The sequence below is a fragment of the Accipiter gentilis genome, chromosome 19 (genome assembly GCF_929443795.1).
Source record: "Accipiter gentilis chromosome 19, bAccGen1.1, whole genome shotgun sequence".
NCBI lineage: Eukaryota > Metazoa > Chordata > Aves > Accipitriformes > Accipitridae > Astur > Astur gentilis.
Window position 1 is genome coordinate 12,295,849 of NC_064898.1, and position 288,358 is coordinate 12,584,206.

At 40.9% G+C, this 288,358-nt stretch overlaps 1 protein-coding gene across 2 annotated transcripts; it reads left to right on the top strand.

Moving 5' to 3' along the window:
- The first annotated feature begins 69,782 nt into the window (after positions 1-69,782).
- PDGFD (platelet derived growth factor D) lies at positions 69,783-217,862 on the top strand. Of its 2 annotated transcripts, none has more exons than XM_049823393.1 (7): positions 69,783-70,362; positions 154,038-154,242; positions 158,302-158,482; positions 182,776-182,835; positions 187,456-187,657; positions 200,327-200,541; positions 214,312-217,862. In XM_049823393.1, the coding sequence occupies exons 1-7, from the start codon at positions 70,233-70,235 to the stop codon at positions 214,444-214,446; spliced, it is 1,128 nt and encodes a 375-aa protein (XP_049679350.1). In that variant the 5' UTR covers positions 69,783-70,232; the 3' UTR covers positions 214,447-217,862. The 2 variants fall into 2 exon arrangements, with proteins under 2 accessions (XP_049679350.1, XP_049679351.1); XM_049823394.1 differs by having other exon boundaries at positions 154,056-154,242.
- The last annotated feature ends 70,496 nt before the right edge of the window (positions 217,863-288,358 follow it).

Below are 288,358 nucleotides of genomic sequence, written 5' to 3' on the forward strand. Positions count from 1 at the left end.
ATGACAAGAATGATGAGAGGACAGGAAAACTGCACGAAATCAGAAAGACTGAAAAGAATTAAATTGTTTGGCCTAAAGAGGAGAAGATCGAGGAGGTACCTGATAACAAAGGATTGCTGCAAAACAGAGAAGGGAATAATCCGTCTTTCATGCTAATGACAGCTAGTACAACAGATATGGGGTTGAAACAGTATTAAAAAAAAAAATCAAGGAGGATTTAAAAGACATTTTTGCCTTGGTAAAGATAGTGAAGTACTGAAATAAACTGCAAGGAGGAAGGGGAGAAGTTGTTTAAGAATTAGCTAAATGAGCATATGTCAAGGTCCGTCTGTCTTAGAGGAGATGGTGGACTACATCTGCCCCCTCTCCCCACCAAAAATACTTCCTAGTCCTACTTTTCTGTGGTACTTCCTCCTTGTTCTATTACATTTCTTCCTGGTTTAATTACTCCAGTCTTCCAACAAATCCATCCACAAATGTTTTGTATTGACCATGATTATCACCTTTATGCAATCAGCAAAAATTATCTCAATTTTCTGTATCAATTTTGTTAACAGCAAACTTATTTAGAAAGTTTAACCAAGATCAGTTGCAAGACCAAACACCCTCTGTCATCCAGAGACATTAACTATGAGCAGAACTGAAAGAATGACACCTTGATGATACAAGTTGTTTCTGAAAGGATATATTTGTTTTCCATATATTACCTGGGTCAGCAACTACCACCAAGGGCTGGCTAGGTGAGAGTCAGCGCCAGATAAAGATACAGCAACTGAGGCAGTGGGAGCTAAACATCTCAGCTCCCATTATAACCAGCTGAGATCTATGGCACAAGCCAGTGACCCACATGAAGGCAGCTACAGTCACCTAAGACACCCTAAGGTAACAGAGCCATTTGCACAGGGCTTGCAGTTATGCCAACAACGCTACAGGAGTCCTGCACCCGCAGCTAGCAGCCAAGGATATTTGGTGCACTAGGGCACCCTAAAAACCACAAGGTGCTTGTATATGAACCGTGAGGCTTCTGGAGAAATCTGTGGTGGATGAAGTGGATGGGAGAGGGCAAAGCACCTCCTGAGAGTCATTTATTATCAGAAATGTTGACTGTGGAGTAAATTGTATTCTGGAGACATCTGTCCACTGCTCGGAGGGAGGGCCTACAGAACTAGATTAGGCTGAAAAAAATAGTTTTCAGTTACCTGAAGATAAGAAAAATGATGTAAGATAGGAAGTGTTGATTTGGTAGAGCTGGACAGGGTTTTGAAAATAAAGATGGCAAACTTGTACTTTATGTGAAAAAACAAGTCAACAGAAGGTTTTAAATCTCTGGCCTTTGGGCTCAAGTTCTTTGAACAAAACAAATCTTATGATCCCTAAATTCATACTGTTAAGAATCATCTCAGTCAGAATGAAATAACTATGAAATAAAAAGAACCCACACTCTTCTGTTCCTGGATATTACAGAGGAAGAAACCATCTAAAAAGAAGGCTGATACAAGAAATGCAATATGTTTCTTTGTTTTAGTGTTCTCCTCCTCCCCATCCTTTCTTCTGTCTGGATATGGATTAGACTATTTTTTCATGTGCTGTAGAAATGTTTTATGATATTAGCTAAATCCCATTAAATCATCCCTTAGGATGGGTTATCAATAATAGCATCAGCTTCTGCAAAGTTAATAAAAAGCCCATTTTCTTTCAGAGATGTCATTCCAGCTTTGCAGTTACCTATCCTACTTTTGAGCACTGGTGAGCTATTTACTGTTGTATCTTTAGGATTTCATGGTTTTTATTTGATAGATGGTGATTTATTCTTTCAGCATCTCAGTGTTATTCATTTAATGGGAATAATACTATGGATGTGAATTAAAATATCAATGTCTTACACTGCTGCATGGATGAAGTAATACTTTCTACGGAACCACATTCTTGATGTAGAGTAAATTATTAATGTCAGTTCCAAATTTCCTTCATCATTTACAGAATATATTCTGTGATATGACTTATAGAGTGTAACTCTAACAAGTTTTCAGTATCTTATAATAAGGAAACAATAAACTACTAAATGTAGTTCATATTGTGCAATAGAAATGCCAAGCTGGAAGAATACCTACCTTAAACAAGAATCTTAAAACCAGATCTCCCATTTGTGCAAGAGTTTTTAATTTGGAATAATTACAGATGCAGTTTTCCTTCTTGTGCAGATCACTCCTTTCGATATCAGTTGTTTATTATATTGATACAATCACACATCAATGCAGAAAGGCAATGATGCCATCAGTTGCTTTTGCCTATAAACACATCACTGTAATGGCTTTATAAAGGGCTAAGTATTGGTTTCTAGGGAAAGCTGCAGAGTATGTAGTCCAGCATGTAGAATGGAGGCATGAGTGGCATTTATATATCTTACTTCAAGAAAAGGTGACCCAAAAGCCCACCTGTTGGTGGTTGCATCACTTACCACACAACAGCATTAAACTCCCTTCTGAAGGCTCCCTTCAGATGGAATGATTATGCATGCGCAGAATCACTCTTCACTCCCCAAAATGGGGTGGCCATAGCCAATCTGTTTATTGCAGGTGATCCCTGGCCCTTGCTAACTCCAAGACCATTCTCAGCCTCTGTCTGGAAGATTCCTAGTAGGCACAGGCCTAGATTATAATGGGGTCCATGCTAAATTGCACAGATTGACAGCCTCGGGATAGCGCTTGAACCATGGCCTTGCTGCTGGCAGTGGCACAGCTTGCCTACTGCAGTCTTTACCCCATCTCCTGTGGCACCAGTCAGGACCAGACCTGGCCTCTGATTTCTGATCTCTGGACTGAATCTAGTTTAAACTCAGCATTCACTGAAACACAGAAAATGAACAGAGATGCCTTATGTACCACCATATGTGGTTGCATACACTCCAGAACATTAGAGTCCAGGCACTACTGTACTACCATCAGTTCCTTTTATTTATCTGAAGAAAGCCCCCAAACACACGGGGGTCATCTGAAACCCTTGAATGTTCACCACTGACTGCAAAGGAAGCTTAGGGTTGTATTATTGATTGTCTATATCATTTTGCTATGTAGCACCTGAGTTGGAGGTGATTGAGAAAACACTTTAGGTCTTGCTTTAGAAAAATTATAGAAGAATCTATATTTAACAGTTCTGAAGCAGCAGGGGAGAATTTGCTTTCAGGATTACTCTCTGGAGTCACAAAGCCATGCCAGTGTTGTCTACTGGAGCTAAAAAATTATAGTGAAATATTACCAAACTGTTACTTGCAGGCCAAATCATGTAGTCCTTCCTCACTTCAATAAGCACAGGCTTAACTGTTTGGCAGATAAAACTAATTTTAAAAAGGTGCTTAAACACTTCCTAAACAGGGATACTTTCTCAAATATCTGATATCACACATCCAGACTCATGATGCATACATGCACTTACATATAAATTTTAACCACCTAAAGTAAAGTGTTCCTCATCTGCATAAAGTCAAGCACCTCGGCAAAGCTACTCATCAGCATGCTGTTGACAGTCAGTGGTGGGGATGTAGGTTACACCTGGACTGAACTACTGAGTGACCCAGTAGCCCACTGCCTGGTCCTAGTATCCTGATAAGCCACATCAAGGACTTGAGGCAAGCCTGGATCCTTCACCATGGATCTGGGACACAGAGCAAGGCCTGCACATGTATCTTACCTCATATCGTGCTTGGAGACAGCCAGAGTAAGCACGAGGCCTGAGAAACTGGGAACACTTCCAGTATGCAGACACAGCCACAGGAACTTGCCGGAGGTGGCTCATCCCATTTGAGCAGAAGATATCTGAGAAACTGAAACAATTGTCCCCTGGATGTCCTTCTCTGTTTAACGTAACTACAGATGGAGACTATAAAACTTCGGATCACACAGCTTTTAAATGACTATGTCAGGTTAAATCTGTCCAGTCTTAAGGAGCAAAATAAAAAGTAAGTTTAATCACTGCATTAAAGCCTTGTTCTCCCTAGTGTCTGTACAAACCCAATCTGATATCCCTGGCAGATGTGTTATGGACTCAAAGGAATATGAAGAACTGAGATGCAACCTGTTCTTCTGAATCAGTATCAAACCCCTACATTAATGCCATAGTTCCAATTTCCCCCTAAAATACTCCGACTTCGCTCAGTTGATTTCAGTGGAGTTATACCTGATTTATGTCAGCACTTGAGAGATGAAACACCATTTCTGAGCACTTTGTAGTACAGGTTCAGTACTGCAAACCTCACACTGTCCAATCCAGTCTTATTTAACATACTGCTGAATATCACATTTCATCACCCAACTACTAATAACCCACAAAGAATTGGCTGCTATCACTTTGTTTTCAAAATGGAAAATAAATTATTTTAAATCTGGCCTTTATTTGTTTGCCTCCCCTTTAGTCAAAGCTCATTACAGCTGATATTAAAGCTCACCATGCTATCCTTCCAGACTGCATTACCCGTTGGTATGTACAAAGGAAAAGTACTTCAGTATGAAAAATGAATGTAATATACAGTAGGAATCACCTCTGAATCTCAATTAAATTGGCTTCTGAAGGATTACATAGGAAAAAAAATCAAATTTTATTTTATTTTATTTACTTATTTATTGCCTACACTTAGCATGTGCTGTTCCAAGATGCCCTGGAATTGCTGTCAAAAAGAAAAGAAAAATGTATTTGTACGAGGTTCTGCTAGGCAACACTGTGCATGTTGGGGCAGACTTCTTTGCTGAAAAGATGGTCACACTGGCAAATTCATCTTTTATCTTTCTGAATGATCAGTCAGCCCATAAAAATATTTAGGAGAAACTGACAACCTGATTATATTCATTCATATTCTCCCCATCCCTGACACTTCTGTAAGCCTAGTTCCCACTTCTTCAGACAGACTGTGAATCAGAGTGACTCGTGATCATATTTGCAGAAATCACACAATTACTTAGATATAGATATATTCAAGGGATGAACCCCTCATTAAAAATGCACAAGGCTCTAAAAATAGACAATATCGCTAACAATTTTATGCACGATGTCCATTTGATATGGCACAAAACAGCCTTGTAGAGAAGATTCACTGCTGATTGGTTTTAGACACCTTTTTACCACCAGGTTTGCAAATTTAGACACCTTTTTACCACCAGGTTTGCAAATAGGCCTGGATGCAGTATCAGCACTCATGAGACAGTGCCAGCAACTTTTTGGTTTTCATTCTTTGCTTGATGAATTTTAAAGATGACAGCAATAACTCTAAAATGCAAAGTGGTAACAGCCACATGGAAACAGTCTAAATTGTATATATAATGTACTAAAAAGATCTGAACTCACTTACTTGAATGCTCTACCAAACTTTTGGAAGACTACTGGGAGTGGGAAGACCACATTATAAACAATTCATGTTATGTTGTTGCCCTGTTGATCCATCCTCACCCTCCCTGTTAAGTCTTTCAGTTCTTCAATTCTCTCAGTGAATCACTGTATGCCTTTTTCTGATGTTGATGGTAGGGATTTTTCAGGCTCAATTTATCATGCAGTAGAGTGAGGCATTGTATCTTTCCTAGAAATTTATAGCTGGGTGACTAATAACTTTTTGTTTTTCAATGACCAGCTCAAACTCAGCCAAGATAGGAACCTCAGTAAGTTATGACCGTTTGACAGCTGGATACAAAACTTTAAAAATGAGTTGATGGTTCCAGCCCAGTTCTTAGTAGACCACTGTTATCAGCAAACCCCATCACAATAGACACTAATAACTCAAAGATTAGACTGGGCTAGCAAAATTATTTCCCTTTAGATAGTCTTCTTAAAATCCCACATCAAAGACATACCACACTAGTTCTATAGATCTGACAGAATAAATGGTTCAGGTTTCATGGAAATCCTATGAAGATGTGACCTTTCGTCATCTTACAAACACTGGGGTTTTCAGGAGCAATACTTTTCAAAGGTAAGAAGCTAAAGTAAACGTTGTCTTTATGTTTTTAATACTGATGTTATGCTTCTGTCTGAAAGCAGAATTATGAAAAGATTTCCATGGCCATTCCAATAGTCAGATACTATTTCCTTGAGTAACTAGGTATGTAATACACTGAATGCGTATACTGTCTGTGCTTAACATCTACAGACAGTATTGCATGTATTCTTAGGGGTGGGTAAACATTTTTTGTGTAGTATTCAATGCTTGTACAGTGTTATGGATGCACAACTAACCAAATCCAATAGGTGTTAAAACTCAGATTTATTCTTCAGCAAAAGTTAGTTAGAAGTCCAGTAGCATTTTATAAAACCACACGCTCAATGATGTAAAGAGAATTCAGACTACATGGCTGACTTAAGAATCCCCAAGATTTAAAGTGATGGCTCAAAATGCGCATATCACTCCCCTAAAAGCTGAGGGCTCTCTCCCTCGAGGAGTTACCTCGGGCGGTGCCCCGGCCCAAGGGGGAGTCCCCAACTGCAGACCTGCTGCTCCAAGGAGGACTGCCCACGTGTCCTCCTGCAGGATGCCGTTTATACCCCTGTCGAATCTGACCTGTGGTCATTTAATTCTGTTGGCCAGGAGGGTCACCTCAGTGTACCTGGCGCAACTCGACCGGCCAGTTCAAATTTCAACCTGCAGCCTCCAGGGTTTCCTTCCCCTTCTCCCTTCCTGGAGAAGTTTTGTTTCCTGCTGGATGGATGAGGAGGGGGGGAATGTACTGTCACATACAGTCCTCAGTTCTGCCAAAAATATTTTATGTTAACTATCTTACGGTTAACTATAACTACCAAGTAGGTTAACTAAACCTGATATGTAACATATTGAATTTTGGCTCACACTACAATTAGTAAAGGGCACTTAGATCTAGGAAACGTGTCGTACTCCTGACTCTGCTTTCAATTCTGTGATTTTGGACAATATTTCTTAACATTTAGTCTTCATGAGTGACATAATTACAGATATCTAACTGCATATGTAGACCTTAACTTTAAGGGGCAGTGTGCTCAGCTGACTGCAAGTCCTTCTAATTCTAGATGCTCTTTCAGCAGAATCATGTTGCCCCAGAAACTCTCCTACTATATCCCATTAGAGCTAAAATAGTCAGAAAAATAAAATGTCCTGGAGCATTAAGGAGAAACAGTGTCAGTGGAGTGGTAAACATACAGGCAGGGCACTTAAAGTTTAGATTTTTATCAGAATAGCAGCCTTAGAAGTTGCACAATTTCAGCTAATTTAATAATTTCAGTGCATTTTCTAGTATCTCTAGCTTTCTAAAATCTTTTGCCAATATGTTTCTTTTGGAATCTGTACAGATGAAGAATTAGACTTCTATTTCTTTTTCTTACACATGAAAACTTGCCTGATAGACTTTTTGTTCTTCAGAGAGACTAAGAATAGTAACTTTGTTCTTCCTTCAGCTTCATTGACTAGATAAACCATTTGGCAGAAAACTAGCATGAAATCTAAAGAAGCACTAAGTTGTCCAAAGCGCAGGCATTAAGGGCTTATGTGCAAAAGAGCTTGACAACTTTTCCCATGTCTCCCACATACACTGCTTATTTGTATATGGCTTATCAGGAAATTAAGCTTTCTGAACGTTCTTGAAGTTCTGCTACTGAAGGCAGGCAACAGCTCACAGCAACCAAGCTGACAGATCATTTGCTTAGAGTGTAAGAGACAGCTTCCCAGCCGAGTGATTTACGTATCTGGTTCCAAAGTTAGTCTAGGATTATCTCCACCTCAGCACAATGTTTTAGCTTGACCCTCTGCTGTGATGTAGGAAATTTGATTCCATCCAGGAAATGCAGGAATCAAGCCAATGCCCTAACTGCAAAGCTCTTCTGCAAAAAGCAGGCAGCAACTTGTTCTCCCCTACTGTGGACAGAAGACTTTTTACACTCATGCTCCTGGCTGTAGTAGCATGGAAATCCGGAAGAAAGGTGGTTTATTGGATAGAGCCTTCTCTTTGGCACTCCCTGTTTGTTGGTTTAGCTGTTCCCTGCTGAGTCTATCCACTGTTGCAAGCCCCATTCTTCAGCATCCAGCTCTCCCCATTCACTGTACTTCAGCTTTGTATGAATTGCATTCTTGAACCTAGGCCGCTACACTTTCACTGCTGTAACACTGACTGCCATGGCTGGTAAGCCCCTCAGGGGGATCTACGCTTAAGCAATTGCATTGCCTGTATTTGTGTGTTCCTCCCTTTTCACCCCAGTATTTTTTCAGTTCACTGACTAGTTTCGACCATATTTCATGGAAAGGTAGACATCTTAAACATAACTGTATATAAAACCCTTGTAGCAGCGATCAAGCAGAGGATCAAGCAGATGTTGAAGCAGAGGAGAGAGAGCCTATAAACATCCCAAGTAAACACTATGGTGCTGCACAACCTAAAGATGTGATAGATGCTGGAGAACCTAAAGGGGATAAAGTTCTTCCTTCTCTCTCCCCTTTCCTCCAGCATACTAACCATGGGAAAGCTTCACTTGGATATCACATTTTCTTAGACACCAAAATGAATCAGCCATGGGATGCAAATCTGCATTAAGCCAAGGTTATTTAGTTTCCTGTACTCAGAATGCAACTTGTAACACCCTACTCCTGATAATGCTTTCACACCAGAACATCAGAAGTGGCCATCATGTAGGCAGAAGGAATAATAGTCAACAGATAGTTTACAGGAAGGGGTTTGAGTCTCTCTGATCACACACTGTCAATCTGCAGCCAGATTCCTACTAATGAACTTAATCACCAGGTATTTTTCACTCTTTAAGAGCATACAGGACACTCACACATTCATCCTTCAAGAGATCAAAGGGTTGTACCTATTATCCCACAGTTAACTGTAGTGACCTGTTCAGGTAGAAGAGAATCAATCCTGATGTGATATGTTTTCACAGTGGCTAAAAAAAGGTTCCCAAACTTGTACTGAACAACTTGAAAATGCCTCACTGAATATTTTCTTTTTTTCTATCTTAGGGCTAGTGAAGCAGGTTGTTCTGGCATATAGCTGGAAGGATGATGGCCAACACTTGTACCTTTGTGTTCTGGACCCCTAAAAACAGGTGTTCTAAGAAGACATATGCAGTTTATAATCCCAGAGATTATCAGAGTGATTGGAAAGCAACAAATGTTGAGAAAAGTTGTAGCATATATAATAACAGTCTCTGTTTTCTCTCTGGAAGAAAAAAGTAGACCTGTTTCTGAATTCAAGAATAAGATCAGAATGGGATTTTTGACAGCAAAAAGTGAGAGAATGTTACCTAGCTCCCACAGGGAAAAAAACCCAACAAAACCAACCAACAACAAAAACCCAAACACATTAAGACATAAGAAGCCAGGGTAAGAAATACCAGAGAAACAAAGATGGAACTTTTAAGTTTGTTGCATGCATCTTAATTTGTAGATTTTTTTGAGGCCAGATGTATGGTAAAGGATGAATAAAAAGGACAGTGAGAAACCAAGGAGTTTTCTAGCAGTCATGCAGCTATCCCTAGAAGTCCAGAGGCTTGAATAGAAGTCTTCTTTTTAGGTTGGCCAGATGGATAAGCGAATGAAAGGAAAAACTGAAGCAACAGACATATATATATGTAATGTAAACGCTAACAAACTGGTTTACAAATAAACTGAAAATTTACCTTCAGCCTTGAGTGACAGAAAGCACAAATTTAGTAAAGAATGATGCTTCCTCATTTTCTAGCTTTGCTCATGAATGTGTGTAGGAATTACTTACTCTACCTCAGATTCTCGTGAAACATCTTCGTTTGATTTTCTGAGCCATGCAAATAAATACATATTGAAAAGAAATATAGTGTTTATTTTCAGTACTTGGGATTTTTTTCACTTTTATGAAGTAGTTGGTACCGTGTAGGAACTCATCACTGAATCCCTGGAAGGCAGGAAACCAGGCCTTAAAATGTCTCATTTCAGCCATTGTCCTTGCCACTATACTGAATTTCTTACAAAGACAGCAGTAGCACAGATGATTTTTCATTTAAACGGAGTAGTATAAAAAATAAAGGAATTACTTAACTCACTGAGGTGCTGTCCATGCAGAATAACAGTTGCCTGTAATGTTTTCTTTAAAGATGCATCTTTGCAAATGCTTCCAAACATTCAAAATACAACTTTTTTTTTTTTTTTTTTTTTATTTAAATTGCAGTAGGACATGCAGTGCCATGTTTTCTTCCAAAGTCAGAGGAAAGCATGGTTCTGCCTATAAGAAATCTAAAAAATTCAACAAGACAAGGTTCCTCTGACATTGAATTACATTGCACTGGTGTTATTATTAGTGTTATTTGGAGGAAAAAGAGTAGTCTGCTAGTTGGTGTGCTACTTTCGGAGGTCAGAGGCCAGCATCCAGCTCTGCCCTGCCACAGATTCAGATAAGGCAAATCACTTAATCTTTCTGTCTGTATCTAGTGCCCAGCTGAAAAGGTCCAGGCACTGGTTCAGACCCTGAGGCCAGTGGCTCTAACCAGCTCATCTGAACATTGCTTAGGGCCTGCCTTCTCTATTTATCTAGGAGCAAAGTAGTTCAAATGGTACAAAACTGGGCCATGGAAAGAGCAAACAATTAAGCAGTACAGCTGATCAGGGTCTCAGTGCTTCAAATAATTTTCTGTCTGGCTTATTTAGTATTATCAGCACACGTCTCTGTGCTTCAGTCCCTGTATGTACAACAGGTATACATTCCTATAGTGGAATGGTGACATTAAATATGAGAGACAATGAAGCCATCAAGCTATTAGACGTAATGGTGTATGAGTCCATATGAATGACTTGAATCAGTAGTCCCTGAGCTACTTTGACCCTGGTGTAACAACACCAGACACACTACCATCATGCTCTGTTCTTCCTATCAGCTTCAGCTGTAAATTCCTACAGCTACAGCAAAATAGGGAGATCTTTCAGGCAGCACATTGGTTATGAGCAGGGGCTTGAAACAATTGCCTTAGGCAAGAGTCACACCTTTTTCAACATGCATGCTGAGAACCACCTGTGGTCTGCAGGTAAAAGAGCAAGAGCAGATGTGTGACTAGGTACTATTCCTTAATGCTGGGTTATGCCCACCATATATGCTGGAAGGGAAGACAGCAGGTCTACAAGTCTTTGATGACCAGTGGCCAACTGAAACGATGGGAAGAAGGGAGAACAACCTGTTTCCAATATCCATTTCATCAATTTACAGCCACTGCTGCAAAATAAAAAGCTGCCTGTTTTCTGTATCTATCACCCCTAAGTTGTTCCAAAGCTAAGCTCAGTAAACACCAAATGGAGGAAAAGATGCACAGGCAGGATTTCAGACTCATGAGTTTAAGGTGGAAAGTTTGAACCCATTGTGTTTGTGCCCTGGTTTGGGGCCCCACCAAGGTAAAGCTCTGCCAAGGGAAGCTCTGGCTCCCCCAGGAGAGAGGTTGCTCCCTTCACCGAGAGCCCTCACCTCAGTATTGCTGGAGAAGCCCAGTGTTCCTTCTCCAGTTCTGCTGTACAACACTGAGGTCATCTCACCTCAGCTCTCCATCTAAAATAACACAGGAGTAACAGTACTAGTGTAACTCACAAGGGCAGCAGAAAAAACAGGCACTGTGAAGCATCCAGATCCTATGTGATCATATAGGGAAAGAAGGGGAATAAATTTTGGCCTTTGTTGTCAAAACACTGGAGGGAAGCAGAACTATTTTTTTTTTTTTTTTTTGACAAAGCATTTAGGAAAAGCTTTGTCCAAATTCTTAGGAAAACAAAGCAAAGGAAAACAGTCTTTCCGAAGCCACAGCTAGACAAGCTCAAACTTAGTAAAAATGTCAACCTGTGTAAAAATCAACTCTTCTCTATTACAATTTTGCAGTGAAGCAAATATGCGAGCCATGACCTCACTGAAAAACCACACTTTTTTTGACAGTTGAATATATAGCCTTTGAGCTTTCAGTTTTAAATAGTTTGTTACCACTCTACCATGGTTTTCATGTTGGGGGCGGGGGGCGCACATATTTCCAAAAAAGCTATGGCTGCATATGGCTGAGGTACTGGAAGAGAGAGTCAGCTGAGCTCAGCTGAACTTGGGGAGAAACAATCCCCTTGTGGGTGTCACTGCATGACTGAAAAATACCACTAGTCTTACAGCTCACATATAGCTTCTCAGCATGCCTTTCTGCCCCTGCACACTAATGTAACAGACATACTTTTTTCATGCCGGAAGCCCATAGCTCACACAATAGCTATTTTCAAATTCTCTACATGGGGTGGAGCAGAGGCACTGAAGTCATGAGTTAATCACTGGAAGGGGGGGGGGGGGGGGGGGAGGAAGGTTTTATTCAGAGAGTTTTAGGCTGAACAATAAACGTTTGGGAGAAAGTATTTCTAAATACTTTACAATGGCTATCTTACACAGGTTACATTTTATATGATGTGCCACTATGATTAGCTGTAACTTCACTGAATTCAAATCAAACCAGAAATTTAGCCCATTGTAACAGAACTTGTGATTCTCATAGGAAACTATCCAACATTTTTAGCAGATTTGATGTCCAAGTTTATTTTGCATTCAACACGGGATGACCTTGTCTACTTAATAAAGATGACAAAAGTCATATAAAGAAACTGGAATGTATGTAACACGTTAACCATGACTAAATCACATGTGGCACAACGTTAAGAAAGAACACTTGTGTTCTCTGATCTTTCATTATGACCAAGGTGTTTTATTTCTTCTATGGGGTCAGAAAAATTGGCATACAAAGCCTCTGTCTCTATGAAGTGTATAAATCTAAATGAAGTTTCCCTGATGCACTGAGATTACAAGCCAGGAAAAAAATGGAGAAAACAGGCAACTAACATAATGGTAAAGTAAAACCTAGACCTACTAGGAAAATGGAGAGTGTAACTCTTGGCAGTATGCAAGAGAAGCTACCTAGAAAGATGTTGTAGAACTTGGACTAGCAGTTGACGCTTGGCTGCACCACCAATGCTGGCCCTACAAAGGCACATATCATTTCTCAGTTCCACCATAATAGGCACAAGAGTACACAACTGAATAAATGTGACATTGAATAATTTTCTTATATGTATACAAGAGGGGAAACAATCCACTTTGTGAAGGGAAGCATTAAAGCATTTCTCTTCCCATTACTCTTCTCCACATTATTTGTCCTGTCAGACCATTACCTGAATAAGTGCACTTGAGTATCTCATGGACTACATTTATGAAAGGAAAATAAGTCTTTCAGATGTCATCCCAAAAAGGGGAAAAAGGGTACAGCAGGCAGTATGTGACCTGGTTTCTGAGTGTAGAATGGGAGATAATAACTCAGAGACACCACAGTCTTTACAACCCACATTGTTATAGCTGAAGAAATGATTTCTGACCATTCAACTGTTGGTACAGCTGCTCTGAGCCCAGTGAGATCCAAAGGAGTCCCAACACGATCTTTTATAATCTGAAGGGCTAAGTACAAGCTCCAGAGGTACTGATGGTATTATCCGACAGAGCTGCAGAGGCTTGATTTCAGAGAAGAGTGCACAACCAACTGTTTTCCATCTATTTTTCCAGAAGGAGAGATTTTTCAAGCTTCAGACAAAAAGGGAAGGAAAGTGTTTATTACATCCAAGAAAGAAAATCCCTTTTTTATCAGGTGTTCTTTATACTTGTATGCATGCGTTGCCCAAAAATTAAAGTGAGAAAATATAAATTATTTAAGATGCAGTATAATCAATATAATTTTCCCTAAGTTATATTGTCAATACTGGGGAAACCTGAAGCGGGTAAAAAAACAAGTTAAAATTAACAACGCTGTATTTAAAGTGAAGCTCCTCTAGCCACTGGTAACATAGCAATATATCACCACACACAAGCTGGTTTTAAGGAACGTAACTCCACTGATTTCAGTGATTCCAGTGAGTGAGTTATCACATTCTTACAGGCCCAAACTCTTCTCTTTGTAAACAGAATATTTGCTAAATTCTAGTTCCAATTCCATGAAGGTTGATACATAAATAAAAATAAAATAGTTGAACAAGTATTTGCAGGACTAAAACCTAAGATGCTGCCTAAATGAAGTTTAACATAACATTGCTATGAGAGCTCTAATTTGCACCCAAAATGACATTGCAGTCAGAATCTTTAAAATGCCTGTTTTCAACAGCCTAGACTTGGATAGTGGTTAAGGCCCTCTTGTAGAGTGAAAGGGGACATTTTCAATTACGAGTAGATGTTTAGCAAAAACATTTTTTTTTAAGTTTCATTCTTATACAAACCTTACTGTATAGCATGCTTAGTGCTTAGCTATGCACATGCAAACATGGAGGGTTTTTTCCCAGCTTGCTCTTCAAGAGTGGCATAGTTAGAGCTTCAACTTCCACCCTTAGATGGACACAAATTGCTTTATCATTACTTTTTTTTTTTTTTTTTTTTTACAATCATTCCAACCTAAAATTTCCTCTCAGCAGTGTGGCTTTTTATTAGCCTTTTGAAAACATCAGGTCAGAAAATTCAAACTATAAAGCGGTCATTACTTGGTTATTGATGCTAACCCTTTGATAGGTCTGGGGAAGTCAGGTACATTATGTCTGGGCCTTTGAACATTTTTTCCTTTTCATTTCAGCAAGCAATAACATCAGAGACACCAAGCTAATCCTTTCAGTTTCTAATCAGTATTGTCGACACATTTATTTCAGTGACTGAGCCTCTCTGCAGCTATTGAGAATTTCAAGTTGAAACATTAATGATTATAAAAATGTCACTGAGATGACAGAGTGCCCATTTCTGCTGCCTACAGTTTTGCAGGAAAACAAGTTAGTGGAAGTAGCACTTGTTCATCCTGGTGAAGTACAACATTACTGCAACAATTTTACATGCATAAATTGACTTTTTATGAAAGAAACTATCCTAAAGTACTACTAGTCATAGTCAGCATAGATCTGTCTGTTCTGGTCAGTTCCCTCTTTCTTCATCCTCCAGAAAGGAGGAGATGGCCTTTCTGGTGTTGGCAGATCTCATATTACCCATTTCCTTCCAGGGTGAGCTTCCCTGATGCAAGTGAGAATCTCAGACCTCAAGACTAGACTTTTCCTATGGTCTTATTTTTACCTCCTCTAGAAAATATCTTTGCTGTCCACCAGACAGATCCCATAGAGAAAGCAGAGAGAGTGGAAAGAACAGCTATTTTCTGACTGAACATGTTAAAAGTCAGCATTTATTCTTAAATGACCAAGCTTGACTCAGCTTCCTGTTCCTCCTCTCTTGTGACAGAACATCATGAAATAATAGCAAATAAGTTGCTTTAAATTGCTTTTTGAGCTCCATGGAGCTGTTAAGGATTACTCTTTAATCCACCACACAGAAAAAAAAAAAAAACAAACCAAAAAAGCAAAAAAAAAAACCCCAAAACCCTGCCCAACCCCCCCCCCCAAACCAAAACAAAAACCCAAAACAACAACAAAAACTCCCATCCCCTCCAAAAAACAACAAAAAACCACCCCCCCCAAAAAAAAACAAAAACCCCCAAACCCCCCAAAAAACCCTAAAAACACCCCCCCCCCCAAAAAAAACCCCAAAACCCCCCAAACCCAAATAAAACCACAAAAAACCCAACCAACCAAAACAAAAACAAAACCAACCAACTCCAAACAAAAACCCCAAACTTCCCTTGGTAAAAACCAGGATTTTCATGCAAGTCCCTGATTCCCAGAGCTCGGACTCCAAAGAGAATATTAAATCTTGTGAAGATTAGAAAACCCCAATAATATATAAAACTCACAAGACCTTACAATACTGGAAATTTTAAAATTGTTGTCCATTACAGGAGTGCACTAAAGAGCTTAAAAGCTCTTCTTTTAGCAGAGAAGAGAACCTCTTTTCTACCTACAAGACAACCTTGATGCAGGGTGAGAGGAAAGACAGCTACTGATGCTTGAGATATTTAAATGAGGCAGAGCAATTATTCAATGTCCCTTCTCCTAAAGGCACAATCACTACTAGAAAGGAAGTCAAAATAATCATTAGTCAAGATTTCTAAAACCTATAACCAACTTCAACATGTTACTATATTGAAACATAGGTCAAATATTTTTTGCTTACTAGCTCTTTTCTTATATTAACTGCAGAGTACTTCAGCACCAGTGGAATTTTTGACCAACTTCTCTGAAAGCATATATATGCATATAGTGACCAATCTTGTCCCCAAACCATTCTGAGGATATTATGAGATATTCCAGACCATAGGACATCATGGTCACCATCTAAAGCTGGGGGAAGAAGGAGGAAGGGGGAACGTCTGGAGTGATGGCATTTGTCTTCCCAAGTATCTTACGCATGATGGAGCCCTGCGTTCCTGGAGATGGCTGAACACCTGCCTGCCCATGGGAAGTGGTGAAGGAATTCCTTGTTTTGCTTTGCTTGCATGCACGGCTTTTGCTTTACCTGTTAAACTGTCATTATCTTAGCCATGAGTTTTCTCACTTTTACCCTTCTGATTCTCTCCCTGATCCCACTGTGAGGGAGGTGAGTGAGTGGCTACGTGGTGCTTAGTTGCCAACTGGGGTTAAACCACGACAATATGGAATTCCAGTATAACATTTGGTTTATTCTTTTCTAAATAAAGAAAAACTTCTTCAACAATCTCTGTTGACTAAAGTTTCCAAAACAATGTTTACTTGCTCATCTTTGCAGTGAAATTAAAAGTCAGTATTAGCACAAGAGATAGTTTGCCAATAAATGCAAACTACTTTGGCCTTTCCTAGTCCTTCTAGGACAGCTGACTCCTAGAATAAATGACAGTAGCATTTTCAAAGATGCTAAATTACTCTGATCCTACTGAAGCAGATACTGTCTGGCATGAAGGATCCTAGAACTGGTGAATATGAACATACAGGAATAACTGAGTGAGCAGAATTCACTATTAAAACCATGATAAAAAGCTTAAGATAAAAGGAGAGATTTATATTGAAATAGAAGCTTACAGTAGCAGATCAGTTTAATTTACTCTGCCATACAGTAAGCAAAAAGGCATGTAAAAGCTGGGTAGACAGATTTGACTTGTAGATCGATATCCTGTTGATCTCTGGCCACAAAACAATTCATCTCTGTGGTACAGGGCAAAAGTAAAGGGGAATTTAATGTCAAATCAGTTAACCACAACCTGAAATTGAAAAAGCATGCAGTATTGATAATGATGATTAGCACAAATTCCTCTTATTAAGTGTTATCATCCAGTGCATTCAATTGCAATGTATTAATTACACAGTGCAGTCAGCTTGATCTCCTAGGCTAACACCATAGCAATCAATTGCAGCAGCATCTCCACCATTCTGTTTAGAACTACATTTTCTTAGCTGAGTCTGAACTTCTTAGAGAAAAATTTAATTTCAGCTATCTACTATAAGCTCTCTTTATCTACACAACTCACATTTTGGAGGAAACACAACTGTTCGGGAAATAAAATGTAGGCATAATACCATCATTATCTTAATGTACTTGGAAATTCAATTTGGAAACCATCTTTATTTGTCATGTCTCCAGACAACAATTAGTAGACTTTAAAACACATATGCATTCAGTGTTGTTTGTTTTGGTTTTTGTTTTGGTTTTTTTTTTAAAAAAAAAAAGGCTTGCGGGGATTGATAGCAAAGGGGAGGATAGTAAAAAGGACAAAACGAAAGGAAACAGATAATTAACCTCTTCCAAGAACAGGATATTTTTTCAGGAACAGATACAGATACAGCATGCATATTAAATTGATAATGGCAGCTATTAAAAAAACACTATGCAATGGTACTAAAAGAATAACTGTTTGAAATTATAGGAATATTCCAATAGACTAACGTTATTCTTACTTCTGGGTATCCCCTCAAGTAGTTGAAAACTAATCCCTCGTTTAACAAAAGTCCGACCTAGCCAGTTCTGTCCTGATCCTTTGCAGTTTTACCATGAGATGCTCACATCACTAGTTCAAACATTTTTTTGTTTCATATCAAAGCACAAAAACAAGATCCCTCATGAAACTGGGGAGATGAACTCACCTGGGACTGGGAATTATCCCACTTAATTTCAGGCAGCTACCTGAGCTACCTGATCAAGAAGTATCGCTGAGGTTCCAATATCACCATGGGACAGTGTCACCTCCCCCTACAGCTGTAAATCAGACCTCATGGCACCAGCTCAGTGCAAGGGAGACCCTCACTAGAGCCACATCCATGTGGATGAATTTGGAACAAAGCACCTTCACTGCATCATAGCCACTGCTTTAAACCGAAGCCAGGTAACATAAAGACTCATGAGGTAGGACACCTCAGCAGATGTCTGCTGTTGAAGCTAGTCACTCAAGGCTCTCCCTGTAAACACACAGAAAATGGCATTTTTTAGGGTGCAGTTCATCTGATCTATTTTAGCTGTCTACTTTAGGACAAGACAAGCTAAATCTTAGAAGCTCCTGTTTCTTTCCACTGACTACAAAAGGAGGTTAACCAACTTAGGTGTAAACAGCTGTATAAGAAATATGTATTTGGTCAGATAAATGCACTGCCTCACCATGTGTCACCCCGCATCCTACTGCAACTTCTCAATAAAAGCTTTTTCCTATCATGTATTCTTCTTTTTATTAAAGGACCAGTTACTTAACTGCTACCTCTGTCATTACTGATCATTAACACTTCTCGAACAGGACAGGACATGAAAAAATATTTCAGACTGGCACCAGTTAAATGTATTTCATATTTTGAAACTGCTTCAGATGCATCAGTTAGATCAGTCTTTAGAGATTAACAAAAAGTTCTCAACCCACCACTAACTTATTGTTTACACCTATAAACCACCTTGAGGAAGAAACGTAAAACAGAGCTACAGATAGAATACTCAAAATTTGCAGTGGAAGACCAGTGGAAAGGAAAAAAGAAAACAATGTAAGTATATAAAAAAAGTAGTACTATCAATTAGAAATAATTTTTTAATGGACAATTCTTTCAACGTAAATAAAATAGTCACAAGACAAAGGTATACTTTCTCAGCTATTAAAGAGGATACGTATATATATGTAGCTTCACTGGAAGAGGTAGAGAAAGAGAACTGTTGAGCCTTCATCATGATCTGCCATTATTGACTGGACAGAATTATTTCATTTTAAGATACTTACCAATTTTGGCAAAACTCTTCCTGAATTAATTACTGTACTAGAAATCAGTGAAGAACTGTTTAATCAAGGCCACTGGCTCAAATGCAGATAAAACCCCAAATCAGTAATTTCTGAACTGAAGCATATTGATTAGCCAAAAATGAAGTGAATTACTCCTGAATGAATTACTACTGAAATGAAATTAATGCTATTGAGTACCTGCAAGATAGGAATGTTCTTAAGTGTATCTTGCTAGCACAGCGATAACATAAGACTATTCCCACTTCAGAGGCACTTACAGCTCAGCCCCACAGGGCATCCTTTTTTCCCCAGTTGCCTGAAAATGCCAAAGGAGGTGCCAAATATATGAATACCTCCTCCAAAGTGCCAGAGCAAATGTTACTAGGTGGGTTCTGGAGACAAACAGTGGCAGAATTAATAAAAGAAACAGAAAAATGTATTAGACAAGTAATCAGGTTAGTCAGCCAACTCTCAGCAGAGAGCAATGCCAAACAAACTGTTTTACACCAACTCTTGGTGGATATTCAGTGGTCATTAGCTCATCAGTGGTTACAGGCAACATAGTCTTCAAAGCAGCTACTCCCATACCTCTGCCAAAGGGACTTTTAAGTCAGATATAGACAGAGGATGATCTCATCACAGAAGCAGCAGCCAGAGCAAACAGTTCAAATTAAAACCCATCTCCAACATTTCATTTTTAGACTAGATCTCATTTTTTTTATTCCTTCCAGGTTTCTTCCTTTGGGGTCCCAGCATAAGCTGGAGACATGAGAAAACATGTGGATGGTTCAAATGTTCAATAAAATTAAATGCTGGACAGTAGATTTCTATTCTCCCAGCTGTGTACCAAACTGTTAAAACATTTGGGGTTAGATTCTTAGCTGCTGAAAATCTGAATAGCTCTACTAAATACCACAGAGGTGCACGCACTTATACCTGTAAAACAATCTGACCTCCTTCAGTGACGAGAGTTTGCCTGCATATCGCTCAGGTCAGATGCACTTGTCTGCGTTTTCTTGGTTTCTACCTTTTAATGGCTGCACTTTGCCCTTTTAGCCAGAGGGAGTTAGCAAGTGAACTCAGAGCAATATATTATTTTTTAATGTGAATCATGTTTATGTCCCATCAGTCCAGCAACACTTCCTTTTACACTAATGAGCCATTAAAATCTATGTTAGAGGATCACTCATCTTTCAAGAGGTTAACAGGTAGCTCATCCAATTCTAACACTTCCATGACAGAAGTGGAAATTTGGGAACAGAGCACATTTTATTAAAAAGAAAAGAAAACACACATGCAAAGAGAAATGCTTTGTCAAGACTTGGGACTGCCTGTGTTGTTATTTCAGATATTTATATTGGAATAAAAGCTTTCACTCTGACCCCATTCTTTCCACTGTTTTGCCCTGCAATGACATCAGTCTTTTGACATGATTACAGTCTTAAAAAATGCACAGTATCATAAGGTCAAAGATGAGACAGAGAAGCAAATGTTAATAGCAGTGACCCATCACAACAGCACCTTGTAAGAGGCATCCACTGTGTATCTTCCAGGCAAGGGGCATGGGCAGAGAGAGGCCCACTTTGGCAGAATCAGAAAAGCCTGGGTCATCAAGTGACACCTGGTAGACTTAGGTGGTGAAGCTGGTGCTCAGGCTCTGTAACCTGAGTCTTAGCCACCCGGGAGAAAAATCTCTCCAGTGCAAACATGAGGCTCAGAGAGGGTATACAGTCCAAAAGTGCAGCAAGGGGAAAGCACGCGCTCTCAGCAATTACAGCAGTGTACAGTGAGAAAATTGAATTCTCTGCAGAGATAAAGGTAGAATGTGCCTTTGCTTTCAGCAGAGGAAAGGGAGGTTTGGTCTTCTGCCTTCTTTTTGTGTTAATACTCGTTTGTGCCCTTGGTGACCCCAGCAGGCATGTTTATCAACAGCCAGTGAAAAACAGCCTCCAGGTCACAGCATCCCACATCAAGTCATATGCACTGAAGCTTCCTGTCTCAATTGCAATCATTCCTGCTTCAGCTATGTCTTGTCCTTTGAGATAGACCTTTACATTCTAGCCCATCTGTGAGACTGACTGGAATTATTCACAGTGTCCAAAAGAGGTTCAGGATACCCAGCCACGCTGCATGTAGTATAAGAAAACCAAAAATCAAATAGGCTTAGCAACAGACTGCTCTCTACAGTAACCTGTCAGCACTGCAGCTCTGCAGCAAGTGACAGCAACAGGAAATAATGGGATGCTGTCTGCTCTGTGCGCTGCTGGGACCCAATAAAATAGTACCGCCTTTGTGGTACCAGAGAAGCTGCCTAGACCACAGAGATGAATGCTCTAAAGGGCCTGCAAAACATTAGCAGTGTCTTTCTGAGGCATTTTCAAAAACACTGAAAAATAATTTAGTGATCTCCTGCTGCCTGTAGCTGATGTAAAATTTGGTGAGGTCTGCAGACCTAAGCAGAACAGACGCATCTGTATGTTTCCTGCTACTGCTATTCTAGTTTGGCTGTATCACTGTAGCAAAGTAACAAAACACATACTGAATAGAAAAATTGACTGTGGCTGTTACAGAGATTACTTTAATATGTTACACCTGGTATTCTCCCATAAAATTTCAGCTCATGAATTATCCCTTAGCAGATCATGGTTTTCTCAGTGGTCCAGTCACTACTCAAAGTTCTTTGTAAAAATCACATCCAGAAATCTACTCTGAATAGCAAATTAAGAGTGTTAGGAATAGGAATGGTTTTGACGCCATGGTGAGCACACCGCCTTGGCTCCCAAACTACCTGAGTGCAACTCATTGCAGGCACTCATCAGAAGGAACTGGATGGTTAACTTCTCAAAACTCTCTGGAATTTTATGGCACGGCCTGATTTATGATGAAGCAAAATAAACCTCTTTATGTTCTAGAAGAGAGAAAAAAACATCAGTTCAAAAGCCCCTGCATGAATGTTCCATATGGGCATAGCAGCGTGCAGTGAAGTAGAAAGAAACATCTGTCCTGCTGCCGTCTCTCAGTTTCTATGAGTAAGGAAAGGCAAAATACAAGAACAGTAAATAAATCACAAGTCCCAGAAACTCAGGAACAAGAAAGGATGAGAAGATTTATCTCAGAGAAAGGGAGAAACAAGATGGGGTTATAATAAAGCCTATAAAATCACACTGGGATAAAAGATGGTGGATTATGCTTTCTAGATTGGAGAACAGTGTAATCAAACCTGTGGAGACCACATCTTTCCTCACCATGCAGAGAGGACACCTAGAGAACAGACCAGGCCTTCGGAGGCCCCTTTTGGTCCACACGCAGGATGTGGCAACCGCACACTGCTCTTTGCGTCTGCCTCCAAGTAAAACCACAAGTCATTGTTTCTGCAGGTGTCCTAGCAAAGGGACATTAAATGAATATACATGAATATTGGGAACCAGTCCTTTGCAGTAGCTGCCCAGTTGCTGTGGCTACATAATATTGCTGCTAAACAGCTCTAGTGAATCTTTGCCAGGTGCCCAAAACAATGAAAAGAATTTGAAAAAAATCACCAATAAAATAAAATAAACCCTCAACATTAAGCAAGTGCCAAAACATTATTTTTTAAAATCTTTTTTCTAAGAGAAAACCAAGACTACTTTGTAGGCAGAAACACCTTCTGTTTCTTGGTTTCTGCAGAAATATTTTTTTCCATAAAGCAAGCAGGAATTTCAGCCATTTCTTATCAGTAACAGGAGCTGACTGAATCATTCAAAGAACATCTGTTTTAAAAGCATGCTACATCATATTGTAGACTTCAGTGAAAAAAAGTATTACAAAAATTCAGTTATAGCTAGATGTCTAAGACACTACAAAGCTAAGGAGAAAGCTATGAGGGGAGACAAGTGGCTGTGGTTAATACTGTAGCTAATTTTGTCAAACCAACTGGCCGCTTTGACACACACTCTATTAGATATTGAGATACAGCCTTCCCAGTGTTTAGAATCTGAATATAGTTCTGGTAAGTATTAAAGGATTATTTAAGTGTATTTCACTCAAGCTGGCATTACTGTTGGAAGACATTACCTTCAGTGTGACTGCAACAATGATAAATCATTTGACTATCTGATCCTCACAAAGCAATGGTTCAAATGCTATTCTTGCTCCTAGACTTCAAATGCTACCAAAAATTTTAGGAAAAGAATGGCAAAAAAACTTAATAAATGGGATAGGGGGTGGGGTGGGAAGCAACCTAGGTATAGCTTGTCTAGAATAAAAACAAATGTCATGAGCTGGTAACAGTTTACAGTGCAACTCCATAAATGGATAGCATAGAGAAGAATAGTATCAATTGTCAAGTGTAAATCTATATGTACTGTGTTCATACTGCAGTTAAGGAAATTTAAGATTAACTATTAAGAATACACTTGTTGCTGCAAAAGTAGCTTTTACTGAAACATAAGCATTGAGACTCCCTTCCCCCACCCCCCATGAAGAAAGAAATCCTGACCCTTATATTACATTTAAGGTGGTTTACAATGCCTAAAGCAATTTTTTCTGCGATTCCAGCAAATGGACTAAAGGAGACACACAGCTTCTTCAAGCCTAAACAGCTCCATTTAACTCATCCACCTCACCTATTGCAGAAGAGGCTGGGGATGCATTTGATGTATTAGCACAATACAGAAAATACTCCAATTTACAGAAAGTCATTAGATGTTCATCAGAAACAATTGACAAACAGACTTGAGAGGCAGACAGTTAAATGAACAGTCATTACACATGAATGGAGTTAAAACCAGAACAAAATATATGATCACCTAAACCAACCTCCTCTATAACACTTCCTATAATTCTTCCATTTCCCTGAAAGAAACACATCCACCAAGAAAGCATCCAGATTCTCAATATCCAAAAAGATGAAGAACCCACCACTCCTCACAGCAGTTTGTCCTAGCCACTTACTACTTTTGTGATCAGAAACAAAAACCTTTAAACAAAGCTAGCTTTCACTCATAGCCTCTGGTTCATGCCTCTTCCCCACATCACTGATATTGATCCTCCTCTGAAAGTGTCTCCTTGTCACTGTTTGTTTTGAAACCATGAGTAACATCCTGACATCACCTGCTTAACTCCTGCAACCTGTTTGAAATTGGAATTTGACAGTGAGCACAGGTGTTCAGTTTTACTCAAGAGCAAGCCACAGGGAGAGAGACATTCAGGGCTGAGGCCACAAACATCATCATGGCTCCCTGAAGGAAGGAGTTCTGAAACCCTCAAGCTGTAACCACCAGCGCTAAGGGCTGTGTTCTCAGCAACCAACAGGCAATTTTCATCCTGGAGTTTTCCTCTTGCAGACACCCCTGGATTTTGATGAAGAACAGCCAGCCAAGTTTCAAAGCATCATCACTCCTCACTCACTATCAGAACCAGGACATAGGAGACAAATGTGGCTTTGGTTAAGATGGCTAATTGGAAGTATGTAATTTTGTGAAATTCTCCTTCTTTTCACAGAAAAGATACCAACAAGGAACCTAAAGAGATAACAGCAACTGTACTGGACTGCAGAGGATCATTAAAAGTGCTAGACAGAGTCTGAAACCATCTACTTTCAAATTCATGATGTTTATACCTTCTTCAATTATAATTATTCTCATAGTTCTCCAATACTCCTCCCAAAGCACCATTGGGTTACACTGGTGTTACATCTGGACACTGGTATTCTATCCTTCTGTAATTCTTACTTCTTATGCTTTTTTCTAATAATGCAGATAGAGCAGATGTTCCTAGTTTATAAATTCAGCAAATAACTGCATGGGGGCGGGGGGAGAAGAGGGGAGAGAAAAAGACTCACATAATCAGGGGGAGGCACAGGGAAGGGGGGGGGAGGCACAGGGAAGGGGGGCGGGAGAGAACAAATGTTCATTTGTGTAGCAATCTTAAAAAATAAAACAAAGTTTTAAAAAAAACACTTAAAAGTTTGCAAACTCCTAATCTTGTCATCTTAGGGTCTCAATAAAATGACTGTTAATAGGTTCAATTGCAGTAAAAAAATAAAGGATTTTCTAAAAACCTTTTTGTGCTTTTTAAGAAACTTGTGTATGTCAGGCAGAGGTGGGTGTGCTCTAAAATATGTCTGGGTAAAAACAGCATCATTAAATTCAGTGTGAGATGCATTTAAACAAACGAGATAAGGGGTTTCAATGCTTTTGTGTGGTTAACAGTATTTTGATAACACAGCTTGTCTTTTCATGAGATGTATCATGATCTCTTAGCAGGCATAAATAGTCAGTCTCTTGCAGTCACTAAGGCAGACAGATCTGACTTAACAGATATATTACAGCTTTTCTACATACAGCCCATGGACACATGCAGCTGACTGTGGAATTGGAAAAAAACTTCATTTGACCAAGGTAAAAGGAATATTTGTCATGCTGGGTGTTTATCCCTACTAAGAAAATAGGAGTCACTATATGAACAGCACACAAAAAGCCTGATGCAAAGCCTATTAAGAAGTAATAGAAAAATTTCTACTGTCATCAAAAAGATTCAGATCACACCTGAAGTGCTTTTAAAGCACTTGATGAGCCTCATCACTGAAATTCTTACAGAAAAAGAGAGAATGAGTACAGCTTTTATAAACATATACAGAACAGCAAAAGCTCTTCAAACTTTTTGGCCAAAATGTTCTGATTAGTCTCTTGTGCACAGTGTAGTGCTTCCTTTCCAAAGTGTTTACAGAATATCAGAAATTCTGTCAGAGACTTCTGTAGAGGTCTTCCAAAGTAAATGCACCATTAATACAAACTGCAACTATACTGATAAGACTATCACTAGGAACAATCATTCTCCATACTTACATGATTCCTGGACTCCTCCAAGGCCCTCAGTAAAGAGACATACAATGACATAATTCCCAAAGGGAGGCCATGTAGTCCATCCTCCTGTCCCTGGGCACAATCACTTCTGCTTAAATCAGCCCTGACCAATGTTTATTTACCCTGTTTTTAAAAACCCCAGAGTTGGAGATTTCACAGCTTCCCCATGCAATCTATTTCAGTGCTCAACTTCCCTCACCATTAAAAACATTTTCTGTTTCCTAAACTAAATCTCTCATATTTCTGTTTCTGCCCATTCATTTTCTTCTGCCCAACTCTACTGTGAACCATTTACATGCAACCTCTTTGCTGCAATATTTTCCATATTTAGAAGTATCACATCTCCCCTCTATTTTAACTTCTCTAGACTAAAAGAATACAATTGATGGCTGTTTCTTGGGATTATTTTTTTAAAATGTCCATATCTAGATAATATACTAATTTTAGCTTCTGGATAGTAATTACCACACTTGGTTGTATTGGCTTGATTAACATGATATTCATATCATATGTGTCTTATCAATAACTTTTAGAGACATCCAGCATCCAAAAATATTTGAGGTGATTCATTTGTATTTTTGTACTGATAAATAATAATTTAAAAAAACAGCTGCCAGCAACAAAGAAACAGAAACATAGTTTGTTGATGTTAATGGCAACAAACACCCATTTTTAAATTCTTTACAAAGTTTTTCCTATTGAAGAATTATGAGTCATTGTTTTGGAGCAGGAGAGACACAAGGATGCCATATCACCACAGGCACATAATCAGTTTACCACTACATCAGCTCTGCATCAAATGAAGCCGTAATAAATCTGGAGAAGGGGGGGAACCCAACCTAAAACACACACATATTTGGGGTGCTAAAGTATAAAATAGGTCACAGAGAAAGTCTGAGCCTATAATTCAATTCAGTTGTACTGTAAAGCTCAAGCAATGAGATATCAGTAAAACACCTTAAATGGTGGTTAGACAGCTTGAACTTGTCTTTCCACAGCCTTTAAAAAAGTGGATTCAGATTACTATATTGTAAAGATATCTGAATACTTCATTCTTCATTTTTTTCCAGCTTCATTATATAAAATGTCCAGGTATAACAACACTGTATTGTATTTATTAAAAACATGTTTTCCTAATGTTGCATGCAACATGTTGCATTTTTTTATTAGACAAATGTCCTAATCCATTTGAAAGAAGATAATTGGTTAGTAAATCTAGTCTGACTGTGTATGAATGTGATATGCATGTGTGCATATATGTGACACTTGTGTATAGGATGTGTTAACTGTGCATTGGTAAGAACAGATTAGCTATAAGTAAACACAAACTCTGGAACTTAGTCCCAGCCTCCGTGAAGGTTGCCTTGCACAACTGCATCACACCAAAGCAGAAATTATGCTCTTTCGTTACAGGAACATATTTGGACACAGGAGAAATCATCTTGAATGTTGCTGCCCTACATCTTGAAAGCATGGAGGTTGGTTTGTGTGGCCCCCGAAGACTGGGCAACTGTTGCACTACAAGTCAGTTGCCTTAACCAGGACTGTTCTGTCAACTCATCACTTGTTGAATACTTGAGATTAAGTGTTCCTGCTGAAATCAAACAGCAGAAGGCTTCACACATACGCCACACTGTGCAACTTGAAGCTTTTCTTCTTCGCCAGCACTGGCTCAAAGCTTCTTGGCAGCAACTAAATTCATTTGGGCATTTTCCCTAATGATGAAAGACTGGAGCCGAACAAGGGTCACAGTAGTGAGGGAGAGAGAACAAGAGAGAAGGGATGAAGCTGAGAAAGTCAAGGACAGAAACCTGGAGAGCCAGTCTCACTGCTCTGGATGTGGAGAAGCAGATGGATACAGTGATGCCAGAAACTTCTCCTTTCAGGAAGCATTACAACTCCATGGCCTTTCCAACAGTGGGAAAAGGAAGGTGGTTAACCTGATTTTCATAGCTCTGGCACAAGTTAAGTAAACAGATGTGCTATGGCTGTTATCCCACCCAGGACTGACAACTGCTGTAAGCTACTACCTACTTTGACTGTATTTGGAGCTACTCCTGGCAATTGAAATGTGTATGGTGTTGACGTTCACTCCAATGAAGAACCAACAGAGCTCTGAGCTGTGTCCCACTTAATATAAAGACAGGCCTTTGCCCTAGGAAAGTTTCAAAGTCTAAAGACTAAAACAGATTAGTTACTTCCCAAGTCTTCCAAAGCCTCAAAAGAAACTCTGAGGTCATCAGATGTATCCCTGCCCATTATAAACATCGGAAAACTCTTTTCATATTTGAGGACCACCTCTGGACCAAAAGCAGTTTGGTTCCTTCTCCTCCTCCCCCAATATATTTATATACAGCACTCCCATATCCTCTAAGCTCTTGTTTTACTGGATTAAAAAATACGTTGGTTTAGTAGCTTAAACATTTTGCTGTCTCTGCTGAAGTACTTCCCTCAATGAATCCTACCATCATTTTTTTCTTATTCACAGCTTATTCTTTGGTCAATTTACATCCGCTAGTCAATCTCCTCTTCAGTTGCTTGAACCTGTGCTTCACTTTTGTAAAGAATACACCAGTAGTATATGATACTCTACAGTTACAAAAAAAAAAAAAAGAGAGAGACACACTGCCCTTCAGCACCATGCAACGTCATTCAAAGAGATAATAAAAACAAATTGGAGCCTACTTTCTCCACAAAATAATAGTCTCATTTTAAAATTTATTTGTGATGATGTTTCAGTCATGTCAACTCAAGCACACTTGCATTTTCCAATTTTCAATTTGCCAGCTAACTTTCCTAGTGACTCTACATGCTGGGTCACTGCTAAGATTAAAGTCATCTTGACTCAGTAGGCGTGCACACAGATGAAGCATGTAGGGGCACATTGACCATGGTAAGGGATGTTAATAATAGTATGCATTCATAACAAGAACACAAAGCACTGTGGCTCTCTAGCCTATCTTCTAAAGGTGCCACCTAATGGCAAAACCATCCAGAGCAGAAAAAAATTCCTGTAGATCTCCCACAAACTTACATCCTTCTCTTTTCTCTTTCTTGAATGACAGGAATAAAATGATCCTATGACAGTAAAGGTTTTGAAGAAGCAAAAAGCTGCATAAGTGAATTTTCCAAAAGAAACTAAGATGCCTAAATTTAACACCATTTCAACCAAAACTATTTTCCTATTATCTTTTGAAAAATCTTACCCATTATCTAGTCTACCTACAGCAAGGAAATATCCGAACTGTTCCTTAACTTATGGCTCAAATATAAACTATTTTTAACACGGTGAAGAGAGATACTGCTCTTAAAGTTATCCACTAGCTTTCCTATGAGTTCTGTCACTTTTATAAGGGAGCCCAACTGACACAGTAAATATGTTCCTTTTGAAGATGTCCCATAAGCCGCATCTTCACTGCTCTCTCTAAGCAATGTTACCTCTGGTGTCACAAGGTCTACATACTATTTCAGTAACCTGTGTGTGTAGGTATGAAGAATTTTTTGTAATATTATGCCAGACAGGTGGCCACAAAAAAAATGAGGAAAATCACTCATTTTCTGTTTTTATAAGTAAACACACACTTGTGGTTCTGTCTCACTTACCCCCAAAAGCAAAGGCCCTTAGACTACAGCCTGAGGGACATCTTGCAAGCTGCTGCCAGTCTATACCAACTGCAGATTGGATACATGCCTTGGATACCGTTTGGAACAGGTTCTTTGGGACACAGGACAGGGTTTCCTGGAAACAACACACACTCTCTGCACTCTTCAAGCTCCTTTTTCTTGCTAGGACTAAAGAAAAGCCTCACTAAACAGCAGTAGCACAATGTGACTAAGGAAAACTTGTTTGCTTCAAATGGAAAAAATTGTTTCCTGTGGTAGACACCAAGTGCTCTCATTTGTGCTATGTTCTGGACCAAAACACTGACTGTGCCCAGACTTGAACATTATTATGGGAAGAACTCTGACTTGCAAAATAACTCCTTTATAAAGATTGATTAAATGCTGAGAAGTTATTTTAAATGATTTGGCCAGAGAGGCAAAACTATTTGAGACTAGGTCATGTTTTTGAGAAGCAGATGCCTTCTAGAGCTAACTCAACTTCATGCGTTTCTTCAGGAAGAGCTAATGCAGGCAACACCTTTGTGCCACATGCGAGAAAAGGAAGGAAACCACACGTTTATCCTTGGCTGGAGCCATCCTGCTTCCCCAGCCTGGGAGAAAGCCCATGGGGAAGTCAGGTCTCGCCTGGCTGTGGATCATTTGCTGAATGCCCAGGATTACATAGAGAATCTCCTCCTGAGTGCAGAAACTTCAGCTGTATCACATTAACATATGGCACATTTGACAGCACCAGTACTTGTCTAGCACAGAAAATCCTAAAATCAGTCACGTGCTTCTAGGCACACAAAATGACTAGTACCTAATTTCCACTGAGATGCCAGAGTACTGACTTTGCCTTCTCTTCGAAAGCTAAATTAGTTCAGGAGTGATACTTAAAACATACCAAGGAGTTCCCTAATTTTAGTTTGTCGTGTCTAACTTTCAGAGTTACCACAGGCACATTACACAGCTGTGAACACCAGAAAGCAAGGGGTTTGCTCCATTCTGACCTGATGTCCCTGAACTGCTCTCTATTGGAGTGCCTCCTGCTCTGGGTAAAAGCCCTGCAAAAATCCCTATTAGCTAATACCTGCCCACAAAGAAATATTGCAAAGGGAAACTACATCATCATCACCAAAGCTTTGAGATAGAGCAGTATCTCACTTTTCTGTAAATACAAAGTCTCTAAAGGGCTTCAGGCCTTAAAAGTCAGGCGTTACTACAATACATCTTTTACAATAGCAAAACTCGGAGCGACTAGATAAAACAGTACAAGAATAGAGGGCATATAAACAACCCTTACCTCTCATTGATAACATCCTTTCCTCCAGGCTTCTCTCAGCTCAGCAGCTTCCTCGCAACAACTGACACAGTTGGTCACCTTCCAAACCCACAGATAATATGTCTGTCTTCCCATCATGTCTGAGGTCCAGCTCTATTCTTAATGCTTCTCCCCTCTGCAAGCTCTCTGTCACCGCTGTATTGCCTGAAGAGGGAAAATGCCTTCCTAGGGCTCCCTCTGCTTGTGCTAATTGAGCATGACCCCTTGACCATGCCCAGTTGCTCTCAGGGAAGAACCTCTCCCATCTGAGAATTCATCTGGTTCAGGGAGCAGCAGCCAGGACCAGGTAAATGAGTAGACTTCCACTCTTTCGCCTAGCTACATCCTAAAAAAAAAAAGAGAGACTGGCAATAAAGTAATATATTGGGTTTACATAACAAGGTGTTGGCAGCAGGGGTCTGCAGGGCGGCCTCTGTGAGGAGAGGCCAGGGCTGCCTGGTGCCACAGAGAGCTGTTTCCAACAGACCCGCTGCAGGGCACAGCTGAGCCCCTCAGCCAAGATGGTGGCGCCTCTGGGAAAACGTATTTAAGAAAGGGCAAAACACCTCACGGTGGTGCGAGGAGAAAAGGTGTGAGAAACAACTGTATGAAGAGCAGGGCCAGAGAAGAAGGGGGGCAGAGGACGTGCTCCAGGTGCTGGAGTGGAGATTCTCCTGCAGGCCGTGGAGGACCATGGTGGAGCAGATATCCACACTGCAGCCTGTGGAGAGACCATGCTGGCACAGGTATTTGGCATCACTTTTTGAACACTGCATGTGCAGGGCAATCATAGCAAATTCTGAGCAGCCATTTCTTTTAATGGAGTTAAGTGTTTTGCGTTCATCAATGGTTTTCATTAAGATCAGCTCTAGTTCAACATAAAAAGCAAAGTGTTAGTCTGAACCATAGAAACAGAATAACTAAAGATGGCGTAAGCATGTGTGACACAGGATCCCTTATATCGGTCACAGTCTGTGAGGATGGGATTAATTTCACTGAACTTTACCCTTCTATGCTTATAGCGGAGTTATGCCCAAGGCTCACTTCATAGTGAGCAGAGAAGAAAAATCCTTTCTAAGATATGACTCATTTCATCCTAAATTAATGTCTGAAGCAGGTCAAATGAATGGTTCCTAAAAGCACCTGTTTCTCTCCACTGGCTAAAAAGGAAACCTACTTCAGAAGGTGAGAAATTTGCATTGTACATACCGAAAACAGATGAGGTGAGTCTCACCTCTAACAACTGCTTGGTCCATTCTGTGTTGGTTTACCAATACTTCTAGCAGATGCATAATGGAATAACTTCAGGGTCTCTAGCACAACCCACAAAAATGAGCATTTGTATTACGCTGTGTCATAAAAGATGTGGTCCACTGAAATGTTTTGAAAAAAACCCCAGACTTCAGAGTTTATAATTTGACTCACAAACATTCAGTGGCCTGTGAAGATGACCTGCACGCCTATTGCAGCATTTACTACAAGTAGGATAGTAAAATATAAAAATATTGGTTGTCAGTAGGGGAAAACATGTTCAGATGTCACTCAAGGACTGAGAAACCCCAGCTTGGTACCACAGGAATACAAGACATCAGCTTTGCAGACCATACTGGAATTGAAACTGAGTGATCAGGCAGTCCTCATCTGATTAAGTGACCTGATTTCATGGTTTTTAAAAAGTAATTGAGTAGCATCAAAATATGAGTTGGGTGGTTTTGGTACCTTATACACCACAGGTCAGTAAATCATCACTCATGAGAGGTCCCTTAACCCTGAACTGCATGGGATTTGAGTCAGGTTTCAACTCTGAGGAAGGACTTTGTTTCAAAGTGAATTCAAATCTCTCTCATTTGCACTTTTTTTGTCCTTGGGTGACAGACTGGGCAAGGCAGCTTTCCACTTAGCATAGTCCAGTCTAATCCACTGAACCCTGTGCTGCACCTGTCCTAGTGTTCAACACCTCCAAGTGATAAGTTTTGCAACATGACTAATATTTATCATGACAGACCTTTTTATAATACCCTTCCTATGTTAAACCAGTATCTTTTCTCAACACGTTCCAAGTAACATGAGGATGTCACACCTGGATTTGCAAAACATGACTTTGATGCACTTCCTTTACATGCATTGACATTTCTGGGAGAGTTGTGATCTGAAAAATCAGAGCAGAGGGAAAGAACATAGCAGATGTTAAATTGCCAATGAATGTAAGGCTCTGTCTCCTCTTGATAGTATTCTATTCCTGTATATTAGTTGCATGTATTACCTGATTAGCAATCTCATTGATTCAAATAATAAAAAGAATCATAGAAAGATGGCAAATGAGTTTCCACTAGGCAGGAATTAAAAGACCACTGCACCAGCTCTTGTGACATAGTCGACCATAGAGACAGCTGAATCACAAAAAATTGGCTTACATACTTTGGCAAAACTTAGACTCTACCATGACTTGTGGAAGTTACCAAGATACCAGTGTTGGCTTAAGATACCTGTGTTGTCTTACCATTATTGACTTAGATTTATGGTTTTCTGAGAATTTGAGGGGTTTTTTTTTAAAAATCTTTATAATGAATTATTGGAAAAAATCTTTAGTAATGTCTGCTCTGGATTTGATGCAATATATGGTAATATTTCAATGAATAAAATCAGAGTAGCAGAAATACGCATCTTTATGTGAACCTATAGGGAATTCCATGGCTAATGGATGTTTTCTGGGAGACAACAGCTAAGACAGGTAAGACTGCCATATTGGCAATCACTGCACAGGATGGATTGTATTGAGTTAAAGAACAATGACAAAATGTTGTTCAGCACACAGCCCAGTGAATTTTTTTTTGCATGGTACTCTTGTCCTGATGCAAAGCTAGTGTACATATTTTTTCCCCCGGTCTTTCTGTGATGATTGTCAAAATTATACAACTTCACAGACTTTATAACTTCTTTCCAAGGTAAGCCAGTACTATTTTTAGTCCTAGGGACAGATGGGATCTTTAGGCACAGAAAGTTAAAGGTGACTACAAATTTGGGGTCCCCAGCCTGAGAGTCTTAAGGCCTGGTTTTGCACGTCTCCTAACAATATTTATCACTCATCTCATACTGACTTTGTTTTTGTAATATTTGTGTACAAACAAAATCCTTACGGACTGGTATTTGTCTCCTTTCACCACAGGCAATTACACTACAGATACATTTATAAAGATGTCTGTCTCTATAGATTTGTAGACAATTGAGTCAGTGGTGAGTGATCAGTACTTCTGTGGCAGATGACCCCTTCGATTAAGATGAATAGCAACATTTAATGTTCCTGTTTCTCTCCATTGACTGTAACAGGAATCTAACGTAACTAGTCCTAAGGAGAAAGGACGCCTCTTTAGCATCACAGCATGGTGGTTGTGGAGCAAGTTCTGTTCCCTCGCTGCATGAACTTTTCCACTTCCCAAAGCCTTGATCCTGTAGACTAATGTTTCACATACTCACACAAGAGTGGGAAGTTCTGGGTGAAGTCTGCATGAGACATTTATTGGATAATACACACAAACAGTAGCCTCAAATGCCTTGGGTTTTTGCCGTTTTGGGGGTTTGTTTGGTTTTTTTTTTTGTAATCTATCATTTTGTATTCTGCCCTAACATGACTCTGAGTCCTAAACAGTAAAAACACATCAGTACCATCTTTATAGCTCCCCTGGGTTCTTGTACAATGATGCAACCTTTGTTAGGATAAAATCTGAGCAGGAAGGGAACATATCAGGACTTTAATATGAACAGATTTCCTCTCTGCACTATTCAGAAAAAAATGTGCTTTCACGCAGCAGCAAGGTGAATGCAAACGTCAACAAAAACAAGCAATAGATTGCTTCTCAGTCAGACCTGCCAAATCTACTGTTCTCCCCTTATCATGCCCTTGCCTTAGAGAACTTTCCACAAACCTATTCCAGGTTTTTGAAGCCGGATTCCACACACAGAGATTTAACAGAAAATGTAAGATGTGTGTCAGTGTTTTTTAGCTAGTACCTTTGGTCCCAGAAAATTTGACTTTTTTTTCTATGATCTCTTTTCAAACATCACTATTTCGATTATCCAAATCCAAGTTTCTCAGATTGTCTTACACATGTCAAACAAACATGGGTGTGTGTGTGTTCCCCAATATGTATAATATGTTATTCCTCAGACACCAAGCAAGTTCAGGATCCCTTCTCCTCTTTACATGGCACAAAGTATGTTACTATGTATGGTGCAGGTCTTATCTGTTCCCACCTTTCCCATGTATCTTGGCAGAGAGGTCCCTGCAGAGCCTGCTTCTCTGCTGCCTGGCATCTGTTCCCTTGTATCAGGAACATCAGTAGTCATAGTCTGTAGCCTCTAGCAAAAGAAAGTCTTATCCCAAACAGCTTTTAAGCTAAATACAAAAGACATTGAGAGATGGTGTATGGGAAATAATATCACTCCTACTTTACAGAAGTCCACTTTTTTACTACACCCTACTTGGGTGTAGCTTGACGTGGGTCACAAAAATTTCTTGTCATCTCACTCCCCATAGTTCTTCCTTCCCTTCAGGAAAAACACCATGTGGTAGGAAGTAGAAAAGGTATGTGAAACCCATAAGATGCTAAAGCCTTCTGTCCTGTGGTAAGCCATTTCCCAACATTTCCGATTAAGATCTTACCATTTAATTAATATACAACATCAGTAGCACAAAATAATCCCCTTCACCATCATTACACTTTGTGACCAATTACTTGCAACTCATTTCATGCGGGCTTATGACAGGATGTTGGCAGATATAATTGGTAGTAGACCTCACTATGGAGGCTGAAGACACCAAAAATGATGGGAAGGAACACAGGAAAGGGGAATAGAGAGGTAAGCATCAAGTGAGAAAGAAACCTGTGAAGGCAGGTATTATGTAAACCAAGGAAGAAATTAGTGTCATTGCATTTGCAAACCCTTGTCCTCAGATGCATTTCCTTCTTTCTAGGACAAAGTAAGACAATTCATGAAAAGCTTCTAGCAATAGAAATAATTAATAATTTCTACTTTCCTAGTATCTAGTTCCCTATTATTCACTGTTCCACCCTATTCCCTAGTGAGCTGGCACATCACTGCAGGCCAGAAATATAGAGGCAATCAGAAAGACTGTATTCTCCCTCTATTCATTAAACTCTTTGGGGATACTTAAATTCTCTTTCATTCACTTTCTTACTTTTTCCTGCCAGAAGGTTCTGACTTATTAAGGGGGAAAACAAGACAGCACAATGCTAATTCATTGCATTAGTGTCATCCAAATATAATTTCTTCTTCTCTAGCAATTAAACTGTACCACTGGAATAATTCTGAAAGTTTTTCTCCTGGTTTAATATAAGTAGTGTCCTGAAAGGGCACTACTATATACCAAAAGAAATATCTGATTAACACCCAGCAGTGTATTCCAGTGTCCCAGTTTCCAGTAAGGAATTAATCCTGTTGTTCTACTGCTTCTGTGTTATCTAGCACCATGAATAACTATGCTCCTGTAAAGTGACTGCAATATTCTCACTAATCAGAATCTTCCAGTCAACAATTTTGGTTAAGTAAGTAAATCTATAGATATCATGACCTCTTTTTTATATGTTCACTAATTTCAACAGTATTTCCAGATTCATATGTTGTGTAAAAATCAGCTTTATGATTATAAAGACTGGAAGAGGAAGGCAGGCTTTCCTGTGACTTTAATTTACCAATTCTCCAGACCAAACTGTTTACTCAGTGGCATTGTAAAGAACAGAAGTGATGAGGGTCAGGTGAGATGGAGAGAGGAGAATGCAACTGATTAGTTCTGGCATCTTAGCTTCCAATGGAAAGCTTTTTTAAAAAGATCCAACTAGTTTCATTTTGCTATAGAAATAAGATGGTTTTGTCTTTTGATCTATATTATTGCCTGAGAAGGCATAAATGACCACACTGATATGTATTTTATCTTACTCTTCAGTATTTCATTTCAGAGTAATATATTTGTTAGTTTTTCAGCATTACTGAAAATCCCCCGAAAATGTCTGAAATGGATATTGTTGGGTTTATTTATTTGTTTAGTTGCTTAGAATTTGACTAATTCATTAGCCATACATCTTGCTAGAGCATTACACTGATTTTTAAAGTAAGCAGTTCTACCTGACACAAAACCAATGCTACGAAAAACATCCCAGTGGAAGTCATCCCCTATTTGGTCAGAGTGATTTCAGTTATGGGAACGTGGACCTTCTGATGAAGACTTCTTTGTAACTTTGCACCAAAAAAGCAAAACAAAAGTCAAGTTTCTTACTTATACAAAAGGCTAAGCTTCTACGAGGGAAGGGACTCGGATCAGCTGATGGGATCAGCTGATGGAATCAGCCAGCATTCTGTCGTGGTTAACCCCAGCCAGCAACTAAGCACCACGCAGCCGCTCACTCACTCCCCCCTCCCATCCAGTGCAATGGGGGAGAAAATCGGGAAAAGAAGTAAAACTCGTGGGTTGAGATAAGAACAGTTTAATAGAACAGAAAAGAAGAAACTAATAATGATAATGATAACATTAATAAAATGACAACAACAATAACAAAAGGATTGGAACGTACAAATGATGCGCAGTGCAATTGCTCACCACCCTCTGATCGACACCTAGCTAATCCCTGAGCGGCCATCCCCCGCCCCCACTCTCCCCAGTTTATATGCTAGATGTGACGTCATATGGTATGGAATACTCCGTTGGCCGCTTTGGGTCAGCTGCCCTGGCTCCATCCTGTGCCAACTTCTTGTGCCCCTCCAGCTTTCTCACTGGCTGGGCATGAGAAGCTGAAAAATCCTTGACTAAACACTACTTAGCAACAACTGAAAACATCAGCATTATCAACATTCTTCGCATACCGAACTCAAAACATAGCACCTTACAAGCTACTAGGAAGACAATTAACTCTATCCCAGCTGAAACCAGGACACATTCACAGAACTTATTTAGCTGTAATGTCTCTGTAATGTCTCTTTAGCCATCTCACAGCTGGATCCAGTGCCCATCACTGAGGTTTAAAGGTACAACATTAACTATTTTGTGTTTTCACAGTACTTATTGCAAGTACTCTGTCTTTCATTAACACCTCTTCTAACTCAGCATTCACATAGTTTCTGATCTTATATACATGATTAAGGTATCTCATATGCCTTACAAACCTTACTCTTTTTTCAGGAATCCAGTAACAAGGGGTGTTCCTCAAGGGTCCATACTTGGGGATACTGGTGGGTAAAAAATTGGACATGAGCTGGCAATGTGCACTTGCAGCCCAGAAAGCCAGTAGTACCCTGGGCTGCATCCAAAAAAGTGCGGCCAGCAGGTCAAGGGAGGTGATTCTGTCTCCACACTCCCCGCTCCCATGAGAACACACCTGCAGTACTGCGTCCAGCTCTGGGGCCCACAGTACAAGGAAGACATGGACCTATTGGAGTGGGTCCAGAGCTGGGCCATGAAAATGATTAGAGACTGGAACACCTTTCCTGTGAAGAAAGGCTGAGAGAGTTGGGGTTGTTCAGCCCGGAGAACAGAAGGCTCTGGGGAGACTGTATTGCAGCCCTTCAATATATAAAGGGGGCTTATAAGAAAGATGGAGAGAGACTTTTTACCAGGGCCTGTAGTGACAGGACAAGGGGCAATGGTCTTAAACTGAAAGAGGTTAGGGTTAGACTGGAGATAAGGAAGCAATTTCCTACAATAAGGGTGGTGAGGCACTGGAACAGGTTGCCTAGAGAAGTTGTGGATGCCCCATCACTGGAAATGTTGAAAGTCAGGTTGGGTGGGGCTTTGAGCAACCTGGTCTAGTGGAAAGTGTCCCTACCTATGGCAGGAGGGTTGGACTGGATGATCTTTGAAGGTCCCTTCCAATCCAAACCATTCTATGATTCTATGGGATGGAGCATTCTGTGCGATTCTTTAGCTCCCAACGCTGCAACTTGCCCCACTGACAGAGGAATCATTGGAGCATCTCTTTTATACACCTGGGAGTAGATGGGGCAACAGAGGCTGGAGGAGTTTGCTGAAGAGGTGTGCTGACCTCATGCTCTTAACAGCTCAGCAGCACAGAAGTGGCAGTGATGCAGAAACTGTTCTGGATGTCACATAAATTTTTTTAATTATTTGGAACACATGTGGTAAGCTTCAGTTATCTGGATGTATCTAAGATTGGAAATGTTCTAAAGAATCCATTACTGCTGACTGGTACCATTCAGGACTTGCAGAAGAGCTGTGCCCTTCTGTAGTAGCATCTGAAGGCCTAGCAGGATACCAAAGGCATTTCAAATGGCACCAGATACCTACCTCTAGAAAATGGAATCCATGCTTAGTGCTTCACTAAGACACCAGTCCACAGCACAGATTCTGGGGCAAAACATCCAGTCAGTCATTTTTAAGCAGTTTTAAATCACTAAGTTGCTTTCTTTAATTAGGTTTACCCTCATAATAAAAATAAACCCCCCTGAAAATTCTTAATTGTCACAATATTAATGGGAGTTTCACTGTGTTTATTGATGGACACTGAGTTTGAGGGTTTATTCTTAAACACCAATATTTTCCCATGAAATCATATTGTTATATGTATTTTGGATCTTATTTTTATTACTACTAGCTGTATAACTTGTTGGGAATAACTGACAGAGGATCTCAGTATTTAAAAGACAGTTTTAGGGTACTTTGGGTGCACAGTCCTGAAAAACCAATGGATAAATAAAACAATCTTCTTATATCCACTGAACTAATTGCTTCTTTTCATTAGTGTGATATATGTTTCATAGCAAACATTCTCTTTCTTCTCTTTAGAGCAAAAATTACATTGACTTAAAAGGAGCAAAACATGTTTTTAGCTGCCCTTAAGAATGTCTGTTTAAGCTGTTGGATTCACTGGAAAACAGATAAATTTTAGGAGAAGAATTCACATCCAATGAAGAAGGAAAAAAGCCTTTCTTTTACTGTAATACCACCCATTACTGAATCATATTCTGACTAGACTGGATTCCACAGAGCGGGTGGAAAAAAGAATATTTGAAAAGTAAGCATTTGATCATTGCCTCTGAGAGCTGACAGCCTTTCCCAAAGCACAATTAACAATGCAGTGGTCTTCTTTGTACTATTGGCTTTGTGATCCAGTGCACAAAAGAAGCAGAGAAAAGATACGCAGGGTGGAACAAAAGGCAGAAAGTTCACAGGTATCTGTGAGTATTTAGAGTTAGAAAATGGAAAAGTCAGATATCAGAAAAAAAAATTCTTAAACTATGAGGAAAATCATGGAATGGTACAATTTCCCCAGGAAAGCAACATCATCTCAAATGCAGTGAGGAATACAGTTGGGTGGACTTTCTGTTAGATTATTACAGACATTAAAAAGAAGCATTAGGCTCATAAATGAAACCTGGGAATAACACATAATCAAATGGTAACAAATGGTTTTCTGAACAGCTGTAGTCTACCAGTGTTCTTTTACATGGTTGGGTTTTTCTCCCTAGTTTTTGATAACTGTACTAGAGAATTGATTCCTGTATGGGATCTTTTTACTATATGACTTTTCTAAGTCTTAACCGTAAGAACGAGTGCATCAGGTAATAAAAATCAGTTACATATAAAAAGAAGTTTTGCACTGAAATAAGTGGAGCTATGCTAGTTTACTTCAACTGGTTCTAGCTCTAGGAAGCCAATATTGCATATATGAAAAAAAGGCTGTGATTTGGCAACACATAAGCCTGCAAGTAAATGGAATCACTGAAATGTAATACTGTAATATGTGTAACAGTGACAGCCCTTGGATGTCCTGAAACATTAAGCACACAGCTTTAATCATGTGCACGATTGCTTTGTGGAATCAAAAAGAGAGCCATGATGATGACCTAGCACAGTAGATATTACATACATTAAAACTTACAAGCAAAAGTAAGAGCTGAAGTGTTATCGCAGGCACTAATAGCAGCGATGCAAAATGTAGTCAGTTGTCTTTGTGTGGTAAATATATTACCTTTGGTGTCCTAATTATTTTTTAGTGCCAAATTATTCATTATTGATAAACTGCATAAAATAGTCAAGGGGTAAAATAATTGTTTATGCTAGTTACATGTTATTTAATGATCCAGTTCTGTGATTAAAACTAATCAATGCATTCCCAAATGGCACTTTTCAGTGAAATTCTAAAGATCAAGGAAAAACTTGCACATAATACTTCCATTATGTTAACACAAATATCAAAATCCCTCAGGATAAGAGTTTTCTCAGCAGAAATACATCATACAACACAAAAGCTAATGGATTAATTATGAAATTATGAAATTGTACCAAAATATTTAAAGATACAATGATAAAGTAGTTAGGTGGAACAAGTCTTTTAAATCAGATTAGCTGGGAAAGATACTGCAGTGCTGGTTCTGGGACTGTTGTGTTCAAACTCAGCCATCAGGAAGAGAATTACTTATATCTATGAAATACTGAAGAAATAAGGAATCATGGGAGATGAAAGTCTCAGTTACTGTTTAGATAAGTCATTACACTAAGACCAATTACAGTCCTTGAAATCTAGTTCTTTAGAAACAACTGTATCTTGCTATCTGATCAGAATATGAAAATAGTGGTGCTTGAGTTGAGAGCAAAAGTAGTAAAATCCCACTAATGATTGCTTCTCTGTTATGCCTAAGGTATTTCTGACTTGGTGTATACCTGAGAGTTAACACGTGCGTAAAATTATTCTTAGATATTAAAATTCTGGCATGAAGGCTCATACTAATGTGAAACCATTTCTCAAACAGGTGATTGAAATGGGTAGAGAGCTTCATGTTGTTGTGAGAGGAAGACTTTGCAGTTTGACCGCAGAGATGTAGAAATAAAGGACTGTGAATACCTTGACACTTTATAGAGCCTGTATATGCAGTATAATTATCTTTTTGCTGCTACAATTAATTTTAAGAAACATATTCTGACCAATTGAACTCCTCTCCATAAACATTAGCTCAGACACAGTTACTTCGATGTCTGAAGCTGAGTTTATATATCTGTATATTTTAAAGCCCTAAGCATGGCAAAGGCAGTGTCAACTACAAAACAGCTTGCATAACAAGAATGTAACTTCTGTTTCAGTTAGATCATCCTTGTACAAAAATACATACTCACAACTGAAATATATGAAGTAATAGAGCCCATCACATCCATTTGACTGAACAATTACTTCACTTCAAGCATCAATTCTAGTTTTGATTTAATTTTGTCTTGCTTGAGCTTCCAGTCACTGGATTTCTCTACTTTTTTTTTTTTTTTTTCAGATTCTGCATATTGTCATTTTCAAATTACTTCTTAGTCTTTCTTTTTTTTTCATAAATAGTCTGAGTTTCTTCTTTTACTGTAATGCAGGTTTTTGTAACATTCTTGTGACCTTTGATACTTTTCAATTTTCCAGCATATGTTTTTAAATGAAGACATTAGTAGCTTTTCACAAGTAGTCTTGTCATCTCCAGAGAGAGAGGGAAAATCACCTTCTTATTTGCTACTGTCTTGCTTAAAGAGACAAAGTTTACATTTGCCCAGTTAGCTACTGCAGCTCTGCTTTGGGGTTACACATTCAGTTGATGACTGATTGACTGATGTTTTCTTCCAAAGACATTTCATCACCCTGATGATGAGGAATGTGCCCTTTTGTAATAATTCCATCCAATAATAACTCCATTTAAGTACGATATATGTTCTTTGCTTCCAGATTTGTATTATTTGATTTAAAGCAATGGGATAGCAGGATAGCAATACCAAACCCAATGAAAATAGTTCAAAGAGTGGAGAAATCTACTTTCAAACAAACATCTGGAATGAGTCCACAATGCATATGACTCTGGCCTTTAGAGTAGTGGCCAGAGTGTCTTCCTCACCCTAACAAATTATAGGCACAGCATTTAAAGAAAGCTGTATGCAGTCATAATATTGAGCAATCCTTCCCATGTTGTCCGGGAATTACTATTTCCTTATCTACTCTGATGTGTCTATGTGGAAACCCTTTCTCTTGCCTGGATCATTGCAGCCCGCTGCACCTGTCTCCATAGGGAACATCCAAATGAAGGCTTGCAAAGTTCTCCATCCGTTAGCATTCAACAGGCACTTCTACCACAAAATTCTCAGGTGGATGCTTTTGTACTAAAGTCAAAGTGTTGAAGGATTCACAGTGCCTTCCACAAGAGCTGTTCTCTATACAACATACATTTGTTCTCCAGACAGCATATTCATAAATGAGCTGGAAAAGAGAGTGAGCTCTGAGGTGATAAAGTCTGCTGATGATATGAAGTTATTCAAAATAAAAAAGACAGGAGATCACTGTGAAGAACTACATAGGGAACTTACGAGACTGACTAACTGGGCAATAAAATGAAAGATGAAATTCAGCGTTAGGTAAATGTCAAGTGATGTATCTGAGGAGAAAGACGCTCAGCTTCCTGTATAAAATGACAGGCTCTGAGGTGACCATTAATGGTGAGACCAAGTCTCACCATTACACTGGTGAGACTTGGGGTTATAAGAGATAGATCAATGGAAAAACGTCCTCAGTACCTGCCAGATGGCAAAATGAACAACCAACCAACCAGAAAAACCCAACAGATCAAATCCTAGGACTTATTAGGAAATTATTTGAGAACAAAACAGAAAACAAAACTATGTCAGTGTATAAACTCATGGGTCACCCGCATACTGAATCCACAGAACATCCAGAGCACAGTGGGCTCCTGTCTGCACCACACAGTTTCTTTTTGTGCAGAAACCAGAACTCCAAGTAAACAAAAATACACCCTGATATGGTGTTAGCTTGGAAATTAATCATGCTGAGAACCATGATCTGAAAACACCACTGCATAAAGTAATATAGCCTTTGTTTTAATTCTCTAGTGAAAAGAAGCTGAAGAACATACCTTTTTGCACAGGAAAACTTAGCAAAAACCTAGATTAGATATGTGGATTCCCATACAAAAAAAGAAAGCTTGTGGGAACAAGCAATATTTTTATTTACCCAGCTTGTGTGTATATACATATGTATATATAAAGCTAAAAACAGACAAGCTTTCAGAGGAACAAGCCTTTCTCTAGGAGAAACATAGCAAGTATCAAGCTAAATTCCAGCTAGGAACAATTGATATGGATATAATTTGTATACCAGAGAAAAAACAGACTGTGTGAAAGGAAAGGTTGGTTGGCATCTGTGGGGCAGATGGGAGAAGTGGCAGGAAAATTGTAAAGGGCTGTAAACCAATGTCTCTATTCAGTCTGTGGCTCCAGTACTTATGAATTTTAGTTGCCAGGTTTGTATTTTCCATATATTTTGTAGATCTCTGTTGAAGAGCAATACTTAGAGGTAGTGATTGGTGGAAAAGAAAGGGATCTGCAAAAGCCTATATCTGATCAGGAACATGTCTATGGAAAGCAAGAATGTGATTTCCACCCCCTGAAAAGGGGAGTGTGTTTTAAACTATACCCTTCTTCCCCAAGGATTTAGGGAAGTTTCTCCACACTGAAGAAAGGGACTTAAAATCTTACAACATTTCCTGAAGTTAAGTGCCTCACTCAAATTTTTCTCACAAAACATGGCTGAAGAACAGCTCAACATACATTTATTCAATGATTATGAGATTATTGTACTCATCCGGCATGTGTAAAACACTTCCAGCTTCAGTTTATTCCTCCATGTGAGGGAACAGTAGGAGTGGCTTACCTCTGTAGATTAGAGGTATTCCTGGGTGGGGCACTCAAACAGCTACTTTAGTGAAGTTGCTTCCCTTTGTCTGAGATAGGCAGGTAAATTCCGGGCAGGACCTGGAATGTCCATGGGTTTTGCTTCATGGAAACGAAGCTCAAATATCAATAGAAGGGCCAGAGGTTTTTTTTGTTACTGAAAGAGTTATTACAGAGTATGAACAGTAATCCAGATCCTTGTGGTCGGTACAGTTCTAACACTTCTGTTACAGATTTTGGGACTTTTTTTACTTTGTGTGAAACTGGGTTCAGAATGTATGTCATCAGAACCTCCCAATTCTGCCAGGTCAAACCCTCACATTGAGATGGGCAGAAGGACTCGTAGTGTGAGCATCCAAGAAAGCACAGGTTTTCTTTAAAAACTATTACTTTGGACTTTCAAGACTAAATCCATTCCAGACATGGCAGTAGTGACATTTACGTTCTCTGAGAGGAAGCTAAACAGCATTACATAGAATTTTGTACTAAGATTTCTAAATGGGTCTCCAGATAGGGATGTGGTCATGTCCCATGTGCTCAAAGACAGACCAAGTTAGCACTGACATGCTATAGTTTGCATTGCACAGCTGCATCCATAAAACGTGATCAAGACCTAGATTTCATGTCATAGAATCATAGAATGGTTTGGATTGGAAGGGACCTTCAAAGATCATCCAGTCCAACCCTCCTGCCATAGGTAGGGACACTTTCCACTAGACCAGGTTGCTCAAAGCCCCACCCAACCTGACTTTCAACATTTCCAGTGATGGGGCATCCACAACTTCTCTAGGCAACCTGTTCCAGTGCCTCACCACCCTTATTGTAGGAAATTGCTTCCTTATCTCCAGTCTAACCCTAACCTCTTTCAGTTTAAGACCATTGCCCCTTGTCCTGTCACTACAGGCCCTGGTAAAAAGTCTCTCTCCATCTTTCTTATAAGCCCCCTTTATATATTGAAGGGCTGCAATACAGTCTCCCCAGAGCCTTCTGTTCTCCGGGCTGAACAACCCCAACTCTCTCAGCCTTTCTTCACAGGAAAGGTGTTCCAGTCTCTAATCATTTTCATGGCCCAGCTCTGGACCCACTCCAATAGGTCCATGTCTTCCTTGTACTGTGGGCCCCAGAGCTGGACGCAGTACTGCAGGTGTGTTCTCATGGGAGCGGGGAGTGTGGAGACAGAATCACCTCCCTTGACCTGCTGGCCGCACTTTTTTGGATGCAGCCCAGGGTACTACTGGCTTTCTGGGCTGCAAGTGCACATTGCCAGCTCATGTCCAATTTTTTACCCACCAGTATCCCCAAGTTCTTCTCTGCAGTCCTGCTCTCAATCCATTCATCCCCCAGCCTGTATTGATAATGGGGGTTGCCCCAACCCATGTGCAAGACCTTGCACTCAGCCTTGGCATGCATTGGGCTGCAGAGAAAATGCTCTACTGCTGTCGCTGCTCTGCTAGTGATTATGTTTAACAAGAGAGCAAACTAGATAGATAGATGAACATGATGCTGAAAAAAATTGGACACAGTTAAATAGAAAGTAACAAGCTATCACGATATTTTAATTTAAAAATGCCTATAAAAGAAATTATTGGACTGTTATCTTACTTGTCTTCATTGTTCATCTTACTATTTTTTTTAACAATTTTGTAATAGATATTGACTAAGTATAAAGATTATGTATCTGCAAAATACTGTGGATCACCTGATTACTTTTTCATGCACATGGAAAAGGGTTTATTTTTCTCCTCACTGGAAGTCTTTTGGATTTGAAGAGATGATAGTTAAAATTCTGCACATGCTCTGTCTTCCCTTTCTGCAGCAGTTGCAATGAAGAAATTGTTCTGTAAAACACTTTCCACTATTTAAAAAACTTCTCTTTTGCACTTTGCTTGATAACTTTTCCTTTCCTATGAAATCCTTGTTCTTTTGCTTGTAAAGCATGATAATGCAAAATTATTCAGGGAATTACAAACCCAACATCTTTATTTTCTAAGTCCTGTCTTATTTTTGTATTTTAGAGGGAATAAAGTACCTTTTTAAATATAGCTATGTCAATGGATAAAATCTGTTATGACCCATGTTGTGACCTATGTTTGATTGTTTCTGGGAAATGCTTTAACCACCATGCTCTTGCACAAAAGGAAGACTCGTACCTCCTCTTTTCAAGTTCAGTTGTATGAATACAGTGATCACTGGGTTTGATGCTGTGCATGATTCTGTAGGTCCTCTTGTGATAAGCTAAAGGCACCCCTGCTGGGCTGGGCCACTGGGCACTTACGAGTATCGACTGTGGGAATGCCTGTTCTCTGAAAACTTTTCTTAATGAGTCAAAAGTCAAACCTTTCAGCCCCCAAGAAAGATTGACATATGTCAGGTCTTGCCCAGGATGAGAACACAAAGTATCTGCCAAACATTACTGTTAAAAGGGATGGGATTAGGGTCTGCATTTCTGCACTTGAATGTCTAAATTCCACCCAGCTCTGGAGAGATGTCTGAACGTTTCATGGATTTGAGCATTAATATTCCCATATATCAGTTCCACCTGAAAAATAATGTAATCAGGTTCTTCTCATAGAACCCCCATAATGCATCAGAACCCCTTAAAACCAGTGGCCAAAAATTGTGCATAAGGTACAATACTGACCTGATGCAATTCATGAAAAATGACAACAGGGATGGATTTCTAACAGCAGTGAGGCAGCCCAAAAGCTTGGATCTTGACAGTGGCATCAATCAACCATGAAAAAAATGGAAGTTATTGCTTTTTACCACTTAGCAAATTTTGTAAAAAATCTATGGAAAGACTGAAAGGAAAAAGAGCAGAGAGGTATACTTGGCACATCTAAAAGAGCTCCTGGTATATTTTCAGAGGAATTTGGAATTGGCTTAGCTCTTTGAAAATAATCCATTTTTAGTCACTGCAGATACTTTTTTTTGGTATAGCACTCTAAATACATTTTCAAAAACTTCATGTTCTTTAAGACAATTATATTAGTTTAACCTTTTAAAATTTACTGTTTTCTGTTCTTACTTAATTGCAGGCAATAAACCTCTAGCAAATCTATTGCCTGCCACTTTGCTTTAGGTTAGTGCTCAAACAAGACAGGGAGAAAAACATTCAGCATCATTCATAAATTTTGACGCTTCCCATTTAATACTCACCAACTTAAATCCAATGGATAAGAAACTGACAAAAATAACTAAAATGAATAGACAAATCACCTGGTCCAATCACTAATAATAAACAATGATAAAGTTTGAAAAATTGTTTGAAAGTTCACTGAAACATGGCTTTTTACAAGCCACTGAGTAAATGGCTTTGCATACTTATGGTAACAAAAAATAATAATAGCTTACAGGTTACAATGAAAAAAATGCACTGTAGCATTATTGGTTGTCATGGTGAATGTCAAAATTCATGTTTCTCTTCATGCAACAGTAAGACATGTATCTGAAGAAGAGGAAGTATTTATTTATACATATTTTTTAACATTTTTCTTAGTAGAGATTGCTCAAAATGATTTTTTTCTTTATTTATTTTTACCCTCAATTTTTTTGTTTTGCTTTGGATTTTTTATGTTAATTTACACCATTGGTGTTACAATATCCTGAGAAGTTGGGACACAAAGCAAAGCACATTTAAAACCTTTTAGTAAGGTTTCCTTCTCTTATGCCATTGTGGCTCATCAGCATTCTAAGTCAGCAAAGTAAGTAAGTGAGTGCCTAAACTTAGGCTTGTAAGGGGGTTCAATTTGGAGATGGATGCTGCAGGGTTTAAAATAAGACTTAAGACATTTTTCAGATTCAGGGCCTCATTATTTTCAACATATTTGAGATATGCTGTATAAAAGTGCCACAGACAAGTGCCCAGCAGTAACGTAATCACAGCTGCCTGAGAACATACACAAGGGAAAGTCTGTAAATAATGGCAATTAGTCCAAATAGTACAGCTGAAGAAGTAGGAAGGATGAAGGGCCTTTACATACAATGCTTTATAATTTTACAGCCTGCCAGTGTTGCAGAATTTGCCTGCCTTGAATAGATATGTAGTGAGAAAACTGAGGTGACTTGCATATCACTTAGGAGGATGCAAGACACTACAGCCCAGAAGCTAATGTTAGGTGAGCAATATGTATGAATTCCTTTAAAAACTACATTTGGCTTTTTTTTGCCTATGCAGAAAGTTTCAAAATTTGCACTATAAAATTGTCTTATGCATCTTGTAGAATTTATACTATTATGAATGCCATTTAGCATTCAATGATAAGACACTTTGCAACTGAGTTGATTTGTAATATCCATTATAAAGCTACAAATAGAAACAGATTTTAGTATCTTTCCTATTTCTGTTTTGCTGCAAATGAAGTGAATTTTGCCATCTCTAACCTTTGGCACTGTCTTCCTGCTGTCATCCATAAAGCAAAGAAACTGCACAGGACAGCTCCATGTTCTCTAACACTAAAGATTACCAAATAATTGCACAAAAGACTGAAAAATAACCCCCACAACTAACAGGTCACAATAAACTCTAGCAGCGAGATGAGCTTTGGAAAAATCCTACCTGCATCTTAAGAACTGGGATTGGAACTATTTATAAATCATTTGTCTTGACTTCTAGGAGACCATCCATGTATTGAATCTCAGGGAGAGCACAAAAACATTATTAAATTGCACATTGTTGGGGCTTTATAAGATATACAGGCAACTTTATAAGGAAATGTTGAATGTAGAGGACTAGAATTTAAGTCTGCTAGGTACTTGACAGCTTTTCTACTGATGTGCCTTATCATCCATTGAGTGCCTTTGAATTTGCATGTACCAGTCTTTAAAATGGTGGTCCTGAAGTCTGCCTAACTCACAGGGCCCTGAGAAGTTAATAAATAATATTTGCAAAGTAGATTCCTAACTTAGGATATCAAGTGCTTGATAGATGAATGTGACTTGATTAGGAAAGGTACTAGAGCACACAAGGCTAAGAATTAGGTGCTCAAGCGCCTTTAAAAATCTGTCCCCTGCACTATATGTGTATTTAAATTTACATACTTGTTTATATACTGTCTGAGACTGGGACAGTGATGGTTTTGCTAAGTGTGGCAATGTCATTTCCAAAAAAAACCAACCATGTTAAACTGTACAGAAGGGGGGAGTAAGAAACCTCCACTTCATGAACAGCAATTCATTTTTAGTTTCTTACATTATTCTACTTTTCATTATACATCCCATTTGATACTAAATCTGAGCTACTTCTAAACACAAATATTATCTAAAACACTGCTTCCAACCACTAAGTTTTTTATCCTGTTTCATGGCAGGAATTCAGTCTAACTGATCTTCTGCAGTCCTTTTGCCCTATCTTTTTGGACACCTACTCTATCTTCAAAGAATTTTCACTTCAGTTTTGCATACTAATAACAGATGGACTGATGCATGAACTAAATCAACCATCTTTGAGCCAAAGGAGAGCCAAATTCATCACCCTTTTAAATCTTGAATAGAAAACTAAGTGCACAGCAAATTTCGTCATGGAAAATACTGTAGAAGCTATGTTGTGAGAAAGAAATAACATTTATGCTCAGTGGGTCTTACAGAGCTTGCAATGACAGCCTTTTTCTGTGCTAGTAGGAAAAGTTTGAGATGATACTATGCATTAAACTCTGAAGACTTCCTGGTGGATCATGCTGCTGCTCTGTGACTTATCAGTCAAGAATCATAGAATCATATAACCATTTAGGTTACAAAACCGACCCTTAAGATCAGCGAGTCCAATTGTTAACCTAGAACTGCCAAGTCCACCACTAAACCATGGCCCTAAGCACCACATCTACACGTCTTATAAATACCTCCAGGGGTCGTGACTCAACCACTTCCCCCAGCAGCCTGTTCCAATGCTTGACAACCCTTTCAGTGAAGAAATTTTTCCCAGTCTCCAATCTAAACCTCCCCGGGTGCAACTTAAGGGCATTTCCTCTTGCCCTATCACTTGATACTTGGGAGAGGAGACCGACCCGCACCTCACTACAACCTCCTTTCAGGTAGTTGTAGAGAGCGATAAGGTCTCCCCTCAGCCTCCTCTTCTCCAGACTAAACAGCCCCTTTTCCCTCAGCCGCTCCTCATAAGGCTTGTGCTCTAGACCCTTCACCAGCTTCATTGCCCTTCTCTGGACACGCTCCAGCACCTCCATGTCTTTCCTGTAGTGAGGGGCCCAAACCTGAACACAGGACTCGAGGTGTGGCCTCGCCAGCGCTGAGCACAGGGGGATGATCACTGCCCTAGTCCTGCTGGCCACACTATAGGTCATAAGAAGAATTTAAGAAATTTTAAGAAATTTTAAGAAATTGTCATGATGGGAGAAGTTCGCACTTTGGTATTTATTACTGGTTTTTCTTCCAAATATGTAAGCATGCCAATATATTTATTATTCTTTCCTCCAGTCCAAACTGTTTCACTATTTGCTCATTTCAGACACAAATAAGGGCAGAAGTAAATGTAATCCCAAAGTCCCCAAACCAGGTATCAATTCACTGTAACTACAACTGAACACACTGCAGATCTCATAACTTCCAGTCTGATTACTAGACTATTAGGCAACATTTCCCATTATGTAATTAATTTCATTTTGCTTTATATTTCCCAATCAGAAAAAAGAAAGTAACAATATTTTTGACAAAGAATATTTCACACTTATACATACTAGAAATTACCACAGGAAAGAATCACAATATGATTACCGTTAGGTTTTGTCTAAAGTTCCATGTACAGCAGATAAAAGGCTGTAGTTGTAATACCTGCTGCTATGCAAGTATGAAAGATTTATTTCATGCCACAATAGCCCTTACCTCTCACTTACACAATGAGCATCATCTCTTGATCATTCTCTTGTTCACATCATTCTGTGGGAATATACCCTGAGTAATTCCAATTAATTGTGCTTTTGGTTTGGGTTTGGTTTAAATTCTGTTTTAAACCTTGATACTCTCATTACTCATCAATCATCCAGTGCTTTCTATCTGCTCCTGAATTCTTAGATTCAATACATTTTGTGGCAATGAGTTATACTGGTAGTTCAGCTTCCTATCTATTTTTTTTAATATCAGCTTTACTGTTGACATGTCTGCAGGTATGCTTCCTCTGGCATCTCTGAAAGTCCTGCAAATTTGGAGTCAAACTCTGAAAATTCTCCCCAGAGCATGGCATCGACATGTTAGTGACAGAATAAATTATACACAAGAACATTATATTCGTCTCCTGTACATAATAACGCTACAAGCATGAGAGAGAAAGTAGCTTATTAATGTCACCTGAAGTCTAAGAGTTTTAAGAGATAGTCCTATTCCTCTTTTATGCTGAACAGACTGTCTTCTCTGATGTAATGCTGCCAATCTGCCCTTTCCATTTTCTCTTACAGCCAGACTAATTTTTATGTATCTCATGCCCTTTGGGTCTAAATCTGCTTAGTAGTACTTAGAAGCCAAGTTTCTAGGTGCCTTTGAAATGCTAGAGAAGAGAAAGCCAGATTGTCCAGGGTTCCATTTACCTTGTATCTATTTTAAAGGAACATTAAATCAAGGATTTAAAGCACCCTTGTTAATTTCTACCTGCTATAGTTAATTATAGGACAAGATGGCAAAATAGCCTACTGAGTCATTTGGATAGACCTTGCAAAGACTTGATCTTCTGCAATGCTATGTCTTGAATTTCAAGTTGAACAGAAAATTCAAATCTATGATCTGCATTAGTTAAACACTGCAGCCTTTTGATTCAGGGCTAATACCTGTATACACATGATAATCATCTGCCTTCTAATAATTTTGTGAACACTAACTGGCAAGTTATAAGATAGAAGGCCCAATAGCTACAGTATTACTGTGGGATATGGAAGTAGATAATTTAATTCCCTACTTTATCACATACCCCCTGTGTGATACAAGGCAAGTTACCTAGTCTCAGTGATGGCATCTATACTGAACCTTAGCTGCCTGGTCACAGCAATGGCACATGCTCATATACTCTGGAGACCTGGTTCCAGGTACCAACCTTGTCCTTGTAAGCAACCAGAATGAGGACTGACTAAAAATCCCACTTTACCTGGTAAATGGTAAATCAGTCCCTTCTAAGAAGAATTTTGGTCTCTCCTTCATGCATGATATTAGTCCTATGATGTCACTGGAAAGGCAGACAAGAAATATGAAAATGGCCAGACACATGCTGCTGGAGTGGATCTGCTGTCACTGCAGATAATGGTGCCTTTGGATGCACTTTACAATGCAGAAGGTACTAGAGATTTCCCTACTGTGTGAAGCAGCTGGCTTACCCTAAACCTGGCCCTTGCATCACTCCTTGTGAATAACATGGCCAGTTGGTGAATCTGCTTTCAAAAAACAGTGTACACAGAGCCTATGTTTTCAGTTCTCCTTCTGTAAAACCATGACAGGTTATAATTAATAATCCCTAACAGAGGTATTATGGAGATGAACATATTCTGAAAACAGCTCAGATACTATTTCAGATGGGGACTATAAGTATATATTACTGATTGCATCCGTTCCACATAGTGCATTACATAAAATATACTAAAGGCATGACAATTCATTATTATTTCTAGTACTAATAAAAAATAACTATAGGCAGTTACAATGTGTTATCTGTAAATATAAATATTTGCATAATGATCCAAGAGGAAATCTAATACTTCTGAAATGCATCCAGATGGTGTAATCTCTAAAGCATTTGGTTAATAATCCTTATAGTTAGTAGAATCAGATCTCCAACTTCTATATGTATGTTCTCCAGTACTTACAACCCTAAAAACATAAGACACCAAAATCATAATCTTGATTACAAAAAGAATATAATAAACTGTCTTCTTCCATTCACTTAGACAGCTAGGGTCCAACTGGGTTCATCCATGAAAGCTTTTCCATATGCAAAAAGATTAGGTCTTAGAGTAATAAAAGATGAGTCACTGATGATTTCATGAACTGAAGACAGGAGAGGATGGCTACAAGGTCTTCATTAAGTTGGCAATAGGCATCTGGCTAATCAAATAATAAATCCACAAAAACAAAGTTTGCAAGGCCCTGTTCTTTAGAAAATACTGAATTTATCAAAGTTAACCTGACACAGGGGGTTATTACTAATCACAGTAGTTCGACTGACTGAATTAGCCACACATTTTTGGCTAAGGGAATGGTAATGCATTGTGCTGAATATGGTTGCTCTATTATCCAAGGATTAACGGCCTGATTGACAGACCACTGAAATGGGCCAAAAAAAACCCCAAACCCTTTGGTTTGGTTGGGATTTAGATTAAATACTAAGAAAATATGTATTGAGGAAATCAGTTATAAGTGATTTTGTCGTGGTCCATAATTAAATTGGATTTTATATTTCTTCCTCTGTAGATCACTGCTGATAATTTATAGCAAGATACCAAAGAACTACTTTGCTCCTACGTTTTTTAGAGCAGAGCTCATTTTGCAGCTGATGACACATGAAGAAAGAGCTGGACTAAGTAAAGGCAATCAAATATAACCACAACACAGGAATTTTCAGTTGTCTGGGGATAGCTTTTTCCTTAAATCTAAAAGAAGTGATATACATTATGAGCCTTGTAATGAAGATGAAAACATAATGACCCCCAGTATAAAACCAAGTTGCTTTTCAATTACATTAAAGCTCATTATAAATTAATCTCTTTTACAACACGTTTTACAGAAATCAAAAAGCTTCATGAGAAAGCTTTATGAGAACATGATGATGGCACAGTGTGATTCCGAATCACATCCTTTTCTTTAATGAATGAGTAGAGTGGAAAATACAAAGTAAAATACCAAGAAAAAATTAAGGCACTAAAAATAAGTTCACCAAAGTACTAAATTGGAATAAAATGAATCAAACCTTTAAATGTCATCTTATTAAATAGATGAATGCCATGCAACAACTGCCTTAACCAAAAAGAGTAGAGAAAATATCAGAAAGGCCAAGCATGGAGATCTCAATATTTGGAAAGTTTGCCCTTTGTACCTTTTAACACTGCAAATGTGAGGGAAGATGGGGCAAAACTCAATGTCTAAGAATATGGTCTCTCAGCACAAAAAGAGCAAAGGGATAAAAAGAATGCAAAAGATGACAGCTTTGGATAAAAGCCAGTCATATAAAGATATCAGCACAGGATAATAGAAGAGACTGGCAGACATCCCAAATCAATTAAGGAAGATTACTACAGCACAGGCCAATGTACTTGCCTTCAAAAAGCCTAAGATGTGGATAACAAAGTTCAAGAGTAGCTACAAAAAAAGGAAGAAAATGTGAATTTGGGGAGGTAGGAGGAAAACTAAGGCAGTGTTAATTATAAATCAAAGGAAGGCAAAAATGTATTGTGATTCCACTGACTGACACCTCTGTATGACCTACACAGGGTCTCAAATTACTGATTATAGACTGTACTTAAGACAGTAATTCAGTGGGGGCGGAACATATTGAGACACTTCATCCTGCAACCAGGTAGACTGTCACTTGAGGTTCAGTACTTCTGAAAAGATACAAATTGGTGTAAGCTCCCAAGAGCTTAATCTACTCAAACTGCGAGGTATTCTTACCAAACCAGGCATGTATAACATGGTGGATTTCCATTTTTTAAATGAATAATGTTTAATGGACACTAACAAAAAACTACAAATAAACTCCTTCTCATAAAGCAGTTCCGGTTGTAAATAAGCCCAAGACTATTTCCATCACTCCCTTAGGAAGGGAAAAATGATCACCATCGGTATCTTAAAACTCAGGATGAAGGTGAAGTAACCCATAAGTGCTGTGCATGGTAGTTCAACGTACATTAATTAATGGTTACTTGCGCTACAGCTAATAATTACTTAGACTACAGCTGATGGCTGGCCATTGCATTGAGACTGTATCTGAAAATACAAATCAATTGACAGGAAGTAAAGCTATTAAAATCATCTACTGTTCAACTTTTATGAATAACAAACTAACATTCCTGATTCAGTTCTTTAAACCATAGCTCCCTCCACTGCAATTATGGACTGAATTCCAAACTAAGAAAGCACATCTTCCTTGGGTTCAATTTTTCCTTTGTGCTTCTCAAATATCTAATATAAAAGCAATGCTTCTCATTTTTAATCTAAATCTCTGTTTACACTTTTTAAAGTGTAACAGACTTAGAAGGGAATTGTCAGGCAAACAGAAATTGTCCTTTACAAATAATTCGCTTTTTCTTCTCTGCCTTCTGCAACAGAATTTAGAAGAATGCATTATTACTCCTTCTGTAGAGTTAATATCCTCATTTTGTTTATGAAAACACTAAGAAAATATGATAGAAAAAAGGTCATACTGTAAATCATAGGCTGGCTACCTGCCTCAGAGTCACAGAGCTAGGTTACTGGAACTGAGTTTCTTTTCATCACTGACTAGATCTGATGATGAACATAAAATAGGGTCTCTCTTCTGCAAATATATTAGAAGACAGTGTGCGTGTGTGCAGGTGCATACAGCAAATTACTCTAACAAACAGTAAATAACCAGTACTGTGTGGATAGGTAAAAGTGTCAGCTGTTAAGAATACAGCCAAGATAAGCGCATAACTTCCAATACAGAACCTTACACAAACACCACTGTTTTCAATTACTTAAATAAATTCCTTCTCTGTTAAAACTGTGAGGTTTGATCAGAAAACATTGTTCAAATGCTTTCATAAAATCTGTAGTAAACCTCTTTTATCTCTTTTTATCCAAGAAACAGACCGACCATTTTGCCCTCTGCAAATTGTTCTTTTCAGATCTCCATGACGCAGCTGATTTTGTTCCGGATTAGTTTACTTTGACAACTGACTGAAGACCAGAGCAGCAGATTCTGTTGTCCTGAAGTTTTGAGCAAGAGGTAGATATCTGTAAGGTTTTTTATTGGAGTTTTTGCTTGGTGTCTTAGATATCCACCAACACCACAATGGGCTGTCTAAAACAGCTGTCTGTATAGCAGTCACTGTGTGACATGCCATGCAGATTTGCACAGGGTAAATTCAGATCTCAGATTGCTAAATACAATTCATTCCCACCTCCACTGACCTTTGATATAGGGCAGCTGCCAGTATAGCCATACAAATAGCAGATCTCTCCAAAACATCTTTCTAACACAGTGAGTAGTCCCACAGTCCTTATTTAAACTGAGGGTGGGGAATGATAGTAATGCAAATATGCCTAATCATGTGCTGAATTGGTCAGTGTTAATGGAATGACTAAAAAGTTCATGGTCCATTTCTCTTCTCCCTTCCCAAGTAAATTTGCAACTGCAATAGACATGCATTTGTAATGCCTGAGTATCTACTGTGGCTGCAGATGATGCACTCTTCTGAAAATCAGGTTTCCAAAATTAGTAGGCAATTTTGGAAATACAGGTCTAAATCAGTTTTCTGGCGTCCTGCAGTAAACTAAATCAAGTCAGGCTTAGAATTCATGTCTCCAAGGCCCATTTCCAATATGTTAGATGTTAATGCCCTGCCTAGGAAGGTCACCAAATTGTCATACACTGTTCAGTGGCTTCATAATGGCCAATAAGAGGCTCACATGATCTACCCCTGCTTAATGAAAGTTTCCATTGTGATACAGCCAGAGTGAGCCTACACCAGAGCCTCTAATGCCTGATCCTGCTGACCTCCACCAGCCAGGGTAGCTTCCGAGCAAGCAAAGTGCAGATGAAAGAAAGTTAGGAAGGAAAAGCAATGGTAGCAAATACTGTTTGGTGAGTCTGAAAGACTTCTTGTTGCTCATACAATATCCCTAAGACTTACACCAGGAGGACACATGAAAGATCCCTTGTCCTGCCAGACACTGCAATCCTTGAGATGTTGTAAGTGACAATATCTCATAAACTGTTTTAAGTGCTTAGTCAAGGTCCTTTTCCTTTTACACAAGTCTGTAACATCAGCATGCAAAGTCATTGCCCTACATGAAATGATACAGTGCAGCTTTGCCAGGAAGCATCAGAGAGAAAATTTTGTAGACATTTTAGCCTAATGAGTTAAACACTGACTTGGACTGCCATTTTCTACTTGATAATTTTGTGCAATGTGACAGTGGACAAATAATTTTAACCAATATTTTCCCTATCTCTACAGTGTGAATGTTGATAAACATCTAGCTAGTTTCCAGAGAAAAGCTCTGATGATTGGGCCATTTTTGTAAAAACTTTTGAAAATGCCATGTCCTTAATAACTCCTGAGGAATGCTGAACAAAGGACTAGAGTTGAGACATGCACAGGCTTACAGGGCTGCTATACAAGCTCTGTTGCCTCCCACAGAACTGAGAAAGGCTGCAAGTTTCTCAGGGAGACCTGGTAAAACCACCTATTATTAATTTGCCCTCCTTTCCTACTATAAGACTCTCTTTTCAAACTTCAACTGTTTGAACTGAAATGCAACATTCCAAGTGTCTGCCTCAGGATGATGTCTTTTCATTCCCAAGAATAACTATTATACTGCTATTAAGATTGCCATGCCAAGCTTTCAAAAGGCATTCTGCGCAACCTTAATTTCGTTCCTTGTGAATAGTTATGAAGCCAACTAACAAATAACATGATTGGAGACTATTTTTTCTTATACAGTCTCTGCCTCATTCAGTGCCCAAAATGGAGGTTATCACAGAAGGCAGGATTCACCTGCCCTGCCTTCAGATATCTGCAGCCCTGATGTCTACACCTGGACTAGTCACTTTGGGCTTCCCTTAGTGAAAAAAGAAACAGGTACTTCTAGGGTACAACTCAGCTTACTCTTAGACATCTAAATCACGTGAAGCCTGTTCAAAAACTGTCTATTTTTGTCTATGTTACAGACTCATCTATGGTTAGATGCGAGATTTTATTTGGCAGAATATATACCAGGCATTTAATTTAGGTGCTACAGTGTATAGCAAAGTATGTCATCATCGCCTTTCTCAAATGGGATTGGGGTGCAGAATGATTAAGGTAAATTGTTTCCACTAGTTTCAGATACTAAGATTTATAATGCTTGGCATTATATATCACCACACATATTCAAAAAACAACTTCTGTTAACTTCAAATATAGTTATGCATGCTCTGCATTTCAAGTCAGACCCTACTGTCTCCAGCTGGGCATCCAGAAAATGAGAAACATAGCACTAGAGACCAGCTGTGAGAAATCTGGTTTACGTCATCCTTGTAGCAGCACAAACAGGGGGTGTAGAAACCCTTTCACAGCACTCAGTAGCCTTAGGGATTCAGTTTTCTTTTCCATGCACCTCCTGCCACACTCACTTCATAACTTTCAACTCTGCTACAAATGAATCAAAGGTTCTACAGACTATCTCCCTTTGTACCGTAAAATCATGATACATCTCCTCCATTGTGTTTACTGAATCCTCTGAAAAAAATAGTTTGGACACCTAATAACTAAAGCATATGTCCTACATATGTAAGAGGAGGCTGAATCAAGATTCACAAAGCATTTTATTTCTGAAATTTTCTAACTCCTGATTGCTATGATTGTTTGGGCTGAAATTCATCTGCCCTAACTTATGTTTCCTTAAATTAGACATCTATAGTCTGCTAATCACCCATAGTTGTCTTACAGTCACTGGGGAAAGAGAAAGCCCTTGGGGGGGGGGGGGGGGGGGGGGGGGCGGGGCGGGAAGGGCAAGGGGAATTCAACACTTCCTAAGATAATTATGAAAATGGCATGTTACATTAAACATCTTCTGGTGGCACCTGTTTCTCTCACAGACTGTAAAGGGAGCCTATGGTTTCTACATCACATTTAGCCTTCTACATTTTGTTTACCCTTCTAAGTTTCCTTTTCTAAACCTAGGTTTAGCACAGATTATTCCAACACTTCTTAATACAGTACATCAGTACTTTAAAATGCCCACAATATCTGTAGGTGTGCACAAATCTTTGTTTGTCTTTGTTTCAGTGCATGTTTTTATCTCATTCTGCCATTCCAGAGGCCTCTGGAGATGCCTCGGTATTTAATTTAGAAAGTACTTTTGGATGAAAATGGAGCTAGATAAATGACAAAATGTATTTTACTGTACATGCTACTTCCTAGGAACGCATTGAATTAGTATGCTTTGTTGGGTTCTCCCCCAGGAGACTGATTTAGTTTAATGATAGTGCAAGGTCATTAGCACAGTATCAGCATAAATTCTGCTTAACCAATGCCAGGTGGTTAACTAGTTTATGTTAATGTGTTGTGCGCATAAAACTGTGAACTCAACTCCTCTGTATGACAACGTGATCTGAAGAAAGAGTTGGGCAGCCTGAATGTATTCTCACTAATTTGGAAGCAGAGATAAATCATTCTCACTGCTGCCCTTAAGGTAAGATGAGGACTCTCATGCATTGCCATCTAAAGCAGATTGACAAGAACTTTTTCTTAACAAGCTGATTTACAAACTGTGCATATTTAAAGGAAACAAATTTAAATATGCTTAATGTGCCTTCTCCAATACTTACAAATAAACTCAATTTGAAAATCTTGTTTCTTATATATTGTAGTCTGTTGTATATGGGTTCTATTTTTGGTATGATGTAAAATTACTTTCCCTGAAAAAAGACGGCCTATAAGCACAGAGTATATTTTAAGATATACAACACTGAGTGCAAGGTCCTGCACATACATCAGGGCAATCCCCAGTATCAATACAGACTGGAGGGATGAATGGATTGAGAGCAGCCCTGTGGAGAAGGACTTGGGGGTACTGGTGGATGAACGGCTGGACATGAGTGAGAAATGTGTGCTCACAGCCCAGAAAGCCAACCGTATCCTGGTCTGCATCAAAAGAAGCGTGGCCAGCAGGTTGAGGGAAGCGATTCTGCCCCTCTACTCCACTCTGGTGAGATGCCACCTGCAGTACTGCGTCCAGCTCTGGGGTCCTCAGCACAGGAAAGACATGGACCTGGTGGATCGAATCCAAATAGAGGGCCACAAAAATGATCAGAGGGGTGGAACACCTCTCCTGTGAGGAAAGGCTGAGAGAGTTGGGGTTGTTCAGCCTGCAGAAGAGAAGGCTCCAGGGAGACCTTATTGTAGCCCTTCAATATATAAAGGGGGCTTATAGATGGAGAGAGACTTTTGACCAGGGTCTTTAGTGACAAGTTAAGGGGCAATGGTTTTAAACCGAAAAGAGTAGGTTTGGATTGGATGTAAGGAAGAATTTTTTCACAGTGAGGGTGGTGAGATGCTGGAACAGGTTTCTCCAAGGAGTTGTGGATGCCCTATCATCAGAAATGTTCAAGGTCACATTGGACGGGGCTTTGAGCAACCTGATCTAGTGAAAGATATCCTTCCCATGGCCCAGGGAATGGACTAGATGATCTCTGAAGGTCCCTTCCAACACAAAACATTGTATGATTACATGATACAAGCTCCAGGAGGCAGAGTTTTGAACCTCAGATTTTTTAATTTCTGACTTATGTTCTGGATTTGTCCATTTAATGGTGTCTACTTATTGATTCTGAAATGACTGAAAAGGCCTCATTTTGCTATATCTGTGAAATATAGGCATGTCAAGAGGAAATATGACAAATTTGCTTTCCAAGCACAAAACTACACACAGTACTAAGATGGTGAGCAACGGAAAAGTGGTTCTCCATTTTGCATTGCACATTTCTTACTGCAAGCCAGAAATTTCCCTCTTTGTAAAATGGTGTTGGAAAATTCTTGAGTGGGAAAGAAGAACAGAAAAAAAACGAGGCTGAGGTTTTTGGTCAATCGGATTTAGTAAGTATCTCCATTGCACATGCGCACTCAAACCTCAAAGAGGAATGAAATCACCCATGAAGGAAAGAAAAAAAAAAAATCCCGGAGTCATGGCTCAGCAGTTTTGAAACACTGTTGACAAGATGAGTAAGTGGTGTTCTGTAAAACTGAAGACAAAGGATTAAATGCAAGCTGTAACTCATGAGGATGTAACTCAGGAGGACAAGGAAAAATTTAACATAACTAGAAGGTTCAGTCCTTATAAAATCCTCAAAATATTACATAAACTGCTGATGATCTAGATGGCTGAATAGAGGACTTTGTGTAGGACACATGAGTGTGATGGGTGATCAGAACTTCAACTCCCAGGAAATTGAGGGGGAAACTTTAATCGACAAAGGAACACATTTGATCTCTTATATATTTTCTCATTGAGTACAAACTGCAAAACAGTAGATTGCAAGAAATTCATGTGCCATCTTTGTGGTGCCAAGACCCAAGTTACTCTGCCCTGAGGGTTCGGCATCGAGGTGCATTTCAGTCTTTACAACATTGTTCAGATGGTATGCTTTAACTTGTTCACAAGATAATAATTTACAGAATTTTAGGGTGTCCCCATGCTGAAAATGTGCTGGAGAAGGAAAATGCTGAAGACAAGAGAATGAAAATGCTTCCTGTCCCAGAGGAGAGAACAGAGAGCAGTTCAGAGGGAGTGTCTGGGCAGGATTACACACAGAGGAACCTACACCATACTGTTCTCTGTCATACTAAAACTGGATGCATTTCTTAAGTAATATCTACAATGTGCAGACAGAAAGAATGAATTATGGGAAATTTCATTCTGGAACCTCTGATCCTAGAGATCTCAGGCTACCAGTAATAAAACATTCCTAGAATTTCTCTAAAATTCTAGGTGACAGTTTTCTAACTCAAATATATTATATCCAAGACAAACAAAATCTGACATCATTTTGACAGGTGCAAAGTAATTGATTGCAGAAATAACAAGAGTGGTTAGGTAGCAGTTACTGTGGTCTGAGGACAGCTATTTTGCAAAGTCCAGAGTAGTAGGTTCAGATTCCTTGTATCCAAATATATTGAAAGACGAAGCAGAGGATCCTGATAACTGTTACTGTTCATACACAGTACAAGTTCCAAAGGGAAAAAAACCCCATATCTGTAAAATTGTCATTAATCATTTTAATTACTTAACATTGATGGTGGGGGATTCTCTGCCTCAAGATACTGTAAAATCAAGTTTTCTCCTGTTTTAAAATCAAGTTTTGGTCTTTTTTTCTAAAAGATACCACGCTAACTCTTGAGCAGGAGGTCACACAGCAAAATGCTGTGGCTTATTTATGCAAGAAGTCAAACTATATCATGTCAGAAAGGTCTCTTCTATCCTTTAAATTGATGAACCTGGGAATTGGGATACAGAAGAAATGTAGTCTTTTGGAAGGTATTATTTTCTTATTAAGAAAAACTTATGAGAAAGCATAGTCCATTATTTTTAAACCCGAATTTAAATCTAAATGCTGGTTCTACTTATACAGATCGGGAAAAGAAATACTACTTAACCTCAGGAAGGCAACATTTCTTTTTTCATTTATACTCATTTTTTGGAAGCATGACTCTGAATATTGCATGCACACTACATGTCAGTTGGCCCTGACACTAGGTACCAGTGGGAGAGTCAAAGTGATTATAGCAGTTTCTCAAAATGTAATAAATGAATGTGTTCAACTTGGGACATCCTTTTTCTCTCCCTTCCTATGCGCATGTCAGTGGTGCGATACTTGTCTCTAACACTTTGTGGTGTGGAAAAGTGGACAATTTACACACAATCCACCCCTTGTCCCTTCACCACAATTACAACAGAAGTTCCCCATGATCATTCCACTTCTCACTCTCTAGCTGTGTTCAGTCCATGTTTTGCCCGCTATCTCTACAATTACTATCCTTATCTTGAATTCCTTATGCCCCACATTGGGCACCAAAAAAGGACTGTGGTGGGTTGACCCTGTCTGGATGCCAGGTGCCCACCAAAGCTGCTCTATCGCTCCCCTTCTCAGCTGGACAGGGGAGAGAAAAAATATAACAAAAATGTCGTGGGTCGAGATAAGGACCAGGAGAGATCATTCACCAATGACCATCACGGGCAAAACAGACTTGACTTCGAGAAAGAATTAATTGAATTTATTACCAATCAAATCAGAGTAGGGTAATGAGAAATAAAACCAAACCTTAAAAACACCTTCTCTTTTTCCCAGGCTTAGCTTTACTCCCAGTTTTCTCTACCTCCTCCCCCTGTAGCAGCGCAGGGGTACAGGGAATGGGGGTTGGGGTCAGTTCATCACATGTTGTCTCTGCTGCTCCTTCCTCCTCAGGGGCAGGACTCCTCACTCTTCCCCTGCTCCAGTGTGGGGTCCCTCCAAAGGGAGACAGTTCTTCATGAACTTCTCCAACATGAGTCCTTCCCACGGGCTGCAGTTCTTCATGAACTGCTCCAGCGTGGGTCCCTTCCACGGGCTGCAGTCCTTCAGGCACAGACTGCTCCAGCGTGGGTCCCCCGCGGGGTCACAAGTCCTGCCAGAAAACCCGCTCCAGCGTGGGCTTCTCTCTCCACAGGTCCTGCCAGGAGCCTGCTCCAGTGCGGGGTTCCCACAGGGTCACAGCCTCTTTCAGGCACCCACCTGCTCCAGCGTGGGGTCCTCCCCTGGCTGCAGGTGGAGATCTGCTCCACCATGGTCCTCCCTGGGCTGCAGGGGGACAGCCTGCCTCACTGTGGTCTTCCCCACAGGCTGCAGGGGAATCTCTGCTCTGGCACCTGGAGCACCTCCTCCCCCTTCTTCTTCACTGACCTTGGTGTCTACAGAGTTGTTTCTCTCACATATTCTCACTCTTCTCTTCTGCTGCAGTTGCGATTGTGCAGGGGTTTTTCCCCTTCTTAAACCTGTTATCCCAAAGGCACTACCACTGTCACTGATAGGCTCGGCCTTGGCCAGCAGCAGGTCCATCTTGCAGTCGGCTGGCATTGACTCTGTTGGACATAGGGGAAGCTTCCAGCAGCTTCTCACAGAAGCCACCCCTGTAGCCACCTCACTACCAAAACCTTGCCACACAAACCCAATACACGCTTGCAGTGGAGAACTAGCCAAAAGTTACGTACAGCCAGCAAAAGTCATTTAACAGTTGGGAAGGTAAGCAGGTGTACATTGAAAGGGAGAAGGGCACAGCATCCTGTAGCAGTGCAGACACAAGAGGGAAAACTGAAAGACTGGATAAATCAAAGCTGCCTGCAGCTGTTTTCAAGAATGGGCGAGACAAGCGAGCATGCACAGCTGGCTGTTGGAGGAGGACAAACAGCAGCACCAGTTGCAGGTCTGTGGCCCAGATCTAATGTTCACAGTCTTTTAACATGAGTTCCCATGAATCAATGCCAAGTTTGTAGTGATACCAGGCAGCAATTCTTGAGCTTGTGTTTGATAATCTCAACACCTAAAATGATCAGGTTCACTGGGGATTTTCATTGTATGTTGTTGAACTGCTGCCTGTAGCTCAGATAGTAAACCTGGGCCATGGATCACTGCGTGGCTCTTCTTTTCTTGGTGTCTTGCTGCCTGTGGGGTATTGTGATTTTCTTAGCAAAACACGACTCTGCCCCTATTTTCTAATTCCAGACATATAATGGCTTTGGTCTATCTTTTCCTTGCATTGTTTTGGTCTGCCATCACTGTTACATTCATTTACTTAAGACATATATTTTAGCAATTGTGAGATGTTTCTCCATCCTCTCTATGCACCTCTGCTCATTTTCACATCATTCACAGATTATAAACTTGGGGATGGGGCTGTTGCCATCACTTGCTTGCCCGCCTATATAACAGAAATCACAGTGCTGCCCTGAATTAATCCCTGGAGGTACATTTTATTAGTTGTCATTTTCCAGTAAACTGCAGAACCACTTAGAAATTTCATCTGTGGCTTGTAGTATGGTACATATGAACATGCTTTTCTCTGTCACCTTTATAGACCTTTTAGAAGAGATCAATAGACCCCCATAAGTTCCTAAGTACAGCTTGAAACCACTTGATTCATTTTAGGAAAACATCAAATCTTGCCTTTCAAGTTTTCAGTGATGAAGAATATACAACTTTGATACTTCCATAGCTTTCCATACTGAAAAGTATGCCTGTTACTTCTAATTTTAATTTTTCTAACTGGAACTTTCACCTTAATATGTCATTGTCCACTAGACAGAATAGCCTTCTAGAATCAATATCCTACCTCCAGGAGGTAGCTGTGACCCCTCTGATTTTCTCCTTGACAAGCTAAACATCTTGTAATTTTTAAGCTCTTCTCTGAATAGCATGTTTCTCAAACTCTAACCAATCCTGTAATTTTCCTTTCAGTGTTTTTCACTTTATTATGGTCCTTTTTTAGACTATATTCACAGAAACTTGATGCAGCAGTCTAATAACAAAAGAAAGCATAATGTCCCTACTCTAATTGATATTCCCCTCTTTAAGCAAATATCCAAGGATCCCAGTGGTAACGCACAAAGGTCTTTGGTTTTGCTACTTAACCACCATATTTCCAATATTCTGAGGGGTGGACACACAGCATATCTGTGCTCCACAGACAAACTACATGACACTGGAGCATCTCCCAGCCAACAAATTATAACAGAGGGCTACAGCCCATTGACTTCCTTGATAATCCACCCCTGTAATTTTTTTCTGCATCAGTGCTTTCTAGGATTAACTACTTTATCTAGTAACTATACATGTATTTGTTCCCTATGCTCTCTCCATAGCCAGTGGAGAGAAAGTGGACCTTCCAGAAAACAACTTATCCCATCCCAGCACAACTGCCTAAAACCGCTGGGCTAGAGTGCCCTCTGATGGGTATCCAATCCTCTCAATGAACAATGAGAACCTGTGTGACTGGTTTACACCAGCCACTTTCAAAGGACTAAAATGCGGTTGAGATGGATGCCACAAAAACTCGGTAGTGCTGCCATTGGCTATTTTAAAGCATAAGCTATGCCAGGGCTCAGCTTTACAGTTCTACCCGGTATCTACATGTCTATCTCCATATAACACCATTACTATAAATCAGCCTATTACTCCCCCAAGATTTTTGTCATCTACAAATGTCATGAGTAATGGCTGAATTTTTCCCAGGTCATTGCTGGAATTGCAAATCAATGCAGAAGCAAAAATTAGCTAAAGTGGCGCACCCTCAAAAAGAATCCATTTAATAATGTTTCCCTTTTTAGTCAACATTTTTAAACCTGTCATTTAATGAGTTTTGAAAACATTTAGTATGCATGACTTTCATTTCGTATGATTTAAATTGTGTGGTACCAAGTCAAATGCCTTATGAAAGCTGTAATTTGATGCTATTCTGTTTGTCAACCAGATTTCCAAGTTAGCATGATAAGATTTTCCAGGTTGATTAGCATTAATTATATTATTTTCCTTTTAATTTGTATTAATTGAGTCTTATATCAACTGTTACATTATTTTATCAAGATCTCAGTCAGGCTGACAGATTTGTAATTACCTAGGTCATCACACTTATACATCAGTATGTCGTTTTATGCGGTAACCATGATTTGCTGTAGGTCTTCATATAGAAATCACCTGATGCTTTAAATTGTCCCAGACCCTTAGAATACAGATTAGCCAATGTACTAGAATGTTCTCCAGAAACTGAAGATCCAGTCATCTGCTCATAAAACTGTCTGAGCATAATCCAAACTTCTCACGCTTTGACATGGGGTTCTATGACACCTTATTACAAAGATACTGTTTTGTTTTGTAGTGGATTTAGTGCTTTTTAAAGTGAATTGAAAAGCTGCAGCAACAGCTATTGGAATGCAGACCTTTTCTACAAAGGTCTACCAACGCATGTCAGTCTTGGTGCTCTATCCCAAAATCTTTCTGTACACCTGTACTTCAAATGGAAAAATCTGGGATTTTTTTATATTGGGGCTAAAGTAAATACCTTATAATTGATAGAGTGAGGCCTGTGTGTGGAACCCCAGGATAATATTCCCTAGTTGTTTTCTGACCTGAGGAAAAGACTCATCCCTTCTGCTACAAGAATATTTTTGGCTTTAAAACAAAGATGGCAGCTTCTCATGCTTTGTACAGGGAGGAATAGAAATGTACCATAAGCATATGAGTTATACACAGTTCCTCTTCCTCAAAGCCACTGGTGGTGGAATCCACTTTCCTGTTTTCATCACGGTCTAATTTATGAGGCCCCATGCTGTTTTGCTTTAGAGTTCTCTAAGCAACAAGTACCTCTGCTGCAGAAACAGGAATTTCATCTTATGCACCACAAGCAGTATGTACTTCTTTAAAAGAAAAAAAAAAAATGCTGAGAAAAAACTCAGTTCTGTAGCTGGGTCAGCTTGAGGAAGTTTAAACTTACAGTCTATATCAAGCCAGGGAGCACATCAGCCAAACAGCTGTGGAGTGTTTTAGGTGAAAGCCTGTTCCACTCTTGTGTTAAAGCTGGACCTGTGGGGGCCAGGAAGACACCGCATGACTCTAGCTCCAGGCTCAGCTCTTAGGAAGGTGTATGAATTTTACATAAGAAAATTTATACAGGTGAAGCCGGGTACAGAAACAGCCTTGGAAACAGTGCCCTTTCTTGACTGAATTATATAACTGCTCAGATACTGTCAAAACACCTTTTGTCTGCCTTCTGGATGGAAGACAAGCTGTCCTTCCTTCTCTTCCTCCTCCACCACCTTAAAACAGCCACTGCACGCCCCCAAGGAGAAGCAATTATGAGTTCTAGCTCCCTAAGTCTAAGAGTGAATGAGGGCCTCAGGACACTGAGAAAGGGAAGACTTCACCACGGGGGGTTGTGGTAAGGCCAGGGTATTGACCACCTCCTTTTATCTTACCAGGTACCTGCACTCAGAAGAGAGCGAGGTAGCTGGGATCCTACTGACATTTTCTGCCACTTCCTTGTAATGTAATTAGAAAGAGACAGACACATTGACTGGATGAACAGAACACATCTTCACAGCTCCCCCTGTCTTCATTTGCTGTATGTCCTCTATTTGACTTTCTGCTTCTATTAGGATGATTGGGTTGGCCACCTTCCCTCTGTTTGCCCAGTTTCCCCCCTGAAATGGGCATGTAAAATATAGGCACATCTGCTCACAAATGAAGCGCTGTTGGAGCCTTTCCATTATCTACCACATGGGAGCAGGATTAGGTTCGCTGTCGGTTTTGGGGAACATGAAAGGGATAAAGAACCATGAATTATGCATAACAGAATTGCACCCTACTGGTTCCTTAAGACATACAAGATGTTTCAGTCCCATTGTCATCCTAACATGCTCTTGGAGAAAATGTTTCATACAGCCAGAGGCAGTCTTCTGAATGTAGCAGGACTCATCCAATATTCCTCATACAGCACTATATTGACATTTTCTTCTGGTAGTGAGGTGTTGTTTCGTGTTGTTTCATGTTTTTAAAGGTCCGGCAGCATGTTACAATTTGTCAGACTGGCTAAGACTATATAAAATGCCTTAAGAAATAAACTGAGTAGGTAAGAATTTATTAGAGAACTGTTAAAACCTGATTGTTTTTTCTACGTCTTAACTTGATTATTTTCATTGCAGCTAATGGAAGGAAAAAGAGTATTAAAACAGCAATCTGATCACAATCCTCACATGCCTTTGGTTTAGACCTGAACTCTCCCAGGCAGCAATACAATCTTTTAATACCAGACCCAACTTAATGACAGTCTAAATTAGTAGGAATTAACTTTTTATGAGAAGCTTTGGACAGTGCTTGGCATGACAGAAGAGCCCAGGTATCTCTCCCAGGGACAGCTGCCGGCTTTCTGCAGCCAATGTGTTTTCTCCAGTTAGTGATTCCACTTAGTCTCCACGCCCGCCCTGGTGCAACTCTGTGATTTGAGTCATTCCAGGCCAACGGATAACCTTTACGCGGCCACTGCGGGCCTGAGGGTGACGGGTGCGTGGCCTCTTTGCTGGCGGGGAGCCCCCGGCACACGGGTCCCACCGGACCCACCCATCGGGTGCCCCGCGGTGCCGGCAGGGCAGGTTCACTCCGCACCGGGGCCAGCCCCCCCCCCCCCCCCCCCCCCGCCACTTTCTGCCCGGGCTGGAGACGGCGCGGCCGGTAGCTCACGGAGGACCCGGGCACCGCTCCCTGCCTCCCCGGCGCCGGCCGCTCCCGCCCGCCTCCCTCCCTGCCCCCGGGCCGCCCCCTTCCCCCGGGCCGCCTCTCCCCCCCGGCCCCCTTTCCGCGGAGCGCGGGGCGCTCCCGCCGCTCCAGACCCCAGCGGCGGCTCCTGCCGAGCGGAGCGGCGCGGCGCGGCGCGGCGGCGGTGCGAGGCGGCGGGCGCGGCGGCGGTGCGAAGCGGCGGGCGCAGCCCGGCAGCGGGGCGCGGAGCTGCGCCGCGGCGGCCGCAGGGGAGCGCGGCTGCGGCAGCGGCAGCCCCCCCGCCTGCGACGTGGGGCACGGCGCTGCCGGCCGAGGGGAGGGGGCGGCGGTCCCGGCCCAGGGTTTTCTCACCTTTGCCGGGTTTGGCCGGCCCCAGAGAGGCAGCAGAAAGTTCAGCATGCAGGAAGTTTGGGGGCAGCTCGGAGAGTAACTCGGCAGCCGTGACTGCTGTTCGGGTGGTGTGGGTTTTTTCGGTTTTTTTTCGGGTTTTTTGTGTGCTTTTTTTTTTTTTTTCTTCCCTGCATACAACTCCCCGAACACGCAAGCAACCCGCAACAACAACAACAACCAAAAAGTCCGGGAAGGGGCAGAGAACACGAGAGAGGGGAGCACCCTGGGTGGGGAGAGCCGGGTTTCTTTGCAGAGACACGGTCCCGTTCACAGCGGATCCCAATGCAACTGCTCATCCTCCTCCTCCTCTACGCTGTCGTCTGTGCGAACTTTTGCAGCCGTCAGGGCACCACTGCCCCTGCCCAGAGCGGATCTATAAAAGCCTTGCGGTCCTCGAATATCAGGCGAGATGGTAAGCGTCTCTCCGTCTTCTTTATTGCCAGGGGCTGCACTTGCAGAGAAAGCCCCGAGCCCGGAGCGCGCCCCGGGGGCTGCCGTCCCCGCCTTCCCCAGAGGCCGGCGGCGTTCTGTCCGGGCGGGGGTCCCGTCCCCGAGAGGCCGGCGGGGCCAGCCGGGGCGCGGGGGCCCGTCCCCGGAGGCCGGTCCCCGGAGGCCGGCGCTGGGGTCGGCCCGGGAGCGTGCGGCCAGGCGGCGGGAGGGAGGTGGGGGCTGAGGGGGCGGCTCTGCCCAGCGGCTGCTCCTCCGGGCGGTCCCAAACTTCTCAGGGCAACTTCGGGGAGGCTTCCTGGGAGCCGGCGGCGCTCCCCGCGTCCCCTCCGGGCTGCGGGCGGCACCTTGCCCCTGACGGCGCGGGGTGCCCGGTCCCAGCTGCCGCGGAGGGCCCCGCCCGGCGCCTCTCGGCACCCGCGGGCCCCGTCTCGTCTGCGTCCCTTCGCGGTGCCGACGCCGGCGGCAGTGCGGGGAGGGCGGCGAGTTTGTGGCGGCTCCGGCCTGAGCGCGGCCGCCGCCGCGTCCCCCCCAGGGGCGCCGTGTGGTGGGCGAGGGAGGACGCGCGGGCGGCGGCCGTTGGGCCTCGGGGCGGGGCGCGGGCGGCGCCGCCGCCGCCTCAGGGGTGCTCGGCGGGAGCGCGGCTCCTCTCCCGGCCGCGCTGCGGCCTTTGGCCGCTTTCGGCTCCTGCAACGGCTCTCGGGGAGCCGTCCTCCCTCCGGGTGGAAGGCCGCCTTGGCGGGAGGGCCTGGGCCCAGGGCCGGGCGCTCGCCCGGGTCTGCTGGGCAGTGCCCCGCGAGGACTGGCCTCGTCCCTTGCGCCTGCCGCACCGTTGGCGGGAGTAGGGTGCCCAGCGATGGTGGGCGCCAGGGAGGGTGGCTGCGGGCTTGCAGACACGGCCCAAAGAGTGGCTTCAGTCTTCGTGTTTGAGCTCTGGTGCGTTTCCCGCTGCGAGCGGACGGCGGGGGATATATATCCTCGACAGCTGAGGTGCTGTCGGCAGTCTGCAGCGCAGCTGCGTGGGACGCAAGTGCCTCCAGTGAGCGGTCGGCGTGGCCGCGGGCTGTGGCCCTGTGGTGAATGAATGCGGAGGCTGCATGAAAATAGCACCGCTGAAATTCGCCTTCGGAATCCACTTGTTTGTGACTAAAGATACCCAGGTCTTACGGTTTGGGAAGGGTGATGAGCTTCTGGTTGGGGAGCAACCTGTTGCATTCCAACTTAATGTGGGAGGACCTGCTTTTGCGCGTTGCAGTGTACCCTCTTGCAGAGTGAAACGCAAGAAAATGAACAGGGTTAAGTCTTCAAGTTAACGTCTTCCAGTTGCCACAATTTATATATTTTATAAACCCTTTTCAAAAACCCAGTCACTTGAGCCATTTCCAAGATCATACTCTGTATTTGCCAGTGTTTATTTTTCAGCATGTATACAATGTGTATAATGGGCATACAGTTGTTTTAGGAAGATGTTTTTGTTTCAGCTTTGGACCCATATTGAACTTAATTCTCTGCCTTTCCTAGTCACTGAAAGAAGGCAGAGAGAAGGTGAAGAGGCCTTTTCTTAGAACAGCAATAGTGAGTCTGGAAACAAGACAGAATTGCAGTTCCTTCTGTCTCAGAAACCAAATTTAATGTGATAAACATATACGTGTTCATAATAAAAGCATACATGCATTATTTCTGTTTCATCCTTTAAAAATATTGTGTATTTTATCAAGCCTCATGACTTGTTAGCCTGTCATCTTAAACTTCATACAAGAACTGACACCATCACTGAACTAAGCTAAGCCAGCTTCCTTCCAAGTCAAACTCCAAACACACTTTTAGGAAGACCACATGCAAACCCTTAGCACACTGCAGCCTTGCTCCCTCCTTGTGCTTGCGAATCCTCTTGCTTTTTGGCTGTAAAGGATGGTGTGTTCTGGTATGGTCAGTGGAGCTGGCCATCGGGTCACAACATCTGAAGCAGATAAGCTGCTGATGGTCCTGATTTTAGTCAAAGGAACCAAACTGTTGCTTGAGTTTGTTGACTAAAGGTCTATATTTGTGCAGCCAAAGGTTAAGAGCTGTATTCCAAATGTTGCATGCATGTGACGAGCTCACAAGCAACGTGCTTAGACCATAGTTGGCTGTAGGCCACTATAAGTATTTCTGTCTAATTTTCAGTGATGTTTGTGTCTTGTTTTGGTTTGCAGCACTGATACAGAATAGCATTAAAGACATGTGGGTTGCATTGCTGAGCGAGACAGTATTTTTTGCATTGTAAATATTTGCAGATATGATAATATGGAAGAGGATCTAAGAGCACACAATACACTGGGACTAATATGTTCCAACAGTGTCTCTCAAAGCACACAGCAGGGATAAAAACTAATTTAATATTATGTCCTGGGTTGATGATCGTGATTATTATGTTGTGGAATTAAGAGAGATACTGAAGAGGAAGCAAGGTCTGTTCAGCTCTTTAAAAAAACACTGGATCTTGGCAAGTCCAAGACCACCTGCACATTTCATTAAAAAAGAAAGCAATCCTTTGGATTCCAGTTTTCTGTTACCTCCAAGCAGGATAAACTAGTGATACTGCATACACAGAGCTTTAATATGGAGGCTTGATATTGCTTCCGGCCAAAACAAACCTTTGCACTATGCGCGATTCGAGATTATCTTTCTTCTTATAGGCTAAAGGAGGTTGGCCTATTTGTAATTGCTCTTATTGAAGACTGAGGTTGCTCTGGGAAGAAATCTATAGATGAAGGGCAGCACATACAAAAAAAGTGCCATTTAATGACTACCAAACCTAACCAGCCTGTACTTCCTGCTGAAGATATTAAGAATATAAATAACCTGCTTACAAGACATCCTCTTGTCCTAGTAGAAGGACGGGCATTGATGACTCAGCTGTCCAGTGTAACACTAATCAATTTTTTAAAGTGTCCTGGAGAGGCCAGCCATATTTATAGCACATGTAGTAGTATTTACTTAAAGTGTTTATTAATGCCATTACCTGTTAAGTCGTTTGAAGTTTGTCAGAATATCACACAGAGAGAGCTTCCAGATGCTTCCATTGTTCTCTTTGCCTCAGTTTCCCAATTTGCAGTATGCAGGTAATACTGCCTAATTAGAAGAAGTCTGATATTTTGTTTCTGCTATTTTGGTTGTTTATGTGTACTTGGAGATCAAAAGTGGAGATGAAGAATGCTAAGTAATATTATTTACCGTATGGCGTCTAACTGAAACATCAATTGCTTGTTCTTATCTGTTATTGAACAAACATCTGTATGAATGCACAATCTAGGAAAGTATGCCTAGTCTGTATACTCAGACTAAGCATCACTATACATGTTTTAACCTTTAAAATCCAAAGTTTAAAGAAAAGGCAGAACAGACCAGACAGCATAGTGTCAAATCATTTCAGTATGTAAACAACAGAACGCCATGGAATCAGTATCTTCTGATGTGGGTTTGTAACCATAACATCAGACGACTTGAGATAAGTTTCCGGGCTCTTGTGGTTTTCATTATCAATCAAAATAAATATGGAATTTCTAAACTTTGGTTTGCTTGTTAACCACCAAAATACAAAGAAAAATTGTACTTTACCATTCTGGGGAAATGGTAACAGCTTTTGGCTCTTTGATGGCCTGTCCAAAGGGATGTGTGCCATTAACTCTACCCTCCCCTTCCCTGTGTTGGCCTGTGCCTAAGCACAGGGAAGACCATTTGATGATTTGGGCAGTATTCTCTCACCAAACAGGTGTTAATTGTCTGCTTTTGGGGTGTTTTTCATACCACTTTGAAATGACTGCTGTATCAGTAGTGGTATAAGAACCTCAGGTTTGGAATGCACTTCTTGAGTTATTTTATAATAGGCTTGTATACATGTTTTTTTAAAGGACTCTAGTAACATAAAATTGTGGCAACTGGAAAATAGCTAAAATAAATTTGCTTTTATAAGCTTATTTTCCTAATTGTTTTTGGAGGTTTTGTAAAAAAAAAAAGTGTATTTCAGTTTTCATCAGATAAAAAAACCCACCTTAGTAATTTACCTGTAGTAATGCACTTTGGTCTACAATTGTTTAACTTTGATGATTCTTTTATCTGTATAATTAACTATTTGGACTGAAGTATCAAAGGATATTGAACGAGATTCCAACCCTGACTCAGCAGCAAACAGCATGGAATAATTCTCCAAAGGAGCTTTGAAACATATTTTATCAGGCAGATGTATATCATTTAGTGGAAGTCACTATAAACTCTCCAGCCAGTCTCTCAACACTTCTTGATTCTTTTTTTTTTTAATGTATTTGAATGAAACTTAATTAGGCCAGCTAATTCTTAAAAGGTTTGCAGAAAAAATTGATAATTGTTTTGCTTTGATTCTTAGAAACTGAACACTGCTGAAAATTCTAAAATAATGTATTATTTTTCACTGTGATCCCACAGAAATGCTGTGTTTTATGAAACACCTAGGAATAGGCATAAATAGGAAACTCACAGGGAATCATTAGTGCAATAACATTCTCCATGTCCTTAACTTTCAGCATCCTTATAATTCCATTAAAGTCAAAGGACTCAGTCCTACAGAATAAAATATATAAGCTCGAATAGCTTATATATAAGTGAGATGATGCCGAGTAAAACTAACTATAGCTTACGATGAACCAAAAGTACAAGTATTTGCAAAATTTGGAATCATTGAATCATAGAATTTTTTAGGTTGGAAAAGAACTTTTAGATCATTCAGTACAACCATAAACCTAACTCTGCCAAGTCCACCACTAAACCATGTCCCTAAGCACCACATCTACATGTCTTTCAAATACCTCCAGGGGTGGTGACTCAACCGCTTCCCCCAGCAGCCTGTTCCAATGCTTGACAACCCTTTCAGTGAAGAAATTTTTCTCAGACTCGAATCTAAAACTCCCCTGATGCAACTTGAGGCCATCTTCTCTTGTCCTATCACTTGATACTTGGGAGAAGAGACCGACCCCCACCTGGCTACAACCTCCTTTCAGGTGGTTGTAGAGAGCGATAAGGTCTCCCCTCAGCCTCCTCTTCTCCAGAGCAAACAGCCACAGTTCCCTCAGTTGCTCCTCATAAGACTTGTGCTCTAGACCCTTCACCAGCTTCGTTGCCCTTCTCTGGACATGCTCCAGCACCTCCATGTCTTTCCTGTAGTGAGGGGCCCGAAACTGAACACAGGACTCGAGGTGCGGCTTCACCCGTGCCGAGTACAGGGGAACAATCATCTCCCTGCTCCTGCTGGCCACACAATTTCTGGTACAGGCCAGGATGCCGTTGGCCTTCTTGGCCACCTGGGCACGCTGCTGGCTCATATTCAGCCGGCTGTCGACCAGCAGCCCCAGGTCCTTTTCTGCTGGGCAGCTTTCCAGACACTCTTCCCCAAGCCTGTAGCATTGCATGGAGTTGTTGTGACCCAAGCGCAGGACCCAGCACTCAGCCTTGTTGAACCTCATACAGCTGGCCTCGGCCCATCGATCCAGCCTCTCCAGATCCCTCTGTGGAGCTTTCCTACCCTCGAGCAGACCAACCCTCCCATCCAATTTGGTGTTGTCTGCAAACTTACTGAGGGTGCACTTGATCCCCTCGTCCAGATCACTGATAAAGATACTAAACAGAACTGGCCCCAGTACTGAGCCCTGGGGAACGCTGCTTGCGACTGGCCCCCAGCTGGATTTAACTCCATTCACCTCCACTCTTTGGGCTTAATCATCCAGCCAATTCTTTACCCAGCAAAGTGTATGCCCATTCAAGCCATGAACAGCCAGTTTCTCCAGGAGAATGCTATAGGAAACAGTGTCGAAGCCTTTACTGAAGTCTAGGCATAATCCACAGCCTTTCCCTCATCCATGAAGCCGGTCACTTTGTCATAGAAGGAGAGAGATCAGGACCTGCCTTTCATAAACCCATGCTGACTGGGCCTGATCCCCTGGTTGTCCTGCACGTGCTCTGTGATGGCACTCAAGATGATCTGCTCCATAACCCTCCCCAGCACCGAGGTTCAGACTGACAGGCCAGGAGTTCCCTGGATCCTTCTTCTGGCCCTTCTTGTACGTGGGCGTCGCGTTTGCAAACCTCCAGGCAACTGGGACCTCCCCGGTTAGCCAGGACTGCTGGTAAATGATGGAAAGTGGCTCGGTGAGCACTTCTGCCAGCTCCCTCAGTACCCTTGGGTGGATCCCATCTGGCCCCATAGACTTGTGCGTGTGTCTAAGAGGTGTAGCAGGTCGCTCACCATTTCCCCTTGGATTATGGGGGCTTCATTCTGCTCCCCGTCCCTGTCTTCCAGCTCAGGGGGCTGGGTACCCAAAGAACAACTGGTCTTACTATTAAAGACTGAGGCATAGAAGGCATTAAGTACCTCAGCCTTTTCCTCATCCTTTGTCACTATGTTTTTGTCAAATATATTTGTCAAATATTCTGTTAAAATAAAAATATAATGCATATGTATCATAGGCGTGAATATTATGTACACGGATATATAGAATAAATATATATTGCATCTTTTACATATTATTTCATGTAGGATATTATATATGCACATAAATCAGAGGACATAAGGACAGGGAAATAAGCACACTTAATATAATGTTTCCAAATTAGCATTCAATTCTTAAAAATATTGTACCCAGGGAATATTTTTTTTAGAATACTAATCCCCGACTCCCCCAGGTTTAATGTAACTTTTTGAAGTCCTGGTTGAACAATGAACTGTTAGACAAATATTTGATCCTAACTATTCAAGGTAGTTAAGATCCTCTTTACATGAAGTTGTTAGCTATGTAATTTATGGAATTTGGGTTGAAAGCAAGTTGTGTTTAAAATTGTTTGTCAGTTTTCCAGGTTGTGAGTGGAAGTTCTGAAAGTAATTTACATGTTATTAAAATTACTGTTAAGTAAAAAGGAACTTATAGGGAAAAGGATTATTGAAGGCAGAAATTCTTTCAAAAAATAATATACAAATTCACTACATTACATTTCTGGAACTTCTTCTTTAGACTGGGTGTAAATATTGCATAAAAGGAACAGATCTGCAAAATGTGTATTATTTATACAGCAAAAAAGTTCTTTGAGGAACAGTAAATTAGAAGGACAGGGAATGGCTTTCATTTCATACCTCTAATGATAGTATATATAGAAAAGGTGCAGCAGAAGTTTATGTATTTTATGCTGCAGTCTTTTCGTATGGATAGTCTTGCTTGTATTAAAATATATCTGGAGCAAATTACAGACTGATCTCTTTAACAGCAAATAAAATATCTTACAGGACTGGCTCTGAAAACAGAAAAAGTAGGCAGCTGCCTGCAATATCAGACTCCAAAAGGCTTCAAAATGTCCAGCTCCTTGTTGCCTCCAGAGCAATAATGATGACCTCCAGAGTTGCCTTCCAGCCTCAACCATTCTGTAATGGCACCTACTGCAGCTGACAGGGGTGGTGATGGGTGGAACACATCCTGCCTCAGAAGCAGTGGTCACTTTGCCTGTCTCTTCTGTCCTGCTCTCCCTCTTGCCCACTCTCACCCCTTTTCCTACATGCAGCACTAGCAGGAACATGCAGTCTGGTTCTCCTTTATCTCTGGGCCCAGCTGTGTCCCTTCTCCTTGCCTTCCTCCTCTGTTCCTTGTGTAGCAGCGTTCAGTTTTGCCTGCCCAGCTGAGAAAGCTTGACTTAGCTCTCAATGTTCATAGCATGTTCCCAACCCTAGAGAAGGGCTGTTTGCCCCTGCCTGCTCTGGCTTTTGGGGACCTGCAGGGATTTGACACTGGGATATTAAATGAGCCCTAAGAAATACCATGAAGGCTCTGTGTTGGCATTCTCTGTAGTAAGAATTTGCCCACTAATGCAGGAAAATTTAGTAGTACTCCTTTTAGTTAGTTGGTTCAAGCTGTATTCAAGAATTGCCTCCAAAAATCCTGCTATTATATTTATAAGGTTGATTATATTATACCACATTTTGGATAAAAGAGACCACTTGTATCACTGCTTCTGGAGAGGATCTCTTGGCTAAAATACTGGATTGTGTTAGGTTACTTGGCAGTTTGTTTCAAATCAATCTCCTGTTTACAAAGCTAAGGAAATGTCCTGTTTGTGGTGTCAGACTGGCTAGATATTCTTTTGGGAGTTTGGGTTTGGGTTTTATATTTTTGGTAGTGAATAAATCCTACATGATCTCAGGCTTCCTATTGTACTTGAGTAATCTTCAGTTTCATGCTTCCTTTTTGATCTGTGTCCCATGCTCTTAAGGCCACATCCCATATTTCTTCTTTGGCAGTCAGAGCTCTGCATATTTGAAGATGGTGCAGGAGGACACACTTTTACCTCCTGTACAAACTTCCTGCCAATGTATTTTAGCCCTGCTGTGCATTCGGACTCGATGATGTTAGACTGTGTAAAAATATTTATTAAACACTAGGTCCATGAAAAACTCTAAAAACCGCTGTCTTGCCTTTTGTTGCAGTGAAATCAATGACAAAACTTCCATCAGCTTTTACTGCAGCAGGGTCTGGCTCACAGTTTACATGAATTAATACAGAATAAAAGAAAATGCTTAGGAATTCAGTGATGAGTTTGTTACAGAATCATAGAGTCATTTAGGTCGGAAGAGACCCTTAAGATCATCGAGTCCAACCTTAAAGCTAGCACTGCAAGTCCACCACTGAACCATGTCCCTAAGCACCACATCTACACGTCTTATAAATACCTCCAGGGGTCGTGACTTAACCACTTCCCCCAGCAGCCTGTTCCAATGCTTGACAACCCTTTCAGTGAAGAAATTTTTCTCAGTGTCCAATCTAAACCTCCCCTGATGCAACTTGAGGCAGTTTCCTCTTGTCCTATCACATGATACTTGGGAGAGGAGACCGACCCCCACCTGGCTACAACCTCCTTTCAGGTAGTTGTAGAGAGCGATAAGTCTCCCCTCAGCCTCCTCTTCTCCAGACTAAACAACCCCAGTTCCCTCAGCCGCTCCTCATAAGACTTGTGCTCTAGACCCTGCACCACCTTCGTTGCCCTTCTCTGGACACACTCCAGCACCTCAATGTCTTTCTCATAGTGAGGGGCTTATGTAGGTAAGCTTTACAATACTCATAGTTAAGAAATTCAGTTAGTATCTATTCACTAAAAAAACCCTCAAATCGATTGCACGTATAGAGATGAAGGGGTAACTGATGTAGTACAGATGGTTTAGCAAAAGTACAGAACTAAGCCTCATAGGGTCAATGGGTCCGGCTGCTTTTTATCCTATACTGACAATCTTATGTGTCATCCACAGGATATCCTACAAGAGACTTCAGCTGCAGTACATTTCTAAACAAGACCTTAGTGAAATCTGTCAGTATTTTTCAGTGTCTTGCATTGTTTCTGTTTGTTCTTTTAGTTTTAAAGAGGCTCCAAGTGTAATATGCGTGGGTTTTTGTTATTGTTTCTTCTTGGATCAGTTGCAGAAGATTTTTCTCATAGTTGAATGTATTTCTAATCTGATGTGACTCACAATAAAAGTGGATTGAGTATAAAGCAGAGACCCAGACTGGTTAGAGAGAAGGAATAAAAATAGGTACACAGAATGTTGATTACCAGAAGTACTGTGGAATTTGGAAACCCTTTATGTACCATTGTGCTCTTAATTTTTCAACCAGGAATTTGCTTGAAAGATAAATCCTGTGCTTTAGCAAACCAGTGACAGTAGTGTTGCATGAAAACACCAAGTAGGTGGTAATAATGTCTTGAGATTTTTTGTGGAAATGGACCAACACAGCTTCTTAATCACTATGTCTCAGCCGGGATAAACACTGATAGGAATGATTTCACTAACACATCCAGATGTCAGTAAAAGGGTTTAAGACCTCATCATAGAGAATTTCCTGCTTTGAAATCAACAGAAAGACCCAAAGTTACGGTACTTTTCCTGGATCAGGTTGTAGGCCTGTTCCCTTGCTGCTGTAAGTCGCTTTCACATTGCTGTGTTAGGTTGCTGAATGTTTGGAAGTCATCACAGGGGGATGCTGGTTTGCTTCATCGCTGTCCATACGGTGTGACCTGGGGCTCCAAAACACCCATTCCTGCATGTATCACTGTTGTTCTGGTAGGATGGCTATGTGCTGTGAGAAGTGGAAAGATATTCTTTGCCTCTTCCATCCTCATAATGGCAGAGAACAGTTCTTTGCCTGGGTAGGCTTGGTTTTATTTTTGTTTGTAATTAATGCTTGTCACCCAGGAGAGCTTAATGACATGGTATGCATTTCTCACCAATTCTCATCACTCATTAGATCCTGGAAAGTGGGAGCCAAAGTTAACCTCTTCAAGAGATAAAATTTTTGCGTCATATAGTAGTGATCTAGCTGCTCCTAGTATATATGTGATCTGCTTTTACATAATTAGCATGTACAAATGTGAACCTCCAAAGTCAGTTCTCTGACGGTGCACACCACATTTACTGCACAGTGCACTGAGGGTGTCTTGAGTGGTGCCTCTGAGAAATGGACACAATAACAACGCCACCATTGCAGCACCCTCGAGTAATGCTGAGGCGTCTTCGGTCTGTCTTTGGACCTGCATGGCAGAGCCAGGTTTTGACGTTACATCTCCATTTCCATATGTACAGCCTGCCCCCCAACAGACTTCAAGAAACAAGTAATTCCCTTGCCCACATGACAACATGGAAACAAGCATCACTCCAGAAAATAAATTTGTTTGTACCACAGAGAAGCCTCATGCCATACTCCAGTGCACACCTGAGGACTGATCCTGGACCTCTGTCATTCCCACAGTGGCAAGCAGAGGAGGATAAGAAGCAGATCAGTGTGGCTGTTCAGCCTGCTCTTTCCCCAGTCCCCTAACCAGTCACAGCACACATAGTAAACCTTTGCTGGGCGGTGTTCACACATTTGATGACATTTTTCTGTGGGCAGTAACACTATATGGTAATACCTTCTCTTCACTGTAGGGGTCAAGCCCTGGCAGCTTGGAGAGGCAGAAGTGCCACCCACAGCAGTCATTACGTGTGGGCAAAAACTGGAGATCCTTACCAGGGCGCAGCCATCCTTAAAATCCTGTGGCCGTGTGTCCTGGTTTCAGCTGGGATAGAGTTAACTGTCTTCCTAGTAGCTGGTACAGTGCTACGTTTTGAGTTCAGTATGCGAAGAATGTTGATAACACACTGATGTTTTCAGTTGTTGCTCAGTAGTGTTTAGACTAAAGTCAAGGATTTTTCAGTTTTTCATGCCCAGCCAGCGAGAAAGCTGGAGGGGTGCAAGAAGTTGGCACAGGATGGAGCCAGGCCAGCTGACCCAAACTGGCCAACGGTGTATTCCATACCATGGGACGTCACATCTAGTATAGGAACTGGGAAGTGGGCGGATCGCCGCTTGGGGACTGGCTGGGTGTCGATCGGCGGGTGGTGAGCAATTGCACTGCACATCATTTGTACATTCCAATCCTTTCATTATTGCTGTTGTCATTTTGTTAGTGTTATCATTATCATTATTAGTTTCTTCTTTTCTGTTCTATTAAACCGTTCTTATCTCAACCCACGAGTTTTACTTCTTTTTCCCGATTTTCTCTGCCATCCCACTCTGGGGGGGGGGGGGGGGGAGTGAGTGAGTGGTTGCGTGGTGGTTAGTTGCTGGCTGGGGTTAAACCACGACACCGTGCTGCCTGTGCTGTCCCACCTCCTGTCCACTTTCCTGCTCAGAGTTGCCAGTGTTTTTGCAGGTGCAAAGCTATGTGACATACTGAGGTAAAATAACAGGGCACGTGGATAGCTGTTTTTGGGGAACAGAGAATCATACAAAACAAGAGTATGATGTCCTGCATAAAAATCAAATATCTTGGCTCTCACATGCTTGCCTCCTGTGGTGTGGGAGTTAAATAGCAGTCTCCCCTCCAAAGAAACCCCAGACCAAAACAGGGAAAGCTATTATCCTGGTTTTGTTTCTTTGCACGTTCCTTGGGTTTGGTTTCATCTCGTGCATAAGGAAATAGAAGAAGGCCGTGAAGAAAAAATCATAATGACTTGCTATGCCAGTTCAGTTTATTTTTTAGAAGAATGACTTTAAAGGCTTTTTTATCAATACATGCAGGATATTTTTCAAGGCTTGCCGGTGCTGCCTTTTATTTTTGTGCAGGGAACTTGTCTCAGGATTTCTCTCTGCAGCCTTATGACAATGCCATCTCCTGATGCTACTGCTATTTTTTGTTCCATCACCAGCCTTTGCAGGACCTAAAGTTAAGTCTTGTCAGGCAGATTGCTTTTCAGCTTACCTTAGGCAAGCCATTAGTCAAAATATTGACTGAAGAAAAAAGTGTCACCTGTTTTTCTTATCATAAGAGAGAATGTATTTCTATATATGCTTTTGCAATGAAGTGATTTCAAATTTAAGTACACATCGTTGTAGTTTTGACAATGAATTTCTAGCACTTAATTTTCAAAAAGGCCTTCAAAGATGATTGGCCAAACGAGAAATACCCAGGGCTGCTTTGTTTCTTTCTAGAGAGGATAGCCAGCCTGGTCACCTAATGTGGCTTCTGCTTCCCTTGTGTTTCCGTGGGTAGGAGACAAGCATTTCCTTTGCTTATTTATTATAAGTCATTTTTTTATTTTTATTTTACATTTACTGTAGCTAAAGCAAAGCCTATACTTCAGACACAAACCAGCATGAACTGCACAGTATTATCATGATTTTGTTGGCTTGATGTTTCTGCCGGTTTAAAATTTCTTAGAATTACCAGATAAAGTAGAGGATCCAATGCTAGCACGTGAATACAGGCAGTTCTGTAAATTGTTTTTGACAGAAGTTCCTACCCATGCAGCAGCAGCTGGCACAGCTTCTCAGAGAGCATGAATGGGCCTGCTGAAAGAGCTGACTGGAAGAAACCCAGGGAGCTCCCACTAGGGACTAGCGGGACTTCTGTGAGAAAGCTACACGCCACGTCTAAGATGATATGCTCTTGTGGTTTAACCCCAGTTGGCAACTGAGCACCACGCAGCCGCATGCTCACCTCCCTCACAGTGGGATCAGGGAGAGAATCAGAAGGGTAGAAATGAGAAAACTCATGGGCTGAGATAAAGACAGTTTAAAGCCGTGCATGCAAGCAAAGCCAAGCAAAACAAGGAATTCCTTCACCACTTCCCATGGGCAGGCAGGTGTTCAGCCATCTCCAGGACAGCAGGGCTTCATCACACGTAATGGTGACTTGGGAAGACAAACACCATCACTCCAGACGTTCCCCCTTCCTCCTTCTTTCCCCAGCTTTGGATGCTGACCATGACGTCCTATGGGCTGGAATATCCCTTGGGTCAGTCGGGATCAGCTGTCCCGGCTGTGTCCCCTCCAACCCCTTGTGCCCCCCCAGCCTGCTGGCTGGTGGGGTGAGAAGCAAAAGAGGCCTTGGCTCTGGGTAAGCACTGCTCAGCAGTAACGAAAACATCCCTGTGTTATCAACACTGTTTTCAGCACAAATCCAGTACATAGCCCCATACTAGCTACTATGAAGAAAATTAACTCTATTGCAGCCAAAACCAGCACAACTATGCTTGCCTATGATGGATACTAATAAAGAGTTCAAACCCATAATGGTTGCTGAATGATTTCACATTAAATGTCCTTTTTTTTCCCCTGCATGCATGCACCATTTCTGTTAAAAACTTGGTAAATTTTTACTTTTTAATGCTGATGTCTGAGGCCCAGAAAAACAAAGTTGAGAATAGACTGACAATACTGGAAGCTGAAGATTTCTAGTACCTGTGAAATCCCCACATGTACTATATTGAAAACAAAGCACTGCCCTCACAAACCTTTTGCCAAAGATTTGCTCTTATAATAAGGCAAAGGAAAGCAACCAAAAAGAAGTAAGAAAAAAAATATTTTAGCAGCCAAGAAATTTTCATTTCTGTTCTTGCCAAGACAAAAAAATGTTGCCAGATGACTAAACATCTGGGACTAACCTGAAACATATTTTTAAAATTAAATTCAAAATCACATTAGGTACGAAGTGTAATTGACTACACAGCCTTGTTAAATGTACAAAATAAAGAAAACAGAAGAACTAAAAGTGCTATCTTTCTTTTTGTTGGGTTCATTGTAGGGCCAGATATAGCAGGAATAAAGGGTAAAATCATGCACATTGAGCATGTGCGTTACCAGCCACGTCCTGAGTGTCAGAGGGAAGATGGGGAAGGAGCTGCAGCCCTGCTTCAGTTTCCCAGTTAATCTTCCCCTCGGGTGTACCAACACAGTGCAATAGAAAAGGTGTCATTATGAATAATGACTAAGGCAGAGAGGCTGGAGGAAGTTGGATAGTGTGTTAAGACTCCTTACTCCCTGCTGAAGTACCTGCTCCATGTCTTGCTGATGAACATGGAAGGGCATCCCCTTGTTTCAGTGTGCGCTGGATGGGGCTCCCTCCTGTCTCCTCCCCTCTGCCGAAAGAACTGAAGCCACCGCTTAGCCCTGTGCCAGCAAACAATCTGATATGTGGCTAAATTTGACTTTTTGCAGTTCTTCCATGTGCTACTGCAGCTTTTGCTAAGAAAAGCAGATGAGGTGTTCAGTCTCCATATTCCTCACTGAGCCGCATGGGAGAGACTGTCCATGCGCACCTCATGTGAGGCATATATACCTTTAGTGTCAGTGTATGACATTTTCACTTCCTGTGGAAAACAGACACTAGATATAGATCCTGTTTTCACCTTGCTCCCAAGACTGGCAATAATGCAGTTTTAAATACTGTGTGATTGTGCTCAATTTGTACAAAAGCAATTTACTGTAATTGTGACCTTATTAACGTAGTGTGATTTCAGCTGCTGTTCACCTCCTATTAATGACTGGTAAATAAAATGCTAATCTATTTTATAGCTTTTTGTGTTGCAAAAGTTCAGGTATTCAGATAACTTAATTAGCATCTAATTTCCACACTACACTGAATAGTTGCTCTAATCTGACAATTTTTAGACACCTTTGCTGAGAAGAATCAAACTGTAATGAAGCTGTTAGTGCCACTGTGGTTTGAGTGAGGTCCATGTTTCCAGTATTAACTGGCATCCTTACATTCATACTCTACAGATCCATATTTGACTTTTAGTAGAGAAGAGAAGGAATAGAACTGGTTAAACTATCTATAAAACAATTATGGCTTTTCTCCCTTGTGGTTGGCAGAGGAGAAAGGAATATTACAGAAAACATGAGAGGCAGCATCTTCATGTGTGCTTTCCTCTAGATCTGGTGGCTGGAGACCATTCTGTATGCAAAGAAACATATGCCTGAGGAATCTTGGGAGAAAACAGTTTGTACCATTGCATCTCATAAATCCATCAGGATCACTCAGTCAACACTGGGGCAGCAGCAGATACCATCTAATTTTAAGCACATAAATTATGAGTTATTATTTTGTAAGCTGTATTATCCTCTAGTGGTTACTGCCTCTCCTTGTGATTATTCTAGCAGCTTCTAAACCAAAATGTAGTGAATACACCTCAGACAGCTTCGGTTGCCCTCCCCATGGAGAAACCCTCTGCTGCAAAGGTGGTTCAGGCTCACATTCGTGCTGTCACTGATGGGGGTCTTAGGGCTTCTTTGGAGAGATTTCTCACTTCCAGTGCTCTCAAGGATGTAGTTTTGAGACATTAACCACATTCTGTAACCTTCTCCTGCATCCTGTTTTTCTAACAGAGAAACAGTGGTTCCTGGTCTGTGTGATTCTGTATGTGTTTGTACCTGAGCGTGTAGCAGCTAGTCTGTCTATGGAAAGGTAATCAAATGACATGCAGTATTACTTGATTCTAGTGTAAATATCTGTGTTTCCACAGAGCATTCTAAAGATGATATGCAGCCTCTATGCTGTTACATTTGTGTTTCATTCCTTTGGCTCTTCCTGCCAGAATAATTTCAGAATAATCCATTTCTATTTGCCTCTGTTTTAAGAACAGAAAAAGAATCCCTGCTATGGACCAAATGACATTATCAGCCAGTGAGAAGGTTCTTATGTCAATTACAGTTAGGCTTTCTCTTCAATAAGTGCAAAGTGTTATACATTTATTTAGTTCACTATCCCTGGTAGTATGCATGGGATCTAAGCTGATGCTCATCTCTGAGTATCTGGGACCTAACTCCAAATTCAGGTGTCCAAATGATACAGTTTTGTTAAGAGGCCCTACAACCTTCTATGTAAAGTCCATATGGGACTTTTTATTGTTCTGATAGACACAGAAAAAGCAGGTCATGGGTTTTTTGCTTCTACAGTTTTGGAGCTGTCTGGACATAAAACTTTTATACTACAGTAATGTATTGTTCTCAGCTATAATAATGTTTTATATTTCAATGAAAATCCTTCTAATCCTATGTTGTTTTGAAGAATTGATGTTGTATGATCTTGATGAAATGAATAGCATTGTGAAGGTCTATTTACTTTTTGTATTGTTTACATCTATTGCATTGCAAACAATGCTGGTAGGGCTGCTATGCTCTGGAGACTGTTCTGCACAAATCTTCATAAAATCTGCACATTTTTCTTTATGATTAATTATAAATATATTTTTTCTTAAATACAGGGCTAAATTGTTAATCAAAATAAATAAAAACATTATTAATAAAAAATGCATGCTTTCTAGTTTGAAAAAGAAACCCATCTGAAATCATGACAGCTTATTTGAAGTTGTGAGCAAAATGTAATACTTTGCAAGATATAACACATGGTGTTGGGTAACTGCAAAATGCCATTTCATTGAGATCTGTCAAATTCTACTACTTGAAATATTGCTGTTTTCTTAATTATGTATGGAATTGAAGAACTATTTTTATCTCTTGAGGTCAGCTCAAGTTTTGCAACAATATCACAGTGGGATGTGGTTTATGAAATACTTGTATTTTCTATATCTACAGTAGATTGAATGCTGGTGTGGGCATTTATTTCAAAATCTGAGACATCAATTGCTGCTGTACAGAAATTTTGCTTTCATTATTCCTGGTTTCAATTTACCTGGCAAATGTGGAGTGAATATTCTTCTTTCATTTTGTTTAGTTCACTCAAAATTGAGAAATCAGTTTGGGCTTACAAAACCCCCCAAATGAAACAGAACACAAACAGAATGATTCATTTTCTCTTTCAGTCCATAAGTAAAAAACAACTACAAGTGTATGAAGTCAGCATTGCAGAGAAAACCATCCGGAATTCCAATAGGAACAGATCTGCACAAATGTTTCCAAAATTATTTAAAGTTTCACCGCATTTTATTTTGGGGCCCATGAATCATTTCAGAAATACGGCTGCTATTGTGTGAATAGGAGCAATGGGAGTTCATTGATAGGCAGTATTTCCTTTATTTACTAAGTCAAACTTGAATGCAAAACATGTTATGGTACTTCTTTTTCTGATGCTTTCAAGACAATTAAGGTACTTTATTTAACTAAGAGCTATTTAAAATGCTGGGATATGCACATTTTAATTGAATTCTGATTTCTGTCCAAATGCAGCTTTATGCAAATCACAGTCAAAACAATCATTTTCATTATTATGAAATGTTCCCTGACATCTTAAAAAAATCATAAAATTCAGGATGTGCAATAAATATATAGTGAGGTAAAGTAGCTTTACATATTATTAGACATAGCTCATCTTCCTAGGGAGTAGAAAGAATTACTTTGTCTTGTGCTAAGTTATATTTAATTGCAGACAAATATGTTCTTAATGGTTGTGTCTTTAAATATTCTTTTAAAACAAACAAGCCTGAACAATAAAAATGAAAACTTGGATTAAAATTAAAGATATAAGGCTAGGTTTCCTACTAGTAGCTTTAAAACCCAGCTGAAATCTCAGATGTGAATCAATCTGTCTTCCCAACCCCACAGTAGACTAGAAAATATGTCCTGAAGTCAGTCACTTTATCTCAGGTCCTGGCTGCAGGCCTTTGAAAAGTGTGTGTGTGTGTGTGTGTGTGTGTGTGTATGCATATGTACCTACAGATGTATATACATATATATATATGTATGTATGTGTGTGTGTGTGTATGTATGTGTTTGCCTTGTGCTTAAGGGATTCTTATACATTCACATTTAGATTCAGTCTGCCTTACTGTGTATTTAAATGAGGCAGAAATGGAACTGGTAGAGAAAAAAAGTTTATTTTACCAAGCTTTGGTGGTTTGAAAAATGGGGCATCTTGTTAAAGCTTCCCCTATAATTGAGTGGGAGAGAAAGGCACCTGCAGAGAACTGTTTGTACTATTTGTTTTAGATGTCCGTCTTTAGGTGGGATGAATTACCTTCTGCATGTGCCTCCTTTCTGCATTCAGTATAAAGCAAGTCTAAGGCAACTAGGTCACTAGAACAGCAAGCTCAGAGAAGTATCTAAAAATATTCCAATTTTTATCACTCTCTGAGAAATGTGAGTTGGGTCTTCTTGATCTTTTCAAAATGGTGCATCTTTAGGATGAGATTAAAGATTTCTTTCGAGTGATGAACAATGGCATTATACTCTTTACTTCTGACTAGCAAGTGATATTAGTACGTCACTCTGGGAATGTGAGCTTCAAGAATAACATTTGCTACCACAGCTTTTGGGATAAAATGTGAAGGGTTGACACTACTGTTGGAAAAAGAGCAGGTTTAGGATTAGATTTGGCTCCCCTTTTTTTTTCAGGATCACAGGCAGTAATTAAATAGATTTAGACCAGCATATATTTGCGCAAGATCTTGTGTTAGCAATTTCTTACATGTATAGAGGTCAACTGAGATTAATACGTATCACCCCTGCCAGCTATTTTAGACCTCATAATGGCACTACGCTCTGACTTATGGAGAACAAATTTGTCAGAGGTTTCTGGCAGGGTCTGAAATCACTGCTTGTAAGGAAGCAGCTCTCACTTGCGGCTGGTTGAAGGTACACAGTCGTGAGAGTTGAGCCAGAGGTTGCTGCAGAGTTGTAAGTACTGGAGGGAAGAGGGGTTGGTTGAATGCCGACTCCCAAACTGTAAAGAACGTCATGAATCTTGCTGTGGTAGCGTTCCTAGGAAGATACCCTAGGGTGTGAGCTGGCTGTATGAACATGTAAGTGCAAATATGAATCTATTCGTTTTGAGCCCTTTACCTCTTTACCTTCTGAATCTTTGCAGTTGTGTTTGTCTCACTGCTCAACTGAGGCCTCTTCCCCCTTTCCCTCTCTTCCCTCATCCCGACCGAACTCACTCAGACGTAATGCTGACAGAGACCTGTGCCTGCAGATCTCCCTGGACCTGCAGCTGTAGCCCATATAGTCATTGACTTCTGCATGTGTTCCTGCACCTCAGACTGTGTAATGGGAGATATTTGGTGGCTGTCTACCACTCACATGTTGTAAGACACCATTTTCCCTTGTTGATCAGCAGGTGTAAAAGCAAAGAAAAAAGAAATAATCCCACACTTATTTAGAATTTGTTTTAAAATGTATTTTCTTGCTTAAAAGAAACCTATCTAAATGCAGATATAAAATGTCTACATCTCACTGTGTTAAGGCCTAACCTTTATTTAATATATTGAAGTCAAATAAAATGTAATTCTTTGGACAGCAGAAGTAATGCAACCTGATCTCTTAAGGCTTTGTACCTCATTGGTAGGCTGTGCTGTGAAATGTGAGCTGCATTTGAAACTTTTCCCGGTGTTCGGGCGTATGGTAACGTTCTCCCTCTGGATTGCCTGCTGACCGATGGGGATGAGGCTCATGCTGCTTCCCTGTTCCCAGGGAGGCATTAATACAGCCTCTCTTCTCTCCGTTTTCCTGCCTGTCTTCAGAAAACAAACTGAAATACCTTTGAGGCTTTTATCCTCAATTTAGCCAACAGGTTCAATAGTTATTAGGGAAGCTCACAAATGGGAATGTAGGCATAGAGCAAATTCACACTGGTGATGTTACTGAATGCTTAAGTATTAAAAAACAGGTTTTGTGTATACCTAGAAGTCCATTGATGGAAGCACTACAACATGGAATCAGGCGTCTGCCTGAGCTCTCATCCCACTGGAGTGTGGGATAAAGCTAGCAGGGACTTCAATGAGAATAGAGTATTGAGAGCTTTCAGAAGTCCCCATCCGGTCATATTTTTATTTTTCAGAGAGTTATGAGCATTTCAGATAGCAGAATTTAAACACGTAAAGGAAGAAAGAGTCATAGGAAGTAGGGAATTTCTCTTCTTGAAAAAGAAGAGAAAAGGAATGTCTCTTCTTGAAAATGATAGTAGTCAAAAGAAGTTAATGAAAGCAAGAGTCCGGAGAGATTCTGTGCCATTAAGAATGGACACAAGGTGTGTATATTGAAACTTGCCAGTAAGGTAGTTAATGTGTTATTCCCATCTGAAAGTAGAACATACGCATAACATGTATCATAGATGACAGACTGCATGGGAGAAGTAGAGAGTTAAATCATATTTTAGATATTAGACTGGGATTTATATCTTGGTAGAAACACCATGAGTCTACCAGGTTTGTTTAGCATTGTGCAATGGCTCTGAATCCAAAACAATTGCAACTAGAAACAGTATTTTCTGGACAGCCAAATACTGCTTCTGGTTCACACGTACTGCATTTACAACACAAATAAAACATCATAGCTCAGCGTGCCCCATTTCATCTTTTTCAAGAAAAGATCCCACTCTATTATTCAGCCCTTTATATTATTTCCTTCCAACTACTGGTGTTAAAAAAAAATATTTGCAAGCTTGGGCTTTTGTCCCCACAAGTAACTTGTAGTTTAAATGTTATTATTATTAATCAGTTGTCTTTTCAAAGTTAAGCTTGAAAAGCTTTACATTCTGAGACACCAAAACCCCAAACCTGTGGAAATACAGACATGTCCTGTGGGGACTTTTAAGTCTTCCTTCTTTGTCTTGCAGCTGTGAGGCATCTTTTATTTAGGTAAACAAACTGCACAAAAAAGAGATGTAAGAGTTAGTGAACAGAAATGCAGAAGTGAGAGGGTGTATAAATAACACAGTACAGAAAAGCTAAGATGGAATTCTTTCTTTGACCCTCTTTGGGAATAGATGACGGAACCCAATTTAACTGAAAAACAGTGTTTCTGTAGAAGTTGTGTAAGGATTTATTTACACAATAAATTCACTTGCGAAAGTTCAAGTGGTAGAAGGCCTGGTTTAGAATATTTCTAAAGGGTATTTGATTGCATCTAATGTGAGACAAATGGTTTAATAAGTTTTGAGCAATGCTAAGACACTTCTGGATTTGACCGAATGCCCTGGAAGATAATGACATTGCTACCATTGTTTCCTATGTGCAGAACTTGGTCCTGAATGAAACTGAATAGAAACCATCATTAAATTAACTGAATGTTTCTAAGGCTATGAATCCAGAAAAGCAAAGGCAGATGTGTAGAATATGTTGGAGATGATGATTTGGACAAGCAGTGGCTTTTTGTCCTCTCCTCTGATTATTATCTGTTGACACACTGAAAAAACTCACTTGGATGTGATCTGAACCAAAGGATCTTGGCATCAGTCGTCTCTTGGTCTGAATAGCAGTCCACTGGGGGAAAGGCTGGTTCAGAATGAAGGAACTGAAGCTAATAATAGCATTTTGTATCTTAATTTTAGTCTGCACCTTGAAGGCTTTTAACAGGCATTAAAAATAAAGCTAAGGTCCTCATTTCTCTTCCTGCATCTCTCCATCTTTTCACTTGACATTTTCATGAGGTTCACAACTGTTCGATGGCTTTCTTCTCCTTACTGGCTTGACTGTAAAAAATGCTGAGAATTGTGGCTCAGATATAGGAACAAATGTAAATGTGCTTAATCCTGGGAGTAGATTACTCAGTGTCCTTAACATTTTGCAAGCCTGTGGTCTCTCTACTCTAAGCTATAGTCCACTTTCAAAGGCTTCTTTTGCCGTATGACTGGAGGCTTCTCAGCTTGATTGTCCTCTCCCATTCTTCAACTAAATGATTTTTGTCCTTCATTTCTCTGTGCAGCTCATTCCCCTTTTTAGCCTTCAGTAGGGTAAGTCATGCCTCACGCTACCCACAGTTTGTCTTTTGTCTTTCATGTCTCAAGCCTTTTTTTTTGTATGCTATATTATGCTAAATCAGCATTTTTTTCTGAGGCCTGGATCTTTGCCTATTAACAGAGCTATATCTGTCTTCCTACTAGGCAATTTTCCTAACATAATTTACTGCTCTTCATATTTCCTATGAAATCCTTTGTTAAAATTCACATATTTTTAATTATAAAATATGTGCTGGTGCTTCACCTCCGTCTTTTTTAGCTTACACTCAGTTGGAAGGGCTGTCTCAGTCCAAGTCCCTGTATACAGGTAAAGTGAGCTCTGTCTTAAAAATAGTATATTCTGTGCTACTGCTGGTAATACTTGGGGGCTGTACCAAAGCTGCTTAGCAACCTTCCTATAATTCTGGCCATGATTTGGCTGTGCCAAGTTTACGTCTGTTTGCTCCCAGGTGAACTCTGTCCTCTAGCTTGGGTGGTTCTCTTTTTTGGTATTAACTCCTTGGTGTATTTATAGAAAATGATCATGTTACGTGTTGATAAACTGACCCTTGCTAATAGGAAGATGTTCCGTGTCATTTTGTTTCCTGTTTCCTTCTGGAATGCAAAACTACCACGCTGGCCTGTTTTAGCACATGAATGCTATACTGCTGTACAAGCAGTGGCAGTGTATTAAGAGTGGTTGAAATTACTATTTTTTATTATTAGTTAGAGAGGACAGGTAAATTAGGTTTTGGGTGCTAAGTTATTAAAATGCTTTTCTGAGTGACAAGAAGTTGTTTTGTGAGCAGTGAACCAACAAAGATTAGTTTCTTAAGGGTTTTCAGTCTTTACAGTGAGAGCCAGTATGGATTCCCTGGTGCCTGATAAGGGTGCTCCCATTATGCAGCCTTTTTGTGGGTGGTGTCATTAACAGAGTCCCTTTTTCTAGCTGGCCTCCTTTTTCCTTTAACTTGTAGAAATACTATATATTGCAACCTCTCTTCCTATCTCATATTGGCTTGAAGGTTAAAAATCCAGTAGCGGGGATTGACAAGCAGACATGTAGACTTAAGTGTGTTCACATGGGAAACCAGCTCTAAAACTCTGTTTGCCTGTAAATGTGCTGACTCAATATAAGATCCTTTTGTATATTGAATGTTATTGTGCACACATCAAGCATAGTATAATTATTAAATTATAGCTCACCAAGTACAAGTCTCACATGCTTAAAAATACTAAGTTTGATGAAAAATATATGAGTGAAGAATTTATGTGCAACCAGTTTAAAGGCCAGTCTTATGCCTGTATAAAGGACTAGCTCTGTTTACCATAGTCCTTTGCAGAAAGTGGAGATAATGTTGATGTTCTTGAAATATTAGTCATATACAACCATTGAGGCGGTTAAGTGTCAGAGCTCTCAAGCTTTGCACCTCTTCAATTTTATGTTGGCTTAAGTGGAAGAAAGTGGGCAAAAGCATTTGACTCTCATGATTTATTGGCTATTAAATACTTAGCAGAATTCTCTATCAGAGTGTGTCCCACCTTCCAACACCCATTTTTGAACCTCTTTAAGAGCCTTACTTTTTGGCCCTGAATCAAGACAACACTCAAGCACATACTTCCACCCCATTGACTGCAGTAGCCCTAAGCTTCTTTGTGTCCATGCATGTACATTGTTAACAAAGGTCTGATTGCAAAAGTTATGTGAACCGGTTGCCTAAAAGTGAAAATCTGCTTCCAGGATGCACTGTCAAATCTTCATATTTAGGAGATCACAGAGTGTGCTGCTACGTGCCAGCAACTAGAGCTAAGGGCGCTCTTGGCAAAAGTTTCATGTCACTGCAGGGTGAAATGTGACCAATATTTGCATTTGTTCAGAATAATCTAATATATTTGATATTATTAATCTTTGGGGGTTTTTTTGCTACTGAGAAGGGTGTTGTGGTTTAAGAATGAATAAGGCTAACATAAACAGTACAATAAAAGAAGCATGAATACTTTTTTAGGGTAGAAAGACTTTGAGGAATCTTTCTCTTATGCTGAAGCCTATTTACGCTCCATCTGTGTATTACTATTCCCATTGTGGTTGCTGATCCCCATGTGGATGTTGAGTTGAAAGACTGATCTCACCATCTCTCTCAGCTCTGAACAAAGGCTCCATTTTTTGAGTCTTCAAGACCTTTCTCTTGTTTCATGCCACTGTAGCTTGAATGATTTCAGCTGAAGTAGGATACAACTAAGGAATGGCCTTATGCATTAGAGCTGTGATGCTGATAGTTGCCTTTCAAATAATGCCATTGTGGTGGACTTACAATATTGTTATAAATACAGATTCATCCTAGGGTAGTTATTCTGCAAGAGGAGTTCCTGCAGAACTTGTAAGCAAGTTTTAGACCAGAAGAAACAACTAGATTTATTCTGGCATTCGTCATTAAGCAGAGTATAATATTTCACCAAATGATAACTTCATTGCAGTGACATATTTCTGATTAAGTTTAGAGTAAATTTTTGTTTCATTACTTAAAAATCCTATTTTTAAACACTTAAACTTGCTAGAATCCACTGTTAAGTTATTCCACTGGTACAGAGTTTAATTTGATCTCATTTTCAGTCAGATTTTGCCTAGACTTGTCTGAACTGTAGCAGCTTGCTGTGCCTCAAATGTAAATATTTGCAATAATGGCAACCAGAACAGAAGATGTGTACTGGCTAAGAAAATTTTCAATATGTGAATTTGCTCTAGTGTAAAAGACTACCCCCAGCTTTTTAAGGCAATAAGACCAGCTTGTTCTTTATGTCAGTTTTATACAGTTTTGTCACCTATGAGACTGACTAGAATTCAGATTTTTCAAGATAACTCTGCACTTTATTGCTAAGCTATAAAATAAGATGTGACATGAATTCAAATAGCCCTGCTATCCCTAGGTGAGGTACATGGCAGGATGATTTCCAGACTCAGAGCAGCTTATGATCTACTGGTGAGAAAAGGGTCATGCTTTGCCAAAAGTACATACTTGGTGTTATATCTTGGACCCTCCAGTGAAGGTTGTTGTTATGAACAAAATTTCTTCCCCCGCCACTTTGCTGGGTCTTTTACTTTCCATTTGGGAGAACTGTGGAATTAGCTATTTTCCAGCTGGTAAAAGGGGACATGTATCTCCTGTCTTCCACCTGCTAAGGCATGTTGTGTTCCCTCTGACTTCTGCTCCCTTCTGTCCTCCTTACTGCTGAAGAAAGTCTCGCATAAAATTTTGGAAGTGTGGACCCTTATGATTCATGCTTATCAGTCCCCAGAAACCTGGATTGCTGTGGGACAGTGGCAGATCTACAGTTGTTTAAGCCACGGGCTCTGGAGGACATGATTTTATGTGTAAAGTGTTTTTTTTTTATCCTCCTATTATGCACAGAGCTCTTTAGGTTTGGTTTGAGGAGTATCCACATAGGACCTCTCTCAGCAGCATGGTCATCCTTCAGATTTGGTGTGGCTTCATGAGTCATGGTTAGCCCCACGTGTAACCACTCTGTGAGCTGTTAGCTCTTGCTTAACATAAGATTGGGGTTGTGGTAGACTATAGGATGTAATTCTGGAAAAAAGGCATTGTGAACTTAACTGGGACTTGTATTACTCTATTAATTGTTTCAATGAAGCTTTCAAAGATCAAGATAATACTCCAGAAAGCTTGAGATTTCTGCAGATTCTGGAAAGAGTGAATATCAAATAGTTTCTCAAAAAAAGAGTAGATTGTGGAGGTGGCAAGCTTTCTGGTGGGAGAGTATTTCCAGTGTTGCCTAACATGCCAGTGACACAGTGAAACTTTGGCAGAGATTTCTCTGTATGCAATGTTAAATATTATGCTGGAAAATGCTAACATGTGTTGTCAGTTACTGATTACAGGAGAAATGCTGATGAAATAGTGTGCCAGAAAGGATGAAAAATAGAAAGTGATATCATCTTGTTTACAGGGAGATTCAGTAGAACGCAGACTTGCAGAGGTTTCAAAGGCACATACATGCACAGATGTTCCCTGAAGCCGCCTTACAGCTATTTTTTTTTTGTCCTCAATGAAGAATGTCCTACTGAAATGGAGAAGAGTTGGTAACACCTTTGAATTCATCCCACTCAAATGATTTAAGCAGTGTGTATGTGAAGCTGGTCATCTGGGTTCTGTCTGTAGGCAATGAGCAATGACAGGCTCATCCTGAGAAGGCTTTACCCCATCTCAGACTGATGTTAAGGCAAGGTGATATTAATCCCCTCTGCTTTCCTGTTTTTTTCGGCTAATTTTCTGACTGTCCTGTGAGACTGGTTTTGCGCAACAGAAGTCTGCATCCCCTTAACTATTAGCATTTCAGAGCATGCTAGCTGTTTCTTAATTTCCATTCAATTAAAAACTTTGGTTAGGGCATTTCCTTGATCTATGACCTGTCTTCTTCCTTCTTTTCCTTATTTTATTAGTCATAGTCCCTAGGGAGAATATATTAGTTTACATTACTTTTTCGACTTCATTTCTTCCTCTTTGTAAATTAATATGCTAGGCCATGTGTTGCTCTAAAGAGCGTGTAGCATGTGCTGAGTGTTGCACAACTGGGAGCAAAAATGGCCAAGATGGAGGACAGCATGGAAAAGCTGAAAGCTACCATAAGCTGCCAATTTCTGTGTTTGTGTCCTGTTGCTAGAGAGAAGTTAATATATTTAATATATGATAGAAAAGCCTGTGAAATGACAGAGAGTAGAGGATGCATGAGAAATGAAAAAGAAATGGGAATCCAAAATATTTACTGAGAGCCTGCTTCTCCCCCCCGAATAATTTTAATAGCCTAGATTAAATTTTTGTAATTTAGTAGAAGTGACTCCAGTGCCTTAACGCTTGCACAGGACAGGCCAGAGAAAATCATGCAGCAAAAATGGGTTAATGTGAGTGGTAGCAGAGACTGCACAGTGGAATGAAGGGACTCAGGTAGGTGTGCTCACAAGTGACCTCACCACCTTTTTCCTTTAAAAGTTCTAGCTCCTGGTTGTGCAGTCTTGCTACTTCCTCAAATAGATGATAATTTCTATGCGACAGTAGATAAGAATATGAGAGATGGGTATTGTCAAATAAAATTTATCTAACTGAATTTGGTGCACTGCTTACTTGAGGTTAAACAAAAAGTGAAGCTATCCTGAAGACTGTAATGTTTTCTTTCTGTAATAGCATTAAATTAAACATTCTGTGTATGTCATATGTATTTTAGAAATATTGAGAGAGTTTGAAAGAGTCTAATGTCATTTTTTATGTATTCCTACTTGTAAAAACAACATCATTCAGCTGAATGAATAATGGAGGGGGGAAAAACCAAAACACCATCATCACTTTTCAATAATCCATTACTGTCATTTAATTAATCAGATGCATCAGTTGAGAGATGTTAACTGACCATTTCTCTTCTGTTCTAATGTTGTCATGAGGATACTGAAATACAAGATAGGAGCAAAGCAATGGACAAAGCACGTGCCAGTATAAGGCTTAGACTTCAACATCATGGATTTTCTTTTGTATTACATATTTATACAAAAGCTGATCTTAGGAATTTTATAGATGTCTTGGGGAAAAAATGAACCAATTCTATTTTCTGTATTCTTAGGCACTATAAATAGGTTGGACTAATTTATGAGTCATAGCAAATAAATGAAGACCTTTTTCATTGATCAAGCATAAAGAAGATGTACTTATAATAACTAAGCAAATAAATAGAAGTAGTTTTGGAGAGCATATGATGAAAAGTAAGAACAACCCTCAGATCCGGAGGTTCAGCAACTGGAGCCTTTTCTGACTTAATAGCATTGTCATGGTTGTTTTGTTTGTTTTTTTCTTCCAACTCTTAATTTAGATCTCCTTTTTACTCCATTCAGTTTATGGCTTCCCTTGTCCTCACTGTCCTCATCCATTCATTCCTTGTGTCCATTTGTCACCTGCTCCTCTATTTCTCTCCTGTTCGCTTCTTCAGAAGAGCTACACTGCAATGTCAATGGAGGCAACACAGTTGCACAGAAGTCATTCTTAAGATCTTTTTTTTTTCCCCAAGGAGAATGAACTGACCTTTCATTTAAAGGTGCCTGCCTTAGTTGCTGGTCGACTACCATTCTGTAGTAGATGTATTTCTTTCCAGGTACTAATGATAATAGCAAGTGGCAACATTCAGCAGAAGGTCCTGGAGGTCAGCAGGCAATGAGCTGGGGAGGGAGGAACAGCCTGTTCTGCAGCTGGGCTTGGCGAGAGAAAAGCAGCGTCAGGAACAGAGCAGGAGTGGAGGGGAGCTCCTTTACGGGCAGTTGCATGGGAGATGTACATTAGACCTGTCAATCAGCAGCTTGAGATACCAGCTCCAGTCAGCATCAGGGCTGGGGGGATCTCTGCTGGGCAGAGGATTTGCTTCCACACCTCATTTCCTACAGTCTGATATTTGTGTGCTAGGAAATTCAGTGAAGGTAGGATTGGCTTAAAATACTCGAAGTTCACTAAATGGCCGCTGTAGCAACACTTGTTCTGTGAGTAATAGACGTGCCTTTTGACATCATTCAGTGACATTGCAGTTGTTCAATTCTCTTATTTCCTTTTGCATAAAGGAGGGGAGATTTCAGTGCCTCGGGGATGAATGTGAACATTTCTCTGTCTTATCCTTATTGATTTCCTGTTATAACTTGTAGCATAATAGTGATAATAGCTTGAGCGCAATGTTTTTCTCAGCAATAAACCATGTGATAAACTACTGGTCCTTTTGTCTCTTCATTTGCCCTGTTGGCAGCCACATTAAGGCTTTTTACATAGCACAGTGATAGTTTTATTACTTTATTCAATTAAAATAGCAGACAACCTGAATGAAGGATGGAAGTACAAATGTAGTCCACATCTGATGCCTAGAAAATCTGGTGTCTGGAACTGGATATTGATTCTTACACACACAGCGTCAGCTTTGGGTCTGTGCTTGGTCATTCCAGCTCTTGTGACTACAGAGGAAACCCAGACGTTTAATTTAGACTGGGTAGGCAGCTTCAGAGGGATTATCCCAGCTAGTAAGCCCATTTCTCCTTGACTGCAGGGGCTGCATTTACATATACCCAATGTAATTTTGGACTGCCTTGATTACGTATTGCCACCAGTTTGTATAGAGCTCAGGACAGGTGGGTAAGCTTGCCCAAGGAGCTGCGTAAACGCTTTGGTAGTTAGTTCATCCTAAGCCTTATGCTGCTGCACCTGTACTGTTACAGCTATCCAGATTTAGGTAGTTTAAAGATAATGCAGCATTTTCCACGAGATGCTGTTGCTGTAGACCATGGTATAGTCACATTCGCATTCTTCAGTCTCTGAGGTGAGATCCATCTGGAAGATACTACATATGTAATATCTCATCTCGGGGAGTTTGTGACACCTGGCTTGTATCCATGTAAACTTAATATCGTGACTTTGAAGCTAGTACTATGTAAAAGCTGAGTAGAATTGGCTATGTCATCAGTTATTCCATCTCACCCTCAAGGCTGTATTGTTTTAATATGGTATTTTAATACAGAGATTATTTTTTTTAAATGTCAGGTTGCTGTGCTAAAAGCTGTAACAGCTACCTGTTTGTACAAGTTCCTAAAGAAATAGGGCTTTTAATAATTTTTTCTTTTGGATTTGTTAAATGAGACTAATTGATGATATGTAGAATATTTCATTTTTAAGACATATATAACATTAGCTAATTAGCTGCCCTCAAACTGCTTGCAGGTTGGTGACTGCAGAAAGAGAACAGAGGCCAAATGCCTTGGCCACGGTCATAAAGGGAGTCAGTGCCTAATACAAAGTAGTTCCTGGCCTTCCTGCTGTAGACTCTTGCATGCAGAGAGGTTATTTTCAGATGTGCAAGGACTGCGGTAACACAAAGGTTGGACCAAATATAAAAATCAGAGGAAATCTAGAGACATTTGCTCTGCTACAGTCTTCCAACTTTCAGTAATCAATACTCTAGAGACTTGCTGAGCCATAGTTTGCATCCAAACCATCATATTTTACAGCTTGTAATGAATCTGTCCTCTGCAAATGCGTAGTCCTTTTTTGAACTCTTTTAAACCGTTAAGCCTCTTCCATATCCTGTGACAGCAAGCTCCATGAGGTAGTTACATGCTGTATGGAAACTATTTGATTTTGCTGTCTGTAAATGTGCTGCTTATATTCCATAGCATCCATTTCCCTCACTGTGATGCGAATTCCATCCTGTCTGTGCAGAGGGTATGAGGTGTTGGAGACTGGGGCTCGGGGTACCTGGCTGTGCTTGTGCACGTGGTGACTGCCCTTCTGCCTCTCGTGAGCCAAACAGCACACGACTGGAGTGCCTGGCCTCTCTACTTGTGATTCCCTGGCTACAGGAAAGTAAAGGAATATCCTTTTCATTTTAACCTCAACCCAACCATTTTTTGGCCTGCTTTCTTTTGGCAGAAAAAGCCGTCAGTGGCACTTTTGCTGACTTTCTGGAAAGAGACTGTATTGAGTGAAGTGTCTGACCTTCCCCACAACCTCTGTGTTGCAAACATACTGCACGCTTTTCAGCGTAGGAATTGAAAAGCTTTTAATTCTTAAAACCATCAGACAGTTATTTCAGTTAGTTTTAATTAAACCCTCTAAACCTACTTACTCCTGCTAATGAAAAAAGAGAAAATTAAAGTCACATTTAAACAATCTTTAATACAACCGATTGTACTTTGTACTTTTTATGTTGGATAGCAATGGTACACAAGGTGAGGATTAATATCCGTTGAGATCTGAATGGTTTCTATGGTTTCTTTTTAAATACCAGATAATGGGGTGTGTGTCTGGTATTGTGTTTTAATGCAGGACAGGTTTCTTTCCCTTTAGCCTCCACAAGACAAAGAAACGGGGAGAAGGCTGCGTTCTTTGTTAAACCCACTGTGACTCTGGTGTGTCCCGCAGAGCTGGTGCAGGTCCTCGTGTGGTCGTGGGTCCCTCCAGCAGGAGAGGGACCTTGCAAGTGCAGCAGCACTGTCTCTGCAGGACAGTGTCTTCCCAGGTCTGCCAGCATTGCTCTGTATTGCTCAAGAGCACTAGAAGCAAATTTTCAAGCTCTTTCCTTGCTGTTTGGTTTCTAGGTGGAGTTTCATTTTCTCCGAGGATGACATTTTTCCTGATTGCTCCTGACTGTTCATTGGAGACATTCCTCCATGCCTTCCCACAGCAATTATACACAGTAGCATGTCCGTGCAGCTCAGCTCATGCTTTTCAGGATAGAAGATTTCCCTTTTCTCTCTTCCTTATAGAAGTAGGAGGGAAGGTGGCAGGTGCTTCATCTCTTCACTGTGCCAGGCAGCTAGCCAGCCATTCGTGGAGAATGTTTCACCTTTTGAAAGGATCTAACAGTGGAGGGAAAAATGTCATTGTGAGACCTTTCAAGTGGTTTTGGACCACCACTGGGCTAACAGACGAGGATCTCAAATTCTATAGGCTTAAAACGCCTGCTGAAAACTCATGTAACTTCTAATAGGAAATAAGAAAAAAAAAAAATGTCGTAACTGGAAAATGCTTTACACTAAAAAGCTGCATGCCTGTTGTATTTTATATGGATAGGTCAAAATGCTAATAGAAAGTTTAGCACTGTCTAATAAATCCTGTGGCTTTTTAGAGTGATTCCTCTTGAACTCCTAACATTTCTATAAATCCTAGATATGGAATACCTGTTCTGTAGAACTGCTGTGTTACAGCCTGGCTTGCTTTGTAGTGTTTTAATTATGCTGCACTGATTATCTATGGTGCTATCTCATGGCATCTCCCCCAGTGACTTTTTCCCTACCCCGAAGACTAAATTCTGCCTTAAGTTGACTATTCTTAATGAGATAATTGATGATCTTGCTGTGGGATAGAGCTTGGCCCCGGGAGATATGATTTGTCAAGCTCCCAGCCAGGAGGAGCAGCTTGGGTGTTGGTGAGGGATGGCTCCACACCCACCAGAAATAGCAGCAAAGGCCCAGGAATGTTGTTTGTGTCTGTAAAACTCTTTTTGTGCTCAAGACACACAGGGCCACCCTGGAAGAAGCAAACAGGATAAACAAACCAGCTAACTTCTGCTTCACCTTGGGAAGCCAAGATGATTCAGTGGCTTCTGTTTCCTCACTGAGGACCTGGGCGTTAATTAAGGTTCCTTCCGTTCAGACCTCCTGCGACACGAGGCTAGCGCTGCAGCCGTTGTGACGCTCGAGCTCAGGAGAGCCGCAAGCAGGTCCGTATCGGGTATCCTGCGCTGATGGGTACCAGTCCCTGTGGAGGCAGCGTGGGGAGGCTGGGAGGGGTCGGGACTGCCCAAGGTGCCCAGTTTGGGGGTTTTGACCGTCTCTCTGAACGGGAAGCCAGGGGGGTACAATGAACCACTTGTCCTCCTTCTGACTGCCAAAACTGAGGTGGGCACCCGAGTGCACAGGGAGCGGTGGGGTGCCTGGGCACTGCTCCTCTCCTCTTCAGCATCTTGGGAATAGCAAAGTCTCGCTGTAGTCGTATGCTGTGGAGTAAAACCTCTTGTTTCACTTATTTGGCATGAAGCACTGAAGTACAGAAGGTTGTTTATACAGGTAAGGTCCTGCATATCTTCCATTTTATGCTAGTGGAAATAAAGCATGCCAGTCCTGTTTGAGCATTTGTGTCCCACCACTGACAGCAGTAACTCTTGCTGCTGTTTCTTTCCCTGTAGTACAGAAAGGGGTCGGAATTTTCTAGTGCCAAGCAACACAATTCAGGCAGACTTTCTGTCTGTCACAGCGGTAGTCTTTTTCTTGTGCCTGGACAATGTTTGACATGACGAAACTTAATTTATATATTGAAGTTTTTATGAAGTGGCATCTTTGAAGAAAACTGTTTAGAGTACCTCCAGACATTGAATCACTGCAGATAGCGGCCGGGGACTCTGGTGAGGGAGTCTGCCAGCCCTTCATTTCCAGCACAACGTTCAGAGAAAGCTGGTGCAGTGAGTGAAATGCAGCTCTGTTTGAGGAAATGCACCCAGGAGGCTGTTAGCTACATCACAGCATTCAAAGCTTCCCCAGTGATGGTACTTTATCTCTCTTGTGCAGTAATACAGCAGAGCTAAAAAATGACTGCATAACTGAGTGTCAGGTGAATCTTTTTTTTTTTTCTTTTTTTCTTCTGGATACAAATTAAGCAGCATAAATTTGCCTTCTCAGACTAATAAAGGATATTTTAAATTTACAGCTTGAAGAATTTTAGCAGAAAGCAAATATTGCAGTAACCTGATCTCTAAAAGAGGAATTCTTCACACTGACTTTCCTCATTTTCTTCTTTTTTACCTAGGTGGGGTTGTTTTTTCATAGTCATAGTGCTCAGATTTGAATCTGCTTGTAAGAGAGCATGAAGCAGTCTTGAACACCTCCTCCTGCCTCCTTTTCCTGTTGATTTTCATACTTACTTCTCAGTCAACTTCATTTAAGGTTATGGCATTTTCTGCAGTCAGATGGGCCCCCAAACCTCAACTCGATCACTCTTCTTGCATGCCAGCAAGGAAGGTAGGGAAACATTGCTCCCCTCACTTCAAAAAGAAAAATCAAGATAAAAAGTCTCCGGGCTGATGTGCACGTCGTAGAAATCCTGTGGCTTTGCTAGAGTTCAGGTTGGTGGCGAAGCAGGGCTTTGATGTCAGAAGTACTAATGTGTTGAGCATGAGGTATACACAGCTGACTCATGGCTTGCACTTTGCAACAGCTAAACCCACTCCTCGTGTATTTGCAGTGCAGAGCTATGGCCTCTGTCCCTTGCCAGGACTCTGTTGGTCAAACGCAGTTTGATCTGCGGTCTCTGCACCTAGCTCTCCCTGCTCGAAGACTAAGGAAAGAGGCTGTAGGGTTGTGCTGCAGTTACGCTCTCTTTGTACAAGGCGCTATCCCCAGCAGCAGTTTTGTTCCGTGAGCAAAGCCCTCTGCTTCTACAAGCTGTCAAGTGGCATCCTGCACTAAGCATCTCTTTCGCGACCCAGAAACATCAGGTTCACTCAGAATCTTGATCTATATGTCTTAATAAAACAAACAAGTAAAAAAGAATAATGCAGCTCTCCCTGGATAGTAATTATAATTTTTTCTTACTTGTTCAAGTCCCAACTTGTGTAAGGATAAAACATCAGATTTACTGAAAAATGTTCAAAAGCAGCATTCTTACAATGTTGTTAAAGAGTCAGAACTACGTTATATATGTGGAATGTATTTTGCCTTTCGATATTTTTTCCTGCAAGTTTTATGATTTAAAACAAAGCGATTAATTAAACAAAAGAACTTTGTAGTTAATGACTTGATCTGTTTATTTCTGATAACTGCCTTCAAGGTTTTAGAGCTGCAGTGCTCATCCTCTCACCTTGTGCTTTTATTCACAAGGTGAAATTAGAAAGCATGCTGTCTCTGAAGCATTTTGGTTTGGGTTTTGTTTTTCCTCAACTCTTAGTTGGTTTCAACTTGGAATGAATTATTCAGTGAACCAAAAATATTTAAATAAACTGTCAAGAAAGATGCATTATCTGTATTTGCAGAAGAGACTAGTGCTGTCAGAATCTGTTCTAACACTTCTTATTCTAGGTGTTTAACCATTGTCTTCCATTTAACTTGTTACTAATAAACCACTTTAGATATTTGACTTGTTTTAAAACTTTGACAACACGCATGTACTGTTTTAAATATTCAGTGTAAGTAAAACAGTATTAATATTTTAAGTTTTAATACATATAATTGTTTTCAATTTGACTTTAAATAGGTTTATTAGAGACAGATGCATTCAAATGCAACAGCATGATTTAAACAAATAGTGATTAGGTTCTATTTGTTTCTTTTCTTAATTGATCCTTACTCACCTGTAGTCAGCCAAGAGGCATTCTGGAGAGCCAAGGTCCATCAGTTTCTAGTTCTTAGGCCACAGTCAGCTGAAGCATGTGCAGAGGTATGAGATCCCTAAGAACCCATAAAGTTGCCAGTGATCTTTCTTTATCAGTTAGTCTTTTTTTTTTTTTTTTTTTAGCTCTAGTTTTCACTGGAGACTTTCCTAGGATGAGATTAGGAGGGCAATAGATAGAAATAGTGTGTTGTTGGCTGTCTGCCCCATGCATGTCCACGTTATCATCTCCTGCATTGCAATATCCACAGGTAACTTCAGCCAACCTTTACGAGGCTTTAAAATTGTTCTGTTTCAGGGATTCCGTAGCAACTCCAGCTCAATTTTTCTTATGGCACATGAAAGCTGCTCCTCTGAAACTCTATGTATTCTACAAAGCAGTCTGCAGGGTAGTGCTTGTTCAAGGTAGCTTTTTTAGCCTTTCTTCTTCATTCATGAGCATGGAAAATAGTTTCTCTGTCTTGTGGTCTACAGTCTGGATGTCCCCATTTCTTCTGCCATTTCTTCCTCTTTTGTTTTGTACTGTGTGGCATTCTTTCTTCTGCAGTATGTTGCTGGACTGATGTTCATGAGGAATGGCTATGTTGTCAGAGCCTCTGCAAAACAGCTGAGCTGGGAAAACAATAGCCGAATAAATTTGATGAATTGAGCAAACATTTAATGAGGATCAAGGGAGCAGAAGAGTGAGGCTATAAGGAGCTCCTAAAGTACTGCATTTCCCCTCTGGCTCTCATCTCCAGTGCTTTGCTTGGTACAAGAGAGCTGAAGCTGGCTGCCTTCTCGCATTTGAACGCAGCAAGTTACAGCAGCTGATGCTCATCCCTGACACAGTCTACATATGCTCTCCTGGCAGCATAGAAGTGCCACAAACACGCTGCAGTGGGGCAAGAAGAGCAACCCCCTGACACAGGAATGACATGGTACAGGAATTCAGTAGCTTTGTCACATCCCAACCACAGACCCCACCATGAAATTCAGAGTGCGAGCTCCCATTCACCACTACAGGAATTGCTGACCTCAGCTAAAGCCAGGGATTGCCCTGAACTGATGCAGACCATTTTTATTTTACCTTTGTTTTGCCAGCTGTTTTGCTCCTTGCAAGTGTCTTGAACTTGAGTAGGAAAGAAGGTATGTGAAAAATGGCACACTCTGGTGGGAATTTATGTCGCCAACTTTGTTCATTTAAAAGTAAACAGATGCCATTCTAAGATGCACAGAGGGTGAACTCCTTTCCAGGGCAGCCTGTCTTTGCTGGCTACAGAAAAAGCCTTAAGGTGACAGAGATACCTCTGCTTTAGATTGCTCTCCTTGGATGAACCCCACCTTGGGTAATACAACATGTATTTATTTTCTACTTCTTTGGAGGAGAGAGGAGAGAAAATGCCCTGCGTGGGTTCGAGCTGGTACCTATCTTGGACTCAAAGTGGGAAGAGAGGGCTGAAATGGTCCATTCCCCTCAGTGAGAGTTTTGGGTCAGGGTAGTTGCATGATGCAAATAGGACAGTTCAACCTTTTTGACCCAAAAGCATCAGCAACCAAGTAAGCATCAGCTTTGCCTTCTTTTTCTGGATTTTGTTACTTAGAAATCCTGGATCTTTCCAAGAGCCTGCATTCCTCTCTATTGCTATGTTGATTTCATTGTGGCTTTACTTGTTGAGAAACTTTATTGATGATCTTTCTGTTTCCAAACCTATGAGCAAACAGCGGCCATTTGACACATATCTGTGTCAAATCTTGTTTAGCCACAGAACTGCCAGCTTTCTCATCCCACTTGTTCTGGAAGCTCCAACCTTTCTACCTCTGTCATACGTCCCAGCCGTCACGCCTGCCGCTGAGGTCTCTGCCGGGGTCTGTGCCAGACCTGAGCCTTGCCGGGGGCTGGCAGTTTCTCCTCGGACACATGGAGCCAATCTCTGCCTCCCGACTCGAGCCCAGTGAGACTGAGAATGAGGAGAGCTCAGCTTAACGGCAGGAGGTGAATTTCCTTTGGCCTGAAGGAGGTTTTGGGGGATTTTTTTTACAAGCAGCATACCACTTGCACATTTCGGTCCCTGGATGATACTGGATAGTTGCAGCGAGTGAAACTGCAGAAGTGGCCAGAGTTACGAGAAGCCCTGTTGAAAGCAAAACAGTATCAGGTTGTGGTATTTTGCCAAAATGCGTTAGGCACAGATTTTATAAAGCCGCCTTGTCTGCTAAGCCAATATAAAAGATGAAAGTGGGGGTGACCACAAGGTCAGGCACCAGGCCGGAGGTTCGCTCCAGTTGAGAGGCAGCAATTATAGCATGTCCGTAGGCAGAAAGGACTGCCAGACCATTCAAAAGCTTTATGAACAACCATGGCTTGTTCTCAGAAGAGTGTATGTTACAACTCGTGTTTATTTTTAGTTACATTCATGAAGCGAGAGATTCTTCACATCTCCTTGAGTAGCTGGAACAAATAGAGTGTATTTGGTTTTTCTTCTTGCTTAAATATATAGAGCTAAATATGTATATATTCAGATATAAGAAAGTTGGCGCTGATGCAAGGCACTTTCCAGTCCTCTAATAACCTGATCATAGGGCTCTCACAGCCTGAGATGGCTGGAATAGCTCTGCTAGCCTTATAGGCACCTTCTTTTGCATTTGGGGTCAAGTAAGTGACCTTTATTCATATGAACAGCTCCTACTGTAAGGGAGTGGCTTCACTGTCATCATGTGAATTAAGGTTGTTTGGAGGAAATAACAGAGGAAACTGCAGGATTGTATTGGTGCCATTGACAGCCTTTACCTACAGTACAAAAATACTGGTGTTGGTAGCAGAGTCGATCAGGTGGGTCACAGTCGGTTGTTCCGACATCTTTCACATTAGCAGCTGGGAGAAGAAAGAGATTGCAGAGAGGAAACACAGTAAAGCGATTTTGGATGAGCAGGGAAGGATGAAACTCACTTGGGGTGTAAGGGTCACTTTTGAGGACCATGCAAACCCTCTTTATTGAGTGTCTGTTGCATCCCATCTCCCTCCATGGCTTCTCTTAAGTAGTTATGGAGTTGTTGCTGAACAACCTGTATTTCTAAGAAGTCAGAGCTATAATGCTCCCATAGGGCTGGTCCATCCCTCATGGAAGTGTGGCCCAGTGACCATCCTGGGACTCCCACTGGCCAGCCCTAGGTGGCTGCTCTGCTTCAGGGTTCCTTTGTGACGTGCCAGATCTCTCTCCTGGTCAGACTGGGATCCCTCTGGCTCTGGAGATTTTAAAATTAAGCATCTAACCCAGGGAAAGCTGCTGTAATCTTTCCTCACAGCCATGGAAAGAGCTACCCTCCTCTGTAAGGTGGTTCATCGAGTCCTAGAGGCCGTATCTCCAGTAGGTAGGTGGCGTGAACTATCCACTGGGTATTTCTGGTGCTCTGGTGACAGCAAGGGACACTTCAGCTTGATTTCATAGGGCTAAAATTGAGCCTTGATTCTCTGTGAAATGGCAAAAATAAAGCTGAGTTCTGGCAAGGGCATGAGAGCATGGCTGTGTGGGTGGTGTAGAGCAATGGTTTAGATACTTCCTTGCATGGAGAGAAAACAAAGCACAGACAATTTTAAGAGCTGCTGGTTCCAGGGGTAGATAAACAGGTTTCCTTTGCATTTCATCAAGTGCTAAGTGAACTAATGTTAAATATATTCAGTTTTCTTTCCTTTTTTGAACCCCATAAGATTTTCATTGTTTAAGGAATTAAATGTTTAAATGGTTTAATTTGTAATTTAGTCTGCTAATAGTGTTAGGGAGAGATGTTATCATTAAGTTTTGTTTGCTTCAAGATTTTTCTTTGTCCTATTTTTACATAGGAAATATTCATAAGTGTCTTACTATTTTTGTAGTAAAAGTTGATGTTACATTAATGGTTAGCTGTGCTCAAGAAGAAATTGCACCTACTGTGCAAAATTGTTATTCTGAAGCAAAAGCTCAGGGTACTTAGTACCTAATCTGTGGAATTTACACATTTAGCAGGCAGTTTGTTTACATGATCTTTTATAAAAAGAAGTATTCTGCACTTATTAGAAAAAAAAAAAAATTATCATGAGGAAAAGAAGAGTTAAAGTTTATAAATATACATTGATCTTCTTTTGAAGGCAAAGCTGTATTAGACATAGGGTAGTAAGAATTGACTCCTTTATTGGAGTCTGAAATTCTATAGCTGCCTGTAAAAATGTGTGCTAGAACTGTCTTACTGCCCCTAGTGGGAACATCCCCCTGCCCCATGATGGATGAACCTCCTCTTTGCCTGCCCCATCCTATCCCTCCGCCCCATAAACACAGTGCATCAATGCAGTGGATTTTCAAAAGCATTGTGATTGTACAAAAATTCTAAATGATTGAAATATTTTAAATATCTGCATTATATTATAGTGGCAGTAACTTGCATGTTATAACTGAGACTCTGCCAATGTCTCCTCTGCAAGAGTGTTCTGTTTTACATTCCCAAGCACATGCCAGACTTCAACTACAATACATTTTTCTTTTATCCTTAACATAAAACCATGCTATTCAAATATATAGATATTTTGTTAAAATAAACTAGCTTTTACCGTAGCTTTTGACACTTCAGACAAAGTGCCCATCTCAGTCAGCATTTAGGCCATAGACTGTAACTAAGGTGAAACCTTATTTTTCTCTTGTAGTATAGATTCAGTCATTATAAGGCAAAAGATGCCAGACATAGACTGGAAATCAAAATATGGTTCCATATTAATTTCCTGTGAGTTCTTTCTCCTTCCTCAATAAAAACCTCAAGGGGCTTGAATTCCTGATATGAGTTCCTCTTTCTCATCTTAAACTGATAATTATGGGGGAATCAAGACAGCACTAGTTCTGTAATAATAGTTCACTGTTAAGTCCTATGCAGATGGCAAATAAAGCCCAGAGGAAGTTTGAAGGTGGTAAATATTAGGTCTGAATAAGAAGAGTGGAAGAAGAGTCTAATGACTGCTTGGAAAAAAACGTTTTAAACCCTTGCTTCCTTGACAACTTCCATTGCAATCCTTATTGACCAATTCTCCATACAATGAGAGGTATTTCAGGGACTGTTGAAGGATTGTCTTCTCTCATTAGTATAAACCAATGCAATCTGATGTGCTAACATCCCTCTTGTAGCACAGACCTGAATCTTCTGTTGCAATAATACTTCCTTGCCTTACAGAGTTTTGTGATTATACATGTGTTAAAGATTTTACAATACTGTGGTAGTGCTGGGCACAGGAGTACCGTGGATATGTTCTTACAAAAATGTATTGGGACTGAAATTTCAGGTCAGGATGTTCTTGTTCAGTTGTTGCTCTTATATGGAATATGTTCCTGCACAGATAGCATTATAAAATGTATTAAATATGTAATTTGATATTCAGCTTTTTGGGGGATTTGGAGATAGTGGAATTTTGTCCTTTGAAGAAGTTGAGTCCATCTGGGTTGTACAGCAAGTAGCTTGGAGGCAGTCATATCCCTGGGTTAGGATTCTCCTATTTTTTCTCATTCTTAATTCACTAAAAGGGATTTTGTATAGGTCAATTTACTCCAAAAGTGGTGGGTTTTTTTCTGCATATCCATAGTCAGTTTTTAAAAGGCCACTCCTAGGCATCCACTAACATGTTTTCTTTCTTCTGGAGCAGATTGATTTTTGTCTTCTCTGCTGAGAATATGGGGCACTGCTGGTACAAAGGCAGGGTGAACCAAAATTCTCAGACCATGCTCCTATCCCTCACCCAGTTATTTAGAAAACTTCATCAAGGATAAGTTTCTTGGGATTGAATTAATAGCAAATGTCATCCGGTTTCACTTGTAGGAAGCTTCAGATGAAGCAAGTATTTTCTGGCCTGTTCCTCCTTTTTCCTGCCAAAATATCTGCTGAATCCACCAAAATTAGGCTCTTCACCAGGCCTCCATGCTTTGTTTGATGTCAGATCTTCTAAACAGAGAGTTAAGATTTATTTTCCTGTAGTTTTATACAATGACCCAACCACAGCAATCCTTTAAAAACAAATACTGTGTTTGGTGTCAAGAGTAAATGTACGTTTTAGGTTGAGATAATCTCAGTGCCTGACCTGTGGTGTATTGTTGCTGTGTAACAGAATGCATTGCAACAGGTCCAGACTGGTTTTATGCTATCAGAGTAACTTTGACTGATACATTTATCTGCAAGGTTTTGGTGCGAACTAAGGAAATCATAGTAGGAGGCCATGAAATTCAGAAGCTCTAAGTTAGGTTTCTGTTTGAAGCTTGAGAGCAGATGAAGTTCAAGCAAGCAAAAGCATTCCTGTGTTTTAGTTTGTCATGTCATTGATCTTGGTTTAGTTGGTAATTGCTTTTAATGCACTGAAGGTTCCCTCATTTTTTTCTTCAGTCTCATATAATGTTCAATATTAGGGTGTTCATCACACAAAATTTCACTGATATTCTTGTGGGGCATCATAGCTGAGCATCGTATTGAACTAGTATATCATTTCCTCATTGATGATATTTTTTAGAAGGTGAAGCTGTTATGTGAGAGAAGATAATTCAGTTTTCTCTGATCACAATCACAAAACATTGAGCAATTTTAAAAATGTCTTGAAACCAATAGATATTATGGCTTTTATTTCAGAAGAACCTTTTGCAATGTTAAAGGGACAATGCCAGCTTAAAGTTAAAGTTGCTGTTTCAGTAAGGTCATTCATCTTTTACTGCTGGTAGCAATATACATTTTAATCCTGTAAGAATGTGGTTTGTACATTGGGTACATTCTGCAAATGTACTGAGACTGAAAGGGTCAAAGAAAAGGATCAATCCCCAGTCACAGGTCCAGTCTCTGGTTTCTGCACAGGAGAATAATGTAGCTGTGCTCATGTTCCTGATACAATAGACAGCAGGTTAATAGGGTGCAAAATTCCTCAATAAGAAAAAGCAAAAGCTGTTTTGCTGAAGTGTGTGAAACAAGCTGACATGAAAATGTACCCAGGTTTTATTAGACCTCCTCAACTTCAAATATACCTACAAACAGACCTTCTAGTTTTGCTATGGCAAGTGAGTGCTTCTGGGCTCTGATTTGTATACTACATGACATGTCTGGAGGAGTTACAAGCTCTTGAAATGTGAATGGTTTGGTCTTTGTTATGTGTGCATGTATTGAGGGGTGGAGGTAATGAAATTGCAGGTTGACCTTTTGATATAGCAGCCCTAGCTGCTATAATAATCATCTTCCTTTCAATTCCATGGGAGAATGGAAATTACAGTTCTACAGATTGCTTCTAATTTTATGCATTAGCTTGTTTAGAGCTGTCTATCACTGAAGAGCATGTTGTCTCCTCATTGTGGCTTTTAAACAGCTTGTAGCATGCCCACTATATTTGATGGCATATGATGCTGGATGCAAGCTGACCAGATGAAGCCATGGTCAGATGTGCATCCTTGCATCAGCCAAACTGAGTTGCTTTATTCCTCTGCCTGCAATGAGAGGTGGTGGTGAATGCTGCTGCTTTTCCCAGTGGGGATGAGCAATGGCCCTGCCCCAAATGCTGGCCAAGGATGGAGTGGGGCTGCCTTCTGTAAGGATTGTTCCCTACCACCCTCTTAAAAGCACCGTGGTGACCTGAAATTAATTAGCTGCTGCTGATACGATGTGGCTCTGTGTCGCTCAAAGGCACAATGGTACCTTTAGGGGCACAAATGTCTTTGAGAACACCTTCTGATTTGGTTTGGTTTGGTTGCGTTGCGTTGCGTTTTAGTTGGGTCTGGTTGAGTTGAGTTTTTTCTTTGTTTGGGTTTTGGGTTTGGAGTAAGGAGAGAGCATGTGCTGCTTGTTTACGGTGACAACACAAGTCAGTGTCCCCCTGTGACAGTAATTCAAGAAATACCTGTTATCCACATGTGAGGTTTAGTGTCTTGGTGCCTTGCCTGAATTCATGAACTGGTTTCCTCCAAAGTGTATAATCTCAGTGAGCCAAATCTGGGGCTTTTTGCAAAGTCCTTATTCAAGCAATAGTCCCATGGCCTTTCTGTGAATGTTTTGCCTGAGTGAAGTTGTGCTAAACCAATGTAATAACTCCAGGAAGGATCAAAGTGCCAGTGGGCAGGCATGGGGGTCCACGGGGCTGAAGGAAGGCTCAGGGCTGTGCTCTGACTGGGACTGTGCTATATGGAAATGTGAAGGCAGAATCGTTAACATGATGGGGTCAGGGAACAGAAAGCTGTGAGCAGATTTTGAGAGGGGTCAAAGACAAGGTCAGAGAGTCAGCCATGGGAGAGGACTTCCAGGAAAACTTAGTGGTAGGATAGAAGAAAAGTAATGAATATTTTATAAGACTGAAAATAACAGGAGTGGTGCTGCATCCTCCTCAAGGCATAGTGGTGCTGACATTACCATGTGCCTCACCTCAGAGGCCTCAACCTGAATGATTATGGGCAGTGAATTATCTTTGTGCTCCTGGAACTGATCCCAGTGGATCCACGAGATAGTGTGATCGGAGGACATCATGGAGAAAGGTTGCATTGCTACCCATGCACATTGCCAGTTTAAATAGAAGCAAAAGCAGTTAATCATTTTTGCAGGTTATTATTTTAAATTTCAGGTTATTTTCCTTCTCAGCTTCTCACAGTGTTCATCTTTCTCTATATCCACCTTAGGACTCCTGAATTCAAAAGTGCAGAACTGGTTGTTGTTTCCCTGGTATGTAGTGAGTGTGTTTGTAACAAAGAGATGGGCATTGCTAAGAGCAATCCTCGGGAATAGCTCTTCCCACACCGTAAAAAAACTAAAAGCAAATTCATACCAAAAAAAGAGGCTGAAAGAAATGTACAGGAGTTAGAAGATCTGAGTGAAATTTGGCTTCAGTGACATCAGTGGTAAAACTTTGTGGATTACCATGAAGCCAGGGTTGCAGCTTTGGATTTCATTTACATCACTGCCATTAGGTGTGCTGCCAGTTCCCCCCATGTAAAATGAACACCATGACACTTTCCCATCGTTGAACAGCACTGCAGGGGTCACTGGAAGGAACATCCACACTAAATCCGGGTACTTACTTGGTTTACAAAGTATTGTTTTATTGCTGTCTTATCACAGGGTGGAAAGTGTGGGGAGGTTTCCCAGCTGTTTCCAGACACCTCCTGCGTGGACTCGCCCCTTCCTGACAGCTGCGGCCACATCTCCCTGTCTGCCGTGACGGTTGTTCTGCCAAACAAGACAGATAGCCACAAAAAGCTGAGTGTCTTTAGTGTGTGGCCTTAATTCCCCATCTGTCTAGCATCCTGCAGCTTTTAGATGGATAATTTCCCTGTGGCGTAGAAAATACTCCCTGGAGCTGTGGATCCTAGGGGATTAGGGGTGCTAATATGAGGCCACTAGCTGGAGAGGGTATTTACATCTCAGGCAGGCCTTTTGGTTTGTTACCAGAAATGCACAGGTTTTGAAGTGACTTTCCTGATATAGTTTGTCTTCATCTATATTGTTCTAAGTTATTGTCTCTCAAAGTTTTTCAAGCAGCTGTTTATTGTTGTGGAAATGTATCTCTAGTTGAGAAGAGCAGATGGGCACCTCACTTCAGACTCGGTGGGGAATTAGCCTTGTGTCTTATAAACAAGCTGGATTTAGGACCTGGAGTTTGCGTTTGTTTTGGAAACAATATTATGCATTCAGCCAGAGTACTACCCTGTCTAGGAGTGGTAAGGATAGCACAGTAGTTTCCATACATGTGTGCAGTTATGGTACAGTGATTGCATAGAATCTGTGCATACAATACATTTTCCTCTGATTGTCAGCATCCACCACATTCTCTCTTGGATCAGACAAGTTACTAACTACATTTTAATATAAATTCTGATGCTGTGTCTCTTCTGTCTAATATTGCATATGTCTGTGCATATAGGCATATTTACATATTTCTGTACATATTTCTACATCATAATTCTGCATAGATAAAGAACATAGGAAAGTAAAATTAACCTGAAAAATTGACTTGAGAGGACAGGAGACTGCCAGTAAAAGTTATTAACAGTCAGTCTATTGGTAGACAAAAAGTTAATGCCTCTTCTTCCTATTTATAGGATTCAGTTAAAGCACTGGTGGTGCTTAAACAGTATCGTGTCAAAGCAGAGAGTACGTAAGGAAGGGAATATGCAGGTTTGGAAGAGGCTTGCCAGATTGGTAGCTCCGTCCGTGCAGTCCCCCCCCTGCCTGCGTGATTGTACTGCTGCAGCTATGCACATACTGGAGAAGCTGGGCATCGCACCTGGGCAGGGAGGAGGTGCGCTTACACCTGGAGGGGGAAGGTGGGGAATTAGGTAACATAGGGCTGCAGTACTAGAAACAAGGCATTTCATTACTTATGCTGTTAGGATGGATTTGTGGAGATGCACTTGTGCAGAGTGATCTTGGCAGCTGGATCCATTCTGTGTTATCCCAGAGAGGACTACCCCCTGTCCCTCCACCTTAAACACCACTCGCTATTCTAACGGCATCTGCCTGTCTTCACCCTCCCTACACAAGCAGCTGCCTTCCCCACCACCGCAGGGCAGCAGCAACCCAGCACTCCCACCTCTTCCCTCCTTAAGTAAGCTTCTCACCCCACTGGCAACCACAGGTTATTCCCTCCCTCCCCCAGAAACAGCAGCCTCTTCCCATCTGCTCCCTCAGAGGCAGCCAGCAGAGCCCAGAGGCCCGTGAGCCGGTGTGGGAGGAAGGGTTCGGCTGCTCAGCCCCAGCCATTCTTTGTGCTGCCCAGGGAAAAGGCAGCAGGCTGAATGGAGGCACTGGGTTTGACTCACTGGCTGCAAATTGGGCCAAGCTGCTTTAGCACATTCCAGCCAGGAACACTGTAAAATGATATAACAGGAGTACAGATGTGGTTTGCTCGCTGGCATTTTGCTTCCCAACATTCCTGATCCATGCAGCATGCACATCACTCATTTATTCTTTTGCTTTGTTTGAAAAGTGATGAATAAGGGGTAGCTGCTTTTCTGCTACGTAGGGACTTGGGTCAATTCTCTCTCTCGGCCAAAGAACAGAGGTTGTGGTACAACTTCCACTCCGTCAGAAATGCACAGTATTGCATGCCTGTAAAGGCATCTGCTACTTTACTTATGTAGACCGCTTGTGTATATGCAAGCATGTATACATTTTTTGCTGTTGTGGTCTTAAAATGCCATGTGCTTTCACACTGTAGGAAGCAAAGTATCAGGATACGAGGAAAAACAGAACCACAGAATCACAGAATAGTTGAGGTCAGAAGGCACCTCTGGAGATCATCTAGTCCAAACCCCCTGCTCAAAGCAGGGTCAAATAGAGCAGGTTGCCCAGGGCCATGCCCAGTTGCATTTTGAATGCCTCTTAAGGATGAAACTCCACAATCTCTGTAGGCAGTCCTTTCCAGCATTTGACCATCCTTAAGAGTGAAAAATGATTTTTATGATGTTTAAATGAAATTCCATGCATTTCAGTTTGTGCCCATTACCTCTTTTTCTTTCACTGTGCACCACTGAGAAGACCCTGGCTCCATCTTCTTTACACCCACATCAGGTATTTATATACATTGATAAGATCCCCCAGAGGCTTCTCTTCTCCAGGCTGAACAGTCCCAGCTCTCACAGCATCTCCTCACATGACAAACGCTTCAAGACCTTAATTATATTTGTGGCCCTTTGCTGGTCTGTCTCCAGTATGTCATAGAATCACAGAATGGTTTGGGTAGGAAGGGACCTTAAAGATCATCCAGTTCCAACTCCCTGCCATGGGCAGGGACACCTTCCACTAGACTAGGTTGCTCCAAGCCCCATCCAACCTGGCCCTGAACACTGCCAGGGATGGGGCAGCCACAACTTCTCTGGGCAACCTGTGCCAGTGCCTCACCACCCTCACAGGGAAGAATTTCTGCCTTATATCTAATCTAAATCTACTCTCTTTCAGCTTAAAGCCATTACCCCTTGACCTATAACTATATACCCTTGTAAAAAGTCCCTCCCCATCTTTCCTGTAGGCCCCCTTTAGGTACTGGAAGGCTGCTGTAAGATCTCCTTGCAGCCTTCTCTTCTCCAGGCTGAACAACCCCAACTCTCTCAGCCTGTCCTCATAGGAGAGGTGCTCCATCCCTCTGATCATCTTCATGGCCCTCCTCTGGACTCACTCCAACAGGTCCATGTCCTTCTTGTACTGGGGGCACCAGAGCGGGATGCAGTGTTCAGGTGGGGTCTCACAGGAGCAGAGTAGAGGGGGAGAATCCCCTCCCTCGACCTGCTGGTCACACTTCTTTCGATGCAGCCCAGGGTATGGCTGGCTTTCTGGGCTGCAAGTGCACATTGCCAACATGTCCATGTCTCCGTGGTACTGAGGAGCCCAGAACTGGACACAGCACTCCAGGTGTGGCCTCACTAGGGCTGAGGAAGGATCACCTCCTTCCACCTGCTGGCAATGCTCTGCCTATCACAGGAGACTGTTGGCCGCCTTTGCCACAGGGACACATTGCTGCCTTATATTCAACTTGTTGTTCAGCAGGTCCTTCTCTGCAGAGCTGCCTTTCAGCTGTTTGGTCCCAGCCTGTCCTGGTGCTTGGGGTTATTCCTTCCTCGGTGCAGGATTTGTAATTTCCCTTTGTTGAACTTCATGAGGTCCTTATCAGCCTGTTTCTCCATCTTCTTGAGGTCCCTCTGAATGGCAGCACATCCATCTGGTCAGCCACTCCTCCCAGTTTTGTATCATCTGCAAACTTGCAGGTGCACTCTGTCCCATCATCCAGGTAATATAATGAGGATGCTAAACAGTATTTAGTAGGTCCCAGTATCAACCTCTGGGGTGCACCACTAGTGACTGGCCTTCCAAATGGATTTCATGCCACTGATCACAACACTGTGAGCCTGACAGTTTTCAGTCCAACTCACTGTCCATTTATCTAGTCTATACTTCATCAGTTTGTCAATACAAAATGCAATGAATACCTCAGTTGTTTCCATGTCCTTTGTCAGCAGGTCCCCATTCCCATTCAGCAGCAGGTTTGCATTTCCCCTAGTCTGTCTTTTGCTGCAAATATACTTGTGGAATTGTTGCCTATCGACATCCCTCACCAGGTTAAACTCCAGATGGGCTTTGGTTTTCCCAACCTCATCCCTGCATGCTCAGACTGTTTCTACATTTCTCCTGTCCCTGCTTCCACCTCTTCTACGCTTCCTTTTTATGTCTGAGTTCAGTCAGCAGCTCCTTATTCATCCATGAAGGCTGCAGGCCACCTGCGCTTGACTTCCTGCTTTTAGGGATGGACTAATCTTGAGCTTGGAGGAGGTGATCCTTGAAAATCAACCAGCTCTTGGACCCCTCTATGCTCCGGGACGGGATCATGGTTCTTCCAAGCAGATCCCCAAACAGGTCAAAGTCTGTTCTCCTGAAGTCCAGGGCTGTGATCCTACTGTTTGCCTTGTTCCATCCTCTCAGGAACCTGACCTCCACAATTTCATGGTCCTGCAGCCAAGTCTGCCCCCAGCCGTCACATCCCTGATCAGTCCTTTCTTGCTGATGAATATCAAGTCCAGCAGAGCCGGACATAACTGAAAAATTCAAATATAGGAGTTCTAAAGCTTACCAGTGAAATGAGTTAAATTTTCTTGAGTCATTGGTAGCTTTTATTTAAAACATTTTATTTTAAACATTAATTTTTTTTCTTTCTTGAATGAAAGTTCACATCACCGTTCCCCGCAAGTCTTGGTACAGGAGGTTTGTACAGTGACTTGCTCTGCTTTTGCAGGTGCCATTGCATGAACACTCCTTCTCTGATCCACTATTTACCTATAATTCTATGCAGTGGCATCTACATACAGTAGCAGAGCCACAGTTCAGTTACTCCTGGCCAAAATTTTTAACATAATCTGGAGATGGTGTAACTTTGAATGCAGAGCATGCAAGCACCATTCTTTCTGAAAAGCCTTTTTAAAGATACACCAAAATTAAGGACATAATGAAAATAATATTTTTGTTCCATCATGTTGCAGGGAGGTTAGGTTGGTTCTGTTGACTTCAGTGTGCTTGTCATGTTGATCTCATTCTGCCCTGTTACTTGTACCAGTATGGACATGTGTCTTCCTGAAATTTGGCTTTCAGAAGAGACATCAGTACAGAAATGCCTCAAGTCTTTCATCTGATGCTACTTTTACCAGGTTTAGTTCCACTTTCTCTGTAGAGCTGCATTCTTTCCCACAGATGAGCCAGTATTTGGCTCTTAGCTTTTTCAGAAAATGCTGGTGGTGATATAATCAGTTCCTTACTGTCAGTGTGTCAATTCTCAGTTGGCTAGCACAGCAATAGATTAAAAACTTAAGTGGGTGGAAAAACAGCTTTAATTAATTAAGATGGCTCATAATTATTTCTAATGTTACTGTTCTCTGAGGACATAGATAGTCACCCATGAATATGCTGTATTAGTTTGAAAAAGACTAATTTCTACAAAAGGGAAAGATAATTTTATATAAAAAGTTAAACAGTAACAGCCTATTTAGGTATTTCCATATATTTCTCTTATTGGAAGTGGATGTTGTGAACATGGTTCATAAATGATGGGTTACACTAAATAACATAATCCTGCCTTTTTCTGCATCTGTCTGAATTCATGGACCTCAGTTGAGTGGCCTTAGTGAAGCTTGGGACAATATTTTTTCCCAGGATATGTTCAGGTAAGTAAATTTGTTATTGATAAGAAGCTGTGCAGACCATAGTACAACACTAAACGTTTGTGTTACTCAATATCATCCCTTTCCCCCTGAGCATTTTTATGACTATCCAAGCTTTTGATCATAGTCTTTTTACATGATCGAATTCACTTTCTGTCTCTTGAGGCTACAGAGACTAAAAATCTGGTATCTCTTAGAAAATTAAGCTTCAGCATTCATCTTCAGTATCTCTTCCTAGATCTGTGGCACTCCCTCTGGTGAGTACTTGCCAGGAATGCTTTTCGTGGGTATTTATAGCACTATTTCTTTTGTAAACTAAATCTTTTTGGATAGACTTTGGCTTTTGGGATCATTTTTATTCCATATCTCTGCTTGGGTTGTATAAGGCCTCTGACATGCAGTAATCCACTGGAATGAGAGAAGAAAGTTCAGTTTACTGTAAGTTTACAAAAGTTTTGGGGCTTTATGCAAGTTTTGGGATATAATTCAAACAACTTTTTTTCAGTATCATTATTGTTCAAGTCTTCCAGATCTTTTGTAATATATTCTGGTAATTCTTGCTTTCATAATATATTGATCATATAAATTATCTGACTAAGCAAACCATCTGGGTGAAAATGAAGATTAAATGCGTGAAATGTTGAAAATGCATCAGTAGGAATGTTTCTTTAAGCTGTGTAGATAGATCATAAGTCTCAAAACAGGAGGAGAAAGAACTGACAGCTCATCTATCTATGTGTACTCCCTTGTGTGAAGATCTCTGATCCAGAATATTAGGTTGCTCAGATAATGGTTTAAGTCAACCAAAGATGACAAGTAAGAGAGTTCAAAGTTTCTTTTGTAAGTCATGTTGTCCTTTTGCTGATCTTCTTTCTGTTCTGTACATGATGCCTGATGTGACTTTCCAAATGTGGGCAATGTCCCAGCACTAATTATTTGGAAATGTCCTTATCTTGAAGAAATAAATAGGAATGTTAGATTTTGCTTGTGCATCATACCTGAGGACCTTCCCCTATCCATCCATCCTACTGACCAGGACTATATCCCTCTCTCACCCCAAATTAACCATATGTTTTCTTACTTTCCTGTGAGAAAATTTCAACAAATGTGTAAGATCCCACTACACAACTGCAAATGGAGCTTCTTTCAGCCTGTTTTTTGTTTTCTTCCTTCAGCTGATTCATGTTGTTTTTCATCCCTCTCTCTTTTTCTCTATTTCATTATCCTCCATTCTTCATTTCTGAACTTGTGATAGTTACAATAACTATGCAAAAAAAGAGCCCCTCATTGCAAATGCTGCTGAGATTGCAGCTCTCTTAGAAATACCTGTGGTAACTTTCAAGCAGCTGCAATATTCAGCATGCTGTGCTGTGCTCTGTGTTATGATAGCTACTCTGCTATCAATACTGAGATAGCTAATTTAAAGATAGCTCAAATATGTTCCCTTGAGCGCTAGTGACTGGAGTGTTGACTGTGAATAAGTACTCTGATTACATGGTGAATAAGTATTCTATGTAATATATGGGGTATACCCAAGAAGATAATGGAAAATGGAAAAGAAAGACTGCTTTTCTTCATTTGCAGGTATTCAGTTTGACTGCAGGAAATGAAAAAGGTGAGGAAAATGATGGGAGGGAGGGGCAGGGCAGCATCATGATAAGGATCACTGTGTTTGTTTCTTCTTGTGATAGGGCAGCATTAAAATTCTGAGCATCACAGCAGCACGCGTGGCATCGGTGCCTTCCAGGAGCAAGCAAATAGAATTCAACAGTGCCTACGTTTCTCAGCAGATTGTGCCGTTGGGAAGGAAGGGGGGGTCCGCATTAAAGCTGTTAGCATTTCTGCACTGACTTAGGGTTCCAGAATAGCATATTGTCTTGCAATTATTTCCTTTAGAGTCGATCCAGTGAACTTTCCTCCACTTCTGCTGTCCCACATCTGTTTTGTTAGACAGCTGTAACTGGTTTAGAGTCATCATAATAAAAAAGAAACCTTTTTTCTTTCAAAGAAATCTGTAGTTTGGCAGGGAATAAAATGGCCACTTCAGCACTGGTGACAGAAAAATCTGCCTTTAATTGGCAGAAATATCTTTCTCCAGACTCTTGTTTAGGCACACTATCTGAGAATATGTATGCCCTGAAATACCCTGGGGGTTAGCATGTAGCATAGAAATACAGTTTAATCTTTTATACTTTGTAGTCGTCTTTGCGGTGTTTCTCTGTAAATTCTCCTCCCTTTTCTGCTGTAACACTTCATTCAATTTCATGCATTGCTATGCTGCAATGCTGTATTGCATTTTCTCTTTCTCTCCTTTATCTTTTGCAAGAAAGCCCTAAATTTTCTTTAGAAATAATTTGAGTTTCTCTGCTAGTGTTTTTTCCAGGACCCTTGTCTCCTATTATGAGTGTAAACTCTGTGGCATAGGGTGCTTTTACGATCCAAGAAATTCTAGAGGCTCAGATCTGACCTGCAGCAACTTCAGGTCTACTGAAATAACTTTGGAGAGCAAAATGTTATATGATGAACTAAATATGGTCAGCACAACCTCTGAATTCTCTCTTCCTACTCTCAAACCAATGTGGAAAACACAGGCAAAACACATTTCACCATTTTTGTCATGCATCATGAAATGATTTTCAAATCTCTTCCAAAGCTGCAGACTCAGCCTTTAGTAAGAGAGAGTGTGGAGTCGTCTCTGGGCAGCGGGGATGGCAGATTTCTGCAACAATCTTCCTCTACAGCCATTCCACCTCCCTCTGTTTTCCACAAGTTCACATCAAACCATTCAGCAGGGAATTTACAAGCCATAAAACTGCATTATTCAGTTATGAAGTAACAACCTCATCACCATGACTTCAGCAAGGGCTCATAAAAGCCAGCATCAGATTTATAAGCAGAGGAATTGCCAGCGATGTGTAACATATGGTTCACAGTGACAGACTTGCTGGTCTGTCACCTGATAAGGTAAAATTCTGGTTAGGTATATTGTGGATAGTCTTTCTTTGTAAATGATTAAATGGGTTAAAAACAAAGTCAAGCGTTTCATATGGAGCACTTTGCTTGGGGAGATAGTATTGTCCCCTTGGATGTGGTTTTCGACATTGCAAATGAACTTTCAGGTTCTTTGTTGTTTTTCCTGAAAGCAGTCCTGGTGCAGAAAGCTGCTGTTCTTCCATGTCACAGTTTGGTCACTGTCCGTTGGGTAGTTTAGCAGTTTTCTCCTCTTTTGATACTCTGTGAATGCAACACCCAAGTGGTATGTTCACCCTCTGGGTAAAGTAGAGGACTAGGGGCTCAGCTGGCCTGCCTTTGGAAGGGCCAGAGGCACATTGCTTTGCTTTTCGGGTAATTGTTATCTCTATTTTTTGAAAGACAGAGACCACCTTTTCCTTTTTCTGCTTCTTCAGGAGCTTACCAGATCTACATGATCTTTCAAAACTAATTGCCAGTGCCTCAGAAAGTTCATTTATTCCCCTCCCACTTGAGGCTCCATTTCATAGCATGTATTAGGGGCCTGCAAAATATTAATGAAGACATCAAGCTGTTTTTTCCTCGCAGGAGTATGAAAAAGAGTGAAAGACACTGAGATCCCATGTATCACTCACACATATATAGCTGGAGAGTAATCACACTGATTATTTTTAATATTTTAAGAACTGCGGTGAGGCAAAAAAATTGTTAGTGTAGTCTGGAGTCCGTTATTATGAACGAGGTGTAACAGAGATGTTGAGAGGTCTTTCACATTACTTCATAATAGCTGTTGCCCATTAACCGTGCCAGGACTGTCTAATGTTGCAGGAGGTTTTAAAAGGCGTTTAAAGATCATTAAAAGATTAGGCATTTAAAGATCATTTAGAAGGCGTTGAAAGTCACCTGCATGACCCTGGAGATCTTGCTTAGGTCTGTGGCTGCCTGCGTGGACACTTCTTCTGTTTTACAAATTCTCCCTGTGCTATTTCAGTAGTCATGAAATTATAATGTCTGTAATTGAAAACATTGAGACTTCATGTTAATATTGGCATAATTCCTATCATGAAATCCCATAGCTCATGGAGTAGTGGGATGTTGTCTCATTCTTTACTGAAGCAGTGATCTGGTGACACGAGTCAGAAACAGTTTAGAAAGACCATATCTGCTTCTGTTTGCTGTGATTGCTCATGTGTTTCTTCTCTATTATTTGCAAGGAAATTAAGAAAATATAAATATGGCTGTTCTGGTTTTGTAATAATGTTCTTCAAAGTCTGATTCCACACCATTATGAAAATCATATAATCCTGAGCATAACGTTATACAACACAAGATTACAAATGAGAATATTTCCAAGAAAAACACTCAATACATAATAAACTTAGCAAAGTTAATAGTTCCTGACATGAATGTTTGCCTGAAGGTCAGAGTGACGTAAGTCTGGTTTGAGTGTGGACGTTTTGTGTTTCATCAGACTCCTGGTGTTTCGTGGGCATGTTGATGCTGCCAGCATGTTTATGTATTGCAAATAATTTTATTCTGAGGTTGCACAGAGCATTGCAGTGTGGGAGTGATGCTGAATTATGTTTCAAAATGAAACAAGATGTGGAACATAAAAGGGGGAGTGTAAGCAACTCTTCAGCAGGCAGCTTCAGAGGTGGGACCTGTGAGACAAGGACAGGGCAGTGCTCTTGTACGTCTCAGGAGCTTTGTGAGCACTGCTCATGGTCCCTTGGAAGTGGTCTGAGTATTTGTTTCGTTCTTGTCTTCGTGGATGCTGGGAAAAAATGGCACAACCGTCTCTTCTTCTGACTGCTTCTAACCATCCCTCCAAGGAGTGCCTTTTGAGTAGCAATCTCACAGAGATGCTTTAACACATAAAAAAATCTGGTATTTAAAAAAAAAGAAAAAAGAAAAGCTGTGTGAAAATGTATTAAGGCAGTGACATGCATAAAAAGTATCAGGTTAAGTCAAAAACATTTCTTACCAATGCAACATGAAAATGTAGTGATATTTGAAGCAGCTAAAACATTACTTTGATGCTTATGAATATCCCATAAGTGCTACGATAGCCCTGGAAACGGGAAGATGTTGCTGGACATCTGAAGAGAAATGGTGAGCTGTACGCCTTTCATTGCACATTGTAACTTAGCAATTTTTATTTAAGAAAGGATGACAGTCTTTTGCAACCCTATTAGGTAGTATTATCATTTGGTGGTTCCAAATTACTCCAGTAGTCTGCGTGAGCTTTGTGAGTATTAATCATTGATTAGGATTCATTGGGATTATATGTATGAAACCAGGACAAATTGTATCAGAGCACTCTAGTGAAGGGTAGAATAACTACATAAGGAGGTCGTTGGTGCAGAGTGGGTCTGTGGCAGGTACATGGTGTGCATTTGCAAGGGTGGAAGCTAATGCTTGTTGCCTGTTGTACAAATTGATGAATGCAGTGTGGGCAAGGGCCCTGCTGGATTTGGGTACAATAAAGGATAATGATGCATGCTATTAAAAACTGAAATTAATTAAGCGCAGACAGACTTCTGTGTCTGCTGCAACAGACTGCTGTGGGCTTGGGCGTGCCCTCTCCTGTGGGATGCGTGTGATCTTCCCAAGCCACACCGGCCTCGGTGGGACTGCAGGGGAGGCTGCAGGCACAACCAGCAGACCTCTTCAAAGTCTCTTTCCAAGAAAATTGGTAGGATCCTGGGAACTGGGAGCTCAAATCCCTCTTTCCCCCATCCAAAATTCCAGGTAGATGTTGAACACATACCTCACTGAATTCAAGCATTTGGCTCTGTCATTAGTTTTTTTAAAATGTTTACTGCATTTGTTTATTTTTGTTAGCCTCTCAAAGCATTTATTTAAAAGATGGTATAAGTTTTCTGTTGATTTTATCGTGGCCTGCGTTTCAAATAAGACAATTCCTACTTATTTCTTCCTGTAAAAATTGCTCAGAAGTCAGTGTTATGCTGGCACATAAGAAAATGAGACCAGTTGTACTTCAGAACAACACTTCAAAGATTTTATTGATTTTTGTTATTTCAGAGGAATGTTTCATCAAGGGCTTTCAGTGAAATTCTTTCTTCAACACTTCTTGTGATATATAGTGCTCTCAAAAGGCAAAATGTTGTCTTCTTAAATGATTGACCTTCTAGGGCAAAGGCATCAGTGACTGAAGAGTTTCAAAAACATAGAATAATTTGAGACTGAAGTATATTAGTAATGCAGATTTTTCTGCTTATAGCGTTTAGAAGTATATCCTTGCAGGAAGCAAAATATGAAGGCAGTTTTCACTTGGAGATGTCTTCTCTGAGAGTATCTGTGTTCACCTTCTCTTTTCTCTGTATGTGTGCACATTTTAATCAATTTTAATCAGAGAAATTTGAATGTCGTAATGTGATAAGCATTTCATGTTGGTCTTATTTTTTAAAAACAAAACTTAGGTAATTTATTTTGTGAGATTGTTTTTTCAGGTCTATTTAATATAATGTGTATATTTTATGCAAGATTACACTCATGAGTATGTGGAAATACTCTCAACGTTGTATGTGTTTATGGGTAGAGAGAAGGATGAGCGGGAGCAAAGAAGGTTGAGGGGTAAAAACAGTGTACTGTGAGATATGAGATAAGGGTTTTATTGTGAGTCTTTCAGGGTCTGGCTGTATTACTGGAGATGAGGCATGACACAGTTATGCACTTTTACTGGAGGAGTGCAGAAAAACCCTTGTGTCACACCAAAGCAGAGAGGGTCCATGGTAGAGATGGATCAGGGAAGCTCCTTGAGAAACATTTATAGTGCTCTTAAAAGAAATCTGTAGGATTATTAATCAAACCCATCTGCCTTTAAAGCTAGACTCAATTCACTGCCATGGATTGGAGTTTATCCTTTCAATGCTGTGCTTGGAGTGAGGGCTCACATGCTGACCACCGTCCCCCCAGGGAGGAGCGGTGGCAGCCGCCGCTCAGCACCCTTCGGGGCTGGCCTAGCACACCACCAACCGTGTTGTGGGACATGTTTTGGGAGGAAGGATCAGTTCAACTCAGCTCCGCTCACAGTACTACTGAGGACCCTTAGGAATAACATCTCTTACGAAGACCTCATTCATTTACTCCTTTTTTTTTTTAAGATTAATGACTGTGCTACACTTTGACAGCTTTGGATGAGTTTTTCCAAGATGGATATCTGCCCTCAGCCATATTATTGTATATATTTTCTTTGGGAAAATGGTGACCAGAAAATTTCAGGCATTTCTGGGAATAAAACAGGGAAAGAAAATGTTTGTTTTCTGATCTTGATGATTGTGTTGACTTTCTTTGAGTAGCTATAATTCCTCTGTATTTTGGTGGAGACCTCTAATTTGTCAGGGGATGGTTGGGGGTGGGAATGAGGGGCTCAATTTCAGATAAGACAGTGCTTTTTGACGTGCCCCTCCTACACATATCTGAGAGAAAAGCTGTGTTTGTCCATGTTCAGTGTATACTCCCCCGAGCTCGTGCAAGTGCAGCCACGCGGAGCATCTCCTGGTCGTGGCTGAGGAAGACTTCCCTTGTGGCATCAGGGCTTCCATGGGGAACACAGGGCTGCATGTGCTTTCCATGACGTCCCTGCTGACTGAGTGGCATAGGGGATCGCTGATTTGTGTAAGGGAGGCACCACATTTACCGGTGCACACGAGGAGGAAGGGACTGCTCAGGAGAGAGCCCTACTCTGCTCCTCCATCTCGAAGCAGTGGGTGACGTGCAGCCTCACGTCAGGTATGTTGTCTCCGATACGTGAACTGGAGCGTGCACCCATGCATCATTGGCTGCTACAGCATTTGGGTTCTCTGGTTCATTCCTCGCAGATTCCTGGCTCCTGAGTCATAGTACTCAGAATACCCAAAACTGGCAGCATGAAGTTGGAAATCTCACTCCTGCCATTAAAGCCAGCCAGCAGTGGTCACTAACAGCAGGGGTCCTCTTTTTGTGTGTGCCCTGTTTAGGTCTGTTTCTGACCTGTGTAAGTGCTTAGTGACTTTATCTACAGCTGGACGTTTGAGGGTGATGTAACTCTGATACACGCCCCTGGAGAGATTTTAGATAAACTAGGCACTATGTCTCATGAAATTGAAATGTATGCAGATGGCGTTTTTTCTTCATAAAGGGTGATCACATGGCGTGGGGGCTGGCAGTCACATTTATTCTTATTAAAAAAGGGACAAAGAGCAAAGGTTTGTTGTGGTCCTGCAGCAGCACCAAATGGCGGCAGAGGAAAAAAAAAAAATCAAGGCCTACTCTTTTTAATCTCTTTGTTCCTCTTAAGCTGTGCTAATTTGGGGAGGGTTTGTGTAAGGAACAAGGAGACAGAAATACCTGCAAAATCCAAGGTTGTGCTGATAGGTGAGAACAAGCAGTCAAGCCTTCTGGTTTTCAAAAAGGAGGCAGAAACAATGCATTCGTACAAAATCAGGTAAAGTTGTCAGCGTTGTCAAGTCTTGCAGCCTGTAACAACTGATGTCAAGTCTGTTGGAGGCACATGAGTCCTCTGTCTCTGATTTTGAGTCAGCCAAGGGGAAGAAAAAAAGGCAAAACATGTGATCTTGTCCAGAAGAAAAAGAAGAACAGTGAATAATTTTTAACCACCCCCCACAGTTAGGGGGGACCAAAGTACTCCTGAGCCAGTTTAGCTCTCTGCCTCTCACTAAAACTTAATATGAACTATTTGCTTCAAGTCATGTATGAGAAACCCCCGTTACTCCAGTGCAGGCAGCATATTGACGGCAGGGCAGGCAGACCAGGAGGCCGTTCCATTTTTCCTTAAATCCAACTCGCTGTCATTACAGAGATGATGATAAATTCCAGTAGCTGGTTAAAACTCGTGTCAATGGTCCCCGAGATCCTCAGCCCTCTCAGTGAGACCAGATGCTGTCATGGTCTCAGTCAAGGTACCTGGCTGTGGTGAGGGGGACTGAAGTTAAGAAGTTACTGCAGGTTGTTGGACCTTGCCCAGGTGTGAGCAGGTCCTCAGTGGACCAAGACAGGTGGTCCTCAGAGTCCTGAGAGAGGAGCTGGTGAAACCAACAGCCTTGTGCCCCTGCCTGCTGCCTCCTCCTCCAAGGTAGGCATTACCATACCAAACGATGGGCATCCTAAAGTGAGACAATTCAGCTGTGCAGGCCACCAGATAAACATCTTAATTCTGAATCCACTGATTATAAATGGAGCCTATCTGACAGGTTTAGTAAGATGCCTTACTTTCAGGCAGCTGAAAATCAAAGACATGACCCTCTTCAGCATTTTCACATCCCAGTCCTGAATTTGTTTAGGTCACATTCCCCAAAGAACAAACAGCCATCAATACAGTTGGGCATCTTCTTTGTCCTGAGTGCTGCGTGAATGAAAAAGAAGAGGAGGTTACCCTGACCAGATGGAGTCCAACAGAATCAATGGCAGGCTAAATTTAGACTGTTAAGAGCAGGCCTGTGGAGAAGGACTTGGGGCTACTGGTGGATGAATAATTGGACATGATCCGACAACGTGTGCTCGCATCCCAGAAAGCCAGCCGTACCCTGGGCTGCATAAAAAGAAGTTTGAACAGCAGGTCGAGGAAGGGGATTCTGGCCCTCTGGTCCGCTCTGGTGAGACCCCACCTGGAATACTGCGTCCAGCTCTGCAGCCCACGGTACAAGAAGGCCATGGACCTGTTGGAGCGAGTCCAGAGGAGGGCCATGAAGATGATCAGAGGGCTGGAGCACCTCTCCTGTGAAGACAGGCTGAGAGAGTTGGGGTTGTTCAGCCTGGAGAACAGAAGGCTCCGGGGTGACTTTACTGCAGCCTTTCAATATATAAAGGGGGCTTATAAAAAAGGTGGAGACAGACTTTTTACCAGGGCCTGTAGTGATGGGTTAAGGGATAATGGTTTTAAACTAAAAGAGGGGAGGTTCAGATTTTATGTAAGGAAGGAATTTCCTACAATAAGGGTGGTGAGACACTGGAACAGGTTCCCCAGAGAAGTTGTGGATGCCCCATCATTGGAAGCATTCAAGGTCAGGTTGGATGGGGCTTTGAGAAACCTGATCCAATAAGAGATGTCCCTGCCCGTGGTGAGGGGTTCGACTGGATGATCTTTGAAGGTCCCTTCCAACCCAAACTATTCTATGTTTCTATGATTCTAAAACAAGTTAGCATAATACCCAGCAGCTGGAGTGCCCTGTCCATTGTAAAGTATTCATAAGAATTATATGCAGGATAGCTTAAGGAAACAAAAATGAGTTCCTCAGGGGCTGATAGGAAGAAGCATCTTTGAAAATCAGATAGCAGACTAACTATGGTGGTCATGGACTGCAGATCATAGGTTATAGTTTGCCACTATAGTCATCAATAGTTTGATAGCATATAAGTTAGGAGTGAGCCATAATAAATTATACAGGCTTTGGAAGCCAGGGCAAGTACCTCATATTTGATACAGAAGAGCAGGTCAGTAAGAGAATTGATACAGTTTATGCATGGCATGACAAATATAGGATCTGGAGTGAGAAAATGGTGTCAACACTATAGGCCAGAAATACGGTAACAGGACCCCAGTAAATGAGATGGAAGGGACTACCTGTTTCTTTTTCTCCATATCAGTACATCTTTTGTCATAGATATCTGACTTCACTGGATACAATGAAGGTCAGCATTTGTCAGCTATTAATTGAAATTAATTATCCTAGGTTTGGAGTATTAAGCAAAGCTTTGATGTCTCACTGCCTGGCAGTAACAGTTTCTTAATGGCTGCTGTTGGGTTGCGTGAAAAAGTATGCAGAGAAGTATGTGAGCATTGTGACAAGGTCAGGTTTGGTGGTTTACTCCATTTTCTTCCTGTTTGGTATTGGAGAATATCAATGTCTTCAGTCCTCAGAAATGTGACACTTGTACAAGGTTTGTGGCTGTCACATCGGTAAGGAGCTTGGCACTCTTTTAGCTTGGCACACTGTTGATGCTGCAACTTACTCTTGAACAAAGGAAAGCAGGCACAGAAGTAATTTCAAACTCTTGCCCCTGAAGACCATTAGCATGGCCTTTTAAAATAAATGATTTTCACATGTTTGGTTTTAAGGCACCTCTAAAGGACTTACATGAGTAATAAAGTAATTTTTATGAGAGTTGAACCTTTGGAACAAAAAAGGCTTCTATAAAGGTCGTATTTGTTCCTGAAACCAGAAAACCGAATCCCCTTCTTTGGGTTGTTTCTTACCTTGGAAAAGCTTTTTCTTGTGTTGTAGCTCTGAATAACTCTTTTAAAGCTGCTCTTTTTGTCCTGACTATAGTATATCAGAGCTCCCTAACCTGAAGCCAACACTTCAGGTCCACTATGGAGTCTTGTTTGCTTTGTGTGTGGATGGACATGGGTGTGCAGGACCGCATACTTCCACCAAGACTGCTTTGTCAGATTAGCGTCCTGACCTGGGTTCTGGACCTCAGAACCCAGAGCAAACCAAATGAGTTGTGAGCGGCAGAGTGCTGTCATCCCTTGGTCCACTACAGGGCTGGCAGAGCTACACACAGCCCTTGCACAGGGCACAAGCTACAATTACAGTATAGCTCATTACCTTGTTTCTGACAACCAAATGCACACAACCTCATCTCAGCTAGGACACATAATTCTGAGAGGGGAGGGAGTGAATTTTGCATTTATTATTCATGCTTGTTAGAAAACAAAGATATTACAGTGACACTTGTCTTCTTCCAGGCATTTAGGTCCATATGTAACTTCAAAGACATGCTGTTGAGGGACTTCAGATCCCTTCTGCAAATGGCAGGAACTCCCTTCACCTCAATCTCTGCCTGAGGATAGATGAAGCCCTTTAAATAGCTGCCTCTCAAGGTGAAAAATGCTGCTTATTGAATACGAACTTCTGAAAACACCCATTTAAAATAAAAATATTTTCCATGCTATATTCCTGACTAAGTGTGATCTGAATGTCTTCAGAATCTCAAGGAGTAGCTGCCTGGTCCCATAGCAGTTTTCTCTGACACACGTAATAAAGCCAAGGTGCTGCTGTGAATGAAAAATTCTGCAGGGTCCCTGGAATTCTTCTTTCATAGGGTAATGGAAAACTATCTCACCTATAATCGAACTGTACATATCTGTCTTCTAAATTGGCAATTTTTGATTTATTTATTTAAAATGGAGGGTTTGGAGAAAAATAAAACCTCACAAAAAAACCCAACCCCCAAACAAAACCTTCCTCACCTTACAGTAACGGACATCTTTATTGCATGTCTGCTGCTACTACTGCTGTTTTAAGACATTTTCTGGATTGCACGAACTTTTACAATGTTGCCACCAAAACTGGTAGTCAGGTTATTCATTCCAACCCTCCTGTCTTTACCTAGTATTGCAATTGCCTTGTTACATTAAGTTGAGCCTTCCATTTTTATAAACGTAGGTTCTATGTGAAGTGTACCTTAAAACTACCTATGACAGAAAGATTAGATAATATTGTGTTAGCAAGTGTTTCTTCTATACATGTCGACCTTTTCCGTCAACTGAATGAGCATTGACAATCACGCTCCTTCCAATGCTTAGGATTCAGAGTGGAATAAATTGATATAATTACTCATCTATTTTTCTGCTTTTTCGATATGTGTATACTTTCAGAGCAGGGTGTGGGAAATGTGGTTGGGATCCATAATGAATGGTGACAAGTAATGATCATCATATCTGTCAAATACATAAATATGCTGTCACCCTGGATGAAGCTGAAGGAAAGATCTTGACTGCTTTGCTATATAATAATTTCTGGGAAAAGGCAGGGTTAGAAAGTAATGCATCTGGTAACTCCTTTCTCCACATTCCTTTTCCATTCACTATTTTGCTGATTTGAAAGATTGCTAGTTTAAATACCATGTACAGTCCCTGAGGTCTGGTTACATCCTATGCAGCCAACAAGAGCTACTAGTCCTCGGAGTGCAGCTTTGACACAACATTTGGAGAATTAAATTTGTGCCTGAATTTAGTCGGGAAAGAATGCCATTACATTTTCGATGGCCTTTTAATTAGTTTTGCTCATTATCCCTAGAGGCATCTAGAAGAAATCTGATTCATGAACATATACTTCATGTTGCTGCTGGAGTCAAGCTGGGAGACACCTCTGTGTTTAGTTAGTAAGCAAAGTACCATATCCCTTTCCCGTACATAGGTATTGATTACCACAAATATATGTGTATACACACACATGTATATATACATATACACATGTTATCAGTTATCTCCTGATCTCTGATCTTCACATTTAAGGTTTAGAAAATGCAATTTTGGCATCATGTAGTTCCCACAGATCTCCCTGATCCCTCGTACTAAGACAGTCTGAAACTGAGAGTTGGGCTGGCCTTGGAAAATGCTCAACATGAGCTCTTCTTGCCCTGTCTGAAGGTCAGGTGCTTGCTGTTCATGTTAGGTTATTCAACCCATTCCGCCAGTGTCTTACGGCATGATCCTGAACAGGTCAGTTAAATTCTGCAGCCATAATATCTCTGGGACCTGTTTGCTGGAGTGGTCTATGGCATGCTGCCAAATACTGTGGGGTAGGGTTTTAAGGAGAAAGGCAGAGATAACAGAATATCTCAGTATGATTCAGCTCAGAAGTTGAGCAAGCAAGAGAGAGACAGTAGGAAACCAATCTTCATTTGTTCTGCTGTTCACAGAACCGTTGTTTCTAACCTAATACATTTTGGCTTTGGGCTATAGCCTGTATCCTGCTGCAAGTTATAATGGATGTTCATGATGCTCCCTTCTGGTTTTATCATCTGTGAACTGTTTGTCTGACAGTAATGTATCTGTTGATTCTTGGATACATATCAAGATCTATCCCTTGTCCCCATTTTTCTTTTAATTTCCTTTTTTTTCTTTTTATGACATTGTCAATGTGACCTGTTGATCATGGATGTAGACAATGATTAGGGTTTGGTGTGATTAAGTTATTGAATAATTTATTTATTAGGTAGCTAGCTGCAGCCTGTTATCTCAAAACTGCTCTGAAAACACCTCTTCAGTGAGGTTTGAGAAGAGGGGTTCCCGAACTTTACTTCTCTTTCTCAAGCTACTTTATTCGATCTTCAGCCACGGACTTTCTGAATGAGGATAGTCCTGTGTCCCCCCAGGTCCTGTCTAGGTGTTACTGTAGTGTGCATTAGCACCCTTAAGTACAACTAAAAGACATGAACAGTAAGTCTCATTTTCTATCCATCCCTTATGCAGTTTCCTTTTCACAGTAGTATTCACCAGCTTTTGCATCAGTGATGCATATGAAACATAGGTAAACAACTTAATACTGGTCTAAGTTTTGTTTGCTGCTAGATTGTTCTCTGCAGAAGTCCTTTCTCTTTGGGAAATTATTTGTCTTAGTACTCCATAAAGCTGGTTGATTGTCACAAAAAGAATTTTTAATCAATCACAATTGATAACTTTTATTTCTGGAAATTTAGTATTCTACAAAGACTTTGCTGAAGCAAACTGTGTGGGAGAGAGTGCACTCAGGTTTGGATCTTGAGATCTTGGGTCCCTAGCCAGTTCGGAGTCTCTTTCTCTAATATAATTGCAATAGCCAGACATGGAAAAGATCATAAAAAACGTTGCAGAAGAGCATGTTTGTTATCAGAAAAATGCTCTGAATCATTTGAATCCAGTCACAGAATGTAAATACACATAAGGCAATGCTATGCACACGATTCTCACATTTTGATCATGGAGTTAAGAAGACCAAAATAGCATTGCCCATGGTTTTTCCCTAGCAGGAATGAGTGAGTATTCTGTAAACCAGCAAGTCCTTGCTCTTAGATTGTGCATAATGCTTACACAGCATCAGTAATTTTTGATAATATGAGTTCTGTCCGCTGCTTCTTTGCTTTTGTTTATTTGCCTGTATTTTATGTATATTTTTTTTAAGAAAACTTTGGAAGTTTTTTAAAGAAAAGCAGTTTCAGAGATTAATACAGGTTTTAAACAACTACTTTCTAGTGGTAACCCCCCCCCCCCCCCCCCAAATGGAAAAAATGGTGAAAAACAAGTGATTGATGATTAATGCTGGAGTTGTTTGTTCTTTTACGGATTTGATGAAAAGGTCTATTGAAAACACAACTTTATAAATAATAATTGAATCTTTACATTCAAGTTCAAATGTCACATTATAAGAAAGGCTTTAGCATTTTTTCTCCCTCCCTTTCTCCAACTACATTTGCACTTATTTTGCCATAAATACAGCCCCATATTTTAGCCTTTTTCCTTCAAAGGAATCAGTCAAAAGTCAATTGCATCCGTACTGTTGCCACTGCTGTAATGATTTTTTTTCCCAACATTTTAAGCATGTGCTGCTACCTCTGAATGGACACAGATTATTGAACAATAATAAGATAATGCAGAGAAATCTTCAATCTCTGAGTGTATTGAAAATACTACCTTTCTTCTGCCTTTAAAGATTAATAGTTTTGCTGGGATATGTTCACCTCCTTTGATGTTTAAATATTAGATGCTACAGCTCTTTCAGACAACATTAAACAGAAGTGATATTTCAGTTAAAATCTTGATGGTTGGCAAAATTTTCTCTCTAATATGTATGCCAGCTGAAGGGACCTTGTGCACCTTTGCCTGATTGTCACACTAAAACATTGGGTCCAGAGAACACTAAAACACTGGGTCCAGAGAATATAAGCTGTATATTGCTTGCATTTTAAATGCTTCACGGTCAAGGTTTTGGGTCTGTATTGGATATTGGGGTGGGGCATCATTTTTTGATTCTATCAAAACCCTAAGGGAGTTTTTGCATTGACTTCAGTAGCATTTGAACCGGGCACATAGGAATATGAAAACCACAGTTACTTTGCCAAGGAGTTGTTTTCCTTGATCTGTTTGGCCAAACACCGATTTTGCTCCCCCGTGTGCTCTGAATGCAATTTGAAATTAATGTCTGCTTTTATTAGACAGCAGCTTTTAAGGCAGGGAGCAGTTTCATGTCTTTCCTAAGCATCTTTACAGAACAGCAGCATCACAGCTGCTAGAAGAGCTTTGCAATCTGTGTGCGTTAATTACTGCTAAAAAGTGCTCAGAATAAAGTAAGCATGATTCTATTTATGGGTTTCCTTAAAAAATGGGGTCCAGCCCCGACATTTCATTTGCGTGCAGGAAGGAAGCCCGTTGTTTAAGTCAGGAGTGTTTTGGCCCTTCTCCATTTTTCTCAAGGTGTTCATTTCTAGGAGACCAGCTCTGGTCCCAGTAGTCTGGAGAGTGTATTATTTCATCTGCACTTCCCGTGCTCCCAAGTCCCTCATTAGAGGGAGTGAAGCCTTGAAAAATCCACTTCTAAACCTCACCAATGAGACTCAGCCACAAAGAAGAGAGGACAGTGCTCAAAGGTGTTTTGATTTTTTTAAGACAATTCAGCTGGTCTAATTAAAAAATTTTACCTTTTCTTGCAAATTTTCTTTTCTATCCTCAGACCACATAGCGTTTTTCTACTGGCAAACACTAGACATATATTTAGTAATGAATGTGAATGTGCAGTGACTATTGCTTTTTATATATTATCCTATCACTTATTGTTGCAGTGATCTGGTTTTGTGCTCCTTCTCCACTTCTTCTCCTATCCTGCTGTTGTCATCACGTCAGCTTTTGCAGAAGGGTTTTGCATAACCATATGGTGCCTAGCTCAGGAAACGCCTTGAATCTGAGGACTACAAGTCTCTGCCATAATACATTTTAAGAGCAGCAGCCATGTTATAAAGAGACATCTCGTCACTGAAGGTGTCCCCAGGCAGTTGTAGCATGCTCCTTTGCCAACCCTGAAGGAAGACTTCCAAGAAGCTGTGGGCACATATATCCTAGATCTGACACTGCACAGCAGAAACCATCACCAGGGTTTTTTTCTGAGCATTGTGTGTCTATGGTTAAGTTAGGTGCAAAAACCTTGTGTAGGTCTTTATATGTTTGAAGGGGGGAGCAAACTGAGAAATGTGTTGCCTATCATTGTGACCAATGATATACAAACAGTCTGGTGGTTTTCTTTGTGTGTTTGTGGAAGGAGGGGAGGGAAGGGAAGGATGGCTCACACAGCAGATGATGTGATTGATCAATATGTTAACTAGTGTAGCAAAATCCCATCTGTTTATGCCGTTTACATCTTTCCCAACCATGAAAAAGGGATGGGGAGAAAAGAAGCACAGAGACAAAATCCAGCATGAATGAAAAATGGAAGCCCAATCCTGTTACTGATGAAACTAATGCAGCTTCAAGGAGAATAAGATCATGTCCTAAGAGTAAGGCTACATGAACATCCACAAATACCATCCTCCCCTAATTCTGCTTGGCAAGAACATTGGGGGCTTTTCTCTCCAGATTTCTATTTTTCGTTTGAAATGTGCTTAAGCCCCTGGGTGTCTTCTGTAATAATCAATTCCCTTTTTAATGACAAAGCAGGATCTGGAATAAAGGATATTATAACAAGTGAGCCTTTTATAATAACTAATTGCAACTTGATTGTGGTTTGAGTTTTTTCAGTTTCTGTCTGCTTGGTTTCTTTTATTCATGCTGGCAATGGCAGTGAGGGGGATAAAACATTTGGAGATCCAGGCCTATTCTGTTAATTTTATTACTTCCTGCAAAAATATGAAGACACTTTAAAAAAACTTGCGTTGTGAGCAGATTCTATGCAATAACAACGACCTGTCTGCCTTGCTTCTTTCTGTACTTGTTACGAAAGACGTAACTGAAGTCATTTTAATTCTGAATGAAGCAATGTTTATGGTTTCTTTAATCACTATTTACTTTCAGTAAGAGAGCTTTTTCAAGTAATGGGAATAAAACATATTCTTCTATCAATCAGTCTAAACATTAAGAAAGCTATGTAGAAAACTATTATAATTTAATCATAGATGTGCTCATTTAAGGGGGAGAAAAAGCACCAGAGGCATGCATGCAGAAATGTCTTAGCTGTGTATGCAGATTCTCAAAAAAATGGCTGTGAATATATAGTTCTGCATGCACAGAAATTCGAACTATCAACATTTTGACTTCTATCACAGTATGCAGTGCTCCATGGCATGCCTGATGAAAAGCTGTTGTAATCTGCCAGAAAATACCTATTAACTCTTACAAACATGGGATCAGGAATAATTTGTGCCCAGTCAGCCTGTGTTTGGGACCTCCTGGATGTGGGCTGTGGCAGAATGTGGAGGATAAAGCCCTGCAGAAGGTGCGGTGCTCCAGGAGCCTAAGAGAGGCAGAAGTTCTACAGAGTGCACTGGTGGAATTCAGAAGTATAATTCTGTCAGAATTGTAGTATAAATATGATGCCCAACTGGTATTTTTGGATCTAGCCACAATTTGGAGTACAAAGAATATGAGTAATGACAAATGTATTGATTCTCCTGATAAAGCAGTCTGGTGTCCAGTCCCTCTGAATTGTAAATTTTGTCTTAATCCTGATAATTTAGATTCCCTTGGTGATATCTATTCAATACGTAGCCTTCTAGGACTACAGTCTGTTTCCCATTATATTTGTCAACACCTGCCATAACAGAGCCTCGGTCTTAGTCTGCTGGAAGTTACTGTATATTAACAATATTGCTGCTACTACGGTAATGCTAATAATTTATAGCTCTAACATGTCTCTTGTCTTTTCCAGCAGCCAAGAAAACTCCCTTTTCTTATCTGCCACTGTTGAATTTGGAGAGTAATACTACCTTTAATGTCCTTCCACTAACCTTAGATATTTATGGTAATGTCAGATGCTTTGACAGTCTTTGCTTCTTGCTCCTTTAGTTTCTGAGAGAAAATACAGTCTGCAGGTTTCCTTGTAATCAGCCATGCATTATGTTCTGGCAGAAAGTCATTCTCTGCAAACTTTTTTCCTCTCTAATAGTTGGTCCAGCTTGTGAGTTCTTGTCTTTTTAGGGGAGAAAAAAATAAATCCCTACATCCAAGCTGTACATTCTCAACTAAGAAAATAAATCCCCAGGTTTTTTTAATTTCTCTTTTCATTGTTTATCTTGTTTCAAGCCTGCAGTTGGCTTGAGGTTTTGTTCTTTAATATTCCTTTTAACAAAGTGCTGTTGCCAATGTGCTTTTTTGGAACCAGCTCATCCAAACTTTTTTTTTTTTTTTTTCTGAGCTGATTCCTTCTGCTGTTGGATTTCTTGACTATTGTTATAGTACACAAAGACTGATAATTCTGCATCTTGACATAAACAGCAACCCGTATTTGGAGAACGTGAAGAACTCAGCACGTATCTGATTCATAGGCTTTTAATGACTAGTTGGCATTTCTTTCAGGACTTGCTTCTTAAAAGCAGTCTTTCATGGCCATATGGATTTCAGATGGTTCAAGAAGGGGAGAAAACAAAAACTAAGTCAAATACCTTGCCCAGGAATCTGCTGTTGACAAAATTTTAGGTGAATTTTGAATTAACGGCCTGAAACTATCTATGTATTTATGTCAGTAACACAATGTTAAAGGGATTATATTAGTTTTAAAAAAATCACAAATGGTGTAGCATCTGAGTAATTTTATAAATGGTAGACTATGCATTTTAATGTCAAACTCAGACTTCAACATCTGTGTTCTAGCTCTGTGTGCAGTCGTGGAAATTTTGTTCAAAAGGTGTGACCAGTAAAGGAAAAAAACATAACAGGGATTATGTTACCTGGGTGAAGGCATTGATCATTGCATTCTGGTAAAGGGCTGAGTGTTCTCCTTTGCTCTCTCCTGCCAGCTGAAGAGCAGCTGGCTTCACTGCGTGCTTCCTGCTCAGCCCCAGCTCCAGGACTGTAAATCAGATCAGCTCCTTTTTAGTCATCTGAACAATACTGATCTGCACCTGTTGATGAGCTGATGTTCTCTTGAGTCATGCAAGAGTCCCCAGTGCAGGTGGCTGAGACTTTCAAGGGTGCCTCACTGACCCCAGCAAGTTATAACCCCACTAAAAGTGTGAAAAGTAGTGAAGGAAATTCACAAATTTGGCTGAATTCAGACATTACTTTTAAGTCCAGAAGATAATGCAGCAATGAAAAGAAATGCGATACATTATCTTTTAAAATTTGTTTAGAAATACATGAAAATATAATGTTTTCCTTTGGATCAAACAACTCATACCATGTTGATATAAATAGTAGTCTTCCCCTCCCCAATTCAACCTATATATGAAAAACATCCATTATTTCTTCAACTCTAATTAATACGTCAGAGAGGCACACCTTGGATTTTCCCTGATACCACTATGAGCTGATTTAGTTCAATTTCTCATGAGCTCACTGTATCACTGGGCATTTACTGCTCCTGCTCCTTCTCAGATTCTGCATCCTGCTCTTACAGTTTTCTCTTCCGCTTTTCATCTGCTGCTCCGGTCAGATCCGCAGCTGGTGTAAATAGCTGTGATCACTATAAGGATGCTGCTGATTTACACAAGCAAGTGATCTGGTTGCGGGTTGTCTTACTGCTTTATGGAAATGGATTTGGGGAGAGAGCTTCGTCTGTAAATGTCTGATCTGAGTTTATTAGCATCCTAATATGCCTCAGACAAGTGGTTTTTAAGGGTGTTTTCATTTTATTTCTTAGGAGAATTTTATGTTTATTCTTTCTTTATTACTTAAATGCTGCATTGAAGAAACAAATTGTCCATTGAGATGGGTTTAGTGGAGTGTTTGTTTCTTTCTTGACAGAATGGTTCTCTGCATCCATTAAAAAGTAAGAACAAAAAAGAAAGGCATTTTATTTAAAGCTTTATATATGAGATAACCGAGTAAATGTGTATATGGGTAGACTTGAATTGGCAGGTGGGGGATTACCAGTCCCTTAATTAAAGTGAATGTATCAGGAAGACTCATGGCCTTTACCTTGCAGCTGTGTATCAGACAAACCCTCGGCAGGCTGCAACCTGCAGGTCTGCTGGAATTTCAGGTTTTCCTGTTGCTTTTGGGGAATGCCACTGCCTTCTGCCAGTGGGTGCCAGCACTGACCCTGCTGCACCAGGGCAGGCAGGGAGGGAGGGAGGGCCGCCTTCTCCTTGCCAGATATTTGCTGCACAAATCTTGGTAGCGTTTGCTCATGCCAGTGTGGATTTGGAAGGTGCTCCCTCCTGTCGTTGGGAGAGGGAGCGTGGATGTGGGCAGCTGCCATAGCACGCTCCATCCCATCCGTAGCCCCCAGGGAGCTCTCGGGGAGCGCAGCGAGGGTGAGAGCTCGGAAACGCTGCACCACGTCTTGTGCCCTGAAAGGGCGAGGACTGCATTGGCAAATCTGGTGTGTGGGAATGAGCTGGGGTGAAACACCTCTGTGCGATTCGCCCAGTGCTTCTGCAGCCTCCCTGAGCTGGTGTCTGCTGCCCTCCAGCACCGCCATAGCCAAGTCCGGTATCTCAGCGGTCCTCGCAACTGCTCTGCTTCAGCTGCAAGCAGGGAGGACAAATGGCTGAGCATGGAGCAAATCAGTGTTCCTAACAGCTCATGAGGTTTACGATGTAGGAAATTTGTCTAAGTAATGAATCAGAAGTGAAGGTCTGAGAAAGATGGAGCTGTTGTGAGATGAGGAGCACCCTGAGAATGCAAAAAAAAACCCCAAACACTTTAAATCATGTAAATCAATGCAGAGGCCAGCAACTGTTAGGACAGTAGTGAAGAGCTGTCTGAATAAAACACTACTGATGCTACTCACAACTGATTTTAGTAACACACAGTGCAGCAGTTATTTACCGAAGATGTCAGTTATTTAATTATAGTTTATACTAGAAGATATTCAAGGTCATAGTTGTGGCATTTTCTTAATTACAGTCCAAGCTATAAAAAAAACCCCAGAACATTTCACCTTAGGGAACCCAAAAATGCTTGGTGCCATTCCATCTTATTGACTACTCTTGGGTGTCTGCTGTAACATAGGACTTCTGAAGTCTTTAAATCAAGAAAGATTTAAAATTTCATCTTTTGATGAACTGTTCTTCCATGGTTTCTATGGAAAAGACTAAGATAAATGCAGCAGGAATGGAAGTGCAAACAAACAATGAAAAAAAAAAGTCTCTGGAATTCTTTCCAACAAGTAGAAACCAGAAAAATAGTCTTGACACCAAATTTGTCATTAATCCTGTTTCCATATCTGCTCTGCCAAGCTGAAATTTTTGCTTTTCTTTCTTGTGTCAAACACATGAACTTTAACATTTTTCCTCTTTTGGGCAAAGGTTCAACCTGGCAAGAGCGAAGTGGCTTGTAACTGTTATTTTCTGAGCTTTAAATGCAATAAAGGAACATTTATTTTTCCTCTTTTTTTTTTTTTTTCTGGAAGCTGACCAAAGCATAGTTTTAGGCATTACTATGGTGAATTTATTTTTCTTTTCTTGGTGCCATACCTGGTAATATCTGGCTCAAGATTGCTGAAGCTAATGAACTCCACCCCCTGCATCGTATATTCTGTTCTCGTTATGAGTAGAGATGGACTGATGCTAAAATTTTTGTCTTACTGGACTGTAATCCTAGATGCCATGAAAATACGCAAAGCTAACTGAGTAAAAGTCACTTGTTTGGGAAGTCCAAAGAGTGCCAAGCTAGCCTTCTGCATTTCAAGCATTAGTGTGAAAAAAAAGTTTTCCTAGAAAATGGTGCAGTATGTCTCTGTCTCCATTCAATAGCTCTGATACAGGGTGTCCACAAAATGAAATGATGTGAGAGTACTGTGTTTATTGGACTTTCTCACCCTTTGTATCTCAGTCACATAAGCCTCTTATCAGGCTCCTTTCTGGCCAAACAGCTGCTCAGCGCAGTGTTAAGTAGTGAACATGCAGCTGTGCCTTTCTAGTGGACAGGACCTCAGCACATGACGTTCGTCTAGACGTGCAACATCAATACCAGCACAGAGCTGGGGTGAGACGGCGGTGAAATAGTCTTCTTTGACTTCTCCAGCCAACAAAGATGGAGTGTGGACCTTCTCGCATAGGGCTTCGCACAGGCTGCAAGCCTTGGTGGCCTGGCATTGGTCTCCACGTGCTGGGTCCCACGTGCTCCCAGGGACCTACTCCGGCCACACCTGAGCCAAGCATGAAAGTCCCAACTGGTGTCCAGCCACATGCATACCACCATTGTGTGCTTCTCTGCTTTTTTGATATGCGATCTAGGTCAAGAGGAGTAAGGCACAACCTGAGATTTCCTCCTTATATCCTCTGCCCTGACATCTACAGGCGTTTCTGCACAGCATTAGGCTTTCAGCAAGGTAGGGGCAAACTGAGTTTCGTTGGTTCACCATGTTTCTCTGGAAGCTTTAAAGTGAGGGGGTGCTGATGGTGTCTGCTGGTTAATGTTACATCGTCTCTTGAGTCTTCTGAAACCTGGAGGAGTGAAATGTGCTGCTTCGTGTTCCTGCTGGAGAGACCTGGAGCTGAAGCTGGCTGAATTTATCACTGTAACGGCTCAATTCTTCTTCTGTCAAACGTTTCACTGAATCCACAGTCAAAGGACAACTTTGAAGTTTGGCTTTGCCTCCAGTGTGATTACACGGGGGACTCCGGTTTTCCATTTAAAAGTGAGAGTTCATCGAAGGCCCGTGAAAGTGAAGGATTATTTAATTACTTCTTGATTTGCCAACAGTATATTCAGCCCTGTTCAGAACATAAAGATACATAATGTCTGCTCCCCATGGAGTCTTAGCAGAGTCCTGAATATCATTTCCTCCACACAGGTTTCAATGTGTTTTCATCTGCTCATGCAGTATCTGTGGTGGCTCTAACTTAACAAACTTAAGAGTAGGGAGACATTATAAAAGGTTTGGGAACATGTGCAGCAGAAAGTCCCAGTCCTGCTCTGATCACATGTTTTTCAGCTGAAAATGTGTGAGGTGGAATTTATTTAATGGGCAAAATGGACAGAAAACCTTTCTTTCAGGAAAAAAAACCTCCAGGCACATCTTCATTTTATTGTGACCTAATTTGTTAGAAAAAGAGAAAGTAACCTACTGATTTTTTTTTTTTAAATTACTATTCTTCTGTATAATTTTCCCATTCCATTAGGATGCTTCTGGGTAAAGAACAAAACCTGGTTTTCTAAGGGCATTGCCCAATAAGGGCTTTGGAATAGAAATCTGGAAAGTAATTTAATTCTTTGTCCATTCCCCTGTTTGCTGAAAGATATAAATAATGTTTCTCTGGACTTTCTAGTTCTTCCATCCTTTATCTTGTAAACTGTAAACTTTTCAGAGGAGAGGTTTTCTCTCACTTTCTTTCCATAGTGCAAAACAACAAAATTGATGATGAACATATTAGGTTCATGTCAGGTTAGACAGGGAGCAAAACCAGAGTCATCCACTATTAAGCAGAGAACTGTAATGCAATAGTCTTCTGACCTCGGAATTACCTTTACCTGTATGTATCTTTACACTGCTTATTTTACATTTTTTTAAATTTACATTACATTACACTTTACATTGCCCCTCCAGTGTTGGGCACTGTGATGAGGACACAGTAAGAGAACAAAGTTTTGCACTAGATGGCTTGACTCATGCAGTAAGTATCACAAAAGACTGGTAAATTCCACAATCAGAACTAAAAATGATGTGATTCTCCTGACTGGACATGCTTACCCTCACTGCGGAGCTGTGACCAGCCAGTCATACACGAAGCCCTGTACCACTGGGGCTGAGTACAGGTGGGATGGCTGCAGCGGTGTCTGCATGGGGCAGCAATATGAGCAGAGCCTGAATGGTGGCTTAGCTCCACAACTTCTTCAGCTCTTCTTTTTTTGTCAGACACCCACACACAGCGTAGAAGGAATGTTTCCAATCACTTCCTCTTGGTAACCAGCCAAACAGCTGTTTTTCCAGAAAGGACTTGGGAACCTGGGATGTGTAAATTAAACCTTTGGAGCCAACTCCATTTCCAATTTTGGTTTCAGCTTACAGTGATCAGGATGTGGCTGTGCTGGTGTGAGAGATCGTTGCTGCATGTGGCACAGCAGCTCCTGAGCTTGTGGGCTGTGCTGATGTACATGAGCATCATCTTCCCAGCCGCTGGTTCCTAGATATTGGCAGTGAATGAGCTCTCCTGCTCTTTCACCGCATGTAGTTTTGTTCTTTGGTGCAGGACTAAGGAAATCTCTAGATGATCCTTTGGTGCAAGATCATAACTATAAAAGAAGGCCACAGCCAAGAATTTTATGAATGTGCCTGGAAACTTTGTTAAATTGCAGTATCTACCCACATGACAGCTCTGCAGCATACTGATGCCAAACCTCCAGAGAAAACCCTAAGCAATTACAGGAAAGATCCTCTGCACTTAAAGTACTCAGCACTTTCAGTATGTACGACTTAAATTGCTTTCCAGACTGGGGAAATGTTGTTTCTCAACACAGGGGTTTTACCTAAATGATGGAAAGCCATCCCTGTGGACCTGCTTGTGTTCTGCCTCCATGCTGGGAAAAGACCTCAGTGTCTACTGCCCTCTTTGCCCCAGCACTGTGGTTTCCAGCAGAAGAAAGCTGAGGCATGGGGGCAAAAAGGGATCCGTGGTGTGCTCTCGTCTAAACTGTCAGAGACCCAGGACAGCGTGCCTTGGAGTAGAAAGTAGAAAGCTGCTGAATCTTTACTTTGTGGCTAAGTCTTGGATTCTGGTCCCTGCTCCAAGAACTGCCTCTGCATTTTACCCCTAACCGTTTCTTGGAAAAAGGACAACCCATCTTTGAAGCAGAATCCAGAACCCATCTGTCCCGTGAGAGGAGACAGAAGTAGGCTGAATTCTCTCAAGCAAATAGAAGAATCACAGCACAGGCTCCTATTTCCTTGGAAGAGATTTAGCTGTTAGGCTATTACAGAAAAAGGAAAGGACTACCAACAATCATACTTTAATACAGTGAGATCTGCCTATGGTTGGGGTTTTTTTTAAAGATCTAGGTAACTTTAAGGTACTTAGGTCTTTAACACACCTGCCTTAAAGGGACTGAAATATCCCCACAAGCTTTTATCTTTCTTTGTGCAATCAGTTGATATATGGACCTTAAAAGACTAAAAGCATGTCCATGGCAAATTCAGTCCAAGCAAGCGAGCTCTGCTAGAATACTGTTGCCAGACTTTCTATTCTAAGAACCAACCTTGCAATGCCTTCCAGAGATTTCAGATCTGCAGTACTGACATAGAGGGTAAGGAAACTCACGTTACAAGAGAAAATGTCCTCGATTTGTCTTTTGAAAGAGCTTCTCCTTTTACTGCCTAATGTTCTAACATACGACCTTCCACTCAGAAATTGCTTGTCTATCTGCTACTATATGTTTAACATGAGAAGTCTTTCCCCCTTTGACTGGATTTTCTTTTTCCTTTTATCAACATTTTTCTTTCTTTAAGGAAATTCCACATCTTGTTGAATCTTAGGAGTGCTTGATTGAAACAGTTTCTAAAACAATATCTTAAAATAAATTCTCTTTTAAGACTTGAGCCATGCCAGACTTCTGAGGCAAAAAGTCCTTGCTTGGTCATAAAAAGTTGAAAAATAATGAAGGGAAAATGAAAAAGGAGTATATTTTCATTGCACCAAGAGGATTTGAAGGAAGTGTCCCATAAAGATCTGTTTACTTGGAGCCACTGCCTAAACAGGAAAATTTGGAGTGCCTAAGTCCACGATGCACTAGTCCTTTGCAAAACAATGTGAGCCAAAGACCAGTGTTAATACTTGTGCTTAATAGCAATTGCATCTATAATTGGCATCACCTTGTCTGAGGCACTACACAAGTTTGTTATGTACCAGCCTCCTCATGGAGGTGTCGGCACTCACTGAAAAATTCTGCTTCAGTTACCAGGTTTCCCTTAAGTTCTTTGCAGCAACAGGAGACTCATTTCCCTCTTTATTATTTCTCACAGTTTCTCAAGGGTTTATGTATTTTTATTCTCATGATTGTGGGGTTATTTACATTAGTCTTACTCCACATCATTAGAGCTATACATTCTTGATATGTACTTTTTCATACTTAATTATGGAATCCCAAGAGAAAAATACATTCAGTTTGCTGTTGGTTTAAGAGTCCAACAGAGGGATGCATTGCAACACTACCACCCATGAAAGAACTAGCAGTTAAAGATTTTTTATATCATGGCCTAACATATGTTACTTTTCTGTAGACACTTTTGCTTTAATATAAGACATTCAGCATGTTCTTTCATATAGAACAAAATCTCTATCAAGAAGTCAAATAAAGGCAAGTAACACAAGTCACTGCTTAAAGCAAACATCACAGAGTTTGATATCCCCGTAAAAATAAGTAAGGAATTGTTTTCTTGGTGTTCATCTGTGGAAGTCTGAGCAAGGCACCCACCAAAGGGGACAAAGGAGACTCCCAGCCTTCATCCCACCAAAATGCAGTCCAGCCTGTTCTTCATTTTGCGGCTGTTTCTTTAGTACCGCATTCAAAATGCAGTTATGATGGTGCCCATTCCACAGTACAAATAATATTATTAAATGCAGATAAAATAATGCTTATTATAGTGAGAAGCATTGTAACAGTCTGTCCCTATGAATTATAAGCCTGGACTTCCTTATCAATTGCCCACTTAATATTCTCATGAGTTGTCTTTGCTGAGGTCCTGTTCAACCGTAGATTGACTATCTAATACGAAGAGTTGTGAGGTTGCTCTGCGCAGAAGCACAGGCAGACTACTAACCATTCTGTTATAAAATGGATGATGGCTCTGAATTGAACGTTAGATGGCTGGGTTTTTTTCATTCTCTGATACCTTCTGTACTGATATTTTGCACTGGCTAATTTTGCTTCTTTCAACTACAGCTCAATTTTTCATTGCTTTTATATATCCTATACAGAAATAAAACATATTCTTCTAGCAAAGATCTCCACACAGCTCAGAGATTCGGAGGGTGCTGAGTGAGTGCACATGAGGTCGGAATTTGGCTGAACACAGCATCTTTTGATGCTGCCTCAGTGACAGAACAGGTCATGCATTGGATTTGAACTCTGATGATGCCTGGCGTATCTTTCATGCTCCTGATAAAAAGAAAGGGCCTGTTGATAAGAGAAGGAAGAGGTGCCTGGAGCTGCTTCTCTGAAGTTCAGAGGCAAGTCAACCAAACTGAAAGTCTGTCATCAGCTCCAGTAGGGTTTGGGTCCAATTCTTAATGCCTGGGTTGCTAGGTGACAAGTAACACATAGCGTGGTGTTAAAATGCTGCTTCCTTATTTAGGTCTTGATCCTTAAGTATGAGCTTAACTATGAGTTAGTTTGTAGTCTCCTTGAAATAAACGGGATTATTGAACTTGTATAAAGCTGAAAGCAACCTGAAGTAATGCTTTGGACTGGATCCACTGGCCCAATATACTTTTACATATGCATCCTTATACCAGAATGACTGTATTATCAGCTTAGTGCCTCTATAAGAGACAATTTACAATTCTTAGCCTGGCCAGGGTTGCGCTATTACTGGTGATCCCAACTCTTTCCCTCCCTTGGTCTGCGTTCTTGGAGAACTGCTGGTGAATCGTGGTGGGAGCAAAACTGACCTAGGTGTGTTAGGCTTCTGTCCTTAAAAGGACAGAGATGTCTAAGATAGGTACTACCATATAGTATTTTCTTCATTAGAGAGCAGAAATGTGATGTGTTCACCTGCTAGGATTCATTTTATTGTTTATATTCACTAAAAAAAAATCATTTCTAACCAGGTAAATGACCTTACAGTTTTATACCTTCCCAACAAGCCATGACCAGCTGTGGAACACACTATTTTGACCTCTGTCATCTTTTCCTCTGATTTACACAGAACCATATGGATAACAAATAAAGTTTCTACTTATTGCAGGAGGGTGGGGGAATAAAAAAAAGCCAATGACTATCCGAACAGGCTGCCATAAATACAGCTTGTTTGGCATGCCTGTCCCTGAGATGAACTGATTTGTGGCCTGGATTCAAAAATATTTTACTGTTCTTTGCTTCTCACTCTGTGGATTCAGCTATTTAGATCAGGCCAATTTTCAACTGAAGAAACTGAAGAGCTATTATTCTCCCTGAAGGTTATCTAATTTGTTTAAAAACTGGTGGCCAACCATTGACCGCTGTATTTGTTTCAAAGAGAGCAGCCATGGGGGAGGAGGGTTCTATCTGGAAAACTCCCTTGTGCAAACTCCCAAGGTCCTTTCCTGAAATAACAAATAGTTTCACGAGTGGTAAAATGAGGTTCACATGGTTTCCAGCAACTCTCTCCTCAGCTGTAGCAGAGGATGAGCTTATTGGGTTACACTCCATGGGATTTAAGAGGGTATATTTCTTGTGTCATAAAACATGTCAGAATATGGTATCTTTTCAGCTTCTACCACTATATCAAAGTTGTTGAGGTTGGCCAACCACTTCTACAAGACAGAAGCAAACTTATAGAGAAGCCATCACCTTAGGAAGTGAGGCTAAAATTCCAGAAACCTTAGAAAAGTGGAACAAAATATTCTATATTACTGGTTAGGACCTTAGACAAGGTCATTCTCTGACCTATTCTTTCTGAAGGAACTGACACTTACGGTCTCTCCTTGCTCAATGGATATCTAAGAACAGATGTCAGATTAGCTATTAGCAAGCAGTAATTGCCGTTTGGTTTGGTTGTTGGTGGTGGTGTTGTTTTTTAATTTTAGTGAAGGAATTCATTGTCTGTTGAATGATAATAAAAGTTAAATTCTTTCTGTAGTAAGCATGTCATGACTGGGAGTAGCTTTAACAAGAACGTGTCGATACATTGCTACAGCTTGCAAGGAAATGCAGGCATCTAGAGCAAATGCAGGATGAAATTCGTGTTTCTGAATCTTGCTGCTCATGCAACATGGCATTAGGAAAACATGCCCTAGCTGGGAAGGAGAAACATTGGATGTGCTGGGCACCCATGGTGGTGAAAATCTTGAGACAAGCACAGTTTTCTGAATATTGAGCTGAACTTCCCATTTCCCAGTTTGACACCCAGCTGCCCTCCATGCAGGGAGAGGAGGGCAAGCACTTCTGAAAATGCAGCTGCTTTGAGAACTTAAATGGGAGCTCCTCTAACTTGGACAGCTGGACAACCATGTATACCATTATGTTTAAAATTACCGGCTGGGAAAGAATTAAGAGGAAAAGAAAAGAGACATTAGTTCAGATAAATAAAATATAGAGCAAGCTGCTTCCCAGTCATTTCAGACTCTCTGCAGGGAACTGCCTCACTGCAAAAGATGTCTCCCAGCTTCCTTCCCACTCATCTTCCTTATGAGATAGTTCCCTCCCCCAGTACAAAGATGTCTTTGTAGCTCCTGCCATCTAGAATATCCTCCTTCTGTGTACTGCTTAAATGGCCTTTTTGCTTTATGACTTAACACCTACTTTTATTCATTGTGAAATGATTTTATATGCTTTTTAGTAAATGTGACAGGCAGCGTATTACCCACTGTCATCTTTTATTTACTTCCATAAAGCATTATGGAATAAAGTTAGTATGTGACATTCAGGACACTGTATAATACTGCAATGTATTGCATTGCAACATGCCTTGAAAGAGGCACTGCCTTTTCCTTTGCCTACGTCTTTTCTAAAGTGTTTTTTTTCCTTACTTTCTGCATGACCAGTGTCTGGTTTCCATGAGTTCCCCCAGTGTTTCTGATGAGGATAATGCTTGTGTCCTTGGAAAGGTCTTGTCATTTTAGTCTCATATCTTAGCTGCTACAAGAAGTACCGGAGTTGCTCACATCTCCTCAAGCTGTTTCCCAAGTGCTTAATGATTCATGAGGGGCCAACCTCCAGAGACCAAGTTTGGAACAGAGTCTGTTCCCTCGTCTATCTAAACCAGTTAACTCTGAAAAATCCTACTGAAAATCTCCTTAGAAAACTCTAGTGCTTTTGGTTCCTGTCCTGGCTACACCACTTCAGGTTGTAATTTAGTGTGTGGGGAGACAGGTAAGAGGGAATCAAGCTGTTTCAGAGCTCCTGAAGAGTCTACCCCAGTTTCAGGTGAAGGCTCTGAGTGGCTTTGCATTTCATCCCATGTGAGTTATAGAAATGGTATTTATGGCCATTCACATCAAACAGACTTTCTTCCTTTGTGAAAAAGGTGTATCTTCATACTGTAATATTTTTATATCTCCTATTTTAATATACTGAGCATTGTCTCCCATGCTTCTCTCCAGCCTTTCCTCTATAATGACTTTATAATTACCGCATTTACCATAATAAAAATAACAAGTCACTGTACTTTGATTTTTAAGCTTTTTAACATATGCAGCTTTATTTCTCCATTTACCTGTTCAACTTGGATACTACAGAGCTGCACCAGCCATTAAATTTGATCACTGATCTTGGTCAGATGTGATTGACTTGCTGCAGAGCACCCTGGTCCGTGGGATTCAGAGTTTTAAGTTAAATGAAAAGTTGTGACAGAGCCTATCTTCTTGGGGTACAGGAACGCTGGTAACATACTTTGTCAGCTGGTGTGCTGAGTAAAGTGCACAGATTTTTTGTTTGGGGATATTTATATGAGCACATTTAAAAGATACTGTCCCTAGCACTCTAATCTCAGCAGCTGACAACTCCAGAGTAAAACCTGTACTAGGACTGGCTGGGAAAAGGGAACCTTTCCCTCAGAAGCATGAAACACATTGAACCACACAGTGAAATTCATGCTGATATTAGGAAAAGGGCAAGAATTTGCTGTCCGAGAAAGATGAGCAAAGTACTCTCAGGTATAGGGTGAGTTCTGCCATGTTTTACTGCTGTAACTTTTGTTCTGACTTAGGGAATTTTTTTTAATTCAAAAGTGCAGAATTTGCTTTCATCAAAGCGGTTTTATTTTTAGCCCTTTTCCTGGATATTTTGGACATAGTCCTGTGAAATATCTCGTCCTCTTGGGTGTACTGGGTGTTTTCAGACTCCAAAGATCCTCAGCATTTCAGTAGGAACTCAGTAGTTTTGGCTGGACATTTTGTTTCATTCCAGATTAGGGGAAAAAAAAAATACATTACTCAGAATAAAATAAAATAGAAAACAGACTTGAGTGTAGATGTTCCTGATGAAAATTGCAGCAAAACTGATAGGTGGGTGGTCTTTATTTTCACTGAATTGTCACTTTTCCAATGTAAATTGTTTGGTCAAAACAAAACAAAACAAAACTGGTTAGTTGTGCACTGTGTGAGCTATGGAGTCATGGCCTTATTTCCTTAGAAAGGGTGGCTCAGGGTGTGAGAACATTGCATCTTGAATGAAAGTATCTTAGAAAGATGTCACAAATAGATCTTTGGAGATGGTTTTTACAGGAAACCCAGACTTCTGTCTTCCAAGTTTCAGGTTGTTTGGAAGCAAGAATTGTTACCCTGTCAGAATGGTACAATGAATTGTTGACAGACAACCACGCTTTGCTTGCAGCTACATGTAGGGAGGTGTTTACAGCCAGGAACCAGTAAAAAGCAACCTGAAAAGTAGATGTACTTACCACGAAGTTTGTACTACTTTTCTGTGTTCCTGTTTTCTATGAGCATTTATGAAACAAATATATTTCTTTTATATAAAGAGCTTAGAAAGCTTCAGTCAAACATTAGATTTTATTTTAAGAGAGAAAACTTTGATTCCTGTGTGTGACAGATGGCCGTGGTTGGTTGCTTACTTTGGGTTTGTATTTCTAATGTTCATAGAGTGGTTTGGTGGGAGAAATTTTTCCACCATTTGCTTTTCCTCAGTAGCCAAATTCAGGAGAAGGCACTGGTTTTATATTTCTGGTGCTTGTAGTGGAACTGGAGGTTGACCAGACATTCAGCAGAGTACTGGGGTTGATGTTCAGTTTAAGATTAGGACACCAGAGTTGAGATGTTTATATGAAAGCAAGTGTCCAAGTTCTGTAGTAAGTAGAAATTTGGTCAATGCAGTTGGGTGACTGACTCAGGACCTGTCCAGGTGTAGCTCCCACCAGCTATTTGAGAAGGGGCTCAGCTTACCCACATGCGAGTGGCTCCGCGAGACAGCACAGCTTCCACGAGACTTTGGCTGGGGGCTGCTTGATGCGCTGCTGTACCTTGCTGTCCTCATGGAGACCCGGCAGGAAACTGTACTGTCTTAAATGGTGCTAGAAATCTGTGTGAGTAACTGAACTGTGCCTGAGATTCCCACACACCACATGGGGAACACAGATAGCTGTCTCACGGATGGAAGATCAGATCTGAGTGTCTTAACTGGGAACTGAACTCTGCCATGATCTGCATGTTGCCTTGGAGCCTTCTGATCCTCAAAATTTCGCCATACTAAAGTTGTCAATGCACAAAAAAATAGTTGTTTGGTGCTGGGAGCCAAATTCCAGTATCAGTAACAGCTGAACAATGCAAGTGCATGGTGCAACTGAGAAGACATTTTGACCTTAAGAGAGCTGGGTCTTGCCACAGTTCCTGTTATCCTTGGAACCAGGGATTTACAGCAGCTGAGGCTTTACCTCTGTATAAGTAAACTTCAGGAACAATTGAGTATTTGCTCAGGTAGAAGTTGTGGAATTTTAATTAAGTAAAGACTTGGCTATTTGTCTTGAAGTTACCCAATGAGACAGTTGATGGGACAGTTTCTAACTTCAGTTACATCGGTGTAAGCATGGAATAGCTATTTGTGTTAATGATCCATTGACAGCAAATGATTCACACCATATAAATAAAATCAAAATGTGACCTAACACATGCTTCTGGGAGAAAATACTTAAGCACAGTAAGCAAATTTACACTCACTCACACGCACTTTTCCTGCAGCCTTTTGTTGCTGCTTTTGTTCAGAGGGCATCGCTCCCCAGAGCCCCAAATTTGGGAAGCAGGGCTGTTTACCTTTTACTTCACTCTGTCTCACTTCATTGTTCTCAAGCTTGCAGCTTTTATTAAGGTTTAAATGCTGTTTTAAAACCAAAATGGTGAGAATGAAATTATATAATCTATATAAATGTAAAAGTAATGATACATTTAGCATAAAATAAAGAGTCTCTATAGTTGAGTACTGTTTTTCTTATTGTTTATAGGTGATTGAGTTAAGAGAAAATACACTGCATTTCCTAATTAATAATAACTGCTTCTAGGCCCAACTTTTTATTGACTTTAAATGCAAATAATTTGTGCTGTGTTATAAACTGTTGTGTTTTTTGCCTTCCTGTAACTGGAACAACACACTAATTTCTACAAGTTGTGACTACTAACAGAGAGCAATCACCTCACAGACTTGTACCGAAAAGAAGAGACAATCAGCGTGGCAGGGAACGGCTGCATCCACAGTCCTCGCTTCCCCAGCAGTTACCCCAGGAACCTCTTGCTGACGTGGCGGCTCCACTCCCCGGAGAGCACCAGGATCCAGCTGGCTTTTGATAATCAGTTTGGATTGGAGGAGCCTGAAAATGATATCTGCAGGTGAGTGGCGAGCCATCTTGTGTCAAAGTTTGCTAAGGGCTCCTTAACATGACCTTCGAGCTTAAGGGTTTGGCCGTTGGCATGAGACTGCAAACCAGAACCTGCATATCTCTGGCCAGGTCTGGGATGGCCCTGCCTGGAGGACAGACCTCCAAGTGTCCCTTCCAATCCAAAGTGGTCTTTGAGTTTATAAATAAACTGACCTGTCCTGGACTTGAAGCAGTTCTGGAAGGTTTTAGTCCTTCTATAATATTTTAAGCACGAGGCACTTGTACGCTCAAATCTAGCTACCTAACAACTCAGGTACTACTTTAATAGGTTTTTGACCTCTATCACCTCTGTCAAGGTTCAGCTGGGCAAACCCCATCTTTTTTCAGTAGGTGGAAGGCTCTGGGAGATGTGAGTGAGTAGGTATGTGTTTACATTGCAGTATGAGGGACAGATAAACATGCATTGGAAAACATAATTATGTGCTTCAAATTGTTTGTCTTTACTGGTATTCTTTACTGGTACAGTTTCTTTTAAAACCCTTAAATATATGTCTACAAACATCAGTGTACTCTGCATGCTAATATGTCTAATAAACTGTAATTACTATATCCTGGTTGCTTTGGTTTCCCCTTTTAAGCAAAAGCAACTATAAGCTCAGTTGATCTAGCTGATTAACCCAGGTGGAAAATTGCTTTGCATTAGCAGAGCACTGAGGTGAATCTTGCCAGCATTCACTAAAACAAGTGTAAATCTGGGGGGGGAGGTGTTCATATTTCTTTTATTCAGCTATCTGGTCTGTGGGAGAGAGCAGGCTCAAGATTCCCTTGCACTCCAAAAGGCAGATTGCTGTGATGCCACTTACATAAAATGCTCAAGTCTCAGCTTCCAGCTCTCTGCCTGATCATGTTGTTACTTACACCTTATCTATGCAGAGAACTGGGTTGTTAGGATTTCTGCACACCCAGCCTCTGCTTATCTTATCTCCTTTGTCAATTAATTTGCATTTATAGGGTTTGGCAGCTCTGCGGGGGTTTTACAGTGTGGATTTTTTTTTCTTGTTTTGCTTTTTTAGTTTTCTACATTACCAATAGAGAAAACCATTTCTGCAGGTTTACTTTCCATTTAGTAATAAAAGGATGAAGCCTGAAACTGGCTCTCCTTGCCTGTGCCTTGATGGTCTTGGCAGCTGCTGCTCTGGTGCTGTTGGTGGGAGATCAGCAGCAGAGTCAGTAATGACAAGTTACCTCCTAGCACTGCAAACGCTTTCCCAGATTGAGAGCCTAATGCATACAGAAGCAGCCTGTTAATATTTACAGAGTGGATAAACTGTGGCTGACCTTAAAGCATTGCAACTTTGAAGCAGAGGGCTAATTTACTGTGGAAAAAAAGATGAAGTATTCTCTGTCAAGAGCCCTTAAAGGTGGTGGCATGATGAGGGGATGTCAGGCCGTTACTGGCATTATGGGTTTGGACAGTCTTGGAAGACAGTCTACCTGCTTCTTCCAGAGCAGCTAATTTAGGATGCAGAGAGAAGCAAAGACTTCCATCATCCATAGTGCCTATAGAAGCTAGAGAAATACCACATTCTTTTCTGCAATAAAGCTTTCCCTGGAATTCCTGGAAGACCTTTATTTGTGTAGTATTATTTCCAGAGTGAGGAATTTCTCGGGCAGACAGCTCGTGATGGCTTTAAGCCTGTTAAGTACTGTGTGCATAGTTAGATTTTTTGCTAATGCTCAATATGTTTTTCAAAACTAGGTCCTTTCTGCAACTTTAGTCCCTGACAATCCCTGCAGTGCTGCTTTAGAGAGACAGCCAGGCATGTTTTAATTGAAATGAATGCTGAGAGCTGAGCATGTGCTTGAATGCTGTGCATATTGGACAAGTAATTCAGGACCTCTGCACCTTACCTTCCTTTTGTACTTGCTTTTGACCTTATGCTTTTTTTCCAGAAACTTCCTAGTGTTTTCTTTCGATTTTTCATTAAAGCTAATTACTGTAATTAACATACTATTAAGACTGAACTGATAGAAATTCATTCATGGCGAGGAATGAACAGGTATACTTTAGCAGAGCTGTTTCAGAAGAAGGGGAAATATTTGAGGTTTTACAGAATTTTCTGGAAGTGCTGTTAGCATTTTCACAGGCACTTGATAAAAGAGGATTCTGAAAAGCAATTAAATTACTCAGCCACTAAGGCTTCTTGGATGCACAGAAAAAAATGAGATTGCACCTACCTCCATGATTGTTGCAGCAAAGCCTCTGCTATTGAAAGCAGAAATAATCTCTGAAAGCCCATAGCTTTGCCCCATTTTTGGTAGCAGTTAGTCTGGCTCCTGGCCTCAAAAAGTGGGGAGGTCAGTCAGGACAATTTTCACCAAAGCCTACAAGGTTATCTTACGCTGAGAACTCTGCAACCCCTGTGTTACAATAAGCATTCACTGGCTGTCGTGCTACCCGGGGGCAGTGGTGGATGCTCGCGCGGGCAGCGCAGAGCTCTGCCCGGGTACCACCTCCATCACCATGAGGGAGTGGGACCAGAGGACAGTGGAGAGAGCCTGAGACACATTTACCTCTGTCTGGAACTAAACTTTGTAGCATTACCAAAAAAATGTATGTTTCAGCAGAGTCTGGGCAGTTTTAAGTGATTTGGTTATGGCAAATCTGTTATTTTCTGTTCTGTGCACTTTGGGGTTGGTGACTATAAAAGCAGCAGTGCTGATATTCTCAAGCCGCATAGTCCTTGCCTTTTTTTCACATGGGCTCTCAGCAGAAAAAGAAAAGCAGATCTGTTATTTACAGAGCTATTCAGCTCCCACAACTGGGCGGGGAGGCGGGCGCCTGGCCCGCAGACCCGGGGGGGAGTCGCACATTGCTAGTAAGAATCGGTTAACGGTCTTAAACTCCCTCTTTGGAGGGAGCACATGCTTTGATAATAAAAAACCTTTTCTGGTAAAGACCTCCAAAGTTCTAAGGCTTAACTGTACTGAAGGACGTGAGGGTGGCAGCTCTCCCTGTCTCTCGCTGCCTGCGCTCAACCTGCCCCTCTTGTCATCACCTCTCCCTCGCTGGCCGCAATGCGTGGGGCCTCGCTCTGGCTCCACAGATACCGAGGGACTGTTTTTCTCACAGACGTAGTGAGATCAGGACTTTATTCTCTGCCTCCTCTATTCTCCGGCTCAATAAATGACCCAAACCAGCGAATACGCGGGCCGTGGCAGCCAGTGCTGTCGCTGTGTTCCCCCGTCCCTGGGGTTTAGTGTCTGCTGCTCCTGGCAGAGCCCTCCTGGGGCTCAGAGCACCACGACTGTGGCACGGGTGCCTGGCCAAGTTGTGACCTTGCACAGGGCAAGACGTGCTGTTCCTTTGCCCCTGGTGACAGCACCCAGGCGAGCAGCGAAGGAATCCCCGCCACGGCACACAGAGCGCCAGCCTGCCCTTTTCGGCTTGAAAGATTGAAGTGAGTCTTTCCAAACCATCTAGCAGGAGCACCGTGCCACCTACGAGGAAGGAAGGTCCTAAAAAGCACCTTTCGGCAGCATGTGTGTCCCTCCAGCATCTCCCTTTGCCCCTGGCAGGGCCGCAGCCCGTCTCCAGCCTCCGGCAGGCGCAGCGTGCAGGAGCTGGTGGCTGCTGCTGCAGGGAGTTGGGGGACCACCAGAAAGTGCGCAAGTGCTTGCAGCTGCTCAGCTTGAGCAGCCTGCTGTAAATAGTATTTTATCAGGTCTCTAAATTATTTGTCAACTACATGAAACACAGTGCGTATGCTTACTGTGTTCTAAGCATGTTGCAAGTGTCTCTCACTGCTATTTTAACGTGGTAGAAAATACTGCCTGTCATTTTCCAGGAGCCCAAAAATCAGCCTTTTGAGCACTCGGGCAGTAGCTTGCAGCTTAGCGTATTTTGTGCTACACAAGCATGTCCACCGTTTGTAATATTTAGTCTGATGTTTTGCAGTAGAGAACGGGGGACAGTTGTCTTTGTGCCTCCAGCTGTGCTCCTGTCTATTAGCAGCCATCTTCTGTAACCAGAATTAGCAAAAAACTAATCTTTCAAACTGGTTCCCAGGTATGACTTTGTGGAAGTGGAAGATGTATCAGAGACCAGCACGGTTATACGAGGACGGTGGTGTGGACACAAGGAAGTACCTCCAAGAATAACATCAAGAACAAATCAGATAAAGATAACCTTCAAATCCGATGACTACTTTGTGGCTAAACCTGGATTCAAGATTTGTTACTCCCTTGTGGTAAGTCACCTAGCCGCGTCATGGGTGAGAGACAGATCGTAGTATAAAAGAGCATCAGTACGTGAAGACTGGGTGATGTAGCTAACTGCATTGGATCAAAACACTGATTGACTGAAAGTATTTCCATTCCAGCAGCTACATTAATACAGATCAAAGTATATTTGACATCCTGTCATTAAATATAGAATAAATTCAAGTCCAGGCCAAGATTTACACTGGTAACATGTTTCAGAAGTACTAACACTTTCTACACTGGGGCTGCACTGCCAGTGCCTTGACAGATGCTGCAGAAATAGCAAAGAAATGGCTGTGCTACAAACTCCTTTTTTATGTTCATTTGAGGTCGAATAAAAATACCTTTAGGGGTTATGGCTGTGATTCTGAGTTAGTTGCAGAGTAGTTTATTCTACATGCAATAAAATTCTACGTGTAAGACAATGTGCTAAGGCTCAGGCTGTATTTTTAACCACGTATAAACATGCCTCTTTGTGTATGCAGTGGCATTAGCAGTGTATCGTGTACTGTTTCAATGAGATGAAAACCTCCTCTTTTTTTATTTTGGTTTTGTCTTTAGGGAGCAGGAATGCTTATTGCTCTAAGTAAATTTTGATACAAATACATATTCCTTTGTATTGTCCTGATTAATATTATAATGCTTTTGGTGCAGTGTAGCTCGAAAGAGGCAGATTTTGCAAACACTCAGGAAATGGTAAGCATTAATTTATTATACTGTCATCATTATATTTTCATATCCATCACACTTCTTATTCCTTTTTTATTCAATCCACTGTTATTTAACAAGAATGAGAAAGCCTAGAATAGCAATAATGTTGATGGTATAACAGGAGAGATCCACTGTTTGAGTCATTTCATTTCAACCTCTCGGTTTTGCATGCATTTATCCCTATGCATGCTAAAAAGAGTCCATAAACAGCACATTGTCAAGACAAGTCTAAAGCTATAAAGATTGTGCTCCCCTGCATTTAAATTGTTAGACTTCTAGTGGAGTAAGGCATTGCACAGTGAGTAAACCCTGAGCTCTAATTTACTCTAATTTGAAGGTAATCTACTAAAACTAAAATTTGGGCAGAACAGTCTATGAAAGACCACTGGGCATGAAAATGAGACAGTGAAGCAGCCTGTCTTTACACTGCTTGTATTTCAGTGCAGCCACAAAAACTCTGCTGCATTTAGCAAGCTTTATTCCAGAACACGTACAGCTAGTCTGATAGTATTATGCTTTCCAAAAATGAACGTTATCACTCAAAACACAGGACTCTCTGCACTAGAAAGCTCAAAAAAGGCTACTGTATTTATCTAATTTCAAAACTATGAGTAAACAGAGAATTTTACACTCTAGCAAATTCAGAAGAATACTCTCCAAGTGCACCCTCTGAATGAAATACTATTTTATTTCTGAGAAGAGAACTGTACAGGTGATTAGTGGCGTTTGCGAGATGGGGGATGATATGTACTTAGCTGGTCTTCAGATTCCAAACCGTCCAACCTAAAACTGCAGGATTAATATTTAGCAGAGTCAGCCCTTATCCCATAGTCCCCACAGTCACTTGGAGCACAGTTCATAGATATGCTGAGCACTGCTGACCCCTGAAGGTTGAACTCATTGTGCATTTCTAGGCAGCAAAGGAGGGAGCATTAATGAAGCATGCAAAAACGTATGTTATTTTGTATCAGATGAAATGAAAGACCTTTACATTGCTTTTTTTTCTTTCCTTTGTAACCTTCTCCAAGACAAGGCTACTTCCGGGGGCTTTCTTGGAAAATGGTTCACAAGATATGTGCAAATCTTTTACTCCCTTGTTTCTTCTTATATTTGGAGCTTGGATCTGCATGGCAGCTGTTTATTTCTATACCAGACTCTGACTGATAATTTTCCAGAGAAAATTGAAGCAAGCAATTTGGAGAGTTCACTTGAGTTTATTGATCAGCCGCATCTCCTGAGTGTGGTGCCAGAATGGCTGGATGAATTTCTCCCCGTTACGCATGCAGCCAAACAACCTCGCAGCCTTGCTCTCTGGCCTTCTCATTTATGAATCTTCAAGGAAGTCAGTTAAGTTCACTTCATTTGATGCAGATCAAATTTTTACTTAGTTCAGCACTCTGCATGAGGCACAAATGAGGCACTGCAGAGCTTAGCAGAAACATACTTCATTATCTTCATGTACTTGTGTTTTTGCATTAACTTCACATTTCAGTACCATTTAGAGAAACAAAAAGGGATAATTTTTCTAGAGAAGACATAAGTTAGACTTGTATCCATGAAAATCACATTTGCCCTTGTGAAACAAGGCATGCAAAGCAAGGAACTCATATAAGATGAAGAGGCTCAGTCGCTCAGGCCAGTGGGATTAGAATTCAAAGTAACTCTGGAAAATTAGACTGAAAAAAATACAAGAATGTATTTAACAGGGCAACCTTGAAAGCCATATGCATGCATGGGAGTAATTAACTGTCCCAATATAGGAGAAGGGACAATGGTCAAAAGGAGCAGATCTGTGAAATTAGTCTGACCATCTAAACGCAGCATTCAGCAACTTTTTCTTGCCAAGGCTGGCTCCCTCCACCTTCTTCCTCCTCCTCTCCTTGCATCCCCTGCCCTGTGGCACCTCTGCCTCTGCCCTCCCCTCTGTGGATCTGAGGGACTAGGAAGGCTGGAGGGGGAGCAGTGAGGATGGTTTTGGAAGGAAGGGGGAGATCCCACATGCTGCTGCCTGTTGCCTGTCCCTGATCTGCTCTTTCCCCATGAAGCCTTAAGATTCCCTGGGGTGGGAGCTCCAGGGTGGACCTAACTCCAGGAGTTGAGCTGAGTGTGCCCCACTGCTTATCCCAACATGAATAAGAGTCAAAAGTGTCCTAAGCTGGCTGGAAAAAGTCACTCCTACCCTGTGCTGTCTGTGATGGTGCAGAAGTAGGTAAATAGGTGCAGCTGGTGGCTGGTGTCTACAGACACTTCGCATTCAAAGTCCCCAGTTGTAGCTGTGCGGTTTGCTGGCTTAGCCTGGGTATCCACACAGAGAAATGTCTCCCTCGAACCTCTGTAAAAATTGTCTTCCCCTTCAAGCTTCACAGACCTAGAGCAAAAATGGTCTGGAGCAAGCCCTGGACAGCTATTAGGCATGAGCCTGACTTAGCTGCAACTTTTTTTGAGATTTCCTGCCCTTATCACTTAAAGTGCTTATTTCTAAATTATTTTTTTTTATTATTTTTTATTTTTTTTTTTGCTTTTCCTGATTGAGTTGCCTTAGAAACATCAGTTTGCAGTATAGGAGGCACTGAGGTATTCCAGGTGTTTTTTTCTCACACGTTATATAATTTCTTACTCTAAGGACATAGTGTTTCACATTAAACACAGTAGAAATAAGTGATACAGAGGAAGATAAGTAATCTTAGGTTACTTGCACAGTTGCTAGAGGGGAGGTAGGCATTGTCATGAGAAAGGCCCCTGGGTTGCACACCTTAAAGTAGCTGATGTGAATATTCCGCATTGCCACAAATGTAAAATTTCATTCCACCACTGCTTGCAGTGCAGTCACCTCAACTGAGGGATCTTGCATGTAGTGGGTAAGTATTCAATAATTACTAAAAATACTGCATCAATTATTTTGAGATGTAGGAATGTAAATTAAGTTACACTGCTACACATGGAAATAATCTTTGCTTGATTGAAGTAATTTTATACTATTCCCTTTTTCCTTCTGAAGTGAAATTCTTCCAATGTCCTAATTCTGGAAGTACATTAGCATGGACATTTACTAAAATAATCTAGGAACTCATTCAGGAACATGTTCCAACAATAAAGGTGAATGTTTTGAATTAAAATTCCTGCATCTAATTTCATTTTAATGAGACAACTAGAAAATGTTGGATTCCATTTGGTAATTAAAAACATTATTTTGAGTTTATTGTAAAAGGCATATATTTGTTATACATTTCTAACAGTAAATTGTTATTGCCTTACTAATTGTTTTGCTAATCCTAAATGAAATCTGTATGTTGGAACTTTGACGAAAATCATTATTGGAAACAAGAGCTACAAAAAAGCTAGGAACATATGTGTATGTATATGTACAAACATGCATATATACAAAGATGTAAGGTTAAAAAAATATGTATTTATATATACATCTTTTTACATATATACACATATATATGTTCTTTTACCTTTCTTTTCTTTATAATATCATTCATGGCTAGGAAGCATCACATGGCATTAAGAGCAATATTTACTTATTTGGGAATTGTAAACCAACAGTGGTGGACAGGTGGTGCTAAAGAGAACGTAAGTGCGTTTGTCCCAGGATAAACTTATGTGTCAAAATGTGTATCAGTGTGTTAGATCATTGCATAATTTTGCTTGTTTGAAATGACATTTTTTGAATGAAGGAGCCATAAAGAAATTAATGGAATGGAGGGGGGACACGGACTTTGGGGTTTGATCCATCATGTGGAATTTACAGAGAAGTAGCTTTCTGCTAAACACCCAGGCCATGGGTCACCACTCATATGATCAAAAAAAGAGCGTTGGTCACAAAGTGGGGTAAGACACCACAGTCTAATAAAATTTAGTTACTTTCCCATGCAAAAAATATTGCCCAGTCAAAGTTAGTTAAAATACTAAACTTAAACTCTTTGATACTTGCCTGTTAAGCTCACAAGAAAACAACACAAATTCAAAGCACAATCAGAAAATGAAAATGGGCAGAATAAGAACCCGATCTTGATACTTATACTCACAGTCACTCTGAATTAGGTGACTGGCTGCCTGTATTTTACCAGATTTGTTTGCACAAGTAGTGCAGCATCAGACTGCAGGTTTTTTAAATAAATCAATAAATAAACTCCCTTGTAAGAGTTAATGTGATCACAAAAAGATTCAGCCACTAGTGTGAATACAGATTCCTAAAGACCATAAACGATGATTAAATCTTTATCACCAGCCACAGAGCTGAATCCAGCCCAGAAGCTGCAGGAGTCTTTGCTGCTGTGCTTCTGTTTCAGCTTGTCACTTCTTTCACAGAATAGACTTTTCATTTCTGTCTCCAGGACAAAATACGCTGCCTGAAAACCCATATAATATATCTCATGTGACAACAGGCATGATAATGGTGCATGAATACCTTCCCTGCTTTTAGATAATCCACAGAAGGAATCCCAGTAAATTGCTGGGGGTACAAAAGGGGAGGAATGGGTTGGGGGGGAATGTCTTGGTTAATAAAGTGGTTGAACATGAAATAGATCTCACGATGAAGAAGCAAGAGCTTACACATGGAAGCTTTATCAGTTGTGCTACTCTTTCTCTGATTTCAGTTCTGAATGTCTGTCTATGCTAGACAGCAAAGATTTTTTTATAAATACAACCCATGTGCAAAACTCCTAGCAATCTATATGATGAAACTTCTGTTTTCTTAAGTTCTGGCAGAAAAGTATTATTTTCTGTGTTTTTGCTCAAGGCATACCATCTTCATAAAGTTATCAGCCAGAGGCTCAACTTTCAGGAGAGAAGTAATTAAGTTCTTTCTAATTAGATAAAACTTGCTCAAAATCTCTAACATTCCTTCCCCAACTTTACATAACCAGAGGATTTAAGAGATTATCTATGCACAATTTTTCATATATAATGTTTTAAAAAGCAATATAAAACAGAAGCATGTTAAAAAGAGAGATTGTGCCCCAGTGCATCTTGAGACATGGAGCATCTCGGAGTAATTTTATATGGGGAGGAGGAGTGCTTTCCATTGAATGAAGGTTCCTGAGAATCCAGCAAGCCTCAATCTGCTGCTCAATTCATCTCACAGGACCTAACCTGTCCTTCAGCAGGGGTTGATGAAGAAAGGAGAGTGGTGTGGTAGACAAGCCAGGCAGTGTGGTAGGCAGGGACTGCCAGTTCTCCCAGCACTCAGAGCAGAACAAAAGGTAGTGAGGGATACAAAGAAGCAAAACTGGGAATCAGATAGCTTGGCAATAAGGAAATGGCATTCTTGGGTTGAGAAGGCACGTCTGGACGAGAAGTTTCACAGGCAGCATTGGCTGTTCCAGGGGCAGCCGAAGTTCCTAATTGAAAGTTTCATTCCAACATTTGCATCTAACCAAGAACTATTTCTCCCTCCAACGTCCTATTGCACCTTCCAAAACCTCAAACCTTTACTGCCTAACTGCTAAGTCTTGCCCGCCCCATCTCCTCAGGTGGAAAACCTTGCAGGTTTTCAAGCCTGAGACCCGCCAGCTGAATGCAACGTATGAGTCAGAGGGAGCCTAGGGGCTGCAGCCAAACCTATGACCTGACCCAACACTTCACAGTCAGTTGTCCCAGACTGCATCTTCTCCCAGTTTTCCCTAGACTGTGTTCTAATGTAGTCCTTCTCTTGGCCAGTCTTTTCTGAAGGTCTAATGCTCCTTCCACGTTTACTCTTGTCTCAGACACAAAGATTGGTCCCAATCCTTCTACTATCTGACTCTGTTTTTTAAGTTTCATTAGGAGTGTCCCTGTCTTGTGTCCTAATTTCTAAAGCTATTTGTAAGTCAGAGATGACACTGATAAGAGAGTGGTAAACAAAAGTAGGTTTCAGGTAGAAGAGGAATCACCTACCAGCTTGGTGTCAGAGGATGCTACAGGTACTAGAGGGAAGGACTGACATAGGATCATCCAGGAAAGGCAATGAAACAGCGGCAACTGCAAGTACAAGGGAGGAGAGTTAAGTGTAGTCCAAGTTCAGAAATAAAGGTAATTGTGGATAAGGCAAGCACACACAATGGAAGAGGCAAGTCCACAGAGAGAGAGAAGGCAGCAGAAATGCCAAAATGCAATGGGCAGAGAGGCAAAAGAAGCCCCAAACAAGCAAAGGTTCTTGAAAGCTGAAAGGAAAAATAAAAAAGCTAAAGAACAGAGAGGGTGTAATTGATGATATCAAACTTAGCAAATGCATCATGAAAGATGAGGAAGAAGAAGCCTTCCCTCTTTACCAGGAAGATGTCCACATGTCACTTGTTCATTACAGTAATATGAAATCAGTTTCAGTTGGACTGAAGAAGGGTGAATGGCAATTAAGGAAACATTTTTAACAAGCGAATGAAGGGGAAGAGGGATTTGTGTAAACCAAAGGAGTTGCAGTGGCATAGTTAGGAAGGAAAGGAGGCAAATGAATCAGAGATTTTAAACAGGCAGTGGACCTGAAATAGGAAAGACTGGGTCTGGGAGAGGAGGGAGGGCAGGTGTGGATTGGGTAGAAAGCAGGGCAAAAGTAGGGCCATTTCGCTAGATCAGCCTCTTTTGGCAAAACCTGTGACTGTGAACTTCAGCGATAGTAAGGCTGGGTTTGGGGATGTTTCAAAAGTGAAAAGAGTCCGTCAGGAACATGGGTGAGGAATTGAGTTATGGCCAGGGAAGTACAGACCTTCTGGGACGGAAGATACCAAAACCAGAAGCAGCAGGACCCAGTAAGCACACAGAAGCCCCTGGAAGCTGTCAGACTTCAACTGATAAAACAGTTGTTTTAATCAGAAAGGAAAACAGACCTTAGTGTCTGTGTTTTCCCAGCTGCAAGCATGTGTGCCTGAAAGTTCTGTTGTTTCAACAGCATGGTGGAGAATTGGCCATTTGCTCTCCTCCACCCCTGATTTGTTGCCAGCTCAAAGTGTGGTCCTTTGCAGGACGTTGTCATCGATCTGTCTTAAACCAACAGCAATCCTGTTGATGTCCCATTCCTGTTGAAAATGCTACATCTTTAATCCAGTAGTGTGTTATGCACTGTTTGAGAATTCAACAAACTTGTGGCAGCAGCCAAGGACAAGAAAATGTAGCGCTTTACATCTTCAAAGGATTACACAAACACAAGCATGTTATTTTCAAATCCAGTATCCTGTCCCAAATAGTTGACTCTAACAAGACTTAGAAGCATTGTTCATTTAGGACAGCTTTAGATTTTGAAGGACTGCATTTCCTGCTGGCAGTACCTACCTGTTTTAAGAATTCCTGAGGAAGTCAGTGACCCAGAGAAAATTCCTACTTTTCCAAGGTAAGTTAGAGATACAAAGACAAAAACAGAGAAAGACCATCACTTGCAGTACTAACAAGGTTACCCATGTTAGAAAAATTAAATCATAGTTTATTCTTTTTAGAAGCTCAAAAGCCTTATTCAACATCAATGTAATTTCTTGCAAAATACAGCAGAAGCAAATTGGAAGGTGCAAATTCCAAGAAGCACACAACCATATTAGTAATGAGATCAAACAACTACATAGCGTATGAGAATAGTGGATAAGGGCCACAGGAATGTTGTAGTTGTTGGGAAGTGTGTAATACTGGCAGAATAGTGACTTTGTTTTTTTAATTAAATGAATGAAGGGGACCCCAGTCTCATAGCAACTGGCCATGATCTTGCCACTGTATGGCTAAGTGAGGGGACGTGTGAAGATGCATGGTGAGTTGTCTGTGCCTTCAGCTTGCATGCCCATACTGCTTCCCAGTTCATAATCAGTTTCTAGTCCTAACATACCTGGATACATAAAAAAATTCTGGATGAAAGTTAATCTTTTCCCTGTTCTTCAAACGTCAGCTAGGCTCAAGCAATCTCTGTTAAATAAAAATACAGAGTACACTACAAGTAGACTTTCAGCAAGCCAGAGTTCATGAATTACTGGTCAGTGGCAAAACTGTTCTATTGGACAAGTAGGAAATGAAACCCATCCTCAAACTGGTTGGAAAGCTCTTAAGTAACCATTGATAATTAGGGAAATAAATCAATGATTTGTAAAGTCCTGTGAATGAGTGGTGGTTAAAAATGCATGGAGGATATTCAAGATATTTTTGTATTAAAACTACTATGGGCAAATCTAGTTTTAAAAAGGATTTATTACGTCAGGCTTTTTTTAGAGCTTGCAAGTCTTAAAATCAGTAATTCTACTTATCACGTATGTTGGACAGCTTTTTCAGGATATTCATAAAGCAATATTCTTAATTAACATTAAACATGCATTTGTAGCAAAAAGTAAGAATGGATCCAGAACTGAAAATTGTAATGCATGAAATGAAAGGGTACATTTTCTGTGCCATAATAAGTGTAACATAGGAGAGGACAAAGGCCATCCTGTTCCCTGACTTTGCTTCCCATATCTGTGTAACCAAACGGAAAATATCAATAGCTTGGACATGATATTTCGACACTGCAATAGGGACAGACCAATAGCAGCCTTAATACAGCTCCTGTTAGAAGACATGGACAGACCTTGTAGCTAATTTATCTGCTTAGAGTTGACCATTAGGAGGGCACAAGAAGGAGAGATGGAAAATACAGTAGCAAACTGGACGTGCCACAAACACCCCATTAGTGCTGCTGGTGCATGTGTGGATGTCTCTGTGTCTACACTGAAGAGGAAGGTTAAATCCAACCATTCTCACCTTAGTTTACCCTGAACCACACATCAGTATGTATGAATATGAGGTGAGTTTACACTGTCAGACTTTTTTAACAACACTCATCAACCTGTCCATCACAAGGGAAGAGCAAGTGGCCTGTTCTTTCCATTTCCATGCTCTGTTCCTGTTGAGCAGCCTCTGCTCCAGATTTTCCACAAAAGGCAAAGGTGCAGCCTAACTTTAATGTATGCCAACTGTGTTGGAGAAGAGTAGGAAGTCAATCTCCTTTCAGAATTTTCTCCTGTCAGACTTCCAGAGGAAGTGACTGGTGAATTGAAACATGCTAGACCTCCAACCTGCACTGAGGAATTTGTGAAAATCCATCACAGCAGATGTTGGTTGCAAGTTGTCTTTTAAATCAAAACAAGAATTGCATGTCTTCACTCTCCTGTGGAGAGGTGGGCTCCTAGGCTCGACTTCATGTTTTGTATTCTACCAATACTGTTTATTTGACTTTGTGTCAATGTTATCTTACAAAGCCTGGCAACACAATGCTGTTCTTGTACTGTCCGAGCCCAAGTTTGGGTTGCAGGGTCTTTTGCAATCTTAGCACTATTCAATGTGTTTTGCCTTGTTTGTTGCAACAGCTGTAACTGCTGGAAAATACTTAGAGCCCTGGATCAAATGATACTGATTGTTTTGAGATTTCTAAGTCTAAATTTAGGGGGGTTGTAGGCTTTTTTGTTGTTGTTCAGTAATGTGTGATGCAGCCAAACCTAGAATCTGTTAATTTAAAGATATGAGGTCATTCAGCCCATTTTTCTCTAAGGACAAGAATTTTCTGTATTGCAAATTCATTGGTTGTTCATCTAGTATCATTTTTAAGTATAACAAGCACAGGAGCATACCTCACAGGAGATTAAACCATAGACTAATAAATCAGTGTTGGAAAGACATTTTTTCTTTGATAATCAGTTTTAATTTTCCTTTTTTTTTATGCCATACCATTGCCTGAGATTATATTCCTTCCTAATTTACGATAACGAAGTCTGTTCTCTTTGTCATGGGTGTTTATCTCCTTCCGATATTTGCAGAGTGCTCTCACATTTCTTTGCTTATTGCTTAGTCAAGCATTAATGTCCATATTTAGCTTTTAATCTTTCCCAAAAATTCAGGCTATCCAATCCCCTCAGAGTTTTTGATGTTCTTTTCAAAACTCCCCCAGATTTTCCCAGCTTTTTACAATGTCTCTGTGGTATTGAAGGCAGCTGAATCTGGTGGTTCAGGCATCACCAGGGCTGTGTTATGGGTGGAGTGTCACCTGCCACGGTACTGGGCTTAGGCAGATCTGTATGGCAGTGGCCAGTTCAGCTGCCCTAACACTGGGAATGTGTCTTTTAAGGTGTTTTCCTCTGTCAGCTCAGTCCGTCTTGGGAACTCAGTCAGTTCCCAAGTTTCCTAGGTTCCTCTTTCTGCTCAGCATGTAATTTAGGAACACATTAGGTTGCATTTTTCCGGGGTGAACTTTCCCCTTGCTGGGTTGTGATCATATTTGTGATTTTGCCATGTCCTCAGTGAAGTTGGCTGTGCCTGCTGTTGCATTGTCTGCAGGTTTGGACGCAGCGTCCTGGCCTCGGGGAGGGTGCTAGCCTCACAGCTGCAGCTCCGGGCCAGGCTCCACCGCTGCTTGGCCTGACACCTTCTCACAGCCTCAGGTCTTCCCACCTCAAAGACAGGCACAATGAGCCTTTGTAAAATGCCACAAGATTGCCTTCTGAAAGATGCTCCAGAGGCACACTGTGTTGTTCCTGCTTGCAGCCTGTGACACTGTGCCAGCTGGGTGGGCTGCATGGCCAAACTGAGACTGATGAATAAAGGGATTTGTCTGCTACGCTCTTTTATTTGGATGCTTGCTTTTTCTGTGCCTGCCAGACTTACCTGAGGTCATCTCTAGTTTAAGAAATCATGTGATTACAAAACAGATAACAGCAATCCCAGATTCCAAACCAGGAAGATGAAACAGCAAAAACTGGCTTCAGACCATGCCGAGCCACTTGCAACTGGTTTGGTGGGTGGGACAAGGCTGGTAGCTACTGTCATCCCTCTCCTCCTCCTTGGGCTGTATCATAACTGGAGCTCTTGGAATCTCTACACTTATTTTTAAAAATTTGTAGTCTTATTCTGGCTCTGCAGTTCCAGGCACCGGTCATCTGAGAAGGTCCTTCCTCCGTGCTGGAGAAGCTGGTGTGCTTGCAGGCTGGCACTGTTCTTTGCTCAGCACATTGCTTCTAGCTTCAATGACCTTCATGCTATACACCACATTTCCAAGGACAGTCATGGCGCTGTGTAAATCTGATTTGTATTTTCTATGCATACATCTTTATTAAATTTACAGCCTTCTGTTTTGCTCTGAGCACTTGATAAAGTCCATGCTTGTCTTTGTAATAACACAGATGACAGATATGTCACAGAGTGTTTCTGTTTTTCCCTTACACATGCATATTCACACACACATCTTTCCTTAGTTGCAGGGTTCCTGTCACTTTAGACTTGATAGGATAAATCTTACTAGAAAATTTTTGGCTAAATGACACTGTTACATAAAGTAAGCCCCTGCCTGGTGCTGAGCTTTGTGCTACTGAGCTGAACACCTCCTCAAACCCAGTACCTGTGTCGTTACCATAATCCTTTGCCTACCACCCCCTCTCTATTTTTCAACCCACACATTTCTCGCCATGCTGAACTGATTTTGAACATATATGCCGTGCCAAAATACAGATCTATCACATTTCCCGTCTCTTGTAATACCAAGAAAAATGCAGTTCTGTTTTCCTTGATTGTCAGTTTGATGACTAGTCAGTGCTTAATTAGAGAAGGTCTGAGCCTGTAACTACACAGGGTCAGATTTTGCAACTCATCTGCAGCACTGGAAGCTAAAAATAATTTTTAGATCTGTGGAATTTGTGTATCATGTCAGATCATTTTCAGCAGAATCAAATAACATCCAATTTTTCTGTGACCCTTAACAACAGGGGTTTTTTCATTTTAATAATTTTTGTTTGGGGAAATATTTTAATTGTACAAATAGATGTTTTGTTGCAGACAAAACTTATTTTCCAGGTCCACTTCTTTTCTTAATCTGCAGAAGACTTTATTTTTTAATAATACTTCTGATCTTGGCAGCTATAAAAATGCTTCCTTTTAATAAATATTTGTGTCCTGATGTATTTCTTAGGTGACGTGTGGTAAAAAATACTCTGTAATGCACGTTTTCCTCAGACCGTAGGAATCGGGCACCATGTTGTCTCACTGCGTGTTCTTGATTCTAGCCACCGTTGTTGTCCAACCGTCGGTCATATAATGAAGCATAAATACAAGCTCTTGCAGGATCAGACCCTCCAATAAAGAACTCTGTGTATCCCAAATTGTCAGCAAAGATTATTAAACAGGCTGGATGTGAGCCAAAGCATAGGCACAAGGTTGCCTGCACTCTCGTATTTTTAGCACGGCTAGTTTGGGGCCAGCATGGGCCTCGGGCTGTTTCCAATATGAGTTTGTTGTGGCCACTCTGTTTTGCAGGGTAATAGTTATGTCCTAGGACATGAGTCATACCATATCTCTACCTCATTTTATTTACTAATACAGATGTAGCCCAAAAATTCTTACATGGAGGTCAGTCTTTTCTTTCATTTTCTCATCACTGCTTGACAGCAGCATAAGTGATAGAGTTAACAGCATCTGTGAGCCCTGGGGTTCAATGTTTGGAGACTTATGGGTAATTTTAAAAGAGAAACTTATCTTTAAGAAAAAAAATAAAAAGAACAAGCAAACCCTTAAACTTGGGAAAATGGCCTAGAAAAAAAAGAGGCTAATTTTTCAACTGCTGTAAGGCAGGGTAAAACAACCACCTTTCGGCCACAAAAATTTATCTCACACCAAGGTCTGGCCAATAAAGTTGAAACAAAAAAAAAAAATGCTTGGAAGAACCTGGACACTATGAGAACAGGTAGTCTGACTGCTCTGTATGGTTTGTGTTGCATGCTGAAGAGGCTGCTGGTGATGGAAATAGGCTGCTGAAAACTTTGCTTTCTCTAGAAGTGAACAGAAATTGGGAATACTGTGTAGGTGTGGGTACCTAAACCAAACAGAAAGCAATTGCTGTTTTTACAGATGAGGTGAAACTTTTGCACCTGACTGGAAATGCAATCCTTATTTCAAAATGTGCATTGTACTACGTGTCTGTATTGCCTCTGAGCCACCTGTCCTCTAGGCAGTTATGATGAACACAAGGTCTTATGAGCTTATCTTACGCTTATGGTTAGTGAAGAGCCTGGATCTATCGGTCATATTCTTATTCAGACCTTCCACCCCTTTTCTGCATATGCATGGATACAGAAAAATTGGTATTATTAAGCTCTGAACGGAAAAAAAAAGAGCAGTCAGGGCAGATAAAATAAGGCAGCAGAAAATAGGACACTCTGCTCCCTATATATGTAATTTATCTCCATCAGAAATATGTGAAAGTAAACATTCTGCTTTCCCACCTTAGCAGCAACTTTGTGTTCCGGCATTGCTAGCTCAGTGCTGGTTCAGGTACATTTTCCATGTGCATTAAGAAATAGATTAAAAGCAGAGAAAATGCTTATAATGCCAGCACCTGTAATGTGGAAGATTGCATGGCTTCTGGTCTTCTGGTGGTACACTGGCTGCCCAGGAGGGTTGCTCATCCTGAACAAAAATGGACAGGGTGGCCAGGAGGGCTGTACTAAAACCAGCAGTGAAAACCGAACAGACTTTAGGTTTGGTACATTAAAAATGCTGTCCGGTGTTCAGGAAGGACTCAGAGTTTTTGAACCACGCAGCAAAGTTTTTCTGCTGGAGGGTGCGAGAACACTCTCCCCCTGTTTTCTCCCCATAAGCCTGCGTTGCTTATGGAGGTGGACAGCCTGAACACCTGGCCTGCTCAGGCTAGCACTGCAAGGCCAGGATGGCATGGGTTTGGTGCCTCCTTGGTGTCTTCATAGATGTGGTATGAAGCTGTCTCCTGCAATTTTTATTGATACTGATACCACACCCACGTAGGTTAGAACTAACTGGCTGTGCCTGTTGGCTGGAGCGTACCCATCTTCGGTTTCCAGAGAAGCCGCTTGCACCTACAGACCTCGTGCTCTTCTGAGCACGACCCTGCCCTGCACCTGTGGGAAGGTGGTGAAGACATGCAGATGTTCACGCAGTGAGGAGAGGCCCCACCTCTGCCCATGGTCCGCTGGGAGGTGGTGGTCTGTGGTGGTGTGGTGTCCCTCGCTTTGGTATGGGGAGAGCATCTCCCCGCGCCCTGGAGGAGAACTCTGTGTGTGCAGGCATAAGTCACCCTGCGTGCTGTGCCACCGTGTCACACTGCAGGTTAGTTTCATGTTTTTCTTCTTCGCTCAGCCCAGGCTCTTGGCGCGAGTTATGAGTCCATGTGTGCCACCAAATAGAGTTTATGGCTTGTACCTTTTTCTCCATTTGCATTCTTCTAAATGAAAGCTTATTTTTCTTTTTCCGCCTCTGCTTCTGACCTCTGGTAGTCCCAGCATATTACTTGGTATTAAATGGTGTTTACAACTTCTTTTTATTTTCTTTTCCCAACTATTTTTTTTTCCCCAGCTTCAACTTCTGTGACATTTTCCAGGTCATTAGTACAAAACTGAAAAAACCTGTTCCTCTTGATTTTCATTGCTTGAAAAATATTTAGCCTATTGTAATTCTACAGCCATCCTTAGTCTATTTGGTTATGCTTGTATTTAGTCAGAATTTAAATAAAATGTGTCACATACTAATTCTGACCCAGTACATACCTTCCTGGTCCTGAGATAATGGTCTCAGTTTGGTGTTTAGAAGGGTTTCCCAGGCTGGCTTTTGGTAAGATAATCCCAAAACTGATAACATGGTTTAGTGAGATAGTTTACAAAAATGTGGCAAATGTGTTTTCTTCTTACCTAGTCTTTGTTCGTAGTGTTACTTATAATTGATATTTGTAAAAATAATGCATAAGAGAAATGAGAAGTGTGACTGTTCCTAAGGTACATGTATTTAGTTTTAACAGCAATGGCATTTTTTAGGAATAGATGTGGGGCTGGAAGTCTAGTCTGAATAGGTTTTTTTCCTTACTCTAGCTGTTTGATGAAACTCAAGTTAAAAGAAATTCCCAGTAAGCAGTACCCCATGCTGTTTGCAATAAAACAACTGCTTTTGATCCCATCAAAAACCTGGAAAAGCTAAGAGAAAATGGTTCTTGTATTCTTCAGAGATTATGTATTCTTTCTATTTTTATGATTATTGTTATCATCTTAGAAAGTTTGTATAGCAGTCCTTTTTTGTTGTCCTAGAAAATGCAATGCCTTCCAGTCAAAGCAGGAGGGTGAACAAATTGTTTTGCTTTGCATTTTCTGTGAAACATAACACATGCTCCTGCTGCATGCTTGCTGCAGAATTAAACGGCATCCTCTGGGAGAGAGCTCAAAAACAAATGGATCCTTCACAAAAAATCAATAGGCTGTGATTGCTGCTAGGACAGCTAATGTCCCTTACTGGTACCTTTTTACATTGTGTCCTCAGCTTTGGAATTAAATTTGCTTAGCTCCATTAGAGTTTTTCATTATTATTATTATTATTCTTCCCATGTTTCTCCTAAATCACATCTGAAAATGTGAGCGTGCATGTCAGAGCACTTAGCAGATCCTCCTGGTAGAACAATGGAAAACTTGGAATATTAAATGAAATTAGGCTGTATTTGTTAATGATTATTTTCCACTGATTACAGAGTGTGCTTAAATCTATAAAAAATAGGTAAAAACTGAAGTGGAAAGAAGACAGAAAATTAATAGCTTGCTCCTAGGAGGTTTTCTTTCATTAATATTTTTCCTTCTAACCCTAGTACTGGGGCCTCTCATACCTCTTGGTATGAGTCACACCAAGAAGGAGGGCCTGAAATAACCAGCTGTCGCTGCCTTCTGTTAACTCTGAAAGACTTTTTTGCCCACCTGGACACTGCCGGGCAAGTGAAGTGTCAGCTTTTTCAGTTTTGCTCAGGGCAGATTCACCTATTACCAGGGAGGCTGCTTCCAAAAACCTGTCAGTCAGCGTGGCAGAAGTTCACCAAAGTCCTCTCAAGGGCACTGGACTCTGACCTGGGAGCAAGTTTTTGGCTCCTGGGGTCACTCCTCCCAAGCTCTTTTTCACCTGGCAGCTCCCCAACACCATTCTGATGCGCAGCGTCGCACTGACCAGGACCCCTCTTGCTGTCCGCTCCCCGCTGCCCTGGAAGAGCTGGCGTGGGGCATCACTGGGGGACCAGCAAGCTCTGCAAAATGGGCTGGCACCGTGGCCCAGGTGTGCTTAAACACTGAACCAAGGTGAGCAAGGAGCCCAATTGCCTTCAGCACCCTCCACTGTCACTGCCAAGAGATGGGCACTGCAGACCATAAGGCACGAAGAGTCGCTGCTGAAAGTAAGTCTGTCTCTCTATACAATAGTAACATAAAGGGAGCAGCCACAGTCTTAGCTTAACGCACCTGGCTTGCATCCCTGGATGCGATAAGGTGAGCCAGTGCTCACAGGGAAACAGTAAATGCAGTGGTAGCCTATAACGTCAACGGCAGGAGAGCGGCCAGGGCAAGTGCCTGCTCGTTAGTCTGACCTAGAAAGCTTACGGGGCACTTATCAGCAGAGAAGGTGGTGAAAGATACAGGAAACTAGAAAAAAACTCCATGTGTCTTTTATCAAAGAAGTTCATGCCAGACTGGAGGATAGGCTAGAGGGGAAGGAAATGCTGTATAGCAAATCTAATTGGACTTCAGAGGAGCATCTCACCCAGTGCCACGCAGGAAACAATCACTTACCCTGGAGGAGATGGCAATTAATAAAAGAGCCACGAGGCAGTCAAAGGGGAGACAGTGTGCTGTAATGCAAAAGGGAGTATCCAGCCAGGGAGAGCTCGCTAATGGGAGTTTCTAAAGGATTGGTCTTATGATCGGTTTTATTTTCAGGGGTTTTTAGGGACCAGAGCACAGCCTCTCAGAGTAGCATTTTAATGGCTTTTGCAGTGCACACAGAGCTGAAGTGCGTTGCTCATGAATAAGAAAATCAGAGTATTGGAGAGGAGAACTGGGTGACCTCGAGCACTGGAGAATTGATTTGCAGTGAAAAGCAACAGCCCAAAAAGAGCAAAGAAGTCACTCATGTAGAGATTAATAACAAAAATATTTGCTGTTACATGTCATCTCACTGGTTAGCAAAGAGGGGAGAAGAAAGTTTCTGGGCGTACTAGGCATAGGACCAATGAGGCGGTAGTTGCATCTTTTCTGTAATACTTTGTACAGTTTTGGTCCCCATAGTACAGAGCAACCACATCTTTCTTGGACTGTGTTCAGGGAACAGCTACAGGACAGTCGGGAGAAAAGAGGACATTTCATACTGAGGGCCAAGACAACTTGGCTTACTTAGTGTAATAAAAAGGATGCTGAGAGGAGATATAACATCTCTTCAGAAGTACTGCAGGAAGCAAACTTGGGAGAGGAAGAAAAGGACAAAGCTGGCACTTACATAAGTACAATTAAGATAAATTTAGCTTGGAAACAGCCAACCAGTCTGAGGGTTTTGGAAGAGATGACCTGGAAGAGCCTCTCAAGTTTTGTGTCCCAGTGTTTAATTGCAGAAGTAAAATTTGCCATTCATGTAAAAATGGCAAAGGAGGGATTGCAGAGTATTTACAATGAATATTATTTGATTTATATTTTGTTTACAATTGCTTAAGTGCAGTATGCACCAGAGTAGGTATTAGCAAATTAAATCCCTTGCACATGGAGATATAAGGACAGGCCTCTGTGATAAATAGAAGAATTAAAGGTAATGCACAATTTGCACAGCATGGCAGTGAAGTCCTGTGCACTGTCTTGCAGGTATGTGCATCAAAGAGGATGTTCATGGGCAGTGTAGTGTTAGATGACATCTGATTTTTCAAAGGCATAGCTATTGTCTCATTTGAACAAGTATTATCTGGCTTTTTAGAGAGATCATTTAAATGTCAGTGTCTTGGGCACTCTAATAGTACACACCCACCAATGCCTAATTCAAAAACTAGGTGAAGGATGAAGAGAACTATTGACCAAACGTAACTGTTATTAAATATATTTTTCTGCTTCAGTTTTACTTTAATTTTCATAAATAAATGTATTAAACTGCAGTTAACCTAAAATATTATTACAACTTTAAACTTTTGAAATTTTAAGTATCTTGTTCTTCCCGCTCAATTATATCTAGTAAATGTGTCAGAACAAATCAAGAGTGATTTTATATGTCATTTTGCACTAGTATTAACTTAGTAATAACTGATAAGGTTGTAGCTACTGATATGGAGTGGCAACTGGGCTTCAGAAGCTCAGTTTATGTCTTTTTTTAAAGGGCAAGAATCATACTATCACATTTGGGATCAGACACTTTGGTGGCTGTCTCACCTTTTGTTACTGACTTTAAAATAGTGGTGTCATGGATGGCCTGCCTTTTAGGATGACAACAAAACATAGACAACAAAAATTCAGTATGGGTAAAGTTATTTGTTCATTCCTTATCTGTTCCAGTAATAGTTGCCTTCAGTGGTAAAATTTGCTTGTACTTCCAGTTTGAATATTACTGCCTTCAGATTACAGCCACCTGATTTTGTTAAATGTTTGCACTGCTAGATAAAAGAGCTTGCTGACATTGGTAACTGCCTCTTGTAGCTAACTACACGTTATTATCTGGAGAGACAAGGTTAAGTTACCTCTAATCTTCTTGAAAGACACCGGCCTCCATTTAGTGTTTCATTGCAAGGCATGATTTCCAGATTATGAATAATCATTGTTGCATGCTTTCCAAATTCAGCATCTTTTATTTTAAAGCCTGGTCACCAAAATTGAACAGAGCAGTGGTTTGGCCATTACTGTAGGTAAGAAAAATGCAGCCTCTGACTTCCTAGTGAGTAGCCTTTTGTAGGAAAATAGGTATCTTTCGGCATCCTTAGGAGAAGTGGTAATAAATACCATTGTGATATGGATATGAAAATGAAACCTAGCAATGTGATGGATTGAAAGTGTGGTAAAAGAAAAATATTTCAAAGTGTACGTCTCTATGCTTTTATTTATCTTTAACAATAGAAATTGGAGTGTACTACAATGCTACATAAGAAATTATAAATAATCAGTGGAAGTATACAAGCTTGAGTATTTACCACAGCATTTTTTTGGAACGGAACTGACTTTTCTTTTCCCTCTTACTTACCTAACACCTTTGCTGTTACACAGTGTGTTCTGAGTTTGGGGTGTATTTGCTTGATATACCTGTCACTTTGTATATAAAATGTAATATTTAGAAATTCAATGATCAGAGAAAATATTGGTACTATTGCTTGTTACAGGGAAAAAAAGAAAGACCTTATTTCTAGATTATTATAATTATTATTGCTAACTACAAGTGCAAGTTTATCTGCTTATCAGCTACCTATCTGCAAACAATGCTGAATGCAATAGATACATGTTGACTATTGTTCAAAAATAGTTATCATTGAGTTTCCTTTTCTTAATTTAAATGTTAGGATAATTTCGTCACTTCTTCTTCAAGTTGTAATTTACCCTAGACTTTCCTTAGAGACCTTCCACTGTCCTACTCCCTAATGCTTACGTTTCAGTGAGAGATCCCAACTTCTTTTTGTTTCTGTACTGGACCTCTTTGAACATGCCCCATTTCACCTCTGATTTGCTTTTGCAGAATCTGCTCTGGGCCTCAGTACATCCCTTAGCCCTGTTCTTCTGTAAATTTCTAGAAGCTGCTTCTCTTTCATAGCTATGGCGTCTAAATACCACAAATGGGGTGACCACAGACAGAGTCCAACACTTTCAGCTTTTCCGTGTTAATTTTTCCTTAGTTTGTTTCTTTCTTCCTCTTTCTCATGTTTACTTGCCCCAAGGACATGCCTGCATTTTTACCTTTCCCTCCCTCACTTCTCTCCTACTCCCATGACAAGGTCACAGTAGAGAAGGTTGCTCCTTCAAGGGAGGACCTTATTAAACCGGTAGGCCCTAAACATCAGTCCAGGATGCTCTCTGGGCTTTTCTTAACCACAACTCTTTTGTGAACCTTTCCCACACCCTGAAGTGGAGAGCGTCACCTCAGCTTTTGTTAGCCATAGCTTATAGCTGTTTTGGCAGATAAACAATCTTTGACCAAACCTAATCCAATCACCCCAGAGACCTGTAGATTAGGAGAAACAGTTTAGAGAGGAGCTTATAGACATATGGAGCTGCTGCTTTTCACTGGAGAGAGCTGCCTGTGTGTTGTGCCCATCCTGTGGCGATTATTGCCTCTCCCAGGCGTCATGCCTCATAGATGACAAGCACCAAGCTGACAAAAGACTGGCCTACAGTGAGAAAGTATGTAAGAAATGAAGAATCACAGAAATGTTAGAAAGTGCTTCTTGCTTTTAATTTGAGGACCAGGCAGTAATTCAGCATGGCTGGGAGGACTAACATGTTTGCCATATTTGTGGTACAGCAAAGTGAGTCATGGACAACATGCTTCTCAAACTGGCGAGCTTCCCAGCCTCATCCCTGGTGTGTCTTCCTGATGCCTCCCTGTTCCTACTGACCCTGCCAAACCCCATGGCTTGAGCCCAGCAGAGCCTGTGCTGCTGCAGGTCATGGACCCCCGGGCTGCAAACCATCTTCCTCGGCAACCAGCGCTATCGGGCTCTGCAGTCTCATATATCCTTGATAGCAGTGATTTTGCCTCATGATCTCCACTCGTGAAAGGCCTAGGTGAGACGAAGAGTATTCCTTCCCCATGACTCTGTGTCACTTAATTGGAGATGAGTGGTGCGAGACAGGCTATAGACAAAGTCAGTCTGTGAAGGAGAGAGTAGTTTATCCTTGTCTGAAACAGAGCCAAGAACAATATATCCATGTCCTTACATATCTAACTCTAAAGACTGACTCAGGATTTGTCTTGCTGAAGTGTAATTTTGGAAGTTGAGGTATGGAAGTTGATTTTCTTCAATAAAAGTAGCTGCTGTCAGAAGGTGATGGGTAGCCCTGTTGTTTTGCCTGTATTTTTGCTGCTTGTAGAACAGCTAATGCAATACTTTGCCGAAGTCTTATGTGATGTTGTTACGTTACCATGACACACATATGAAAATAAAAACACTGTTGTCAGGGTGATGTAGCCAGATTATTACCACCCTGTTTTTCCAGTTTTCTGGAAAAGCTAAAAAAACATGTAATAGTTTTTTATGTTTTAACTAGAAGTTTTAATGTCATTTTAAGTAATGAAGAAAACAATAGCCAAGTGATCACATGCAAATTCACGTAAACAAGGTAGTATGAATTGAACAGATAGCACTGAAAATAGATTTGTCCTTCAGGTTCTGCTAGGGACAATGGTGAGAATGGAGGAGAGGATTTTGTAATTATGAGAACCACTTTGATATTATTACTTGAAATAGCTGCAAGCAGAAGCCATAGATAATAATAATCTTCAAACTGTAGAGGTTGAAAGCTCCAAGAAGCCAAGAATGACTGCAGCTGCCTTGAGTAATGGTGGAACAAAGCCATATAGTTGTGAATAGTTTATGCAGATGAAATATAATCAGAGTCAAAATGTGCAGTCATCAGGTTTGAGATCCAAGAAGCAGGTGGTACACATGTCTTTCTCAGGGTTTTGGAGGGGTTCCCTGGCATCAACCATCTCAAAGAATCATAGACTAAAGATACGGTTTTGATATCTACAATTAGATAACAGAAGGGGACCGTCACTTCAAACACAAAATTATTCCTTGCCTACAGTCTTCTCCAGACATTCAATGAGGCAGATTGTTTCTGTTTTAAAATAATGCCTCAGAACTCAATGCCACTTTTTTTGGAAGTGCTAAATGGAAGCTAATGACAGAGAGGAAATTATTTCCAAGTTTTGCAACTGGCAACCATTACCAGAGGATCCATGAGCTTTTCAGATCCATTTTTATGTACTTTAAATCATGACTTGTCAAGAACTGGGCAACCAAACGTGTAGAGAATGTGGCCAAGGTAGCCCACTGCTCCTGAATTATTTATGACCTGATCATAGCATTTGCAGATCTCTTTACTGTTTATAAAAAAAATCTGCATTAAAATTTTCACCAATAATGTTTTGCTTCTGTATTCCTAGAAGAAAATGACTACTTCAATTATTAATTTTTTAATAGCCCTGTAGTTTCAGTGGTCACTTAGGGGCACTACAGTGTGATAGCGTTTCTTAACTTCTACTAATCTTAAGTACTGAATAAATCACTAAAGTTTTTCTTCCTGAAATTTGAAAGAAAAGAACATTTTAAAGAAGAAGAAACAGTAACAAAATTGAATAAACAATTTTGTGACTTTTGAGACACTTCATTATTTTTCTATAGGAAATGAAAAACATTAAATTACCACGTATATTGAGTCTGGATCTGAAAGCTTCTCTTGCTTCTTGACTAAAGGAGAATTTTACTGAGGAATTAGCATAATATGTGATCAATTTTCTCTTTTCCATTCCTACGAAATAATTGAATATATGCATATATGTACGGTCCAATGCAGCATGGACTCTAGAGGGCATCAGCTGAGCAGCTACCCTTCCATTTTCACTTGCATTTGCCAACTTAAAAAATGTATAGCAGATACTGAGTCAGTGTAAATGGTGAGCCGAGGCATTAATCCATCTTCTTTAAATCCTTTCATTATAAATTCTGTTATTAGAAATTAAAAACTTGATATGCTGTCACTTCAGTCCACTTTCCTTACCTGCCTATTCATGCTGTTCATTAGCTATTCACTGCATGTGTGTGTTTATTAACCATTCTGTAATGCTGCCTTTTTTTCCATTTTTCATGGTTTAATTATTCCAGTTGGAAATTAGTAAAACTGCCAAAAGATTAAAGAAATGGCTTCTTCATTATTTAAGTAATGATTGCCCATCACTGGTCAGACATGTGGATTGGGATTTGGGTAACCACATATCAATATCTACAATTTTGACATCTGTGTCTAAGCTAGTCCTCTCAGGCTCACATTATAGACAACAGAGAGAAAAAAGTATTTTTAGGATGCAATGTCATCCCAAATTAAGCTTCTAAAATAGATGAGATGTTTTGCACCCTAAAATTGCTACCTTTAGTTGACTGTAAGTGGAAACAAGAGCGACTAGCTTAGATGTTTGCTTTGTAGATGTCCAAAGGTAGATGAGATGAATCCCATCCCTGTGCTCAAATTAATCATAAATGCCCAGAGGTTTTGTGTGATGACACTTCTAATGTGAATGTACTGTGCCTGCATTCTTTGATGTAAAGGACATAGTGCCATTCAGTGCCCTGCCCAGATGATCAAGTCCTGTTCAGCACAAGCACCAAAAGCAGTACAGTCATGTCAGGACTACATTTCAAATGGATTAGATTACCCTGCTTTTCACATTGGCTAAGTAGTACCAGGGTATTAGCATGTCCACATTCTTTCCAGAACAGATCAGTTTTGGGGACATCATTAATACTTCAATTGTAGACATACAGAATTGGTGTTTAATGTTTATGTTGGAAGATAAATGTAATGGCCTTGACCAGATTAGGTCCTGCTATGCAAAGCAGCGTATATCATATTACAAATAATAATAATACCTATTCTTGCCCCAGCAAGCTCACAAGGAGCTAGTTTATAAACAATGAAAATGGAGGAACCTGAGGAAGTAGTATTATTTAGGAATGACACATGGCAGTGGCCTCTTGCATTAAAGAGGGTTGAAAAAGATGACAGATGTTGAATGCTGAAACATACTTTAGATTCTGCAGTTAATTTAGGACATTGCCTTAATGATGATTTTTACTGTGGGTTTTTCCCTTTAGGATGATTTCCAACATGCAGCCTCAGAAACCAACTGGGAGTCAGTCACAAGCTCTGTCTCAGTAAGTAATTTGTTACTATTTTGCCCATGGATGGGTTGATAGCACGGCTTGAATCCAACTCACTGAAATGGCACCTGCACAGAGGAACCATACATTCACCTTTGGCAGAGGATGAAATAAGTGTTTATCCAACCCATACTGGAGTCAGCCAGTGTGTTTTTAAGGATAAAAGTTTCAGGATATGCCATCAGCTGTTGTAACCACATGAGATAGCCATTGGGAAACTTTTCTTGCTTTCAAACTCATCCTGCCAATATGAAAATACAAGATATAAACTCCTAACAATCTTCAGTTGTAAAATATCTTGACATAAATAGAAGACTATACTTAAAACAGGCTGGCAGGAAAATGGATCTAGCTTTTCATTGTCAATACTGGGATTTTTTTTAAGTGTTTGTAATAAAATCTTCTCTCTGAAGTCTCCATATTCAGCAGTGAAATGTGACGGGGGGGGAAAAAATAAGGAAAACAAGTAATCCAGTATAAAATTCAATTTTTCTCTTCATTACATTTGATTTGTGTCGTTGGCCAAAAAATCCGTCCCCTCTTTCATTTCCCAAGTTAAATGCTGGGGAGTGGCAATGTAGCATCAGAATTTGTGGGGGCAGTCCTCTTCTGTGCACTCTGCTGGCTGGTCAGCACCATGCCACAGCTCTTGTAAACTCTTAAAACACATGAGATGAGGACAAGTGCTCAAAGCAGACTTGAGACCAATCTTTGGAGCATTCATGGAAGAGGGTTTAGTGATGGCATATTTGTTAAAGTAGCTGCCAGGAGTTGCCAGTGGAGGAGCAGTAAATAAAATACAGGTAAATTCTACTGATTAGTGTCCAAGCCAGGCAGTGAGAGAAAATTCTGTATTGCCAAAATTGGAAGAAGTTAAGCCAATCTCACTCGTATTTGCCTCTGAGTTTGCAAATGACACTTTTCCTTCATGATACAATGCATTGGTAGCCTTGAACTAATTGTGCTGGAAGTCCTGAGTAGTAATGTTAGCAGGGCTGAAATCCATTGGATGTGCCAAGCAGGAGATGCTAAAACACTGTTTTGCTGAAAGACATAAACTCATTTTTCATTCTAATTTGGTGTTGCAAAAAAAAAAATAAAAAAAAATCTATATGATAGAATATTTTGTTTAAAAATATGGTAGGCTGATGTTTAAAAATGTAAGCCTAGGGCTCCCTCATCAGGTAACTATGAAAATGAGATCTAGTGTGTGGTAAACGCCATGTTAGTTATCCTCCTTAACATTTTAAGATACACAATACACCAAACAATGATCCAGTATTCTTTTTGTATTGAAAAAAAAAAGTTTATTTATCTTTCACATCTATTTGTTTGTGAAAAGTTGTTGTTAATGTGTTACAGGTACGGAAGTTCAGTACAAATATTACAGGTAGCAAGCTAATGCCCAAGGTCACATGGAGACCTACAGCTAAACCAGAAGGAGAACCCCAGTTTCATTGGGTTTTGCCATACCATCCCCTGTCTAATAAAACATACCTTCTTCCACCCGGCATGCATTGTACCCACTAGCCCTCTCTTATCCTCAGGGAAAATAAGGTGGAGAGGTTGAGTAATTTTTCCCAAAGGCACCAAGGAATAAGTCTGAGGACATTCAAATTCTTCAGGAGAGAAAGGTACAGGGATCCTGCTATGGCCCTGAGGGACGGAAGGACAAACTCAGACCTGTCAGTTGCCGACAAGCTGGCATACTGTTCTGCTGATACTCAGTTAACATGGCAGATCTAAGTTTTGCCCCTCAAACCCACAGGCAACCCAAAGATTCATTTTAGGATCTGGATACATTACAACTCAGAATGAAAATTTGAGAGTGAGCAAATTCTTTCTTCCATGTCTGAGGTCATATCACAGAATCATATTTTAGGGTTTTTTTCTCAGAAAACAAAGACCAATACTTCTGCCCTTAACCCAGCATGACAAACCCAGAAAAAAAGGAAACAAAATTCACGCCTTATTAGGTTAGTTTCCATTAGTTGTGAAGTAATGTTATGACCAACAAACAACTGTGATGCACATTGAACTCCCTGTCAGCTTCACAATACAGACAGAAAATAGAAAAGAACAGGGGAACAGAAATTAAGGGTAGGAACACTGACAAAAAAAAGATACCTTTGTATCCCATGAAATGAAAAATGCGTTCAGAGCTTTTAAGAAACGTAGAAGGTACATAACATGGAAGATCTTTGCTCTTCATCGCCTCTTGCATTTCACTCTTCCTCTTGCTCTCTCTTTGCATGCGATCTCAGAAGCCAGGTTACGACAAGCGCAAGATCTTCTAAAGCTAGCGCCTTGTTCCTGGCAGGTCAAAAGAGAAGCAGTTGGGTTGGCAGCTTTGAAGTTGCTTTTGGGCCTGTCACATGATGTCCCTGCCAGCAGGTTATCTGAGCTGTTGAAATAATTCCTCCTGACTTGGCTGTCACGGAGAAAAAGTTAAGCTTTCTTCTGTGTGTGAACGAGGTTGCACAAATCTCTTGAGTAGGAACTTTTATATGAAAAGAAAATGGGGAATCCCTGCTGCTTGTATGAGTTTGAAATGCCCCACAAACTCACAACCTGACCTGTAGTTCTGTAATGAAATGCACAGTTGAACACATGAAGAAAAATTTTGCATCATCTAAGGCACACACCTATGGCCTGATTTTTATGCTGCTGTTTCTTCAGCATCCTTCACCATCTCCCTCACTTTTGAAAGGCAGTTGGGGACTGGTATTTCCCTGTTGGGCTGCAGTCACAGATGAACTCCTCAGTAAGCAAGTAGCATTTCGGTGCATTTTTCTTTTGTAACCTCAAAGACTGGGTTAGCTCACTGCACAATACCCACCCGCAGCACAGTCTCTCCTGCAGCACTGTTTTAGATAACAATGCTGTGTTCATTTTGCTGGTGTGAGCTTTTCAACTCCTGCCGCTCCCATCTCTCTGATGGTCTCTATTCCAAGCCACTTAGAAGTCAGGAGAGATGCTTTGAGGTACACCTTCTCTCTTAGCGGGTCATGAATTTTTGCAGCCATCTGCACTTTGTCTCATTTAGTACTGCACTGTAGAGGCATTGCAGTCACAAGTGCGCCCTCTGAAACTTCTTGTGCTGTTCATTATAAGCAATAAAGCACAGCTATGCTTTCTTCACCGCACTATTGTAATGTTTTCTATTTCTCCTCTTTCTTGTTTTGAATAATTTGGACTGGTAATACTTTCAGCAAACATACGCAGTAAAATATCAAGGATTGTTACTTTTGTGATATAACTTACTGTTAAAGACAACTGTTTTATTTTAGAAGACATATATGCTTTAAAACTATTTTGGTAAGCATTGAAGGACACGATCCTGCAAACAAGTGAGTAACTGTACTCAAATCAGTTGACCTTCCCATTACTACCCAACCAAGTGAAGTTAATCACAAAGATTAATAGTTTAACATATGCATTTACTTGGGAGATGAGGCAAAAAAATTATTTTGGGGAACCATTAATTTTAAATGGCATATTTCTGCTACATTACTTCAGAGCTGGGCTTCATGAGAGAAGAGGATTTCTAGGGGTTTTCCTCCAATGTTTTAAATTCTAAGACCAAAATCCAAACAACTCTTGTGCTATATTATGCTTCTCATTGGACAAAATCAGGTATTTATAAAGTAACAGATCTGCATTAATAGTTTTTCTTGCACATATTTTACACATAATATTAGCCTTTGTGCTTGGACAAGGGAAGAATTGTGATACTAAATAATTATTATTAAAAATGCTTAAAGTCCTCTCCAGTAAAAATGAAATTTTTACAATCTTTCTGTCAAAGTCCAGTTGTGCCACAAGTTCAGTGGGAACCATATACACTCAGAGAACGGTACCTGGCACTTCCTGGTGGGAAATAATATTCCATTTGATATTATGATATAACTGTGAGGATATCACTATGTTGGTAATCCCAATATTCATTGTTACATTGCTGAGATCCAAATATCACATTTTTTCTTGTTTGCTTAGTAACTTGTATTTTTGGTAAAAGAGCGGGACAATTGGCATTCATCGGTGTTTCACAATACATTGAATTCTTGAGAATAAACGGCCATCTTTTCAAGTCTTTAACCAAGCCAAATTTGTTGTCCAAATTGACAGGGAAAGAAAGACAGTCTAGTGGACTTGTTGCCTTTGTCTTTCTCTGCTGTGGTTTCTGATCTGCCTATTTTGGATTTACCAGCAGAGCTGGCAGAGCTGTGAAGGCACCAGCCCACCACTACAAGGCACCTCTGTTCTATGGTCATGTCCATCACAGTCATTTCAAAAGACATTTCCATTACATCTTTGTATATGTGCACACCGTCATCCCCTTTGAGGAGTGGGTGTGCACGTTGACAGTCCAGCAGTGGCAGTGCTTCCACTCCCTGCACCTCCTCCAGGATTTGCTTGGGAGGTCCTTGGTGTTTCTTCTTTCAAAAAGAAAACACGGGCATAACAGAGCCTGGCCCAGCTAAGGACTTCAAAAGATGGCCCAAAGTAGCTGTTTCAGTCAATAATGAGACAAGTTTCTCAGTAACTGTTTTCAGTTGTTCTAAGTGGTGCTGTAACTTATTCCAAGTACACTGAGATGTATGTCACTCTTAGGGGGTATCCTATCCCTCTCCATCAGTGACTGACCCTACGCTCACAGCGGAAGCACTGGATCAGACAATTGCTGCGTTTGACACGGTGGAGGATCTGCTCAAACACTTCAACCCAGACTCCTGGCAAGAAGATCTCGAGAATTTGTACACAGACAGTGGCCACCATTATCGAGGCAGGAGCTACCATGACAGGAAGTCCAAAGGTAGGAAAAGACACTATATACATACTTTGGGGCAAGACCAGGATATTCCTTCACTCCTCATAGAAATGTCCATTGGTCATTATAAGCAATAAAGCACAGCTATGCTTTCTTCACCGCACTATTGTAATGTTTTCTATTTCTCCTCTTTCTTGTTTTGAATAATTTGGACTGGTAATACTTTCAGCAAACATACGCAGTAAAATATCAAGGATTGTTACTTTTGTGGTCAGGTATTAGATTCTGGTGCCCGTGTTCCTGTTAGAGTCACAGGGCAAGGTACCACCTATTAAAACCAGGGATAAGTCATTTAATCCTTAACCATTTTCTGACTGAGTAGAATCTCGCCTGAGAAATCAGACTGAAAACTGCCCATCGTCATGATGAATTCACAAATAAAAACATAGGCCCATGTGTAAAGGACAGATGGTTCTCAGCTTCACTCTCTTAAAGCCCTTGCTTTGTGTGTAAGGCATGGGGCTCCTAATTACCTGCACTATCATCCTCCTTTAAATACCCTGCTTAGGGATTGTTCTCTGTTGAGTGAGGAATAATCACTTTTATCACATTGTGCTTAGGGAAGCATCTGGTGCAGACACCTGTATGTGCAGCTGTTTTTTTAGGATGTGAACATCTCACTTTTTCATTATGTTGGTGGGGAACATTATTATGGTTTAACATCGTTGTCTGTAATTGAGCAAAGCACATATTTCTGGGTTATGTTTCTTGTTTCCTTCTGTTAGTTCAAATCATCCACCAAATGGTAAAGCAAAGGGATGTTAAGTTAGCAGTACAAACCCATAATGATAAAGAAACACTATTTAAAAGAGACAGTCATGCTCTGGGGTAACCACGCACTGAAGGGCCTGATAAAATTGCCCTTTGTGTGCAAGTACAGATCTAGGAGGTGTGTTGGGGTCCTCCAGGATGACAATTGCTGTAGTTTTCACAGAAGATCTGAAGTGAAATATTTTATTTGAGTTGTCTTGCTAATATTGTCTTCTATTTCCAACTTATGTATTCATGTGCATTCTTCTTTATAACTTTAAAATCGTAATGCCCAAATCATAGTTCTGATTCTGTGCAACCCACCATTTATTTGCATCTTAAATCCCATCCCCCCTATGTTAAGCATGGGAGAGAGGATTTTAATTCTGTGTTTGTAACTTACTTGCTATCAAATGATGAGGCTTTGATCTTAAAAAGGATATATAGGCTGCATCTGTATGAGGGCAAATAGTGTCAAGGAGTGTTCCCAGGCTCTGAAATCCGATCACCGTATTGCTAAATTGTCAGCCTGGTCTCTGCTTAGTTTTGGCCTAAGCCAAGTGTCATTCTCCCAGGTCATTGCTGGGCATGAACCAGGAGTTGGCAGAGGCCAGCTGCCATTCCTGGTGGGTAGTTTACATGTGGCCACCTTGTCTTGCAGAGTGAGAGATAAATGGTAGGGATGTGGGCTGTCCCATGGCTGTTGACCTTTGTGCAGGAGAATAACCTCAGGCACATACAATGTATTAGTAAATGCGCAGCCAACTTGGCATACAGTTTCCAAGACGTGTTAGCCGTCTCTGATTTTGGGCTCAGCACTTCAAAGGAATCTGCACCCACCCAGTGAAAACTGAACCCCTTTTCTTTGTTCCCTTTTGGCACATCAGAAATTTCAGGCAACCACAACAGCCCGTGTTTTTTGAAAAACATCGCCTAACTGCCACTGCGTCACTGCTGAGATCAGTTTGATCTGGGGTCATATCACAGGGGTCTATGAAATGTGACCTGTGTGCCCCTTATTCCCAGGCTGGATTGGGCACCAATAGACATGTATACAAAAGAAATAAAGGGTCTGTTTTGATTTTAATAGAAGCTGATTAGAAACCTGGATCCTGTACTGGTTCTGCTTTCCAGTTTTGATTTGATTCTCAGATCATATTTGGCCTAGTACCCCATATATTTAAATGACCACATATGTATAAAATAGCATTTGCTTCTTTATTCATGCTGATCATGTAGTCTAGAGGTATCAATCTGATCTGGTAGTGCTCAGAAAATTCAGATGCATAAAGGTTTCTCCATTTCGTGTAAATGTAATTCAGCTTCTTGTGTAACAAAACACTATAAAAAAACATAAAGAGTTTTCCCATTATCATTTTAACACTTGTTTCATTTTAATAGGATTTTTTTGTTGTTCTGGTTACAGGAATAAGAAAAAAAGTTTTATAACAGTTTTTCTTTTGTCTTCAAACTAAAGGCCAAATTCCCTGTCTGTTAGCAGCCCTCGGGACAAAAGTACCTCACCACAATCAAATCCTTAAAAAAAATCAGTTAAGAATTTTTATTTAGTCCTATCCTAAACTTCTGAGATTAAAGGCTTGTTCTTGGATGATGTCAGGAGTAGGGAATAACTTTAACAAGTACTTAAATTAGAAATGCTTGGTGGTTTTTAAACACAGACTCTGTGGATCTCTGAAGAATGTTTAGAGGCACTGGGATGACCTTGTAGCAAAGAGAGCAATAGATTATATCATCATTTATTTCAGATATATATCTGTTTCTGCTTCCAGCTTGGGTTTTTTTTTTTATCCTTAGTTAGAACAGCCCTGAGGCGGATTAGAACAATTTGATGTAATCTCTGCCTATCTTTCACAGCATTTTCAGAACATGTCATATAAATGGTATAAATGAATCACTAATGATTTTGCTCCTATCCAACTCTCTGCCCATACCAAATTGTGCCACAAAATTGAGCTTAAGAGGCAGTGTTGCTGAATACCAATTGTGATAACAGGGATATGTAATAAATTATATTTAAATGGTATGTTTTCTTAATTTGACAATCAATAATCTACAAAGATACGGATCAGGGTCAAGGAAATAAGAAGTACAGTATTATAGCATAGCTGAAACTCACAGAATCACAGAATAGATGAAGTGGGAAGGCTTCTCAGGAGTTTGTCTAGTCCAAGCCCCCTGCTCAAGGCAGGATCACAATCAGCAGGTTGCTTGGGACCATGTCCAGTCAGGTTTTGAATATCTCCAAGGATGGAGACTGCACAATCTCTCTGGACAACCTGTGTTTGACCACCTCCTAGACAAACAAAAAAAAAGTTGTTGGTTTTTTTTAATGTTGAAGTAGGTTTTCCTATGTTACAATTTGAGTCCAGTACCTCTTGTCCTTTCAACGAAGACTCTGGCTCCACCTTCTTTACTCCCTCCCATCATGTATTTATACACATCAATATACAGTTATACAGATCAATCCCTCCCTGGATACCTCCTGCAAGAACCTTAAAGATGAAGAGTGTGTTCATTAAATCTATATGTATGATAGCTCCATGCCATCTACAAAATCTGATCTCACACCTCAACAACACTGATGCAACTCATTGAGTTAAATGCATTTCTATTTACACTATTGAAGTGAGATACTGATATGAAGTGTGTCTCGCTAATAACCACATGAAGTTTGAAATTTAATTCTACATAGGTTTAGTGAGGTTTGCTGTTAACCACTCCAGTAAAAGTTAACTATAGAATTGCAGTGAAACCCAGACTGGCAGAAAAGGGCAGAAAAGAAGGGGGAAGACACTCATTCACATTTTCAAAATCCTTTAATGAGTGGCCTTCTATAAGGTATAAACTGCAGTATACACCTCCTACGTGGAAATATGACAAGTAGATGTTTCAAATAACCTTTGCAGCAGTTGTAAATATACTCAAAAAAGTTTGCTAGCCATTGCTGCATTTTAGAAACTCTGAAAGTACGAATATTCAGCCTTAAGCTTATCCTAGACTCTTAGGAAAAAAGCAGGTCATACCAAATAAAGTATATCCTTTAAAATAATACCTTTTGCATTGCTGTAATATGTTGTAGTGTCATAATAATTTGGCTATTACAAATATAAAACATCTCTAAAAGGATATCACTGGTTATTGGGTTATTTAATACTGTTCTTAGCAAGAACACAGGTAGATATAAAAAAGAAAACAGCCATACTCTACAATTATGTTGAACTTCTACACAAATAAGTTTCTCTCTAAAAGAATAATAAGGAGCTTTCAGATGTGTTTGAAGGACACCTCTTCATCCTACAGTTTAAATTTTTGAAAGCATCAATGTATCTGCTTGATAATATTAGAAGAGCTCCTCAGAGATACTGTTGTAAACAGTTCCAGCCATCAGTTAAACATTAACTTTTCCCACATGCTTGTTTGCATTTACCTTTTGTTGTTCACTCTAAAGTTTTACACCCTATTGAAAAAGGCTTTATAATTTTAAAAAGACCTCTGCCTGTGAATTGGCTTGTGTACAAATGAAGAAAGAAAGGAGGAAGAAAAAGTTCACTGTTTCTCATCATAGAAGCAGATCCAAATGTCTAGGAGATGGTACCTACAGAAAGGGGTCATCTTTGAAACAGAATGGGTTTGGGGTTTGGGGTTTTTTTTGTACACATGTAGATGGATACATTCTGGTAATTAACAAGACTACACATGCCTCTGAGCTAATTTTCTTTTTTGGAAATGGTATGCAAGAAGCCTTTGGCTATCAGAAGAAATTAATCAGGTGGGTCATTCTTGCAATAACATCTGTCTGCAATGACAGCTTTACAAGTTAAATAAATAAACACTTGCTGGCATAGCCACACTGCTCTCTAGGAGAGTAGCGAGATGAGACCACAAGTCTTCATGGAATGTTTCTGCTATTGCCAAACAGGTTTCCAAGATCAGGCAAGTTTTGCCATGTCCTTAACAATAGTTCTTAATTGTCACTACTTACAATGGTCTAGCAAGAAGTTACAATTTTAACTCAGGAATATAATTTCTCAGGGGTTTGCAAACAGTGGCAAATACATTACTGCAAATGTCCATGTACTCTTCCTTGAAAGGTCCTGGGATGGCTGCCAGCAAGTTTCAGTACACCAGACAGGGAGGGAGTGCAGGCATCACAAATGCTGAATGCCTGTTCATTCACGGCAAATGTGAATATTCCAACTATATGGAATACCTTCTCAAATAGCTGCTAATTTAAAGTATTCCCTGTGCATAAAAACCATGGTATTTCTTCCACCCTTCTTCTGTTCGGAACCAAGTTGTCTGTTGCATGCAAACAACACACATTCATTCATTTCACAGTCTAATTCAGATCTATATCTGTACTCTTTCCCCTCTGTGACAAATGAGATTTTCCCTCATGCTTTACGTGACGTTATTATCGGTCACTGCAGTGAAAGCTTTTCTCATTAAACCCTTCTTTAAAATGCTAGTGAAACTTGCAGCATATTATTTATCACTGGAATAAGCTGTTCAATTCCACTGATTTCAATGAAGCTATGTCCGTTTATGACACTGATAGTTCGGCCTGCTTTTGCTACTTGACCCATACCACAGCTGATAATTGGTTTGCCAGTCTATAATAACCCTATATATTGTGAACCTTGTTTCATGCGGACAGTTATAATCCCACTGAAATTCTGATCTCTCATTCCTCTAAAATAATAGTTCCTGTATTGAGGAGGTTTGTCTTGGCATTGTGATTCTGTAGTAAATCCAAGTTGCAGCATCTTCTCCGCAGCTCCCATGAGAAAGACTTGGACAGCTCCCAAAGCTTTCAGGTGTATTTAACAAAGTGCTTATTGTGGTATCAGTAAGCATGTGCAGTGGAACAGTGAAAACCATCAACCGTGTGTGTTGAAGTCTAAAAGCCACAGGGTTTGGTTAACATTTGGTATGGAGAAGAATAACTTCATCAGTGTCAGTGCATTTAGGTGATTTAACCAGTGGGAGATGTGACTTTGTCATATGTATGGGACTGCATTTTCCAACTCAAGTTCAACCACACCATAGCTTCAGTCAGCTACAGCACTGCTCTGAATCTTTGACTGCTTGTACAGTACCTCTACTCTACCTGACACAGCCCTGGCACACACCTTTCTGCTAGTGGGGCATGTATCCTGGGGAGATAGGGTTCAATACATTCATAAGTCTCTGAGAAATTCCATGCTCTATACGAGGAATTTTTTTAAAGCCAAGAGTCAAAATTAAAACAGCAGCACAACATCTTTGTTAAAAACTGTAAGCCACACATGAAAGGGATAAGAGTCAAACTAGAACTGAGCTCTGGATCCCCACTTGCCACTCAATACTCCAACCACACTGCAGTTCCATTCCTTGCTGATGCACAAAATATGAACAGGGGCAAACAGACAACTCCAGGCCCCTTTCATGAATACATCTCTTTAGCTGCCAAAAAGAGCACAAGAGTTAGAAATTTTAGCAGAATTGGCACCAGTTTGCATGCCTTTGGCAGGAGGCTCAAGGAGATGCAGATTTGTGCTTGACATCCAGGGGAAGATGGTCAGTGGCTGGGAAGTCTCTGCACACATTCCCTGCATAATGTGGGCAAGTCCCTTCAGTGAGAGAGGTATGTTAACATCTCTGAGGATCTAAGCTTTATAGTTTGTCTACATACAGACGATTCTTAATGTGGCCTGCCATCAGCATAGTCTGGTGCTGAGTGTCTTGCTGAAATCTGGTTCCACACATCCACATTGACTTCATAACAGACAAAAATCAAACTTTTAAACCTTATCTGTCCATATGGATAGCGATGTCAATACCCTTTTAGGAAGGACAGCAGACATATAAGCATTGTGGCAGCTTAGTATCAATCATAGATTAACAGAATAATTTTGGTTACAAGGCCACTCTGTGGATCATCTCATCCAAAACTCTGCTCAGTGCAGGACTGACCTCGAAGTTAATTCAGGTTACTTAGGGCCTTCTCTAGTTAAGTTTTGAATATTTCCAACTGGAGCAATTCCACAAGCTTTTGGATAGCTTGTCCCAGTGTTTGACCACCCTCATCGTGATTATTTTTTCTTTAGAGCTTACTGAAATGTCCCTTGCTGCAACTTGTGGTTTTTGCCCCTTGTATTTTTGCTGTGCACATCCAAGAAGAGACTGGCTCCATCCTCCCTGTAGCCCCTTTTAGATAGCTGCAGATGATTATTAGAACCCCTCTTAGTCTTCTTTCCAGACTAAACAAATCTGGTTCCCTTAGCCTCACTGTGGCTGTTTTGGACCAGCACCTTAACCATCATGGTCACCCTTCACTGAACTCCTAGTTTGTTCATCATTCTCTTCTGCTGGAGGGGGCTCAAAACTGGACACAGTACTCCAGATGCAGGTTCACAGGAGCTGAAAGAAGGGCAGTATTCATCTCCCTCAACCTGCTGCCACATTCTTCCTAATGCAGCTCAGTGTGCAGCCTCTGTCACTGCAAGGCAAGCAGCTGACTCATATTTAACCTGCTGTCTACTAGGATGCCAAGGCTTTTTCTGCAAAGCTTCTGCTTTATCCAGTGTGTGCCCAGTCTGGACTGATGCATGGGGTTATTCCATGTCAGGTGCAGGAATTTCCATTTGTCATCACTGAACCTCATGACATACTTGGCAGCACATTTCTCCAGCCTGCTAAGGTCCTTCTAAAAGGCAGCCCTGCAGTATGTGGACACATTTCCCTAATGTAATGTCCCTGACAACCTTGCTGAGGGTTCACAACATTCCATTGTTCAGATCATTAGTGAAGATCTTTAGCAGTATTGGCCCCAGAGATACCCCCTGGGGAACACTGCTAGTAACCAGCCACCAGCTGTACTTGGAATTGCTGACCATTTTGCTCAAGCCTCTTGGACCTTCCAGCTATCTACCAAATTTGTAGTCCACCTATCCCATTATATCTCAGCAGTATGGTTGCAAGGATGCTATGGATCCCTGTCAAAATCACCAGATGCCTCTCCTGTTTTCACCTCATCCAGCAAGACAGTTGTCTCATCATAGCAGACTCTCAGCTTGGTCCATCACGATTTGCCCTTGGTAAATCTATTCCTAGTCACCCTCTTGTCTTTCACGTGCTTGGACATTGCGTCCAGGAGGATTTACCCCTTAATTTTACCATGGGCTGAGGTTAGGCTGACTGTTCAGCACCTGCCTGAATCCTTCTTGCCTTACTTATAGATGGCCTTGACACGTGGTATAGGAATACCATGGCAAGGTGGCTACCATCTCTTATGCCTCAGCTCTGGTCTGTGGCTGATACATGAAAAAAAGTGTAAACTGTTCAGATATGACAATGTTAGGACCATGTATAAATTTGGAACAGATAAAGTGTTAAAAGCAATCCTAACACACTGCCTGTCTTTTTAAAAATAGTCAGTGACCAGCAGCACAGGTTTTCTCTCCAATCTTTAAGGCTGTCCCTTCTGAATAAGACATGGTATTAGCTGCAGTGCCTAATTTCAGTCCTTACCTCTGATTAAGATCAATGTGTCAAGGTAAGCACATGCCATAGCACTATGTGAAATGAGGATGGATTTAAGCATAGGATTTAAGGGGGAGGAGGGGGCAAACACTGTACCCCAAGTATCCAGCTTACTGCTCCAGTGCATCCTTTATGTCTGCCTTGCCTTCAAATTGAATCTCTGATGCAGACATTCTGTAGTAATACTTTGAAGTTATTTGCATCCAGTCTACAGAACGTTTTAGTTCTAGTTTTAAATTAAGGACTCCAGTGGTTTCAGTCCTTGATAAGTAAAGCAGCAGGATTTCACACCACTCACACCAAGGCTCGGTTACATTTTAGTCACAGCAGTGAAGTGATGCATGAAACTGACTGTACTGTAAAATCTCATTGTTATACGGATGAGGAAATGGACTGGCTCCAGACACTAAAACAATCCCAAGACAGGGAAAATGCATGTCAAAGCTTTCAGCAGAGAGAGTTGTTCAGAGCAAAATGTGTTCTTTTGTTAGGGGGCTGCAAACCATGGTCTAAAGCTAATTAGGCAATGGGAACTGTTCTTGGGTGTCAGTGTGATGCTACCAAAGTACAGTATACAGTGTTCACAGACAACATTGTGCATTCACCCTATCCCACCATGCACTGGATTTCTGTAGAGGAGAGTCAAAAAGAGCATAGGTGTTTACCTCCAGATGAATTTTTATGGAGGATAACTTGTATATCTCTTAAACCCTTTATTTAGTCTCTCCTACTCTGCTTGAAGTTATTTGTTTTCATTATTTCAGCATCACTAAAATAAGACCTTTCTGCTATTGTATTTGTCCATTTCAACCTGGACTCTGATACCTGTGATACGGCAAAGTGCAGAGAATTCACATCTTAATTGATAACTCTGGGATCTGGGGTCTTGAAAGCTGCTAATAAGTCAGCATCAGAATGCCTTGAGTATGATACCAAGGAGAATTAATGCAATTTTCTATTTGAAAATTTCCTATAGGTTTTTCAAATGTAGTTCATCATAGAAAAATACACTAAATAAATGTATTTTGCTACTGGTTGATTTCAGAATTCCTGAAGAATGCATCTGGAGAAAGTTCTGACCTCTCTTTGAAAACAGCTGAGTCCCTCATACTGCATAGAGAAAAAAATTATCCTAATTATCTGGTTATTCCCTCCTATGCTTCGAGCAAGTCAACAGCTCTCTGTACTGATTCAGCTACAGCCTAAAAAACCCTGCAAAGACTTCTGAAAGTCATCAAAACTAGGCTTTTGAAGGCTAGTAAGCAAAGCCTTCCCTCCAGTGAAAGCCCTTTGCCAGGTCACCCCTTGCCATTTAAATTGAGCAGCTTAAGTACTGAAGCTAATATGTGTAACACTGTGATGGATATAATATGCTCTCTGCAGGAAAGCCCCCCCACCCCGGTCCTTTAAATGCTGGTGCTTTCCCTCTCTGCCAGTCTCATTACAAAGACTCATTTCTGCATTGATAACTCAGCAGTGATAATAGGTATCATCTCAATGCAGGAAGAAGGACTGTTGAGCCTCAGGGGAAATTTCATCTGGGATAGAGCAAATTTTGTTCAGTCTCCTGGACATCTCCTGGACACAGGTGTCAGTTCATGTGACCTGGGTCTGGGCCCTCTTTAATGACCAGTTTGCTACTGGAAGCCTTGTTTCCTATGTTACCTCAGCTGAATTAAGGCTGAATTAAGCCTTTGAGCATTTTGTTCTAATCCTATCTAGAGATGCACCTTCAGCAAATGCCATTCTAGTCCACAGCCAGCCTGTCCTAGTAGGAGCCTTCTCACATCAGTAGCTATTCCCCTGGACTGCTGCAGTGCCAGAGCGTGGAAGATTCAAGCTTTCCCCTCAAGAAATCTCATTAATCATGAAGGCAGAATATTTTCTGCCCTCTTCTTCCTTTGGTTAATTATTACTTCACATGAATTGTCTGAAATGAATAGTAGCCACATACCTCTTTGCTTTATTAGTAAGCAAAGCTGGTGGCAAAGGTCCTGATGAGAACATTTAGAGGAGTGGGAAACACTTACTTCCCTGCAAGAAGAATTACCCTGGGAGCCTGCAATGAGAAGGGGTGGCTTTGGAGAATGACAGCAGAGAAGAAAATATCATCTGTTAAAACAAAGAAATCAATATTCTCTGGACTTCTAAGTCCTGGCTGTGGACATCGGGAGTGTATTTTTCTCCCAGTGCATGAGTATACCAGCAGCCCCATTGATTTTGTGCTTATACCAGGAGGATGATCTATATCTCTTTTGGAGAGATGCTAGCTCTCTGGAGAGAACCACTGAGATTTCATGGTGAAATGTATCACAATTACTATAAAATCGCAATTTATCTGCTAAATTCTCATTGACTGAGATAACACCTTGCCAGAAAAGTGAAGCTGCCATGATTTTCTATAATAGCACTTGTGACATTTACGTACCCTTGCCTCTTGCATATCTGCCTTGCAAATATCTCCAGGCCAGAATGTAAAGGTGCATGATTTTTACAAATCACAGCTTTTTCCACAATTTACATTGTGATGTTGACAAGGACTGAGCCACAGAGGGTATGAAGTGTCTTTGTTATGGGTTTTCTCATGTTTATAGTAAAGCATAAGTATAGGTGCACTCAGGACCAGAGATGGTGTTGAGCTATTAAACATGCCCATGAAAATCTGATATGTTCACAAACAGTACACTGTTATCTCAGTTCTCCTTTGAGCCATTCCTATTTTCCTGTTGATGTTTCTATTAGCAAATACTGTTTCAGGTGGGAACTCAACACAAGTTCACATGTCCTTCTGTCCTGAATGAATTACTGAGCTTTTGAAACTTAGTTGGACAGAATCCTAAGGAAAAGAAGAAAGCAGAAAAAGAAATTAGAAAACTTCTATAGAAATAAAACTCATTGTATTTGTTACTTTTATCTGTGTTACAGTTGTGGAAAATGTATTTATGGCAGGGTATTTTTGTTTTGTTTTAGTTTTACAAACTAAAGCTAGAAACAGCACTTAAACTCACAGTTAATAGTCTATAAGTTATTTTTATGGTTGGCTTTACTACTTGTTTACATGACACATCTCACAGAGATACCAGGCATTTAAACATCAACCAACCACTGGCATTCAATGAAGCTCATTAGTTTTAATTGTATTTATTTGTATGCCTATTATAGTAGCATTTACCAGCTGAAATTAATATTGCTTAGATTGATTTCTCCATCTAAAAGAGAGTTATCGAGACCCTAACCATAAACAATACAGATAGACAACTTGAGAAAGCAAATCATGCCACCTGTCCTAAATGCCCTTGTGAGGAAGGGATGAATCACTCTCCAGAGATGTTTCTCTACTGACCACAGGAAGAGCCTTGTTTGAATTGTTCACCTTTTGTATGCCTGCAGCTAGGCAAAAGGAGTTACGCGCATGTCGTGGTTTAACCCCAGCCAGCAACTAAGCACCACACAGCCGCTCACTCACTCCCCCCCCATCCAGTGGGATGGGGGAGAAAATCGGGAAAAGAAGCAAAACTCGTGGGTTGAGATAAGAACAGTTTAATAGAACAGAAAAGAAGAAACTAATAATGATAATGATAACACTAATAAAATGACAACAGCAATAATAAAAGGATTGGAATGTACAAATGATGCGCAGTGCAATTGCTCACCACCCGCCGATCGACACCCAGCTAGTCCCTGAGCAGCCATCCCCCGCCCCCACTCTCCCCAGTTTATACGCTAGATGTGACGTCATATGGTATGGAATACTCTGTTGGCCACTTTGGGTCAGCTGCCCTGGCTCCATCCTGTGCCAACTTCTTGTGTCCCTCCAGCTTTCTCGCTGGCTGGGCATGAGAAGCTGAAAAATCCTTGACTTTAGTCTAAACACTACTGAGCAACAACTGAAAACATCAGTGTGTTATCAACATTCTTCGCATACTGAACTCAAAACGTAGCACCGTACCAGCTACTAGGAAGACAGTTAACTCTATCCCAGCTGAAACCAGGACAGCCCATAATAACAAAAAAGAGGTCATCATCTAAGTAAGCCAGGTATAAGCAGAGGAGGGAAGAGAGTAGCAGAGGTGGAATCTCTTACCCAAGGATCCAACAGATAGTGACAAAGCAAATAACTAGTCTTCAACTTTCGGGCCACCTTTATAGTCAGTGGGAGCAGGATGAGAGCCTGGATGGCCACCTGTAATGATGTAAAATTGGTAGGTTTCTATTTATCTGTTCGGAAATCACTGCTATACTTCACATACTTTCCAACCACTGTCACATCACTTTGTGTTATTGGCTGCCTGGGGAGCAGTATAAACCAGAGGAATGTCCCACTCAAACCTTACTAATGAAACTTCTTTTGCATTGCAGTTGACCTGGACAGGTTGAATGATGATGTGAAACGTTACAGCTGCACTCCGAGAAACTACTCTGTCAATTTAAGGGAGGAATTGAAGCTGACAAACGTAGTTTTCTTCCCCCGCTGCCTCCTTGTCCAGCGCTGTGGAGGAAACTGTGGCTGCGGGACTTCGAACTGGAAGTCCTGCACTTGCATGTCAGGGAAAACAGTGAAAAAATATCATGAGGTATTTTCACTCTTTTTCTTTTCTTTGGTAGTTCTTTTGGGTATTTATTGCATACATGGATTCTGAAGGCTTTTCTCAGAGCCATGCGTGCTGCTTATATTGATTATCATGTTATATTGATCATGTTTTATTATGTTATATTATCAGAAGGCTATATCACGTTATATTATCATTATCATGTTACATTATCATGCTTGTTTTGATTATCATGTTGGATCTGCAGTGCAAAAATCAATGGGCAAAAATCACTGACCACAGTGAAGTGTCATAAGCAAAGATGCTACCATTTGAGAGAGACCAGAGTGTTTAAGTGAATGCCCCCTGTGGTCACCACTCTTCCTGAGGTGAACGATCTGCTTAGGCTTCCAGACAGGTTTAGGTAGCCTTAGAGTGGAGCCTCGACTTAGATAATGGCATTGTTTTTGCTGTCCATGCTAGATACCAGCTTGGTACCTCGTGGAGTAGCATTCATACCTTCGACTACAGTAAGCCATAGAGAGATGCACACTCACACAGTCAACCTGAAGGAAGGCCTGAATTTAAATAAGTGTAATATTACTGTCTTTAATGCCACAGCATTGCCCAACCATTTACGTTTGGAAGTGGTGAATGAGCAGAGTGGAAGGAGGTTATATATGTGTTAGAAAGGGGTGTTAACAGGTATTTATGGGTAAGTTAATTTAGAAGAAGTTGGAGAGAAAATTTGCCACCTCTCTGTGTGGATGCTACCGCAGCATTCTAGTGAACTTTATTGCAAGAATGAAGCTTACGTTGGACTGATTTTTCCTAGCAAAGGACTGATACAACATAAATGTATATACCACTGGAAATGTTCTTTCTAGTGACACAGAGACATGTGTTCCTTGAGACATTTGACTGCACTTTCTCTTGTGTTGTGCTATATCTTTTAAACTTATGACCATGCTTGGAAATGACAATTAAGTCACTTGTAAACTCTTCCCTTCCTGATTTATTACCTGTAGGAAGCAGTTCAGTCTTTCAGCCTTAGCTTTTTTCCCATTCAGCAATTTTTTAGGAAGGCAAAATTTCTGCATAAGAACAAAGTCCATTATATTTATTTTTAATCCATTCAGAACACATTTAAAAAGGAAAAAAAACAAGGAAGGAGCATTTTATATTCTTGCTTCTAAATCAGTATTTTCATAATCAGACATGAACAAAGTTCACTAAAGTGAACATATCTAGGAAGGTTACTTGGTATTATCCTTTCAATTGCCTGAAAGTAGGTAGCTGCATGCCATGCTGACTTAATTTCTGTGTAAGAGCCTGATTTACTGCTTAGCTGAAATCTCAAGTGAAAATGAACTTTATGGACTTTAAATCTGGATGTGATGTGGGCTCATACCATAAAGGCATTAACTTTGGAGACCCTAGGGCTGCAATAGCAGAAGGCCATTGAAGGTCAGACCTTTGCCTTGCTGTGAGCAGAGTGGTTACTCTTTCCCAAGGTAAGAGATTTTTTCTCACAATTGACTGCAGAATACAGCATACTCCACATTGGCTGGGACTAGAGAATAGTTAATATTTTATCTAATTTTGAACAAGATGCAGGGGATGACTCTGGTAATTACAGAGTGGAAAGCCTTATCTCAGTGGTAGAAAAGTTAATTGGAAAAAAAATTAATAGGTATAAAACACCTAGATGAATATGAGCTGATAAAATGAACTCGGAATGCCTTATGTATGAATAAATATTTATATAGCACCACAACATTGTACAAGAATGCTAAAAGACCTGGCACCTCCTTCAGAGAGTGAACAGTCAAGCAGACAAGATCAGACATGGAGTAGAAGCTGGTTAAGAGATAAAGTCAAAGAGGTGGAAGAGATGAGCAATTTTCTACATAGGAACTGGCTATCTGTAGGTGCCCCCAGCACGTGGATTAAGTGTTATTTCATGTATGATCAGTCTGGAGGGAGGTGAACAGAGAGGTGGCAAAAAAGACAGCTAGCACAGGAGATGAGATAACATACTTTAACAGCAGAGAAGGCTGAGAGGGATTTCAGAAGGCCTATGTAACTAATAAATGCAGTTTAGAAAAGCAGTGAGCATTAGGACGAGTAGTCTCAACTATTTATGCAGCTGTCACCGGGTATCTGAGGAGAGGAAGGAGAAACAAGGGGTAGAAGTTGGACTAAAGGTTGGGTAGTGAATAACTGTGAAGAACTTCAGGAAAACAGTTTTTTAGTGCAGTGGTGATAGGAAAAAAACAAGTTACAGTCGTCTGCAGGAATAGAGGTGAACAGGTAATAACACAGCAAATACTATGGCCTGGATAAACTGGTGGGGTACTTTTATACTGAGTTTTGACCATTAAAAGGATACAGGCAGCGGTAGAAAAGCAGAAAACATACATCAAGAGAGATACAGGAGAAGATACACATCAAAAACATTTTTAAGGAAAGTAGCTAAAAAGTTTTGGATAATTTCATTTAGAAAAAACTGGGAATAAGAGACAACACAGTGAAAGAAAGAAAATAGTGAAGAGTACCTAAAGGAAAATTAGGTCTTCCTAAATAAACTTTTCCTTAAGAAAAGAACAAGAGAGAGATTGAAAGGGAACTAATTTAAAATGATAAAAAAGGATTTGATTTTTTTTTTACACAGTAAATCTATATGGAATTTCAACCCTTAAATACAAGTAGTGCATAATTCAGAAGGATTCTGAGAGAACTAGCAGTAAAATATAAACTAAAATACCCTGGGTCACATCTGCATCAGAATTTAAGCCAACTATTGACAGTAGCTAGAAAAAAAATGTTGATTATAAACATGTTATCAAGCACTTATTTTTTATCAAGTGTTTGAGAGCATCTGGTGCTGGGACAGCAAAATGTCACACTAACCAAGTATTGGTCAGAACCAGGATGTCACGACTTATGACCACCCCAAATTAATCACTAAAATCAGGAAATTCAATATTCATACTAATACATCACTACTGATTTATTTCACTACTCCTTTGTTCTCTGAAAACCGTACGAATTTAAGTCAGTGTTTCAGCTTTAACATTAAATGACTTTTGTAAATTTAAATTTAAACTTAATCCCTTAGGGATGAATTAAAAGCTCACTGAGAAGAAATTTAGCCAAGTAGCTCCCATTAATAGGAGTGGCAGTCATGCAGATAAATTCACGTATGACATACTAAAGATGTGTCCATTACTTTTAGTCCAAAATATTTTCCACTTTATTATTATTATTAGCCATGCATAGCTAATCAGTTTTATTCTTTATTCTCCTTCGACACTTAACTCTAATTTTATTTAAATGCCTGTCAGTAAAGGCACTGAGGAGGGGCCTCTCAACAGGCCATGGAGCTGGTGTACTCTTTTCAAAGCCAATTTGAAACCCACTAACCTTAACTAAAAAGCCTTTAGTTGCATAACAAAGGACAGAGCTTCACATTTTATGAAATCCTCAGTGCTGTTAATTTGGTTAAAAATTTCTACCTCTGCTGCAGGAGAACATAGGCCAGATTCAAACACAAGTCTCAATTACTTTGATTTACTTGCAGAAGACACCAGAAGGAAGTATAAGGTAGTAGAGCAAAGAAGGTGCTTGTAGCAGCTGAAACTGAATCCTGCCGGCCCCAGACCGCTTCTCTTACCAGGCTGACTTTGCCTAACAGATATCCTGGAGCTTCTTCTGCTGAGCCCCTCGGACCCACCAGAGCTATTTGTCCTGCATATGGATGTGCTTGTCCTCAACAGTAAAAATGCAACTGGAAATCACTTAAAAGTTGTTTGGCATTTCTGAGCGACCCAGTATTTCTGGGTGAGAAAGACAGGCAGGCAAGTTTCCCAGAAGCGATAGGCTTCTGGTTGGCTTTGTGGCCAGTGCCTTGCCGGAGCAGCTGCATGCTGGCAGCTGCAGGGACACTAAAGCCCAGAGTGTTTGTTGAGAGAGAGGCTTCTAGTCCAGAGAGATTTCAAGGTTATTTTCTCCTTATGCTCTTAATGTTTTTCAGTTCCCCCTCAGTTCCTATTTAAAGCCTCACACTGTACTCATCACCGAGTGCTCCTTCCTAGTATCGCAGGACTAATAGCTATCACGTGTAGCCTTTAATTTCCCCGAGCTGTGAGTGCTGCTCCAGTTCCCTGAACAGGCTGTACAGTGCTTTCCTATCACATCCACTTGTAAGAAGTAATGCAACAGCAGGGAAAATAAGAAAATGAGAATGCCACGGTAAGGGATATCTTTTTCTTTATTGCCCTAGGAAATGCTAATAATGAGATCTCGGGTCTTTTTTATAACCTGGAAGTTCGCCATAACTTTACCAAAATACTCAGCAGTTTCCAGAAGTAAATAGATTCGTAATTTGAGCAAACAGATAGTTTTATGGGTGGGGATTTTTTGCAGGAGTCTTGTGATGCTCTGTGGTTTTCCATGGCTTCTGGGTTTGCTTAAGACCAGAGCTCATAGACAAATACTCATGACTTACCACAGTGTCATGAACCCTGCAAACCAAACAGGCCAAGTGCTGGCAGTGTCTCAAATCATCTCTCAGGCACAGTCTACTATAACTGATCCTGAGTTATGTCGCAGGGCTCCGTGCAAGGGAAAGACAAAGCAATACATGGAAACGGATGCAGCACGCCTTAATCAAACACTCACATCTACTGCTGTCTAACCTGCGAAAGAGGAGCTGAAATGAAAGTGTGTTTGCCACTGCAGTGCATTTCTTTGGAAATGCCTGGAGCTGCTCTTTAAAGAGAGCACTAATCCTGGAGATCACCCAGCCCAGAGGAGGTGTGGGGGAACTCAGGCCAGGACTCATTTTAGCTTGGGCTGTGGCTGTGCCATCCGCCCAGCATGCACATACCTCAGAGAAACAAGAAATCAGTTTCCCCATCTCATTGCTGTAACTGATGAGATGTGAAATGAGTTTCCGTGAGGAGTAAATGCTCTTAAGGTAGCAACCAGAATTTGTCAGAGTATATAAACCTCCACGAACACAGTGCTGAGCAACACAGATAAAAGGCATGTCAGGAAAAAAGCGAAGTGGTGAGAGCTGATTGCATCTTTTACCTACATGTCTCTTCTGTAAAGACTGATGCATTTTTCATTGTCTATATGGTGCTTCCCTCCCTGCCCCCCTGCCCACCCCCATCTCCCCCTTTGTGAAGTGTTATACCTCCATTCAAGTTTCATATTGACTGGAGCTTGTCTGGTGCCTTCACAGGACATATATGCAGTTAGTTCTCAATGGCAGGGTTTAGATCAGTGTTAGGATGGCTACTTCATAGCCTCTTGCTGCCCTGAGAGAGGTAGCAGGCACCTCAAAGTACCTACACAATACTAAGTCTTTGCACTGGTATTATGGGGGCTTTTTTTCTCTTTCTGTTTTTCAGAGAAATGAGAAACAAACCTTAAGGAGGCACTTGAGAGAGCAGATAATAACTCTTACCCTGTCTTTACACAGAGAAACATAAAATAACCGGACAAAAGTTATACAAATGCTGCTGATACAACAAAAGAAATTTGCTAAGGGATTAAAAAGAGCTAGTGTCATCAAACCAGTATGCAAGGAATCTGGTCTGATTGTTGTATGTCCTGGACTTGATAGTACATGTATAAAGGAGATAAAAGGTTGTTATGGTAATAAAGGCACAGAATTAACCTGACAAAAGAGTTAATGCATAGAAATATTATACAAGAAGCAGCAATGGGATTTGTTTGGAATGCAAATACAAGGAAACAGAGTGAGTCAGATATGACTGCTAGGTCACAGGATGAGCAGAGAGAGCATGGAGGTGCAGTGAGAGAAAAAAGGTTCATTTTTTACTAGGTGAAAATGAAAGTTCTTGGGATGACATCTGGAAGTTAAGCAAGTGAGGCATCCTGGGAGATGTCTGGGCAGAGAGGGAGTTTGGGAAGGGGCAATACCTGTATTTGGTCAGTGAAAAGGCAATAACTGGAGCCATAATGCATGACAAGATCACCCAAAGTGAGGGTCTTGTTAATGTCACCTATGTCAAAAACACCATAGCTTTAGTGACTGTTTCAGATGCCTGAGTTTTAAGCCAATTAAAATTTTTTCCCATGTTTGCTGTGTTAAACCCAGGTGTTTCTTATTCATACAAATAGAAAAATAGAATCAATAATCCCATCTACATTAAATACCTCTAGTTTGAATGCTATCACTGATCAGCAAACAAACTCTTTTTTCTGGTTCCTGATAACCCATAATTACCACTAGTAAGAAAGAATGTAGCTTTGGGTCTGTGTCATTACTTTAGGCTATTTTCCTACTAGAATAAGGGTCCTTATGCAAAATTATGAACCACGTTCCCATAGTGCTTGGTTTCTTATGCTCAGAGCACAGCTAAACTGTGCATGACCTTTGGATTAGATAACTTCCAAAAATTGCAGAGTAAGATTTTTCATCTGTATCAGAACTTGGATCTGTGTTGAATGTTTTGCACTTACGATGCTTCCTCTTTCATGAATCTCAGACAAATATAATTTGGTTTGCATGCTAGAATGATGGTATTTTTAGATGAGCAGAAGGAGATTAGATAATGCTGCATAGCAGGATTTTAAAATAAGTTCTGCAAAGTGCAAATTTCACTATCTAAAATAGCATCTAGAGTTGCTCTCCATCCTCTGTCACTGGAATATGAAGCTAACCAGATGTTTGGTAAGCCATAGTCATATTATTGATTACCTGTGGACTTAAGCTAATCAGGAAAAAAAAAAAAAAAAAAGAGATTATTTTGGAGTGAAGCTTCAGATTTCTATTGGTGTTCAAACTACCGCTCAAGAATTTAACAAAGAATGTTTATAGAATCATAGACTGTTTGTGCTGGAAGGGACCTTAAAGACTATCCAGTTCCAACCCCCCTGCCATGGGCAGGGACAACTTCCACTAGACCAGGTTGCTCGAAGCCCCATCCAACCTGGCCATGAAGACTGCCAGGGAGGGCGCATTCACAACTTCTCTGGGCAACCTGTGCCAGTGCCTCACCACCCTCACAGTGAAGAACTTCTTCCTTACGTCTCATCTAAATCTACCCTCTTTCAGTTTCAAGCCATTACCCCTTGCCCTGTTACTACATGCCCTTTTAAAAAGTCCTTCCCCATCTTTCTTGTAGGCCCCCTTTAGGTACTGGAAGGCTGCTATAAGGTCCCTGCGGAGCCTTCTCTTCTCCAGGCTAAACACCCCCAACTGTCTCAGCCTGTCTTCACAGGAGAGCTGCTCCAGCCCTCTGATCATCTTCGTGGCCCTCCTCTGGACTCACTCGAGCAGGTCCATGTCCTTCTTGTGTTGGGGGCCCCAGAGCTGAACGCAGTACTCCAGGTGGGGTCTCATGAGAGTGGTGGAGGGGCAGAATCATCTCCCTCGACCTGCTGGTCATGCTTCTTTTGATGCAGCCCAGAATGCGATTGGCTTTCTGGGCTGCAAGCACACATTGCTTGCTCATACTGAGTTTTTCATCCACTAATACCCCCAAGTCCTTCTCCTCAGTGCTGCTCTCAGTCCACTCATCGCCCAGCCTGTATTTGTGCTTGGGATTGCCCCGACCCATGTGCAGGACTTTGCACTTGGTCTTGTTGAACTTCATGAGGTTCGCACGGGCGTACCCCTCAAGCCTGTCAAGGTCCCTCTGGATGGCATCCCTTCCCTCCAGCATGTCGACCACACCACACAGCTTGGTGTCCTCAACAAACTTGCTGAGGGTGCACTCAATCCCTTTGTCGCCAACAAAGATGTTGAACAGTGCTGGTCCCAATATCAACCCCTGAGGAATGCCACTCGTCACTGGACTCCACTTGGCCATCGAGCCATTGACTGCAACTCTTTGAGCGCGACCAATTCCTTATCCACTGAGTGGTCCATCCATGAAATCCATGTCTCTCCAGTTTAGAGACAAGGATGTTGTGCAGGACAGTGTCAAAAGCTTTGCACAAGTCCAGGTAGATGATGCCTGTTGCTTTTTCCTTATCCACCAACACTGTAACCCTGTCGTAAAAGACCACCAAATTTGTCAGGCACAGTTTGCCCTTAGTGAAGTCACATTGGCTGTCACCAATCACCTCCTTATTTTCCATGTGCCTTAGTATAGTTTCCAGGAGGATCTGCTCCATGATCTTGCTGGGCACAGAGGTGAGACTGTCTGGCCCGTAGTTCCCCAGGTCTTCCTTTTTTCACTTTTTAAAAACAGAGGTTATGTTTCCCCTTTTCTAGTCAGTGGGAACTTCCTGGACTGCCACGACTTTTCAGATGTGATGGATAGTGGCTTCATCCATCAGTTCCTTTGAGACTCATGGATACATCTCATCAGGTCCCATGGACTTGCGCACCTTCAGTTTTCTTAGATGGTCTTAAACCTGGTCTTTTCCTACAGGTTATTGTTTCTTCTAATAAATAAAGTAAATGATAATAGCTAAAAAATGGCTATAAGCAACTGGATATGCCTTTTTTTAATTATTTTTCAGAAGTGTTGACTAGGTTTCCTATTACTCTTTGCTTTTTATTAAAACAGAAATCAGCCATTATGGACTGTGATGGCTAAATGTTGCCTGACTTCAAAGGTAAATGATACATGGCTAGGACCATCAGCGAATGCTGGAGGGAGTGATTCACCTCATCTGGCTCTACCCATCTAAAGCTGCAAGTCCAGCCTTTGGGCTCCTTTTCTTAGTTATCAGAGCTAGCCCCACCAGAGGTGGGTGTTTCAGGTGAATCGTTCTCTGGAGTCACATCTTTGTTGCTGCTTCTACTGGAGGAATGCTGGGTATGGCTGAGGGGGAACAGGTTATCTCCAACTGGGTCTTTTCCCTAGAAGTCAACACTGCTTTTCTCTCCTCAGCCTCTGATCACGAAGTTTTCTTACAGATCTGCTGAAATTAGAGGGGCTGCCGGGCCATCAGCCCTGACTTCCTGTCCTTCACAGGCCATTGGAGAGCACCCTGTTCCTCCCAAAGCAAGACCCAGACTTGTACTGTATACCTTCTGGAAAGGCAGCCATTTTCTGATGTCTTCGAACAGGCTGGAAACCCCACAGTTCCTTGTAGGACTGTCCAGGTGATGAGTTGGCCTGACTTAAACAAGTGTGCCCTAATTCCGGTTTGAGTTTTTCTGGCTTCAGCTTCTAGATACTGTTTTTTTGTGATAGCTTTGCTCTCTCATTTAAAGAGTCCTTCAAAAGCTGACATATAAATTCAATGCATGATCAATAAGCAAGACTCCTGGCAGGGAAACACATGTAATAATTTTCTTTAGACTTCCTTCACCACCGCCCCCAAAGGAAAGCTATGCAGTGACCACAGTCACCTCACCTTGAAACCTCTCAGATGCTCAGACATTATCTACAAAGTAAAATGCCATCCAGCATATTGGTGTGCTCCTATGGAGCTATCTGCACAAGAAATGCTACAAGGCCCTGATACCCTTTTTTGTATTACCTAGAAACACCAAATCCAGCTCAGAAGCTATGTCATCTGTCTTGATTTTTTTGTTGTTGTTGCTTTAATAGGTTTATGACCATAGTTAACTCAGTGTTTGATGAAGGTGATATGGCTGTAGCTATATGCTCTTTGTGAGGCGATGATCTGAACTGATGAGGCACCACATTTTGGTTAGTAGTGACAGATGTTGCTCCTTTAATTTGAAAACTGCAAAGTTATTCTTTTTTGCCCCCACAAAACAAACCTTCTGAGCATTCCAGACCTTCCTCACATCCGTATTTTCTTACAGCTATTGATCCCATCAAAAAAAGAGCAATAAAGTGTCCTGAACAAAATTTCTTTGAACTGTTTTCATTAATTCAGTGGTTCCTCATCTTTAAGGACCTGACCATGTAATGAATAAACAGGAGCTTTTTCAGAATAAAGGGTTTTCTTTCAACTACTGTGGTCACTAGAAATGGCCTTACTTCCTGATTCTTTTCAGTTCCCTTGTATTTAGCTGGAACTAAAACTATTAGATGAAGCTAGACGGAGAGCTTTGAACATCAGTTCCGAGATCCGCTGTTAAAGCAGTCCTACGGAGGGATCTGGACAGGCTGGATCAATGGGCTAAGACCAACTGTATGAGGTTCAACAAGGCTGAGTGCTGGGTCCTGCGCTTGGGTCACAACAACCCCATGCAATGCTACAGGCTTGGGGAAGAGTGGCTGGAAAGCTGCCTGGAAGAAAAAGACCTGGGGGTGCTGGTCGACAGCCGGCTGAATATATGAGCCGACAGTGTTGCCAGTTGGCCAAGAAGGCCAATAGTATCCTGGCTTGTAATAGTGTGGCCAGCAGGTGCAGAGCAGTGATCATCCCCCTGTGCTCAGCACTGGTGAGGCCACACCTCGAATGCTGTGTTCAGTTTTGGGTCCCTCAGTACGAGAAAGAAATTGAGGTGCTGGAGCGTGTCCAAAGAAGGGCAATGAATCTGGTGAAGGGTCTAGAGCACAAGTCTTATGAGGAGCGGCTGAGGGAACTGGGGTTGTTTAGTCTGGAGAAGAGGAGGCTGAGGGGAGACCTTATCGCTCTGTACAACTACCTGAAAGGAGGTTGTAGCGAGGTGGGGGTCGGTCTCTTCTCCCAAGTAACAAGTGATAGGACAAGAGAAGATGGCCTCAAGTTGCACCAGCGGAGGTTTAGCTTGGATGTTAAGAAAAAATTTCTTCACTGAAGGGGTTGTGAAGCATTGGAATAGGCTGCCAGGGGAAGTGGTTGAGTCACCATCCCTGGAGGGATTTAAAAGACGTGTAGGTGTGGCTCTTATGGACATGGTTTGGCGGTAGACTTGGCAGTGTTAGGTTTATGGTTGGACTAGATGATCTTAAAGGTCTTTTCCAACCTAAAAGTTTCTATGACTCTCTGATTCTATAATTCCAGCTGTGTTCAAACACTGCTTTCCTGTCTCGTCTGGGGAAGTGCCTGCCAATTCATTTTTCTACTCTTATCAGCAAAGCCCTTATACTGTGCTCATGTTTCTTAATATAAAACACAGGGAAAAACCCCAAGCTGTCAGGAGGTCTGTTAGCTTAAATACAGCCCACATCTTTGCTCTCATCCTGTTGCATACTTTCATTTGCTCTCAATTGAAAAAAGCACAGATCTACCTACCCATGATCTTGCAAAGTGCCAATCATCTGAATTTGTCAGATTTTGATGAAAGACTTCTTTAAATAAAAAACTTTATCATAGGTTCGGCATCAGCAGCTGTACTTGATTTTAAAAATATGTTTTCTTAAAGAAAGCATCTTTGAAGATGCGGTCTATTTTCGGCTCTGTAATAATCGCAGCAATCTGATTGGGTTCAGTTCCCCTGTGTTTTGGATGAGTGTGGTACAGTAAATTGTCCTGGTGTCCATCAGGATTTATTGCATATATTGAAGCAGTCCACTTTTGAAATAAATTCAAATCCATTATAATTTTTTTGCTTAAAAAAATAAATAAATAAAATGACATCTCTGCATTTCTAAGAGGGAAAAGTAATTATATATTTCCAACATATTAAAGCAGCATGTCTGCACCTTGCTTAGGCACAGTCTTTCCTCTCAGTATTACTTAGGTTAAACATAAATTTTATCACAAAATATAGATTGTGTTCCGTGCTTATCACTTTTGTTACATCCCATGGCCTTCCTGCCCTCCAGGCATTAATGGTACAGAACAAATGAAGGCTGTTCACCTGCCTGCCCTTCCCCACCTGCTCTGCACAGCATCTGTGGTTAACCTTTGGCAAGTCATTCACACTTACTTTTTGGGACTTTGTAATTCTGTTGAAATTGCTAGCACTTTTTTGATCTGGTATGTAGCTGCTTATTCCCTCTTCTTCCCAAGACCATCTCAATTCTTGTATGGCGTTGTGATGTCAAAGTACAGAAAGTACTTTGTAAAAAAAAGAGGTTTATTAATGGAGTAACAGTATGATCTGTTAGTTAGGAGACCTGTTATTCAGGGCAGAAGTGTGGGTATTTCTGTGGCTTTGACACTAAAGATGTTTAGAACCCACTTCCCACTTGACCAATGGCTTTAGCAGGTTATAGACAAGACAGACTTCTCTCTATTTTTTGAACAAGGAAGACAAATATAGCTGAACTAGCAGTCATTTCGCCAAGCTAGCATGAGTCACAATAGTCTGCCAAGACATAAGATGTGTTAGTTTTAGTACCGTACTGGTGCATGGTTTCTGGACTCAAGTGCTTGAGGCCACAGAGAGCCGAACTGGCCCACCTGCCTACCACCAGCTGTGGAGCTGCAGCCTTTCTTTCTCCATGTCCTGCTCCCCATCAGTAAATACATGATTTCAAAAGGGAAAGGACCATATAATGCTGCTGGTACTTTTTCTACTGATGTGTTGCAGATCCTTGAGCAAATCAGTTTCAGATTCTCTGTCTATACAAGTTTGGCAATGATGCATATCTTTCTGTGCAATGCACTGTGAGATTTGAAAAGAAAAATGTAGGACAGTTAAAGTGTTCTTAGTCTTAACTCATATGTTGTACCTAATCCAAACTAGTATTTGAGCTTCAGGGCAGAAATTGGAAATTAATATCTCTTTTGTTAAACTACTGGATGCCCATCAACAGCAAACTAATGAAACAAAACAGATTTCTCCCCCTCAACCTGCAACATCATGCTAGTGGGAATATGAGCTCTTACACAACAACTCAACCTCCAGTGGTGGTCTCGCAAAGCATGCCCCTGCAACCCACCATCCTCCTTAGCATTTTCCAGTCCATGGTTTACATGGTTTACCACAGAAGTTTAGATAGGATGCAACATTATGGCTGTTTCCACATATCCACAGACCATTTTCAGGGAATCATAGATTCATATAATAATATGAGTTAGAAAGCAGCTCTGGGGGTCATCTAACCCAATCTCCCATTCAAAGCAGGGAGAATTTTGAAGTTAGATGAGGTTGCTCAGGGCCTTGTCCTGTTAATTTTGACTATCTTCAAGGTTTCTGCAACCTCTCTGGGCAACCTGCTCCAGTGTTTAACCACTCTCAGTATTTTCTTCCATATACCCAAATAGGATTTCTTTTGTTGTGACTTATGTTTGTTGCCTCATTTTCATCTCCTTTATAACCTTCAACCCTCCTTTTTAGGAGGTTTGGGGTTATCTTGCCTAGACAGAATTTTTTCAGAAGCGTCCTATATGATGTATATTTCCCTAGGAAATAATTGTTTGTTTGTTTGTTTCACATTATTCACAGTAAATTCTTAAGAAATTATTTAAATTGAAGGAGAGGTTTTTAAGATAAGCCAACAGAAGTCAGATTCCAGAGAAACGCAATAGGATCCGGCACATATTTTGCACAAGCTCCATTCATCTCCTTCTGCCTCCCACAGGCATTTCATTTTTGGACCAATTCTAATGATATGTGCTTCAGAAATTTCAAATTGCATAAAAAAAACGTCCCCTGTTCTTTAGAGCAGAAATATTATACAAGTGAGAGAAGGGGCAGAGCAATTCAAATATGTATGCGACTGCAAAGATGAGCCAAAGGAAACATGCTTGATAATTTGCATGCAAAGGAGCAATGCTGGACATGGTTAGGGAACTGCACGATATAAAGATACCTGATGTAGGAAATAATCCAATCTGTCAAAGCTCCAGGACAAACAGTACAGCAGGATGTCACAGGGTGGAAAGAAAAAGCTGGAAGTAAAACAAAAATGTGTCCAAATTAATGCTGGTCAGGGCCATTAAGGGCTGTTTGTGCCCTCAGGGTCCCAACACTCTCCTCAAACCTCTAACAGTGTTTTCTAATCAATGCATTTCTATTGATCCTCCCAGGTGCTGAAATTCATCCCTGAGGCTGGGCATACCAGAAGAAAAGGCAGAACCAGGAACAACATGGCCTTAGTAGATATACAGCTGGATCACCATGAGCGTTGTGATTGTATCTGCAGTTCAAGACCACCCCGATAAAAAAAAAAAAAAAAAAAAAAAAAAGGAAAAACCAAACACTAATTGCAGCTTACCAGACGTTTACTTTTAAGCAGGATTGCTCTGCGGACCTTTGCTCACTAATCATTTGAACTTTGCTACTAGCCTGCCTTTGCAATTAGCAAAAATGATCGCTGTGTTTCAGCATAGCTGTGCTGATTAGTGCCATGGCAGCTAAACAAGTATATCATAGATTTATGTATCGGCATCCAAGAATATAGGAGTATGGTTACCTGTAGCTAGATTCTGAGGGTTAAGATTTTCAAAGCTCACTTACAGTCCTTAGACACACAATGCCCACTGAAATTAAACAACGGTTGTGTAGGTATTTGTGGTAGCTGGCAATGAAATAGCATTGTGTTTCTGTTTCTCACTCACCAGTTCCTACACTCAAATTCTGCTGCCATTTCTACCTGCTCCACTCTCTTGACAGTCAGTAGGGTTTTGTGGGTACAAATGAAGAAAGAATTTGAGCCTATATGAGTGTAAAATCGTTTGTCCCACTCCAAGAAGGAACTTCCCAGCGTTCCAGCCCAATAGAGTGAGATATAATGAGGAATATCCATCACTACATGAAATAACTCACCAATAAAGTCAAATCTCACTGTTTGTACTCAAGCAGATCGTGTGCTAAAATTAGTAGATGCTTTGCATAAGCTGGGACACTCGTGGTGGTAGGGGGTGTGTGGAGGCTGGTACTTTTGCCATGGTGACTCCATGGGAGCCATCACCCAGGTGCTTCTGCTAGAGGGGGCTCCTCCTAGGTCCCCAGGTAAATCCCTGTGGGCTGGGGTTGATTCTGGTCTCTACCTACCTGGGCTGAAGTCCTGCCGCTTGCCCAGAGCTGCCGACAGTTGCCCAGGAGGAGCCCCTTCTAGAAGAAAAGGGAGAGACAGCCCACCCCTTGTATCCTCCTCACTGCGGTTTGAGGAGTGCCATGTTTCCCCACGCAGGCGATGAAGATAGTGCACTTGTTTGTTGAAAATATTGATTTGTTTTGCAGTTGTGTTATTGGAAACAAAACTGTGCTTGAGATTTAATTATCATTATTTGCTTTGGGGTTGGTTTGTTTGTTTGTTTGTTCGTTTTAAATATGGATTATTAGAACTTTGTCATATATTCATCAGTCAGTTATCAGAGGTTAGTTGTCTCATTTCAGCTCTGTGTATTGCCATTGGTTAAACTGTTGACAGTGAATTTCTTTTTGATTGCATTTTGGTGAGGCATATTAACTCATTAAGCAATGTCTGTCTGTCATGGAAAATGTGCATCATTTATTAACTTCCAGAAGATTATTATTAAACACCATCTCATAATAAAATAAGCACTTTAAAAGCTATAGCATAGCTTCCTATGCCTTTTAAAATATTATGAAAGTGCTCTAGGTGAAAAAAAAGGAAAAATAAAATCCTTCCAAACTAGCTTTAAAGGTTTTTAAATGCTGCTCCAGAAGTGTAAAATACAGGCAGACTTAAGTCTGGCAAAGAATTGGAATTTTGATCATGAAGGTAACAGAGGGAATGAGGCAGCACTTTTAATGGCTAAGGTTTTATATTTAATAGCAGCTGCATCAATTCATCTTGTTTGTGTTGCCTATTGTGTTTCTGTCTCTCTGAAAGAGTAAATTAGTTTGACAATAGTGTGTTATAATTAGTGGAAACTGGCATGTGTTATCATATAGTATTCAGAGCCTTCAAGCCAGTATGTTTTAGCAATCTACAGTTTTGTTACAAAAGCGCCCTAATGTTCTGACTTATCCTTTTTATCAGCTCAAGTATTTTATAAATGGTCGTTTATAATTTTAGCAAAACTTTACTGAAACAGCCCTTAGAAATGTTGTGTTACTTTCTTTCCTGTACTTCAAGCTTTGAGAGTCAAAAAGTGTGGGTTTTTTATTATTTATATTAATTTTTCCTCTCTGGCTCCCAGATGTCTAATGCTCCTGAATGCTGACTTGGGAAGTGATTCATCATTTTTCAAAGCAATTCACATTAAAAGAACAGCACTGTAACCAAAGATTGCCAGCTTTATTTCATAGTTCAGGAGTGTTTAAAGAAGACTTCATTCTTTTTCTGTTTCTAGCTTAATAACAAGATTGATCCAGGCCTTCCATAATTTTTAGCTAATTTTGGAAGAAATTTGCATGTGAGACCTTGGCAGTATTGATTGTTTTTGAGACAGTGCACTCCAGTGTATATTCCTGACTGAATTATGCCCAAATGATGCCTAAGCACTCTGGCCTCATAGTTAGCATTGGTTGTAGGAACCATCAGTTTCATATGGCTTCGTGCTTTAAGTGGTCCTTTAATTCCCACCGCCCAGGGGAAAATGTGCACCAAGCATCCACAGTGCCTGGTGCCTCCCACTCACCTCTGCCTGCTGCTCCAGTTCCCAGTCCAGTCCAGCCCTGTGTTGGGAGGGGTATTTACGTCTCCTAATTTGGGGGATCCAGCCTTGTGTGGAAGCCTGAGTTACTGCTAAAGGCAATTGGGTGAGAGAGTCTCTTCCAAAGTGTGCCTTAGCCCCTAGGTTGAAATCGGCCAATGTGGGAGCTTTTCTTTCTCTCTTTTGACTATATAGAGAGATCAGAAATCTGATCTGGGCATCTAAGTGAGATACACAAAAGTGGATGATATGAATACTTATTTTAAAGACTGAAGAGCTACTAGTTTAACTAACTGAATTAGAGGCAGCAGTGGCTGCCAGGGTCCAGCAGAAAAATTCAGCTGTAAAGTAGTATCATAGGGATTACCCTCTTTCTTAATGTTGGGTTCACTTTCTTAAATACAGGCTAAACTTGTCACAAAACTTAAAGCATTATTCCTGGGACACTTAATAATGAATGGAACCAACCACTGCTTCATGATGCCATCTGCCATACAGATAGCATGCTCCTGGCCAGTGCAGGAGAGTCAAGGATGGGCTTTATGTTGCAGTGTGGGGATGATAACATACATGTGAACTAAGAAAAACTCCCCAAATCCCAAGCCCCATGCTGCAATGACCCTGGTGAGACCAAATACGAGCAAAACTTTTCCTTTCTATTTATTAGCAGAAAATGCAGAGATGTTTTTCCATACCTTTACTGTCTCTTTTGTCTATGTAATAATTATTATGTTGTTTACATACTATTTTAACTTAAACAGCAAAGCTATTAAAAAACCTAATCTGGTTCATTTTTATTGGTGGAATTGGAACCTCCCAAAATAAATACATTTTCAAAGGAAATGCAGAAAGATTCCTAATTTCAAACTGCTCACTAGCTTTTTATTTACTGTATTCTTCTGGGATAGAGCCTACTTTCTCAAGTGCAATCTATATTATTTTTTTTTGTTATCTCAGTTAAATGCAGCTTTCCTAGCAGTATTTTTTACTTTATGCAGTATGTAATGTGTCTTATCTTGATGAAAAAATAAATACTGCTTTTGAAAGAAGATACACTGAGTGATTATTCAGAATTCAGATGAACTAACCCCCCTGATTTGCTGGAAGACATTTCCACACTATGACACCATCCGTGCTAGGTGTCCTGGTGAATTTTAGCAGTCATTCACAGGAGCATCAGGGAAGTACCAGAGTGCAATTTTGGGATAATCGACTTTGAACCCCCAAGCTGGAAGAGCTGACAGCTTCCTTGTAAAGCAGTAGCAGTGTGACAGCAGCACAGGATTTTGGATAGCCAGATTAGGGCACTGCCCCAGACTCAGTGGTGGTCTCAGCCCCCACAGGCTTGGCTTGGCTCCAGCAGAGATGTCTTCGCTTGCCCTACTGAAGTTGCTCCTTACTGGCAAAGGAAGCTCCTGCTGAAGCTCCACATCTCACCTGAACCAGGACAGAGCTAAGCATCCAATTGCTGTGCGCAGGGCAGATGGAGGAACATAAAGCCTCTCAAGATGGGGAAATTTAATCTACGCTTGTGAGTTCAGGCATTTCCCCCAGCTTTGGCAGAAGCAAATTTTGTTGTGTTGCATCTGGAACATAACTTTCATAGTTTTGATAACTTCACTTTCAGTTTAAGGTTCTTCTGTTAAGCTAAAGCTGCCTTAGGCCTTCACTGGATCTGGGACTGAATAAGGTCATGAAATTTTTGCCAAGTTAATTCTTCACTAGCCAGATGCCCTGTCTGATGAGGGAAATACAGACAGCATACAGTCTGGCGACCCAGCTTTGCAGCCTGTCCTCATGCCTGCGCACCTTGCTTTGTACAGTAGTGCCACCGACCTGGAACAGTCAGCTGTTCAGATGAGCTTATTTGCCCCCTTTGGTTTGGTCCTTGTTACTCAAAGAATTTACAATTATTTTTTTTTTCCCCCTCAAAAAGGCAGTCAGAAGAGACATTTCCTAACAAAAGAAGTAGTTCTCTTGTGTGCAGTGAACAAGGACATACTTAATGGGTGGAGGAGAAATTTTTTGCTCTTCAGACATGCACTGTATACGCTGTGTAGACAGCAGCTCAGCAATTGCTAAGTATTCAAGGATGGCATAAAGCTCCTCCCGTCTGGCATTGCTATGTGCCTACATAACTAATGGCTAGCTAACATTATCAGTTTGTCCTTGTGCTCACAGGAGTGAAAGCTTTTATAAATCTGCAATATGAAAAGCAGTTCCGTGTCTCTTCAGCTAAAGAAGTATATGGTTCTTGAGGTCATTCAGGAACTCACCATCACAATTTTATAAAAACAAATGTATTTTTTAAACATTCTTCCTATTTTTGAAGGACGCAGAATCTTCTTCTAGCTGAGTTTAAGATCTGTAACAGCTGTAAAAATACATCCCTGCAAATTAATGTAAAATTTCCCTTGCTCTTTTCTGGAGTGCATTGCCCAGTCACATGCTGTAATGCAAATTTAACAGATGTCCAATTTGTACTTATTCTCCCAGGGACTCCAGTGCAGCAGCTAATGAAAATGCAGAAATTAGTATTCTGGTTTCTCATTCTAGGAACTTTAACTTTGCTTATTGATAGTCTTGGTCAAATATCCTGAAATACATAGCATTCATTATTTATCTGGTCATTCATTGATGGGCCTTGAAAATCTGCCTTAAGTGTTGAAAGTGCAAATTCGATTTTGCATTTCTTTTCAAAGACTTCCTCAAGAAATGGGGTTTCCAAACCAGCAAGTATTCTACCATGAATAGTAGCAAGGAAGTATTCTAGGTTTTAGACTATCTTCTAAAACTGATTTGACTTAAGACTTGGTCTGAAAGTTCTTTATAGGTAGTGAAAATGATATGTTAAAACTGAATTTATAAAACCTGATTTTTGAAACCGAGTTTCCAAACGTGATTTATGTATTGCATGTAGAAAGTTGCTGTGACACAGGCATGCTTTAATAGAAATGGAACTAGTTATGTAATAACAGTTACTGTACTAAATGCTTCATTTTCAAGCTGACAAAGGATTTCTGCTTCAGTTGAAAGAATTTCAGTTTCACAATCAGTGGTAAGAGAACAGAGTAAAAAGAAATAGGTACCTTTCAAATATTTTGATATAAAGGGTGATGACATAAGAAAAAAACCTTAACTTTTATTCCTTGCATTTTATTAGATAAGTGATAAGAGCAGACATCTTAACCTTTTTGTTCCGTGTTTGAGTTTGGAGAGTATCATCTCAAGTAGACAGTGCACTGAGATGAGCTCTCTTAGCTCAGTCTGAAATGAGTTTACCCTCTCCAAGGTGAAGGTGGTCTGGAGAACCACCCTTTGTAACAATACAATTCTGTCAAATCTTTCTATCCACTGTCATAGTCATCGCCTTTTACCAAAAAAAGAATAAACAAATCAATTTGGTTTGATAGTATGGTATTTCCACTTGGACCTAGTATATGAAGAAAGAGGATTCCCTCCCCCAAAATGATAAACTATTATGCATTGAAGAATCGCAGACTGGCTGAGGTGGGAAGGGACCTCTGGAGATGGTCTTGTCCAACTCTCCACTAAAAGCAGTCACCTACGGCACGTTGCTCAGTCATGTCCAGTTGAGTTTTGAATTTCTCCAAGGATGGAGACTCCACTCTGTTACTAGACTTTATGTAGAGCAAGGGGAAGGCATTAGTTTGTTTTCACAAACTGTGTGGAACAAGAGACAAAGAAAAGTCTGAAAAAGGCTTGGACCTCCACTGAGGGCTGTGACTCAGGGAAGACTCTCCAGTCCTTGGTGACCAGACCCTTCTCCCTGCCAAGGTAGGCAGGATTTTGAGCTCCTAGCCAGACACTTACCCAACAGCATCGGTGGTATAATAACTCAAGGACCAAGACAGAGCCACATAGCTTAGATGGTGTGAGGAGAAGGGCCAAACATCCCTGCAGGAGGATTTTTTCCCCCAAGGTGTTGTAAGCGTCTGGTTCGTTAGTACCACAGACATAACTTGTTAGCTTACATGACTAAAGGCTTGTCCCCACCCACAAGAAGGAGCAGAGGAGCACACCGGCACAGGAGGGAGCCGCAGTCACCTCATCAGACCAATGGAGCCCTCAACCCCATCTCCCACCCTGGGCTGCCCTGGGGAGCCTCAGCCCATGGGCCGGGGGACACCCATCACCATAACCCAACAGGAGGGGGTCCCCATCACCCCACAGACTGAGGGGTGGTCACTGCCAGGGGCATGGGGACCAACATGGGAGGGCAGGGGACGGGTATTTCAGGATTGCACAGGACTTCTTATGGGATGTTCCGGGAAGGATGGGTGAAGGGAGGATGGCGGTGTTTTGGGGAGGAGTGAGTGGGAAAGCAGCAGGATAAGGGGACAAAAAGGGCCGGTCGTTGTGCAAGCTGGGGCTGGTCAGTGCACCTGCCTGGCCGTGCCCTGTGCGTGACCAGTGCAGTCTGTCCTGGCCTCTCACTAAACCCCATTTCTAGCCGTTTTCCCAGGCGAGGGGCTCTGTCCTGTGTGCGGGGGTGTGTGTGGGGGGAGTGTCTCAGTGACAGCCTGTGGGGTGGGACCAGGGGCTGGAGGCCTGTGTCTCCATGGTGCCAATGACTGGAGGGACCAAGGTGGCTGCTGGAGGGACCAGAGGGTCCAGGTCTGAAAGACTGTGGCGTCTGGGGGTCAACGGAGACCCCCCTCTGTGTGTGTGTGTCTGTGTGTCTATGGGAAGACGTGCTCGGCCCCGCTGCTGGCTGGATGTGGGTGTATGGAGCTGCGGCAGCCTTTGTCTCCATCAGGCCACCAGACTCAGCAGCCACTAACACCGTTCAGCAAGCCTTCACAGGGGAATCTTTCATAAATTGTGAAAAGATTGGAGACTGCTGTATTTCGCAGCTTCCAGATAGATTTTCTCATTAAGTCATAGGAAGGTAAATTGTCCAGCTTTACTGCAATATACAGGCTGGGCTACAGCACAGCTCCCAGAGCATCCTTCTGAACTCAGAGAGCACCTGATGTAAAAGAGGCCTTCATTAAAACTTTCTGATACCCGACAGATGGCATTCATTGCAACCTTTACATCAAAATACCAACCCTTGGATTCTGTTGCTAATTTATTTCAAAAGGTCAGGCAAGGATTTGTGTGCCCTCAAGGAATCAATTGCTTTATAGGAAGCTGCAGTTTCAGTATTCAAATAACCCCACATAGGCAAAATGCTGCAATTTTCCCAGTTAAACTGTATCTGAACACCAATTACACAACTGATTATTAAATGAAGATAAGCCATGTAGGCTTCCATGAAGAAGACTAATTGTTTTCTTTCAATTAAAATGAAGACACTTGGGTCCAAATTAAGACCCTGACAAGAAAAGGTAAGCAAATTTGTTTCGCTGAGAAATGCAGCTACTGCATACCTGACATCTTCAGGATTGAACAATGTGGGCTAAGTCAGCAATTTTAATAACCAAAATGGAAGTATCCCTTAAAAAGTCCTTCTACATAAAGCTAATTCAAGGAGCAAATGAAAACTAGTCCTTGCATTTTAGTATCACTAGCTGACTGCACTGAGCTCTAGCCATCATCAAGTGCTTTTTATTTTATCTGAATATGTAAGTTCTTTTGTTTGATAAGCATTTTAACAAGCTATGCAAGTTTCAACAAATACTAAACTGCTGTTCTTTGCCCTTCACAGCAGTGCTTATTGAAAAACAGAGACCAATGAGTATAAAGCAGAGCTCACATGGACATGCAAATGTCTACATTAAAAAATAAACAAACAACAAACCAAAAAAACAAAAAACCCAACACATGTTTAGAATTATTTGTATATGTGTTGAGGGAGTTTTCTTGTTGCTGGCATGTGTTTAAAGACAGCAATTTGCTTTTGAACTCCAAAATACAATGTTGTATATTCATGTAGGACACTACTGAATAATCAACATTGGCTATAAGTCAGCAAAGTGATAACCCACCTATAAACTACGTTTGTGAGGCATTTGCTAAGTGAACTCCCACTGACACCTCCTGCCTTTTCCACTGCATTATGACCCTCTAAACTACAGTGCCTGATACCCAGTGACATTGGCCTCCAGAGGCATACAAGCAGACACTCTACAACTGGTTTGACCCAAGAAGCAACCTGACATTTGTTTAGCTTATCAAAGTGAAGACTGACACAAAATATTGTTATTTGCTCTCTATAAAACCTGTGTAAGCTATTTGATTATGTGGGCGCAGCATAAAATAGGCAAAAAGCTGCCTATAGATAAATGTTGGACATTTAAAAAGACCATGGTAAGGCCTTTAACTTGGAGAAAACTCACAGAGACTGCACAGTCCAGGAAAACCAAATAATCGGGATGGTCCTTGAAAACTACCAAGGACCTTATGAACTGTCCTGAGTGTAGAACATCTGATATGGTACTGAATAACTGAGAAACTTGCTGTACAATAGTGTATAATATATTACACTGAAGTTGCGGGGTTTTTTTCCTAGTCTCAGAAAGTTTTCTGAGTAATTTCTTTAACTGCATTTGGTTTCAAGCAGTTGCTTCTCCTCCATTTAATCCAAAATGGAACAATCCTCTGATCAAATGCAGGGCAGCTTTCCTGACTGTAACACAAGCACCTTAACCAGGTCAGGGAAGGAGAATAGAGAGGAACAAGCGTCCCTTGACAAGATCGTCCAACAGCCCAGTTCAGTGCAAGTGCTATGGCTGACCCATCCCAGGTTCATTTCCTCATACATACAGCTAATTAGCCAGTGGTACCACAAGGACTGGTGATGCACAGGGAGAGCAGCATGTACAAGGCAATACAGAAGGGTTAGTTCAAATCTTGCTTTTGTTGAAGGTTGAAGGCTGGTCCCAGGAGACACATTTGAAGATGGAGAGCTGAATAATTGGGCTAAGGAGTCACTGGTAAGTAAACACACCACTCCCTGGGCTTTGAAGAAAGGTCATCTACATTTACTGTTCCTACTTGGTTATGTAAAGATTCCTCACCTCTTCCTTCTAACACAGTGTTTTAACATGCTATAGTTACACAGGTTTAAACTTAAGTATGATTTTAAATACAGTTATACATCTTAAATATGGTGTTGATATAGCATTTGTAAGACCAGAATGTAGAGATACTGGCATGCTTTGTAGATAATAAGGTAAATTTAAGCACAAGCATGTTATTGCATTGCAAATAAATAATTTTCCTCCTTGAAGAAAGTGAGTGATACAATGCTGTTTATTCACACTGCCTACTTCAAGGCAGTTTTTGCCAACTATACTGACTACAATGATTACATCATCCATTACTTCATGCTAAAATCTGGTGAAACTAAAAATAAATGATAGATCACTGCAAAGTCCTCTTCCCTGTCTATTAGCAAGCAATACTCTCCATTCACTTCCCAGTGAAGACTGAATGGCAGGATGCAAGGTAACAAAAAAGTTATGAAAACTGCAGAAAATATAAACTTCCTGTCTATTAATTCTGAACTGCTAGGACAGGCTGAAGCAATGGGCAGTTATAAAGTACATTCCAACTAATAGCAGGAAGACTGAGTTCCCATAAAAGAGTTATTGCAAGAGAACGTACAAGTGGCTGGGAAACCTACCATGCCTGTACATTGTTTGGAATTCAGCTGAAATAGATGGAGTGATGCAGAGGAAAATATAGGAGTTCCTTTTTCCTTTGGGATGGATGGCAGATGGATTTATCACGCTTGTAGAGTACTAATTCTTTTCAGGCATACAATGTCATATATCATGTCATTCGTGGCACGGATCATTACAATTGTTTCTAGAGATAGTTCTAAAGCAAAACCCCAGCTCCCAAGCTTAGTTTGGGTACATGCTCACAACTCACAGCTTGATATTTCTACCTGTTATTTTTAATTCAACACAACTGTTTTGCTCCCCTTATTTTCAGGTCCCTCTATATCATGCAGCGTGTAGGAGCAAGATTTAATTTCAGCCCCATCTCCTTTTTTTTTCTTCCTATTGGATTCACAAGTTAACTGATTATGGTCCACAAAGAAGCATTTACTCTTTCTGTTGTAGTCCTGCTGAATATCTTACATTAGATCTTGAATGCAAAAAAGATATTTCGGTGAAATGACAGGGCAAACCTCTCTGTCCAATTCAGAACAGCCATGCTTCACCTAAGCCAAAGTTTTCAGCTTGTGCTGAGTATTTATTTACATGCACCAACATGATATCACCACAAGCTAGAAAAACATTCTAAGAGGCCGCATCTGAAAATGAATACAAATCAGGGTTTCAGCTTCCACTGCTTTCCTGATGTGTGATATTAATTGGAAGAATAGTGAAACTTAAAAACTGTTGTGATAGCCTCCCCACAAATATTTATATTCTGTAGAGGTTTTCCTGAGAGGATGAAGATAAAATCTCACCCAAAACCATTTGTCTGAGAAAAAGAGCTGAATTTTAAACAGCTTCTTTTCCAATCTGTGTACAGCAGGTGATTTGCAAGCCCTGACCACACCTAATGTCCCCACAGTGACCTTGCTCAGTCAAACCTCATGGGCATTGGCCAGTGCTCACTCATGAGCAACGGGTGTCAGTAAAAACTGCTGGAAAAGGCTGAACTGCGGAGCACCCAGGGAAACTGTAGATATTGCAGATGCAATGACAGACAGCTAGCATTCACAAGATTTTTAATATTTATTTTTTTTAAGTGACATAGAAGTTCTGATTCTGGTTTCAGAAAATTAAAATATATACATATATATATTTATTTATTTATTTGTCTGGAAGCTGTCTAGTCTAGCTGTTTACAAAATCCCGGTCACATTAATGGGCAAAATGGATATTGAAAATCACCTTTGAAAATCTGAATTTTTTGTAGACTCCGAATATGTTAATTTACTCAATGTTGGGCCCACCGTAGTGTGTGATTCATCACTACAAAGCCAAAAGAAGTAATTCAGCAGAATAACATGGAGACGATGAGCAATATGAATTTGAGAAGAGATACTAGGTTGAGGGAACCCATGGTGCAGGAAGCCTGATGGGAACTGTGTAAAGACTGAAAGCTCTGATGATTAACTCCCCATGACATTCAGGTATCACAGAGGGTAGAATTGATCTTATTAGTTGAGGAATGGGTCAAGTAGCATGTTATAAATTATCCTTTTGCTCTCAAAAATCTTCTCTGTGCTTCTTACTGTGCTAAAAAAAATGTTAGATTGCAGAGCAACAAATGCTAGAAGCCTTGCAGGAATTAAACTGTAAAAGAGTTACTGTGGCATCTTATTTCTAAATGCTGTATTTCTTAGCAGCACTGGCAGCATGATAGAGAAGATAGCATTTAATTTAATGCTGCTTTCAAACCGTAGAGAAACTCTGGAGTAATTTTGTTTTGATCTAGTAAACAGAGACAGTTTCTAAAACCTAAAACCAGTTTGTGCTATAATTTATTTCTCAAACCTTTTTTTTTAATTACACATTATTATAAGTGAGCTTAAGAATATTACCTGTGCAATTTTTGAGACAGAAAACAACATTAGCCAGAAAGACCGCTTGCAAGAACTGTTCCACAATGAGATAGAAATAGCATTACACTATTTATATACAGAGTATATAAAGCATCAAGGTTATGCAGTTAAAAAGATTTGGGATTTAAGGTATAGCTTTAAAGAAAAAGAGAAGAGCCAGAAGGGTGGAAGGGTACAAAAGCTGGAAGCTGAGAAGAAAATTCATCATAAGCTGGAAAACAGGTTAATATGGGTGCTGTACATTCTGGTTTGGTTTCATGGAATTGAGTATGTCTAGAGGCTACAGCTTCAATCTCTGAATCTCAGGAAGACTTTTTTATGACTGAAATTCACCAAAGCTTGTGTGTGCATGCTTAAGTTAATTTCTTGAAGGTGATGAGGTTTGGTGATACTGTCACTTTGACTTAGGACAGTCTGTGCTTCATCCAAAATGCTAAGTTCCAGTATCTTTGATATCACTCTAGTGGACGTTAGTTTCTTCTGCTTCACCTCCACTGTTGTTAACACTTACATAGTCATGCAGTGAGATAGACCATGGAAGTATCTGGATGAAGATTAACCAAAAAGAAAAAAAATAATCAGAATCAGCTCTCTGAGCTAGTAGGAAAAGCTGGCTGGGAGAAGGCAGGACCACCCTGTTCCCTGACAGCATTGTGCTGAACTTGTTCAACTTTATATTCTTGCAATTGGAAGAATATTCCTTATCACAGATTTGTTAATTTTAATAACTAATTGTTTTAGCTAACTGAACTCAAGTCTATTGTTTACTGTTTACAGAAGGGAAAGAAGGAAGGAAGGAAGGAAGGAAGGAAAAGAAGGAAGGAAGAAAGGAAGGAAGGAAGGAAGGAAAGTTGGTTAGAGGGAGAGGGACACATGTAACAAAAGAAATCCAATGCCTAAGAAAAGAGCTGCAACTGCATGGAATTATGCAATTGCATGAAATTGCAATGGCACGAAGTGACACAATTTTGAACAACTGTAAAAATCCAGCAAATTGAAAAAAGTAAGTGAACAGAAATTTATCAATTTGGCTTTAATACCCTTTTGATTACAGCTTTGTGATCCAAGCAATATAACCTGCCAATGAGGAACAATAGCCAGACTGGGCATTAGTGTTATTAATAAAATGTGATATTCTTTCTAGTTTGAGTGTTCATAGCAAAACATGTAGGCATTTAAATATGTAATTAAATGTTACCTGCCACTCCTGCTGACTGCACTGTAAATAGTGCCAATTCCTCAACAAATTTTCTTTAAGTAATGCTGTGCTGCAGTCAGCAAACAATTCTTAAAGCTCTGCAGTCAAAAGAAATATGCTGTGAGCTTTGCACAGTCTTTACAGGAGGTAGAAACTTTAACTACCTTATTAGCTGCCAAAAGTATACATTACCGCTTTGGATTTTGAAGCAGGACTCTGAACAGCTTGCCAGAGAAGAAATACTATCTGAGCAACCCACACCAGAGACCTCCATAGAACCTACAGAACTTTACTACACACAGGAGGGGTGTGTTTTATTGCCAATAAAAACATGATTTCATTAAGTAGCTTTATCATATGCAACATTACATAAACTATCTTTTTTTCACTGCACAAATTCCCATTGAGATCAATTGGGCAAGTGTCCAATTCCCAGACTGGGGATCCTCTGTAATAAATAGAATATGAAACAGCAGAAAATAGTTGTATTTCAGACAAATTATGATTTTTAGCTAGTGTCTGGCATTGCCTCATGAAGGATCTCATTTCTCCGCTAAAGTCCAAAGTCATGGTTCCATAGCCCAAAAAGGCCTCTGAGTGCTCTCAGGAATGTCTCAGGGCTCTTCCACCCCAGAACAGTGCTAGGATTGCAAAAGAAGTTCCACATCTAGCAGAAGGGAATTTTTCAGGGTAGCAGATCCCAAGTAATAGGAAATATCTTTTCTGGTCATACTCCCTGAGAAAAAAGTAAGAGACTGTAGTTAGTTAATGCTACTAATGGTACTGTACTGTATTATTTTTATATGCACTCTATTATTCTTTCCATATGGTATATTTGATGCAGTACTAGAAGGTATCTATCTAAATCCTATTAATATTAGTGATTCAGGCTCTCTATTGAGTTCTGAATTATGAGAAATTAAAATACTGTGCATATGTTCTAATACTAAAATGACAGCTATGTAAGTGGCTTACTTACTGTGATGGAAGTCAGTCTTGCCCAGCTGAGTAGAAGCTAAGTTCATTTAATTTTCTATATGGATGCTGTATTTTATTGAGTTCTGCAATCCCTCTAAATGTTCTTCCTGACTCCTTTCCTCTCTGATTCTATCAAAGTTTTTTCTTTTTATCACCTGCAGTTTCAACTACTATTAGTTCTCTCTTTATTTTATAGTTTGGATAACAGCGCTGCATGTCTTTCTAGGCTGCATTTTGATAATGTCCTGAGGTGTCCTCTCATCATGGCTGTACAGGAGGAGGGATAGCTCTGATAATTGCAGACACTCTTATTCTTACAGTGACCAAAATGAAGAACAGAGGTGAGTACAGCAAAGATGAATCTTCTAAATGGCTGCAAAGCATTAAGATGAGAAGCAAGAGGTGAAGTTTACTTGTTCTGAGGTTAAGGAAATCAGTAAAAGACAGTTTCCATTTCTGCATTCTATTCTGCAAAGCACAAAGAAGGAACATATTTATTCAAATTACATTTAGGCATGGAGGTTTGGAATTTGTGTAAACCACAGGATTCTTCTATAGTCAACAATGGTGAGATTCAGTTGACCAGGTGTAGATGTCCATAACGTAAGCATCCACAATTAAATCAATTATAAGAATGTCCCATATATAACAAAGGGAGAGGAACAGGCAACCTAAAGTGGATTTCTACATTTAGTCAGACAAATTATGCCCTGAAAATGCTTATTTCCCTATATCAATTTTAACAGGATCCTTAGCATCTGCACTGTAGACCTCTAACAATAGGTGAAATGGATCCAATTGTAAAAGTCCAAGGTGCCTCTGAGGTGGGATGAAGTACTTGCTGGATGAAGTTGTGTGTGGCTGAAGGTGTGTTTCTCTGCTCCTATCTTCGTTTACTGAATTTAGTAGTAAAATATGGCTTCTGCCTTGGACACCTATGTCAAATATCCGACTCTAGAAATTAGTGCATTAGCTGGAGACTGTACAAGCCATAAATTTCATAAATAATATGACATTTAATCACAAAAAAATTAGTACCTAAGTCCATATTTAAATTATTGCTTTCTCTATTCTTTCAAAGTTACTGAGTTCACCCAGCTGTCTTTGTTTTCTGTTGAAAGCATATGTTCTCAGCACTTATATCCAAACTGTCTGTATTTTGTCTTTAAGAGGTCCACTGAGGTTAAGAATATGCAGTGCCAGTGTAATCTGATACAGGTGAACAAATAACAAACTATTGAAAGGGAAATAATGTAAACCAGATACAGTGGTGAATTCTTTGCAAGACTGTAAACATGGTGCCTTACCCAGAGGTCAGTACTAAAGCAGTCTTGTTTAGGGTCTTCATCGTTGACCTGTATGCAGAGAAAAAGTAAAATCTTGGCAAATCTGTGAATGGCACTAAATTGGAGACAGAAAAAAGGAAAGGACTGTTTAAGGCAGTGCATTATAGACTCTCAGTCCAGAAGGACCCTGACAACTCTGAGAACTGGGCCAGCAGAAATCACATGGAGTTCAGCAATGGGAAGTGCAAACCTCTGTGCCCAGGTGGACTAACCCTGTCCACCAGTACAAGCTAGAAAATGACTGGCTGAGTAGCAGCCATGCCTAAAAGGACAGGGAGTTACTGTCAGCACCAGGCTAAACATCAGCCAACTATGTGCTCTCAGTGCAAAACTGCATCCTGGGATACCTTAGGGTGACTGTCATCAGCAGAAGAGAAGATGGTGGTGTCTCCCCACATCTACCACTGATGAGGCAACAGCAGGAAACCTGTGCCCAGTTTTAGGCCCCCCACCCCAAGTTCAAGAAAAGTATTGAGAAACTGGAGAGATTCCAGCAGACGACTACCAAGACGGTGAGGGACCTACAGCTCATGGCCCAGAGGGAAAGGCTGAGGAAGATGGGCTTGTTTAGTCTGGCGAAGAGAAGACTGAAGGAAAATCTAATAGTTGTCAGCAGCTGCTCCAAGGAGACTTATAGAAGCAGCAGAGTGAAACTCTTCTTGGTAACAAGAGATGGTGTGACAAGGAGCAACAGTCACAGTTCTTGGCTTGAGTCATTCTGCCTGGACATGATGAAAATCTGTTTCACTGTTACTGCAGTGCAGCCCTGGCAGAGGCTGCCCAGAGAGCCTGTCAAATGTCCATCCTTGGAGGCTTTCAAGGCTCAGCTCTGTAAAGCCATGCATCCATCATCTAGTGTCAGCAACATTCCTACTTTTAGCAGAAGGATGGACAAGAGGACTCCAAAACTTCCTCCCAACTATTTAAGTGACTCTCTAAGACTTTCACATAGTCCTGATGCATATAAAAAGCAGGAATGACTGAGGACTTAAATTTCACCTGTTATGAAAATGGGAACTGATTTGTCTCCTCGTCCTCTTTTTCTACCTTCCTTCCCCCAGGACAGATCAACTGACAGATAAGACACATAAGGAGTGGAGTTCAGTTGCCTGAACACTGGTGTTCAGGACCACACTTCTCAGATGCTCCACAGTATCTGAGACACCCAGCTGGGACCAGCAGATGCGAAACAAGATCTACAGAGTCCCCAGCCCTACTGGGGAGGCAGCTTGAAACCTGTATTTAGAAGACTGCATCCCACCCTATCAGTCAAATAATTTATTGTAAATCTGAGAAAGCACAGTGCCAGAATGGCTAGAATAACAATTTTGTCAAGCTTTTTTGTTTAAATGTGTCAGTTGTGACAAACATTTAATGCTAGCAGTAATTTGCTACTGCTGATTAAAATATGAAACTGCAATATCTCATTAAAAACCATTTGCAGGGTCTTAGGACACTTCCTTCAAGTATTTGTCATCAAATACAGACTGAAAAGGATTTATTAATGTCCTGGAGAGCACTACTACATTTTAACCACTATTTTCCTTTAACCCTGTAATCTGTGTATTCAAAACTGACACCAGTGGTTATAAATAACAGTCATCCAAATTAATAATTGTAATACTACAAATTCGGTAAGAAGAGGAAGATACAGGATTATCTGGGCAGGGTTATAATTTGCTGGTGTGTAACTCACAGTATTTGAAGGAGAAGTTAAACAGCCAAAGAAAAACAGAAGATGAGCACAGCTTTTTGTTTTCAAGATACTGTGTTGACAATATGCTTCAATAATTTTGAGTGTTAAAAAGACTGGAGTTGCAACAGTTAAGACATAAAAAATTTATTTATTATGAAAGCCTCAAATTCACAATGAATTATACAAATAGCTGTTATTATGCCTACACTCCAGAGGGAAAAGGGATCCGAGAGTTGTGAAAGACACTGAAGTAATATAGCTAAGATGTAGGGACTGCTAGAATTTTTCATAATTAATTCCATGTTTAAACACCTGTACTGTTTTTATTTCCTTTGGGTGGTGTTTGATTTTTTTTAATTTTTCTAAAATATGAATCATCCAAAGACCAACAAAGACACAAAGATTTAACTCAATCACTCCTTATTATACCCAGCAGAAAGCACAAAGGCAGATACGCTGATACACTTATGCACTATCTAGTTGTCAGTTGTGCTTATTTACCTTCGTTTTTTCCCAGAATTGTTCCAATTCTGAGTCTGATTTGGTTCGATTAAATAAAAAAAGATATTATCACTAAATTCAGGTCTTTGGTTTGACAAAGTCTTCACAGAGTACTTTATTGGACCAAAATAATGTGAATGTCAGTGCCGCTGAGTTTCATTGCCTGGACTCTGTAATGAGAACCCACAGAACACACAACTCTCTGGATGACTCCCAAAGACATTAAAAAGCTTAGGAAAGGTAAAGATGACAGTGTACAAAGAGAGGAGATGTCCTCAGATGGGGATACCAAAAATTAAACACCACAGTTGAAACAGCAGCACAAACACCTGAACCTGCGTACAATCACGAAACCATTGTTTGCTTTTTAAAACTTCTCTTCAAGACTCCAGCAGTGAAAAGCAGCTGCTAACTTTCAGTGACCTTTAGTGACAGCACTCCCATCTTTAGGGAATTGAGATTGATTTTCCACAGCTACCAGTGTAAAGACCTTTTGCCTGGGAGCATACAATGATACCAAGGTCAGAGGATTTGAAAGCAGCAACTTTTACAGGGTTAGACTTCAGCTGTGTGGTGTTTACAGCTACCAATTAATGTCTGCCATTTTACGCCCTGGAGTCACCTGCAGTTTAAAAACAGATTAAGCAAAGTGGTCCTCTCAAGCTCATGGGGGCAATTCTCTAAAGTGAAGTATAAACTCAAAAGAGTCTGACAAGAGGCAATACATAAATCAAAGCTAATAATGAATTACCAGTGCATTTAGTGCTGGATCTGAAGTCTTTGCATGGTACAGCCAAAGTATGTACTGTTCTCTTTCTTCCTAATCCTGATGCTTTTGGGGGAAAGTGGGTTTATGCAAAGGAGGAAAAGAAGTTGAACTGGCTGATGGATGGGCTTTCAGAGGGGGCCCAGTTGTATTTCCTCTTTTAAGAATAATTTAGAGTCCCATTTCTCATTTTTTCTCAGGGTCCCACACTGTTTGAATCAATTCTTGCTCTTAGGTAGACAGTTTAAACATACCATGTACCTCCTCTCCACCACCTTTTTTTCCTACATATCTTTGAAATTCTGAGCCTATTCTACTCTGAAACTAGAGTATCATTCAGCCACACAAGAAGGAGATAGCAGAAGAAAAATCTCATATTCAACTGTACAAACCAATGCAGAGAAAGTGCTGCTCATACACAATATAATGAAACATCCAAGAACACACAGAAGCAGTTTACTCCAGTAACACCCCTGTCTTGAAGAATAACCCTTTGCATCTGATATAAAGCTGAGAACATGATTACTGTAACACACTTTGGAAATTTAGCCCCATCTTTCCTTCACCTTTTTTCCATCCTGTGCTGTGCACCAGGCTATCTGAAGGGGTGCATTGCATCACACCTGATAGCAAACATTGAGACCTTTCTATGTAATTTTAGGTGCTGAAGTCAAGATAGGACTGAATACCTTTGGGTTCTCTACATTGTCAATGGAAAGAAATTCTATTGAAAGTAATTTATTGTAAACCACTGTAGATGCAGCACTTATGTGACTGAATAGAAATGAATAAATTAATTTACATATGAAACATGGCTTCTGTAATTTTGTGAAGGGGCTCTAACTTAATGCCTTTAATAGTCTCCTGAAGATGTTGCACTGGGTAAGATGTTCATCCAAAGTGATCCACTGCCCAGTGGAAGCCTTTGAATTCAAAAGTGTTAAAGTGGGACACAAATCCATGTAGATATATTTTTTAAATGAGTGTGCCAACTGGAAAAAAAGATGTAAATGGAGAAGCTGAGAACTGCTAATTATTTGAACCACTTAAATAGTGGGAAGTGCTGGGCAGCGTATTTAACAGTTTTGCATTGCGCTAATCTCTGCTGGCAGCAGAGTCAATAAAAGCTCTACAGGGAGTCCGAACACAATGTGATTTTCCTAGCCAGATAAATCTTCCCCATCCCCACTATCATTATTATCCTCCTGACAATGCATCTAACAATTGGAATAAATGCGTAATCGAGATCTATGCTGCAGAGTGAATTTGCTCTGAAAACATTATGCAGGAAACAGCCACAAGTGAAGGCTCAAGTTTTGTATGAGTTGCATGCAATTCTCATTGCTCTGGGGAAAGGGAGTTTCATCTAGAAAATGGGAATGTGGATTAGTCAGGAAACTGTTTGACTTCCAAATGCATTTCTGTTTCCAATTCAGTAGCTGTAAGACTTTCCTGAAGAAAAAAGGAAATCCAATTGCTAACAGCTGTGGGATTATGTCAGGTGTTTATTGCCTGTGTTCATCCTGATTGAAAACAAGAACAACAAAACCTGATCACAGGTATCACTTTGGATGAGAAGTGGAAATGAAATGGCAGAAACAAGAGGTAAGATAGACTGGATGAAAAATAGCAATTTCCTCATAATCTTTCTATGTAGGCTGCCAAATCTGATCCCAAATGCACTTGGTAAAATGATAACTATGAGAATATAAACCAAAAAGACCTTCCTGAATCACTCAGCCCAGTGTCTTGACATTACATTCAGCCATGTTATAAGTTTCTTCTCATCATCTTTAACAAACTTTACCTTAAACTGAGTTGGGTTTCTTTACCCAGTTGGAGGAGCTTTGGAAAGCTCTATCAGAGCCTCAATCTTTAGATGTTTAGAAAATTTCTTGTAAATTTTGGCCTATTTTTATTTATAACTGATTTATACCAAATTGTTTTCCTGCCAGAAAAGTCTTACCCACCTTGGAAAAATATCATCCTATGTTTTTACAATGAGCCAGCATCAGTCCCATTTGTTTGCAGCCTACCTTTAAACCATTATTCTGACTTATTGAAGTTTATCACAAACAGTGGTTGCCTTTTCTATACACTGCACACACCAGTGAAGCAATTGGAGAAGGATTTGTTCTATCCTACTTTAAAGTCCCAACCCTTAACAAAGGAGTCTTTTCTGGATATCTTCTGAATATATTTCTGCTGACAATCTCATTTCCAAGTAATACAACTGTCAGTTTATCTTACTGAATCTAGTACTTTAGGTATGATGATCTGTATTCAGGAAGGAGGTGAATATGAAAAAAACTTCAGTGGCTCTACTAATCATCAGTGGTAGAGCAGACATGTTTGTTATGCTCTTCCTCTACCTTTCCACAGTGCTCAGCGTGGCTGACAGGTTATAGTGAGAGAAAATGGTCTGCCCTTAAGGTAAGCCTGCTCCTTATGGATATCCCAAGTCATAAGAACTTGTCTTTTTCAGAAACTAGAAACAAAAATTAGGTGAACTAGTGATGAAAAAATGTACTAGACAGATCAAACATAGTAGATAGTAGAAATACACAGATGACTCACACTGCCCATCCTTCATCAAGTACAGTCAAACCATTACAGCCCTGTGCTTGGATAAGACTAACTTATGAATGAAGACATCTGCACCAAAAAGCCCATAACACCAATGGAGGAGAAGTGAAGCTTCCAGCTGGCCAAGCTGAGAACTGCTCTTTGATCCTTATTACAGGTAGGTTTGTGCATCATTACATTTACAGTGTTACCTACCTTAAGTTCATTAGAAGCCTTTGTCTGACTTAGATCAGCAGTGAGTTTATTTTCGTTATTTATTCCCATGTTACTTCCTTGCTAGACAACAGCAAAACATAGGCATGAACTTTCAGCATGTAGGAAATTCTAGCTAGTAGAAACACACGTAGTGTGTCTTAGCCATGCATGCTAACACAGCTACATCTGTCTGGCTCTGTAGTCTGCATTCTGGTTTCCCACTAAATTACAAATCACTTTCAAGGTCTCTGTGTATTTCTAGGACACATCATGGCCTCAGCTCACAAAGCATGCATAACAAACAAACAAACAAACAAAAAACTATGTATAAGCCTTGCTATAAAACTCAGAATAAAGCATTTTTTTATGATTGTATTCAGTGGGTACTATGGAATTCTATAATCAGGTTAAATCTCAGACATGCCAGAGACTGAACTGTTTTGGAATTTGTCCCGAGACTTGACAATCTTTTCAGTTTCTCCTAACGTACAGAAGTAAGTGGGAACCTGCACAGTAAAAATGCAAACAAAAAGCAAATGTTAAGAATTACTCAGAAACAAAACAAACACAAATTACTTGACAAGAAAAAAAGTTATGCCTTTGAATAAAATTGTTTCAACCACATCTAGACTGCTGGGTGCAGTTCTGGTTCCTACAGCCCAAAAGGGCGGCTGCAGAATTATTAAAGGTTCAGAGGACAATCTCAGTGATGAGCAATGTGTTACTCTAGAGGACAAACGAAAGCTCCTGCCTTCTGGCTGGAGTTGTCTGTCCAGAAAACCTATGTCTAAGTAGGGGACTGATCCTGGGCAGCACCACAGCACCTTTGATGTAATTTATCCCAAGCCAGCAACTACGTACCACGCCCCCACTCACTTGCTCCCCCCCCCCCCCCCCCCCCCCCCCCCCCGCAGTGGGATGGAGAGACAATTGGAAGGAAAAAGGTAAAACTCGTGGATTGAGATAAGAACAGTTTAATAGAACAGAAAGGAAGAAACTAATAATCATAAAAATAACAATAATAAAAGGATTGGAATCTACAAAACAAGTGATGCACAATGCCATTGCTCACCACTTGCTGACCAATGCCCAGCTAGTTCCCGAACAGCGATCCCCCCCAGGCCAGCTCCCCCCAGTTTATATACTGGGCATGACATCCCATGGTATGGAATACACTGCTGGCCACTTTGGGTCAGCTGCCCTGGCTGTGTCCCCTCCCAACTTCTTGTGCCCCTCCAGCCTTCTTGCTGGCTGGGCATGAGAAGCTGAAAAATCCTTGATTTAGTCTAACCACTACTTAGAAACAACTGAAAACATCAGTGTGTTATCAACATTCTTCTCATACTGAATCCAAAACATTACACTATACCAGCTACTAGAAAGAAAATTAATTCTATCCCAGCCAAAACCAGGACACATTCAAAATGCCCTCAGAAGAGGTCTGCTTTGGAAGACTACTTGTCAGTCAGGTTGCTGCCCAGAAAAAAAGGAGAGCTTTATTTTCTCTTCCTCAGGCTTTGGGTGTTTGAATCCCTAGTTCTTGATTCTTCCCTTCCCCTTCCCCTTCCCCTTCCCCTTCCCCTTCCCCTTCCCCTTCTCCTTCCTCTTCCCTTCCCAGAATGTGCCCTAAGTTCACAAAACAAGCCACAGCACTAGCAGAACTGGGGGTATCCTGCAAGAAGGCAAGTCAGATTCCTGCTGACAGGGCAGAAGATGTCCAGGAGGGATCCTGACTGCTGCTTGTGCCTGTATCCAGTGACTTGAACACCAGCCTTTCCCTTCCCCCCTGACAGAGGAGACTTCTGCACAGTCAGGACAACCATCTGTATTTAACAGTAGCTGTAAAGAATTAATACCCCACTGCCCTCTCTCCCTTCTCTTTGAAGGCCAGGGCAGTGCTACGACTGACATGCCGTGCGTTGGGGAAGTGTGAGAAGACCACTTCAGCAGAGGTGTGTGAGTAGCAGTGTGCGGAAAAGCATGTCAGCCTCAGAACACCTCTCCAAAACATATTTCTCTGCTGTTGATGCAGGTACTAAGGGGTACCCTTGTTACTGTCCTAGCTTTCTGGGAAGACAGCCAGTTGTTTCATTAGTACTACAGAGGGAATTTCTAAATTTTTTGTAAAAATGGGAGGGTCTATTCTTCTGTCTTTGCCTTTTGGAAATACTACAAGTAATGGGAAAAATGTGCAAGCAGAGATAAGTGAGTGCAAAGGAATAAGCTATGCTGGTCAGTGGAGGCAGAGGTCCTTTTCCTTGTGGGAAACAAGAATTCTTCTGTTGAATGATTTATAAACTAGGTTTCTCCACCACAAATATTGGCCAGTCATACTCTACTCACCTGCTTTTAATTCCTTCAGTTGGATTAATTACCATGTATGCAATGAGAATAAAGAATCAAATTTGGTCTGTACATCCCCCCTCCCAGCCACCTGGCCCCCACTCTATTTCCAACATTTATGTAAGAAGATCCTGTCGATAACACAGGTCTGCATCAAAGGTCATGATATTTCTGTGCACCAGCTGTAATGGTGCACTGCAAGCTATCTCATTTGGTGAAATCACAGTACGATTAATTGGTACATTAAAATAGAATTTGCATAGGGGTACTTATGACGTTTCCATTAAAATCATATTAGTTCATCATGATTAACACTCTTTTACTGAGCACGGAACAAATTAAGCTGTGCATGCTTTGTTATACCTGTGCCCAGAAAAGCAACTTGCAGAAGTAGATAGGAGACATGCATTGTTTCTGTTGTAAGATAACTATTCAGCATCTGTTTCAAACCAGAGCAGGCAGGAAGGGAACCATGTCAAGACTCTGTAAACAAGACCACAAGCAATTCATAATTCACAGGAATGGCCAAGTGACTCAAAACCACACTTACTTCCTCTGTGGCCAAAAGAGTAAAAGCCAGGACCATTTCCAAAAATAGTTGCATGAGATTTTTTTTTTTTAAAACCAGTGATGCTAATTATTTTGAATTCACTGAAAATCTTACTGTTCAGGCCAGTGACAGCAGAGATCAATTGATGCTGAACACACAGATCCTTCACTTCTTCAGCCAATGTTTAGATATGATCCATTGGTGTGATAATTTTGACTAAGCTTTGCAGAGTGCAACTCTTGAAAGTGAGAGGAAATGCAAAAAAAAATATAAGTTCTTTGCTGACTTCAGTTCCCACAGATCAAAAGTGGCCTTAGCCTATGGGGAAGGGAAGGGAATACTGCTGTGATGTTAAGAATTACTGGTACAAGAAGGGTTTTCCCCAGTACAAGAGAGACATGGACATACTGGGGTGAGTCAAGCAAAGGGCCATAAAGCTGATTTATGGCTTGGAGTATCTGTCATACAAGGAGAGTCTGAGTGAGCTGGGACTGTTCAGCCTGGAGAAGGGCATGGAGAGCAGGAGATCTTATTGCTTTCTACAGTTACCTGATGTGAGGTTACATAGAAGATGGAGCCAGACTATTCTCAGACCAGCATGGTATCTCATGCTCCAGATAGACATTAGTTGGTTAAGCCTGAGCCAAAACTGACCCTAAACCAGCACAAAACCTCTGCTAGCAGCTAGCCAGCCCAGAATCCCATTATCCTCTACAGAAAATGTTTCTTTGATGCCATTCCTTTGTCCAAATAGCTTTGAAGAAAGATAATGTTGTCTCAGTATTTTTTCATTTTGTACCTTCTTGGTGAAAAAATGTTCAAGGCTGCTGGTGGGAAAGTGGTGTTTTCTAGCTGAGCTATATTGTTTTCTCTCCAAAACAAAATCCTAAAGATTAATTAAAAGAAAAAAAAAAGAAAAAAGCTCACTATAAGGCTAAACTAAGAAGGAGTACAGATCTCTACAGCTCAACACTGCCAGAACTTAATAACATTGAATAAAGGATTTTTTAGTTACCTTAGTATTTCCTCACACATATACTTTACAGCAGATTTTTGAACTGGTCACCAATTGGGATCCTGAAAATTAACTTCCTGACCATGGAGAAGAATATACTTTGATTAATAGGTTGACATGTTAACAAAATGAAAGAATTAGAGATGAGATATTCATAAATGCTACCAAAGCCCCTTGCAAAAATGCAAATGGCAGCAGTAGGATTGAAAGCAAGTTTAAACTTCTCTCTGATCATACTTTGAGATATACTGCTGGGGAAATCATGTTCAATTTATTCATGACAGGTATAAATAATTTGCACTGGTTCTTTGTATGGAATTAATTTCACTTTCTGTCTTCTCCGTAGCAAAACAAGCATCGTGTTGGCTTATAACTGTCACACAGTTGAAGAAAACTGCTTGCAAATGACCCATAACCTAAAATCTGCTTGGAAAAATACTAATCAACTTAAGGAAACACCTTGATAAAAATATCATTATGTTCATAGAAGTTATGAATGCAAAGTCAAATCTGTATTCCTGAAATAAAAAATTCACAATTTCTTAAAAAAAATCCACTATATTTAAGGTTATGAACTTGGGAAATTATTATCATATACTCCTCATTTTTCTCAAAAAGCTGTCTTTGAACCTGGAGTTTCTGACAAGAGGAGGATTTGGGGAGAGTTTGATATAAATCCCTTCAAGGCCATTAAGTGGTTAAATAAAACATTTGTGGTCTGCTGTCACTCTTTGTTAAATATTAACATTTTCCATTCATATAGACCACTTTTAAAGCGATCAAACTTTCTATGGTTGATGCTTCATTTGTTTTATGATAAAGTTTAAAAGCCACAGACCAGTTAAATTCCCCTCCATGATAATACCCTTTTGAGTCAGCAGTAAATTCAGAAGCCCACGAGGCAGATATTGTGTCTTTTCTATGTTTCCACTGAAACTTGGTATACATAATCTGTATATATAATGTAAGAATATATTGGTATATATCATACAGTAAGATACTTTCCTTTCTTGGTTTTCTTGGTTAGTTATTCTTGTGTACAGTAAGTGAGGGTGGGTTTGCTGTCTATGTCCTTAAGAATTTGCTAATCCTTGGCTGCACTGTTCCTGCTAAAATTTTCTGATTCTCTTCCTTTGGATCACTATATAGTTTATGTGAGCTCTTCAAAAGCAGTTTCAGAATTTCAGTGCAAATTCTGAAAGCTGTTTTATTTACTTGCCATAACAAAATCAAATCTTGAAAAAAATCTACAACCAAATTCACTTTCCATTTAAAAAAAAGGCATTTTCTATTAATATTTCTGAAGGTGTTTTGAACATTTTTCTCCATGTATTCTTAGAAAACTAGCAGATTTGTCTCCCAAGTAATACCAAGCACATTTTGCTGTTCAGCTATATAGTCAAGCAATGTTCACACTTTATTTAATCTTACCTAGCAGTGCATTCCTAGATGATTTGGATGGACTGTATGTGTTTCTTTGGGAAGCCTGTGCATAGAAAGTGGAAGGACAGTTGTTCAGGACAGATTTTTTAAGGACAGGCTAAGGGTTTTTTTGGCTGAGAGAAATTTATTAGCCAGTCCTTTTGTACTTATAGGTACTAATAGGCAGCAATGACATGCCCTAGGGAGGGAAAACCTCCACTTCTTGGGATTGGCCCACATTGCTGGGTAAGGAAATGGTGCAAATCAAAAGGTGCAGGTGCAGGTCAACTCACAGGCTGGTGAGTGCTGCAAACTGTGATTACTGTGCGTAGGTCTGCACTGGCGCTTGAGCATCCACCAGGCTTGACTTACCTTTCTTCCCATCACCCCCCTTATTATTCACTGGCCAGTAGGAAAGTCCAGGACAGCTCAAGTGAAGCCAGGGAGTTACAGGGAGTTCCTGAATCACCTGCAAAGAGATGGGAAAGTGTAGTGTCATCTTCAGTTTTTTACTCATAGTAGTAGGTATAGCTCTGATACTTTCTACGCTGCTTGCATCCCCAATTATGAGGTAAACCAGTGACAACCATTACAAAGACAGCTATCCAGTGAAATTACCATTTGTTCCAAAGGCACAGTTGATTTTCAAGTGCCAAACTTCTGAAATTCACTGGGAAAACAAATGTCTAACTCTATTCTGTGTGACTGAAAATATCCTCACAGAAAAGGTATTATCATTCTAAAATATTGTGGCTCTATAGCTCTTGCTGCTGGATTTTGTTTTAAACCAGGGTATAGTTACTGCAACAGGCTTGTCACATTATTCTCTGTTCCCTATGGGATGTGCCATCAGACAATCAGTGCACTCTAACAGATAGAGAATTGTCTCACCAACATCTACAAATACCAGAGTGATAATATTTTACAAATAACCAGAGTGAAAGAAATGCATTTGACTGCTCATTATATTAGCATCCCTGTTAGAAATATGCCTCAGCTCTTAAAAAAATCCCCCAGTGTAAGCATGATTACAAAATATGACATGGTATCAGTCTATTCTCCACAGCGTAGTGTATCGCCTGACAGCTAATGTGCTTTGCTGCACTGTTATTAGCTGTCTTGCTGCAATGCAGTATGTTACATGGAGTTACTCTGGTGTATGCGAGTCTGCGCTGCTCAGCCTCTAAATTCGCAGAGTAAATGCTGATTATCTTGAAATGGTAATAACATGATTTTCCAGTACAAGCCACAACAGGGATCATATAGTTAACAAAAGCTGTGACTGGCAGCCAAATTGCATACTGAGCACAATTATTTGAGCCATTAATTAGAGTATAGCATTTCCTCTTGAGATAACAATGATTAAACTTTATGCTGATAGGTAACTTTAGAGTAGGATTGAAAACAGAGATTTTTAAATGCACTTGCAAGTCACACCTTCGAGGAGAACTTGCTGATAAGCCTGACAGTTTATCACTGCTGTAATAAGGAGATGTAAAGCAGCGTCGATGTAAAACAGCAGCATCCAATGGACTGAAAACCAACACTGCGTTTTCTAGGCAGCTCCTGTAAGATTTGTGCTGCTGTCCACCTGCAGATGGTCTGAGCACCTTTTATGTAAAATCAGCGGGCATAATGAGGCGTTATTAGACACTCAGCGGGAGACTCTGTCCTTGTTTTTCAGATGAAAAGCTCCACTTGCTGAGCTGATGAAGCATTAGAGTACATTGGCCCAGATCTTCAGAGGTGCTCAGATAACTAACAGGTATTGATTCCAACGAGCGCTATGCATCTGGACACCAAGCTACTAAATCACTGTCACTATATAGTCTCTCTGTCTGTAAGGGTCGTATACCAATCTCATCGTAATAATGAATCTGATCGTGCCCATCACCATAACGTCAGTACCAGGAGCTAAGATTTTGTGACTACATAAGGTTCGTCCCCATCAGCCACTGGTGCAGAGCAGCCCTTGCCTCTCCATAAAAGATGAGCAAAACCCAAGAATGTCACAATTTGCATTAGCTCAGCTTGCCCTGCTCTCAACGAGCTGTGAGTGCAGCTGTGCCGGTGCAAGCTCAGCAGCCGAGGCTTCATCTGTGCCGGCAGCGTGCACTGCCCCGGCTGCTGGGTGCAGGTGCCCAAACCGTGGGGCTGGAGGCAGCGCGGTTGGGGCTGGATGAGCTGGCTGGGGGCCACAAAGGGGAGGCCTCCTAATCTGAAATACTGAGATCATCACAGAAACTCCCCAAATTAACAAAGCTGCAGAATTAACAAGTCACCGTGCCATTGCCAAACTGCACGTGCATACATAAAAAAATGCAGACTTGCGTGGACCAGCACAAGTTACAGCAGTCAGCAGTACTCAGCACAGTTAGTCTCCATTACTCTACTGCAGGATGAGGATCGGGAGGTTAACCTTGTGCCACTTTTCCTAGCCCATTTTGACCTTCTAAACGCTCAAAAATCTGGCAGACATGAGCAGTCATCACAAGGAAAGAAACTGCTGAAATTCAGTTCACGTTCCCCTTTGAAAAAGAAAAAAAAAAAATGTCCAAAGACTCTGAGACTGATGTGTTCTATCATATTTTTTTGAGCGATGTTTTGGACCCAAACCCTTATCCTGTAACACAGTTCTGCATGAATACAGATACCCAAGACCTTTACTTTAGGTGCTGTAATCCGTATATTGTTCTTAGGTTTGAGTAGCCAATGCCAGGAGACAAGACAGACACCACGCTGGCAGAGCAGAGGAAGCTTCCATGATCCGCTCCCATGGAATGTGTAGATGCTGGGAAGTCAGGGCAAGGACCTCGAGCAGGACTGTGCTCTGCATCAAAGGGTTCGTTCTTAAAGACGTGTCAAAAACCTGCAGGGTGGTAATAAATTACTCTAACTTGTAAATGTTGAAGTCCATCTTATAAAGTGTGATGACTACATGAGGATACTTGGCTCCTGAGGATTCCCTTGCCTCTGCACATAACTGTCTGAGCGCTGCAGTATTGCACCACTATATGGTAAGGTCACTAAGTGCATAAAAGACCTGCACCCCCCCACACACCTCTTCTATTTTTTTGCTTGTCCAAGCAGCATGTGGCATCTTCCTGAGGCAGGAAAGACAGTCCCATTTTTATTGTTCTGCACAGAAAGCCAGAGTGCCTCTCCCGGGTGCGATATTCTACTTACCAATAAGCTGAATATATTGCTCACCTGACCATTGCTGCATTTGTCTTCAGGAGGATCTATCGATCAGCCCCTTCAGCTTGCTTTAGTTTGTAGTTTAGATTGAAGAACAAAAGTTTCAAGACATAGGTCTGGATTTCTCCAGGCTCTGTAATTAAATAAGGCAAACCACAACAGAACAATAAAACAGCATGTCTAAGGGTATTGCTACCAGTTTGAAAAATAGTGCCCGGGAGAGATACAGAGCAATAATTGTGAATATGGCATATGAAAGAGTTGCTGTAGGGTCAGGATTTTCTTGTTGTGGGGGACAGAAATTATCATTGTGTTCTGTGGGAAACCTGAGGAATGAAAAGATAGGGCAATATACCCACAGCATTGTGAGACCCAGAGAAACAGAAAACCACTTGACCTTTGTTTTTAACACTTATTCTCACATCACTGTATGTCCACTGCTCTTTAGACACCAATTACTAAATTAAACCAGAATCCATGGGCCAAATCTCACATGTAACTGCTTGCGAGCTTTTTGTGCAATCTGGCCTCACTGGAAAAGAGATGTGGTGAGTCTTTGAACAAGCACCAAACAATGCATAAAATGTGTGTATAAAATGACACTCTTGAGCTTCTCTTTGGTGCTTGACAAAGGTTTCTTACAGAGGTACATCCCAGCGGTCCACTGGTTCCTGCCCTATTTATTTTCTCTCTCTGTGTAAATTGTTCTTATTCTCCCCACATTAACTCTGTTGCTGAAGTAATCCATCACAGCTATCCATCTCGCATGTCATTAATGTTGTTGCCATTCAGGCAGCAAGAACTGGGTAGAAATATGAAATATAAAATGTCCCTCTTCTCTCAATGAAAAAAGAAATAGAAAATTGGCCATTGTGTAAGTGGTGTTTTCAGTCCCAGGAATCATTCCCTATTGTCTGGTGCAGAGGAAGTTGTCACATCTGTGGTACAGGATAGAAAAAAATTTTTGATAAATGTCAAAGCTACATAAAGGGCTTGACCCCAGAGTCACCCTCTAGGATTTCAGCTTTGTTCTCCAGTAATTACTGTCATTCTCAAGACAATTATTTGCACTGACTCACAGAACAAAAGCAGAACACAGATAAGGGAATTACCATGACTTGGGTTTTCAATTTGTATACAAAAGGCTAGAGTCAAATAGCCATAGCTTTCTCAAGATTCAGTGTGAGGACTGCTAGCACAGCCTCCTGCAGAGGCACCTCCTCCATGTGGGGTGCCCAGTGACTTCACTGAGAATGGCTGTGTGCTCCAGCTCCTGGAGACCAGGCATTTTCCTTATTCACCTAAGCTGCCTGGCCTCACATCTCAGTTCAGATCATAGACCAGTTTGATTCCTCTGAATATCAGATTTCTGCTCTCAGTAAAAAATTGCGTAAGGGCAACTTCATTAATTTAAACTTTGATTTTTCTTTTAATGAGGGAAACAGACTACTGCCTTGTTGTTGGCATTTACAGGCAGATGAAGCCACACATGATGTTAGGGGGTTGCTAAATCCCGTCCCAGTCTGCCACATCTCCATACCCCAGGTCCAGCCAGCAGCAAGGCTGAACCAGTGTTCCCAGAAGGCACATGTGCACAGAGCACACATAAACAGCACATATACACATATATATCTAGCTGGCCACACGGATCAACACAGACAGAAAACACAGCACTCCAAAAGACACAAACAGCACCAATAGCCTCCTCCTGTCCTCCCATCTGGCAGTTCAGGCTAAAGGTGCAAGGTCCTGCACATGAGTCAGGGCGATCCCAAGCACAAATACAGGCTGGGCGATCAGTGGATTGAGAGCAGCACTGAGGAGAAGGACTTGGGGGTGTCCGTTGACAAGAAGCTCAACATGACCTGGCAATGTGTGCTTGTAGCCCAGAAAGCCAACCATATCCTGGGCTGCATCAAAAGAAGTGTGACCAGCAGGTCGAGGGAGGGGATTCTGCCCCTCTGCTCCATTCTCATGAGACCCCACCTGCAGTACTGCGTTCAGCTCTGGGGCCCCCAACATAAGAAGGGCATGGACCTGTTGGACTGAGTCCAGAGGAGGGTCACAAAGATGATCAGAGGGCTGGAGCAGCTCTCCTGTGAAGACAGGCTAAGAGAGCTGGGGTTGTTCAGCCTGGAGAAGAGAAGGCTCCGCGGAGACCTTATAGCAGCCTTCCAGTACCTAAAGGGGGCCTACAAGAATGATGGGGAAGGACTTTTTAAAAGGGCATGTAGTGACAGGGCAAGGGGTAATGGCTTGAAACTGAAAGAGGGTAGATTTAGATGAGACGTAAGGAAGAAGTTCTTCACTGTGAGGGTGGTGAGGCACTGGCACAGGTTGCCCAGAGAAGCTGTGAATGCGCCCTCCCTGGCAGTCTTCAAGGCCAGGTTGGATGGGGCTGTGAGCAACCAGGTCTAGTGGTAGATATCCCATCACATGGCAGGGAGTTGGAAATAGATGATCTTTAAGGTCCCTTCCAACCCAAACCATTCTATGATTCCATGATTAATTCTGTAAGGTCCCTTACTGGGCAATATAATCATGCAAGGTGGATCCCTCCAGCAGCTGGTCTCAGACACTCAGTTCACCCAGTAGCTGCCCCGGGATCCCAGTCTCCCTGGGTGCTAGCACCTGAACATATGATCCCCTGAGGCTGCAGCCCTACTCCAGCTGCTGGTATGGATGTCTCTCTGGTGTGCAAACACATACACACACACACACACACAGAGGGGGGTCTCAGTTGACCCCCAGACCCCACAGTCTTTCAGACCTGGACCCTCTGGTCCCTCCAGCAGCCACCTTGGTCCCTCCAGTCATTGGCACCGTGGAGACACAGGCCTCCAGCCCCTGGTCCCACCCCACAGGCTGTCACTGAGACACTCCCCCCACACACACCCCCGCACGCAGGACAGAGCCCCTCGCCTGGGAAAACGGCTAGAAATGGGGTTTAGTGAGAGGCCAGGACAGACTGCACTGGTCACGCACAGGGCACGGCCAGGCAGGTGCACTGACCAGCCCCAGCTTGCACAACGACCGGCCCTTTTTGTCCCCTTATCCTGCTGCTTTCCCACTCACTCCTCCCCAAAACACCGCCATCCTCCCTTCACCCATCCTTCCCGGAACATCCCATAAGAAGTCCTGTGCAATCCTGAAATACCCGTCCCCTGCCCTCCCATGTTGGTCCCCATGCCCCTGGCAGTGACCACCCCTCAGTCTGTGGGGTGATGGGGACCCCCTCCTGTTGGGTTATGGTGATGGGTGTCCCCCGGCCCATGGGCTGAGGCTCCCCAGGGCAGCCCAGGGGGGCAAGCTGGGGCTTGTGTCTGTGATGGGGTCACTGGGGGTCTCCCTGTGCTTGTGCCTCGGTGTCCTTCATGGTGGGGGATGAGCCTTTGGGGGGCTGGTCACTCTTCTTCGATGCCTCAGGAGCAACTGTTTGGCGTGTAATTGGGGTCCCCCCCTCCACTGATCCTGGGGGCTCCTCTGTTTGTGGGGACCGGCTTCTTACCGCATAACCTAACTCAAAAACAAATAAATGATTGCCTAAGGCTACACATTTATGGTGGATCAATCGCTTCACTGAAAGCTTTCTGGTGTTTAGCTGTTTTTGAAAATTTACTCCATTTTTAGTTACCGAAACCCTGATTGAAAAAATCTAGACTTGAAAATACTCACCTGAAGAAAATAATTTAAGTACTCATTTCCTAAAATGTGCTCTCATGTTTAAGTGGGTTTCTTTGTAAAAATGTGACTCCAGAGGATGTGTATTTCCTGTGATATCACGAGTTTTTCTACCCACAGGACTGACATGAAGTACCTAGGTGACTGTAAACTTCACCTATGCATGAGCCCTCTAAAAAGCCAAACTGTTTGGGAACAAGTTGGCAAAACCGAATCCATTCTGATGTAGCTGAACTCCTAAGTAAACCACATTTTTATATTCTTTTAAACTTATTTTGATAGGAAGTTATTCTTTTTATAATAATAAAATAGAACAGGGAGCTGCTAGCAGAATCATAATTTAGTTACAGAAAAAGCTTTTTTACAATGATCCAGTGAAAAAAGCTTTTTACTTAAACTGAAATGCTGTACTCCACAGCTTATATCATAGTACATAATGCCACCAGAGAGAAATAAAACACATCTTAGCCTTGCAAAGAAGAATGATTACAATGTGTGAATTGGTCATATAAAAAGTGATAGGCTCTCTATGGTCTGAGGACCTTAAGTTGCTTTGCTGAAGAGCTAGGCTATTTTTACAAACTAAGATATATATTTTTATAATGTAAAGAATAATTCTGAAAAGTTACTGATCCAGGACATATCTAAGTCACAGATGAGAAATCACAATTTGACAAGGCAGTATGACTTTAAAAAACACTTGGTCTTAGGAGCTTGTTTAGCTAATGAAATGTCCACAGCACAGGAATAAAAAATAACTTTACTTTCACATACTTCACCTCTTCTTCTTTTTCTTATTTGGGGGCTTACTGGCTTACTTTTTTTTTTTTTTTTTTAATTGGAAGTCCTTTTACTTTATGCTTTCATCCTGGTAATTTCTATAATTGTGCAAATTTAGTTTGTTGTAATATTTAGGCAGAGAACTGTTACAAGCTCCAAGAAGACCCTCAGTTTTTAAGTGCTATCTGTCTCCTCTATTCTGCTCCGTGCCTTGAATTTTTCCTGGCACTATCATATTTTTCTTTCACATTTCTTACCATTTCTGAAACTAATCCATGCAGCTTATGGGAAGACCATCCTCTTACTTTCTGTTATGCTCAAAATTTTACTATGGGCAGAGAGGAGAACAACTTACATGTGAAGACAAGAATTTCACAGTTCGTAGAGTTAATGTTTTAACAGGCTAATAATCCCATTTATTAGTTTAGTAACAACACTGTACACTAACAACCTAAATTAATAAAGAAAAACCTCAGTATCTGCTAAAAATTTTATATAGAAAAACCTTAGTATTTCCTCCTTTTCTTTGGTGTTATGCTCCCCCTTCCCGTGGTATTCTGGGTGCTAACACTGACAGTCACTGTGTGACAGTGTCAGCATCCTGGGGTCTTTGTGTGAAGAAGGGCTGAGAGCAGAGGTGTCTTCCTCCTCTTCTCCAGGAGAGGCTGGATGGTTATCTTGATTGTCTTGGTGTCCACATGGGGTTATTTTTAAATATTTTCTTATCCTTTTCTCTTTATTAATTCCAAGTTATTAATTTTTTTTTCTGTTCTCTTTGTGACCTCTAAAACTAGTTTTTCCTGAACAAGACCTTTAGAGCAAGCCAGAAGTTTTCCCTCAGTCTATGTTGTCCAGATGCTACCTTTTTTAGGTAAATCATACATCTTTATACTTACCTTTGTGAAAAAAAGTATGGATTGTGGGGTGTATGCTTTCTTTCCAGCCCCAAATCATTTTTGGAGTTACATTTATGTTCAGATCTCACCTTCTCTGCCCTTTTCCCTTTTCTTGTCCCACCTCAGTTTTTTTAATTTAATGAGGGAATAAATTAAATCATAATATCATAAAACTACTAGATATACTAACATTTAAGTAAATTGTTAACATGTTGTTTGACACTGAAGAAAACACGTGGGCAATACAATGTTCCAGTACTAGGAATTTGTGTGGCACTATACAGCTTATAATTGGCAACCACACTTGAAACAGGCAAGATATTTGGCTTAGGCCTGGAAGGGTAACAGCCATTACTTTTAAGTCTACTTAAATTTTAATATTATTTTAAAATTTATTTTTAAATTTAAATTTGCAGTTGATTGTAAATCAACAGGGATAAATGTTCCTTATCCCTGTAGTTGAGGAATACATAAAGGAGCCCTACAGCACAGTAACCTTGTTTAAAAGAGAAGTAGTTTTTACCCAGCCTTTTCATTTGCATTCTGGTATTTATTTAAACTCCTGTGCCTCCATGCTAGACCATTTTAACAGTCCTATACAGGAATGAGTAATCAGAAATCCATTATATATGGTCAGCAGACTGCACAGTCTTGCCTAAACTGGAGGGTGTCTGGGTCAGGATTTGTTTTACATAGTGGAAACCCAATTCCTAGCTAACTAACATTACATGGCTGTAAAGTACACTGCATCATGTGGTATAGTCTCATTTAATGAATTTTGCACACACCAAGGAAGCTGCAGATATTTATATTATAAAAGTTTAAGGATGTTTAAAAATTATTTTGACTTGCCTTCACATCCTTTTGGTATTGAAGTCATGTGTCCTCATCACAAGTTCAATAAAGCCAGACTCAGAGGAAGCCATAAAACTTCCTGTAAATGGTATGAAATACCTTTTGGTTCCACAAAATGTCATCTCTTACTGCCCTAGCTAGAAATGAAGAATGTGAATATCTCATAGAAAACTGGGAATCACTCCTACAATTTTATGAAATAGCTGGTTTTATCTCCATAAAAAAGGGAACTGCAGGGCCTTTACATTATGAGTTTTTATACACTGGTCGTTACCATAGGACTGAATTTGATCCGTCTTGCATCTCAGACAGGAATATGTTTGAGGACATAACAACACCATGGAGGGGGCAAATACCTGCCATCTTTCTTGTTACTTATTCTTTTACAATGAGATGAAGATTTGTCACTACAGTTACGTAGTGACCACAACCTTTCTATATGAGGCATGCTACAAACACAGAACGGAACAACCATCTCTACCAACTACCTACCCAATATATCTATTCTAGTAAAAAAAAAAAAAAAAAAAAAAGGTGCAGGTCTAAGCCCTGCTCTGCAGCTAGCCAGGGTTTGGTCATAAGCATGTTCCCTGCAATAGTTTTGGCTCAGACCTGCTAGTCCTCTCCCTGACCACGTTCAGGCACAGTTTGGAGATGGCAAGTGCCAGGAAGTGTATCCCAATGAATGGATGGGTGGATGGATGGATGGATGAGGCCACCCTGTTCTGACAGAGGAGAGAGTTTAGCCATGCAGAGATGAACCACACCATGTCCCCCGTCCTCTGGCCAAAGAACAGTCCCTGGCCTATTTCATTCAGTAGCATAGATACAGGCAGAGAGGTTGATGCCTCTTTTATTTAAATAAATAGCAGCCCCTAACCACTTAATGTAGTTGAAAACCTTATTTCATGATTCTGCTCCACAAAAGAATAGATGTATCGCTAGTAAATACAGTCAGGTCAGACTCACACCCACCCCTGCCTTTTCATGCTCCCCTTCTGTGTCTCACACATCTCCAGTATGGCAACGTTACTTCTGTTTTCCTCCCACCATCCTTCATGTAAGACATGGCTGCAGATGGGTTCCCAGAGCAGGAGAGCAGCAGGAGCACACTGCGACTGGTGCTGTGCGAAAGCTGTCCTGGACAGCAGCCTGCATCTGCCAGCCCTGCCCAGTGATTCGGCCTCGCTTCAGCTTCCCAGGAAGCTGACAAGCTGGGGAAATGCTCAACTTGCTCACTTTTTTTTGCCAGTGAGTAATGACTGAGATTGTGCAGGCAGAATATTCTGTGTCGGGGGATACAACGAGTCTACAGAATTCCTCACAATTCGAGAACAGCGCGACCTTGAGCAGCTTGTAGTATATCCTTGAGAAGTCTGGAAAGATCCGAGAAGACCAGTACGAAAACAAGATAGTGATAAGAAGAACCGTCCTGACAAACTCACCAATCATGAATTGTTAGTTACTAAGCCAATCATATACTAACACATACTCTGAAGAAGGGGATAAAAAGGTGTGTTAGAACAATAAAGTAGCCATTTTGCATGATCTATTACTTGTCGTGTCCGTCTCTACCGCGACAATTCTGAATTACTTTCCCTGGTTTATTGTGAAGATGCGTATGTTCAGAGCGATTCCTATAAAGAATGTACACAACATATACATCTGTGTGTTGAGGTGATGTGCGTAATATCAGATTTTTTACAGTGTAATTCAGCAGAAAACCATTGTCTGTATTTAGATTCTCCCCATTTATTTTTGTCAAGACCAATTCCCAACCTGAGTCTCTCAACAGGTAACATCTATCTACGTATGTGCTTTCAATCACTATCATGCCTGTGGTGTCTCATAATCATTAAAAGGCTTTATCCTGACAGTATTTTCTAAAACATAGAGGCACTGCTATCCATATTTTATAAATGAGGTGTAGTAGCTAACATAGGCCACTTAGATGTCCATGAGAAAGCTGTAAAGTGACCCAGGTCCTCTGAGTCCCAGCTGGTGTCCCAAGCCATGGGAACACTCACTCCACCAGCACTATGTTGTCCACCCTTGTGAGGATACAGGGAACAGTCCAGAGTGAAAAGTACTGCTATCAGCATTTTAATTTATATCAGAGCAATAAGCAAAACAGAGATAAATTCCTTGAACAAGGCTTTTTGGCAAAACCTGTACATGGCAAAACATGCACTAAGCTTGGAAAAACTTGCATTAAATCCACTGGTAGATTTATTTTGATTCTGTTGAATCATTCTTGTTGAAGAACAAAACTCTTGCTTTTCCCATTGCTTGCCTGCATTTTTGAGCTGTCATTGCTCTGTTGTCACAAAAGCTTTGAAGCATGGTCTCTGTGAACCCAGAATGGATTCAGCAAAGCTTTTAAATACTTGCCTGAAGTCAGTGGGATAACTTGAGGTGCAAAGCTGGTCAAGGTGAGTACCCTGAGGAGCTGTAGGTTTCAGGGCCACTGTCCAACATCCACTGAAATCTGCAGGAATCCATTCACTGACCTCAGTGGAACCTGGTTCAAGTTTATTTTTACTTTAACTTGCAAAAGACATGAAATACAAGCAGTAGTAAACAAGGGAAATAATTCAACCCCTTTTGCTCAAGCCAGTCAGCTCAGAAGGTCCATGCTTGCAGTGCATGGACATCCATTAGCACATGAAGCCATTCCTGTGCTAAGGGGAAGCCTACACTTTCTGAGAAGCAGTGAAAATGCATGAATCAGAAGTTAAGCTCAGGGACTGCCAGCAGCTGCAGAGGCAGCAAAGGCACTGCAGGGTCTGGACCGCTGTGACGGAGGTCCCTGCGCCAAGCTGGGCTTCAAGGAGCCTTAGCAGGCTTGAAATGATAAAGTGAGTTGTCATTTAAGAAGATATATCATATCAATTATAGCAGAGAAAAAAGCTTGGCCTGGACCAGCAAAATATAAGACAAAATAAAAGAAGGAAAACGTGTGTCTGGTTCAAAGGAATATGAATGATCAAATGAAGACAGCTGCCACTTCACAGCTCCCAGACTTATACTAATTAATCAGAAATTACCACAGGTGTTCTGATTTTGGCTGCAATAGAGTTGAATTTCTTCATAGTAACTAGTATGGGGCTATGTACTGGATTTGTGCTGAAAACAGTGTTGATAACACAGGGATGTTTTCGTTACTGCTGAGCAGTGCTTACCCAGAGCCAAGGCCTCTTTTGCTTCTCACCCCACCAGCCAGCAGGCTGGGGGGGCACAAGGGGTTGGAGGGGACACAGCCGGGACAGCTGATCCCGACTGACCCAAGGGATATTCCAGCCCATAGGACGTCATGGTCAGCATCCAAAGCTGGGGAAAGAAGGAGGAAGGGGGAACGTCTGGAGTGATGGTGTTTGTCTTCCCAAGTAACTGTTACATGTGATGGATCCCTGCTTTCCTGGAGATGGCTGAACACCTGTCTGCCCGTGGGAAGTGGGGAATTAATTCCTTGTTTTGCTTTGCTTGTGCGCATGGCTTTTGCTTTACTTATTAAACTATCTTTATCTCAGCCCACGAGTTTTCTCACTTTTCTGATTCTAGCCCCTGCTCCAGTGTGGTGAGGGGTATGGGGGAGTTGAGCGAGCGGCTGTGTGGTGCTTAGTTGCCAGCAGAGTTAAACCACGACATCAGTTAACAAGATCTCTTTCTCTTCATCACCCATGCATCTTGCTTTGCTCATACAAGTGTGAGAGAAAAAAAGGAAAGCCTAGCAAAGCTTTCATTTGCTTAACTAAAACTAAAGGTCTGTTGCTCAGGGAGGTGGTTGAGTCACCATCCCCAGAGGTATTTAAAAGACGGTAGATGTGGTGCTTAGGGACTTGGTTTAGTGGTGGACTTGGCAGTGCTAGGTTTACAGTTGGACTCGATGATCGTAAAGGTCTTTTCCAACCTAAACCATTCTGTGATTCTATGATTCTATGAAGCAATCACCTTTCAGTTGCTGTTAGCACACTTTCCCACGCTGCTGCATGCTGAGCAGGTCGCTCTGTGGCAGTACACGGAGGAGCAGCACGGCAGTTGCCCGTGTCCGTGGCAGAGCACGGAGGGGAAGCTGTGGAGACAAGGGAAGCAGCACAGACAGTGTTAGTCACGCTGGGAGGCAGGCAGAGGAAACGGAGCAGCGACGGAAACAAACAAGCAAACGCAGCTCAAGGCTGAGCTGTGCCCAGAACAAAGGCCCAACTACCAAGCAATTTATAGCACTGTAAACAAGAAAGGAAAAAATTCTGCACACAGAATGAGGAAAACAGCTGCGTCCATTGCTGTGTTCTCACAGCCTCCCAGACAGCGACATGCCCTCCATTTCACAAGCATGTACTGAATTCCCCTGGGAGGAAGGCGGAGACCAGGACCGAGGCTGCATTACTTCCAAACCTGCGTCAGGACCTGTGCAAAACCTGGCGCAGGTCGACATGCATTGATGCACTTGGCATGCATTTCAGCAACCGTGCCAGGCTGGCCTGGGGCTCAGCACCCTCTGTATTTCACACTCCAACTCACATGCTAAATGCTAAATGGAAAGAAGAAAACTTCAGAGCACTCTGGGTATCCTGTCGGGTTTGGTGATGAGTTATTGGGGTTTGGAAGGTAAAAGTTGTTTAGCTCAAAAGGCACAAGACAAAACTGTAGTCTGGACCATAAAAAAATGTATTACCTTCCAAAGAGTACACAAAGTATCACCTGAATCCCTGTGAAAAAGAGGCTGAAATGTGAAATTGTGTTGTCTCCAAGGCTGAGGACATGGCTTTTCTCTGTCTGAAGAATCCATGTAATATCTCATATAATGAGATTAATATCTCATATAATGAGATAAATGTATCTAAAAATTTAAAACCATGGTTAACGACAAAAGGCAATGACTTAATGTCTTGGCTACAAGATACTGCCCTAGGAATTTGAGTATTTTACACTTAGAATATTCTTCCAAAGCACCTGTAACTCAGCACTGTCAGAGATTCAGCAGCAAACAGGACAGCCAGCAGACCTGATCCTGTTCACTGGATCCCATGTTCAAGGCTGCTCACCTTCTGGGGTCACTGGCGTTTTCCCACTGGCGTTTTCCCACTGGCTTCATGGCAGCCAGGTGTCACTACCAGGCCACAGACAGTGCTGCTTTGCTGCAGACCCCACCTCAGGTCCCAGAATAAACCTGTAACACGTAGAGTCATGCAATCTTCACACCATCACCAAAGTTAATTTTGGGATCTACTTGGTTATTGTGTTACAGTATTTTTGGAAAAAAAGAAAAAAGAAAAAAAAAAAAAAAAGAGGTCGTTTCAATTTCTTGCATCAATGTAAATCCCCCTTCTCCCTCAAATGACATATTTTTCTTTCTGCTCTAGAAAAGTTTGTCTCAGTTCTGGGAAACAAGACACCCGTGAGATAGCAGATATAGGTTTCAGGTCTCTGGAGACATGCTGGACTGTCTAAGCACCATTTCAGTTCTCAAATCCTCTGCCCAGCTACAGCTTAACTTTATAGTAGCCTAGAGCCTAAACAGACAGCAACACCCATTAGGTGCTTATGTTCATGTCTGTGCAGTTCAACCCACCAATGATTTGTCCCTGCTGAACTGCTCAGAGCTCACATCGCAGGCTCAATGCCCAGCTACTGACCCCATTTGCCCCTAGGCAAAGAACAAGCCATAGATTATTCAAGTATGCCCCAGCAGAGATGATGGGAAAGGAGGGAGGGCACAGGCTGCATCTATGGGTCACATCGGCAATAGCCTTTGAGGTCCTTCATGGTAAAGGGTTGACCCGGATCAAGCTCCAGCAGCCAAAGAGGATGCATTGACTGGGAATGCCAAGTGCAGCTGGGTATCTACTGCTTTTAAATGGTAGGGATTCATGAGGGGTCTTCTCCTATTAGCAACATAATGTTTAACTTGGTGTTTTCTCTGAAAATTCCCTCTTTACATGTCTATATGACTCCTTGCATTGCACAGAGGAGTCCACATGCTGTACTGAAGGTAAAGGGGTTTCCTGGCTGGCAATAATAGCTGGTCACTGCAGCAGCTAAGGACCTGATTGATTCTGTCAAAGGAAATGCATTAGAAATGATTATAATTTAACCCAAAGGGCTCAAAAATCAAGGAAAAGACAACTGTCAGAAGTGCAAGAGACTATACCTCAGTGCTGATGATTGTAAGAACATTTTGCATTAATTTGGAGGGTGAGGGAGAGACAAAAAAAAAAGGGGAAAAATAGACTGAATCTCAACCTGAAGTTTTAGTTTGATTTTCCTTGTAGTGAGGTCTACCAGACTGTGAAAAGCTTCCCAAGGGAAAGGATGGCAGCTCCATCGATTGGGTAATATAATTGCTACATTTTGTGCCTTTGGTAAAGCCTGAGAACCTGTCTCTGAACTGAGTCCAGTCTAGGATTTGCCTTTCTAGAGAAAGCAGAATGCTTAATAAAGCTGCCAGAATATTTACTTAATTTTTGCAGATTTAATGCCTCTAAATTGAACCAGCATGCCATATGTTTGTAAGCCAAAGCATCCTTTTTATGTTTTGAACTAGAGCTATTCCCTGGAGCATGGGCAAACTTGTAAAACTCTTTCTTTATTTTCACCCCCATAGCTGTTTTGTTCTTCCTCTCTCCATCCCCTCATTTAATTAGGTGTTGGACTCCTAAGTAAATCTTTGCTACGCTTGTTCTTCCCATGTCAGGGATCATGGCGACCAGGGCTCACCACTCAGCTTCTGATTTATACATTCAAGGTGGGGACGAACCAAATAATGCACAATGGTTGCTAATTTTGATCATACAAATATTGTAGTCAACATCTAGCACCTGCCTATTCACATGTGCGTTACACAGGAAAATTAAATCAGAAACATTCAAAAGTAATCTACTGAGTCATTTCACCAGACCTCTTGGGGGATTAAAGAGTAACAGTGAGGATAATCATACCTGGATTTTAGCTAGCATATTTAATCCATAGAGCTTAAAGTGTTTTACAAAGTATAGAAAGTAGGTATCAGAAGCTCACAATTTAAAATGGAGGAACAAATGCATAGACTATTCTCTGATGTGCAGGGAATGTGAAGAGGGTGTACTGTGGGCCTTGTGGAAAAGCTGCTCGTGTGAAAACAGATTTTATATTTAGGATCTGTTTTTCAGATGTCCTTTTCCAGAAATTAGCAATTTCCCCCAGCTCTGGTAAACTATAAGCACAACGGCATTACCATCCCCGCTCGAGACAGCACTGACTCACTAATGTTGAACACCAACCAGCTTGTAGGAGCCTGAGCAGATCGGCTTCCAGGTGGCTGTGGAAACCTGCTTCTAAATTGGCAGACCTGTCTCACTCCAGGCTGACATTGAGAGCTAGCTTGTCCTGTATCCACTCCCAGAAATCCTCGAGGTCCTGATGATAGCTGCAAGCCTGGTGTGGCCCCCCTGCTCTGGTGAGTGCCCCTGACCCTCTGGTGAGCACAGGGGCATTCACAACCATCCTAACCTCAGTCAGGCACCTCATACATAAAGATGGCAGGTTACATGGAGCTGGATACACTGCAAAATTTGAGGACCGTGAGCTGCTGTCAACACTCCCTTCACTTCATTATAAACTCTGAATTTAAATTCAGTTACTGGTACACAGTTTGCCTTGCTGCTGATACCTGGATGTGCTGTTGGAAACAGTGGTGAAAAAAACATTTCTGTCTTTGAGTGGTTTGAGAACACTCCTGCTTAGGGCTTGTGAAAGCTTTTATAATTCAAAGCAGGACAATTCCCCTCAGAGTACACCTGAGGACCCTGCAGCATGTCCCCAGCCCAGAATTCCGGGCAACTCACAGTGTGAGAAGAGTGCAAGCATGCAGGTGATTGCAAAGAGTTTGAGCAGTGTGTAGCTTGCAAGTGCAGACAGTTCTGCCTCATTCAGGCTAATGCACTTCTCAAAGTACAATTTCTAAATAGAACTTTACAATTCAGTGAATGAATACACCACATTTAATCTTCAGACATATTTCATACCCTGGCATAATATTGTCGTCTGTGTTGTGCTCCAAAACCTACCTCAAATTCAGGGGTTTTTTTCAGTTAAATCTCCTACATAATCAGTTTACTCTAGTCAGGGTTAAGTACTGAACACTCCCAGTATACTGCAAACTACCTTTCTGTTTACCTGCCTGGCTCACCCTGGGATATGTTCCTGTGTAACTATGGGTGGGATCATTTCTACAAACAATACAGCAAATCAGAAAAGCCCGTTCTGCCCGTACTTGTATTTTGATGACAAATTATGATACCTGTTTGACTGGTAAGATTCTGGCATTCTTTGCGTTACTAAAGATAGGACTTAGCTAATTTCATGCATCTTGAGTTGGGTGTCTAGTCCAAGCTGGTTGTCTGAGCTTCTTTATAGTCAGTGGAAGAAGAAAAGTGCATCCAGAGGGCTATTTGTGGTCTTTTTAATTGTCCCCCCTCTCTGCCTCTAGAGTGACTCCAAAGAAAACTGAGGTTACCTGAAACAAGATGCTTTGGACAGCTGGAGCTGACTTCCATGCACCTAGCTGTCAACACAATTTGTTCATACCTGCCCAATTCTTTGCTTGTTACCAGATCTAGGCTGAGAAAGCCCCTTACATTTCCCAGCTTATTTTGCTTTTACAGAACAAAGCCTCAAAACTTCATTTATTTCTGAACAACAGGAGGGCACTTGGTTCCTGTACCATGTTTGGTTCATTTCCCCACAACCACCCATGCTGAAGCTTCCTTACTGCACTTGAGCCAGTCAGGATCCTGCCCACTTTGGTCAGGTTTTTGAAAGCATTCCAGTTCATTTCTGAAGCATGAGGGAGAAAATTAATTTCTTTCACTGTCAGCATTTTGAATCCTGACCTCCGTCCCCTGACCTCTAGTTAGCTTAATCCACAGATGAAAGCAGCTGACCACATTACGTCAAGAGAACAGCACTTCACAGATGAAATCTATTTCCACCTTAGGAAAATCACAAAGTCTTTCTTTGTGTTTTACCATTCTTCCCCAGACAGTTTATTCCTTGCTGCCATCAGAGGTCCAGCTTATGCTTATATAAATGGAGGTAAGGAAGGACTGCCCATGACCTGAGAAGACTATCTTGACCTTATCTCTGTTGATATGTAAAGTAAACATGAATAGGAGCAGAACTGAACAGGGAAAACAAATAGGAGAATCAGATATTGTTTCTTTTGGTATCTTTCAGTACTTGGGAGAGTTTATAATTCTTTTTTTCTAATTAACACTACAGGATCAGGCTACGATTTTGCTGCATCAAAGCTTCTTCACTTACTACTCCACTGCATTTCTTTGTCTTTACTCAGAGACTCACACAAAAGTAATAAATTATTTTCTCTCCGAGAACTGCAGCAGCTCAGGACAATTGATTTAATCACAGCTCCTGGTTCTTATTGTGTTACTCTGGCTCTACACCAGCACTCCTGTGCTGATGACTTAGACACAACTTTCTACGTCCCCAACTTGTTTTGTTTTTTGACTTAATTTAATATTCAATGCACATTTATGACAAAGACAAATACATGGCTGTGCTCATTGTCAGCTGTGTCTGCACTATGCTATTAATTTGAAGCAATCTATTTTGTGTGCACAAACTATTCTGTTTACCTGTTTTTGTTTACCGTTATGTTACCCCTGAACCAAACTCAGAATGTTTTTCTCCATATTTTACGTCATTGGCATTTCATGTCCTTCTACACACCTGTTCTTTTCCTAGGTAAATAAAATTCTGAGCACTAGATGTGCCCATTTCAGTGGAAGCAGAATCACTGTTAATGCACTTATTTTGGGTGCCCAGTCTTAGCTCCATAAAACATACCCAGTTAATTGCATGCAGTATAAATTCCCTCAGCACTGATCATCTTGAAAAAAGGCCTTCAGAGTTGACAGTTCTTTATAATGTTAGAGGCAACTACATCACATTTTTAAAAGCTCTCCTTTTGCCAATTTCCAGATGCCAGAAACACCCAGCTGCTGGAGAAACTATTTCAATGGAGAGAGTGAAACTCATCTGGGAGAATGGGGAGTGATCAGGAGGACATATTAAAAAGAGAAACAAGAAAAATGGAAGAAAGTGCAGATGACTGAGAATAGATACATCCAGCAGTAGCATGCAGAAATGGCCTTGCAGCTCACTGACAGCCACATGAGCTGGAAGAGGAGTGAGCAAAGATAAATTAAAAATTAAGATTCAGCTAGTATTCACATTGCTGAAGAGATTGGCTTGTCTCAGATGCACTCACGTATTATGATTTAGATCAGCATGGATCAGCGTTAGCACAAAGAATATTTTATTCTGCTTTTGAATGGTAAAACTCTGTTGGAAGAATCATCCTTTGGCCTGTGTTAGTACAGAGCCTGGCACTGTGGGGTGTTGATATATGGCAGGTATTCTTTGAAGTTACTGCAATAACAGCAATTCCAATAGTAATGCTATGCTACACTTTGTGGACTTTCTCAGTGCCCACCTCTAACAGTGGTGGTAGACTACAAGTCAGTCCTTTCTAAGTGGACTATATAAATAAACCCTTTTACCACACGCTTTCTCCTGCCCTTGTTGCAGGACAGAAAGGAGTAACTGCTGCTTGCTTTTCTTCCTGCTTATAGCAAAAGTAGCAAGAAATTTTGTAGCTAAATGTAACCTTCATTAGGAAAAGGCCCTCTGTTGTTTTTTTTTTTACATGTGCTGAGAGTCCATCACTTGTTTTTAGATACCTGTGAATTTAGAATCTAATGTAAGTTAATTAACTAGGACCTCTGTAAGGGATAGAAAGAACTTCATCCTTTAAATGGACTATCCTCAGGCTTGATCTTGACTTACTTAATGGGTCGTGCCACAATACCTCAAGGTTCCCAGATCATCCCCAGATCAGGGATCTATGGGAGTCCAAATGAACAAATTGCAACGGAAAATTACACTTGTAGGTGGAATCATAGAATCACAGAATCATTTAGGTTGGAAAAAACCTTCAAGATCATTGAGTTCAACCATCATCCATCCCCACTAAACCATGTTATGGAGTACCCCATCTACGCGCTTTTTGAATATCTCCAGGGATGGTGACTCAATCACTTCCCTGGGCAGCCTATTCCAATGTCTGACAACCCTCTCAGTAAAGAAATTTTTCCTAATATCTAACCTAAATCTCCCTTGCTTCAACTTGAGGCCATTTCCTCTTGTCCTATCTCCAGCCACCTGACAGAAGAGACCAGCACCCCCCTCACTACAACCCCCCTTCAGGTAGTTGTAGAGAGTGATAAGGTCTCCCCTCAGCCTTCTCTTCTCTAGACTAAACATGCCCAGTTCCCTCAGCCGCTCCTCATAAGACTTGTGCTCCAGGCCCCTCACCAACCTGGTTGCCCTTCTCTGAAAATGCTCCAGCACCTCAGTGTCTTTCCTGTAGTGAGGGGCCCAAACCTGAACACAGGACTCGAGGTGCGGCGTAACCAGTTCCAAGTACAAGGGAACAACCACCTCCCTGCTCCTGCTGGCCACGCTATTTCTGGTACAGGCCAGGATGCCGTTGGCCTTCTTGGCCACCTGGGCACACTGCTGGCTCATATTCAGCCAGTTGTCAACCAGCAGCCCCAGGTCCTTTTCTGCTGGGCAGCTTTCCAGCCACTCTTCCCCAAGCCTGTAGCACTGCATGGGGTTGCTGTGACTCAAGTGCAGGACCCAGCACTTGGCCTTGTTGAACTTCATATGATTGGCCTCAGCCCATCGATCCAGCCTGTCCAGATCTCTTTGTAGAGCCTCCCTACCCTCAAGCAGGTCGACTCTGCCTCCCAACTCAGTGTCGTCTGCAAACTTGCTGAAGGTACACTCAATCCCCTCATCCAAATCATCAATAAATATATTAAACAGAACAGGGTCCAACACCAAGCCCTGGGGAACACCATTTGTGACCCGCTGCCAACTGGATTTCACCCCCTTCACCACAACCCTCTGGGCTCGTCCATCCAGGCAGTTTTTCACCCAGCAAAGAGTACACTTGTCCAAGCCATGAGACGCCAGCTTCTCAAGTAGTATGCCATGAGAGACAGTGTCAAAGGCCTTGCTGAAGTCGAGGAAGATAACATCCACAGCCTTTCCCTCATCCACTAGCCGGGTCACCTGGTCATAGAAGGAGATCAGGTTGGTCAAGCAGGACTTGCCTTTCGTAAACCCATGCTGACTCGGCCTGATCCCCTTCTTATCCTGGACTTGCCATGTGAGTGCTCTCAAGACAAACCGTTCCATAATCTTCCCCGGTACCGAGGTCAGGCTTACAGGCCTGTGGTTCCCCAGATCCTCCCTCTGATCCTTCTTACAAATGGGAGTCACACTGGCAAGCCTCCAGTCCTCTGGGACCTCCCCTGTTGACCAGGATCGCTGATAGATGATAGAGAGTGGCTTGGCAAGGACCTCTGCCAGTTCCCTCAGTACTCTTGGATGGATCAATGACCTTGTAGAGTACAGATAGTTTATAATTAGTATTATTTAGCATGTACAGGGTATCCTGGGTTAAACAGACTTGAGTTCACAATATTATCCTATCAAGTTTATTTCCTAAATATCACATGTGCAGGCAAATGGAAACTTTAAAACAAGCAGGAAAATTACTTGTTGGACTAGGATTGTAAATAGGTACTTATTTGTGATGTTGTACTGAGTTAATGGGTCTTAGGTTTTGCTATTTGATTGGTCTTAGATTTTGCTATTTGGTTATTCAAGAAAAAATCTGAGAACAAAAATACCATCTTGCTGTTTCTGAATGGTGACATGTTTCCTGGGTATTGAGATCCTCCCACTAATCACTGTAAGAATACTTAGAGGTGTTCAGCTCTAGACATCAATTTACTTTATACCTTTGTGCTTTTACAAATCTTCAAACTGGAGATGCCTAGGGGTCTGTCCATGCACTGAGGCCCTGATGAAACCGTGAACTGAAGTAATCTGTTCCTCCCATGGTTGGCTGCCTCTGCTACCCCCACTCTGGCTCTGCTGGAAGGGACAGCAGTAGCAGCAGTGTTGTCTACCTCCATCCTCCCAGTCTGGCTCAATGCTGTGCTGTGGCACAGTGCCCCATTCAACATCACACCTACATTCACTTCTGCACTTCTTCAGCTACATGATTTTGATGCTATATGGGTATCTTGGCATGACAGTGTGGCATTTTGCCCCTTGGCTGTCCTCAGCTGGAATCATCTCATGTACACCTGGCTTTGCACTTCTTTCCAAAAATTTGTATCTTATTGCCCCTTTAACAAAATTAATGCATTCAATATTATCTTTCACAAAATATTTTGCTCACCAGCTTTTCATTGATTGTGTTAGTTTTGTGATGGTCTGGAGCTTTGTTCTCTCCTTTGCATTCATTACTCTGTCAGGACCCAGACTGGACAGACCAGGGAGTCATGTTTAAGTCAAAATTCCCTCGGGCTAAATCAGTGAAAGTTTTTATTCATGACAGAAGCAAACTGAACTAGGGAGGTGTGGTAGTAGGTGGCAGGGTTTCTCACAACAGGAATTGGCATAAGACTACTCTGTAAACCATGTAACCCAGGGTAACCATATACATCAATTCAGGGAATAAGGAGATCCCTCCCGTTGAGTCAGGAGGTTCAGAGCAGACCCCCTTGCTTTCCAGACTCCTCCTCAGAGAAGGGTCTAGGGGCGGCTGGACCCACTCTTAGTCTCAGACTTGGTCAATGGTTTATATCTTGAAACAGATGAGGTGTAGGGATTGTGGAAAAGGAAAAGGAAAGAGAGAAGAAGACAGAGAGAGAAAAAGGAAGAGAGAAAGATTTCACTGGTCCTGGGTCCAGCGTTGGTTCAGTCAGCCGAGGGGTCCAGTCAGCCGAGGGGTCCAGTCCCGGTGGGCTTGCGCACCCGGGGGGCTCCAGTTTGTGGCCTTTTATCATCCTTGCCCCTCCTTCGGGCAGGCACCCAAACTCGTCAGGTGGATGAGCAGTTTGTGAGCCTTTGGGCTTGGGGGTGGTTTGTGGAGTAACTTCTCCTTCCCTGCAGACGTGGCCGTTGTTGTTTGATCTTTGTATCAGAACAGCTGATCAGAACAGGGAGCTGCGCGCCCTCCAGCACGCCCTCCCCCTCCTGTTGCTGATGGCTGAGCTGATGGGCTCTTCACCTGGGTTCCTTGCTGTGCGGGGTTTGTCTTTAAGCAGAACTTGCCCCACCACAACGCTTGAGGCCTTAACTCTTTCAGTCTCTCACATACTCTTATACAATCGTGTCTTAACAGTGGGACTGACAAGAACAACAGTCCCTAATGAGAGTGTGAAGACCAAAAATCATAACAGGTCAATTAAGGTCCTGTGCCTATGAACATTTTTTCATTACTGTTTAATCCACAATCATCTGTAGTGGACAAAGGGAAGGGGAGAGGCATCTGCTAAATTTTTGCACTTCTCATTATACTGGAGCTTCCTTTATCTTTACCCTGGAAGCAGCAGGCCTTGTGGTGTCTTTGCAACAGGTATTTCCCTGTGGAAGCTCTTAGGGAGAAGTGAACTCCTACACATAGCCCAGCTATAGTGAAAAGTGCTGAAAGCCATTTCCATCCCCACCTGCTCCCTCTCTCAGTCTCCGGAGTTAACGCACACCCCGTGTGTTAGCCAGCGCTGCCTTAGTCCTGCCTGTGGCTGTGGAGGACCCTGCAAAGCCTTGTGTGAGACGTGTGCCATTCTCAGCAGCAGTAAGCTCTGCTGGTGTGAGTCTGTCTGCGCCTAAGAACAGGCTGGGCAATATTCACTTTCAGAGGCAGCTGCCTAATCATGTGTATGTCCCTACAGATCATGTTGAAGGGAAGAATTTAACATAGTCTTTAATAAGTAGCGCTATCCCTTTCTATTTACTTCCAGTGTGCAGGGAATGAGACTTCTTTTTAAACCTGGGTCAGTCTCACCTTTTTGCCTTCTGTTCAGGCTGGAAGGGTGCAGTGCTGGCCTTTAATCCCTGAAGAAAATGTAAGTAGGAAATATTGCATATTTTGCAATCATAATAGAATTCTTTATTGTTCAGATTCCGTGAACAAATCTGGAAGGACGTGAGGATCTAACTCCCCAAAACACTTGCTACACAATAGAGGTGAATCACAGTTTCCAGGCTCCAGGAGCTAATGCCTGTTCAGCCTAATCCATTGATTTTGTGCATTGCTCACAAATAAAGCCTCTTTTTACCCCTTTCCCCTCAGAGCTTTTAAATCAGGCTTCTACATATGAAAAGCTTTTCTGATTCCTGTAATTTGTATGAGATAGATTCAGTGGGATTGTTTTTTCCTGTCTTTAATTACTTCCTCATCAGCTCAGTTCACAATGCTCCAAAAACACAGCAATAGTATCCTTCAGCATTTTACTTTACCTTCCTGTGAAAAGAAAAACTCTGATCTGATTCTACCCGTGTCTGAAAAAGATGGTGGTTTATTTTACTGCTGCAGAATGACAGCATATGAATATAGAGACTTATAAAATAGTATTCACACATGAACAAGCAACTGCAAGTATTGGCACTGTCAAAGGAATGCTGTCAGGGAAAGATCACGTTGTCATAAACCAAGAGAAGCTACAAATCAAGTTAGATGCTGAGCGTATTGAACACACAACCAAGAACTAAATGGTTCTTTCCTTTTAAGAAACCTGGATCTCTATTTTTCATATGCTAAAACCCACACATCATTCAAATATTACATTTATAAATTATTTAAAATTATCAATAGATATTAAGAGCATGCTACAGGTCTAAACTGTACATGTACCAGATGGTTATAAGTACATCATGTACATAAGTACTATGATAATTGGCAAACTATTGACCTGATGAAGTCTATAATAATTCATTATTTATTGAAATATCTATTAATCATCCATTAAGCCCTTATAGATTAATTTATATATGAAGGTTTAATAAAAAGCATGAAAAAAACGCCTTCTTTCCTACGCGTATAGTAATGACTCAGAACACATCTTGCAATGCTATTTAATAACTTTTACTATGGAACAGTATAGTACATGTTATAAGATGATCTGAGAAGAATATGATATTAAGTATTTTTTTTGCAGAACTGAAAAGGAAAACACAACATGGTGGTATTCATGTTGATTTTTCATTACTAAGAACTACACTGTGAGATTGGAGGAAAACTAGGGAAAAGAAAAGAGACACTTTCTCCTTTATGGGTAATTCTATCACCTACTAGCAGAAATAACAAAAGATCTGGTCACCCTGTTGTTCCTCACACCTGTACAAGGAACTTTAAAGCAATAAAAGTCTCCTGGAAAACACAAATAGAAATGTGTATGTGGAGGCACTATGCAGTCTCCAGCAGGGTGCTTTCCCTTACATGTTTTGATATACCATTCAACTTTAAAGCCATCATAATATTTTGTGTTTGCTAGGCAGCTTTTATTCCAGAAGCTCAAAGCCTGTTGCAAACAGAACTACCCTTTCACAGTAGGCTGGATAATTATATATTGTCATTGCTATTTCACAGACCGGCAAAGAAAACCAGCACCTTGCTCAAAGTCACACAGATAGTTGAGACAGGAGGGCTTCCCTGGGTATTGTGAGCAGTGATTCAGAGCAAAGCTTCAGTAGATGCTTCAGCTGCGGAATGTGCTTTGTGCCAGTGAAGGTCGCTTAGACGCATCCCTGCTTGCTGAGCCTCCTGCCCAGCCTCAGGACTGTCATGCCTCCTTCTTTTCTCAGATGTGATGCAGATGTCAAAAGAAAGCAGTTTCATCTCTCAGCTGCTGTTCCTGCTGCATATTATTGCCCTTAATGATATGTCAGGCACAGTTACATCGTGAGGTCCCCAGACAACACCCAGCATGCCACTCACAGCCACACAAAAGAGGGAGAAAGGCTACATGTCTGTAGATAGACAGATGATTAACTACCGTAATTTGCATTTCACCCCTACACCCAACAGACTACAAATAAGATAATGTAATTTAAAAATGTGTTTGTATGGTTTAAGAAAAAGCAAATATACAAGAGCTGCCTAATTAGGCAAGAAGCTAGGGCTGCGCAGATGCTTTCATCTGCTCTCATGCCATCAGAAAACATTGAACAACCCCATCACAGAAACTGGGAGGTCATTTTTTAGTGTTCTTTATAATTATGTAACAGATAGCTCTTTGGAAAACAGCCCTTATTAATGAGCCATAAATAGACACCTCCCTGAGGGCATGTTAAAGCACATCGTACTCATTGCGAATAGGACACTGGTCAGATGGGATTCAAAAATTCTCATATAAGCTCATAAAAAAAGCTCATAAAATGCATGTTTATGATTCAGCCCTTATTATAGCAATGCTTATGAGGGATGCATTGAGATACTTGTAATCTATTAAGTAAACCGGTATTCTAGACCTGTGCAAGATTCTAGTTTAGATTCTGTGCAAGACAATGGGTCTGCAAAATGCAGGTGAAAGACAAATGTTAATCGTTTGTATTTTTTTAAAGATTTGTATTAGTCCAGGAAAGCTCTTAAATTATTTTTTTCAAACTTCAGGTTAGTGTTATTATTTATTAGATTTATTTTTTGAAAGTACATTACCGTAGGATATGACGGGCACTGTATCCTTTGCAGTTCCATGGTTAAGCTCTTATGGATTCTTAGTTCTGCTCTTAGACACCTACATGCTGAAATAGCTGAACAGTAGTTTCTACTGTCAAAAGGCTAGTTAGCTGCCAAAGTGTCTCTGAAACCCCTGGATTTCTGCATCAGTTCTGATTATGGCCACTTAATATCTCTCATCTGAGATAGATATATTAGTTTAGAAATGCTACAGATTCTTGTGGCCCAGACTCTACCTTCAGTGCCTAAAATTAGTTCTTAAACCTCTCATTTGCTTGGCTATTAGAGACTCTGGCTAACAAGTCCCATTGAATTGTAAAGGAGCTTTAGGTGCTTGGCATATTTCAAAATATCAGGCTGCTTTTACCTATATATTAATTAGATTTTTCAGACTAGATAATTGAAACTCACAGCACTCTGAAAAATATGATTATCCTTATTTGGGGTTACTGAAGAATATACAAAGCCAAGCAAAAAGTATGGCTAGCTGACAGTTTTCTCAGACATATAGCTAAAAATGACATTAGCATCTTTTCCTTAACCACTCTTCCAAACTATATCCTTCTCATAGCCTTCTTTGCCAGTCAAACCAAATCCATCTATTACTCTGAAAGACTAGTGTTATGTGCTTTGTAGGAGGTTTGCCTGTGTGGTGGAGACGTTCATACTGAGTACCACCCTAAGCTCCACCCTAAGCAGTAGCACAAATTCTCTGCTGACAATATACGCTGAGGGACTAATAAGTCATCTGAGTAAATGCCAATATTTTGAATTCACATATGTAGTGGCCTTAAGCTCTCCTCATAATCAGTGAAGAAATTAGCATCTCTAGTGTTTCTGTGATGGATTTTATCCTGAGTAGACACCTAGAATGGACCAGCTGATGCACACCACAGATTACCATTTCCCTCCAGTCATTATGAACAGACTAGAGAGACCAACTCAGCTATAGATGTTAATAGTAGGGATGTCTACAGTCAGGTAGGATGAATCCCTCCTGTGCTTCTGATGAATGATGTAGAAAAGCCCAGGCAGCTCTCCTACAATGAATCGAAGCCTTTCAAGACAGAGGTCAGTTGTCTAAGAAGGACGTCCTTTGATCTTCTGCCTTTTAATAGATAGCAATGAATATTCAGTTAAAAGAAGGCAGAAGACTCTATGTATAGCAATGTTATACATACACGCAAGAATATGCTGGAGCATTGCAGAATAGGAGGACCATTATCAGTACATATTTTGGGTAGTGCTGCAAATTTTGTTGGAAAATGTTTGTGATCATCACAGACACTTGACTAAGTAACTTACCTCTTCCTCAGATCACAAAATATTTACAATGAGGACAAAAATGGGTTAACATAGGAGCTCCTGCATTAAGTAGTCTGGGAATTGCAAGTCAGGCTAAATGTTTTGTATGATTCTCTCTTAATAGTCTCAAACACCCCAGTGTTTAAAAAGTATGACTTAAGCCTACATATTCTGAGGCAACTTTTTAAAGAAACAAATATGTCTTTTGAGTATTTGAGGGTACATTTGGATCTTGAGTTTACATCTTTGCAATAATAAAATCTAAGAAAAGTTTTATATGAAAAATTAAATTCATACGCAATCACTTGATTCCATCAACTGGTTCTTTTTACAGCAATGCAGAATTATTTAAAATCCTCAGGTCTAAATATCTGAACCACCCTTTTTGTCTTGGAATCAGAAAGACCATGAACTCAGGCATTTTGGAAAGCATCTAATACGTTTTTCAGTGCTATAAGATCATAAATGTAACACATCCAACACTGTGAGAGCAGCCAAGTCAGGAAGTGTAAAAGAAATTTTTGGCATGAACCTTTTTACTATATTCATATAAACATTATTTTTCGGTGGCCACAACCTCTCTGTGCAATATGAGAACTTGTTTTCTTTATTTTGAAGCTGATGGGAAACTTAGTCAATGAAGTAACAGCCAATGGCAATATGAGAACATTCCACAAACCTTGAAGACATCTCAAAAACTAGCCTTTACTTTGTTATGACTACAGCAGGATCTTAACATATTTAGCAATATGATACAAGTAAACATAATACAAAGGAGTACATGCAAATGAAACTTTTCTTATATAATAAACTGGTTAGGTCTTGCCAATATTTATTGGAGAGAACATTTGGGAATATGCTATTCATTGATGTGTATGAAGCTTACACAGTTGGTTCCCAAACACATTATTTATATATATTCTATGTATGCCTTCCTTGAAAAAAATCCACAGGTGTATGGATTTTACTTACTGGTAGTGACTGAAACAAGGGTGGTAAAAAAGAATTTCAAAGCTGAGTGTGATTTACAGGCTCTATTTAGAGTGCCTGATGTGGCTTGCTGAAATAATCAAAACTATCTGCTGAGTTGGATCTTCCAAAAACCTTGCCAGTGTTGGGTAAGAGCCAATGTGGGCTCAAAACAGTTTTAATGAAAGACAAGAAAATATAGAAAGGATTTTGAACACTCTCAAACTGGATTTTAATACTAGAAAACAATCCACAATAATTTCTATATCTTCATATAATGAACTGAATTTTTGTTTTAATTACTGTTGGGTTATTATTATAGGATATATAATAATATAGTGTTATTATTATATTATTCCATATATACGACCACAGAGCGGTCCATCTCAAGACTGAACAAAATTTTCTGGGCTAGGACAGTCTTACCATGATGCTCTTAAATCCAGGGTGGCTCACTATGTCAAATGTTATCATCAAACCCATAAAAAATGCTCATATCTTTGGATATTGCTTTGGGAACAGTTCCAGGAGTTTTCAAGCCATAAAAATGGTGCTTGTTTTTCTGCACTTTATCCAATGTGACATTGCAATTCCAGAAATTTCTTTTCCACAAAAGCAGCACTCAGCCCAGAATATCTAAGAGAAGACAAAGCCAGCTACTGTCAGGTTCTCCTTTCCCTTAAATTGATGTGACTAAAGCTTATAAAGTCCAGAGACACCACATTCATCAGCATCAATCAGATGGAGAAGTTAATGCAGTCATGTAGTTGGGAGGTTGCTGCCCGGATCAAATATCTGGCCATCTTTCAGGTAATCACAAAGACACTGAACCCCATTTGTCATAGCTTGTCTAAAACAGCAACAGGGTCCTCAAATCACGTGTCTGTTTGATGATCACTTCAACACAAAGATACCAAACATGTAAATCTAAGAATTGACATATGTCTTCACAGTCTTTGATCTGTGGTCTTGACTAGTTCCCTGTAACCAGTGCTTTTCCAGAAACTGCCTCCACCTGTGCATGTATGGTTATTGTCAGGCTATGCATGCAATTCATCAGCCTTGACACAAAACTATGGATTTTTCATACAAAGTAACCTGACTTGGGCTCAACAACAAATTCTGTAAGATCCATCTTCCCATTGATTGCGTCTATGATACCTAACACAATCTGTGTTGCTTATTTAAGCAACTGTTAACCAAAATGACTTTTGCATCACTTAAACTGGGAATTTGATCAGGGCAAGAGGAGAACACCATATAAAGCCTGTTGTTCTTCCTAATATGATCGTTCTTGGAAAGAGTTTCAGAAACAGATGCAGCAGCTGTCAGCTTCAGATCAGCTCTTTATGATTTCCTGCGATGTAGTTTTTTTCCAAAACTAGCCTCAACATTTGCTTTGCAGCTGTTAGACAATATTTGGGTTGACTTTTGGATGCAACTTTGTGTTAAGTCCTTCAGTGACCCATCCAACAGTGATAATCACACATGCCAGAGGTTATTCCAACATAGTTCATATTGCTAAAGTAGCTTTGAAAAAAAACTTAGATACATTCAAGACCCCTTCTAGTGTTCAGCTGTTGGAAAACACAGCCAAGTTCACAAAGGACCACACAGTGCTGCTGTTGGTACTGTCCATCCCATGAGGTCAGGGAGTTGTATCCCAAATTATATGTGCATGCAAATATAAAAGTCTAACAAGCTTTCAGGGTACAGCTGATGAGGTCACTGAGCTCAGGGTAGTAACTTTTGATTTTTTCTGAGAAGTCCATCACAAATGGCATCTAAAAGCTTATGATGATTGGACAATGTTCTTATAGAAAGAAGGAAGCATATGCATCAGGCAATTATTTCTGCTTCTCAGTAGGTCGCCCAGTTTAGCAGGAATCTCAGTATGTATGACAAAGCTAACATCAACCAGATGCCGTTTCTCAGCAGAACAGATTTTTCATGAGATAGTTATATAGTACACCACACTACAGTACACCATATTGTACTCTACTTTTTGCCCTTTTGAGTATGTACAGTCAGTCAAAGTTCTTTTACATTTTCTGCTCTCAATTCTATTCCATCTTTATAGTTCATTTTAAATTATCCCTCATTCTCCTAAGCATAAAAAATAAGGAATGAAGTTTTTTATTAAAGGTCTAAAAGCAAGGAAGCTTTTTCAGAAAAATGGGACCTATATAAGTTGATGATACCTGACAAGACTTTAGGAATGAGTATGGCTTACTGCAATCTTCAACCAAGAGAGATTTTATCAGTACGGTCATGTAAAAATTTTTGCAAGTAATAGTCCATGAAATAAATGTAGTGAAAGAAAAGGAAAATTGCAAAACATGTATCAGTGAAATTTAAGACTATAAAGATCACAGAAGAAAAAGAAAAAACAGTGGAATGAGAAATAAGCAGCTGGAGATTCAGAGTAACACCAGCTGATAGAGACAAACTAATAAAGGACAAAACCAGTAGTGACCAATGACACAATGTTAATCAGGAAAATTTCCTAATGAAATTTCACCAAGAGCTCTCAGATCAACTTAAAGTCAGTAGTGGGGATCAAAGGGTCAGTAGCTGACCTTGCATGACATTTTTAGAATAGAACAGAAAAGAATCGAATAGAAAAGAACAGAATAGATTAGAATAATTTCAGTTGAAGGGGACCTACAATGATCATCTAGTCCAAATACCTGACCACTTCAGGGCTGACCAAATGTTAAAGCATGCTATTAAAGGCATTGTCCAAATGTCTTTTAAACACTGACAGGCTTGGGGCATTGACCACCTCTCTAGGAAGCCCGTTCCAGTGTTTGACCACCCACTTGGTAAAGAAATGCTTTCTAATGTCAAGGCTGAACCTCCCCTTATTTTGTTGTGCTTTGTTTTGTTGTTTTCTTTTTTTATATAAGGTCCAATAACTATGCTTAATTTTTAAGGTTTTCAAGTCAATATGCATAATGATGACACTGTATATGAAAGTTTACTGATGGAGAAAATCTTAAAACAGCACTGTCCAGTACAAACAGAAAATAACATGTAGGTATTTTCAGACAGGAAAGCTGAGTTACTTGCTATGTGTTTCTCAATATATCAGTGAAAGAGATTTAGATACCAAAATCCTTATGATTTCCTGCTTTAAGTCCAATTTGACACTTCCAGGCTCTCAGAAACAAGGTAGAGAAAGGATACATTGGACAGGTACAGAAAATTATATTCTCACACGAGAGATAATAGATGAGACAGTTTACAGAAGATATAGGGGCATACTCGACAAAGGTTGATGTCCCATCAAATCCTATTGACTCAACCTGGGTTACAGACGATGCCTGTCAACACTGAGTGTGTTTCCTAGTTTCCCCAGGCACACTAGACTTCCTTTGAGTGAAGGATAAAGAAGGATGAAAGGGTCTCTGTTAATGGAATACAAGTTTTACTTCTGATGCTTAAGACTTTCTACCCACAGCCTCCTTTAAAACCATCACTGCAGGTATTAGCCAGTCAACAGTTTTCATTTGCATTGATCAGTTGACACAGACTATTCTCAGGAGAATTAATCATTAAATTACATCCTAAGAGATACAGGAACAGCAAGTTTTGTGTTAATTTTATGCCATTCTTAATTTTTCATATCTCCTAGGTGCTACAGACTGTGCACATGAGAGTATTCATGCATCACTTAGTAATGAGACCTGTTTGAGTTGCAGAAACCTCTTTCTCGTATTCTGTATTCAAGTAGTGTGAGAGCTGCAAAATGCCAGATGATTGCTGCACAGCCAATTCTGCCTATGAATATATAAGCATGTCCCATCAAAATCGAAGAAAATCTCTTCGGTTCATAAAAACTTTGGGCTCATTCTGATTTCCTTTTTCACTAGTTTAAATTGAGAGTAATTCCAGTGAAATTGGCAGGCCATGAAATCAAAATTCACACCCCCAAAGACCATGTCAAGCTATATTAATAATCATTCACTGGCAGATTAAACTGATTTATGTAATAAAAATAATTAAAATAGTGTAGAAAATAATGGACATAGGCTGGCTGTTCAGGTTCTTTGATAATAACAAACATTTCTGAAGTGTTACCATCAAAGAAACTCTGATCATTTCATAAAAGCTAATATATCTGAGTCCCCTTTCCATGAAAGTTCGAAAGACACTTCTAAAGTCAGCAGAAAGACTTTCCAAGGCGCATGATCAACCCCTCAGGTCTGTTTTATATATACTACATCGGACTCTACAAGCATTGCCCAGATTCCTTTAAGTTCCTAAGAGTTTTATGAACCAAAATACAGTTGAGATACTGGGCTACACTAAGGTATTTATATATATAAGAATATATAAATATGTGTATATATATATATTTATATGAATACAGTCCCATTTTTTAGAAAACCTACAGAAGGGAGTCATCCATGATGGAGTTGCAGAGGAATTAAAGATGGTAGAGAAGCTGTATTGATGAGGAAAAAAGGATACAGGGAGCATGTGAAATAGAGTTCTTGGTCCTATATCATGCTGCTGAGCCGCTGTATGGCCATTGCACAACTTGGAGAGATTCACAAACACAAATAGTGGCTAGTCATCTACTGAGCTTCTTTTAATAGGAGTAGATCTCTCATGAATCTCTCTTGAAAATTCAGTAACTGTGTAACTCGGTTAACTGAGTGGCTGATTAACTGTACAAACGGAGAGCCTTTGCCTTTGATAAACACTATTCAGAAGCATTGAATTTTGCAGCTTAAAAATAAATAGCATGGGGTTGTGTAACTCCGCATTACCAGTGCACAAACTTTTCATTGCCATTAACCATAAACAGGCTCTTTACATCAACCTGACTAAACTCTTTCTATCAAGCTGGTCAGGTACTCCAACCCAAACCCATCACATAACAGGCTGAGTGTTCATCACATGGCCACACCATGAGAGTCCATGCTTTACCCATATCTGAGGGCTTCTGAAGAAAAAAGGCATGAGGGAACAGGTTTATGCAGATGAATTTTTCTGGAAGGCTGGATATAGTATCCTGAACAGAGGTTGACAGCTCCTGTATGCACTAAGTATTTGAACAATGGCTTTGTGGGTACAGCTTTGTGGGTGTTCTATATGAAAACATTTGAAATTGAGATCATGGGATATAAGGATGAAATGTATAAGAGATACTATAAATGTCAAAATGTAGGATTGGCATTTTTGCCTTTTCCTGATTAGTCCAGTGATAATTTATTATGGTTTTCTTTGTAGGCAGCCAACATAAAGATCAGAGGGAGAGGAATGCAAATTATGCAAAGCTTTGAAGTAATGTCCTTTCATGCAAAAATTCCATGGCTACAAATACATTTCTAAATAAGAAACTGACGGTGAGGAAAGTAATCTAAAAACATACATCTAAAGCTAAGCCCAGTCTGCTCACCTTCCCTCCTTTGCTAGCTCCACTTTTGCAAATTTATGGCTTACGGCAGTTCTCTGTTCCAAAATTGTGTTTGTACCTTCAAGTTTTGAGCTGTCAGAGCACAACAGATTAGCCTGGGCAAAGGAATAACCTTGGTATTTTTTTAATAGACTTTGTTTCTGTTTGATAAGTTCCCAGGAAGCATATGGCTGCAACTTTTGCCCTTCTTAGCTTTCCTTTCTGTGAATAACTCTGCATAATCTTAGCATGCTCAAGCACAGTTTAAAGTGGGTTGTTGGTGGTGTGTAAATCCTAAAGGTATATATGCCATTTAAAGAATATTCAGTTGTAGCTAGCCTGGCTATTAATTAAAAGTCAATTAACAGTTTCCATAGCATCCAAACAAAACAAAAGAGTAATAATTACATTCTGAAGTCAGAAGGAAAAGCTACAATAATTGTTTCAGATGATAGGTCTCTTTCACATTTCAGCAAAGAAGGACAATACAAAATTAGCATAGAAAAAAATGTACTGAACAATCTGCAAGGCAGGGGGCTATAACTAGCTAGAAGAATGAGTTCCAGGTGAATATCTTAGCAGAATGAATAAGAAAAAAAGTGTTAAAATGTTGCCTGCAATAGCTGCATTGAAAGAGATGCATTAACTCTTTGGGCACTTTCCAACATGCAGTATGGAGAAAATTTAAGTTGGTGCAACTCCAGTTAGTTAAGAGGTATTTTTTTCATTCTCAGGTTTAAGTTTATCCTCACATTTCCTAATAATAAGAGCTGTTGAAAAGTTTCATTCTGCATATGTCAAGCCTTTGTTCAGTCATCCTGAAAGACCCACTGAAGAGTGAGCCATCCATCCCATCCATCACCTTTTCAGGCTTTCTGACCCCAACCATCAGCCAGAAGTAAAGTCATGACATGAGTGGAAGAAAAAGTGAAAGACTGTCTCGGGTTAAGCACTTAATTAGCCTAACTGATATTTTTAATTGTTCAGGGCTCAGACATAATACAGATTCTGCCATATTTCTACTCACCACTATTTCTTTTCCACTGAAGAGGAGGGACTCCAGTCCATTTCTTGTTGCTGTACTGGCTCACTTGATTTGGGAAGAGAAATAGACTTCAGAGCAAGCCTCAGCACGGATTTACTTGCCTTTATGTTTGATATCATAGCACAAGCGTTTTAGATGACTGGCATCAATGGGAAACCCAAAGGTCACTGTTATTACAGAAAGAATACCTCAGAAAAATAATCTGCAAAACCGAGGTAGTCATCAGAAGCCACATACTAAGCAATAGGAATTGCTTCACACAAGAATGTATCTGAATTTCCCTATTTCTTTAGGGCTACAAGACAGGTATCTCTTCATACAGTGTCCAGTACCCCAAACTCATTCCTACATTAAACACTTGCATATTATATGTGAATGGTTCAATGGCTCTCACAGTTTTCTAAATATAGCTGGCAGGAGGTAGGGCTTCTGATGGCTCCCTGTATGTAAACATGTAGTGATTGGAAAGCTTAGGAAGCAGATTAAAAGAAAGAAATTTAGCAAGTCTAGGTGGATCATGGGCAAAGTTTTCTTGGATCCCAGTTCTGGATTTCAGGAACTAAGATTCACCCCAGTCCCAGTGCAGTGGTCTATTCTGGTTGCATACCTAGCCTTTCACCCCTAGAATAGAGGGCAGACAGAACCCACTGCCCAACCCCACCGAAAGAAACTCTTCCACTGAGTGTCCAACAGCCAATTTCTTTTAGTCCTTACTGGTCCCCATTAACTGTCTTTGTAGACTTTGCTACAGTCCCTGCTGAGTCAGCTGTGCAATTTTAACAGCTGAGCAATTTTAAAGTGAGAGATGAGCCATAGGTTCCTTCCTAAGTAACCGTTATGAGTATCTGGGACACAGCGGATAATGTCTGAATGACAGCAAGTTTGGCCATTACTGCTGTCAGTTCCTATTGACAGTGGCAGAGCTGAAAAGATGCATAAAAGCTGCTCAGTGGCTCATTGAAAGGAGACCCGTGGCTTCGCTTTACAGAAGCTACCACTAAAACTAACCTTTATTGGAAAACTAACTGCCAGACTTAACACAGACAACCAGTCAAGGAGCTTCTCAGAAAGGCTTACAGCAGCGTGGAGGGATTTCCACCAGTGCTCCCCATGCTGTTTCATAGCCAGCAAGATGTTCTTGTCTTGAAGTTGCTGCCAGTCAAGCAACTTCAACTAATTTTTAATTTATGTAAAAATGAGAATAAAAGGTGCAAAAGAACATTTGTGTGTTCTTTGGGCAAGGGGAAGTAGTGCTATGCTGTTTACCTGGGAAGGAAAGGAAAGTGCTATTGTCCCCCTGTGACACAAAAGCTTCAGGGTACACACACCCTCTGGCTGGATGACCAGCAGTCTTCAAATGTCACCTGTGCCCACTGAGCCAAAGGGAAATTCAGTTTGATAGTTTGATTCTAGATAGATAAGCTGAGAAGAAAAAATTTAAACAAAATACATCAAAACAAAATTTGCTTTGGATATATTTTAGGAACAAGGAAACTCACTTTGGCAGAGTCTTTCACTTTGCAGTTAGCATTTCCTGTATCTGATTATCAGAGTGCTCCATTTGAACCTGAAAAATGCATACAGAAATTTCTCACCAAGTAAGCCAGACAATAATTGTCTACCTACCCGGTTTGCCTCTCATTTTCCTTTTTTCAGCTTACTTCTCTGCACATGAGAAATTAAAACTAACTCCACTGGAGTTAATTTCAGCATCACTTAATAAACTAAACCATTATGATGCCAGGCACTGATCTCCGTTAGTTTTCTGCTAATGTGAAATGTTTTGTGCATGAGGCCTGGGGAACATTTAGTTTAAACAGGTTCAGATCTTTAAAAAGCAGATGACAGAGCTCTTAATTTCTTCCCAATCAGACCCTGTGGACTCAAGAAAACAGGGGAAGTGGATGAGAGAGGAGAGAAACTTCTTTTATTTATTCTTTTCCCAAGCATATGAAAGATAGAAGCAGAGGATTTGAGGCTGATTGACATGTTTATTCAGACACAGGAAGCTAGGAAACAAACCAAAGAAGTGATTTTACAGTTTCAGGTCTCTTTTTGAAATTCAACTTTAAAAAAGGAGGAAACACTGATAAAACAAAGGTAGCCTGTGGCTACTTTCCATATTCCAAAACAAGAAACATTTCGTGACAGTTTTGCTTTTGCGGAGAACTTACCCTTTTGCATCCACACATTGTGAACTAGTGAATGCAAGAACCATGATTAAAAGGCGACTGCAAAGAAAAAGTCTCCCTCCTTGACACTTTTTTCTAGCATTACGAGCAAGACTCACAGAAAGACTCACATAGAAAAGTGACAAATGCGGAAGTTTTAGAACACAATAGTGTCTCTGTGGCACTATATTAACTTGAGGAACAGCCACAAAAAATTACCAAAATCAAGAGTTTAATAAATTTTTTTTTTTAATAGCAGGTAAAATGAATTTAAAAAAAAATAAATCCCTGAGTTGCACTAGGATAGTGTAAAATTTATGACTGTACATAAACTTCCATGCTTCAAATATAAAATACAAACTATCTCAGGTTAGAAAAGACATTCCTCTGTGCAACGACTATCCTATTATTCTTTACTATGGGCTTGTTGCTTCCTGTGAAGTATCTAGGTCTGGCCACTGGCAATGAAAGAAAGAAATTGTTTTGTTTCTTGTCTTCCAGCCCAAATACCCGTGAGTATTCATGAGCCTCTTCCCAAACATTGTTAGCACTCACTGACCTTCTGTGGCACACCCTGTAACACCTCCTCAGTAAGTTCCCTGTCCTCTGTTGTTTTCATGAAACCCTTGAGCATCTCAGGTGGGAGGGGATGAGGCAGAACCAATAAATCAGGATATGCTGCAGTAGGGAGTGTAACTTTAGAATATCGCCACGTGCCTGGGGCACCCACAGTAACAGAAATAAAAAATCCTAACAACCTTTTCAGAAATACCATGAGGCATTTCAACATTTTATAAAATAGGCATCACCGTTAATATTGCTGTAGGCTACCCTGCCCTCCTGGCTGTAATGCAGGCAGGTATGGCTTAAGAATAAGAATTTGCAAATGCAGAAAGGTCTGTAAGCTGGTTTGTTTAAGTTCAGAGTGTGAGCTTTTATAAAAGAAATAGGAGCTATTTTGCTGTCACTTCCCTCAGTTCCACCACACTGCATTGCAGAAACCCTCAGACACAGCAAGGATGACACTTAGAAATTCACCTGCAGACTTCAGGTACCTGAACTATTGTAGTGGCTGCTAGCAGTATTCTGAGGTATAGTTTCTGCAGCCCAATATGAACTGCGAGAGTGATTTCAAGCTCTGACATGCAGTTGAACACACTGGCTGCATCCCTACTCCAAACTTTTGCCAGCCATCATACATACACTTGTTTCCCATCCTCATGTCCTTGCATGTTTGTCCCTACAGAAAGGAAAATCAGGCACTCAGTAGATGCAGCATGCTTTCACTGGCCTGAGAAGTAGAAAAACAGGTCCTCAGCAGGCTGCAGGGTATACATGTATAGCTTAATTTAAACACAACCTATATCAAGAAGTGTAAGAGAGGGATGAGAAACCCTTGACAAGCCTGTACTAGGTTTCACTTCTCAGGCTGCCTATCCTCAGCTTGGCTTTTCACCTGGCTAATTCCAGCTACTGCTAACTCATTTCACAGTTTCTCCATTCCCATTGATGCTCAACAATCTTCATATGCACCAAGCCTTGCCTGCCTGTTCTTTTCCCAACCACAGTATCCATTTTTTACACATTGAAGATGGTACCATTGTTTTCTCTTTGCTCCCAGGTCCCTGTGCCACTACTGAATTTTTCTCCAGCAAAAACTTAGAGCTGTGGGGATTCTTTGATAATGTGTCAGTATCCCATTGATGCCCACCCTGATGCACCATTTTTATAACCCTTGAGTAAACAAGAAGTCATCCCAATTATGTGATCCACAGCTTAAGCTTCACACGTAAGGTTTCCATTCATTGGAGAAGTCTGAGTTTTCTTGCACTGAAGTATTCCTTTTCTTATCTCCCAGTCTGGCTTGTGTCCTTGCTCTTTTTGAGACTGATGAATTCTTCTTTCACACCACCCAAACACAAGCTGGAAGTCACTAACTGTACATTTATAAGAGTAGGTAAAAGATGGCTAGGTAGTAATATCTTGATCGGGAGCTGGATGGCATAGAATGAGAAAAGATTAATTTGGGAGAGTTCTGTGGAGGCCACATGGTCCAAACTCGTGTTCAAGGCAGGGCCAACTTCAAAGTCAGATTAGGCTGCTCAGGGTCTTCTCCAGACCAGTTTTGAATGTTTCCAGATATAGAGATTTCACAGTCTCTGTGAGCTTTGTCACATTCAGTTTGAATATTTTTTTCCTTGTGCCTAGTGGGAATTTCCTTTATTATAACTTGCAGCTGTTGGTTCTTGTCTTTTCAGCATGCACCACTGAGAAGAGTCTGGCTCCATCTTTTCTATAATTCTCTTCAGACAGATGAAGAGAGCAATCAGATCCCCTCCCTAGTCTTTTTCTCCAGGCTGAGCAAACACAGCTCCCTTTTTTGATACATCTTGTGGTTCAGGTCCCTGAATGTGTAGTGGGGTCCCAAAACTGGACATATGTGAAATAGAGGAAAAAATGATATCTAATAATTATTTTCTCTCAATCTTTGTTGTTGCTAAAGGAGCCCAATATAGGCCTGGCAGTCATCACTGCAAGAATCACTGCAAATGCTTCTTTGGTAGCCTGATTTTCCATCTCCTGGCAAAGTTTCCACCTGAGCTTCCTTGTTGCATTTGAACTCCATCAGGAATCCCTGTTCGGCCAAGCTGACCTCCTGCAGTGCCTGCCTGTTTTCCTGCTGATTAGGATAGAGGAAAGAGGCTTTATGGAGAGAGGCTATATTCAGACTCTTCCACTGACAGCACAGAACTGTCAAATCCATACTATATAGTACTTGGTTTGTGGTCTCCTCTGGACCTCCTGTGGCTGCACAGCAGAATTATTGTTCTGTGTTTAAGCTTTGTTTCTTTTTTTCTTTCCCAGTTCAAATAATCTGAAATAGTGTAAGGTTTGTACACAACAGTGGGGGAATTTTGCTTGAAATTAAGAGTATATATAACATTCACTGGGTAAAGGTATTCCTCATGGAATTTGAGAGTGCAAAGTCTTTTGGGACACTTTTGGAAGACAGGAAAACCTGGTACAGACCCATTCCTACTACCTTATAGAAACGTTCCCTGAAATGAATGGCTTACTGAATCTCCCAGCCTATTACCTTGGAATAAGTTAAACAGAGCAGTCCAAACCAGAGGCAGCAGAATTTACAATAAAGCAATACGGATGACCAAAGCTATAGGGCTCAAATTCCTTCTTTAAGACTTTTATTTAGCAGAAAAATACAGAAGAGCAAGTTTCTTGGGTTGTTCTGGTATGTAGCAGCACCCTGGCACAGAGCAAAAGGAAGCAGCAGTAATGAGAAGCTCCAACTTTGCTCCTGAAGTACATTTAGGGGTGATAACAGCTTCATCATCTAGAGAGACAATGTGGATGAAGGATGTTCAAAGATGTCTGAAATGCACTGAGAGTACAGCTGATAACAGGCATCAATGGGGAACATGTGGGAACTGAATGTTTTGTGAAGGCATGTAATTCTGCTGGCACTGAAGCAATTTCCGCAGGAGTAAAATAGTCATCTCTAGCATAACTGTTGTTCCTGAACAAATGTGAAGCCTTTTCTCCAAAACAAGGGGGCTAATTCTGAGGAATGTTTGAAGTTCTAAACATAAGAGGGCTGATGCATTTTTTCCTGAGTCATAGGGACTGCTTATCTTGGATGAATCAGGAAATTTTGGACAGAATTGTTAGAATTTAGCTTTGCTCTAATTTTGCTTTAGCTTTGCCAAATTCTCCTTTTAGTATGTTTCTGGACATGCTTATCTTGCTAAGTACCTTTTCCCATGAGTCATATTTCCCATAATTGTATTTCTTTCATGATCATTGTATCTTTTCCAGTAAGTAAAGTCCCAGAAAATATGGATATAGAGAAATTAATAAAGAAAATAAATCAAAAAGTAATGGTAAATCTCACATATAAATACAAATTATTGTGAAATATTTAGTATTATTACACATATGAAGCATATCTTTTGACTAGCTGAAACCAGCTGACACTATTTGTATTCTTTCAGCTCATGAGTAATGGTCAATAATAGGTCCCGGAAATACATTTTTCCAGTCATGGTAATTCACTCAATCCTAATACACAACAGTGAACTTTATCAAATTTACTGCTGACTTTACAAGAGAGAAGTGCCAATTTTTCTTTTTATATGGTTTTAATTTCATGCCTTCTTCAGAATTTTCATTTAGAAAAATAAGTAAAGTGACTCATTAATCCAGTTAGGAAGTCCAAATCAGATGCATCAACACAAAAATAAGAATATGGTGATCAATACATGTAGGAAGGCATAACAGATCAGATTTTTACCTTTAAATGCACACAGATATAGTGAATTTTGGTGATAGCTGGACATATACCATGGCAAACCTTCTATTTTTACTTCTTGTTTTGGTGCATAGCAAAATGTGTTGTTCCTTAATGTTTGCATTGATTTTGAACTCATCAATATTTAATTTCTTAGTTAATATATATATATATTGATTTCTGACAGCAGAGATCAACTTCTGCTTCTTACTTGATATCTGGCTTCAAATGAGGGTTCCCAAAAAAGGAAAGAACAAGCTGAAAAAATAATAGGTACAAAATCATTATGGTATAAAATTAAGCAGAAAAACCTATTTACAGTAGATCCCTGGAGAAAAAGAAGCTTGTATAAGTCTTAGGAAGAGAGACAGAATCCACTTAGATCATGTAAGACACCATACGGAAGAAAGAAGAAGACAAGTTTTTAAATTTCAAAATTTTTGGAACCTGGAATATTCACTTTCTGGAAGAATTACTTAAGATGATGACATTAATGACAACTGAGCTGAAGTGGGAAGGCCCTGGTTAGGATTCATCTCCTGTATCCATGTATCCATCTTAGACACTTAAGGAATGAAACACTGTTTTATGGTGCCCACTTTCTCCCCATTAATCATAGAAGGAAAATAGTTTGAAATTTGTTGCCTGTAGTTAGCTGGGATTAATCCCAATCTGTGGTTACCCAGGCAGCAAATTTTAATTAAAAAAATTATGTAAGAAAGCAATGGAACCCAAGTTTTCCTGTGCAGTGGTTTCAATCATATTAAAAACCTATTTGTGCTATGTGTGTTCTGTGTGTTTATATATATATGTATGCACATATACTCACTGTTTATCTTCAAATTGCTTTGAACTGCCAGTGACTGACTAGTTGCCTCATCTTCAAATGAAACCATGCCTGTAATGACAAAAAAAAATATAAAAAAACCTATGCTGGTTTCATCCTCCTGCTCTTAATTTTCAGCCAGGATGGTAGGCTGTGGGTGATTGATGATTGATCACCATCAGACCCTGAAAAGCCTGACAAGCCTAGTGAAGACTTCTATAGGCAGTGAATATGAAAAACACAGACAAAAGGGTCATATATTGATATTTTTTCTTCAGCTGCAGTCAAAGTAGAAGCATTATATATGATTTTGCTCCCTCTTAAATGCTTAGAATAAAAAACTACCCTATCATTTGTGAGTGGTGGCTGTGACTAGTACTGACTACTGAATATTGATCACTGCATAGAAGCCCATAGAACTGTGGGGGTTCACACAGTGCCAAGGACCAGAGCTTTAATTTCCATGACTGTGCTCTGTTCCATTTTCCTTGTGCAGTCCAGAACAGGCCTTTTTGGAAATGCTACTGTTCATGCAGACAGCATCACAAGGACTGAGAGTTGAGTTTTCTGGTTTGTGTTTATGACTATGCCATTGACCCTCTCATGAATCGCCACTTCCTGACTTAACCTCTCTAGCTGTAGATAAATAAGAAGGTAGAGCCCAGAGGAAGCAGACAAGAGCTAGTAAGAAGCTGAATACAAGGTAAACCCAAATGAATCAGAGCAATAAGAATCCCCCAAATCAACCTCGCTATTCACAGATAGGTCGCTGGGTTGACATAATGCAATCATAGTCAGCTAAAACACTGACAATGCATTGCTGGTTTCTACCAGATTACCCATAACAGATATCCAGAATGGGAAGATTTCATAGAATCATAGTCAACTCAGTTGTAAGGAACATCATGAGGCCACTCAGTCCAATGTCTCACTCAAAGTAGGTCTGTTGCCAACATGAGAACAGATCAATCGTGGCTATGTCTAGCCTACTCCTGATAACCTCCAAGGACGGAAATTGTGCAATCTCCCTGGGTAATTTCTTGCTGTGATGTGCTATCCTCCTAATAAAAATATTTTCCTAGAAGTGGAAGATTTTATTTGTTACATTTACTTAGTCTTAATGTGCCAGATTGTATTGGTTTTGCCTGGCAAGGTTTTGGGGGGGGGGGGGGGGGGGTTACAGGGGTGGCTTCTGTAAGAAGCTGCTGGAAGCTTCCCCTGTGCTCGAGAGAGAGAGCGAGCCCAGACCAGCCGGCTCTAAGACGGACCCGCCGCTGGCCAAGGCCGAGCCAATCAGTGATAGTGGTAACGCCTCTGTGATAACATTTTTAAGAAGGAAAAAAGTTGGGACAGGGAGAAACAGCCGCCGGAGTGAGGAGTGAGAACATGTAAGAGAAACAAGCCTGAGGACACCCAGGTCAGTGCAGCAGGAGGGGAGGAGATGCTCCAGGCGCCGGAGCAGAGATTCCCCTGCAGCCCGTGGGGATGAAGACCCTGGTGAGGCAGGCTGTCCCCCTGCAGCCCAGGGAGCTCCACGGGGGAGCACATCTCCACCTGCAGCCCGGGGAGAGAGGACCCCACGCCGGAGCAGGTGGGTTCCCGAAGGAGGCTGGGACCCCGTGGGAAGCCTGCGCTCGAGCAGGCTCCTGGCAGGACCTGCGGATCTGTGGAGAGAGGAGCCCACGGAGCAGGTTTTCTGGCAGGACTTGTGACCCCGTGGGGGACCCACGCTGGAGCAGTGTGCTCCTGAAGGACTGCACACCGTGGAATGGACCCACGCTGGAGCAGTTCGTGAAGAACTGCAGCCCGTGGGAAGGGCCCACATTGGAGGAGTTCGTGGAGGACTCTCTCCTGTGGGTGGGACCCCACGCTGGAGCAGGGGAAGAGTGTGATCAGCCCTCGCCCTGAGGAGGTGAAGCGGCAGAAAATAACGTGTGATGACCATAAACCCCATCCCTGTCCCCCTGTGCCGCTGGGGGGGCTTGGTGGTGAAATCTGGGAGTGAAGTTGTGCCCGGGAAGAAGGGAGGGGTGGTGGGAAGGTGTTCTGAGATTTCGTTTTATTTCTCATTACCTTGCTCTGGTTGATTTGTAATAAATTGAGTTAATTTTCCCAAATTGAGTCTGTTTTGCCCGTGACGGTAATAGTGAATGATCTCTCCTGTCCTCATCTTGACCCGCAAGCTTTTTGTTATATTTTTCTCTCCCCCGTCCAGCTGAGGATGGGGGAGTGATAGAACGGCTTTGGTGGGCACCTGGCATTCAGCCAGGGTCAACCCATCACACAGATCCAGACAAGTCTAGTATTACTATAAGTGGGATGTGGGTGAACTTTAGTTACCTAAATCCAAAATTACACTTACTCTTGCAAGAGAAATATCAATGAAAAGAAGGGCAGCATTTTCTCCCTCTACAGTGCCTGCATTTAGAAGTATATTTCAAATGATGGTGCAGACCTATTTTCCAGCACAAACTTAGAACTATGAATCCCACAGGGAGGGAATATGTCCTGCACCTTTAAACAAGGGGCTTAAGATGCAAGATCTCAAGATTCGTTCTTTGCCTCAGTATTTCCTGGAATTATTTTAGATTTTTCCATATTCAGGATTATTTTTTACTGAGTCCTAAAATATGGTTTGGGATTCCATTCTAAGTGCCACCATACCTAAAAAGTTTATCAGCCTTTACTGACTTTCATGTGGTCACTTCATTGAGGTACAACCAAGGAAAACAACATTTATAGGATATTCAGCTCAGCATTTTCCATCAAAAGGCAATGGTGAAAAGGTATGCCAAGATTTTAATGAATATAATAAAAGTTTAAATGATAATGCTAGGCATGTCTTCCACAGGGACAGGTCATGAAATTTAATTAACAGTCATATGCTTTGAGATCCTTCGATACCAAGCACTGTGTAACTGCAAATTAGAATGATTTCTTTACAAAACATAATCAGTGAAATTCATTCCTTACCTAATTTTGGTAGGGTTATTCAGGGAATAAATTCTGCTGAATGTAAACTTGAATAATTACTTCACTGACATTAGAAGATAAATAAAGTTTCACTTGCAAGCTTCAAACAACACTACAGTCTAAGTACCCTTGACAAAGACTGTACAAGAACTATCACCCATAATTTTTACATGTTATTCACAGATTTCCCATCTTAAAATACATGATAAATAAATTGATAAATAAATGATAAAAAAATCTTTTAAAGATTTTTTTTTACATTTGGTAGTATCCTTTCCATAGTATTCAAACAGCTGAGAAGGAATGTAGTACATGGATACCTGTAAAGTATACTGGACTTCGCTGAGTAATCTTCTGTCTTGCTCCTATTTGAATTAGTTATAACTTTCTTATTATCTTAAATAGGCATCCTATGTGTATCCTATGTACTGTTAAATTGGGGGGCAGGTATAGATTGGGTAAGAACTAGTGCATATGATTTTCAAATTTTCTTTTGACAATACTTAACAGTTTACTTGGAATTTTGTTGAATTCTGTTCCTGTAAAATCTGTTTATCATGAAAGGCAATCCTTTATCTGATCAGAATAAGCAAGAATATCTTTGTTGTTTCAGCTAAAGTGAATATTTAAAAGACATTCGGAGAGAATAAAAATACACAAGAACTATGAGGACAGGGAAAAAAGTCACTAATGATTACACTAAGCATGGCTTGAGAATACAGTAATTTATAGGATCTTGAGTTATGGATGTCTCTTTACCCCAGGCAGTAACTACCTTTCTACTCTTTCCCATTCTCCCCTCCTTCCAACTCCACAAGTACCAACTGCTCTCTGATTTGGATACTACTCATCTAGTGCATATCTCAGTAAACTCTGAGCCTTGTTTTTTAAATTCCCTATTTCTACTGCATACCTGGAAAGGGACTTGTCCATCTGAAAGTCTGTCACATTCTTCCAGCTATAGAAGATTGCCTTATGAAAATATTACCTCTGCCTACAAATATTACTCTGATATTCTGCTAAGTATCTGTAGAGATGCAAATGTATGCGCTTGCATATTCAGCAACTGCACAAGAAGAACCCTATTTTTGGCAAACACCACTTCACAACTCCATGTATCACTTTAACTTAATAAAGTAAGCATGGAAAAAAGAAATCTAACAGAAACTTTTAAAATAAAGTTAAGCATTGTGTTATACTGAAGCAAGGAGCAAGGGTTAACTGTGTAAATCCCTTATTGAGACCCCTTCCTGCATAGCAGAGAGTAAGGGAAGCAGTTTACAGGGTTTTTTTATTTCTGTAATTAATCATTTGTAGGAGTCACTTATATGTAGTAGATTTTCACTGAGGGAATCTTAACTGTTGTCCAACGCTGTTTCAATAATTGTTGACTTAATTTCATA

What these genes read in the sequence shown, in the direction of transcription:
- PDGFD (XM_049823393.1), top strand. Translation starts at nt 70,233, where the DNA reads ATGCAACTGCTCATCCTCCTCCTCCTCTACGCTGTCGTCTGTGCGAAC. An exon ending in CTCGAATATCAGGCGAGATG is followed by an intron (nt 70,363 to 154,037) that starts GTAAGCGTCTCT and finishes GACTACTAACAG; the next exon opens with AGAGCAATCACCTCACAGAC. An exon ending in CAGTCACAAGCTCTGTCTCA is followed by an intron (nt 182,836 to 187,455) that starts GTAAGTAATTTG and finishes TGTCACTCTTAG; the next exon opens with GGGGTATCCTATCCCTCTCC.